This window comes from Gordionus sp. m RMFG-2023, chromosome 4 (assembly GCF_954871325.1).
Source record: "Gordionus sp. m RMFG-2023 chromosome 4, tfGorSpeb1-WG-v2, whole genome shotgun sequence".
NCBI classification, from domain to species: Eukaryota; Metazoa; Nematomorpha; class Gordioida; order Chordodea; family Parachordodidae; genus Gordionus; species Gordionus sp. m RMFG-2023.
The window spans coordinates 3,660,872-3,874,841 of NC_088778.1; the positions used below are offsets into that span (position 1 = coordinate 3,660,872).

A 213,970-nucleotide genomic window follows, 5' to 3' on the forward strand; every position below is an offset into this window, starting at 1 on the left:
ATAAAATAAATGAATAGTTTTTCCAATCTGAATCGTAATCATCATCAGAGGAAGCTAAATATTGTATTGGTAAAAATATTTTAATTAAATAAATTTACAATTCTCAGAATCTGATAAATCTTTAGATTTTAGAACTTCTAAATCATGACTAATAATTCCCATTTTGGCCATTTTATAAATATTTCTAAACTTCAACATTTCTTCGAAAATTTGGCTTGAATTTAAATTGTAAAATTCACAGATATCCTCGATATCTTCTTTAATAATTTATTTCTGCCATTCCCTTTGGCGTAAAAAATGATGTTTGATGAAATTTCATCGAATCATCATTAAATCTATCGTTAAACTCATAATAATTAAATCGAGTGCAGCATAAAACACAAAAACATCCAAAAATTCAGTGTTATTATCTATTAGATTAAAAAATAATTATAGAATAATTTATATTATACTTCTCAAAATAATCAGGCAATCTTTTGCCAATTGAATTTGATTTACTGCAAACCCTATATCCTTCGAAATGCATTTTAAATCTAAATCAATAAGGTACTATTACCGAGTGGTATTCTTGATGCGTAGAAATAGTTGCTTCAGATCATTACACTGACATTTTTTGAGTACCTCATATCTTTTTACACCATTAAAATAGATTTAAATTTAATCTAATATTCCTAGAAAATTTGGAAGTTCTTTAATTGATTGGCATAATTGAACAATGATTAAATTTAATTGATGACAATAACACCAAATAAAAGCTGCCTTTAACGCCTCTGCTTAATCAAGGTCTGCATACAAATAATTCTTTTACTTATGTTTGAAGTGCCATCATAACTTTGCCCAACTAGGAATTCAAGGAATAAATTTATCGAGCCAAGTTTGGATATTATATTATGCTTAATATCGAGACCTGTGGTATTTCCCGTACAATATATGTCAAGCAATCTTTCAACAGGCTTCGGCGTTTCACTATTTTCAACATATCTTACTATCAAAGCTATTGCTTCTGATTTCGAAACATCATATGTGCCATCAACTATGATTGAAAAGCACCTGTTAAATGTAATCTCATTTTGAATTTTTTTTATAACCATATTTTTCAAGGTTTCGATGAGAATATCATTCCTTTTTCTTTCTTCATTTTGTTGTATATACATAATATCGTTAAAATTAAGCCCACCAGGTCTTTTTTTGATGTGATTTATCTATTTATCATCTCTTATATTATACGATTTGCAATTTTTAATTAGGCATTTGTATTTTTTTTGGTTAATATTTTTAGGCATATTGGAAAATTGGAAAAATAATTTATGACAAGAAATCTCTGATAACAACCTAATTTACTAAACATCGACCAAAATTTCCGTCAATATATATTAAATTAAATATTAAGGAAGAGGGGGGAGGGGTCTTATTATTACATTTGTAAACCAGAAATCACTTGATTATGATGGATGTAACAAAACAGTAAAAGAATAAAAAAGAAAATAAAAAGTACTCCCACTTAAATTTACTGAAGCATTTGCTTTGGACCCTCCCACCCCCCTCATTGTAGGGGCCACTGTCGCCAGACAATAATGATTGAGATAGAAAACAAAGATGCCCTAGTTGTAACATTAAAAACGACTTCCAAAGATAATTTTTTTGAAATAAAGGATTCTAATATAATAGAAAATCACGTAGAAGCGTTTTTTTAAATCTAAAAATACAAATGATTATATACTAATCAAGTTATCAAAAAGATGTGTTTTATTGAAATAAGCACGCTACGTTATTTTTGTTATAATATAAATATAAACATTATTATGAAACCTAACCTAATTTAACGAAAAAATTATAACATGTTCTTTATATTTAAAAAAAACTGCATATGTCACATGTCTCTTTCTTATAGCTTAAATATTTTAAAAAAACACCAATTTATTTGGCTTAAAATAGTAAAATTAATTAGTTACAGGTTTTAATATATAATTGTAAAAGCTTTGGTATAAATTACTTTTCTGACGATATAAAAATAATGGGCCTAAATAAAAATCATTTGTTAATTTATAATTCATCTAATGAAATTTTTATACTATATATATTATTTTAATTGAAATTTTATGCCATGAATTGTTTAGATTTTATTGCTAAAATTAAGTCTTCTAGTATTCAAAGGATCACTATTATTGTATTAACATTTGTGCAAATTAAACATGTGTTTTAAGTTTTTTTTTATATGAAACCTTAATATTGATAAATAGAAATATATACAGATTACTGCAAAGATATATTAAATATGAACTGTTAAACTCAGTATGTTGAAGAGAAAACTCATTTGATTCTGATCAATGTGACAATAGGCATATACATGAGAAAAAAAATAAGGTAACACTATAAAACCTAAAAAGTATTAATCGAAATAAGCAAATGTGCAATTAGTTTTATGTCAAATGGAGAAACTTTGTTTAATTCTGATTAGGATTTAGTAAAAAATCTTTTGAATCATCTTAAAATGATTATACCTTAAGCTCAAACTATTTTATAGTAAAATAAAATTATCAATCATTTGATCGTGAAAATTGGACCTAGATATTTCCAATATCTGATATTTAGGTAATAGTATCATTATTTACTAGTGCTTTAAATTAACGTCGCTGAGTGTAATGTTCTTACTAACTGCTTTATCTTTTTTGAGAAAAAGGAAAGTAATTCATTGCTCATTTCAAAGGGTAACGAGTAATGCATTTTTTTTCTTTAGAGAAATGGTAACGCAATACATTACTCGTTACTTTAAATTTTATCTTACAAAATAATTTAAAAATATTTTTTTATTTTACTAATTATTAGGACACCTTTTACAAATTTGCTAATATCCTGAATCTTATTATATAGCTCTATAATCATAATATACATTAATATATTACATTAAACATAATTATGAAACTCGACTTACTCTTAATGAAAAAAATATATATTTTTATATATAAAAGGAACATAGTCTTTTTTTTTCTGGCTTTCTTGTTTTAAAATAACACTTTGTTCCCAGTTATCGAATAAGTTTTTAAACATTAAAATCGAAAAAAATAATTAAGCACAGGTTTTAATTAAATATAATTGTTATATTTTTTTAAGAGGATAATGACGTGCAGAATGAATCTTTAGTTTATATATACAATATACTTTGAAAAGAAACATATTTTTAACTAAAATAATTTTTGCAATGCTCATTGATTGGCTTCTCGCAATTATAAAGAATTGCTTGGTATTTGATCGAGTTATATTATTCGATAACATGCCCGAAATAATTTAATAATAAATTGACTATTACCTTTTGGGATCTTCTCAGTCGTCATAGAATTCTTTGTTGAAGAATCCTTGTCTGAAAATATATATGAAATTTAACAATAAAATATATATTTCAGCTACAATTTTTTTTAAAATAACGTATAATATATTAGTCAATTTATCAAAAGGAGGTCTTTCCTAATTAAAATATGCGCCTTTTATTTATTTAAAATTTATAAATTTGCTATTGCCTTTACATTATAATTAACATTATTATGAAACTTAACCTAATTTCAAAGAAAAATTATAATATGTTCTTTATATTAAAAACGTAGAGGGGAGACTGGGGTTAGGTAAACCTCGGGACTAGTGTTGTTAAACGGCTCGTTTTGAGCCGAATTTTAAAAACGGCTAACTCAATATTTCATCTAGAATAATATTACGCAAGCCTGGAGATTTTGTTTGTAGAAGTAACAATGGTTTGGACATCTATTAGCGAAATCTCTAGGCTTAGGCAATATTTTTTTGCCTAAAATATTGAGTTAGCCGTTTTTAAAAATCGGCTCAAAACGAGCCGTTTAACAACACTACTCGGGACTTGGCAAAACAGTTAATCTCATTTTTAAATTAAATACACCAGAAGGTTACAATTTTATCCTAATATAGTTTTCATTAGTTTGCATCTACAGACAAAAAATCTTTTGAAATAATTAATTATTAAAAATTATATTTTATTAGATATAAAATTTTGATAAAATTTTCAAAAGATTTTTACATAAAAAAATCTTATTAGAATATATAATCATTTAAATTAAATTTTATAGCAAATTTTAAACACTCTTTTATAATTAAGGAAATTTTTATGAGTATGTATTATAATCTAGATATTATTTAAATCATGATTTGTCAATTTAGAGCTTGCGGGGCTTGTTAATAGGTCAATTATAGCAGTTAATATTGAAAAAAATTTCAAAATCTTGAAAAGGTAATTTCATGTTATGATTGTTATTTAGGATTTATGCTAAGAAATTATAATATCTTCTTAAGATCCTTATTTTTTTATATCAAAAATGTTTATTAAATTAACCAAGTTTCAAATATATTAGCTTCATTTTATAAGTATTATGATATTTAGAACAATAAGAAAATAAAATTATTCTATACGTATCACTATTTATAAATAAAAATGCATTTCAATTGGCCTAAAAAACCAATGGTTTAGGAAGCCCCTTAAAGTGTTTGCCTCATCCCGCTCTGGGGCTTGTTGGATACTAATTTTCATTGTTACAAAAAAATAAAATTTTAAATAAATAATTCGATTCATAAATATTTTTATAAGGCACCTTTATAGAGTATAGTTTTAGGTATCTAATCATATTTATTTTTTTTATTATCTAATAAAAACCAGGAGCTATAGTCAATTTTGTAAAATCCGACTAACCCCAGTTTGCCCTATGCTTTCTTATATCTTTCAAATATTAAAAATGATAACTATTCCCTAGATCTAGCACAATTATTTTGACTTTAAAATAAATTAATTAGCCACATTTTTAATAAGTCTAAGTTTTGGTATAAATTACTTTTCCGACTATATGCAAATATTGGGCCTAGATAAAAATCATTTATTAATTTATAATTTATCTAATCAAACTCTTATAATATTATATATAATATTTTAATTTATTCAAATTTTATGCCATGTTAAAATGGTTTTCTAATATTAAATGATCGATTTTTTCACAACTATTATAGTATATTAATAATATTTGTGCAGATTATACATGTGTTTTAATTTTTTTATTTTATGAAACCCTATTTATTAATCATTTTATAAAATGGAAATATAAAATTTCAACTTAAAATTTAATAGGCATCTAAGTATATATATATAATATTTTTGCTTGATAATAAAAACCTTAAGACTGTGTTCACTTCACACTAGTCTTTCTTTTATTCTTTTTAAAATTCTAAATAGCTTGTTCTGAATAGTTAATTTATCAGATTTAAAATAAAGTGTATTTTAGATAGCATCACATCACCTTATATCAAAATCTCTTTTTAAAAAAGCAAAAAATGGCGCCTAGGTTATTTTTTTTCTGATAGAATTCAGAATACATAAATTAAGTCTAGGTAAAACGAATATAAAACTCTATCAAGTTTAAGACTCCTATGTCTCATATTTGAGATTTTCTATGTTACTGAGGTACCTGATGGTAAAATCTTGTCTAGTGCATGGACCTTTATTGCACTCGAAAGCTTTATTAAAAATAAACCTAAAATTTTGTATCAAATGAATCACGAAGATAATAAAATGGTGAATATATGCAAACAAAAATTTACAGAAGGAAAAACAACAATGGTGTGTATTATTTTAAAACGCCATATATAATTATAGCGTGGGTTTCCCATTATTCTTTTCGAATTGGGGAAATTTGATGTTGATATGTAATGTTAAATTATTTGCCAACTTCAATACAACCGTGCCAATCTTTTAGCCTATGTTGTGCAGCCCTCAACTTAAAGATTAAGAAAAAAAAATTTTACGATTAAAACTCGAGTATATAAAATCTATATGTTGGCCAAGGTTTAGTGATTTTAAAAACATTAGATAAAAAAATATAAATTGCCCAAATAAAATTTTACCAATTGCTCTGGCCACTAATAAATAAATTAGGGATAGTATAAAAAAAATAAAATAAATAAAGGAGTATATATAAACAAGATATTCTCGGTTAATTACACAAAATAATATTTAAAAAAAATAAATCAATTCCAAGTGGTTAAATTTAGGAATTCAATCTTTTCCGTTTCTGGTAATTGTATATTTATATATATAAGGTAATTTTTTTTGTTCTAGAAGTTATAATACTAAATTACAAACATTATTAGATTTCTTTTTAAAGTGTAACTCAATTGAACTTGATTAGATTGATCAGGATGTGGGGCTTCTCGATTTAATTTGATTTTATTTTTACATCATTTCAATTAAAAAATTTTTTTTATATACATAGATTACTTTAAAAAGCCAAAAAAAATGAAACTAAAAAAAGCATTCTATTTTTGAATGATCAAGAATAAGCTTGTTTTATTAATTGTTCCCATTGATAATTGAAAATTTGTTCAGATGTTCCCCTGCATTCCTTAATTATCAAAACTCATTGGGTTTAGAAGAAAGTTTTAAATAATTTATAGAACTTTTAAGCTTATTTAGTGATTTCATTAGCATCCAACAAAATGGGTCCTGATTTTATTTCTTATTCATTAATCTCCCTAAACAGATTTCGTTTATCTAGAGGGACCTCTGAGGTATTTAATGAAGCAATTCATTTCTCTGCAAGTCTATATTGCCTGGTTTAAGATGAATTAAAAAACTTGTTTAACGTGATCTTCCAATAATAAACAAAAAACCTTTAATATGCCTTTGATTAATGTACATAGTAAAATTGTGGACTTTGTCCATCCAAATGATATTCTTTTGCTTTTCGTAAAATTATCCTTTGTGATTCAAATCAACTGAGTGCTTCGAGTAAATAAATGCTCAGAATTATTTTTTTCATATTTAAACATTAGAATATTTTGGTCCTAAATCAGATTGCTCTTTTTTATAAAATCTAGCATCATATCCTGGAATAAATTATTGGTGTGCCGCGTCTTCTACATTATGTATTTCTTAATATAAAAATTTATATAGGGAATCTGGCTCAAGAATTAAGAAACATTCTAAGTAATCGCCATTAATACTAGATATATATATGCTACTACTTAATATTTCTTTTAGATTGCTAAAGCTCTTTAAGAAATATTTGAAACTTGGTAATTCAAGATTATCAAATAAAATTTGAATTTGATTAATCATTTTATTATATCAAGCAATCCCGATAATTTATTTAATTAATAAACAATATTTTACTTTGGTAAGAAAACTTAACGCCTTCCTTTCTAAGCTTGATGGGTTATAAATTATGTGCCTTACAAGGCCAATCGGGGTGGTATGAAACAGTTTTTCTCAAAAGCAAGAGACCTTAAGTACAAATAGTGCAATGTTAGTTGATGCCAGATTTTTGGATGGGGAATGACTTAAAATTACCAATAAATTGCAATCGATTGAAAACTTAAGTTTTATTTATATATCACAAATATGTTGTAATAAATTTTAAATTCTTTTATATACATATTGAATATTTATATTGCTTTTGTTTATATTTAAATAATATTACAAATTATTGTTCGCACCATTTTTTATTACATTTTATGTTTTATTTGAAAAAAAAGGAAAAAAAAAATATGTTTTAGAAACGCGTTAAATCCTAAGTTTTGTTTTAGAGCATGTCGGTCATCTAATTGGCATTAAAAAGAGCCGGGCTATAAAAGTTTCGTTGAAATGACACCGCCCTGAATAAATGATTTTAGGGAAATGTCCACACATCAATCTCAGGAAATAAAAATACTGGAGCGGAATGAATGAACTTTTCCTATTTATTAGTTTTGACCATATATAGACCCGAGTTACAGCACAAACACATCGCGCTTTGAGCGCGAAGTGAGCTATTGGCTCTTTGAAACTTAAGCCAAACCTTTAACTAGTGTTTAATTATAATGTATATTTTTTAATTATATAAATCTAAATTATAGATAATGACAAAATTAGCAGGATAGAATGGAGAGATTTTCTATCAATTTAAAATTAAAATGAAATTATGAAAGCTAAAAATACTGGAGCGGAATGAATGAACTTTTCCTATTTATTAGTTTTGACCATATATAGACCCGAGTTACAGCACAAACACATCGCGCTTTGAGCGCGAAGTGAGCTATTGGCTCTTTGAAACTTAAGCCAAACCTTTAACTAGTGTTTAATTATAATGTATATTTTTTAATTATTTAAATCTAAATTATAGATAATGACAAAATTAGCAGGATAGAATGGAGAGATTTTCTATCAATTTAAAATTATAATGAAATTATGAAAGCTAAAAATACTGGAGCGGAATGAATGAACTTTTCCTATTTATTAGTTTTGACCATATATAGACCCGAGTTACAGCACAAACACATCGCGCTTTGAGCGCGAAGTGAGCTATTGGCTCTTTGAAACTTAAGCCAAACCTTTAACTAGTGTTTAATTATAATGTATATTTTTTAATTATTTAAATCTAAATTATAGATAATGACAAAATTAGCAGGATAGAATGGAGAGATTTTCTATCAATTTAAAATTAAAATGAAATTATGAAAGCAGTACCTATTTTATCCTATCATATTTTCCATACCCCTTGCCTACGATAAAATCTTACTTTCTTTTAAAGGTTTATCAGGCCCTGCTCTTCTGGTCGGGGTAAGTAGGTCGGGCTTAACATTTTTAAAAAAAATTCTTGCCAGGCCGGTTAGGGCTTAAATTTTAAATATGATATCAATTACATTTTGTCAAATAAAGATATATCTTAAAATTCCTGCAAAAAACAAGGGCCCTAATATTTTGGCGAAGAAATTTTTTCCTTTTTTCGGGTTAGGTTTTTCGAGACATATAAAAAAATTTATTCGGGATCATGCCAGGCCGAATTTTTAAAAAAAAATTTTAGGCCGAGTTTGGGAAATTAGACCCGATACAAATTACTACTTTAGATATTTGGATATGAAAGAAAAAAGAGTTAAAATAATTTACGATTCTCCAACGTCGCCCTTAGTAAATTAATCTCAAAAACTAATATTTGATGGTAATTGTAATTATTATTTTTAAAATAAATTTTAAAATAGTAAAAAAAAATTTTATCATCTTTATAATAAAAATTATTTGTACAAATTTGATTAACATCTTTTAGTTTATATAACTCTAATAAGTTTTTGTGTTGAATCATGAATTCAATGATATATGATATATTTATATTTTGAAGTGATGGTTGTGTATTAATTAGGAATAAAATTAATATGAATGATATATGACTGCTATATACAATTGAATAAATTTTGATAAATTATATGTACAACGAAATTATTATGATAACCAAAATAAAAAATTAATATGAATATTGGTTATTATAAAATAAAATGCTATATATTTTAACGCCAGGTGGCACCAATAAAGCTTCTAAAGTAATTTTTTTGATTAAATTGGCTTTTAAATTGATGAAAGTTTTGGGCAATAATATTATAAACATTTTGGATATAGTTTTATAGTGCCAAATAATAAAATCTTTTTTATTCCATGAGGGATTATAAAATAAACATAAAATGTTTAAATAAATAGTTTTTATAGCGGATAAAAAGTTTTGGGGAAGTGATTAACATCAACATTCAGAGCAGTTTGATGTTAAAAAAAACATTAAGATTTTTTAAAGCTATTAAGCAAACAAACGCGTTTTACAACCGGAGTAGATTTCTTTCTTCGATTGAAAATGCAGTTAGAAATTTACAACTAAAATTATGGCACTTTTTAGGGACCTAGTTTAAAAATACCTTTTTTCATTTGTATAGCATATAATAATTAAAATAAAATAATATGATTTTAATAAATTACCTCTTTTTGTTGTATCTAAAATATGAAAAAGAGAATGGATGGTCTATTTTTGTTCGTAAATCAACAAATATATGATAATATTGTCTCAAAGCTAAAAGTTTGGAAACCTTGAACATAACGGAAAAAACGTTTTGAAGTAAAACATACTCTATTTATCATATTAATTAAGATCCTGGGAAAGATGCTTATATAGTTATTGTTGTAGTTGTGTATTTTTACATTATATTTATAAAACTTTAATGTTTAAATATAAATTCGTAGATTTTTTTACAATGTCATATGACCATTTTATCAGTTTTGCATGTCGAATATCAAACGAATGTTAATCAATTTTGTTATTCTAAAAAATGTGAAAGATGGGGATTCCTTTGTTATAAAGAAATGTAAATTGGTCATTCCTAACAGTTATGATGGTGAACACATAAATTAATAGTGTAGCGATGCTTTTAACGATACTTTTAGCCACCACTACTTTCCAAGAAAGTTACTTAATTGTCTACTTTTCCAAAAAAATAGCCCGCTATAGCTATTATATTTTAAATATAGTGAAACATTTTAGAAACCTTTTTTAAAAAACTATGTCCTAAATTTATTATTTATTTCCCTAGTAAGGGCGAATTAATAAAATATTGTATTATATATATTTTTATAATAAAATAAATTATTAGTTATATTATATAATTTTTAAATATATTGTATTTGTTTAATATAACTCTCAAAGTTTTTACCTAGCAAAGAACATCTTTTTTTCACCAAAATCATCTTTTGTAACAGGAAATCTGGGAGTGATAAGGGTTTTCTACTTATGAAGAGTGATTTTAAAAGAAGAAACTCTCTAAATATTGTGAGATCTGATATGGAAATGATCCCAAAAGAATTGCTATATAATAAATATAATTTATATCATTATTTTTTATCATAATAGAAATAGCACCAAAAAATTTGAGAATGTGAAATGTTTTCGTTTTGTTAGGAGATTTTTTTTTTGATGTTGAGTTTAAAAATGATGAAATATTTTGTTTCATAGCTAATTTGAGGATTAATTTATCCTTAACTATTATGTTAAAGTTTCTACCCCGTTCAATACTCTTTTAAAATAAATTGACCAAAAAAATACTACTAATATCTCAAGCTTTTCCTCTTTGTTTTGCCTAATAAAGTATCTAAAATATATTTATGATTGCGAATTAAGCTGACATCTTCCTAAATAAAAAGAAAGTGAGAGAATTTGAATAATTTAACTTAAAATGTATCCTTTTATTTATTCAAACTTAGCTAAATTAGTAGCTATTTATCAGTTATAGCTACTCGAAAAAAATAGGAGACCTATTAGGTAGTCATTTATTTTTTTATATAAAATTTAGCTCGTCGATACTGAACCGCTACTTATTTATAATAAAACGAACTTGTATTTATATTTAAATAATTAATTTTTTTCTGAAATGTATTTGTATTTATATTCGAAATTTTTTTTTGAAAATTTTTCCAACCCTGGTGGATTAATCTCTGAGAGATAGTAAAGACAAACAAGTGATTGCGTGAAAAGATTGAGATAGAAGCGATAGGTTGTGTCATGAAAAATAAATTGGCCGAGATGGTTTGATTGAACAGAACAAAGATCAATCAGGTGATGAGATGTTGTATTTTATAAGTAGCGGGAACAAAACTCTGAGAAACCCCAAAAATAATATGAGTAGTGAATGTAGTTTTAGCAGAATAGGTTTATCAAAGGTGATGCTTGAGATTAAAGCAAAAGGAAAAAAGGAGTTAAAGGCAGGGATTCGAACAGAAAAGAATATAAGTTCGCTTTAGGCTTAGGTTAGAATGAAAATAACGGTTCAAGATTAAGGTTAGGTTCCTAAAGAGTAAAAATATCGGTTCGGTTATCCTCCACAAATTGGTTTTGAATAATTTTGTATAAAAACATATATTCAAATTATTGTTGTAATATTTTGATTTTATTGAGTTTCTAGAGGGAACCACAGCGCCACTTTATATTAAATACTGCGTTTTTTAATACGATATAAATTTGCAAAAGTATTTCAATTTTTTTTAAATAAATTTTTGCAATTTAAATATTTCCGTTATTATATTTAGTTTTTTTTTTTAAATTTAAAATTACTAAGAAATGTTTTTATCGAGGTTGTGAAACCATAACCAAACATCTCTTTAATTTGTACTTAAAGTACATGTACTTGATTGTTTATATGTTTATTTCGTATTTTAATAAGAATATTTAATTTATTATATGTAATTTTATTTCATGCTAATAGTTGTTTTGTTTAACAAATATCTACTTTAACACTTCTCTGTATATTATGTATTTTTAGAAATATAAATGAAATATCGAAATTGGCAAAACTATTTCATTGTTTTTTTATAAATTTTATGATTTAAATTCTAATGACCATTGCTTCATTCCAATCATTTCAACCACACTTGCCACCTTCGGCAAACTTGCCTTAGCTTTTTTCAAAAATTTAGGATCTCAAATTGGCAAACACTCAGAAGAACCTCGAGAGGGGTTTTTTCTCCGACAAGCCATAGCAATCCTTAAAGCCAATTACATAAGCTTCAACGAAAACGTCATTTCATTTGTGTTTGCACTAATTGGTATTATTTCCAAAATATACAAGTGATTTTAATATATTTGGAAAAAACTTCAAAACGTTTTTTAAAGTATGCAATGCTCCGTTGCGTTTCTTGGTGGATTATCTATTAAAATTAATCTTTCACACCAAAATTTAAATTCTGAAATTAATTGACCCTCGGATAAATTTATATCCTTTAAATAAAATTTAGCCAAATATTTAATTTTTTAAATGTCAAGATTTAATATATCCTAAAGAAGGATTGGGTAATAGTATTTAGTTGGATGGAGCCATTTGACGAATCGCTAATTATTAATTAATATGAGTCAAAAATGTCTCTAAACGGTTATATTACAGTAATAATTAATTGAGTCCACGTGAGTATTGGATCTATATGTTTATCTAGGTACAAGTCATCTCAAAATCCTATAATTTTGCTTTTACCTCAACAATCACGTAAATTATTCGTGAATTTTTGGTCCATATTATTTTTTAGTTTTCCCAAGAATAGTGTTCACGATTCTCATAACCACAGCCAATCCACGTATTTTGATTAAAAATATTACACAAAATTGTTGTGCAATTAAATAATTATTAATATATTCCAATACAAAATAAATCGACTGTGGTATTGAATCTAATAATGTATCAGCTTCCTATGAAATATCTGGTTCAGGCTATTCTTATATTTCTCTAAGGGGACTCAAAATTCAAGAAAAGTTGTTATACAATTATTCTAATGTAGCTTTAAATCATTTATATAATTTTTGAAAATTTTAAAAAAATGGAAGCAAAGATTCAAGTAAGATAAATTATATCAAATCTCCTTGACATATTTGCTTAAAAGATTTTTTTCTTTCTTTATTTATTTATTTCTTTCTTTCTTTCTTTCTTTCTTTCTTTCTTTCTTTCTATCTTTCTTTCTTTCTTTAAGTTAAAATTTAATGAATGAGAAGGGGAGGGTATGAGGGTCTTAGAAATAAATGGCAAAAATTTTAAAGGGTAGTATGGGGTAATATTTTTATTAGCTTAGGGGAGTGATATAGAAGTCTCTAAGGTGATGTGAAATCCTAAGTTTCCAATACTATAAATCTCAGCTTTTTGACTCATTTTTTAAAAATAACAATTATCTTCAACATATTTGAACTAATATTTGTAACTTTTTTAGATAATATTTTATATTTCATTTTCGATTTAAAGGATATATATTTTTTCTTAACCTTTATGATCACTATCTTCATCTAATTTTTCGTAAAAAAAATTAGAATATATATTATATTATATATATAAGATAATGTAATGCCACATTTCAATGGTTAAACTATAAAAAAACCTTTTAACCATATAAAAATTTATATTATATTTTTTTAATTTTCATTATCGAAAAAAAAGGAAAATTTATATATGAATGGAAAATTAATTGCGAAACTGTTAGTTATAACTGTAATATTTTAAGCAATTACTTGGCATAGCGACTAAAGGAAAAAAAAGAAATCATATTTCTTTATTTGCTGTTTTAAATAACTATTGCATAGGTAGAAAATAATTTAACGCGACTTTTAAAATAAAAAAAACAGTTTTTAACTAATTTGTAATTAGTGTCAAATAATATAATAACAATATAAATTAATAATAATGGTTATTATAAAAAATAATATTTTACTCACCATTGGAATCGCATAAGAAAATTAAAACCAAATGCAAAAAGATAATAGGCACAAATGTATACATTAATAAAAAATGATATTTTAAGAAATAATTTCTCTAATATAAATAATGCAATTAAATTTCTGATAAAAATATTTTTAAAAAATTTTAAAATTAAAAATTAAAATAATAGCCCAATACGTTAATTAAATATATTTTAATTAAATTATCTATTTATTTTTTTTATTATTTAAAAAAGTGATAATTTTTGTTATTTTTTTTTATAAAATATATTTGGCCAAGGTTGGTTATTTTATATTAACTTTGTTATTTAAATCAATAATAATATAACCAATGCATATTTATTTTTTTACCTGAAAACGGAAAAATTTAGTAAAAGTGTTTGGGATATTGACTCTAGGATTAAAAATGACCTAAGAGTATATACATGAGCTTAGTTAAAGGGTAGAAGAGAATGGTAGAAATTTTCTACATTTGTCTGTTCATTGTTAATATAATTTAATGCTAATAAAAATTTCTCCTACATTCCTCCCCCCTCCCTCAATGTATATAATATATCATTACGAACAATAATTTAGAGAGAAATTAAGTAACAAGTTAGTAATTTTTTTTTAAACAACGAGTATATTTCAAAATTTTTATAAGGAAAAAAAAAGGGAGAGAAACCCCAAAATTATTGTTATAGGAATATGATAAAGTAAAACTTAGAGACCTCCAAGAATATTTAAGGCTACAAAACCCTTTGAGTTTGATAATTATGAAGGAATCAAGAATTCTCGGAGAAATTATTAATTCAAACCATAAAAATCAGGAGGTAAAAGTTCTAAATTTAGTTAAGTTGATTGGTCTGAGTTTTAATTTTCTAATTTAATATTATTTCCAATAATCAGTGAGAAAATTTTCTGCTCATATTTTCAATTTCCTTTTTCAAAAAATATGATTTGCGAAATACAGTTTAAAATAATCTTTGAAGGAAAAAATATAACCAAAATTTCAAAAAAATTCCCGGGCCGGGTCGGGCCGACTTTTCAAAAAAATCCGGGTGCGGGTTTGAAAATAAAAAATTTTTGAATCCGAAAATTTCTGCAGATCTCTCATAAAAATGAAGAGAATTATGAAGGAAAAAATAATTGACACGTTCATATTTATAGAGAAGTCGATATCTTAGGTTTTATTAGATTTGATTTTCGAGTTGGTCTTTGATAACCTATTCATAACGAACATTCAATTTTCTTCTTTACTCTTAATGTATGGTTAATTTTTAATTATTTTATTTTCAATAACTTTAAATTTTATTTTAAAAAATATTGATGAACTTAGTCATAACAAAAACAAGTTAAGTTTGGCAACCTCCTAAGAGAATATTTTAGATATTAAATTTTTTTCTCTACCTTTTATAAATAATGTTTTTGTTGTTTTGATTTGGAGGAGGGGTTGGGGGGAGTGTACTCCTTTATTTAATATTTATATATATCTTAATAAAGTCAATCATTAAATTATTCTAATATAGTAAATCATCTATTTTAATTGGGGGGGGGGGAGTGGTTGGGGGGAGTGTACTCCTTTATTTAATATTTATATATATCCTAATAAAGTCTTAAATTATTCTAATATAGTAAATCATCTCTTTCATTTGAGCAAAAAAATATATATTGATCATGGCTTAATTTTAATTATTTAAAACAAGTATCTATAATCTTCTAGAAGTAGTGTGTAGTTAACAATCGCTTACATTTAAAAAAAAAAATTTATACAGAATTAATTGAGAATATATTTCGGCACAATTTTCACACATTTTTATTTAGAATAATTTTTAATTATTTTATATAGAATATTATCGGTGGAAAATAAAAAAATATAGCTGGGGAGTCATCTTTGACTTGTAAAGTTATAAAATTACTTCCATTTATTAGTTCATGTGTATACAAATATTCTTGAAAACCACTTTTCAACCCCCCCCCTTAATACAATTAGTGTTTAAAAAAATAATAAAAAATATGACAATTAATACAAACAAAAGTGCGATAGATTTATTTAAATCAACAACGAAGGGATTGACAAAAAACAAGTGATATATTTATCATAGTTATAGATCCACTGAAAATTCAATAATTTTATTGTTATTTATTACCGAGTACGGAAGTTTATTTATTATATATTTTTAGACCTTGACCTGGCCCGAGCCGAATTTTTGAATTTTAAAATTTTTTTATAAATTAAACTCATTTCCTATATAATTTTTAAAAAATTTATTTCAAGCTAGAGTTGGGCCCTTTCTTTGAACCTGAACGAAGCCTTTATAAAATTTTCTAACCTGAAACAAACTTATGGTTTATATTTACTGGAACCTTTATCTCTAACTTATATATATATGTCGTATTGGGATATAAAATCTAGAAGGATTCAGGATCGCTTAATTTTAAGCCCTTTTGGCGATTTTTAATTTTGAAAAGAGTTGATCGGAAGATTTTTGTTAGAAGTAATATCTGCAGATTTGTAAGTGCTGCCTGATGAATTAAAAACCGTTCATTCATTTATGTTATAAATGTTAAGAGAGGGGTAAAGACATTTATTTTATAAAACTCTTCTACTGACCCTGTATTAATGTTTGGATGATGAGCTTGCCTTGCTGCAATTCGAGGGAGACAAATATTAAACTCGTATAACTGCTTTTGACTCAACAATAACATATAAAATATGAAATTCTTCATCAGCATTAGCCCTAATTTCCTTGGGTTCTAATAAAATGCTTTCCCCTAAAATCTCCGCTAATCTCATCGTCTTAATCAAGTCAAAAAATAGTTGTAACTAAATATGGTATAAGTATTGTATCCAATAATTTTATTCCTTCTGAGATGATATCTCATTCAAGCCTTTGTGATATTTCAGTATTAATAGGCTCTTCTAACTCTATAAAAGATGTTACAGCTTGATGGCTAAGATTCCATCTCGTTGGATAAGCCTTTTACAGTTTCTTTATACTTGTTGCAGCTGAATTTTGTTGTCTCCTGTGAACATAACAAAATCCAGCCGAGTGCATAGGTCTTTATGGCTTTTGCACTCGATGCTTTATTATAACTAATTTGATAAACCGAAAAATTTGGTAAGTATGAATCACAAAAGAATAGAATGGTGAAAATACTTTGATTTACTTGGTCATAAAAATTTTCAACTAACCAATATAGAATCATGCACACATATATTTAATTGTCTTACCTTTTCGTTTGTATTGGTTGAGTATTAACTAAGATCTTGTCATATCTATATACCTTTTATTTTTACAATTATAAATAATTCCATCTACTCCCTTCCTTAATATATTTAAACCCTTCCACATTATAATGTATTTATGTATTTATTGATTGTATCTATTATAAGGAAACAACAAGATTGTAATAATACATCCATTTCCCTTTTAATGAAAAACATCACCTTCTCCAAAATAATATTATAATTTCTTTTAAGAAAAAATACGTTATTGCAACTATCACATCAGTCCCCTAACCAATATAATGTAATATATGATTACAATTATCTAATCCCTGTCGCATGTATTATTAATTTTATTGGTTACTAGAGTTTTTTTATTTTTTATTTTAGATGCATGTTGTGATAAATCATATTTAAATGTTTATATTTTTACTATTCTGAGGCGACATTTCATTTTAATATTACATTATGCGCAATTAATTTTAAAAGTTTTATATTTTTATTTTTCAGTATGAGAGGAACCGCAGATTCAGACTTTGGTATTTTTTATTCGTTAATAATAATATTTATTTTGCAAATTTGTTATAAAAATAATATCACTACCAACCTTGTTAATTTTATACCATCAAATCGAACCCAATTCTACCATTTCAAACATCCCCCCACAGATAAAGAGTCAAAATAATTCTGTTTAAAATATTTTGCCACTAGGGGTATCTAAACATTTCATAGATGCTAGATATTTTGCCTGACATGAATATAGAAAAATTAATTTAAAATAATTAAAATCATACCTTTGCAATTTGATAGCAATAGCAAAGAACATGAATTAGCTATTGCCAAATTGAGCGAATGAGCAGCACAACACAGCTGTTGGAATTTTTTTTATAAATGCCTGAGGCCATTGAATTGCCTACTCATTACAGGAGCTCCATCATACCCTACCCCACGTATCAAATTTATATTCATATCTTTGAACTTTTTAAGATTCTCAAATATTTATTCGCTAAGGCAGACACAGTCATGCTTGAAACAGTATAAATATGAATATCCTTCATAATATTAATTTGTATATCTATGAATCGTGTTCACAATGACATCTGCTAAATGCCACAAATGTCTGATATGCCAAAATTGAGAAACAAAGGGTAGAATTAATTTTAGTAATCCATTTTTCTAAAATGATATTATTGCAAATATCAATCATTTCATTTTGAATCCTGGGGCTAAGATATGTAGCATTTTTATTGCTACTATTAAGACTCTCCATTCATGCAGAATCCCCTAATGCTTTAAATTTTACAATATTACGAAAATTATCCTTCAGTATCATTATTATAGAAATTCAAACTTTCTGAATTTAAATGGAACCATAATGCTAAGCCCTGCAATCCACAATATAGAATGGCCTCAATGGTTAATTTAATCTTATATCTATTTTATTGTGCTGTTTTAATCATATTTTTGTCAATATGTGATAAATGGAAATCATAGCATTTTGAATTAATTCTTTTGAAAAAATTATCAGTTCCCAGCTTTTGTGATAATTTTTTTATGATAATTGTCAAAGATCTTTCTAGCATCTTTGTATTTGTTGAATGGAATCTTATCAAGACTGTTAAGCTTAACTAAATTTCTTCCAGCATATCTTAAGCCAAACAGAGCACATATCTTGCAATAAGCTCCTCTAGGATAGAATATGCTAGCCATGCATGACCATCTAATAGTAAAATAGCTGTTTAAAAATTTTAACTATCGATTAGCATAAAAAGTTTGTGGATATTGAAAATTGAGGGGAGGCAACTGTTTTGTTTTCTCCATTTTGACGTTGTGATCATATATTTATTATAGGCATTTTTTAGAAAAGTAACTAGTTACTTAATTTATATATATCTTAATAAATATAATGATTGTAAAAATTCAAAAACTACCTAATTGTTCGCTTATAAAATATTTACCATACGTATTTTAATACCTTTTTAAGAAGTATATGTCTTTCTTATAAGCTAATATTATCTTTATCCAAAAAAATTGGCTATATGGATGATCATTTTACTCTAGTTTTGTATAAGGATTTTAGTTATAAGTTTATGAATATGATATTGAGATGTGTACATTATCATCATTTAAATTATTTTTAAAAAAATTCTTGCTGCACATTGTTACCCTCTCTTTTTTTTCTAAATTAGATATCTAAAGTATTCTTATCCTATTATGTATTATTTGTATACTTGATTTCTTACTAGTATCCTTACTATTACCAGGTTCTTTATAATAATCAGATGAATTTGTTTATCATTTGACTTCATTACATAAATAAATCCATTTACAAAGCGGGTGTTCAAAAAAATTAAACCCCCATAAATTCATAAAAATGAAAAATTATTTATTAAATACCAGCCAAATTTTTTTATAATTGGCTATTTATTTTAAATACAGCATTTTTATTAATTACACATTTCTCATCAAAAAACTGCCCAAATATTTATTTAGTAGTTTAACTATCTTTTTTATGGCTCTATATATGACTCTCAGTTATATCATCAATTATTCCAACTATTCTTTCATTATTTGTATGAGGGATTTTAATTACTTAGAGTAAATATTAAAAAAGTGTTAAAATTCCTTTTATACATTTTTGCTTTTTTGGACTAGGATTCTATATTTCATCATCATCGATATGTGTAAAAAATTTCCTTATTCCATAATTATTATTTGATTAGAAATTTGAAAATGGTAGATAAATAAATAATACGTCACTTGAAATTTGAAAATAATAGATAAATATTACGCCATGGAAAAACCGAAATTATTTGATAAAATATAGTAAATGAATGTAATAAATAAATGTAAATTAAATATAGTATATTTAATAAGAAAGTGATAGGAATAAATATTATTAAATATAAATTAATATAAACAATAATATTTTCCTAAAATATATCCAGCATTTACATTTTTTGGCTTGGGAGATTGGGGAATTTGTCGCCCCCCCCCCCTTCCCCGCTGCTTACGGGCCTGTATTTAACAATTGAAATTAATAAAGGACATATTATTTTATAAAATAGACTACATTTTTACCATTTACCAAAATATAATTACTTATCGTTTAATTAAATAAAATTCTTGCGATATCATTATAATTCTTTACCTTCTTCTTTCCTCTCGCATTCCGACGTCACTAGAGCTAGATTCCCTAAACTTATTTTGATAACTGTAAAAAATAATTTCCACGTAATAATATGAAGAAGAAGAAAAAAAAATTTTTTTTTTGAAAAAGAGGGTAAGATACAATTAAAATAGATACCTGATCTGTTTTTTTACCTCAAAAGAGCGAAGTGATTACCTTATATTCTATAATGAATAGGAATCTCTGGCTAGCTTGCCCCTTTCGTGTCTAGCTCTTTGTTTCAATGTATATAATTATTTGAATAAATAAAAAAATAATATGTGGTTGTGGCCATTTCTTAAGTTTTTTATTTCTTATCTTTATTGATATATCGATCCTATAATTCCTCTTCCGATGTCTCATCCAACCTTTTAATGATTGGTTAGATTCTTGAAAGGATTACTTCAACTTCCCTGATTCTGTTAATCCTTTTCGATTTTGATCGAAATTTATTAACAAATTAATATTCATATAACCTATCATCGGAAGTGCTAGTAAAAAATATTTTTTTTTGTTTTTATTAATATGATTGAATTAATGCTTGTTTAAATATGAGGCAATTGTAAAAAAAAATTTGATTTCAAGATAAAGCGCACATAAAAATAAATAATATTTAAACTTTTTTTAAATGGATTACCAATGTATATATGACTACACAGTTCCACATAACAAGAGGATATCATTTGATTCCATATCTTTCAAGGGTTAGGCACTGGAAGGTGGAAGTAAGAAAAATTTGTGAGAGGGAGAGGGAGATAAATCTAGACATGCCACATACAAAAGATATATCTCGAAAAATTTAACTGGAAAAATATCATTTTTTTTTTACCAGGATAAATAAAAAAGGGTCTACATTACAATAAATCCTAAGATTCTGATGTAAGAAATATAACATTTTTATTCAAAAGAAAGAATTTCTATTTATATTTTCATGTTTGGACAATCAGATAATTAGCAATTTTGAATCGGAAAGAATAATTTATTCTTTCCAATGTTCTAGTAAATCTATAAATAAAGATAGCGATGAAATTGAAAAATTTATTGGTATACATTTATATATTAGCTTAGTAAAGATGCCATCTATAAGACAATATTAGTCATTTTGAAGCATCTATCCCACAAATAGCGAAAACTATGTCGCACGGTAACTAGGGATGACAAAAGATACAACAAATTATTCAACAAACATTCATATTACAACTAAAAAAAAAATTTCAAAAAAATTTATCTTGAAGAGAAGCTAGCCAAAGACGAATTTTACGACAATAAATTAAATCGAAGCTCCATAAATGGGGAATAAAAGTGTTAGCTATGCGACTCTTCCTTAGGGTTGATGCATGATTTTGAAATATAGCAGGAGTTTAGGTATCAGTGAGGATATAGTTCTTTGTCTGTCGGAAATAATATACCTTCAAATAAAAACCATAAATTATATATGGATAATTTTTTTCTCTTCATACCAATTATATTTGATTCTTAAAAAAAGGGGATATTTGGTATCAGGAACGGTAAGATCGAATCGCTTATCAGGGTGCAAACTTGAAAATAATAAGGATTTTAAAAAAAGAGAAGGAAGAGACGCTATAGATTACAAAAACGAAAAGAATGGTATTATTATCTGCAAGTGGCAGGACAGGACTAGTGTTGTTAAACGGCTCGTTTTGAGCCGATTTTCTAAAACGGCTAACTCAATATTTTAGCCTGAAAAATATTGTCTAAGCCTCAAGATATGGTCAATATGTGTCTAGTCCTTTGTTCCTTCTTTGAGCAAAATTTTCAGGCTTGCGTAGTATTCCTCTGGATAAAATATTGAGTTAGCCGTTTTTAAAAATCGGCTCAAAACGAGCCGTTTAACAACATTAGACAGGACAACAAAGCCGTTACTACTATATCTAACTTTATAGGTGTTTTACCTACAACCAAAGTTAAGCGATAGTCTGTTTCGGATAAAGTCTTTATAAATGTATAAATACCCGCAATAATTAAAAATTAAAATGAGGGAATGGGTAAAGTAGATCTTCGCGATATGCTGGTGGAGTTATATCGGACAGATATTAAATGGAAACGATATTATATGCGAATGGTTTATTATTTATTGGATTCTTGTGTGGTAAATGCCTGGCTCCTTTATAGACGCCTCATGAAATAATTAAAAATTTATGACACTACTGGTATTTAAACCTCAGTAGCAAAAGGGCTGATTGGAAAGGACAATACTAAGAAGACCGTAACACCTTTTGGTGTAGTTGTAAAAAGAAGAAAAGCTATCAATATTGCCCCTATATCGGATATAAGATATGACCAAGTACCCAATGCTCGTAAATATTAAGCAAAGGCGCAAGTATTTGCCAAAAATGTAATATTTATTTATGTTTAAATAATAAACGAAATTGTTATTTGTCATTTCATATGAAATGAAATATTTTTTAAATGAACTTGCATTTTGCCCATTTACAATTGGAATCATTGAATATCTTTCGATAGAAATACTAGATTAAAATGTGTTATTTGGGCTTATAATAAATATCTTTTACAAAAAAAAAAAATTTTTTTTCATCGAGGGAGATAAAAGTCGGGCTCGAAATGGTTAAATATATATTTAATAAAATCTCATTTTAATTAAAACCATAGGGAAAAAAATGAGGCAGATCTCAGGGGACCCCAATGAAGGATTTTACCCTCGTCAGCAGATTTCCCTGGAAATCTGCCGGTCCAATTTTTTAAGCATTCACTCTTCTCTAGGGTGATTTGTACCCCTTTTTTTTAAAAAAAAATTTTTTTTTTGTTCTTTTATATATAATATATATTTTTTTTTAATCCATTTTTTAATGTATGCTTAATTATTTTTAAATATATATTTTTAATTTATAATTTGTAATATATAGGAGGAATAAATATTACAAAATATAAATTAATGTAAACAATACTATTTTTGAAAAAATATATCTGACATTAGCATTTTTTACGCACCCAGGCGCATAACCAATGTGGGGAGGAGGGGGAAATTTCACCCCCCATCGCAAATTTGACTGTTTTCCTAAATATCATTTTAAGCTAATAAAAATTTTACCCTCCCCCCAATATCAAGCAGAGTTTATCCTTACTGCTAGTTGCATTAATAAATTATTTTCCTATAGCTCACTACTTTGTAGAAATTTACAAAAACCAAATTTCGATTTGGTTCAAGTTATTGATTCGGAGGAAAATGTGAACAGTAAGAATGAATGTAGATGAATATTTCATAATATTTATGTAGACGTTAAATCAAAAATTAAATCTTATAGAATAATAAAATATCCAATTTCATCCCATTCTTAGATACTTTTTTTCGGTTTTTAGATAATTATATTTTTATTAGTATTAATTTTTCCGGAGAAAAATTTTTTGGGAAGAATGAGCTACACAAGGGGAAGAATGAGCTTTCCCACGAGGCGCTTTGGAGCTGAAAAATAATGAATATTTTTAATTCTTAAAATCATACATATATATTATTACGACTACTTTATTGACAATTTAAACAAATAGGGAGTGGATTAAAATTAAGATGCTCAATGTGCCCAAAAAGAGCATTTACGAGAGACATAGACCAATAAAGAATTTAGATGCATATTTTAAAATAATTATATATTGTAGTTTCTTGCTTTTCTAGAATATTTGTCTTGATGTAGACAATATAAAATCGTTGCTTGATTAATTTTTATTTATATCTTTTTACTGTTGCATAACTTAAGTTTGTTTTCTCTATAACGGCTAGCAAAGACGGATTTTTATTAAATAAATTAATGTTTCATCACTTAGTTGTTTCTTTTTTTTAATATAATACGCAAAATTTTTTTTTTAAATAATGCTCAAATAGCTTATATGAACACTGAAGAGTAACCCTGGTTTTAAACATATCTTTTGTTCAAATAAGAATAGTTTTCTATGGAATAGTGTTTAATCTTTTATATAATATTAATTAACCTCTATTATTTTTCATTTATATAAATTGCAACATTTAAAAAAGTTACTTTTGAGTGTATATTGTGTTATAAAAATTTCATATGTCATCCTATATTTAAAAAAAAAATATAGTCATAAATATTTGGCTAAAAAATATTTATCATTAGAGTTAAATACTCAAGTCTAAAACTTCAAGACGACTAAGAACCTCGGGTTCATATGATTGGTCTCCCTTATATATAATTTGACAAAGCGTCGTAATCTTGCATACAAATATTAAAGAGTCAGTGTTCCAAGTTCTTGACAACCATGAAAAGTATGTGTGATTCAAGTAAGTTAAACATCTATTTTTATTTTATTCATCTCTTCCAAAATTAAAAAAATATATATATTTATATGTTTCGTTTTAAATCAAAAGATTATTTTTTAATATCCGAAATTTACGGTTATACGTCAATTCGGCGCCGGGACAATTCAACGTGTGAATACTTTGTTTTATACTAATAAATTGCAACTGTATTAGATACGCTCCGAATTGTTGTGCTGAATTGGCGCTGAGCCGAATTGACACCGCGCCGATTTTTCCGCGTAGAATTAACGTGATACCGGAATTTACCCAAAGTAAAAATATAGTTAAAGTAAAAAGAAATTAAAATTAAAATAACCTTTTGAACTAACTTATGTCAGATTCACATTGTGTATTTAAAATGTTAAAATAATTCAAAAAAAATAAATCAACTCAAATAGTTTTAGAAAATAACAAAAATGTAATTTAAAATATAAGAATTGAAACATTGCAAGAGTTTTCATGGGTTCTTGATGCTTTTCCATAAAATAATATGTTATATAATATTATTATATTTAAAAAATATCTGCATTAGTAGATCTTTTTTATAAAGTAATTGTTTTTGCTGACAAAAATACAAAATGAATGGCATTTAAAATTTTGAAGTTTAAAATAGCCAAAATGAAAAATCATTAAACAAAATAATTCGATTTAGGGGGTTAAAATATAAAATAACTGATATACAATAGCAGGTCAAATTCGGCCTATAATTATAAAATTGATATCATGTGAAATATTAATTTAAACAGTGTGTTCGAAAAATTCTAAGGATTTTTACTAAGAGAAAAATCGGGATTCTTGGGAGAGGAGGTGTCATATGGTGAAATATAATATTTGCCTCTTCAATTTGATAGTTCAATATATCAATCTTATATAACTCAAAATGTCTGCGATGGAAATGAGAATAAGGATGATAGCTTAGGTAGTGGCATCTTGGAATAAAGGCTCGGGCAAACGTATCTCAGACAAAAATACCTTGTGGCAAAAAGACATTGGACAAAAATATATGTAATAATTTTTTAAAATGTTTAGAAAATGGAAAATTTTAATTTCTTCCACACATATAATTAGACTTCACGAAAAAAATATTTTAATGATAATGTGAGTCTGTCACATTTATTGCATGAATAATTATTTAAAAATGACGTGAACATATGTGAAGTAATGTGGTAATATTTACAGTATGGGATTACAATAGAAACTCGTTTTATTGAAATATTTACTTGTTATATAAGCATTTATTTAATGATAGCTGAGCTGGTCTGGTAAAAGAGCCATCAGATGATGATATATATAACTATATATTATTGGATGGAATTAATTATATTTATTTAAAATGGTTAATAAATTTTGGTTTGATTACATATTGGACATACATTCATTGAAAAAAGTATTTAATTTTTGGTTTGATTACATATTGGACATACATTCATTGAAAAAAGTATTTAAATTTTTTTTTGTATACATTTGATATAAAATGTCAGGTCTGTAAAGTTCTCTTGTATATTTTCAAGATATATATAATTAATATAGTTCACAATAGTATATCATTTTAAATTTTTTATTTATTTAAAGAAATTATTACTCAAAATAATATTAATATTTATTAAAATTAAAGAATTAGTGTAGATTATACTATGAATAAATAAACGTGTTTATTAATTCTTAAAACTGCTTTTAATTCAATAGTGTTGAATCTACATAATAGATATTTATCCCATAATATATTAATTATAAAATTGGATGTTCATAATGGGGAAGAATCCAAATTTTAAATCCTATTTTATTCAAAAAGATAAATAAACAAATGATATAATATTTTGGTAAGAAAAATATGATGCAAATTAATATTCACAATAATCAATTTTGAATGTTAATTATTAATATAGCAATACAAATGGATTCTTTGAGGTGCAGTTAGTTCTATAATTATATGATTCATAACTTGATCATGTAATCATATAAGTATATAATCAGTTTCTATAAATTCTTATTTGCTTCATATAAATATCTAAAATTATGTTCAATATTATTTTGAAGCAAATCATTTTTGATGAAATAAGGAAAATGAGGTTTAATGTAACATGGGGCATGTATATCGGGACACTTTATTTTATTTTTTGAAATGAGATTAATAAAGCAATAATAGCATTGAAAAAATATTTTTAAAGCAGCAAAATAAAAATATATATTATAATACAAATTTTTAAGTTGGACTTAATAAATTTTTATTAACTATAAATTATTTTCAAAATTGGTGTGTAAAAGGTATGCTCCCTCTTCCCTAAAAAAAATTTCCCTGTACTATGCTAGCTTACTACAAGAGAGCTTGATGGAATAAATAGGGCATTATGTGTTTTAGACAGTCATTTACAAAAATAAGTAGTGTGCTACCACTAACGTTTTAACAAAATCATTGTGTTATTTGCTACTTATGTATTTTTTTAAATATTTTTTACATATCTCTATTTATACAAATAAAAAATATAACTAAAATTTCAAATGTATATAATTTTTTTTATTGCATCTTAATAATAATAAGTTTAGAGTGACTATCAGGAAGTATAAGCCATGACTAAATAATCATTCAACACTCTAGCCCAATGCTGTATTAAACTTAATATACATATTTTTAATATAAATGTGTCTAAAAAACTTTCAATAATATTATTTATTTTTAAAAAAATCATCTACAGATGGTGTTTTTGATCTGGTTATAGTCAGTTTAAAATTATAATAGTTAGAATAAATATTATTTAGGAGATAAGTTGATGACCATGTTTGCCAACTTGCCAGATCACCACCCATTATATTTTTATCTATTGTGAACCAATTTCTCTCAAAATTGGTTAAAATGTGAAAGAATTAAAATAAGTATATTTTTAGCATATTTTGATAAAATTTATAAATATATATTGGTGGTTAATTTTAAGCATGTTTTAATTTATAAATATATAAATAGATGAGTGGTTAATTTTAAGCATGTTTAGCATCTAGAAATAATTTATAAAATATTATTATTAAATAGATGTGTCTGATGATAAAATGTAATGTTAAATATTAATTATTTGTTTAATTTTTAATTTATATAATATAATTTTTGAATAATATTTTATGGCCAGTTGAGACAAACCATTTTTGGACTGGTCAGATAATCGTCCTTCACATAAACTCATTTAGCTCACTAACTATTATAGATACAGCTTTGATTTAAATTTTATTTTTAAGATTAGGGAGGGTGGATATACTACTTCTAAATGTTTCCTCGTTGAAGCTACTAATCTTATTTAATGATAACTCCAGCACTTCTTACAATGAAATTTATACTCTATGTTAATTTTTTTCCGAGATTAAAATATTTTATGAGTTTAGGAAATTGAAATTCCATCCCATATTATCATCATTTTTCATGTAAATTATTCTGTCGATATGATATATACCAAAATTATCTTCAATATCAATCTCTTATCTTCTACATTTTAAATTATTTTAAAAACTAAATTTATATTATAGATTTTTAAATATATATTTGAAAATGATATTAAATTTTTTTAAAAAAAGGAAAATGATTTTAGAATTAATTATAAATATTTTAATTTTATGTTTTCTTATTTAAAATTGAATTAGTAGTGAAGGTCAACTGTCCGGTCCTATCGGTCTTAGACCGGAACTGGACTTTTGGACAGACCGATCTTTCTCTTGAGAACCATAGTCTGGACCCTCCAAATACCGTACCGTAACCTTCACTAATTAGCGATTTTTAAAAGTAGCACGCGATTATTATTAAAGAATTAATCTTTAAAAAAATATTAAAAGTGGGAAAATTTTCGGAGGGAGGGGGAAGGGATTCTATTTTTGCCCTGAAATTTCCCCATCCTTTACATTCTCTTAAGCAGAACTTTTATTCTCCATATAAATTTTTAGCGAAACAGAAAAACTATTATGAGTCATGATCTTCTCAGGATGTTGTATTATACTTGTAAACCCGTTCAAAGATCGCTACTCTTAATTGCCTGCAAAACCAAGAATCCCAATTTGAGATGGCTATGTCAAACGAACCCCACTAACAACCCCAACTCTCTTAATAGCCCTCAAGCTTCAAGCGGCCCAAATGATTCGACTAAATCCAAACAAACCCCAAAAATATCACCACCTCCTTCTTCCGGTCATAAATCTACCGCTTCTTTCTCGTTTTTCACGTGGAAAAGGTTAGCTATCAGTGTGAGTATAGGGGTCATCGGAATTATATGTAAATTATATTTAAAAAAAAGTCTTAATTTATTTTTAGACTTTAGACTACAGATTACTAGAGATGCTAAACGGCTCGTCTTGAGCCATTTTTTTTGAAAACGGCTAACTCATTATTCCATTCAAGATAAATATTACGCAAGCCTGAGGATTTTGTTCGCAGAAGGAGAACAAAGGTTCATACATATGTTATCGAGATCTCGAGGCTTGGGCTATATTTTTCTGTCTAAAATATAGAGTTAACTAATTTTTAAAAAATAGGGTCGTTTAAGAACACCACTGGCAATAAAATTTTACCATGTAGACTATCCTCTATATCTGTTAAGAAATTTAACCAAGATACCATCTTTAAAAAAAATTATAAAATAATAAAATAGGCGAGTTTATTATTTATATAAAAAATACAACGTTTAAAACCGTTAATCAATTAAAAGATCGGAAGATACCCGCCCGATCGGTTATCTTTCAAAAACGCTAATATTCGCCTCGATTCGATCGGATATTTAATATCGGCATAATTCTAGTTTTAGATTATTGAAATAAGGTAAGCAAAATAGTTATATCGAAATGCAAGTTTCAATGGCCTCCCAGTTAGTTTTTGATTATCTAAAATCTATATTCCTGTTGACATCTGTGTTATTATTTTACCTTTAATGGATATGCCATGATCGAGGTGGTGGGTCTTAAAGTAATGTTTTCTTTAAAAACACTGATTGATATTCTAAAACAAAATTGTATGAATGCAAACTAAATTCCAAATTGTCGGTTATTTTGAACAAATTTTATGTCCATATTTTTTGTATATACCCTAAAACCGAACCTAGTTTAGGGATTTGTCGCCAAACCACAACCATTTTATAACGAGGGTTCACAGTCCTGTTGATAAGGTACTCTACAGAAATGTGTTGTTAAAAACCCGAACTTGATTCGCTTTTTTAAAAACCGGTATGTCAGCCTGAACCCGGCGCTATTTAATCGTTCTATTTGCCAGATCTCGAGGCTTACATAATACTATTTTGACTGAAATCTGAATCGGACCATTTTTTAAAACAATCGGACTTTTTAACAAACACTATACTCTTACAAGGACTAATTAAAAAATTTCTACCATAAATGACTTTGTTTACCCTTTGTATTATTTATTTATTTTAAAACCTATCGATATAAAATCATAATATATAGAAATATTCATGAGCAAACCGAAAAGTTTATTTATTTTTTTAGCTGGTTCACAATTCTTGTAATAGTAGAGTTTAATAAAAAAATAATCTTGTTTGAAGATCCTTTTCTCCAGAATTTTAAGCAAAAAGTCTTTCTTCAGAATTATCACATATACTTTTATTTTAAATTGACATCTGTCAAAAAAAAAATAAAGTCATTCGATACTTGAAAGACGTGAAGGACAAGCAGATAAACGAGGAGAGACAAAAGGAGATGGGAAAAATGCTCATCGGTGGCGATTGGGCCTTAACCGACCCCAAGGGTAAAACGGTCACCAACAAGGATTTCCTGGGTAAATGGGTTCTCATGTATTTTGGATTCACCCATTGTCCCGACATATGCCCGGACGAGATGGAGAAAATGTGCAAAGCCGTAGATATTATAGACCTAGAAAAGGCTAAGAACAATAACTCCGGTTCCTTCGAAGTAGTTCCTTTGTTCGTCTCGGTCGACCCTGAGAGGGACACTCCCGCCATAGTGAACCAATACTGCCAAGAGTTTTCTCCCAAATTGGTGGGCGTCACTGGGACTCCCGAACAGATCAAAGAGATGAGCAAAACATTCAGAGTCTACTATAGTCAGGGCCCGAGGGACAAACGTAACGATTACATCGTAGACCATACCATCATAACTTATCTCCTTAACCCCAAGGGCGAATTTGTCGATTATTATGGGAGAACAAAAACGGCCGAAGACATAGTGAATAGCGTTAAGATTCAAGCGCTCAAGTATGGCGGTGGCCCAAAAAGATTCGGATTATTTTAAAAATTTTATAATTACTAGAGTGACGAGTTAATATTACATCTTTGATAACAACATAAATAAATTAATAGTGATTTATAAATTTTGTGTCTAGAAAATTATTTTTTTGCACATTCAAATTTTTAAATAAGATACGATAATGGGGGTTAATTCACGCCAAACTGATAAAATTGTGAACTCTTGAAAAAAATTTTATATTGCCTATTTATATTGAAGAGTGGTTGAAATTATGAAATAAAATGAATTTCTATCATTATATAGACGTAATGAGAACCCTAATTTTATATACTGGGTCCTAAGCTACCTTAGCGAACATTTCGGACCTTTATAGGGTGTTGCAGATGCCCAATCATCATATCTTGTGTCCGTTTTTTTTTCGAATTATCCTTCCATGCCTGCCAATCACTAGTTAACCTTGATTACATACAAAATGTGACTTGTAAATAATTATATTCACATATTTCGCTCTGCCCCTGCGTAGGACTCAGCAATTACAACAATTAAGATTAATGATTCATCCAGCATGTCATACAAATCTAAACCCCTCCTCCTTCTCCATACTTTTATTATAATTCTTAATGATGGCTGTTCATAAAACGTTTATAAAATGATTTATTTCATTATTTTATCGTCTTCAGGATAACCCACTAACTACCTAAATTTATAAATAGGCTTATATTTTGTATATTCACTTGGGCTTTCCCCCTTTAGTGTGCCTACAAAAAATACGAATCAATCGAATATCTGTACTATTCGTATTCGATTGGATAAAAACATTATTCGATCTGATTCGTCGAAAATTAAATTCTTTAAAAAATATTTTCAAATATAAAGGAAAAAATCAATTTTTTGAATGAATCTTTTACTATTTTTTTTTTTTAATTTGTGATTTGAAGTCCATGAAAATTATAAAATGTTTAACTTATAAAAGATTTTTTTTAACTAAATATAGTTTGGAATTTTTAAGTAAAATTTGATCAAAAATCTTTCTTTTTTAAAAAAAAATCAAAGATTTTGGCTTCAAAAGATTATTTTTTTTCAGATTCTGGAAAAATGAGATTATTAAAATTTAAAAAAATGACTGATCGATGTAGAAATAAAGTTTTTTTTAAAAAAAAAGTAAAATATTTCGTAAGGAACTTGTTAATTACCTAAAAATAATTTTAAATATTTAAGATTAGTTTCGAATATAGAAAACTTAAAATAAATTATTTTCATAATTGGTATTATTGTACTATGAAAATGATATTTAAAAAAAAAACTAATATTTATAAAATGTCTTTTCAAGAATATATAGGTGAAAGTTAAATAAATGCAAATGCAGAATACATGTAGTAGAGGTATTTGCCTCATAGCATTCACTGGGTCATAAAATATATTTTATACAAATTGAAGAAAAACAATATAAATATGCCTTTTATCAGCCTTAAAAACAATTTTATAACTTCAGCCTGTCTAAAATTCTTTATCATTCATCTCATATACATTAGAATCTATCTTATTTGAAGCACCATTGTAAGCAATTTTGCTAAACTTTGACACTTGTCCAATTAATTAAGACTTTTTACTTAGTAGTTAATAGAAATTTGATTGGGACTTAAAATTGGTCAAATTAAGCAAGTTTAAGGTAACTGAAATACTTGGTTGACATAAATTTTGGAAAGAAATTTGCATTATTAATTTAATCCAATAAATATTCAAAAATAAATATGCTAATAATTATTTCAAAAAATATAAGCTAATAAAGCCCGCTTAAACTACACCTATAGATTTGATTATACTACCATATAAATAATTAATAATAACTTCTAAGATCAAAGCTATATTACTTAAGGTAAAAAGAGCGTACCCAAACAAAAATATTTTAAGTAGGATTTAAACTCACCCCTGCAGGCGCGTACGCAGCAGGGGGGGGGCAAACCCCCCCCCCCCACCCCAAAGCCAAAAAATGCAGAGGCCAGATATTTCAAAAATATTATTGTTTATATTTTTAATATATATTCCTATCACATATTAAATATTTAATTACATTTATTTATCACATTCATCTGCTAAGTTATTTTATCAATTAATTCGATTAAGTTTTCCGGCGGAATATTTACTTATTATTTTCAAATTTTTAGTGGCTTAATATTTATCTACCATTTTCAAATTTCAAGTCATATAATATTTATTTCTGAAACTCCTTGTCCAACAGGAAGAAAGAAATTGCAAGCTTGTCCAATGAGACAGAGTTTTCGTCATCAAGCAGTAACTGCTTTTATGGAATTAGAAGAGCCGATTATTTGCTATTACTGAAATATCACAATGGCCTGAAAGAAATATTTCCTCAGAAGCAAGAAAATTATTGGATTCAATGCTTATTACAAATTTTTTTCTCATTAGAATGTATTATTTAATTATACATATGTAATACTTTTTAAAAATATGACATTGACTTGATTAAGAAGATGAGAATAGCAGAGAGCATTTTATTAGAACTCAAGGTAATTAGGGCAAATGTTGATGAAGAATTTAATATTTTATATGTTATTGTTGAGTCAAAAGCAGAGCTATATGTGTTTAATATTTGTCTCCCTCGACTTGCAGCAAGGCAAGCTCATAATTAAAACATTAATATAGGATCAGTAGAAGAGTATATCTAAGATATAGATACATTTATATCCCAAATAAATGAATGGTTTTTAATTCATCATGCAGCACTTACCAATCTGCAAATATTACTTCGATAAAAGCTTTCCTACCCTTTTTCAGATGGTGATAGAAAATAAAATGTTTGTTGGATTTTTATCATGAAGATGTTAAAGTATTTTATGATGCCTTATTAGCTGAATAACTATGTTTATAAGATTAACTATTGTTGATATAGTCCCAAAAAATTATATAGATGCTTTGCATTTCAAACACATTTAAATTATATTCCCAATGTATTAAAAGGGTTTATATATATTAACTTTTCCCATTAGTTAACTAATGAGAGAACATTCTCTTTTTTAAGAAGAATAACAGCCCTGCAGAGGTATCATTTGAATGGCAGGCCCGAATTTTTTTTAAAAAATTTCAGGCCCGTCTGGTTTTTTTTAAATAAAATTTTCAGATAAATTATATTTCTTTTTGATTTTTATGGTTAATAATAACGATTTAAAATATACAACCTGGCCCGATATTTTTTTAAAAAATTTTCAGGTCCTGCCCAGTTGTTTTTTTTAAAAAATATTCGGGCCCAGCCTGAGTATATTTAAAAAATTAAAATATGGTCCAGCATGGGGACCAGGCTTGCAGGTCTCTGAAAAACATACCAAGAAAAACAACTTCTGAAAGTAGATTGAAAGCTTTGGATCTTTGAAGATTCATAGACATTTGACGACAAGCAAGGATGAGATGATTGAAAAATTAGCTCAATCCCAACTAAGATTGGATTTTACATGTAAATATATAACATACAAAATACAATTATTTCTAAGAAACTTTATGTGTATTAATTTATATTTCCAACATAAATTTTATTTAAAGGCTCAAAAAATTCAAATTTCTATTTTGGGCCATTTAAGTGATTGATATAGTGGTTATATTCATATTTTATAGTTTTTCTATATCGCCAATTATATCCGTTTATTTATTATTTTTTAATTCACATTAAATTAAAATTGTGTATTATAAATAGTTATTAGTTATAATATTATGCTTGATATTTTTAAAACAATAATATTTCTTAAAATTTTATTATCCCCCCCCCCAGATCAAGTTCCTGCATACATGCCTGCCCCTCCCCCCAGTATTATCTTATTTATGCCATTGATTAAATCATGTTATATTCAATTAAATATTATTATGAATGAACATGGAATATCAAAAATTTTCTAGAATTACTATTAGATTTATTAAGGTTGATTTAAAAATTTATAATGTACTTTTGTGTGACAAATAATTTTTTCAAACATTCAACCAAATTTTAAATAAGAGTTGAAATATTTTATAAACACCAAACTTTATTATAATAAAATTTATAATAGAAGTACAAAGAATAAAAGTAGCAAATATTTAAAATCATGAAATGGCGATTTAATGATGTCCACTATCCAATGTATCAAATTTTGCTAATTATTAAAATTAGAAATATAATTAAAAAATTATTTAAACTTTCATAGGTTATTCTTTCTTTTAATTTCTTTTCTTTAAAAGCAGCCATATTTGCAGGTGACATAACTATTTAAAGAGATTAAATTCTTATATATATTTAATCATAAAATTACGCATTCCTTGGAAAATATATGAAGTGATTAAGCCAACAACAGCACCATAACACATGTATCTAAAGACAGGTGATTCATTAAATGCAAACCTATTAATTTGTTAAAATGCAATAAATTCATAAGTATCTTACCTAACTGGTAAAACCGCGAAATAATCTCCATATGTATATGGAATTCTTTTAGCTCTCGGTGGTCTCTTACGTATAGGTTGTGTAAAAGCTAATTTTATAAGATTAGGAGCTTGTGACATCACAGCAGTTGATTTATGTATGTGTGCTCTTTGGATTCCACTTAATGAAAATCAATTAAAAACATTTTTATTAATTACTAGATATAGAACCGGCTCGTCCGAACTAGTTGTTTAATTAAATTTATTTAGAAGCAATATGGGTTAGTGTAATTTGTGTAATATGTAATATGTAATATAAACAATTAAAAAAAATATTAATCCGATATGACATAAAGAATGTTCAAAACCACTTAAATTAGTGATGAGTATTACAATCGAGAGAAATTTTTTATAAAAAAGTGAAATTAACTATGATCAAGGGCTTTGAAAAATTTTAAAAATTATTTTAATTTGGCAGCTAATAAAAAATTTATATTTAATTAAAAGTGAGCTTTTCGAATCTATCAATTATTTAATACCTTTATTATATACCTGGTCTCTATGATATTAACAATTTTATTTTTATAAATTATAAGAGAATTTTTTTTTATACTCTGCTTAAAAAAAGGTGTGGAAAAATATTTTGTCCTCAAGTAGCAGAAAATTTGGCTGTTTATAATAATTTTCGCTAATTGATTTATCATTATATATCATTACTTAAAAATAATTTTTACTTTATAAAATCTATTAATGAAATTGGTCAATCAAAATATATTGAATCTTCTAAAACATTTAATATAATCAAAAACTGAATTTGTTATGATGTTATTTTATTGAAATTTTAAATGAATGTGAAGATATTTACGAAGATTTTATTTAAAAATCGATAAGTATTATGAAGATGATCCCAAATTTTTCCAATTTTTTTGTAGAAGCTAATTATCAACTTGAAAAAAAAATTAAAACAGATAAACCATTTTAAGTGTCTTTACATTAATATTTTAAATGTTTTGCTTGGGAGTACGGAAAAGATATTTATGGCAATTATATTTATTTAGAAAGTCTTAAAGCTTTGTATTTATTTGATATTACATATTTTCTAGATAAATAAATTAAAACCTTTATTGAAATTTGCAATATTATTTAAGAGGATTTAGTAAATTAAATTGAAGTTGTTAAAAAATTATTTGTAAAAGGTTTAATTAATTTAAAAATTGTGATAATCAAGTTTGGTCAAATTTGCATATCCATACAGAAATTCATTTCCAAATCAAATCTTCTATATCATTTTATTATTTGGATCATCCACATCGAGCTGTGGGTGAGCATCTCTACCATTGTAAAAAATCATTGAATCAGATATCGAGAAATAATATTATATAGGGTAACTTAATTTTATTATGATATGAAAAGGATATAAATGAAACTATTAACTTTGAAATATTTTTTCAAGCATTTTAAAATATATCTCAACCAAAATTATATTGTTAATATTTTCGTTTTATTTGTTTTCACATTGCTCAATCATCGAACATTTATATTAGTCATAAATAATTTTCTTACATTTATATATATTTTTTATTTGAAAAACATCTAATATAAAAATATTTATATTTTTATATGTGATATTTTTCAAATAGCATCGTATATTTCAATTTTGTACTCAAATATTTTTTCTGTGGAATAAAAGAACTCTTAACTGCCCCTCCATAAATTTTGCCTGCCCCTGCCCCCATCTAGTGGCTCCTACAACGGAAGGGGGGGTCCGAAGCAATTGCTTCAGTAAATATAAGTGGGGGTACTTTCTTTTTAAAAAAATTTTTTTAAATTTTTTTAAAATTTTCTTTATTATTTAATTCTTTTACTATTTTGTTGCATCCGTCATGATCAAGTGATTTCTGGTTTATAAATGTAATAATAAGACCCCCACCCCTCAACTTAATATTTTTAATATATATTGACAGAAATTTTGGTCAATGTTTAGTAAATTAGGTTGTTATCCGAGATTTCTTGTCATAAATTATTTTTCCAATTTTAAAATATGCCTAAAAATATTAACCAAAAAAAATACAAATGCCTAATTAAAAATTGCAAATCGCATATTATAAGAGATGATAAATGGCTAAATCACATTAGAAAAAGACATGTTGGGCTTAATTTTAACGATATAAAGAAAAGCTTTGAATTAGAAGCTGGCTATCGTCATATAAAGCTATTGTTTTTTCTACTTTATGATGCCTTGAGGGCAGCTTTAACAAATTTAAAGGATTCTGAAGATGCCACTTCCACTATGGCTAGTGTTATAGTCTTTAGAATAGAAAAATTTGATTTTATCTTATCACTTTGTGTTTTGGATAAAATTGTTGATAACAAGTTTGGCTAATACAAAATTGCAAACCATTTCGAAGGATATAGGGTTTGCAATAAATCAAATTCAATTGGCAAAAGATTGCTTGATTAATTTGAGAAGTATAATATAAATTATTGTCTTAATTATTTTTAAATCTAATAGATAATAACACTGGATTTTTGATGTTTTTTCAAAGGCACAAGATTTTGTACCTTTTGATTTTGAAAGTTCTAGACTTCAAACATTACAATCCAAAAAGGAGAGGTATATATACTTTCATCATTAAATATAGAAATTTTTTTTAGCTTTAAAATAGGTGTGTTTTATGCTGCACTCGATTAATTATTATGCAATTTAACGAAAGATTTAATGATGATTCGATGAAATTTTTACATCAAACATTATTTTTTACGCCAAAGGGAATGGCAGAAAAATCAATTATTAAAGAAGATATCGAGAATATCTGTGAATTTTACAATTTAAATTCAAGTCAAATTTTCGAAGAAATGTTGAAGTTTAGAAATATTTATAAGATGGCCAAAATGGGGAATGTAATTATTACTCATGACCTAGAGGTTCAAGAATCTAAAGATTTGTCAGATTCTGAGTATTGTAAATTTATTCAATTAAAATATTTTTACCAATCATTATTTAGCTTCATCTGATGATTATGATAATTCATAGACTATTGGGAAAACTATTCATTTATTTTAACTAATCGTCTATTTTTAAATTTTCGTGCTTTCCCTAATTTAACAATTTTATATAAATATTTATTAACTATTCCTACAACCGCATGTACTGCCGAAAGAGTCACGAGTAAAATTAAATTAATTAAAACAAGACTTCGTAGTACCATGAAAGATCCATTTCTCAATAATTTAACCATATTATCAATGGAAAAAAATTTATTTAAACAATTAAATATTGATGAAATTTTAAATTATTTCGCTTGCTCTTCCCCTAATTTATCTAAATTATTAATTTAAAAATAATATTTATAAAGTATATATTTTTTGCATTTTATTTATTATATATATTAAAAATTGATGCAATAAATATTATTTTTGAAATTTATGTCATAAAATAATTATCATTTTTTCGAGGGGGGGATTACTTTTCAGGGGGGTATTCTGCTTCATTCGCTAAGAAAGTGTAGGGGCCACTGCCCCCATCCCCAATGGGTGAAGCTAGAATCAGGCTTGTAGTTGAGTATATTGATGATTTACATTATTCTTTTTAAAATATATGAATAGAATACCATTAACATATAATGAATAATGTAGGAATATCGCAGCTGAAGGAGGCAGAATTATTTTTTTGGAAGAGGGAGAGGGGAATAGGAGGTGGGGGTCTATGCATAGTTTTTGATGGGGGTTATACACTACTTAAAAACGTGGAGAAAACCAATTAAATTTGAAATAAATGTGAATGATTTCCGAGATTATATTGAAAGCTTTATCAAGTCAAAAGGCACATTTCTAAAAAAACTATTAAAAGGGTTTAATGAAAATACTATTTACAAAAGAGAAGTTGCCCTGATTTAGGTTAATGAATAAATGAGACAAAGAAACAATAATTGCTTGTTATATTCTCCAAATACGCTGGTTTACAAAAATAAATTATGACATTGAAACTTGCTATTATTTAACCATTCGCGTCTTTTATCGAAGGGTTTAGGTTTGAAAGTAGTAACTAAATGTGTCTAGCATCTTTATTATAAATATTAATTTTAATTAGATATTTAAAATTGAATTATTTGTATATGCTAAAGGCTATTGTATTTAATGATTTTGAATATAAAGTAAAATATATATTATATTTATTTTAAACAATATTATAAAACATTTGATATGACAATATCAAAATTATGTGGCAAATATTTTATATAAAAAAGAATAATATAATCTAAGTTAGATAAAAGTAATTTAAATAATGAAACTTGAACTTGATAAATTTAACGTTGCTCTCTATGACAAATGTGTTCCTTACATCTTTGTTCTTCTATTTGCATATTGTATTTTTTGCAATTGATATCGAATAGATGTTTATTTGTTATATTAAAACTTTTTGTAGAAAATCTACCTCCCTTACCATCAATAATGGCAAATTACGGAGAGCAAAAAACAAATAAATACAAGTTAGATATTTCTTGAGAATATCTTTTTACTCCTGTTGTAATATCAGCATTAGTCACTTTTAGGGACAATCTCAAGATTTAATCATACGATTGTAAAACTGAGAATAATATTGATTCTAAGCAAGGCATTTTGACCTTCAACAATGCTAAAGAAACCAAATGTGTTAATATTTATTCAATTTTACCCACTTAATATTTATTTATGAATAAATTTCCTAGGGGAAAACGTTTAACTAGGACGACGCCCTAGCATCAATAGCTTTCTTAATTCTTTACTTGTTTTAAAATATATATTATTTATTTCCAATCCTAATAATAATATCGCTGAAGCCTAAAAATTAATGACTAATTGGTAAAAAGATAAAATATACGAATATATGTATTTCGTAAATAGATATTCTTTTCACGTAATTATAATGTCTAAGAAATAGAAGGATTTTTATAATTAGATGAGAGAAAGATATTCTAAAAAAATATTGCTATTTCACTCGAGAGGAACAGTATTTATTGACCAAGGAGCTATGGAGATAAACTGGATATATTTGGGGAAAAAAATAGGAATATAGATGCTGGATAAAAAGGTAAAATATGGCTCACTTATTAAAAATTGATGATTGTTGAAAAGACTTAATCTTGATGGATGATATGCGCAGATGACTGAAATTAATGACACCAAAAAGAAATTTAACCATTCATATAAATGATATTATATAAGAATTATCATTTAAGTTGTGGGTGTTTAAATTAAAGAAAGAAATTTACGGTCATTTTTAAATCTATATCATATTTTTTATTAGATATAATAAATTTATAATATTTTTCATAAATTCACAATGACAATTTGCTTTTTATTTAATATAATTTATTCGATGGTATTGAAATACATATTATTGCCATACTTTGTTATAACAAACCACTTAAAAAAAATTGTAAGGAAATTTATAACCTTTTTTGGTCATACAAAACATAAAAATGTCCTTTTTCAAACATCGTATCCTATAACATGCTAATTAAACGGGAGGAGGACATAATATTTTAAAATAAGTTACTGCATGATAAAAAAAAATGATTCATTACCAACTCAACAGTAAGTGCAAATTCGTAGCAAAGAATACAAAAAAAAATATTTTGTATACTTCGCCAAGGATTCGAGCTAATTATGAATTCAAGGTAAGATGAGAAACACAATTGAATGTGATAAACATTAATTCCAATTTTTTTTTAGTTATATATATATATATAAATTTTTTTTTTAAATTTATTATTTGGACATTTATACTATTAATGTATCGCGAATAGAAAAGAGTGTTACCTAACTGTTTATTATTTTTAAGAATTTTTTTTTAAAGGAAATAAGTATATAAATTTGATTTCTCAGTTTCACGTAATCAGGCATTTATTTTCCGTGTTTCCGTCTGCCGATCATTCGGTTTGATTGGAGTGTCGAGCGAGTGACCTATATCGGTTATAAGATTCGTTATCTGGCAATCCATTCCGTTCTGGTCGAAGTCCAAAAAATAATCGCTCAGCGCATCCTTTTTACTCTTTTTATGGTGGGGTCTAAATTTTTGCATGAAGGTGTCCTGGAAAAACCAATCTTGATTTTCGGCCAAGTGACGGTTGGCTTCCGATTGCTCAGTCGTTTTTTCATCTAAAAATTTTGAAAAATTCAACATGCAAATGGATTTAATATTGTATAGTTAGGTAATTGCTTCAATTTTTTTTAGCTGGCTCAAAACGGATAAATTTAGCTTTATAATCTCACCCTCGGGGTTAAAAAAAAAGGTGAAACTTTTAGCAAAGCGTAAACAAACAAAGGTCTTATTTATAGTGAACGTGTTATGTTCAAGCGTTGCGTTATTTATAAAATCTAGCTAATAAATAAGTACAATTTTGTAAATATGGAGCGTCATGATGATAATGCTACGGTAAAATTTGAAAAACATATGTTGCAACGTATATTTGATAAATTATTAAAGCTATGAAGGATCCGCTGTGATTTCGATAGCTTTAAATAACGTAACGCTGGAATAGCAAGCGTTTACTATAAATGAGGGCTAACTCGCGCCTCAAAGCGTATTCTTCTGCGAGTGTTATAAATTAAGCCAAATCGGTTTATATTTAATCAATATCCAGCTATAATAGAGAAGTAAAGTTGAATAATATACATTTCGTTCCTTCCTCATCTCTCAACCTTATATTTGTATAATTTTACAAAAGGCATTAAAGTTTTTGAAGATAAAATATATTTAAAGAAAAATCAAATTTTTCAGTAATGGAGTTTTTACAAAATATGAGAATTGATATTATTATTTTATTATTAATATTGGTTTTATATTATGTTCGTTGTTTTAAAAAAAAACAAATTTATTTGGATAGGATCACATTGGTAAAAAATTAAAATAATTTTCGATGTGTATAAAATCATCGATATTAACAAGAAAAAAAAGTTAAAATATAAATATAAAGAAAATTGATGTTTATTTTTACCCGCGTCTTTGGTATTAATGATACCCTCTAAAGGTATCTCGAATATTTCGGGAAAGGTAGTGGTATTCCACCATTCCGTTGTTTCGTCCTTCAATTCATTAAGGTTGTCATGAGGCAACGATTTTTCGAGCGTGCTTTTGTAAAGAGAATCCCAGGCTTCCCTGCTGCTCAGTGTTAACTGGATAGATCTTAGAGTGTCTAAAACGGAAGCATCGTACGCCTGCGTCCTACTGGATTTTCCCAGTGCGGCTGTGCAAATTATAGGGGTAGTAGTGAGCTGAAGATAGGCTATATGCGGGACTTTAAATGATAGGTATGAAAATAATAATTTAATTACAGATAATAACATGTCTCCTTTTTTTTTATAGAGCACAATACCATTTTCGACAAACGGAACGCCAAAAGATCATTACCATACTCCACGTAATTATAAAACCGCGATGATTTGACAATCGAACCGAATATTTAAACCTTTTTATGGGTAGTGTTGTTAAACGGCTAACCCAATATTTTAGCCAAAAAAAATAATAACACAATGCCTCGAGATTTTGTTAATAGATGTCCAAACATTTCTGTCTTCTAATGAGCCAAATATCCAGGCTTGCCTAATATTCTTGGCTAAAATAAGAGGTTAGCAGTTTTTAAAAACCCGAGCTAGCAAACACTACCTTTACTTTAAATGGCGCCAGCTGATCGATTTTTAAAATCTGTTTGAGATTATTTATTTATTAATATTAATTTTATCTTTAATCCAGTTCACAGTAATAATCTAAGAAATAATGATTTTAATAAAGAAAAATTGATCTCATAAACAGATTTTTAAAAACTGTCGTTAAATCGCGATCGCGCCACCATGAATTCAAGGTTAGGTCGGATCTTCGAAAAGCGTAGATAATTACGATCTTTAAAAAACACAAAAATAAAAAAAAATAAAAAGGGCTTAACATTTGTCGTTATTTTTGTTGTAGTGATGGGTGTACTCGATGGAAAAACCCTGTTCATACGCGATGGATTTTAGCAAAGATTTCATTTGCTGCATATCCACCGTTGCTATCGCTTCTTCGTCCTCGGGATTGGGGATATCCATGGATTTCAATTTTAACAACGACTCTTTGGGCTCCCTGAATTCTAGATATACCTTGTGGAGAAATAATATGGGTCAAAAAATAAAAGTAGAGTGATAAAATAAATTAAAAAAAGGATGAGAATCGTAATGAATATCGGTTTGATTCATATAAAAATAACGGCTTTGAGTTCCGGTCCGGTTCGTAAAAATAATAATATCCGTTTTGTTCGAATTTTTTAGCAAACAAATTTATTCGAACATATATGGAGCATCACATTCAAAAGGGTGCTGACCATTTTCGAGGTTTGGGTAAGGTTTGATAAATAATCATGGTTAATAGAGGTGGCTTGGATCCCTGTAATAAAGGTGCAAAATATTTATATCGTTGATGATCTTTGGCATTTCAGCATGCAATGGTTGACGCCATATATATATATATATACCAATAGGACAAATCCCATGGGGGCAACTCCTAAACTTCAGATTTTGAACAAGCTATCATGTGATCGTGTTTTGCCCCCCCCCCTCCCACATCCCTTAAAATATATTGGAAAACTAGATTTTCATTAAATTTTTGATTAAATAATTATATCGCGAATGAATGAATGTCAGGAATTTTGTCGCATATTTTGTACAAACTTTAATAATTAAACATTGATTCATAAAGAAATTTCCTATAAACTCGTTTTATGGTTAAAACATGTAAAAAGAATTGTGAATCCTTCCTCCTATTTACTATTAAACTAACCAAAACTAAACCCAGCAAAACTACAATTAATCAAACAGGTCATACAATTTGTAGTTAACTTTTCTCTCTCTCCAAAGGTGTAATACGACCTAAATTTGATGATATATCACAACTTTATTACAGGGTGTTACCGAAAAATGGTGATACTATTAAGAAGAGACATGGTTATTGCAGGGAAAAATACACTAAAATTCTCCCTGGATCTATTTTAAAAGAGTCAAATAATAATTCAATCGAGCATTCTATAAAAAAAGAAAATTATAGAATTCAGTAAAAAAAGCAAGTGAATGTAATCAGGGGTGTGAACCGGGCGAATATTGGGTCCTACAAATAACGATGCCAGCTCGGGACCATAAAAGTGGAGAAATTAGATCGGGGGGGGGGCTGGCTTAAGTAATCCCGGAAAACCGCCATTACACATTGTTAGAACAGGTTCTTTGAAATTTTAAAATCAGTTTTAGTTCTAGTTACCACAAATTCTTAGCAATTTTATCAGCGTGTATTAAATATACCTAGCAAAACGATATACAAACATAAACCGCTTTACAACCATTTTTTTTATCTTCGGTTCGAGAAATTTTTGTAAATTACAAAAAGGGACTATAACGATAATAGTCAATAGTGAGGATATACGTATAAAATAATTTCACTTGTTCTATATTGTCCTGGGGTAAGTTCAATCCGGTGACGGGAAAAGATTTGTTGGTGCCATTTTTACCAGCATTTTCCTAAAATAAATTTATTATTAAATTTAGGCATTAATATTAATCGTTCACAATTTATATGACTATTTAAAATCAATTACAATATCTAAAGTGACAATCGTAAATCAGTGTTGTTAAACGGCCCGATTAAGATTTTAGCCAAAAATAACATTATGCGAGCTATAAGATTTGGGCAAAAAAAGAGGTTCAAACCTTTTTGTCATCAACGAGCAAAAATCTCAGTGCTTACATAATAACATTTTGGGCCAAGATCCTATTTGGGCCGTATTTTGATTCGGGCGTACCCGACAAAAGTGCGCCAAATAGAACGGATTTATTCGGCCAAACCGAGCCGTTTATAACAACACTAATCGTAATTATCACGAGCTTAAACATTCAAAATACTAATTAGAATAACACAAAATAAATAAATAAAAATAAAATATGTGTATACAGTTAACATCGACAATCGACTTTTAAAAAACAATAAAAAAAAGAAGCCATTTTATGTTTAATTTTAACCGATATCAGGTCTTTGATCTGATAAATGTTATAATTTTTATTGACATTTGAGACGGGTACAGGACAAACAGGTACATTCTCATTCTAAAAAAGAAAAAGATTTATATAATATATTAAATTTATATATATATATATAAATATAAATTCTAAAGAACACACATTAAAAATTTGTAACGATGACTGACATTTAACACTAATTCTACAATAAAACAAACATTTAGGCCGGGCTTTGGTTCGTCTTATTTTTTTTTAAAAAATAACGTTATAAAATTATCGCTACCATTTATTCACGTCAATCAAAATAGCCTCTTTTCTTTTAGGCTGTTTAGAGGAAGCTATATAGACGGCTAAACAGACGACTGTTTTAGAAAATAAGAAGAACCTGGACACGGCCTTAGATTTTTTTTTTGAAACATTTAGTAATCAGGGAGTCGAATCGTTATGTATAACGGTCAGTTCTATTTCCGGTTTTTAGTTAAAAACTTTTATAATGGATCAGTTCTGTTCAACTTATTTTTAGAACAAATCCATTTCCGGTTCGTTTTCTGGTTTAGAAATTAGATTCTTTAAGGTTTATTTTTTTTTAAACAAAAAGAGAGAAGTTATTAGCTGTCGGTTCTCTCCTTTCAAGTTTTTATAATAACAATTCGAAAAATTATGAATAGTTAATTAAGGATCAGCTGATACGACACCCTTTTTAAATACTACAATAAATCAAAATTCTGCCCTGATTACACGACTAACACCTAAATCCCTTAACGGTAATGATTCATCCTATACAAAAAAATTCCACCTAGCCCACTTCGAATAATGATACTGCTTATGCTAGAATCTCATAACAAGGGGAAACTTACATTTTCCACAGAATCCTTATTTAAGGTATTCCCATCTACCCCATCTACGACCTTTACATCGGGCTTGGAGGCTATGGGATCGGTCACGAGTATGTCCACCATCTCCTTCTTAACTATCGTCAATAATTTTATGGCCGAAAGTCTTTTAGCCATTTTTTTCGATTTCGCTTCACCTTTTTTTTTTCCAAAATAGTAATAATATAATAATTGATGAATTTTTTGGCATGGTAACAAAGGCATTAATAATTATGACATTGGCTAAAATATTATCGTCATTGGGTGTTACATAAATTGGATTTAGTCGACAAACACCTTTCCGTTGGAATTTAAAACGCTTTTATCATAATAAATATAATTCCTATAACAAAACAGTGAAATTTTTCTTCAAAAATATCACATATAATCTAATGGGTTTATATGAGAGAAGGGAACAATTATAACCATCATTTTTTATTTTTAAGGATGTGTTGGATGCGTTCCAGGAACGTGTTCCAAATCACCATTCCTGTTCCGTATCCGAGTTCCGTTCCCGTAACGTTCTGTTAAATGCCCCTCATTTTTGGTATTCAATGAAAATAAAAAATATATGGATAAGCACTCCCTGCCCCCCCCCATCCTCCAAGAGAGGTATAATTCATTCTTTAATATTAAGAAACTTGTCAAACAAAATATGGTTAATATTGGTCATTGAAATTGTATTTTAAATTAAAATTCTTTCAAAAACTTTTGTATTAATTTTGATAAATACTAGGTTTATATTCTGAAATCGTACATGGTTTCCAAAAAATACATATTCCATTAAGAAAACATTAGATGAGACATAAGAAATAATTTTTAATTGTAATTTTGGTTGCCATCTTTAATTCCTAAGAATGATGAAATTCCGTCAAAAAAAAAGTATATAATTTTGATTAAAATAGTGGCAAAAAAAATATTTTTTGGTGTATTACAAATCAGAGGTCTGCAATAGGCGGATTTTATGCCCGTCCGCCCATTCTCCAAGTGGACAGCGGGTGGCGGCAGGTTAAACCTAATTTTTCAAACAATGAACAAGCGAGGGCGGGTGAATTTTAAAAATTTATCGGGGAAAAATGTGAGCAGAACGGATTATTAAATATCCCTTCCTTTTTTTCATATTTTCACAATATTCCATATTTTATATATTATAAATAATAGCCAAACCAACCATTAAGATAATTTTTAAACATTTATTTTAGACAAATGGGTGGACAGAACAGGAGGGTGGAATTTTTTTAAAAAAATGATGGGCGGGAAAGGCGTCTTAAAAAAACAGGGATGTTGGATAAAAACCGGCCCTGCAAACTGTTGTATCTGCTGTTGATTTGTATTTGACAGATATGGACGGTTTTCAATTATTGTCTATGGCCAAAATGATGGATTAATAAGATACAAAGGATTTTTTATCATGAGATAATATATTTAGGAGTTAGAAGATTCTCTAATATATTTGAATCATGTGGAAATAAAGAATATTGTTTGGTATACATATGAAATACGAACCTTCAATACAAATGTTCAATATAGTTTCCCATTTTTATAAAGAACTAAATTTAAAAATGTAGTCAAAGTTATAAGTGATCCATCGAGCCCAATTTCCCAAGCCCAGCCCCAATTTTTTCTTTTATTTGTCCCAAAAAGCCTGACAAAAATTATTTGTCCACCTGGCCCGAATTTATTGAAATATAGAAAAATGGAATATTTTTTTTAACAAATAAAATATTATAAGTGCCTTGTTTCTTGAAAATATTTTTGAATATACAAATTTATTTGACATGTAATGATATCATATTTTAAAAAATTTAAGCTCAAACCAACGGGTGTGGGCCGGGCCATGATTTGCCGATTTCTAATAGATATAGATTATTTGGATTTGTGACCATGAAAAATGTGAATATGAAATGGCTTTTTTTTATGCATAGTACACTAATTTGATAACCAAGCTTAAATAAATAAATCACTCTCTGGTTAGCTTTATATAAAATTTATAAATGAAAAAATAAAGGAGAAAGATATAGATTTAATATCATTACCTTTAGCAGAGTACTTATCAACTTTAGCCTCTATAACAAAGACCCTTTCATGTGCCATACCATGAGCATCGACCATATCATAAGTAGGTGGGGGAATATGATTGGTTAGACATATCTCGAGTAACTCCCCTATAGGATTATTGCTATTATTCACCTTGCTTGAAAGTGATTCATCAGTATTTTGAGGAATTTCTCCATTAGTGAGATGTATATCAGTAGATGTCTTGCAAAAAGGTATTTAAATAATAATAAAAAATGGCAAGAGCAAACATATAGATATATATATTGTACATTTGTAAATATGGTTCAATATTAATATGAAATGAGAACTTAATTATTACTTATATCATTCTTAACTTTAAGAACCCTAATATCAAAATAATTAAGTTGAAACAAAAAAAATAAAATAATAAATATATTAGAGGTTAGCAAAAGCAGGCACTATAGCCCAGTCCACCATTTCAGACTGGGTCAAGCAAATTATGCGAAATATTTTTATGGGTCGGGCTGAGTTCAAAATGTTTTTAAAGCTTAATTAGGTAAATTTATCACCTTCCTTGATAAAAAAAAACTACAGGCTATGTTGGATATTGTATTAATTATATTTTATGGTCAACCAGGGTAAAGATAATAATGTAATAAACCTAAAACCCACATAATAAATTTTCAGAGGTTCAGGTGAGGTTAGTTAGCTTGAATCTTGAATACATTATATAAACAATTAATTCTTTTGAATAATCTTTCCAGGTATACATTTATTTTACCATTAAATGTATAAAATTTTATTCTCAAATTCACCTTTTTATCAGAATTTTCAACATTTTCCACATTATTATCTTTGTTATCTATATTTTCATTTGCAATTAAGTTAAGAGATTCATTGGAGATTGCTTTGTCAGATAAAAGTTGTTCACATTCTTTAACACTAATTTAAAATATAAGCAAAAAAAGTTATTTTAATATATATCTCTATTGAAGCACTATTCCTTAACAATAAGATGTTTTTTTTTAAAAAAAAATTACATCATTAATGCATCTTATCTTATTTTTAAATTAAACAATATAAGAAGTATAGCCTAATTTTTATATGCTTACATTTGATAATAAATATATAATTTAAAAATAAATGCAAAACATTTCTGATATGTCTTTTTTCAAATCAATCAAGGGATGTTCTAAGTTTTCAAGATTTGATATTAATATCAGCATATTTTGAGCAGCCTTATGTCTAGCTTTTTTCTTGCTCGTACCTTGCCCATTGGAAACTAAATCTGCAACATGACAATTAAAAATAAATAATGGTTCATGAGTTCTTCCTTCTTGGCCAATTAGATTGTATTGAGGTGTGTAGCCTTTAAGTTTTAAATTATAATTTTAATCAAAATAAAAATGTTCAGATATCATATGAAAAAAAAAGTATAATTATTTAACATAACAAAATTTTTTACTATAATATTAAAAACATTTAATACTAAATATTAAAAAATAACTTCATTTACAAGATACTTTTATTTAAATATATCATATCATATTCTTATGCTTATATGCTGACTTCTCAAATTTGAAATGATTGTTTATTAAATATAATATCTCACTTACTTAACCCTTAGTTTTTTAAATACAGAGTTTTAAGTATATTATAAAAGCCAAATAAAAATTCATAAAGCAACATTTAGAAAATACATATATTACGTAGTGCAATCATTTCTTTAATTAAATTTCATTTAAATTGTTCTAATTAGAATAAACACTATTATAGATGTATTATTTAAATATGCAAAAAATAAAAATTAACAAATAAGCTAAGGCAAAATTCTAATAGTATTATATAAAACATAAATGAAATTGAATAAAACCCTTTTTTAAACACAGTTGATGAAGATAACTTATTGGAGTTTTCGAATTCATCAAAATTATTTTTTTAGCGTTTCGCTACAAGTCATACTATGACAGGTCACATCATAATTGACATTAGTCTAATATTGACATTATGGAATATATTTAAAAAATATATCAATTTTATATCTTAAACAATAGTTAATTTTTGAGAGTACAATATAATTTTTTTTAAATTTATATTTTATAAAAATCGCAATGTTTTTTATAATCTCTAAATTGAACAACAACACATAAGAGCTCATTGTATTGTTGTTGAAAAGCCTTAGTAGAGTCGATTTAAAAATGACCCGATTAAGGTTTTAGTCTAATAATATTAGACACGACTTGAGATTTGACAAATTAGGATCCAAGCAGTTCTCATATATGAGCAAAATATCCAAGCTTTCATAAGATTATTTTTAATTGGGTCTTTTTTAAAATTAACACAAACTGACTCTTTAACAACACTAATTCATTGGTGTTAGAAACATGATGATCAGCTAAGATACACAAAATTTAAAAAATGAAAATTTTGTTTTAAATTATCATTAAAATATTACATCTCTCTTTCGAAAAGCAAATTAATCCAAATATCAAATTTTTTTTATAAAAACAAAAGTAAAATAAGACGAGGTCAAATCTATCAAATAAGTATTTTTTTATAAAAAACAAAATTGAAAGTATTAATGAGACGAGTTCATAATCATTATCCAACAAACTATTTTATTAAAATTGAAAAAATGAATCACATTGTGATTCTATATATAAAAAATTTTCGCGTTATATAACATTATTTTAGAATATAAATTTGAATGTTATTATATAGAAGAAGTAGAAATAAGTTAATGTAGATATCGCTATATATTTTATAAATGGTCGTTCGAATATTATAATTAATATTATAATTTATTTCAATTAATATTATAATTTAATTAAAATATTTTTAATATAATTATTATTTTAATTTATTTAAATTAATATTTTAAAATCTATAACAATTGGTTATGGACACTGGTTAAGGCCATTATAGATTATAGCCGTATCAGGTCAATTCAGCGAAACTTATATCGCCTAACACTTTTTTGCTAAACTTTGATCGCAAATGTCGTTTACCGTGAAGGAATTTTATGGCAAAGGTAATATCGCGAAAATAGTTCTGCGAATTTTTTTCCCCGAAACATTTATACCGAAGAAAGTATCGCAAAGCCATTATCGAAAATTTATTTCCGGGAAACCATTACCGCAAATTCATTAGAGCGAATCCATTTTTGAGAAACATTTTTCGCGAACCCTTTACAGCAAATTTTTTACCGCGAATGTTTTTGGAAGAAGTCATTATCGCGAGCGCATTAGAAACAATAAATATATTGCCAATGCATTTATTTAAAGGAAAATAACATGTTGAGTATTAATTTGCACACAAAAGTTCCATAAATCATAATTGCCAAATTTTTTATTGATCTTTTGTTATCAATTGTTAAGTAATATGTAACCTATATCTGATATATATAAAAAATAAAAAAACCAATATAACGCCCCACCCCTTCCTCTTCCAAAATAAATTTTTAAAATGTGCTTTATGTCATTAAAAGTAGAACTAATATTGAAAGATTTTTCCAATCAAAGTAAAAAATTGTAAAAGCTAAGAATATTTGCTAACTGTCTATGATTATTTTTAAAAATTATAGAAGATTTTGCCAAGTAATTTTTTTTAAATTTTCTCAGAATTATTTTAGGACACAGAATAATGATTAATTTGAAACCTCAAAAAACATGCTTATACACTTTAATAAAATAAATAGTAAATATTTCTGAGCAATATATTATATTTTCTAAGAAATTCAATTCTGAGAAAATTAAAATTTTTACTTAGCTCATCTTTTTGAAATAGTAAATATTACTTTAAATAGTTTTAATTCTGAGTAATTAAGGGAAAAATAATAATATATTTTGTAGCACTAACCTACATGTATTGTAGTTAAACATTACATATTGGTTTAAACTATATAATATATGTATGAAAAGTTGGTAAAATGTTAAGGCTGCGTCTCAATATTAGGTTCAGAGTCCTATTAAATTTTAAACAAATATTTTACAGAAAGGATAAGAAAAAATAAAATATTAAATGAACTATCAATATTTAATTAAACCCTCCCAGTTGTCCATCATTATAGTTGAATCAGTATGAACGTGCTTACTGATTACACCCAGAACGGTCTCTTTATCTCTTTTTTCAGTTTCAGCTATAAAAATTTTTTATCATTTCTCGATATCCCACCTACAACCCAAATGGAATTCCATTTTAAAATCTTCCATATGTTATTTTTTTTTAAAAAATATGGGATTCATATATTTCGATAACATTCTCTGGGCCCCCTTATTTTTTCAAAAGAGAAAGCCTGTGTAGGGCAGCAAATTTTTCTAAATATTGCATACCTAAAAAAAAATTATTGACTAATTTTATAGATATATTTTACCATTTTCCAATAATATTTTGTGCTAATCCTAATAAACGAAGACTGTCACTTAAAGAAGTCTTCTTAAATTTTTTGAGAACTTTGAATTCTTATTACCTCAAAAAGTTTTCACTAATATACAGACAAGACAATGGTAATATTTACTATTTTTATATTAAAAATTTCCCCTAGTTTCAGTGAGTTACCTTTAAATGAAATAATAACAATCCAATTCTTGTTATGTTATTTTGTTATTTTCGACGGATATTTAGTAAACAATAAAATCAAATAACATAAATTGAGCAAAATATAATAAAAGGCCTTTTTAAATCATTGAAAATAACAAAATAACATAACAATACTCTTTAAATCAGGGATCCAAACCGAACCTGAACCGAACCGTTAAACCGCTAAAAACCAATATTTTTTATCAAACCTAAACCGAACCTAAACCTCTAAAAAATTTTAGCTGAACCTGAACCGAACCGCTAAAATGCCTCTTAACCGGTTCGAGTCTCATACTTATAAAATAATGTTTTTACTAGTAGTATATTGCAAAATTTTTAATTATATTAAAATTGTTTTCACATTTGATTGATAAAGGTCAATCATAATTTTTATAAACTTTAGTATATTGCCATTTTACAAAATTTTTTAAATATTTTAAGCTTATAAATTATAATGCCTAGAAAAAAATTAAATCTAATATATAAATTATTTACATATAGTATTATAAATGACACATCAAATCTGATATCATACTGGCATGCCAGGCCAGCTACCCAAGTATGTATGATTTTCAACAATTAAATTTATATTATCTCCTTATAGATATAATTTGAGTGATACGAATTTTGAAAATATATTAATTGTGCGGCTTAATAAAGAAATTTTAAGTAATTGTTCATATTAAAATTAATCATTGATATATTTATTTGTTATATTTAAAAATTAAAAATTATTTTATAATGTGCAATTAATAAAAATGAAGGTTTTTATTTTAATTATGAAATAAAAAAATTTTTTCCTTATACATAATCCGGTTTTTATAGGTTCGAACCGAACCGTTATTTTTATCCGAACCTGAACCGAACCGATAATCGTTTCTGTTTGGATCCCTGCTCTAAATAAAATATGTTTAAAAAACTTTTTTTTTACATATAAAAACTAACTATAATGAAATACCAGTACAAATCAGGAAGAAAATAAGAAGTAAAAAAGAATCAAGGATAGCTACTTGTTTAAGCCTGCACTAGGAAATATATAAAGGAGTTACTTTAATACTTAATATAATCTAGCGTAAAAAATTACTGCGGTATAAGATTTTAAATAATTTCATAATAAATTGAACTTTAGACCAATTTTATCGTAAAATATTGAATACAAGATATGTTTCTGTAAAAATAAATTTTTTTTAAATATTGCATTGATGGCAGCTTGATGCTTGGATTATCCAACAGACTTTCAATAGAAAAGCAGATACTCACCAGCATGCAATTTTGACGCGATACAAAATTGAAACTATCCCATGTTTATTTTACATCAAAAAATATTGTTAAATACAGTTTATAAAAAATAAATTATAATATGCATTCTAAATTCCCCCTTCGCCCCGTCTTCGATTGCTGGATTATGGGTAAAGACGAGGAGGATTGAGAAATGAATGGGGAACAAGGGGTTATTGGCAAGGGATTTGGGTTTAAACTGGAATTTGAGATTTGGAAATAGGAACTTCAGGATATCTAGCTGCAATATTTGTCAATTGCCCTTGAAATTAGAAAATTTATAATATATAAAAAATAAAACCTTATGAGCTTTAAAAATCAAAAGAGCACGATACCTTAGAACAGGGACTAGTATGATTAATATTATATTTCAACCATGTTTTTACATAATTATATTTTAATAAAAATTATATCTATTTTCCTTTTATAATATACATAACTAATAGCTATTTTTTTTTCCTCTAGAATCTTGATCAATCTTGAGTTCACAACTAGGGTAAAAAATAGATGTTTAAACCAATAAAAAATTTTTATTTCTTCATATCATGTACATGTATCACCAATAAAATATTATTTTTTTTTAAAAAAACAAAAATTTTTAATGCACGTTAACCTTGTTGTTAATCATATAAGGTGGCGAAAACTTGTTATAAATATTTTTCCAGATACTTTTAATCGGTTTATAGATGTGCTTTAAGAAAAGGATTCTCCAGGCGTCTTTCAAACGCCTGTCTCCCAGCAATATGAGATATGGGAAAATGTAAAACTTGGTGAAAACTAAATCGTGAGCCACCGTTTGAAAGAAGAGGTTGCACAACTTAAGTCCTTTTTCGCAACGAGAACTTTTGATAAATATAAAAACTATCCAAGGGATCGAAAATAAAACTGTTATTACGCTCAAAAGACTGGTTAATATGATTACATTCATGTTTCGGTCTTTGATTTGTTGGATCCTATCAGTGACATACGCGGACATCAAGTTACCCTGAGTATTACCAGTTGCTCTAACTTCTAAGTGCTGCTTAGTATTCTTCTCAGGAGAACCGGACATGATGGTGAAAGGGGTAGTAATATTTTCAGATACATTGGTAATTTCGCTGCTCTGTACTACTATTCCTATTCCACTACCTATTTTTGCCAAAGACTTTCGCTCCCTGATAATGAATGAATGAATGGTCAAGCCATTGAGCACGAATATGAATACGCAAGGAATTACGTGCACTAAAATAACCTCAACCGGGTCGTATATTCTGGAAAATGAAAGTATGTCCTTATTGAAACGAATAAAATAACTGCGTTTAGCATCCCATGCCCATACAGGCATAGTAGAATGGTTCAGTTTAAAAGTATGATTTTGATCTAATAGTATAGGCGGATTGGGGGGAGGGCGAGAAAGTATATCGAAATAAAGCGCGAAGGGTAAAACAAGCAGAATCGAGAAAAACGCGAGCGTTAAAACTATTATCCTAATTGTTCTATCAGTGTAAGCGCACTTATTACGGTAAAAGAAGGGGTGCTTCATGGCGATATAGGTATCGGTACACATTATAGAGATTAAATAATTTACAAAGCATATGACGACTTCCTCCAGGATCCACTCCAATTTACCTAGCCAAAACATGAAGGCAAAGGTTCCATTTTCCCTGGCGCACCCTGGCAGTAAATAATAGTATGGCCAAAATAGGAAAAGGAGGCAGAGAAATAAGCAGCCGTAACATATGCCCTTCAGGTAAAATTTGACGTTTTTCTTGAAATATCGTATTTTATTCATCATTTTACTGCTCTTGAAACAATGCCACTCATTCAAATCGGCTAAAATATACACATTTCCCAAAATCCCGAAAGGGCTCATGACGAGCAGGAATATTGCCAACCCCAAGTTGGTGTCTATGGATAAGGCGTTGTCCTTGTAATGTTTGTAGTCAGCTGGGAGAGAGATGTTGTAGTAAGAATCATATTTACATGGTTGGTCATTGCGCATGTATTCTCCACTGAAACTTGTTTTATTCATCAGAATTATTTCTAGCAACTCTTAATTATTTTTTATTTTATAAATTTTGTCATCTTTACAAATGCAGAGCAAAAAATGCAATTGTATTTTTTTTTAAAGGAAAATATTTACCCGATATTTGTGCGAGATTTATTTTTTTTAAAGAAAAAATATTAATTGGGTTTTAAAAATTATTTTCATTGTTATATTATATTTATTTTGAAAAATATATTCAAAAAAATGATTTATTTTAATAAAAAAAATCGCAAGGGAAAACATATCATATACCTTCGAAAATATAGCAGTGCGTATCTTAAGAGGAGAGAAAATGAAATTAAACTCCCTCCCCATTAGATCTAATAATACCCCCTCCCCCCCCACTACCACAATATATAACCACAAACAGTAATTTTGAAAGAAAAAGGTAGTAAACGTTTATAATTTTTTTAAAAATAACACCTATAATTTCGAAATTTTATAGGATAAAAGCATTTTTATATTTAAAAATATAATGTAAAAAACTTTCTTTCCTTCTTTCTTTCTTTCTTTCTTTATATCTTTCTTTCTTTCTTTCTTCTCTCTTCTTTCTTTCTTTCTTTCTTTCTTTCTTTCTTTCTTTCTTTCTTTCTTTCTTTCTTTCTTTCTTTCTTTCTTTCTTTCTTTCTTTCTTTCTTTCTTTCTTTCTTTCTTTCTTTCTTTCTTTCTTTCTTTCTTTCTTTCTTTCTTTCTTTCTTTCTTTCTTTCTTTCTTTCTTTCTTTCTTTCTTTCTTTCTTTCTTTCTTTCTTTCTTTCTTTCTTTCTTTCTTTCTTTCTTTCTTTCTTTCTTTCTTTCTTTCTTTCTTTCTTTCTTTCCTTCCTTCCTTCTTTCCTTTCCTTTCCTTTCCTTTTAGTATGGTTAAACCGCTTAATTTAGCCAATTTAAAATTAAGATTTTGGCCAAAATAATATTACGTAAGCCTCGAGGTTTCGTTAATAGTTGTCTAAATCATTAAGCCATCTCTGAACAATATCATAAGAGTTGCGTAACATTTTTTGGCTAAGATATAGGGTTAACCGTTTTAAAGAAATCCAGCAGCTTAACAAACCTACCATAGAGATTTAATAAAATTTACAGCGAGAAATCTCACCTATTGAGTGTTTTCCCTCTTACCTAAGATGGAAATTATCTTAGAAATTTAATTCTTAAATGAATTAGGAGAAAATCTCGGAGAATACATTATAAATATTACTTATCGCGTATATTTTGACAAAACCCTTAGCCCATAAAGTGAACCCTACCCAGGGACGAACGATTCTTTGCTCGGGGGTATTATAAAATCATTTATAAAACAAAAAAAGGGGAACATTTATTCACAATCTTTGTCAAATAAAAAAAAAGGACTAAAATTGCAATATCTTCCATATGAGGACGAATAAATATATTTACGACATTAAAATCCGGCTTGACTAAAATGTAAAGCTAAACTGAAATGTTTAGGTAAAATTTTTTGATATGTCTTCTTGTTGAATAATATAATTTTAGTTTTACAAATTGTAACATTTTTGAATAATATAATTTTAGTTTTACAATTTGTTTTTCATATGGTAAGCTTTATTTTAGTCGTAACTTAAATTTAAGTTAATTTTAAGATTATATTTATATTTTAGTCAAATATTATTTTTAAATGTAAAAATATATGTATAGTAAATGAATGAACATTTTTTAATAATATAAAATATATTTCTCGTTTTCTCTTCATGTTGCCTCGGTGTGAGGTTGGCATAAAAGAGTCGCCACAAATAAATTCTATAAAAGAAGAAAAAAAAGAAGGTAGTGGAGGTATATTTTCTTATGATATAAAAAACTTATAAAAATTAAATTATTAGATATAATCAAAAATAATATACATTAATCGTTGTATTTCCTTTCATAAAAAATAATTTAAATCATTTAATTTAATCAAATTAAAAATAATTATAGTTACACACTATAAATTTCATTAATAATAAATCCGCAAGTTGGAGTATTATTATTTTATGGGGAAGAAAAAATCATAAAATAATACGCCAACTTGCGGAATCATTATTAATGAAATTTAGTAAGTAATTAAAATTATTTTTAATTTTATTTTATTAAAGGATTTTAAATTAAAACCAGTCTTGATTGTTATCATGTTTGTAATATTTTTTTTGCTAACTAAACAATTGTTTTTAATTAAAAAAATTTGCTCTCTCCATGTCCTTTGTTTCCAATGTTAAAATATGGGGAAAAAGACTCGTTCCAACCTCAAAAAATGAATAGCTCCAATGCCAACACTTTGATTAAGATCATATTATTTAAGTATTTATAATATCAATTTTTGTTGCAAAGAAGAAGAGAAAGATGTATAAATTAGATAAACGAGATAGTATGAATAACATAAAGTGGAAAGAGATATTGAAGGAGCTTGCCACCAGAAAAGGTGAAAGTTAAAGAGAAAAAAATAATATCAATTTTGTTCCGTTAAATTGATATTCTACAAAATATGATTTATTTTTCTTTTATAAAAGAAAATTTTTGAGTGTTACAAATTTATATATTAATCTTTGTTTCTAAAAAATAGTAAAGGCTTAAAAAGTTACATTTGTAGGTACGAATCATATAATGCATTATAAAAATTCTTCGAGCTTTCCCGATAGATTTAAAAATTATAGCCGCATATGCATTATTTATATAATTATATAGTATTGGTATAAAAAAGAATCCCCTTAGAGTTGTTTAAAACTCTAGAAAATAAAGCCACATTTCGTTATAACCCCGGGTTCATTATATCCCCGGTCTCCCCTACCTTGAAATAAATTATCTCAAATACTTTATTGTTAATCTAATACGTTACCGCAGATGAACTACCTCAAATACGCTATTACGAACCCATTGATACATTATTACAGTATACTACAGTAAATTAGGGATATAAAAAAACAATAAAAAACTTTGAATGTTGAATTAAAAAAACACAGAAATTTAGCATGATTAAAAGTCATTTTAACGAGAATATCGAAACACAAATAAATTTATTAAATTAATTTTCTTATAAAAGATATAAAATATATTATATTCCAGTTGATTCTATATTAAAGAATATGCAATAAAAAAATATTGGTGTATTATTTTTTTCATAAAGGATAAAAAAATGATATCAACCCAAAAAAGTAAAGATAAGATTTGAATTTAAATCCGACATGGGTGAACTAGGGATAATATGAGGTTGGTAGGGTTTAATATTTTTAAGAAATAAAATTTGATATTAGACGCGGGGTTTCCTCGTTAATGAAGACGAGCAGCACAGTCCTAAGTATCTGTAAAGTGGCGCTTAAATTATTTTCTTCAAATAATCAAATTATGATATTCTAATTCGTGAATACAAATAATTCGCAGGAATGTATTCCTGGAAAAAATGATTTTCACGGTTAATATAGGTGCGGAAAGATATTTATTCATATCCAATTATGCAATTAACACGGAAATCTAAAGACCCCAGTCAAACTCACTTTACCCCCACAAATTTAAATCTTATTCTTCAAGAACATCCTGAACACATCTCAAAATCGATCTCGTTAATTGAAATATTTCTAAAACCTAAATATTAATAAAATCCGGTCCGGACCGTTATCCATACTGGAAAATATTAAAAGAATCCGAACCTACGGTTCTTAAAAATAGGGCTAAGACCGATAAGACCGAAATCTTCACTACAATTTACATGGTTTTTTTTTACTATTATCTTAACAATAAGTAACAATGTTAATTATCGAACAAGTGTAATAACAATATTGATAAAATATTTTCTATTATAATATTTGCAATTATGTTTTTTTTAAGTTCCACATCTTCCCAATATGTTAAATCATGGCAAAATCACTTAAAATACAAACAAAAATTTTTTTTTATTACAAGTGATTGTAAAAATAATATATACATATATTATATTCTATAGTCTAAATCTTATTTTATTGTATTTTTTTATCACCCTTATATTTTTTCCAATTATATCAAGGTGAATTAAAAATATACATTTATATATATTATTTAATTTGTGAAATTATTTCGCCAATTTTTCATTATTTTTTTTTTTCATCTGGAAATTAAAGATTCTTGTTTAAATTAAAGTTTTTTTAAAAAAAATCGATTTATATACTTTGAGTTAATATAAATTTTTACCTTTTTAAATTTATTTTCATATTGATTGTTTATTTAATATGGGAGAATTTAAATTGGTTAATGCTTATTACAGCTTATTGATTAATGTTTTGTATCCGAACCACAATCGGCATCACGATCTCATAATAAAAAGGGAAAGAAATTTTTATCATATAAGAGAAAATCAAAAAATTATATTTTAGATTTAAAAAAAAAATTAAAAATTTTTACAAGCCAAAAATAACGAATTTTGATAAAATGACCGGAATCACGGTAGATTCAACGGTTTGAGAATATAACTAGATCATTCAAAAATGCACGGATTGATAATTTTACTCTATTTAATTTTTATATTGCGGAAAATACAAAATAATAGTGTTGTTAAACGGCTCATTTTGAGCCGATTTTTAAAAACGGCTATCTCAATACTTTGGCAAAAACAAATATTGCCTAAACCTCAAAATTTCACTAATATATGCCTAGACTTTTGTGCCTTCCATGAACAAAATATTCAGGCTTGCTTAATATTTTTCTGGGTAAAATATTGAGTTAGCCGTTTTTAAAATCGGCTCAAAACGAGCCGTTTAACAACACCACAAAATAATATATAATTGATTCATGCCTACCTGCAAGTATAAATCCGTTCGGTCCTTTTACGTGTAAGTTAAAAAAAAATGGAACATAGCATGCTGCAACGAATTTATATACATATTTTTTTATACTTTTTATTTTTCTTAGTGTTACTGGAATGTCTTTTTTTTTTAATACCATATACTTTTAATTAGGGTAAAAAAGCAGGTTATCAAAATTTTTTAAAATTTTTTTTTTGTAGTTTAAGAAGATAAAGGTGACAATTTGATGCCAAAGATTTTTAACCGGGCAGAGAACGGAATATTTGAAAATTTTTATCTTCCACGCATAATAAAAAAAAGAGTATTCCCAATTCCAATTTCTTTAGACTCAAAGTTAAGAACATTTTATAAATATCAAAAACTTTAACTCAGCTCGGAAAGAAAGTTTTTTAATCTTTCTATATATATATTGACAAATCCGATGGATCTAGCTAGTCGACCCAGAGAGCTAAGACCCATCAAATGGAGTTTAATCTATGGCACATAAAGGTTATCTCAAGTTTAAATTCGTATTTACTATCTAATGTATGGAAATCAAATATAAGTTGAATAAATCTTGAACTTTTTTTGGCGAAGTTTGAATAATTTCATTAACGTAAGTCTTATTCATCATATAACTAGATTAAATTCATTTGCAATTTGAAATAATTAATTACGATTTATTTCTTACGAAGATAGATTTGAATAAAAATGCTTCGTCTTTGCATGATATTTGGTCTTAATCACATTATCGAACACCCTAATCTATTATAGATAATAGTTCGACCATACTGTCAGAGTAGGTGTCAGTCAGTACCTGAGACTATTGCTTTTAGATCTTTATATTTTAGTATATCGATAAATTAAAACTTCAAACATTGAATCCTAGACATTTGCTTGTTTCTAATGTCACGTAATTTATCAACTGAAAGTAACTTTAATGTATAACCGTCGATAACCAATTTTTCTTATGATAGATAATACAGTTAATATTACACATAATTATTTTTCATCAATTTTAGAGTATTCATGCCGGAATAAATGAAATATTAATCTAGGGCATGACAAAATACACGCCTTCGGAACGCGCTCCTTAGTGCGCCCTATCAAGAAAGCCTTAATTTGATAATATTATTCTAGAATCATGCTTAGCTTATCAAGGTGATTTAGAAAATGATTTTTTTTAATTTAAAAAAAGCAAACTGGTAACATAATTATATTATAAAAGGAAAATTGAATGCTAGGGAGACCGGGGTAAAACGATAGGCATTTTGCATATTTACCATAAAAATTTTAAACTATAAATCAATGTTTAGCCCCATCCCTCAGCTACAAGATAAAAAAAGTGTAGCCCTCTACCTATAATATTTTAGGAGCTATGATTAGTTATGTCAAACTACTCATTTTCGCCATTTTACCCTGGGTACAGGGTAAAGTGGTTAAAATAATATTTGACATATATTTATCGTTTTATTTAACAAATATTACAAATTTAAGATATATTTATGATTTTTATTTACAAACTACAATAAGGACATGAAAAGTAGGTATCATAATAAGCACATTTAGAATGCGCTCACTCAAGGCACATTGTACATTTTAGCCATTCATCGCCCTCGCGACTATTTTATAGTTTTTATCGCAAATAACACATAAACAATTTTTTTTGATATCTTTTTTCTTCTCTGAATAAATAATTTCAATAATTAATTTGGTAACTTTATTAGCTACATCGATCACTTGAAACGTATAACGATCTCTTGTTGACGAATACTCACTTTTAATATAAACGACATAATTTAATTCTGTTTAGGCGTTAATCCCATAAACGACCATTGACTTCTATTGTATCACGCATGATTCTTTTCATTTGTACCTAATTCTTTGTCGTATTGTTATATTTTTTAGCAGACAAATTCAATAAAGTGTTATTGTTATTTTATATTTTATGGCTTCATCTATTATACTTACATCTCTGAATATGGTTTTTCTTTTATAATTTCTCATTATTTGATTGGTACAATAAAAATTATAATAAATGAATGAAAGAAAAATTTAATGTGAATAATTATATATTTTAACCGTTTTACCCATAACAGCTTTACCCCAAGGTGACATATATTATAAATATCGTTATTGCGTAACTTTTAGTAATAGCTATAGATGTCAAATAAATTTTATTTTATAGCTAATACATTAAGAAACATGTGTGCCAAATTTTGAATCCTGAGGATATGTATATTATGCTAAAAGTAAAATATACTAGAGAATGATTTTTATATTTTTTGGGTAAAAAATAGTTTTTTGACAAAATATATAAAACCAGGTAAGTTTTTTCAAAAGTTAAACATAGGTAAGAAATTAGATATAAAAATACATCTTCACACCAAATTTAAAATCTTTGTGCTCAAGGGTTAAAAAGTTATTCGCGTTAATATAGTTACCCCGTCAATCGTCTTACCCCGGTCTCCCCTACCATTATTTGAATTAGTGTTGTTAAACGGCTCATTTTAAGCCTATTTTTAAAACCGGCTAACTCGATACTTCATCCAGAAAAATATTACCCAATCCTGAAGATTTTGCTCATAGAAGGAACAAAGGTCTAGACATATATTATCGAAATCTTGAGGCTTTGGCAAGTTTACTAATTTGCAGAGTTGTTAAAGGATCTAGATACAAGTATCAAAGGATCTAGATACAAGTATCTAGATCCTGTATCTAGATATAAAAATGTGGTATATGTATCTGTATCTAGATATTATTTTAGACGATGTATCTGTATCTAGATCCATTTAAAAAGTATCTTTTAACAACTCTGCTAATTTGTATCTCCTCGAAAATGGTAAACATGATTCTGCATTCATTTTTCTAAGATAGCATATATTTATCCAGAGCGATAAAAGGGTTTTGTGGGAAAGGCGTATTTTAGTCATCCTAAAATTGTGTTTTTTTTTGTATTTTACTAATTTACAAGTTTTTTTTTAAAAAATTGAAAAATAATTTTTTAGATATCATCTCAAAAATTTACTATCATTTTTTCTGAATCTTCCTCAAAAAGCTAAACATTATTCCATTATATTTTTTTTTAAATTAGAACCGTTTTAATATAAGTCGCGTTGTGATACGTAAATTTGGTCAAAAAAATATTCTTTTTTCAAAAGATCACTAAATTACAAAAAAAATTTTTTAATTTAATATTAACATTTTATTTTTTGAATCCTTTGAATGAGCGAAATATGACTCAAGTTTATTTTTTAAAAATAACCCATATTTATTGAGAGCGCTTAGAAGGGTGCATGGGGGCGCGTAGTCATGTAAAAAAATATTTTTTCTTTCTTTCTTTCTTTCTTTCTTTCTTTCTTTCTTTCTTTCTTTCTTTCTTTCTTTCTTTCTTTCTTTCTTTCTTTCTTTCTTTCTTTCTTTCTTTCTTTCTTTCTTTCTTTCTTTCTTTCCTTCCTTCCTTCCTTCTTTCTTTTTTCAATTTTCATTACGTTAACTGTTTTCATTTTGTAAATCACATTGATAAGCCAAACACGATTTTACGTATTACACACATCTAAACTAGCCCTACATAGATGATTATTTTATGAAAAATGATAGTTTAGCATTTTAAAATTGATTTCTTTAAAAAAATATATAATATTTTGTGTTTTATAGAATAATTTTCTACATTCTTAGCTAACTACCAGAGTAATAAAGGAGGTGAGGCTTGTTTGGATTTGTTTAGTAGCCTTAATGATGAAGGAGGCTTTCTACAATACACAACGTTAATTCTTATAATAAACATTCTATCGTAAAAGAACTAAACATCTACCATAGATTCCTAGTCTCCTATAAACTTATATAAAATAAGTCATTTCCCTGTTAAAAGAGGAATGGTAAGAGCTCAACTCGATATTCACGAGGTATATTAAAAATATTTCGATTGACTAGCTATCCTTTTAGCCTATATTATGGGAATCACAAAAATTTTAAAAGCGCGTTATGAAGGTAATTGTTGTTAATTATTTTTGAAAATAAATGTGTATTCATAATCTCATTTAATTTTTAGATTACATATTTAAATCTTAATAAAGAGAAGAATGATGATGAATGATTATGATGTAAAGGATGATGATATGAAGTTGTATTTACTACGTTCAGCTAAATGATTTAATTTCAGATTTATCTCGATATAATATGGAACTGATTTTATGAATGATATTGGGTTATAATGGTTATAGTGGATGCTTTCATTAGGTTATCCGTGATAAATTTTGTCGGCAAAGCTAGAAAGTAAAATGCACACCAACTCTACAGGCTAAAAAATCAAAAGCTTGCATTTGAACACTGATGTTTCACGTAGTGAGATTAATAAGCAAAGTACACTTATGTTACTTGCGTTTTGACCACTACGAACAAGATTGCAATCATTATTAGCAAATATGGTAAGAAATTGGGTCCATTTTGTTATACTGAATTTTTAAAGTATGAATTCTTGTTTTCGCCTGACTTACAACATCTCCATAATATAGCTGCCAAAAAATTGCATTTATCTTTTGTTGATTGTAAGATGTTAAGAGATTTTTTAACATATAATGATAATAATACTGAAATTTCTTAACCCAACAAAGTCTTTTAAACACACCTTAAATCTAAGAGATATCAAGATTTAATCCTTATTTAAACTTGAAATTAATACAATTAATCTTTTATATACTCAAAACTGCCAAAAGTTTGGTGTAAAAAGATTTTATTGTATCTTATTCGGATAAACATTCTATCTACAAATTACACTCTCTAGAGGTCTGATTGTCGAAAAACGAAATTATTACAACAATTAATTATCAGAACTGTTTCATTACCAAATAACTATATGCTAAAAGCTATGTCAAAATAAATTGATTGTTAAAGATTTTAAACAATAATTGATTTACATAATCTACTTATTATGAAAAATAGGAAAGAATTTTGTGAAAACAGATAAATTATTAGGTCTATGCGGATACTGGAAATGTGAAAGTCATAGACTCTGAGTCGTGAGAATCGATGAAACGGAAAATAAATTATAGGTAACAATATTTAATATATTTTAAATTTAAATATTTTTGATTGCTGCATTACAATTTTTGATGGTTTTTTTTATTTATAGCTTTATATTTAGATCATTAGTTTAAATTTGTTAAGATTGTTTTGTCTCGTATCTTTTATTTTTGTTATTTTTTCACTTAATTTTGTTTCGTTTTGTTTCGTAATGTTTTTGTTACTTTGTTTTATTACGCTTAGTTTCGTTTCGCTTCGTTTTATTTCGCTTTGTTCTGTTTCGCAGCGTTATGTTTGACTTCTTCTTGTTTCGCCTCGTTTTGTTCCGCTTCGCATTGTTTGGCAACGTCTTGTTTCGCAGTGTTTTGATTCACTTCGTTCTGTTATGCTTCGTCTTGTCTCGCATTTGTTTCGCAGCGTTTTGTTTCGATTTCGTTGTTTTGTTTCGTTTTTATAAGCCTAACAAAGCCAATCCTGACAAAGCCAGGCTAACAAATCAGAGCCTGACAAAGCCAATCATGACAAAGCAAAGTCTGACAAAGGCATGTCTGACAAAACCAATAGTGATAAGGTCAAGCCTAACAAAGTCAATTCTGACAAAGCCAAACCTGACAAAGAGAATCCCAACACAGCCAAGCTTGACAAAACCAATCGTGGCAAGTAAGCCTGTTAAAGTCACTGACAAATCCCAAACCTGACCAAGCTAAGACTGACAAAATCAAGCTTGACAAAGCTGACAAAAAACTATACAAAGTCAAGCCAGACAAAAAAGCCAAGCTTGACAAAGTCAAACTTGATAAGGCTTAGCCTGACAAATCATTAAGGTAGGCCAGGTCAAACAAGATAAAGTAAGCAAAATAAGAACCAAGTCGAATTAAGTAGGATCTAGCCCAACAAAAAAGATACGAAAAAATAGACCCGAACTATATAAGGTTAGATCGAGCCGAAGAAACTCTCACCCCCCCCCCTTTTGACAGACAAATGAAACCGATCCGATATTTAAAAGATAGGCCATTCAAACCTTAAAGTCCGAAGCAAATCGAACCAAGCCTAACTTTAATACAAAGATGTTGACCACTTCAGATATAATATGTAATGGAGATAAAGTCCGTTTATAAGTCTTTCTAGTAATTAAAAAATGCAGTGATGAAGTTTGTCACAAGAAAATATGGTTACCTTCTATTTTTCCACCCTTAAGAATGTGATGAGGTAGATGCCAGTTTTTATAAATTAAAATATTACTATTAGGTTTAGGCTCAGAGGCAGAGCCCTGATGGGCCTCTCGTTTTTTTCAATTAGATTAAGAAACGGAAGGAGCAGAGGAGATGTATTTTTAGCGAGTGAAAGCCTCGCATACCCCATATTAGTTTTATTATAGAGGTACCTCGCTCCTATTCTGGTGCGGAGCATTGTGTTGTCTCTAACGCAGTGATGTAAGCTAGCAACGAGTTACTTGACTTTTTAATCTGCGACGAAGTTGGGAGATAGGTTTGTTTTACCCCTTCCTAAAAAAAATAAAAAAAATTAACCATATATTTTAAGTCATAAAATTAAATCGATTTTTAAAAATAACTATATAATTTAATTATGTGGAAATTTAGCATAATTATATTTGTTTAAAACTTAAATTCGAGTATAATAATTTTAAAGGTGTCAAACGATTTGCTTTTTTTAAATATAAATTTTGCCTTATAATATACTCATTATCCCGGTATTTATATTGCCATTTGGATAAAATTGTAAAAACCAAACCAATGCAAATCTGAGTACAATTACTTCGACTTATTGGAGCCCTCCTGCCTTGATTATTCCTCTATTTACCAGCTAACTGTCATAGAGTAGGGCCACCATCCATCTGGTTTTAAGGTAAAATTCAAGATGTTAATGGGGTATATAATTTAATATAAATGTCTCAATATACTCAATTAAATTTTAAATTAAGAAAAATATATAATTAGCAGATCAAATAAATGCACATATAATTCCTATACCTTAGCCGACGAGATGCGAAATATATCGTGATCATGTTCTAGTATATTCATCACTCCTATCAATTGAGCAACCACCAGGATTGGAAAAATTTTAATATCCTAATCTCCGGCTGGTCACTTGTGCGCTACATAGAATATTGAAACACCTATTAACGTATTTTCATATGGCAGAAACTAGGGTATTTAGGATACCGCCGTTTAAAATTCCTTTACCTTCCAAATCACATTGAACAACTTTAGACTACATAGTCAGTTTAAAGATGTCCATAAAGATTTTATATCTCAATAACAGTGGGTTGAAATTCAATGAATATAATTGACCTTAGACCAATGACATATATAATACCTAGACTGACGATTCATTCATTAAAAGTGTACATCAATGCAAATCAGCTGGAGACGCCATCTTGGTTACACTAATTATTATTAAAATTTTAAACGAGAGCCTAATTTATTCCTATATCTGATGTAAACTTTATTAAAGAATTACCGGATCATCGAGATAATAAGGAAGCAAGTTATCAATTTAATAGTAGTCTTTAACATGAGAATAATTACTATATGTGCTATCAAAATGGCGTCCAGCTGATTTGCCTTTAACGACGCTTAAAAATGCATTTTAATGAATGAATCGTCAGTTTAGGTATTATATATGTCATTGCCTTAGACATATATATATATATATTTGTATTTTTTATTTTTGTAAATATATTATGCAAATTTTCTTCATTATTATAACTTTACATACAAATTTGTAAAATTGAAATTAATATTTAAATAAAAAAAGTAGTTCCATTTTCGCACTTTCATTTCAAATATTAAAATAAAATTAATAATAATTTTTAATATATATAAAAGTCGTGTAACAGTCACAGTGTCAAAACATAATAGCCAATAGTATTCTTTTGAAAAATATTCACCCAATAAAAATCACCATAGCTTATTCGATCCAATGATAATATTATACCATATCAAACATCATTCATTTTTAATAAAAATTTAAAATAATTATTTGACAAATAAGGTTAAAATTTTTCTGAAATGTAGTTGTTTCAACATTATAATATTTTGTTGAACCATGTTACTGAAATATCAATAATTATTCATTTTTTTCAGTTTAGAAATTTTAACTTGATAATGGCATATCCTAAAATTAGATAAATCATAAATAATTTAAGCATAAGATTGTAAAAATATTTATTCACATCTTAGGGAAAAATCAAAATTCTGTTAAATATGATTTCTAATTTGCTTTTTTTTGAAGATGATTGACTGAAACAGTCTGTTAAAGTTTTTGATATTAACCAGATTTACCGATCATCTTTTTATTTTTTTTAAAAATAAATTTTTTTAAAAATACATTTTTTTAATTAACATGTCTGTAAAAAATACATTTTTAATTTCTAAAGAATATTTTTCATAATAATAAAACTAGTTAATCTTAACAACAAAAGTTTTAATTGACTATGATTAATTAAATAAGAGAAAATTATAATAAAAACTCTAAGAATAATTTAAACTTATGACACTAACATTCTTTAGTTTACGACTACACAAAGAGTGGCATAGTTTTTATATTGTGTACAAAGGCCGGTTATTTTTTAGGTTAGTTGGGCTGGATTTTGGTATTTTATAGATATCCTTGAGGAATACATAACTAAAGACCTGAACTTACATAGATTGATAATTAGGATTTTTTTCTATTAATTTAATTTTAACAAGGAAGGTTAATTGGCTTAAGATAATGTACCTGAACGGTATTTAGTTCGGGGACGGCAAAGAATGCTAAAATAAAATTTTTGTCGAAACAAATTTGATATCAGCCATGTTTATTTTACCGAGAAAAATTATGTCTAATATCGAAATCGTTTTGAAGGCATTTGATCTGGCTTGCCTGACGCCATTAATACACCACGAGAAAGGGTAGTTCACACTTTAGAAAAAAAGTAATTATATATTTATCGGAAATCAGCCGATCTTTTATGCCATGTAATTTATCATTTTGTAATAAATTATGATTATTTTAGAAGTCCAAACTATAAACTTCCAATGGTGAACGTCCAATTTATTCATAAAAAAAATCTAATTAGTATCATAAACGATATAAACATTAATACGTCTGAAATCTTCACAATCTCATCCACTCTTTGTTCTTCCCCAGCTAACATCCCGTAATCTCCCCTTCTCTCTTTGTCCCCCAAGGAAAATTATTTGTTTATGTCATAAAAAAATGACTGACATTTAGTATATTAAATTATTTTCTTCTTTTTTCTATCTGCTACAACAATTATATTGAATTGTTAGTCATAGGCATGTCCTGGATTTTGCTAAGGGGTTGGCACTCTTAGATATGATTTTATAAATATGTTCTTTAGTATAACCTGTCAAATATGATTGGTCATTTGGTTATAGATATTAAAATAAATCAGCTGTGAAAACGACAATTTCATCATTGACATTGAGTTTGAAAATCTTATAACCATTTGATGATATTTAATGTAAATTTTATGGGTTACAAAGTTTGTATCCTTGATAAAAAAAATCAACATAATTATATGGAGGATGGGCATTCATATAATTCATGTACGATCATTTTGGGCAGGTCTATGACCAACGTGCTAAATAAGAATTATCTAAATTGAAAAATGGTTTTATGTATTGAGTGTGGTAGCTCAGCAAATGAAGATATTTATAAAGAATTCTCACCACAAATCATCAAGTTAACTAACTGTGTATATAAATTTTTTAATAACCAGAATTATATTTTAATTTCAGATACACTGTGATCAATATGTAGATAAATATATTGAATATGATACTACCATAATATTTTTAGATGTTGTATTGTTTAAGATACAAGCTTATCGTCACATCTTATTTAATTCAACATTTATTGTAAAATACTTAAATACTATTAGACATACATTAATATTTTAGAATTATTGGAAACTTTCAATATTCATTCTTTTATCAGAGGCTTTTATAAAATATATTAATAAAAAAGATTTTGCATTTTATTCAAATCCAGAAAAAATAGATTTTAACCTTGATATGAACTTTTATCTCTGCTTTTTAGACGTTATAACTGGTAGGTACTTATAGATTTTTTAATAAATTAATCAGATAATTACAAATACACAAAACTCTTTCTTATTATAAATCGAAATTTGAATTCTTATATAAAATTTCCTATTTTATTTTATATTATCAGACTTCATCTTATACCTACTAGCAATCTACATATTTATTAACATCTATAAATCATTGATAAATACAAATATGATAAGTATTATAGATTTATTCAAAACTCTTACCCTATCTTCATATGGTAAATTATTCTCAATTCTTACATTACCCTGGGTTGGGATTCAAAATAGTATGCATATTTATCTAGTTCATATATTAGTCTTTGCTTCAAATTCCTTGGGAATCTATGGTATGTTATTTATAATTATTTGCTATATTAAATATATTTTATAAAAAAAATATATATCTGCAGTCAGATACAATATTCCAATGTGGCTCACTATATTATATGTATCATTATCATTCTATTTAATAAATTATATTGATAAATTATCATTGTTCTCTTCGTTATAATTTAATTAATTTTTTATTACCTTCCTTTTTTTTAAATTTTAATATCATAATAAATATGTATAAATTGTTATTTAAAAAAAATGTGTTTAGTGGTCTAATAAATTTATGTACATAATAATATAATAATCATTGTGTGTGAATTACTATTATAATTTAATATTGAGGGTTTATTTTGAAAACAAATATTTAGAGATATTTTGCTTAAATTGATATTGCATATTTCTTATAAAAAATCATAATCAGGAATTAATCATGTTTGATTTGATAGTTTGACATAAACCATTGTAGTTTTGTAGTTGCATTATATTAGGTATGGTAAACGTTTCACCTGTTTAAGATTATATACAAGAAACATTTTAATTATATTTAATGATTAAATTACGACATCTAGTGTTGTTAAATGACTAAATTTAATTAACTAAAACATGACTCAACAAATCATAAAATCATTCTGACTCTCGGCAACAATAATAATCAATTTAGTCACTAAATTTTTTGATTGTAAAAAAAATATTCCTACCACTACAAATTAACAAAATTCGATATTTTTTTAATTGGGGGAAAGCATTCTATCAAAAAAAAAATAATGGCACCAATCAGCTAATTTGGTCACTCTAGTTTTTGGCCCAATTACTAATTACATCTAAAAGAATAGCGAAAAATAATGCATGTTTAATTTTTTAATGTTATTTCTTACTGGTTATTTGAACCCTTTTCCTAGGTAATGTAAGGGTTCTTATAGTTTCGGCTCTTTTTATGATGGCCTTTCTAGCTCTGGATGTTGCTTTAACAAAGGGGTCACCAATACTGTTTTGTCTGGCTTGCCTGTCTAAATCCTCAAAAAATTCTGAAATGTGTTATTAATTTACAAATTAAATTATAAGTCTCCTGATAAGTAAGAATTTTTCTATCGATCAAAATAACTGTCAATTGTTTATTAAATATTTTGTATAGCTAGGGAAAGATTTATATATGAAAAGTGGGGGAAAAATTATTTATATGCTATAAACATTTCTAAACATATTGAACGCGTTTAAGGTTCATTGACAAAAATCAAATAAGTTAACGTAACCTTTAAAAAAAGGAACGTGTTTATGTTCGCTCAAAACTATATGATTAAAATTTCATATAATGTTTAATTTGATATAAATAAGTGCCTTATAGCCATTTCTACATTTAATAGTTTTATTTTGATACATAAATTAAATACAATATAATATTACAGTGAATAAAAAAAAATTCATATCAATTTTTAATATAGTATATATATAAATATTAAATGTATAAATTTATAATATTCTTGGGGTCATTAGAGCCTTAACTGACTTAATTTTATATATATATATGGTATGTATATTTTTAATATTTATAATCAAAAATTTATCTAATTATAATCTTTTTTAATATCTAAATTTGAAAATAAAAATTTTTAAAAAGTTAAAATTAATAGCGATAAAATAAATAAATTCTAAAAAAGTATTAATTATTTTATATTTTATATCTATATGTATAATATATGATTTTTACTTTAATCAAAAATAAATTAATAGATATCAAATAATAAATATTACAGTCAAGTATTAAAAATAAGTATTTATACACTAGTCATCAAAGTTCGTCAAAAATAAAGAAAACACCGTTTATCATTTTTATTTCAAAAAAACGAACTTCGTTTATGAACATCATAATTTACAACATTAATTGTTTATAATGAGCAATAAATCATTAAAGAATGCTAATCTATAGAAAGAAATTTCATACCGATTATTAACAAATATTTTATGCTAATCTATTTTTTAATGTTAAAAATTATAATTTGAATAAATTGTCCAGGAATGAGAATGGAACCTAATTGCTATAAAAAAATATATACCACGAGTTACGCTGCATTTATAGTAAAGCGTTATCTTCAAGCGTTGCATTATTAAGGCTGATTCAGTTTTAAAAACTAATTTAAGATAAAGCTAAAATAGAGATAATTATTTTTATAATCGTATTTCATGTCTTTTTTTTATCAACGCATCGCAACACATGTTTTTCAAATTTTATCATAGCGTTATCATCACAACGCTCCACATTTATAAATTTAAATCTTATTTATTGATTCAATTTTTTGTAATAACGCCACGCTTAAATAAAAGACGTTAACTATAAATGCGTCCTTATGCGAATACGTAATGAAGATTTATTTTTGAGAATATTTAAGCAAGATTTATGATCATGTTTTATACCAAAAATTCCAAACTTTTTTGTTATTTTTACGCATAAAAAATCTTTAATGGTAAAAAAATCTTTCATTTGCGATTTTATTTTAAAAAAAAATCATCATATTTCTTATTTTCTAAGATTATTTTTTTTTTCAAACTCTTGTAAAAACAATATTAAATTTCTGCCGATTACCGTTTGAATAAAAAGAAACACAAATTTGATCAGACAAATTAGCACACATTGTATTAGTAGACCTAGTAAAATCGAGGTATTTAAGATTCAATTCTCTAATCGAACTATAAATTTAGTGTCAACATTTAATTTCTATTTAATAAAAAGAGTAAACGAAAGTTATTTTATATGTAGCTATATCCATAATTTTTGTTTGAAATTAGGAATACAATATCACGATGAAAACGATTGAATTATACTTACCTTTAGGTATCTTATAATATAATATTGTATGTATAAAATGTGTCAATATAAAAATAATATTCCATTGTCTTACAAAATGAAAGATAGTTTGACATTTCAATTTTAAACAAGTCAAATTGAATAGGATTCAAATATTAGTTTTTAGTCCCTACGTTATAGTTTAATAGGTAAAAAATGCTAAAGAAGGATATGCAAACCGTTGAAGTGACGAGTTAACTCATTTCTCCTTTCATCAATTACTTTTCGGTCAAAAAAAACTCAATTTCGCTGTTTTTTTAGCATGCTAAAAATAGAGCAATTACTCAACTATAATATGAGCATTAAAGCCACTCCGTGCAGCTAGTCCGATGTAGAAAGGGTTTTTCCCTCTTCTTAACTATACACGAAGGCACAAATAAAGATGCAATAAATATATTTTAAAATAAAAATTAATTTAACAATTTCTTCTTCTAGAAAGAAAAAACAAAGCAATATTTTGGAACGAATTCTAAAACGGTGAATAGTATTTCTCGGTGCTAGTTACTAGAAGTCGGCGCGGCAAGCGGATCTCGGAATAAGATTCGGGTCGGGTTGGATAAATTGGGTAAAATATTTTTACGGGCCGGGCTAAAAACCCGATACACGGGCCGGTTTGATCTCTAATTGATCCCATATGTTTCTAAATATTTTCAAGATCATTCTCTTTTGTAATTGAATTATATGGAAAAAAAAATTTCCTATATTATATAAAAATTTTAAGAACTGTTAGAAAAGTCAAAAATCTTTTTGGGTCAAAATTAACACTTGATCTTTGCATTATTACGCTGTGATCTATGTAAAATACAAAAAAAAATGTTTTTGAAGAAGCTCTCCCAAAAAAATTTAAAAAACGGATAATACGATAATTTGTTTCTACTATTTTTAAATTTCAATTTTGACATTTTCTTTTTGTATAAAATTTTCTTACGTTCTAAAAAAAACGTCATTATATTTCTTTATACGTTAAAATTTACATAAATATTGATCCATAAAACTCAGAATTAATAATATATGCTTAGTAAAACTCATCTTATGAAATCTATAGTTTTTCTATGACTTTAAAATATCGATTTTAAAAAAAATTGGATATTTACGTTTAAGTTTTTGCACGTTTGAAAGGATATCATTTTGAAAACGATAGCTCAATCCAATATGTTTCGTTTTGAATATCGAATCTATTTTGTATAAGGACGTTTCTGCCAACAATATTTTTTGTTTAGTCTCTATTCTAGCCATTACTTCCTCCTATTTATTTGGCGTATATAACATTAATATATATTAGGGCTGTTTCATTTACCCCGATTATTAGTAAATAAATAAATAAAATTAAATTATCCATAGCGCGCTTAAACCCGATTATCATATTTTTAACAATGTGAAGGAATACTTACCCCCCTAAATTCCATACCGTTTTTGTCAGGAAATTTAAGTTTATATATATTAAAAACGAGTATAAATTTAAGAATAGTTCGCAAGTTAAAGGCAAAATTGTCTGATATTTAACAGGGAGGGTACTGTATACATACTCATTTGTCAGGAATAAGATTACGACATAGCCTGAACTATTAAAGTTTTTATTTAAAAAAACGCATGCTATCCATGATTTAAGTTTAAAGATTAGCTAAACCCTATATGACATATTAATAATCAATTATTTCACCAATGGCATATAAAAAAGAACCTCAACTTGTAACAATTCTAAGGTTAAATCTTAAAATTATTCAATTTAAAAAATTAATTAGTAAATTACGCTTAATTCCTGCTCAGCAATATATTTTTGTTGGTGTAGTTCTTTGAGGCACGAAATAAGTTCCTGGGCCTGGTCGCTAAACATCTGTTTTTCTTGCTTGAGAATGATGGACGTGTTATCATTTTCTTGCAGTCTAATATAAATTTTTTTTTAAATAAAAATGACCGTTTTGCGAGTATTTTAAAACGAATTATTATTTTATCATTCGAAGTGGTAAAATTTTTTTCTTTATTATTCCGCCTAAATATATGAGTTTAGGACCAAATAAATTAAGGCATTCCTAGGTAAATTTATAATTTTTAAAAAAAATGGGGGATTTAACATGAATTCGTTATGGGCTTTTTCTTTGGCCAAATTATCGATTTTGCTTTCCACACTACTGAGACTCGATTTTAGTTCGTGTATGATGGTTGTGAGACATTGATTTTCTAGGCTAAATTTATCGGATTCCCTTTCCTTCTCCTTGAGTTCGGAGGATATTTTGATTTGCTCGTGAATAAGAGTCTAAGAAAAGAATGAATTTTTTTTAAATAAAAAAAAAATAGTTAACGACGTTAATTATAGTATTATTTATATGATAGTGTATGAAGGCTACTTTCTTCTTGTTCGGTTTAACTAAATCTTACCGCCTGCTTCTAGCAACGTGATTGGTCTAACATAAATTTTGAAAATTAATATTAAAACAAATGGGTTTAAAAAAAATCATAACGGAAGAGTTAAAGCCCGCCATAAGCTACCCAGGGAACATGATTAGTTAACTATCTATATATCCAAATAGCAAGCGGGTAGAGAAAAATTAGATGCAACTAGTGTTATTAAACGAAACGATTTGGATCAATTTTTTAAGAACGGGTTGATTTAAGATATTAGCCAAAATATAATCGGGCCGTTTTTAAAAATTGACCCAAATTGAGCCGTTCAACAACCATCGATGAAACAATATATGCTAGTGTCAGTGTGGTATGTTTTCAATTTCATATCATTTTTTTGAGCGTGCTTTATAAATTTAAAAAATGTGATTTTAAACCGGAAATATATTCCATCGTGTTTTGAATACCTTATCTTTATGAATTGTAGACAATTTGGCTGTTAGCCTTTGTGTCATTTATAATTTATATAAAAAAATTATAATACTAAGTTCAAAAGTTTTTCGCATTGATAGTCTGAAATTTAGAGGTTAGGTATGTTAGAACATGATGGAATGCATTTCTGGTAAAATCAGATTTTAAATTTAGAAAAACGTGCTCAAACACATTGCCGGAGGCTAACATATATACATATATAGCTTTAATGATATTAATATGAAACATTGTGAGATAGGCAGACTTTACATTACAAAATTTAGTCATCCAACGAGTTAGCTAAAAACGATTAATTATAATAGTACTATTTATCATTACGCCAGATAGGTTTCTGGGTTTACTTGCAAAACTGGTTAACTATATCCGAATTATCTATAAAGATGTTACGAGGTAATAATAATAAAAAAACCTAATATAATGGGCGCAAAAAATGTAATTTTTTTTTTTGAAACTTAACTCAATGAATTATACAACTGAGAAAGAAATAATTAATCTGATTAAACGCCTAATATTCTTGCATTCTTTCTTTCCCAGAAAACAATTAAATATTCATTCATTTCAAGAATTCTTAGTAATTAAAATAATAATATAAAATATTCAGATTTTATAACATCGATTTCTCTTTGAAGCGAACTTATCGTGAGATCCAATTTGGGCCTTGAATTTTCCAATCGTTCCATCTTTTTTGTTGTATAATCCAATTCGCTAAATTATAATTATGCAATAATATTTAATTTATTATATTCCATATACAAAAAAAAATCGTCATTTCCAGAGAAAATTTTGAGTTTATTCATCATTTAAAAAAAATATAGTGGTTGATTCTCCCCACTTTTAGCCAAATCCAAAAACTGATGATAACCTAGTTTTTTTTTAACTGGGTTACCATCTTTGCTTAGAGTTTTTTTTCCCGAAAATCTCATGGAAAAGACCCCCCCCCCTCCTAAATATGTTTTATCATGTGACTGTTGGGCTTAGCTGATTTTCTTTTGCGGCTAGCGAATTATGTAAAACTAATTGTCTGGTGTGCGGTTTAGACTAATTCTATTTATAATTAAAATAATATAAATAGATCGATTAAGTTTCAACACTTACCTCTTGACCTTTTCGTAATTTTCCTTCAAATCCACGATCATCTTTTCCATATTTTTTTTCTCAATTTCCAAATCGAGCGCTAATTTTTTCAACTCCTTTTTTTTTATAAATATTTTATTTTTTTTTAAAAAAAGGAGGGTGATAAATCGATGAAGGGCAACCGTACCCGAAAAAGGAGTAGTCTGCCGCATTCAGATCGATCCTACAAAACAAAATAGAATCTGAATGAAGATGAACAGATACTTTTTGGAAATTTTTTTAGGATCATAGAGCAGGCTCGGTTCTGTTGTTCTGATAATATATAATTTTTTTGTGAAAATAATATAAGTTGATCCTATTTTTTTTTTCAATTATAAATTATATCGCTTTCAAATTTAAAACGTTTACGTTTTGCCTAAAAATGTTAAAATACGCGTTTTAAATGGGTAACGCGCGTAAAAAACGCAAAATAGTTATATATTTTTTTTCCCTATATATTAAATTTTTTTTAAAAAAGTGTTATTTTTTAGAAGAAACACTTCTGCTGAATTTGTAAGCACGATTAGTTTATTTTATGGCAGATCAGGTGCTTTATTAACTATTTTTTATTTTTAAAATAAGGGAAAGAAATATCTTACGTCGTTTTTGGCCACTTCGTTTTGTAGGGCTAAGCTTTCGTAATGTAATTTTTCTAATTCATATATTTAAAAAAAAAAAAATATGAATGAAATTAATTATATATATATATATATTTACAAACATTAATATAATTTGCTGGGGTAGGGTTGTTAAAAAAACTCGATTATTTCGTCGATTACCAATTGTTATACTTCATCTTAAAACTATATAAGATAATTAATTTTATTAATACGTAAAAAAATTCAATTTTTTGATAACATAAGCAAACTCAATCCCTGAAATATCCCAAAATCAATATTTAAAAAAATATGTCAAGTGAAAACGAATGAATAATAAAATAACCCATATATATCAGAGAACTGCAGGCCCGGCCCTAAGCCCTATTTTAATTTTTTTTAAATATACCCAAAATATAATATATTTTTAAAAAATCCCGGACGGGCCTAAAAATTTTTGGAAAAAAATCCGGTCCGGGCACAGGTCTCTGATATATATATCAAATACGAAAATGGCTTTAAATTAAAGAAGAATAAAAAAAACCTTTAACTTTTTCTTGTTCGCTCCAAAGGTACAAACCCTGTTTTTCTAATTCGTGAACTAGAGTGTCTCCTAATTGAGAATTGTGCCATGTTCTAAATATTTTTAAATAAACATGGGAGGGTATGGTGGGGGAGATATATATTTATATATGTATAAATGTCAATAAGATCTCGGAGGGTATAATTTTAGTATCATGGAGGGGGGGGTCAGTTCCATTGGCTGGGAGGAGAGAGGGATCAAGAGGGCAACTAGCGCCCTTAAAAAGAAACGATTCTTTTATACTAAAAAAAAGGTAACTCGTCTTTATCTAAAATATGATTATCGTTTAAAAAATTAAACAATGTGCGACACGTAAAAACTTTAGTATAAATAATAGTAAGTTATTAAATCCGCAAAACTTGACCAACTCGATAACCCATTCCCTAACATCGGGTCAGGAATATGGAATTGACTTTATGATTGGGTGTGTCAGGAATTTTTACTTAAAAACAATTTCCAGGGTTGAGTCGAGTTGGGAAAATGCTTTTATTTTCCTGTGGGTCGGATTGGGTCGAACATTGTCTCTTACTATATTAATTCAATATTTTTAATTTAAAAAAAAAAAAATCTAAAAATGTAAATGTATAACATGCGACTGGCTTCTTGTATCTGTTTCAACCATTTTTCATTTTCGTGGGCATTGTCCATGGCCAACGTGAATGGATGCTAAAGGGGGAAAAAATACTTTTAAAAGTAATCATTTCAAACGTAAAAAAATATCATTTTATACGACCCTTTGATTGGGTTTTAAAATGATATACATGCTTAAATTTCGATTTTGAAATGATATTTTACAATACAAAATGGTATAGTGTAGGCCCTGGTTCACTTCTTTAATGTTAGGTTTAAAATGCTATTCAAAGTTAAAAGACATGAAACTGACATTTGATTTTTTTTTTAACATAAGAAAGCGTTTTAAAAAAACGCAACGTTAAATAAGTGATTCAGATCGGCTTCTTATAACGAAGAGGTGGGATGGGGGGGGGGTAATGACAGGTTTAATTATATAGATTTGCTAACACTAGGCTTACAAATATACGTATCGAATAAATGCATTAATGGTAATTGTTCGTCCAAGATTTAATTTGATTGATAGATGTTAAGATAAATTTTAATAAAGAGGCAGGTTAGATGCTTATAACTGCTTTAACAGTTAGCGCGATTTCGCGTATGTATTCTCCGCGCCACGAATTCGCTCAAACCATGAATGCGGAGTTAGGCGCCTATTTCAAAAACGAATAGTGCTAATTGTATTCGATTCGTTCAAACCCATCGAATTTCTATGAAACTGAAATTCGAATAATTTGTTTCTCTCTCCTTTTTTTTGATAAAAATCTGCTGATGATAAAGAACACGTGATTAGTGTTATTAACCTGCTCAATTGTTGTTCGCCCAAAATAATATTGAGCGAGTCCCCGAAATTTCGCCAATAGATGTCCAACCATTTCCTGCATCTACGAACAAAATCTCCAGGGTCGCGTAATATTTTTCGGATAAAATTTTGAGCTAACCATCATCTAACAACACCACATGCGATGCGATCAAGTAATTGACGAAATTAAAATGTACAACGATTTAATTTATAATGCCGAGAAGTGTTGTTAAGAGGCTCGATTTAAGCCTATTTTTTAAAAGGGCTTTCTCAATATTTTAGCCAGATGATCAAATCCTGGTGCCATACATGGGCAAAATCTTCAGGCTTGCGTGATATTGTTCTGGATAAAGAGTTAACCGTTTTTTAAAAATCGGCTAAAATCCGGCCGGTTTTAACGAAAGTAGCGGCAAGCCAATTTTTATGGATTAAGAGTTTTTCTTTATTGCGTCTTCTTTATAAGACACGCGATTTCTTGACCATCCTGTCAGAAATGGCAAATAATTATAATTTATTTTTTTTAAAAAAACCATAATAATTATTCGTATCCGTACTATTCGATTTGAATTATTCAAAATGAATCGAATATTCGATCCATTTCTGAATAGGCCTAATTGTAATTTATTAAAACATAGTTGTAGCAATACCAAGTATTCTTCGCTATTGATGGTAATGATGAAGCGGCGGCCTTGATTGTGGGATTCTATCACGCAACTTCCCAATGGTATGACTCCCTAAAATGATTTGAAATTTAATATGTAGCAACGTAATCGTGAACCCAAAGTTTAAGGGTTATATATAATATTCAAATGATCAATAATCTGTAACATGATATGTAGAAAGAGATTAGAGAAGATCACAAGTCCGCTCCCCCCCTTCCCAATTTTAATTTACAGAATGTGACGGGTCCCAAGGATAAAATCATGCTGAAATTAAGTTTTCCAAGATGGGAGAAAGAAACATCTGCCCGGTCGGGTAATGTTTGATCTTCCTTAAACCTTTTGTTAACTATGATTGCAGGTAAAAATAAATTGAGATAAATAAACATGGCAGAAGTTAGGGAACATATATAAAGAGTAGAGGTATAATAATCTAACTTAAAATATTAGAATAGGAATGATAAGGCCAATCAAAAAAATGTATAGGGTAGTTCTAAATATATTATATATACATCAATATCACTTTTTAAAAAAATATGAAATTTATTCGGAATTTATAGAATTAAGGCAGAGCAGACGATAAAATTTTTAACGCTTAAAATATTTTGCAACGTTCGATTTTTGATTTGCCACCTTTATTAACCTTATGCCCTAGAATGACAGAACACTCTTGTGCGGTCTTAACCTAAATAATGTTCATTGGAGAGGGGGGGGGGTGGTGAAATAATGTTTAAATAAATTTAGCAAACCTTGGGGTGAAAATTGAAGGTTTTCCGTTTTTCGAAATCCTTTTTCTCGCATTCGGGGTAATAAAACAAGTAACCATCGCGGATCGCGAAAAATCTTTTAAAATTTGAATATCGAAATTTATATTTAAAAAAAAAAATTAAATAGTTACAACAACAATGGCTGATGAATGATTGGTTAAAATGCCATTTTAAAGCTTCGTTGTATACAAATCAGCTGGTCACACGGTATTTTGATTTACCATATAATTTTTTTTTAATATACATAAAAATGAAATTCTGATATTTTTTTTTTCCATTTAAAGTTTTCGTAAAATTTTAAAATGCAAATTATTTATACGAGAAACCAAAAATGGCGAGTCATCAGCTGATTTGTATTGATACGCATTTAAATGAATGAATCGTCTTCAGTCTAGGTCTAGGTAGTATACTATACATCATTGCACTAGACAAATAATGGGTAAGATTTTCAAAATATAACATCTTATAAGGTTTGGCTCAAATAGACGTTCCCTAACAGTTTAACCAATTTTTTTTTTTTACAAAACTGATTTCACATTTGTTAACCGTAATACACCAAGATATAGGGACACGTGATAATCCTTCTTTCATTATTAGATAGATAGCGCCACAGCGAATGACGCCATTTAAATACCCCATAAATATAAAACATGTATAGTAAAATAAATGTTAAACTCGGCTTATTTTTTACAAAAGAAAAACTTTATAAGTTCCGCCAGCGATTATTTTATAAGTTCCTTCCTACCTTTCCCATCGATGTCGCTATAAGAAAGATAGGAAAGCCGAACCCTTATTTTACAGACTCTCTAGTAAAAACTGATTTTAAAACAAAACTAAAAAAATATATAGAATTTCTTAAACTAAATTTAAATTATATTATTTTCCTTCATGAGGTGGGAAAAAAAATTAGCCATCTAATAATTACTCAAATGCATTGTATGTATAAGTAACATACATATATATATATATAATAAGATGTGGTGTGTCCTATAAAGAAAATAATGAGATAATTACGTACGTTATGCTATTTAAATAAAATTAGAACAAAATTTCTTTCGACTGAATTATCTTTATATGTTTTATAAAAATAAAAATTTATTTTTATGATAAAAAATTATATCGATATTTTATTATTATAAAATATTAAAATAAATAATATTTAATTTTATAACAAAAATTGAAAATATTTCTAATATTTAAAAAAGAAATATTAAAGCATGATGTGATGATGCTTTGAAGATAAAAAATGATTAAAAAATTTTTTTATCAAAGTCTCAGATACACATATTTATGTTACACAACAAGATATTAGGATTGAAATGAATATATTGAATTTAACTTTCTCCTAAAGTGGGTCAGGAAATCTGTGTGGGATAACTTGAAAGAAAGAAAGAAAGAAAGAAAGAAAGAAAGAAAGAAAGAAAGAAAGAAAGAAAGAAAGAAAGAAAGAAAGAAAGAAAGAAAGAAAGAAAGAAAGAAAGAAAGAAAGAAAGAAAGAAAGAAAGAAAGAAAGAAAGAAAGAAAGAAAGAAAGAAAGAAAGAAAGAAAGAAAGAAAGAAAGAAAGAAAGAAAGAAAGAAAGAAAGAAAGAAAGAAAGAAAAGAAAGAAGAATATTTTACTTATAATTTAGGACAAAAATAATTGATTTGATTTGAATTTTTGTTTTTTTTAAACGAGAAATAATTTATTAAAATTATATCTTAAAAATTTATGAAAGGGTCATGCGTGTGAGAGTATGAATAAATAAATAAGAGCCTTTCAATAAAATAGAGTCACTCTTGGTGGCATTTCATGTATTTTTTTTATCTTCGAGTGATTGAGGCATCAAAATTTTTTCATTTCATTATCACACTCATAATGGAAGCGGGTTGGGAATTGGAAAACTAAAAAAAATGTGCAAAGTAAAATCAATATTTTATAAAATAGATTTTCATCGTCCGATACTTTAAAATATTTAAAAATTGGTTACCAGTGGCTGATTAACTCTACCATAAATTTAAAAATTATAATAAAATTATGATTAAAAAGTTTTATTTAATATTTGAAAGGATAATTTATATTTTAATGGTTATGGGAAATGATAGGCTGAGAAAAGAATAATAATCTTATCTTATTTGCTTTTATTTGTATTTTTTTTTAATTATTCATTTATATTTCATTTTTAATAGAAGAAAATCTTATTTTTTCTTTCTAGGCAGTATCTAATCTGTATTAATCTAATGTATTAATAAAAAAAAAGGTTAGCGTTTTAAGTAACTAAGAGATTAACAAGAAAAATAAGGACATTATTAGTGATCTGCATCGGGCCTATTTTTCAAGCCCGGCCCGGCCCAAAATTTTTGTAAAAAGTTTTGCCGGCCCGGCCAGACCCGATGTTATTTAAATATAGAAATTAATTTTTATAATTACTTAAAATAGAAGATATATAGAGTTTAGTTTCAATAAATTAAATCAAAAATTTTTATTTTACATAAAAAATTCAATATAAAATTGATAAATTTAGATATATTTAATAAAATTTCCAAGGTCCGACCCGATGTTATTTAAATAGAGAAATTAATTTTTATAATTACTTAAAATAGAAGATATATAGAGTTTAGTTTCAATAAATTAAATCAAAAATTTTTATTTTACATAAAAAATTCAATATAAAATTGATAAATTTAGATATATTTAATAAAATTTCCAAGGTCCGACCCGATGTTATTTAAATATAGAAATTAATTTTTATAATTACTTAAAATAGAAGATATATAGAGTTTAGTTTCAATAAATTAAATCAAAAATTTTTATTTTACATAAAAAATTCAATATAAAATTGATAAATTTAGATATATTTAATAAAATTTCCAAGGTCCCACCCGATGTTATTTAAATATAGAAATTAATTTTTATAATTACTTAAAATAGAAGATATATAGAGTTTAGTTTCAATAAATTAAATCAAAAATTTTTATTTTACATAAAAAATTCAATATAAAATTGATAAATTTAGATATATTTAATAAAATTTCCAAGGTCCCACCCGATGTTATTTAAATATAGAAATTAATTTTTATAATTACTTAAAATAGAAGATATATAGAGTTTAGTTTCAATAAATTAAATCAAAAATTTTTATTTTACATAAAAAATTCAATATAAAATTGATAAATTTAGATATATTTAATAAAATTTCCAAGGTCCGACCCGATGTTATTTAAATATAGAAATTAATTTTTATAATTACTTAAAATAGAAGATATATAGAGTTTAGTTTCAATAAATTAAATCAAAAATTTTTATTTTACATAAAAAATTCAATATAAAATTGATAAATTTAGATATATTTAATAAAATTTCCAAGGTCCGACCCGATGTTATTTAAATAGAGAAATTAATTTTTATAATTACTTAAAATAGAAGATATATAGAGTTTAGTTTCAATAAATTAAATCAAAAATTTTTATTTTACATAAAAAATTCAATATAAAATTGATAAATTTAGATATATTTAATAAAATTTCCAAGGTCCGACCCGACCCGGCCCGAAATTTTGACTCGGGCCGGGCCTAACTTTGCAGATCTCTAGTCATTATAATAGCTTTTAGCTTTTGCCCATACTTAGCTTCCCGCAAAGCGATTTTTTTTGCGGCCAAAAATATGACCCTAGCCCAATTTAAAAAGCATTTTTTATGTCCGAACCTGACAAGAGTACACAAATTTTTTGTTTCGGTCAGACCCGAGCCGATTTAAACACAAAAAAAATTTGAATTTGAATATTATTAATTTTATTTATTCACATATTGCCATCTTAAAAATAAAATTATATTGTGACCAAAATAAAGTCGCAAAACAGGGTATAACATTTTATTTAACCTGACAGAATAATATGATGTATGCAAAGTAGAGTTTTAAACTGAATCACAATTACAAATCGTATTAATAGGAAATTGTTAATTTTTGGGGAAATAGAAATTACGTAAATGAATCAGGTGAAATGTGTTAGATGAAAAATGACATGTGATTCTGATTGACTATGGGCAAGCTGCACGTACTTGTTACGGACAACAGTTCGAAAACTGGATCACCCACATCCCACCTTAAAAGTAATTAAAAAATACTGTAGTTTTCGGGTATAGGCTTTTGTTTTTTGCCCAACTCTTATTAGCCTATAGACTTTTATGCAACAGTCTTCGGACTGTTGTGCGTAACAAGTACGTCCGGGCTTGCCCACAATCGTGTAGAGAGCTCCTCATTTTTCCTTCAATGTCAGAGAGCAAAAGCGCTATAAATCGCGTATCATTGAGGATGTTTCTAATAAAAATTTGATTTTCGGGCCTCTGGTAGAGCCGCCTCTTATAGCCAACCCGAGCCTGAGAAAAAGTATTTCGGTTCGGGCTTCGTGAATCGATTTAGTAAATTATATATTAAATTTAGAGAATAAATAAGAAATGTCTAAGAATTTCAGATAATTTTGCCGTTTAACTTCTCCAAGGATCATTTAAAATTAATATATATAATTTTTTTTTTATTATGTTTAAAAGTTCGCGGCTAAATTTTCTCGAAAATCGCGGAGGTTTATTTCACATGCTGAAATCCATTGCCGCGAAATGATTTTTTTTAAAAAATTCGGGCTCAAAAAATGATTCAAAGTTTTTAAAAAAATCACGTTGATGCCAAGATATTAATTATACACGACATATTTTATTATTCATAAATGTTTATGATAAAAAAGATAGGTGTAATATATAATAACTAAAATCTAAGATGGCGAATACTAAATTTAATTTTGCATCCTGACGTTCTTATTGAAAAACAAGCAAAGATTCGGAGCGTTGTTTTACATCAGATTTTAATTAATTATATGATGTTTTAAATCATTCTAATTTATACTAGTTTGTTAAAACTATATAAATCCTAGTATTTTGTGGCCATATTTTGTAAAATTTCAGCTGTTACATCGGTAGTTATAGGATGCCACGAATTGCATAATAGAGATTTGTAAAGAGCACTGCCTAGTTGGTAATTGATACGCATTTCTATTATAACCGCCCATCGGGCCTGAATATGACAAATGTTTGTCGGGTTTTTAAGATATAAAGGGACCGACGACATCTTTACCATGCTAACTTTAATCCAAAATTTTAGGAAAACCCCCATTTTTAGTTAAAGTTTCGAGCCCCGAATAACTCCAGTGGTGTCAGGGTTTTTACTTAGGTTTTAGATGATTGTCACTATCATAATTTACTATATCATGACAATTAGTGAAAGTGAACCGTACCGATTAAAACCGCTTCCACAACCCTAAACAAATTCTCTGTATTCAGATCCAGTTTAGAAAAAAATTAAATCTAAATGTAGTCATTTTGTGGAACTTATCAAGACGTAGGATCTGTATACAGCAAAACCAGGAGGGTCTTATAGTTGGACGTGGCTAATGACAATAAAATATTTTAGACTTTTTTATCCAATCAAATTTTACGAGAACAAGAAAAATAAAAAAGCGGGGGGAATTTATAATAATTCTTATAAAAATAATCATTTCCTCATTGCGACATTTAAATATTTTATTTTCTATACTAAAAAAGAAAAAAAAATTTAAAAAAAAGACTTAAGTTATTTTTTTTTCTCTTCACATTTGTATGTTAATTAACTAAATAGTTATTGTTGTAATACTCATTTTTTAAAAAATAATCCCAAAAAGGAAAGTATTAACGTTATGCGAATATCATCCTAAAAAGCCCAAGGATTAAAATAAGATTCGTCATTCTTCGACTCACTCAGCTGTTTTTTAGAAGAGGAAGAAGAAAAAAAATGAAAGGAATCGAAGATAAATCACTGGACATCGCTATAATAAAGGATATTTTGCGACAGCAAACCCTGAAACGGGGCGTGGAAGACTATCCCGGTCAGCAGCAAAACGATATCGATTACGCCAAATCGAAAAACGAAGCTAACAATATCGCGAAAAAATCGGGTAAAAGAAACCGTTTCGGCGGCAAGAAAAATTCGGCAATGTACGTTTGCTACGTTTTAGTAATTTTGCTGTTCACCGGTTTGCTCAGGGAATATGTGAGGATCCTAGAACTCAAAATGCTACTTCAAAATTGCGCTTCGGAAAAACATTCGATCAATTCGCAGATGGATATATTGTACGACCAAAGGGTTAGAGACAAGTCTTATATATATATATATAACTTTTATATTTGGAGAGTGTAATATTACTATAATTAGAACTTTCCAGAAATTATGAAGGAAATAAAGGGCGTGCCTATTTTATTTTGGTAAAAATATTGGAACCGGTTCGTATTTCTTAAATCATTCATGATATATATATATATATAATAAAACTAATAATCAGAGTTTTGAAATATTCAAATATTTTTAAATCTCTTGAAAAGATTTTTTTTTTTTTTTGAAACAAGATTGATAAAACTTCAAATCTTTTCTTAAGGAAATCCTTTGCGATTTTTATTATGCCACTCGAAAAATAACTATTTTATTTGTTTAAAATATAAATTTTAATCTTCTTTATAAAAAAAAAATATGAACAATTTTGTGATTTTCAAAAGATTTTAAACTCTATTAAAATTTTTTATTAAATCATAAATATATATTTTTTTGTTTATTTCAAGGTTATTTTTTTTAAAAAAATATATAATTAAAAATTCGGAAAACAATTCGAATATTTTACCCGACCCGGCCCGAAATATATTTTGCGCAAGTTGCCGGCCCGATTTTTTAAAATTTCAGCTGCGCAGATTTTTGATCGATATAACTCTCCATCGAACTCCGCCTCTTTTTTAAGGGTGTACCAATGACATATAATAATACCTAGACTGACGATTCATTCATTAAAATGCATTTTTAAGCGTCGTTAAAAGCAAATCAGCTGGACCCGCCATTTTGGTAACCTTTATAATAATTATTTTCATGTTAAAAACTAATATTAAATTGATAACTTACTTTCTTATTATCTCGATGATCAGGCAATTCTTTAATAAAGTTTGCATCAGATATAATATAAAATTAGGCTCTCGTTTAAAATTTTAATATTTATTACAGTAACCAAGATGGCGTCTCTAGCTGATTTGTATTGATGTACACTTTTAATGAATGAATTGTCAGTCTAGGTATTATTATATGTCATTGGGGTGTACTTAATGTTTACACAGCGATTTAAAAACTAGAACTTGGTACCGGAAACGGACCCATTTTAAAATTTCCGGGTGTAAATAAAAGTGCGTGTATGTGTAGAGAGAAATGGGCACTATTTTTATTTATTGTCCAACGCAGAGATCTGGGGTTATTAAAAACTAACACGTGGTTAGGGTAGGCCTATTCAAAAAACGAATAAGACTTGAATAATGTATTAATTCCTATTCTAAAAATTAACTCTTGGTATACGATTCAAATAATTACGAATAGAAAATATTCCATTCGTTTAAACGAGTCGAATACGAATAATGGCATTATTCGATTCGTAAGCTTCGGAAATAAAAGACATTTTTTTATTCGACCCGCTAAGAATTTTTTCGTAAGTTATCCGGCCCGACCCAAAATTTTTACTAGTCAGGCCCTGCCAATTCCGCGGCCCTTGGGCCGAGTTTACGTATTTAATATGAAGCATTTAATGGAGATATCTAATTCTAAAAAACAAAACGCCCTCTATATTATGAAATTTAATCGATCAACGAATATAAAAAACACATTTTGGAATTAAGCTTGTTGTAAATGATACAATTACTTATAATAATTACTTTCAATATTTAATATTCAAAAGTATACGAACACTTATCATGTATTATTAAAAACTTTTGATTTGACTCTTATACACTTTTAAGTGTTATTTCGTATTTTTCAAGGTTTTTAAGATTTAAAAACTGATGCGAAAATATTATTATAAGGGATAATAAAAAAACTGTTTATTTTTTTTCCCAGGGAAAAACCAACTGTTTTATTTCAAATTTTTTTAAAATTTATGGATAATATTATATATACAAATTAGTGTTATTTAAACGGATCGCTTTGAGTCGATTTTTAAAAACTGTTAACTCTATATTTTAGCCAGAAAAACACGAGGCAAGCCCGAAGATTTCGGTTATAGATGGCCCAAAGGTTTGAACATCTATTAGCAAAATCTCGAGTCGTGTGCAATATTTTCCTAGTGTTGTTAAAACCATCTAACTTTGGCCAGCTCTAAAAACGTCTTAGACAAGTTTATATTCGAAAAAAAAAATAGTCTCTATCAGTGAGTTGAGGCTAAACTTTGACCTGTAAGTCAATATTGGAATTGGTCAAATCAACATCACTAAATTTTTATGGCCATAATATTGAGTTGGAGTCGTTTAACAACACTAATACAAATATTGATCGCAAATTTTTCAATTTCAAAATCATCTTAAATATGGACATATACCAATATTTTGTTGAAAAATATTTTCATTTATCAATAAGGTAATTATGTTGATTAACAAGGTTTTTCGTCAATTTTTTTTTTTTTCAGTTTTAAAAATTAGATGCGAAAATGTATAATAATAATAATAAAAATTCTTTGTCAATATTTATTTTCAAATATTTTTTGAAATTTAATTTATATTTTTTTTAAAGGCACTGATTTTAAGTCAAAATTTTTGTTTTCCCGCTATTTTAATAAACATTACTGGGTGTTGTTTAAACGGCTCGTTTTGAGCCGATTTTTTAAAACGGGATACCTTTTAATATTTTTATCCAGAAAAAAATATTACGCAATTCTGAAGATTTTGCCCGTAGTAGTGTTGTTAAATTACCTAACTCTGACCATCTCTATTGTGGCATAATCAAGCTTTTAGCCTAAAAATATTCTAATTAAGCTTCTAAGTTGAGTCTCAACTTGAAGATTAATTGGAATATTTTTAGATAAAAACATGGCTACGTATAGTTGACTGAAGTTAGATATATTAACAACACTAGCCCGTAGAAGGAACAAAGGTTTCTAGACATATATTATCGAGATCTCGAGGCTTAGGCAACATTTTTCTGGCTAAAATAGATATTAGACGTTTTTAGAAAATCGGCTCAAAACGAAGCCCTTTAACAACACCAAACATTACCTTCTTTCGAATGTTGGACGCCATCTAACGGATTTATATAATTATCTTCTTAAATAAACGCGATCTAACGGATTTATATAATTATTTTCTTTCAAATATTAAACGCCATCTAACGGATATATATATTTTAAATTATCGAATAAATTGTTCGGGACATTTTAGGTTAAGAAATCATGCCTTTGAATAGATATTAAACAAATTTAACTTAAATATAAGATAATATTTTTACGAGTTCTTGCCAATTAAAAAAAAAAATTGATTAGAAACATAACTAATTAGTTTTAAGATATTTATTTTTAAGCAATAGAGCATATTTATTCGTACACTTGTCAAAATTATTTATTAAGAAAATAATTAAATAAAAAACAAGGAATTATTAATATCCAAAAAAATAAACATATTATTTTTATAAACTTATTTTTATATATATATGATTTCTTACTTATTTGCCGTCTTTAAGAGTCCATTTTTCAAAATGGCTCGTTTAAGATTTTAGTTAAAAATATTACGTAAAGCATCGAGATATGGGAAATAGATAGATGTCCAAGCACTTCTGAGTCTGCCCAACTCTATGTGCAAAATCTTTAGGCTTGAATAATGTTATTTTGTTTATAATCTTAATCGGACTTCTTTTTTTTTAACAACACTACTATTTATATTTTTTTAGATATTTTCTTTTCCATAATTTTTTTTATTATACAAGATTTTCAATATGTAACATACCCGCCGAATAAACATAATAAGGTAAGTAAAAAAAAGAAAATATTAAATAAATTAAAAGTAGTGTTGTTAAATGGCTCGTTTTAAGCCAAAACGGCGAATTTTCCAGAAAAATATTACGCAAACCTGGAGATTTTTCTCGTAGATGGCACAAAGGTTTGGACATCCGTTAGCGAAAGTTCGAGGATTAGGGCAATATTTTTTCTGGCTAAAATATTGACTTAGCCAGTTAACACTAGTTAAAAGGTGTCCCCCATCCAATGTTCATCAACATTGATAATTATTGAGCAAGATTGCATTGCAATCAAAGTATCTTTTTAAATATCCTTATCTATATTGAATTTATATGTAATCAAAAGTTAAAATTACTCCTGCCACTTAAGATCTAGATCCCGACATTTAGAGTTATGCGGTGCTCGGAATGATTTTTTTCGTGATCAATTTAATTCCTATCAGACATTTATTTATTTTTTACTCCCCTCCCAGGTCGCAATTATACACCATATTAAGGTAAAACTAGGACTCCTAATCAAAAGATATTTCAATTAGCTGTTATTTGATACCAATCCATCATCATATCAACATTTAGTGCTGATCAAATTATTCCTGACCCACCTAGTAATATCGAGAGGAGGCGCTTGGCTTGTTACCTATTCATAAGATCTTTTATAGCTATCGATTGATACCATAACCATATAAACTTTAATAAGGTCAAGAAATAACAACTTAAAATTTATGGGTCTGAAAAGGGTCGTGTTCAGAGCTGGTTTAGTCGATTTTTAGACCCAAGACCCGGGTCTGGGTTTTACACAACCAACCAATCAACAACACTAGTCATATAAGTTGTATCAAATTTTTATAATATCATATCAAAGCCGAAAAATAAGAACGATTGCATAAAAGAGCAAAAAAAAATAAATTCCAAATTTTGGACATTTAAAAAATGGAATATCTTTTTTAAGGAAAAAGTTAAATATTTTGAAGTGATTGTCACTTTTAAAAAGCAAGCGTTCTTGTAGAATGCTTATTTAGTCAAATAGAAGGCTTATTTTTTTGGGAGAAAGACGATCTCTAAGACCGCAATTTGGGAATATATATCTTTTTCTTTCGGTGTAAATAAATATTATATTGTGGTATAAATATACACATTTTTTTCGGTGAAATTATTTCGTTATCTAAATTTGTATCCTTCCTTCGATTAAAATGTTATAATAAAAAAATAAGGTTACTTATTGCAATGTAACTGTAGCTAGTTACTATTTTTTATAAATATGTAAGCAACTTTTAAAAAATGTAACTCTTATAACCGCTTAAAAAGTAGCTCTAAAGTACGTTTTTTCTTTTTTTTACAATGAAAATAATTGAGCATTTAAAAAAGGGATTTGAAAACATATGATCATTGATTACGCTTGTTTAGCATGTTTTCTTTAAGGCGAATAATATGGGAGCTAACAGAATCATTGATTTGTAAATATGTTTCTTAGTTGACTCCAAAATAATTAACTTATTATAGATCCTTGGGCAAAGATATAATTCAAACTTTTTGAGCTTATTTAGTATCAAAAAAAATGGCAATCGAGGTAAATATTATAATTATCTGATTTAAATCAACTGATTTTTTTTCAACAATAAATCATGATTTTTTCCAACCCGTCTTTAAATAGTGAGGTCTTTTTTTTAAAAAAATATAATATTCGAAATTTTAAAAAACACAAAATAATAGATGAGTCTAAAGAGTTTGATAGATCGCGAAAGGGAGATAAACCAAAAGTCTCAATCAGAGTGGAACGCGAAAGAAGGAACGCTAACCGCGAAATCCAAGAAATGCGACGAGGATCTGACCAAGGAAAGGGAACGATCCAAGGTGGTAACCAAGCAGAGGACCGACGAGCGCAAGATGTGGCAAATAGACAAGAAAAAATCGCGGGACACCTTGGCGGCCAAGTACCAAGCGGAACTGAACAATAAAACCATGGCGCTCGGCTCCAGTTTGCAGAGGTACAAAGTCGACGCCAGGTCCCTGAAGGATAAATTGAATTCTTGCAGCGGGAAGGAGACGGCAAGTCAGAAGATAATCGACGAATTGGGGAAAAAAATTCTGGCCCTTGAAACTAAGCTCAACGATCAAATTACAGGGATTGTGGCACAGAACAAGGAAACGGATGTTAACAATCAGGAAGAAAACATCATTTAAAAAAGGGAGGGGGGGAATAAAGAAAACTGGGGGAGGGGGTAAGGTTTAGAATATACTTTCTTTTAAAAAAAATAAATAGATTTAACAGATATTCAAATTATTCCCTGCATTTTTAGGGGAGTAAAGAGGGAAACGGCTCAATTATATTATAAATGGGGGGATTTTAAAAGAGCACCTTATTACATTATTCAAAGGGTTAAATTTTGTAATATAAAAAGTTGTGTACTCATATTTTGAGCGTTATTATAGGTTTTTTAAGGTAAACGGCATCATTAAAATATTAAACACTTTATAAATTTTATTTTTTATAAATTTAATTTAATAAATAATTCGATTATTTTTTTGCCGTGAAATGATTTCTTGTTTGATTTTTTTTTTTGTAAAAATTGCCAGAAAGAAGAAAAAAGGTTGAATAAAATGCTAGTTAGTTAGAGCTAAGTAAATAATTACTTTATATATTATATTAATTTTTTTTATTTTATAAAGATGTGTGGCAAAAAAAAAATTTCCAATTAAATTTTTGTTTTGAAATACCGCTTATAAATATTAAGAATATATTTATAACGATTTTATTTATCGGTGTAGGTATAAAACATCCAAGTCAGTAACAAAAAATTGAATTCAAATGAGGGGTGGGAGGTGACTATAATTGTTAGATTTCACAAATTGTGTACAGATAGTCAATAGTCTCAAGATAACGGGGATCCTATTTGAATTCTAAAAAAAAATATTAAGAATGATTCATATATTTTTTTTAAATTACTGGAAAAATTGAATAGATAAATTAGTGGACTGAGCTTGGTGGCGATTAAATTTAGAACTAAACTGACGTCTGGGCCAGTTTCTACCCCCCCCTCCTCCTCCTCCCTCATACAGCTGCTTCTTAACTATAACTAAGTTTTGGTCACAAGGAAGAAAAAAAACAATTTTTGTAGCGCTTTTTAAAAAATAATAATTTTAAAAGTCAAAATTAAATATGATTTATAAGCATTATTTTTTTCAAAAGTGCCATATTTCAGCGTCCTTTTTCGATAGTAATTTAGTTAGAGCTAGTGTATACCTATAAAATAACGAATCGAATAGTCGTATTATTCGTATACGATCCGTATTTTCGAATCGAATAATTCGCTAGACGGCCCAATTCACTCGAAATAAGTGTTGTCGTTTAACGGCTCGATTTTGCTGATATATTAACATTTTAGCCAAAATAAATATTACGAGAACCTCGGTGATTTGGTTAATAGTTAAAAAGCCCAATTAAGATTGTTAGCTAAAATAATATAGTGTAAGCATCGAGATTTGGCAAATAGATGGTCTCCAAGCATTCCTGCCAGCTATGCATAAAGTTATTTCGGTTACAATCTAAATCGGGCCGGTTTTTTTGAATCGACCCGAATCCGGCTTTTTAACGGACACTACATTTTATCGTATATAAAGAAAAATTTCAATTTTAAATAGGTTTTATTTTGAGAGAAAAATAAAAAATTGATAAAAAAAAAAATTTATTATTTTTAACAAGTATGGGAGCAAATCATAAAAGTTCATTCATTAAAAAAATATAAAAAAAATTATCTATTTAAAAAATTATGTTAAAAACACACACAAAATAAAAATTGAAAATAAATTTTATCATAACTCAATGACATATATGTTAAATTTTTTTTTTTTATAATACAGTGTATATAGGGAATTTGGGGTTAGAAAGAGAAAGAAAATCACTGAAAAAATATGTGTTTTTTGTACGCATGAAGAAAGGTTGAATTTTTTTGTGTTTTTTGATTTAAAAAAAAATTTTTTTTTAAAAATTCTATATTAACAATCTATAACATCTAAATAAGATAAAATATTATAAAAATTGTTTGACAAAAAAATAAATTGAGGTTATATGAGAATTTACGATAGAACTCAATAGGAGATCCATTAAAATTGGTTATCTGTTATTCTTATCTCTTATCTCTATTCTGTACTGTTATCTTTTTTAAAAAATATATATATGTATAAGATGGAATCATGGTGAGTTAATGAGGTTGACTGGTTGAGAATGTTTGAAGAATTCTTATAACAGCATATGTAAAATAAAATATGATGCCAAATCTTATACTTACATGGGGGGGGGGAGGGTTAAACCGTTTAAAAAATGGAGGGAAATATTCAAAAAACAAATATGCAAAGTTAAGGTTGGTAAAAAATAAAATAATATTTTTATGAATATTCCTTTAGATGGGGAAAAAATTGATGCTTAAAATTTGTTGTTTTATATATAAAAAAAATTCATATAGCTAGAATACTCCCGATGTTATTCTGGTTTTTCTTACGGTTAATTTTTATTGAATCGTAATTGAATTAGGAAAATCGGCTGATAATATTGGCGTAAAATAAGGGAGAAGAAAGGTAAAATGGAACCCCATGTATTCAATATTCTACTAACGAGCGAGCAGTCTAAAATACCTGCGTTTATGATTATTTCCAAATCCTCATGGTTTATTTAAAATAGATTGTGGGAAGAAAAGCGGGAATTATAGATAGTGAATCGTCAGAGATTCCGTATCCCGTTACGACAAGGACCTCGAACAGGACCAGCTACTTGGTGCGTTTTTACGCAAACTTATTTTATTAAAATTTATCCGATAAAATATTAAATTAATTTATATATATATAAATTCGAATTTAATTTCTCATATTCCATGTGGTTTGTAGTGTATGTATAATTTGAATAAAACATTGTATCTTGATTTTTTTAAATATAAAATTTCCTTTTTAAATTTTCGATTTTTAAAATTTGATTGACATTTTTATACTTAAATTTAATTTGGTCAAATGTGCCGGGTTTGAAGCCCTGGCGGCTAGTTCTGGTTAATTTTTTTTTAAATAAAAAATTACCCTCAAGCCAAATTATTTTCATTTCCCGCCAAAAAAACTCGGAATTCGCTAAACTAAAACAGAATAGATTTTTTTTCCTTTATAGATTCTCAGGCTCAAATTTAAAATATAAATTCAACTTGTCATTTCCGCTAATAGTCAAACACCCCCCCCCCCACACATTTCCCGAAAAACAGCCAATCATGACGTTCCAATTTTTATCGCTTAAATTCCAGTTTTGATGATATCGATGCATCTATCCAGGTATTTGAATTTATAACCGAACTCAGCAAAAGATTTTATAGTGCCCAGCAGAACCCGAAAAAAAAGATTAATCGATGATAATAATTCCATTTTTTTTCTTTCTTTCAAAAGGGTAGATTAATCTAATACAAATATTTATTTACTTACGTGGCATAATATATTAAAATTTAAGAACAAAAATGGTAAAATAAGAAATTTGTGTTATCATCATTAATAGCAGTCGTTTTACTATATGAAAAATCAACAATATGGGAGACAAATAATTAAATATTTGATTTACGCTCGTTCGGATAGATGTTGAGAAGAAAGAGGCATTAATTTTGTTATATCTAAATCGGGGAGGGGGGGGGGTTGCGTTCATAGTTCGATGATAGCTCTATTTTTAGCCGATTCACAAAACTGCATATAAAGCACACCGGTTTTATAGCCGCATATACAAATTGAGCATGTCAGCCTATAACGTTGTAATCTTTAAAAAATATCTTCAAATGGCCTTGGAGCAAAGCGGGACAAAATTTTTGTTTAGACTTACGTATATCACTTTTTATTAGTATAACTTATTTACAATTTTTAAATATGCGACGAGACTCATTAATAGAAATATGAGTTCAACCTCAATTTAAACAAGGGACGCGTTACGTTTTTGTTAATTTTAAAAATTACGGCATAACGTAAACGTTCAATTTATGCGCACTATTAAACTTTTTTTAAAAACTAGTTATTTTTTATATGGCGTGCGCTTATAAGATTGAGATGAAATCAATTGATTTTAACTATTAGCCAACTATAGTTGCAACAATTCTGTTTGAAAAATTGAAGCGTCCTAAATCAATTCAATAACTATATTTCTGATGCCTTTACATTCAAACGCCTAGAGTATATATTACTCTGTTGAAGAGTTTTAGTCAATTTCAAAAAAAAAATTACTAAACCTTGTTATATTTAAATCCGAATATTAACACATTCTTCCTTTGGCTTTTCTTTAAAAAATCATAGTTCAACTCTCAAGAAATCGGAAATAAATTAAGTCGCGTCGCAGTGGATGTATTTGCTTCGGCCATGCTCATAAATCAAATTGACGGATTTATTCTAGCCATTACCCAACTATACTTACAAGTCAAGCAAAAAATAGAATAATCAATGACTTATGTGGGGTTTTAAAAAATATTTAATTTCTGATATCATTTGCTTTAGTGAAAGGCTATTTTCTTTATAGCCAATCAAAATCATCGTTAATATTAAAAGTATCTTCTGGAAAAATTTAAAAAAAATATATCTTTCTTAATATTTTGTTGGATTTTCAAATAGGATATCTTTTTTTCGCTTATTCTTATTAATTGACGTCTCGAACCATTATAAAGCAATGAATAATTTAGATGCTCAAGGGAAGTATTATTAATATATTCCTAGTAAAATATTTACTCATGTAATTTTTTTACAACAGATAGTAGCAAATTTTGATCAAATTTATCATGCTCAATCATCCGAGGAAGTACATTTCTTATGGCTTCACTACAGCGTATATGTTTATCCAAATTGAATGGATTGTAATTTACTGTTTATAAAAAAAAATGGGAAAAATTAGCGAATTTTAGGAACGAAGTAAATATTCCTCCAATTTTTAATTTAAGCACATTACAATTAAAATTAATGATTTATCAAATATTTGCTAAGTAATTTTTACAATCGACTAATGATTAAAATGTCAAATCGCCGAAACCCATGCTTAGCCCAACTTAAAATTTTGCATATTTATTAATTAATTCTATAAGCTATAAATAAAAAAAAATATGTCGATTTAGTTTTATGATCATTTCCGGTTTATTTCCAAGTTTTGACATTTAAAATTCTTATAACAATATTTAACATGATAAAACTCCGAGGACCAACTATTAAGGCTATATAAAGAAATTTTAATAACGCTTCTAGGTCAATTATTATATTCAAAGATATCTAAAATTAAAGGGACTGCATTTACCCCAAAATGCCCCATTCTTGGGTCTTTTCGGTATCTCAGACGCTGATGCTAACTCTAGTAAAAAAAATTTTTTAATAAAAATCTGATAAATAATTTCCAATAGTAATTTCTAAACTAAGATATTTGCAAGAAGTTCCAGAAGAACGATGGGTTCTGAAATTTCTAAATTTCTTTTTCTAAGCCAATTTTGAAAACGCAAACCTTAAAAGTAACCGGTTTTCAGAAAGGAATTAAAAACCGCCCGGCTTCGAAAACCCTCGGGCGCGCGAAATTGTGTCACCATTAAATTTAATGAAATTATATATTTTTTTGGAAATCAAAGGGGGGGGGGAAATAAAATAAACCCCGATATATCTAATTATTAAATATAATTTTATCAGAGATAGGCATGGCCATAATGCCCCGGATCGGAAATTGTTCCAAAGGCCGGGCTCGGGTTTGCGGGTATGTGATAAGCATACTCCCCCCTTTTTACACTCTTCCCAATTACTAAGGTTTTAAAAAAATATTTATATTTTTATCTCACTTCCTCCTTTTATTTTTTAACGATCAAAAAAAAAAAAACTTTAATTGTTTAATACAAATTCATGGTTCAAAATTTTTTTTGATATAAAATACAATAGCGAATAGCAACAATTGAAAGTTAACAAACTTATAATAATTACCTTTTCAAATTTCCATTTTTTTCTATTCTATTCTAATCCCTTCCATTAATTATATTCTTTTTAATTCATTTCGATTCTATATATATATATTTTTTTTCCTTAGATGATTTAATTTTATATTCTATTTAAATATTAATTTTTTTTCGTATTCCTTAACGTGTAATGATTAATGAATGTGATTTCGATTTATTATTTTTTTTGCTTAAAAAAAATCTCTATTTTATTCTTTATTCATAATTCATTCCCACCCCTCGTGGATCTGTTACTTAAAAAAACATGGACCTGACAGATACATTATGGGATCGGAGAACAAGAGACCTGATCGGACTGCCTTTTAAGAATCGGTCCAGTCAGATTTTTTCTCCAGACGGGGCTTTTGACCTTCCCTAATCCAAGGTATTTAAATTCCTAGGTGGCCCTAAGATGTTTTTAGTTTAAGCTAAAACCTTATTTTATTTCGCCATTACATTGGCAGCAACAGTTTTTACCGGAAGGGAACGACATAATGATCTAATGATTAAATAAACTATTTAATGATCGCAGTATATTATATAATATGATGATATTTAATACGTATATTAATGAAACCCAATTAATGTAGGTTATTAGTACATACATAATTGATAAATTTTTTGTATTTTATACTATATTATGTAAATTATTTCTCATGTCATCTTACTGTTAATTGCATTTTTTTAATTTATAATACACTAATTGCATTTTTTTTAAATATATTGGCAAACATTATATATAAACTCATCATCTCTGACCATATTTTAGTTACACCCTTAAAGTATTTTAAAGTATCTTAAAATAACGGCCAATCCGTAATTTTCCCGCATAGGCGTATCCAGAATCTTCCTAGGGGAGGGCACTATTAGGTGGAGTTTTCCGCCATAAATTTTATTGGAGGTCTTTAGGTCCGCCATTTTAGAGGGAGAGGGTTAGTGGTTTAGGAGCGGTATTTTTATTAGCTCAAAATGATGTTTGAGAGAACAGGCAAATTTGGGGATGGGGAAATCCCCTTTTAATCACTCGTTTGTCCGACACGAGGAATCGGGTATTACAATTCCTGTAATATCAGATCATTCAAATTTAAAAATCGCTCCCGTGGATTATTTAAAATTGAGAGACCAGGAATCCTCGAGGGAGGTAGGAACAGCTGTTATTCCGGAAAGATCTTCCACATATTTTTTTATTACCTATCAATTTAAATTCTATATATGAATAGTTCAACGTATATCTTAAAATTCATTTCAATAATATGTCCTAATCATTTCAATGTAATATTAATTCGTAATATAAAATTCCAATTCATTTGTCTCCCTCGACAAATGCTGCAGATAGAAACCCTGAAATCTCTGTTTGCATTACCTCATAGGATTTTCTATCCTGAGCTAATCATTCTTTTCTCTATATATATTTAATAGAAAAAAAATTCCTAATAGTGATATACAAATCTTAACCTGCCAACCTTAGTTAGGTAACGTCATATACCCATCAGTCATTTCGGCCAGTGTCAATCAAATTGGTAATTTTTAATTAACCCCTGAAATATTTTATCTTTGGAAAAATTTTACGACTAAACAATTTACAGAAGCAATAACTTTGGAAAGTATATTTTTTATTTAATTTCCAGAACAATGATATAGCATTCTATTTTATAAAGACATATATATAAGTGAAAAATAATTTATTCGTTTTAATTATAATAAAAAATTCCTGAGAATATTTAGTTAATAGATGTCCAAACCTTTGTGCAGTTGCTATCTATGAGCCAAATCTTCATGGTGGTCTAAGATTTTTCTAAATAAATATTAAGTTTGCCATTTTTAAATCGCCTCAAAATGAGCCATTTAACAACATTATTAAATGGCAATAGATAAGCATAATATAATAGGGAATTTGTTCAAATTTTAATCCTAAATATCTCCAAAAAATATAAAAACTGGGATGCTATAATTTGAATACTGTTAGACAAAATTTTACCCATATCACTTAGGATCCAACAAAAATCCAGTTTTTATTTGTGATATGGATTGAACCATAAAATAAATGAATTTTAAATTTAGCTGAACTATATCACGAAAAGAACTAGAATGAGAATGTTATTAATTATTTTCTCCTCTATCTTAGCCTAAAAATGCTCTAAAATTTTGCAAAAAAAAAAGAAAATTAGAATTCTTAGAATATGAGTTCTAGCCAGAAAAATATTATGTGTTATGTGTTTCAGGCTACAAGCATTCCCATTAAGCATATCATTGAGTAATGTATTATATTATACATTATTTTTAAAGATATTAAGCCTATAACCTGAAAGCTTCAGTTGAAATAGGGAGTGGGGTAAAATGTGGGGTGGTAGAGTAATTTCCCATAATCAAGGAGCAAACATGTATAATATCCATACCCCCCCCCACTTATCCCAAAATATGAATATACAATGTATACAATAGATGTCTATAATGGGGAGGGGGTTTATTCTATAAGCTATTTGAAAAAAAATCTGAAATTTTAGGGGGCTAAAAAAAACTACAGCACTATTTCTGGTTTTATTTTTAATCAATAAATTTTGGTTTTTTATATCACTATAAGATGGGATTTTATAGTTTTTATTCTTTTATGATATAAATAAGGCAAAAAATTCCCTCAGAAAAATATTAATCTTCTTTAATATTTAAAAAATATAATATATTTATACACATTGTATAATGTTAATTTTAAACATATATATAAATATAAAGATTATATCTTAAAATTTTCATACCTTTTACACCATCTATTTGAGCCAGAATTATTATTGATATTTTTCTTGTATAAAATTCCTGAGATTTGTATTTTATTTGATGTATTGGCATGGTTATTATTCTTATTAAGTGTCATAATATAAAAAAAAAATTGTTTAAATATATAACATATGTTTTAATGTATGAATTTAAAATTTAGCGCGAACAAGTTTAAATAGCGCACTTATACAAATATCCATAAAAAAATTTTTAATTCATTATTAAATTGTTAAAATTTATCATTTTATTTACTATAATCATTTAACTCTTTATCTGCGAATCCCTTTAACAGTGACAATCCTAACTTTACAAAGATTCAAAATTGTTTAGATAAAGTATCGATAGGAACACTTTTTGTATATATATTTATTGAGTAATCATCTATCATCTCTGTCAGAATATTGCTCAAAATATTTTACATCTAATTATGATATGTATATTTAAATAAGAAAGGCGAAATAGAAAGTTAATATATTGTTGTTTAATTAAAAAAAAATTATATTTTAATTTAAAACTTAATCAGAAACTTATTTTTTAAACTTATTTTTTTTTAAATACTAATATTTCTATATTTTATTTACGTTATTATTCAAAACGACTTATTTCATTTTAACTACTTTTAACTTAACATTCAAGAAACTTATATTTAAACTTTTTACATATTTATTTTTATATATTTTTAAAGTTTTATATTTTTATTATTATTTAAATATAGTGCATTATATAAACACTATGATTTATTAGAAATTTTAGTGTTATTTCTGTAATAGAATACAATTTTATATATTTTTTATGAAATGATACAATAGGTCAGTGGTTATATACCCGTTCAGTTTATTTTTCTTGGGATAATGTATGACTAAAAATGCTACCTGATATGCGAAAGGATTAATATATAATAAAATGGTTTGATAAAATTAAATTTAGAAGATACTTTAATCTGTCGAATGATTAACAGATGTCACCCCTGACCCGTGGGTCAAACCTATTTATATTAAGCAAAGTATATTATATTCATCATATCTCTCGCGGAATTATGCCAGGCCAATGCAAAATAACTAATTTTGTAGATAATCCTAATAAGAGAAAATTTTCTCCTAAACCACCTGAAAGTAAATTCAAATGATATGATATAATATTTACATTATATTTTATTAAGATAATTGCTCTGAAATAATAAATATAAATTTGCAAAAAGCAGAAATGAAAAGAGCAAAAACCTTAGGATTTAAATTAGGTTGGTATAAGGCTCTTAAATCGGAATTTAATTCTACTTATTATTTGAAAGTTTCCCTTTTATGAACTTACCTCTCATGTTATAAAAATATTGTAGCTTATAAATTTTATTCAAGAGGAAAGATTGAAGAATATTGTATTCCCATTAGAAAGTGATGTTTTTTCATGGGCTAATATTTTTGATATTGAACAGGTATTGATATATTAAATAATCTTGTAATTATTTAAAGACTAAAGTTGTAATACTTGGGCAAGATCCTTATCATAATCCAAAACAAGCTCATGGTTTTATTATATTAATCAATAATAATTTTATCATATTGTTTTAGGGCTATGCTTTAGTGTTTTACCATATGTTCAACCACCTCCAAGGTTTTTAAATTTTATACAAAATATGTACATTCATATATAATAGTCTAATCAATATATATAAAGAACTAAAGACTGACATTGATGGCTTTACTCCTCCTAGCCATGGTTACCTAAAAGGATGGGCTGATCAAGGTTTTAAATCTAAACTAGATTTCTTGTCATTCATATTTTATAAAATGATAATATATCTTTTAACTTGTTGATTCAATTACATATCGATTATATTGTATATTATCTGATCTCTTTTGTTTTTAATGAAACTTAGTAGATGCACATAATTCATGTTAGCAAGACTAGAAAAAATGCTTTCTCACCTCTTATTTATGAAGATATTGATTGTCCTACTGTAATTGGATTATTGTCAGTCACCATCCAATTATTGATTTACTAAACTTTCCAATTATTATAAAAAATTAATTTATTGTGTACCTTTGAAGGATAATTAACAGGAATTATGGGTGGGATATAAATCTCCTTGGAAATTACTTGTGAAAGAGTTTGTATCATCTTGATTTAACTTAAGTACTACACCAAATATTTAATAAACCACAAAATTTTTCAGACTTTTATTCAATATAAACTTGAATAAATAATTATAAAACAAAACTTAAAAACTATAAGATAAAATTGTGCCCCTTTTGTAGGAAAAATAAAAGGCGCAATAATTAAGTAAAATTAATTTGGTGTGAAGTAGGGATGTACCATTATCGAATCGGATCGGGCTGATATTTCACCCATTTTAAAATTTCGAATTGGCCAATATTATAAAAATTATCCGACCCGATCCAATAAAAAATAACATTTTTAACAAAAATTTATATCTAAAATCATTTATTTTTATAAATAAAATCGAAATCCATTTTTATGCTTATCTTTTTAATAATTAATTAATAAACATTCTGCCATTTTGTTATTTTTTTTCTATAAAAGTGTGCGATAATCTCTTCAGAATCGGTTTTAGTGAAGCTGGTGATATTGACAGTTACCATTGCCACAAGCTGACCTCTGATAAATTGGAAATTTTGATATTTCTCAAAAGAAATCTTCAATATATTAATGTCAAATATTTATTTCAAGTTTCATAATATATTTGTTTATTACCTATTATTAGACCTGTGCGCCGCCGGCTCACGCCGGCGCCGCCACTATTTTTATTCACGCCGGAAAAGCCGCCGATTTTTATTATGGCGGCGCGCGCGGGCGTATGTAATTTTTAGAAAGCATATTAATTATATTTATATATTAAATTATTATTATTTTTATTTGAATACTAACATTAAATCTAATTTTTAATTTTTTTCATCCCAGCCCTTATTATTTTGTGTTTTTTAAATATCTTTTTAAAGTATTATTTAATATATAATTTTTTAAAACTTTATTAGAAAGGTTAAACTAAATCAAATTTATAATTTGTTTCATTCCAGCTGTAATTATTTTGTTTTTAAATATCTTTTAAAATATAAACTAATTATACAATTTATTAAATTAATTATGTAAAGCTTTATTTTAAAAGTTAAAACTATATCAAATTTATAATTTGTTTCATTCTAGCCCTAACTATTTTAATGTTTTTATATATCTTTCTAATGTTTAAAATAAATATGAAATCTAATAGGGCGAAATTATGTATTGATGTCTGCTTAGATTTAATGCCATTTGATTTTATAAACAATAAAGGAATGACAGACTTTCTAAAGGTTTAAAATTTATATAAGATTATTAAAAAATAAATTGTTCAAAAATTAGAAATATAAGATAATTAATTCCTCGTCAGAATTGCCAAATAAGACAACCATTAGTAGGGATGCACTCTACGATGTTTATTTATTTATGAAGGCGCATGTTTTAAATTTGATTGACTCTGGACCAAAATTTTGTTCTATCACTTTTGATTTGTGGACCGATCATTTCAAGCGTCGAAATTATATCACATTTAGTCTTCATCATTTAGATAAAAATTTTGATTTAATACCCTCAACTAGAAATGTGACTCAAAAATAAACAATAAAGGAATGACAGATTTTCTAAAGGTTTAAAATTTATATAAGATTATTAAAAAATAAATTGTTCAAAAATTAGAAATATAAGATAATTAATTCCTCGTCAGAATTGCCAAATAAGACAACCATTAGTAGGGATGCACTCTACGATGTTTATTTATTTATGAAGGCGCATGTTTTAAATTTGATTGACTCTGGACCAAAATTTTGTTCTATCACTTTTGATTTGTGGACCGATCATTTCAAGCGTCTAAATTATATCACATTTAGTCTTCATCATTTAGATAAAAATTTTGATTTAATTACCCTCAACTAGAAATGTGACTCAAAAGCATACTGGGGAAACAATATTATCTGAGATTGATAGTATTGAAGAGGAGTTCCATTTAAAATCCAAAATAATACAAATGGTAACTGATGCTGGGGCCAATGTCAAAAGAAGCGTCAGATTAGAGGATTATGAGCATCATTTATACTTAGGGCATGGACTTCATAATTTGGTTATAGTTGTTGGCATAAAAAAAGTTACCAAGATTGATATTCTCATTAAAATAATTAGAGAAATTATTTCAGCCCTCAGATATCTAGTAGCTGATTTGGAATGTGAAATTGAGGCTGAACATGGTAAATGTCTGCAGTCAATTTATGAGACAGGTAATATCTTGGATATTGATGATTCTGATCTATACCTTACCATTTTGATATGTCTGATGAATCGGATAATAGAAATGGCATTGCACCAACCAATCCAATTAATGCAAAAACTTTAAAAATAAATTGCACTACTAACTAGCATAGCATATTATTTATGCTAGGAAGTATTCGCATTGTAAACAAAATTCCTATAAATAATGTTCTAAATAAAATAGGAAAACAATCTTTAAAACTCTTTAATAATGAATAGGATATGATAGATGAGCTTTAAGTAAATCCATTCCGAGAGTCGGTGGAATTTCTTTCCTCCCAAAAAGGATCTACAATAAACTCAGGGTTATCATCTAGCAGTGAAATAGAAGCTCATATACAAATCAATAAATCTGATTGCTCAGATATAATATGCTTAAAAGAAAATATGAAAAAAAAGCTTGACCATAGGTTTCCGATAACTGAACTTCAAGTTATTTTTATTAATAAAATTATATTTTAAACATTAGATATTAGCAACTCTACTTGATCTAAGATTTCAAAATCCCAATATTGTTTCACTATATTTAAATTCAAATTCTACGAAATCATTGCAATTTCTAATACGACATTTAAAACTTTTAGAGCATGATAGAAATGCTCAGCGTGAAATTCAAGTCGAGGATGGTACATCATGCTCTTATATAGCGAAATTAGCTCGAAAACATTCCCTTCCTATTAACGATTATAACAATATTACTAATCTTAAACAAGAATGCCATATTTTGCTCAGCCAAAATATTATTTCAGAAGAGGATGCATTGCTCTTGGAAGAAAAAGCGACTGGAACTTCCTATGCATGCTAATTTAGGTAGGAAGGTTCTTTGCATACCTGCAACCAGTACACTCAGCAAAAGAATTTTTTCCATTGCTGGATTAATACTCAATGCTAAAAGGTTATGTCCTACAAATCTTGATAAAATACTGTTTATTCATGACAATTATAATTTTGCTAAATCTGAATTCTGACTTATTATATTTCATACTTCATATTTTGCCTGCATTCCAAATTTATTTTAATTATAATAAAAATCAATAGAATATTTCTTATATGTGATGTTGATATGACTCTGATTGAGTAAAAATAAAAATACAATTCCTTAGTCTATTTCTGAGAATGAGAAAATACATAAATTTAAATTGGAGTGAGACGGGAAATAATTTAAGATCAATTAAACTATGTTAGCAATGTGTTAGAAAAGATCGCCTACATAAATTATAAAAAATGTAATACATTAATTTATAAATTAAATTCATTAAAAAATATATTGATTATAAATTAAATTCATTAAAAAAAATTTTAAAATAAATATTGCGCCGCCGCCGCCGAAAATTTAGTAGGCGGCGGTGAATTCGACGCACCGCCGAACGCCAATAAAAAAACCGCCGCCGTATTGAGACATCGGCGCACAGGTCTACCTATTATGTATGTAGATTAATGTTATTACTTATTACATAAAAGTAATTAATATTTTATATACTTTAAGAATAGAAATTGAATTAAATATAAACTATAACTGATCATTATAATACATTTAAATGTGGTATAGTTAAATTATAGATGTTATACTAATAAAAAGTATATTAAAAATTAAAACCATTGGTATCTTTACAGAAGACAAAATTAGATATGGATATCGGATCGGGAATCGGCCCATATCAATTTAATATTGGATCGTATCGGATAGGCCTCCAAAAAGGTGATAAAAATAAAGGTGAAAAAAAGTTATTAGTTTTATCCGATATCAAAACCATATTTAGATTTCGGGGATAATTATAGCCCAAGATTCCATATATTCTCGTGGTTATGGGCAATATAATTATCACAAAAATAGTTCTTAAGATTGAGGAACAGACCGAAAACTATAAAGATGATTAGCTTAAAATACTGAACATACATTAAACTATTTTAGAAAAGATATACCCCAAGGGCAAAAATTTAAATAAATATAAAACAATTATTAATATTAACCAAATTTTTAAGGTTAACCAGAAAACGGTTAAAAAAATTTTCTTGTGCCATGGATTGTGGAAGATGAAAGGCATAAATTTTTAAAGAATTTCTAATAAACTGTTGTCCATTCACATACTTGCAAATAATCTTTTAATATCAAAAAATGGGAAGGAAGATTGGCAAAGAATGTTATTTTGTTTGACAGAAGTTTATCTATTGTCCAATTAAACATGGAGAAATGTATTTTAAGGGTAACTTTTAGGAAGTGCTTAATTTAAGCAATTTGAATATGTGCTAATGATCTTAAACCAAGATTTAAAAAAAACAGTTCGTATGAAAAGATAGTATCAAATCTAGTTAAAAAAAATTTAAATTGAAAGAAATATATCCATTTATAAGATATTGTTTTCTAAATATTTCTTGGTATTTTTTTTTGCATAAAAGATTTGCTCGCTTTATTACAAATTTTAGAAAACATTTCATTGAAGCTTCAAAAAATCGCCATTCTTTTTTCTTAAGAGGAAGCTTTTGAAATACGTTAAAGCCCCAATATGGGTGGAATCACTATTATACCAATCTTCAGTATACTATTATCTATAGTATTTTTTATTATTCCTTTTGTGTAGTTTGGCGGACAAAGTTATCAAATCATTCACTTCCCGCGTAGACGCATCCTTGTATCATATAATACATTAAAAATTTGATTTATCTATTTTACCGGAAATTTTATTTTTTAGGGGTATTGTTACTCAATTCCGTTTTGACTGTCCGAGCTAACGAAGCTAATTCTCACAGAGATAAAGGTTGGGAAACCTTTACCGATGCCGTCATTAACCACCTGAACATCAATTTGACGCGATTGGTTTTCATTTTATGGGGATCCTACGCTCAAAAAAAATGTCAAAAAATAGACGACGTAAATTACCATTAGATTTATTATTTAAAAATATAGAAGGTTTGATCAAATTAACAAAAAATATACAAACCTCCTATCACGTCCTAAACATGTATTTACTATCATATGATTCTTATTGAAAAAAAATATATTGCATTTTCTTTAGTATTTAATAATAATACTAATAAACTCGTATATATATTTTTTATATAAGAAAATTAATTTTATAAATATAATTTTTGATTGTATTCAAAATTTAGTTCTAAGTAATATTTAAGCCTGATTTTTTGTCCCCCCACCCGTTTTTTACGTAAAAAAAAGGCCCTCATTGAGATCCGAGGAAACTAAGATTGTTGCCTCGAAACACGGCGATGATTGTAATACCATCGAAAAATTATCCATCCAGTGACCATTTTATCGAGGTTTCCATATGTAGAATTAAAATTCGCCAAATTAAATATTAATTTTTTTTTATTGATATTATGACAGAAAAAGCATCTGATACTAAAGTCGGCCCACCCTTCTCCCTTATCGGCTCACAGAGGTTTTTTTGGGTGCAAACATTTTTCCAAAACGAACGAATATCTAAAGTCAATCAATAAAATCGAAATCGATTGGTCACACCTTCCCCTTGATTGATTGTTGGTTGAACCTCGTCATTTTCATCTAAGAGAATTACGAATAGCTCAAATTACTAGAACAAAATAAATATATTTTTTTTAATTTCCTATTTTTATGTAAATAATTTTAATCAATTTTTCTAATATATAGATTTTTTTTTATCAATATAAAAATTTATATGAAATTTTATCGGAATGAGAATAATGAATAAATTATATATTTTATTCTTGTCTTTTTTACAAACATAACTCAATTTAAATAAAAAAAATGAAATTATTAATTTATTTTATTTGCCTATGTATATAAATATATTGTATAAATAATTATTAACATAAATCTTGAATAATTATATAAAACATTTTGATATAAACCAGATCAAAGGTTATGATCAAGGCTAAAATTAATTTAATCATTATATTATAGAATTATACAAATTTTATTTTTTTTTAAAAAATATATTAAAAATTAGCGCCATGCGTTTTCTATTAATAAATCATTTTATATTTGGAAAAGGGGGGTAATACATTGGGTATTGATAATCAATAATTGAAGCTCATCAATCCATTACTGGTAAACGTGTTTCTCTTTAGAGGAGGATCTGTATTTAGGCCTTTGAGTGAAGCGGAATTAATGGGTTGAGCGGATGATAAAGTATGATTGTTTAATTGTTCGTGGTTGTCGCTAGAGTCGCCATTGCTGATTTCTGACGGTAAATACATCGCGGCAGTGGGCAGGAAAGTGGAAGGAATGAACAATCTAGGATGTTTCCTGTTGGCGTTACAACTGGAATTCGTGTGGGTATTTTTATCAAAATTCGTGACTGAAAGAGTAGAAGGGTCTAGATTTTGATGCCGAGCTGTTTGAGGCAGCTAAAAAAAAGGTTAATTTTTTTTAAATATATGCAGTAGGATACAATGCCATTAAATGTGGATTGATTAAAAAGGTTATAAGGAGGAGCTTTTTTTGTGTCTTAAGATCTTTATCATCAAATTTAATATTATAATAATTACAATATAAGCTAAATTTTTAATTATAAATATTAAATATACATACCAGATCTAGAAAAAAATATATTAAAAAAAACATTAAAATCAGAGCAGAAGAGGTACCATTGAACGGCCCATTTTTTGGGTTTGGTTCGGGTTTTATATTTTTAGATTGGGCCCGGATTTTTAAAAATATATTACATTTATTTTTAATTTTTATGGCTAATAATGGAGATTAAGAAAATTTTTTAGGCCCGGCCCGGTTATATATAAAAAAATTAAAATATGGCAGCTAAACCCGTTAGGGCCAGTCTGATTTAGGTTAAATCGGCGGGGCTTAATGACCCATGTATAGATAGATATGCAGTGATTGGCAAATTTCGTTATAATAATTCAATATAACCTTATTTCTGCATTAAAATTTGAATGGGGGAAAAATAATAAGACAAGTTTGTAAATGTTTCTAAAATAAAATTATGGGAAAAAAAATTTTTTCGAGAATTCTCGGACAAGATTTTTGATCAAATTTTGCCTAAAATTTCAAATATTTTTTATAAGTAAGGCCGGATTCAGAGTGAGATTCCGTCCGACACGATTTAACAGCTGATCGATTTTTAAAATTTGTTGAGATCAATTTTTTTTAAATATGAATATTGATTTTTAATTTCTAATTCTATTCATGATAATAATATAAGAATTATTGATTTTGATAGCGAAAATTGATCTCATTATGAAAATTTTAAAATCGATCAGCTGTTAAATCGAATTGGATCCAACTACGAATGCAACCTAAATCTTGAGTCATTTATACGCGTAAAAAAATCCTGATCTCTAAAAAAAAGTCATCAATTTTATGATCTTCAAAAAAAAAATTCAAAAATTTGATTTAAATCAAGGATATTTATCTTGTAAAAAAAATCTGTTATAATAATAAACCATTTTAAAATTTCATATTAGATTAAGTACTTATAAAAGCATTTATTTCTCAATTAAATAAAAATTATAATGAAGTTATAGCCAAAACATAACATGTAAATCCACCAATCCAAGCATAAAAAATTAAATAAATTTGTGCGAATTGTATTCTAACCTTGATGTCTTTATAATTTTGTAATTTACTCATTTCTTAAAAATTATATTAATTTAAAACAGGTGCCAACCACAAGAAACGAATATTCGAATAAAATATTTATATATGTAATATTTTTTATGTCTGATTTCGATGTTATATGAAAATGCTAAATTTATTAAATATCAGCTGATTATTGTAGTGTGCATCCATTTTTTAAATAATGTTTTATACCTATATATATTGTATATAATATATTTGGAAAAGTAAGGTGGGAGATTTGTTGGAGAAATTTTTTTGGCACATATCAGGAAAATTTTCGAAGGAGGGGTAATATTTGAAATCTTTCAAAAACTAATAATTTTAAAATATAGGAACTAACCATTCAGTTCCAATCGGGTTATATTAGTTTCAAATTTTAAAACGGTTTAGTATTATGTTATTTTTAAGACAGTATATATCAGTGCGTTCCTGTTTTTATAGTTTTGATTTTTGTTAAATTTTTGAAAAAATAAAATTTTAAGTTAAATATGTTAAATTTCTTTATTTTATTATTTAAAAACATGCATATTTAAGTGACATAAATTCAAAAATATGATCTCAAGAATGGTCATAAACAGGTTCTACAGTTATAACGGTTTATTTCGGTGTCGTGGTTAGACACCCTGATTTAATATAATGCAGGGCATTACGTCATTTGCCAAAAAAACGATTGCTATGTTTTTTTGAGAGCGTTTACGTTATAATGGTAGTTTATAATAATTTAGAACATTGCTGCGATTCTATGAATAAGGAACCATAACCTTTTTTTTTACTCCAGGGTTTCAAAACTTTGATTAGGTTGTTAATGAGGAGTAATTGCATAGGAATGATAACATGTGTGCAAGAATCAGACACCTTCATGTGCCAAAAAATTTTTTATCAGGCCTGGCCTAAACCTGCAGTTAAAAAAAATTATTTTAGCTCCCAGGCTCGGCCCATATTTAATATTTTAAAAAAAATTCCAAGTCCATACCCAAAGATTTAATGAAAATAAACATTATTTCAGTGTATTTATATTTAAGTAATCATTTCCCTTGCAATTGGCCCAAGCCTATTATAAAAAATTTTCAAAAGGACCGCTAAGAAATATACTAGGCACATGCACGGCCCATTGGGCCGGACCTGCCCATAGAATAGGAGATAGATTTAGAGTTTCTACTTTAAATGTATTTTATTTTCTTTATTGAGTGCGTTCTGCTTTTAACCTTGCTTAATATTTATTTGCCAGGGTAACGCTGAATTTGCAGTAAAAGCGTAATTATCATAAGGTACGTTATTTAAAGCAGCATTATTTAGAAAATTAGGCCAATATATAAACATAATTTATAAATATGGAGCGATATGATGATAACGCTATGATAACATTTTAAAAACATATATTGCGGCGTATATTTCAAAATTATTAACGCTATGAAGAATCAGCTGTGATTTCGATAGCGTTAAAGGCAAAGCTTAAATATAACGTGTTTACTATAAATGGGGTTTTACAGTAAATTTATAGTAAACGCGTAATGTTCAGTCGTTGCGTAATTTAACTCCATCGAAATCAAGACTTGATTCTTCATAGCGATAATATTCAATAAAATATATCTTCTGCTTTATAACAAATATTTAATAAAAAAATAATATTCTGCATTTAAAAAAAAAAAATTGTCAATAAAAAACTTATTGACATAATTTCGCTATTTTTATAATAGTAGCTCAAAATTTTTATCATCGTATAGCAAACATATCTTTTTCAAATTTTATCATAGCGTTATTATTAACCCTTCATTCGTAGTTAAGCGAGAATCTGCGGTAAAGTATACAAAATTGGATTGGGTAGAAAATATCATACTTAATTTTTCTTGTGTATAGGAATGAAACCATTTTTTATGAAATTATCATGTGTTAAAAATGGCTATCCAAATACATCAAAAATAATAATTTAAGCTTTTGGGTATATCTCGTATTTCATTTATTTCCCTGTAAAAAAAAAATCTAAGAAAAATCGATATAATAGTGCTCCCAAACTGAGCGTTAAAAAAAATTGTAATTGGTGTTTGTAAATTATGTTATCGTCTGCCTTTTTTTTTTATTTCATTGATTTCTAAATTATTCCATTTTTAAAAGATAAGTTAATTTTATCTCACATTTTATATAAATATTGAATTAAATTTACATGTAAATTAAAAAAATTCTCCTCTTTATCATTCTTATCCGGATAACAAGGTTTTGTTAGCTTTCATGCGGAAAAAAATAGTGTTCTTAAAGAACTGATCATAGGTTAACGCGCAAAATAGTGTTAAACGGCTCGATTTGAGCTGTACGCCTAAGGGTAGAGAATTCGCCAATAGATGTTCAATCCTATGTGCCATCTATGAGCAAAATCTTTAGGCTTACATAATATTTTTTTGGATAAAATATTAAGTTATCCGTTTTTAAAAATCGGTTCAAAAGTTCGTTTAACAACACTAGTGCAAAATGAATGAATAAAAAGAGTATTGAAAAAAAAGCAAACTATTTGAGTTTGCAATGCTCAATATGCGCAAGTGTTAACTGTTAACCTATAAATATAAATATTTTATTTATCTAGTGTAAAAAAATAAATTTAACAATGAAAGAATAAAAATTTTAAGAATTTGTATCCAGGTGGCCGATTTAATTTTAATGGGATAGGTTCTAAATCGCTAAAAATTGGGAATCTGGCTTATATCTCCTAGAAAATTTTTAAAGTAAATTTGAAATTAATATTATAGATGCTAGGGGAGTAAACACTTGTATTTAAATTGAAAAAAAAAATTGTTAAAATAGAGGAAATATCATCCAAAATCCCAGTTTTGGAAATTTGGATATTTCCTCCATTTTAGCGATTATTTAAAATTCTCAATTTAAATACCTAGCATCAATTAATATTAATTTCAAATTTACTTTAAAAATTTTCTAGGAGATATAAGCCAGATTCCCAATTTTTAGCGATTTTTGTTTTAGCGATTTAGAACGGGAACTATTTAACCAGCAAAAAGTTTTTTTAAAATGGTTAATTTTCTAACCTATCCAAAAAAAGGTTATCAAATTATTTATACAATGTAATAGGCAGAACACTTTGTTATATTCCCAAAATGATAAAATTATGTAATGCTTACCGTAACTCCCCCCCCCCCTTCATCCCTACCTATTTTAAATTATAACCTTAATACTGATAAATTTTAATAGTATTATTAGTGGCATTGTTAAAAACATTTTTTTAATGCATCATAACCTGAGCCAGAATCACAAAAATAAATTCAACTATGCAACCAACCCAATGGTTTAGTTAGATGAGTTCACACAAAAATTCTATAAATTTTTTTAGAGTAAAAAGGAATAATTGTATATAGAACTCATTTCTGGTATTACCAAAATTTTAATTCCATATACTCATATATGTCAAACCATTGAGGTTGCCCAAATCAAGGTCATTTTTTGGCTTAGCACAGTATTTGGGGGTTTAGTTCAATAGTGCAATTTAACAACATTTGTATAATGTAACATAACAATATATTATAAAACTTACTGAGTTTAATGAAGGTACCATATACCCATTAGGTTTGCAATGTAATAAGTTAACCGCGATGCTACAATCTCTTTTATATCTTTCCTGTTAAAAAAAGAATGAATTTTTTAAATAAATTAATTACAATAGACTAATGTTAGTAGTTTTAAATATATTTTATTAAATATAATGCCAAAGATTATATCCTTTTTTAAATTTATTAATTTATATAAAAGTCATATGAAATTCTTTTTAACAAAATTTAAGGTGTATAAAAGCTAAAAACATTAAAAATATTTAGAGAAGTACTCTTTCCTTTTCCTTGAAGATAGCCAGCCAAATTTGTAACTCAAAATTAAATTTTTTTTTATTAACCAACTGTAAAACTTTATTCAATAAAATATTGTATAAAAAATTAAATAACAAAGATCTGAATATAAAAAATTCTAGGGTCTGTAACTAAACAAATAAAAAATTTGCGATCCCAATATTAACAGATATAATACATTATTGTTGAGGATTTTCCTAATTTAATTTCCTACTCAAAGCCTGATGCAAACAAAACTCAATAATTTTTAACCATAAACCACAATTTATAAGGTGTAGCACAAATCTAGTGACAGCTACAATATTCTCTATTTTTTAATCATTAAAATTGTTTATAAAACTAGTTGTTAAATTAATGTACATGATCTACTTAATTACATTTAATAATCAAATATCCTTTAAGATTAATCAAAATTTATTTTAATGAAAATTTTATATATCCATTTCTATGTATATTACATTCTCTTTTTCAATTTCAGATATGGCAGTGGACAGATTATAGACTTGATGGGATAAAATATCAATATGTTTTGTGTATTCGTCTTTATCTTTTTCAGACCTAGTAACAACCTCAAGTAAACGTTCTTCAAGCTTACCATTCAAGGTTTGTAAATTTTGATGATTTTCAAGTAGTCTATTATTTAATTAAGTTAAAATAAAATAAACGGCATTTACCTTTCATATCTATCCTTATAAATAGAGGCTTCGTCAGAATGTTTATGAATTGAATCCATATTTTCCAATAAGCAATACGTAAAGAGTTTACGCTATAGTTTTAAAAAGCATATGGTTAAATAATACTTAACAAGGATAACAAATTTAAAAACCTCTAATAGAAATATTTATAATATTTCTGGTATAACCAATGACATATAGGTATAACCTTTAAATCGATATGGTTTAAAGATATATTTAATTTCTTATATTTTGATATTGACAATTTAAATCATGCTAAATATTTTTGACTAAATTTTACTACACAAATGTTAATAATACGAGAAAACTATTAAAATTGCAACGTTTTCCTCCTCACTCAAGATATGATCGACAAGTTAATCGGTCCATAGTCAGTATGTTGGATCCCCCTTTACAGTTTTTATGATATAGAAGCCAAATGCTTCAAAAATATAATTTCTAGAAATGTTTCCCTACACTCCCTTCACCATTTATATAAAATTTAAAAATAAATAAGTACAAGTAAATAAATTATATTTCTTAAATATATTAACCATAGTTAAAAATTTTAATTAAAAAAGCATTTCAATTAAATTATTCTTAAAAATATTTAACCTTCCGATAAAATTTATCGAACTAACTAATAGACCCCCCTCCCCCACAACAAATTCCTGTCTCTATGGCCTACATTACTTGGGGTGTACCATCTACATTCATAAAATTTTTAAAGTTTCGGGAAACTTCTAAGTAGTCAGGGAGTAAAGAATATTTTGGTTGGAATGATTATGTATAATTAGTGAGAAGCGTTTTTAATCAATGTTAATGGGAACCGATAATATTTAAATTTTGGGCATTAAGTATAATCAAAGTATCGGAATTGAAAAGTACTTAGTTGGGGGTGGGCGGGGGGGGGGGAGGGGGTTAGAATCTTCTAAGTTAATGATAATAGAGTTTTCTTGGTCTAGCTCTAATATTACATCTGATGAACATTTCTTTCATAAGGGTAGCCAGGATAAATAGAGAGAGGGGGGCATTTAGGCGGATTTTAACTCATAAATTTTATTGAAAAAAATACTTAGTATCGCGGTCGGCAAAAACCGATACTCGCACTCTTTGTTTTTACCAATGGTTTATATAGAGTTTAATTAAATTCGAGTGGTCATGATTTTTTGTAGCCATAGCTAAAAGTGTGCAAAACATAAGAATACTTTGTTATTATTTTATAAATTTAATATGGTAAATAATGCTAGAACAATATTAAATATTAATGCATAAATGCAAAACGGTTAACTAAGAATTATTAAATAAATGCGAAGGTTTTTACTATTCATATGTTAATAATATGGGTTAATAAAGAATGGAGAGATTTATTTAATCAAACTAAAAAACATCACTGTCTTTATCAGCTCCATATAATTGGAGGGGGGGGGCATGTGTTAAGATAACATTCAATATTCGCCTAAATCATTTATAGTCAATATACGATCATTAAATCTATTTACATCAATGAATTTGTCTAACTTTTTTATTCCAAGGGCATCAATCCCTACGTTACCATAGTCAACCGCAGAAAATAACTTACACTTTGTATTTGATACTAATCATTCTTGCACTTTTTCCCCTCTCGTTCTTTATATGCAACATACGTAGTTAGTAGATCAACTCAAGGAGTGAGCATTCAAGTAAACTCTTCAATTATCTCGCATATACACATCTAATTTGTATAATAAAATTATCTATATAAAAATTCTACTGCCTGTGAATAACAAAAATTCATAATTAAGCACTTAAATTTGAATATAATAAAAGTTGTGAATTATAAAAAATATAAATTTGAATATCACAACAAAAGGTAATGGAGAAAAATTTAACCCGCTTTCGTTGATTTTTACAACCCATCTAGGATTTTATTTTATTCCAGATTACAGGGAACACTTTAAACCTCCATTAGTTGCCTAGAGACGTTTCCATTTATCCCGTATTGAGATAGAAGATGGGTTAGGAAAGTTACACGTAACTTATAAATAGTTTATTTCATTACGTTAGAGATAAAATTAATAATTTTTTCCCTATAAACGTGTAAATAAGCGAAATATTTTAAATGATGAGATAGTTCTAACCGATGATATAAGCGAAATTATAATAGATGTTAAGTTATGTAGTATATCCATTTAATACAAAATATAAAAATCAAATCATATATTCAAATGACTGATTTTATTAATGTGATATATAAATTTAGCACTATGTCCCATCTCGACTTTAAAAACGCCACGGACAAAACTGAAAATAATTTGGATCGACACTAACATCGCTACATTAAATCTAATATATTTGTGGCTCCTTATTCCTATCAGACAAAATATCAGTCCACTAATATTAGCAAATTGCGGGAATACTATCCTAAATGTTTTTTGTTCATCAGTGGGCATTTTCCCCAAGCAACACTTAAAATTATTAAGCTACTAAATTACAACCTCGTCAAATGAACTCAAAAAAAAATAAGCAAATAAAGAACTTTAAAAATAAATATGATTTCTTCTTCAGAACCCAAGTCATATAATTGATTCTCTATATATTTTATTTGTTCCTAAATTTTTATAATATTTTGATATATATTAGTTAAATTAAATCAATGATAAATAAATTCTATATATTATTAAAAATATGAAAGGTAAATTTTAAAAGTATTAACCTGTAATGTTTAAAAAAAAATGCATATGGAAACTACGATTTTCAACCAATGATTTATTTTAAAAAAGAATTAAAATTTCTTAAATTATAAAGTAGCAAGTAGCTTTGAAAATAAAATACTGTTAATATTCATTATAAAGCTGATAAAATAAGTTAGCATATCCTTCAATCTCTAGTTACCTCAATAATATTATCCTTGTCATTTCCTAATTTTTTTATATTTTCTACAAGTAAATGGTTTAAAAAAAATTTGTGTTAAGATGGGAAATGTCCTGGGAAGTCTAATATTCTTTATTATTATGCTATGAGTTTTCATTAAAACATTTTTTGCAGAAAGAAGGGGGGGGGGAGGTGTAGAAGAATCGCAAAATTTGCAGTGGGCCTCCTTATTTATGCCAATATTCAAACATAAAACAAATGTATAGTTGAACTAGAATTTTCAATTTACGTTTATTAATAATATTTTCGAATGTTGTAAAAATTAAAAATTTTTTTTATAATATTATCACTTGATTAATTCTATATACTTTTAAAATAAAGAGCGAGTATTTAAAAAAATACCATGACAATAAATTTGTTAAATCTAAAAATATATATAAATGTACTTAATAATAATATTCTCGATTGCTGTATAAAGAAATATCTCATAATTCACGCAATATGGAACAAAACATATTATTATAAAAAAGAAAATATTTTTAGTCTTCAATTAATACATTCATTTTTTGATCAATATCGATTAGATCAGAACTCTGCTGTTTACTAGCAGTTTTGCTTGTATGAATTGCAATGTCAGGTATAGGCAAAGTATTTTTTTGATATAATATCTCTTGTTTAGGTATTTTATGTGCTTTATTGTCGTGTATTTTGCGAGTCATAAAATATGCTAAAGTTTCGTAAGTAGCCAATGTTATGGCAGTGTTAGGTATTTGTCGGATAAGATGAGTTAAGAGACCACGATAAAGACCCTTGTATTTTTCTTCCCTTGCTATCACAATCAAGGTTTTCCAAAATGTTCTGTACTTGTCTTTGCCTTCACGTAGTCTAGTTCGGGCAACTTCTGTAATATATATATTTGTAAATAGAAAAATAATATTAAAAATATTTAAATTGATATATAAAATTATGATTTCTTTTAGTTCGAAATCGTTTACTAACTCTATTTATATTATGTATCATAGGATAATTATATGAATAAATTGTATTTTGATATATATTATGTATAAAACTTGGGGTCTGAAATCAGGATTGCCAGGCCAAAATTTGGTCAATTTTTTTTATGGGTTACTGAGTTAATGAAAATTTTAATTTGGCCTCCCCCATTTATTCCTATTTTTTTTATTTTATCATACTTAACAAAATCAGTACCGTTTTATAATATTTTATTCTTAGTTTTTAATTCTCCTTCTTTTAATTACATCTTTATTTATAAAAATATGTTAATTTTATATAAAAAACAAAGGATCTTTATTTTCCAACTATTTCTCATTATTATTTATAAATTAAAAATTCGCCTGGGTGGCCTAATGGGTTAGATGTATGCTTGGAAACAGAAGGACGCAGGTTCAATCCTGGTAAGGAGCTAAAAATTTTCGGGGTTTTCTTCGATGATGTATGGCTTATGATATGATTAATTTCTGAGCTGAGAAATGCCACCCCGGTTACCGACAGGCTTGGACAGTCGGGTGCTAGGATACTTGTCCAATAAACCAAAAAAGACGGCCAGCTGAACTCGTGGGTCAGATGATAACGATTTCTTGGCTAGCGCTAGGATGATGGTGACCTTGGGGCCGTTCAAGCTCAATGTCTACCAAGTTACAATGGACTTGATAACGATACTCCGGTGGGAGATCCATCGGGATTGATACCAGTGGGAGATCAGGATTGGGATATCTGTCGATTTGATAATTCTGTGTGAGGAATACTCAGGTGGGATATCTGGTCGATATTGATTTGATACACCGGTAGGGGAGATCAAGATACTTTGGCCTCGATAGTGATATACCGGTGATCGATACAAATGAAATCAATCAGAAATACAAATATATGGGAGATTAGGATTGGGATATCTCTCGATTTGATAACTCCGTGTTGGGAATACTCAGGTGGGATATCTGATCGATACTGATTTTATACACACCGGTGGGAGATCAAGATACTTTGGCCTCGAAAATGATACACCGATGATCGATACATATGAAATCGATCAGAAATACAAGGATAAAAATAGATAGCATGAGTAATATAATAGATAAGTGAAGGAGCTTACCACCACAAAAAGTGAAAGCTAAAAAGGAAAAAAATAATAATTTATAAATTAAAATAATGTGGGAGAAATTTTAAAATTGGAGATTTCAGCATGTTGGCTAAAAAATTGTGGAAGTCTCCCATTGTGGGGGGAGACCTTACAACCCTGTCTGTAACAGATAAAAATTAATATTGCATAATATTTCAAATAATCTTTTTTATAACTATATTTTATAAAGAGTGTACCATGAGGATAGGCTATAGTGGCAGCAAATGTTTTTGCCACACCAGCACAAAGCATTAATTGCAGAAAACGTATGGTTGAATTTATATCCTTTTTAGGTTGGTTAGGCAATTGTAGATGATCATCTTGGGATAAAATTTGTTTTTTAATGGATTCGTAAATGAGAAAATTAATAGCAGTCTCGGATATGCCATAATAAGAAGCGGTTACACCTTTATAAAATCCTCTTATACCATCAGTCCTGTAAGTTTGTTTAATGCATTGCAAGGCTGACAATTTAATTTCTTGATATGTACTTGTTATAGAAAAATATTTTTTTGTTTTATAATAAGGGTTAAATGTTAATTTAATTCATTATAAAGATATTTAATAAATAATATGAAAATTAGTATAAAATTATTTACAATAATCAATTAATTATATTAAGCTTTCAAATTTATTCCTATTACCTTTGATCAAGCTGGAGTCGAGTTTTGATAAACCATATTGGATTTGTTAATGTTGATGTGACAAAACCTTTATTGAAAATTTCAAAAATATAATACTTATATAAAATTACCTGCTAATGAAGCAGATAATATATAGACAGTAGGACTATCAGGTTTTAACTTTTTATTAAAATATTTTTTGCCATTTGAATAGGCACAAAAATATATTGATCTAATAATTAAATGTAAGAAGAATAGGCAAATAAATATACCTAGCAGGAGCAACACCAATTAAATTTGGAACTAATCCTTTAAATAACCCTCTTAAGCCTTCTGTTTGAAATGTATGCCTTTTGATAAATAGATGTACTAATAATAAGATATTGTATACCTCAGTAAAAAATATATTTTGGATTTTTGTTTTAATATATTATTATTAATTGCGAATTTTGCATTTTGTGATTGACTAGATACTTTGTAAAAATTCGGATCTTGATTAGATGATAACATATATTTATATTGCTGTTCAAATGGTGTTTGATAAGCAGATGACTGCAACCTAGTTTTCAAAACTTCTAAAGGACATGTCAAAACAGTAGCCACAGTGCCTGCTAATCTAATATAATTATAGTTAATAAAATCATGTTAAAACATTACCCCCCTGCTATTAGATGTACTGCCGAATCTGAGACCATTAATACATTTCAACCTCCTAGCCTACTTTGAATTTTTTTAAAAAGATAGGTGCTTAATGATATATAACGTCTAGATCCGTAACAGGAATTTCGGTAGGGGGTGGATGGGAGGGTGCATTATTATTAATGCTAATAAATTACGTTAGGCCAATTCATACTCTTCTAAGAATTAACTATTAATATAATATTAATTTTTGAGATTTTATTAAAAATATATCAATATAAACATACAATTACAAAATATAATTACAATACCTTATGGTTTCTATATTAAGTTTCAATTATAACAAGGGTATAACCAGATATTTAGAGGGAGGGGATTTACAAAGAATTTCCTAGGAGCTTTTCTATCAAATTAAGGGTGCCATGACTAGTATTACAAGTCATAAATAACCTTTATAAATATTAATTTGGAGTTCTAAGGACTAAAGTAGGGCCTCCTAGGGACAAAGCTTCCATAAGGTCTCAAAAATATAATATTTTTGTAATTTTTTTATTAAACCATAGTAGGTAGGATTTTTCTACGGTGTAGGGGCATTATTAAATGGGATTTTCAACCTTAACTTTTTTATAGACCTTTTGTTATGTTCGATTTTTATAAATAGAATTATCCTTTTAAAATCTTTATTTCATATAAAAAAGATTTTTTCTACAAGTTTGAATTATAATCATTATTAAAATTTTTAGCTTTTAATAACTTTTTTTCAAATTCTTGGTTATAGTACATATTGTATATATATATTTAGGATTAGGGGGTGGGGGAAATGTTTATTAGCTTAAAATGATAAACAGGCGGATTTATTTTCAAAGGGGGGAAGGCTTCTCCAGCTACGCAAATTTTGATATCTGTTGATACGATGCCATGATATGCATACTCCGCATATACAAATCTTTACATTAACATTATATATAAATATATTTTCACATTATCTTTTTACTAATGGTGAAGGCACATTCAGGAAAATTAAAAAAATTAGTTGCAAGCTAACTTTATTCAGACAATAATCAGGAGACATTCTACTTGTGTCAATTGAGCATGTTTGTTGGAAGAAATTTAATTTGAAAATATACTGCGCAAAATGTTAATATCCTATAGTGTTTCTATATTTTAATATAAATTTTAATCTAAGAATTATATAAGCAGAAGTTATAATGGCATCTTATTAAATCAGAGATTGTTTGTACGTATTGCATTCCCAGGCATTGAGTTTTTCCGAAGCAAATTATCTGGTGAAAGCTTTATTGACAATTTCCACTAAAAATTTATATATTTACTTTTTTTAATATATAAAAATTATTCAACTTACTAGCCCCTAATATATATAAGTTTTTAAATTGGAATTATCTGAAAATTATTTCAACTTTGTAGATTTTTAAATAAATTTTGATTTACATAAAAAGTCCTAGAGTGAATGGGCTGATACTTTTTGTTTTTGTTACACTCTTCGCCTTTGCTGTCGCTTCACTCATATTCAGAGTTTTAAAGTATCTAGATACAAAAATCTGCTATATATATCTAGAATATTTTATTCATATTTGTAGCTATTTTTAGAAACTTTTTTTTAAAATACATTTTTATAATTTTATTTTACTTTCATTTGCATTAAAAATAATAATATTTGAATTAAATCAATTTAATAATATTTCCGAGTTCATTTCATTTCAAAAACGAAAGTCAATTTTTTTTACGTATATTTGTATTTATAATTTATTGTTATTTATATTAATTTAAAAAAAAATATATAAATCATATTTTTATATCAATATTTCTAAAATAAGGAATTAATTAAATATTAGATTTTTTTGGGCTACCCCTTAAATGATGTAAATATTGATATAAGTTTTTGACAAAAAAATTTTGAATAATTTTTTTTAGAATGGAGTATCGGGATTTTAATATTTTAAAATTATACAAATATTAAGTTGCTTTTCTTTAAATATAACAATCACTCTGCAGTCAAGTGTCCTGGTAGAAGAAGTGTTTACAGATAAACGGGGTGAGCTTTAATGATAGACGATGTATCTTAGAACCATTTGAAAAAGTATCTTATAACAACTCTGCTCATATTCATATCCCTACTTATTTTTTTCAAACTCCTAGTCATGTTTTTTGATAAACTAAACTTTAATGGATATCAATTTTTTAATTGCTATTTATTGAGAAAATTCAGCATTTACAAGCACACTTGAATATTGATGTTAATTATTTTTCTTTATCGATTTCTGGTTAAGTGGATTTAAGAACATTTCAGAACAGTCCTTCAGCTAGAATGGTCCTTCAATTCTCACTCCACTTTTTTTTGCATGTATTTTAGTCATCCCTGAGCCCAGATCATGCTTAGGCAGGAGACGTAATATCTATTTTAAAAAAAAGAAAAACTTATTTTAGATTTTGTATTTTTAGTTAAAAAAAATGTTAAAATATTATTATCATGTATAATATTTTGTACAATATAAATTCGATGCAAGATTTATTAGCTAAACGTTGTATTTATAATTATTAGCTAAATTGTATCTCTTAATTCAAGTGAACAAAGTGTTACGAAATGATCGTCAAAATTTTTTTGGTAAAAATTAGAATTAAAAGCAAGAATATTTATGTCTTTTTTGTTAAAAACAAATAAATAATTTTAATGCACCGTAGATAGAACCTTTTAACAAATTCCTAAAAGGAACGAATTCAAACTTTATAAAATAAACTAGTTTTAAAGCGTTTTTTTTGTTGAAATCTTTTGATTTTAATATCAATTTTTGGGAAATTTTTTGCCTATTTTAACTTCTGTCTTCTTTTATATTTTAAAATAAATTTAAATCATCTAATAGGCTCATTTATTTTTTATAACACTAATCTCTTACTTTTTTTCCTTCTTCTTCCTCTTCAAAAATGTGGAGTGAAACTTTCATAATCTAAATGAACTTTGTAATATTTTTGAGAGCCGTAATATAGCTAACTTAACTCAATATTTTATCTACAAAAAATATTACTTATAATCCTGAAGATTTCGCCCATAGATGGCAAAAGGAGTTTAGACATCTATTATCGAGATCTTAATGCTTAGGCTTTTGTTTTCTGGTTAAAATTTTGACTTACCCGTTTAACAACTCTAGTTAGTACCTTTATAATATTTTGTGCTCGAATTACATAAACTTTATAATTGTATTTCCGCCATAAATCGTGACCTATATCGTCGGTCTAGAATTGTAGCGCTCCACTTGCGCAAATGTTTAAAATGAGAAAAATAACATTAAAGTTTAAAATAATCAATTTTGACAATAACTTTTGGCAAAAATTAATATTTTTTTTAAAAATCTAATTTTTATTTATATATATATATATATATTGGAAATAAATAAGTTATTATCCACTTCTAACTCAAAAATTTTGAAAAATATCGAGTGGAGTTCTCCAATTCTAGACCGACGATATGCTACCCTAAATGAAATTAGATTTTTCCGTAACAATGACGATGCATTTATAAGGAAAAAAAATGATATTTTTAATATGGCCTTTAATAAATCAAATTTCCTGAGGATTCCTCAAATATTCCCATTTTCAGCAAACTCACCATTTGTCCTTCAATGCTATTTCATATTTTGTACTGATATGAGTTGTCCCGCGAAAGCTTTGAATTCTTCCTGCGATCGAGCCGAAATCGAATATCCAGCGTTCTTGGGTCGAAATATTATAGGACCGAGAAATAAGCCGATTAGTCGTGAGCTATTTTCACTCCCTCTCATAACCATAAATTTTGGTTTTTATGCCTATTGAAGTTTCAAACATAAAATTTTCATACAGAGGGGATAGGGAGATACATTTTATCGGAATCGGATGGTCACCGATATTCGTGTCCAATCACCACTCTCTCATTTAAGAACCCAACCCAAACCTATTTAGTCATATACTTAATGCATAAAAAAACAAAAACATCTTTCTATTTCACCAAAAAAAATAAACACTTTTAAATGAAATTTTTATTTAAATTGAATAAAAATTGGCATAAAATATTTGGCAGATTATTTTGCCCTTATTTAATTCGATTGTATATATAACTATTCATCTTAATTCATAATAAAAGAATAAATTCACACGGTCTCCATCTCCAAAACATAAGAATTCCAGCCAAAAGAAAAGAGAAGTATTATTATGGTATATCGCCATACCTATCACTCATGACAAGTAGTCTCAGATTTGAATTTCGCTTCTCAGAATGCGAAGGCATAAATCAGTATTCATAAATGTATATTAGTTATCGATGCAAAAGTATTTTCCTATATTCTTGCTTCTTTTCCCAATTCAATTTTATCTATCATCTAAATTTAGGGGACAAAGCTCTTTGAATCGGAGACCTTCATAGGCCTGTCCACGGCCCATACCATGTTCATTCTAAATATTTTTGAGGCAGACCTAGATCTTTATAAATAAAATTAAAACCTTTGGTCCGGACCTATTTTTTACTACGGGCCTGAGCCCTCGCTGATCAAAACATCAAGGCCATGATGATCTTTGTTTCAATATATATTTTTGCAACTTTCTTGATTCAGACATGCTTTTAGTACCTTAAAAAGAGCTAAAAAATAATTCCCCATAATATTATTTTATATCCAATAAGAATTGTGTTAGGATTGCTTCTTTTAAATATCATGGTGATCTTTCCTTGTCTTTCCTACTTTATAAATATTATTATCAGTGTTCGGGGATAAAGACCATCATCCCCTGAAGAAGGTTTATTTCCATTATATATTTTTATGAATAAATTTATCTAAAGAAGACAAAATGCATTTAATAAAAAATGATAACCTCAAAATTAAAAAAATATTTTTAATATAAAAATTGGTGTTTCCAAAAAATAAAATAAAGTTTATTACGTCATTTTATTTTTTAAAATATGTTTACAAAAAGAGCGGATCGGTTTTTAAAAGATATCGGGTAAAACCGGGTTCTCTCGAAAATAGGAATATCGGTTCTGATTATCCGATATATATAAACGCTTTATTTTTTGGTTAACTTTAAACAACTTTTTCTCACTTTGAACAAAATTTGACCCGAATAAAAAGAATTGTTTATAATGATGATAAGAAGCTTGTAGAAAATTCGTTGATAAAATCAAAATGAAATTTAAAATGAATTTCTTAGTAATTCGATACAAATTATGATAGTATATAAAGGACAGGTGAATAGAATTAGATTATTTTTATTTCGTTTAAAAAAATTGTTTAAAATCAACAAATTTTTTTAAAAAAAAAGATTAATAGATATTATGTATACTAGATAATATATATTATACCTAAATTTTAATAAAGGAAAGAATTGCGTATAGATTAATTTTAGCTAGTTTAAAATGTGCTATATTAATTTTCAATAGAATAGCCTTTGATTTTGTGGTTATATTTATGATTTTAAAAAAAATTTATTTTACTATGATGGATAAAGCCTAGAATCATTACGAGATTCAATCTAGACAAAATAGTACAATTTCTTAATTCCTCACTTTAAATTTTGTCTTTGGGTTTTTTTAAAATATAATTTAACTTTTATTAGATACTGATTTTATGTATATGATATCAATATATTATTTGATAAAATTGTAAAAAAAATATAAGGCGAGTATGGATAAAATGATTAATTTTTTACATTATATAATTAATGTCAATGTTAAATTGTAAATTATAAATTATAAACGATTTGATTTGATTGCTTTGCAATAAGAAGCAAATACCTTAGTGCCATCCTTTATTAAATTCACTTCTTCTCCGTAAAGATTGAATTTAAATTATGACTTGCTTAACTAAACCACAACAATTATTTAATTTTTTTTTTAGTTATTAAAAAATTATAAAAAATTATAAAAAATCGTAGCATGTATTTTATAACGTAAATGGACAAAGTCAAAAAACATAGAAAGGACAGGACACATTTTTAATTAAGAAAATCATTTTTTTTTTAAATTATCGCTGAGAGAATGGGAAAAGCTCTCCGGATGCGCAAGGAGGTGGGTTTTGGCCCTCCCTGTCCTGGAAAATCGGTCCTTTAAAACGGTCCAATGGGTTAAGACCAAATTAAAGACTGTTTTTTAAAGATTATTTTAAATAATATTATAATTTTAAAATTGTTATACTTTTAATGTAAATGAAAATGGTACACTATAAGTTAATTATTGCCTATTTTATCATCGGTTATTCATTAGTGTACACCATTGTATTTCCTTTAATAATTCATTTCAAGTATTATATATATTTTTTTAATGAAGAGAAAATTAATATGTAAAAATTATCATATATTTAAAATTACATAATAAATAATTTCTAATTTACTCTGAGACATTTCTATACAAGATGATATATTAATTGCATATATTTATTAAATTTTTTTTTAGATATTATATTCAATGAGAGGTAATTGAAACAAAATTTAATTTCGATATTTTCGATCGTTACATTTATTTATAACTTTTGCCGTAATAGTTACTTACGCGTAGATACTTCTACACGCCCCCTCCCTCCCAAGAAAATGATTATATTATCTCACTACCGAATCAAACTTGACCAAAAAAAATGAATTTAAATTACCACACCCTCCTATTCCTCCTTCACTTTCATTTACAACCATTCCCCTTCCGCTAATGTTATTTTAGAAAGAGAAGGGAAAGATAACGATAACTTTTTACCTCCAACTAATTTTAAAGATGATCTTGTTCATAGATACCCTCTTCGTAGTAGAGTTGTTGTTATGCTGACTTCAGAAATTATCATTCCACCTTTATCCATAAAAATAAAGAAACCTTAGAAATTTTTTGGCATCAATCGTTTTTTCCAGAGTTGTTAAAAGATACTTTTTAAATGGATCTAGATACAGATACATCGTCTAAAATAATATATAGATACAGATTAATCAAAAATCTATCTAGATACAGATACCACATTTTTATATCTAGATACAGGATAAATTAATGGGCGGACAGCATGGGCGTCTTTGGATATGGCGGAAGTGATATTAAATCGAAATAAGGATAGAGCCACAATGAAGACCTATTTCATGTTTGTCCAAAAAAAATTAAGTTTAAATCGATAAATCGATAATGGTTCGTTAAAAAAATAAAAAAAACATATTCTGAAAAAAAAGATTTATTTTAATAAAAAAAAAAAAATTAATTTTTTTTTGATATTTATAAAATAAATTTTAAAATATAACAAAAACTATGCACTTTTGGAATAGTTTGTATTTAATTTTGAATAATAATTTTATTATTATGTGTCGATTTGATTAACGAAAACTTGGGAACTCTTGATTTTATATAAAATAAAATTTAAACCTTTTAATTCATATTATATATATTTTTTTTAAAAAAATTTAAAATTTAAAATTTAAAAATGAAAATAATAATTATTTAAAAATTAAATTTATTAAAATTTTAAATTATCAAAAAATTAAATACATAGGAATCATTATTCATTTATAATTGAGACATGATAAAGGAAAGCAGAAAAGGCCAATATTGTACTATAAACTTCGATATTCCAACATATTCACTTGATGGTAGCAACCGATTTAGGATATTTCATGTAAATGAGTACGATGTCAGAATGCCGCGCAGTCTCTGAACCGTCCAACATTATTTATGAAGAGGAAGCCAAGTATCTTTCCAATGGAATTGGGATCAAATCCACCACCATTTATAATTTAACTAAATCGTGCGTCGAAGCTTTTGGTATAATAATAAATTTTATTATACCGATTCTAAATGCTTAAAAAAGAAGAAGAGTTCTGGGCCCTGAAAAATTTTTTTTTTAATTGTTTTGTCCCCGCCATTTTCAAAAAAAAATGTCTATTAGCCGATTTTTTCTATGTTCTCACACTGTTCCAAACTCTCAGCTGGGTCCAGAATTTTGTATTTAAAATAGAACTTTTATTTTTTTTCTCTACAACAAAAATATATTCGATTTCGCGTTTCGCGTCAAATTTTAAATTTTTTTTCTAGATTTAATTTTTTTTTATTTTGTATCCCAATTTTAGGGACGCCACGCCCTAGATTGGAAAAAAAGGACATAAATCGTAAAAAGTGATTGGTTAAAATTTTCGGATGCGGAAAGGGGCGGAGTCAATTTAAAATATTTTTTTTCCCCTTTTCGTTTATTTTTGGTCTAAAAATTATTCGGTTTTAGGAATTAATCTTTTTTTAAATTTAACTTCATGGGTAATTGTCAATCCAGGGGTATGGGGATGGGGCAGAATGGGTTGGGGCGAGACAAACTTAAAAAATGATCTATAATAATAATAAGCAATTTTATAATTTATACACTAATAAATAGATTTTAAGGGTTTATAATGGATCAAGGCATATAATAAGGGTCCAGGGTTATGAAATATAATTCTATTTGAAAAAAAAATTATTCACTCAAAATCTTCTATTTTTCAACAAACTCATAATAAACTCTAAGAAAATAAATAATAATGACATAGTCGAATTTATTATATTATATTGCAATAAAATATATATATTTTTAAAAATTTTTAATGATATACAAACGGGTTGTGTAAATAAATAGAAGAAACATTTTTGTAATAATATAATCGAAAAATTGGTATAGTATAGATTTACTAATAAATATATTTTTATTTTTAGTTATTTTAAGCTGAAATAATTTTGTATATAATGATCTTATGGGTTTGATTTGATTGAAACTAGGGCTCACAGAATTAACTATGATGGTTTCATTATCCATAATGATTATCTAAGGGTTTCTTGGCCCAGCCTTAGGAAAAACTACTTCTCACTAATAATATTTTTATTAAAGACAATATTCCGACTCCAATTTCAGTACCTATAGAAATCTCATATAATTATGACTTATCCAAGGATTCATTTGATTGAAATAACTTTTAAGTTTTAAGTTAGCAAAGAAACCTCCACTATTAAATATTGCTCTAATATTGGCAAGTCATCTGAGATAATGGGTTATCTGGAAAATTTAATTCTCCCACCTCAATTTCGCCGAACTTTCTTAATTTTCCCATTTTTTTAGTTACTAAAGCTGACAAAGGTTTGCTTCATAATTCATTTGCACCACACTAAGGAGAGGATCAAAAACGCTTTTAAAATAGTTTTACCCTAGTTTGAGAATACTTTTTTTAATTATTCCCTACTGATGAGCAATTTAAAAAATTTAAACTTATCCCCAAAATGATCAATCTTGGAGATGTAATAGAGGCCCTGAAACTGGCCACATCTAACAAAATATCCCTTCCTATACCTTATATAACAAGAACCTCAGGTCTCCCTTTGGACGAATATTTCCCAAGGTTCCCGCATCCACTTCTCCCCTTTCCTTTATTATTACAATAAAACAGTTGAAGGTTTAGTGAGGAACTCCACCTACCCTTAATAATTCTACTTGCGCACTTTTGTAAACAATCGAACCCTATTTTGTAATAAAATAATTAGTGTGAAAACCTTCTGGTTGAGAGAGCTCCCATTTTCTTTGGGGGACGGCTCATCGCATTATCGAAGCGAGATAGTGGTGAGGTCTGTAGCTGTTGGTTCCCCTTCTTCTGTAGGTAAACAGTAAAGTTGGGGTCAGGGTGGGGGGAGGTAGTGAATTTAACTCGGATTTATATCGAAAATCCTCCTCCAAATTTAGTATGCTTCTATTTCTATAGACCTCTCTTTACCTCAAAATTCTTTAAAAGATTTCCTGACTATTACAATTATATAAATTCTTGCTTTGGTCAGATCCTTCTAAGTTTTTTTTAGGCTATGAATTCGGAGGAGAACAGTCAATAAGGTGATATCCATTAGGTTCCCATAATCTTTTACCTAGATATTCATGAAATTTATTCTAATATTTGGTCTAGACTTGATTTGGACCTCAACTTTTAGTACCTGGAGACAAAGGAACTTTATCCGATCCACGTGCTAATGTGTTTGGAAGCTATAGATTTCATAGGAAAAGATTTAAAAGCTATAGGTCTTATAATGAATATGGACAAAACATGAATTTTTAAAAGGATTCCCTAACAACATAATTTCAATAGGTTTTAAAGTTATTGATCGGGAATTGATCTCACTATTCCAATATTAACTAGCCTAAGGAAAGCAACATTAATTGTATTTGATAAAGAAATTGCTATAGCTTCCAAAATTTTACATATTGTTTAGGTTCTCATCTTTCTTTTTTAAACCTTTCCTTCCTTTCCTCTCTGGATGTTAACATTCAAAACTTCCTAATAGTTATCCTTAATATTCACTTCTACGAGTTTATTGGGCCGTAGCCAAACTTACAACTAAAACAAAGAGGCTTGAGATTTCTCCCTCCCGTTTTGGTATCTTTGCTAGCCTGCCATCCTATGAGGTTGGGAAATATGGATTTCAGGATTTTTATCTGCAATATTTGTCTCCCGTCTTCAATACGAAATGCTAGGCGATTATTTGTAAGCTGGTGTAAGGATTAGATAGTCCATTTGAAATGGCTATGATCTATAGAGGAAAAATATGTATGCTTTCCATCTCTTACCTCCACGACTCAATGTGACTTTATTTAATCCTCTACTGGTTTAACTTTAAAAAATTGGTTGGTAATGAACCTCTTCATTGAAGACATTGTCATTCCCAAATATTTGGGGGAAAACTCGGGCCATGAATGACTATAAACTGTTTCAAACGCCAATCTTAGGCTAATGATATGAGATAAAGAGCTGAGGGGGATAAGAGAAGATTAGGCCGCGACATAGCCTCATAAAAGTATAGGGCATGGGAAAGAGTTCAGCTCTATAAGGTAGAAGTGGCCCTAGATTGTCTCTTTTCTAAAGGAAGGTTCAGTCTTCACAAATCAATTTGTGAAAATCTCGAAGGTTTGTCTAACTATCCAAACCTTCCTAAACCCGTTCACTTATCGCTGTCTGTTCCTGACTTCTTGGTTTAGAAGAAGAGCTATCATTTACGATTTCAACGGTTCTCAAGTTCTCCTCTAACCAAAAATATTATCCCGATTATGACAGCTGAGGTTGAAAATCAGGGCCATCTTTCAGATTTTTATTTCACTTTATTCCTTAGGTTCCCTAGGCTCAAAAATTTTTAAGATTTTAGATAAAAAAAATCATTGGGGATCGTATTCAATGATAGACTTCTTGTCCTTTATATTATATTATTTTTTTTTACAGGAATAGAGCAAATATAATTTTTTTTAAAATAAATCATTTTTTTAGAAGGGCAGGAAATTCGAATAAAGAGTCATATTCCGTTCTCTCCCCCCCCCCCCTTTTTATAATTCATTGTCTGTGTCTAGCTCACTCTTCTCTTCTCTTCTCTTCTCTTCTCTTCTCTTCTCTTCTCTTCTCTTCAATTTCAATTTATTTTACGATTTCGCCAGAAATATATGAATTATAAAATGATTATATTAATAATTAATTATTATACATTATAAATTTAATTTAAAAAAAAAAATTGTAGTTAGTAAAGTTAAATGCTTGAATTTAGTTCCTTGGCTAAGCCCGACTGAGCTAAAAAAGTTGGTCAAATGAAGTGACTTGGAATCATATATATATATATTTTTTTTTTTACTCCACCAACCAAATTTAGATAAATTTATCCGAAATATGATTTAACTGAAGGGGTATTTAGGCTTAGGTTCTCCATGTTTGGCAATTCGATTAATTTAACAAAAATATGCAATTCATATCTAATTGATTTTATATTAATCAGCAATGAATAAATTAGAATTTATCATTATTAAAAAAAAATATTCTATGGGTCCTTTAGTAAACGATCAGTGTTGTTAAAACGGCTCATCAAAAACGGTTAACTCAATATTTTATCCAGAAAAATATTACCCAAGCCTGGATATTTTTCCTATAGGTGGCACAACGATTTCGCCATCAATTAGCCTGAATACCGAGGGTTAGGGCGATATTTTTCTTTCTAGAAAATATTGAGTTAGCCATTTTTGAACAATTGGCTCAAATCGAGTCGTTTAATAACATTAGAAAAGATAGGCCGTATGAAAAAATTTGGTTGATGATTTTATTACAGATGTTCTAAATAATATGACTCTTGAAGAAAAAAAACCATTATTTAATGGGTTTCAAATATAATAGAAGCATTTCAGATTTTAAATATATCATGATCAAATAAGAAAGAAAGAAAGAAAGAAAGAAAGAAAGAAAGAAAGAAAGAAAGAAAGAAAGAAAGAAAGAAAGAAAGAAAGAAAGAAAGAAAGAAGAGAAAGAGAAGAAAGAAGAGGATAAAGATAAAATTATAATAAACCGAAGTCCTGTTCAGTTTGACTGATCGACCAAATAAGTAGCTATTTAATTTCTAAACATGATTCTGAAAGCAGCCGACAATCTTTTAGGGGAAAATTTACTCGGTTTCGGATCTAGACAGGCTTGGCTGACCTTTGTCTATGACGCAAAAACAAATATAACATCCTATTCTTCCACCTCATCAATGACCTATTTTTTGAGCTTGATCAGCACTGACCTAATGAAAAAAATATGGTATATAATAAAATACCTTTCGCATCATGAGAACCCGAACAAGGGGTTAAGCAGAAATGTAATATGATTCATCATTAGAATCGATTAATATGACAATCAAGAGGATAATAAATTTGCATGAATGCCAAAAATATTCGTAAAAATATATATATATATAACAAATATAAATTTATTACAAATCATATTCATTATTAATAATCTTTCTATCAATATAAGTCAGCACAAAATTTATATACGAAAAAAATAAATAAATTCCGAATTAAATAATATCAGAGGCCTGCAGACCCGACCCTAAACCCGGCGCGGGTATACGGACCGCGCTGTATTTTAATTTTTTTTTAAATATACCCAGGCCTGGCCGGGCCGGCTAACGGTTTTAAAATCAAATATTTGCAATGGCCATTATTAGTTACAAAAACCAAAAATAAATATAATATATTTTTAAAAAAATCCAGGCCGGGCCTGAAAATATATTTTTAATAAAAGCCGGGCTGGGCCCTGGCCGAAAAATATTTTGAAAAGAAAATCCTGGCCAGGCCGTGCAAGTGGTACCTCTGCAGGCCTCTGAAGAATATAAAGGTCAAATATAGTGTAAAATGATAAGAATAAGGAAGAAATAGTGAATCTAGCGATGATCTATGGAGAGAAGACTGCCATTGAAACTTTGAGACAGCTATAGCCAGTCTCTGTCTAAGAAAGAAGCCTTCTTGCAGATTGCCAGTATGCTTGCGGATGTGAGATCCTAAATTCTTAAAGAAGGATAATGCAAGCTTGCGAAAGGAGGTTAAGTTAGTGGATATTATTGGGAAAGATGCGATCTTATGATATTTCCAAATATTTGGAAATTATAAAAATTTATTATATTTTTTTTTTGTTAACCTTTACAATCGATCATTATTCATATCAATTTTGTATGGTTTTTTTGTAGAAAATTATATTACAATATTTTTAAAGCTTATATATATAAAGATCTCTTCTTCTTTTTTTTGTATATAATAATATAATAACTAGTCTTATAATTTAAAAAAAATTTTTTTTATCGAATCGATTTTTAAAAGTATTTATTACCAAAAAAGAGATTATAGATAATATAATATATATACTCATTTGGAATTATGCCTAGATGTTTACGGCACTCAATATTTTAGCCAAAGAAATATTGTCTAAGGCTCCAGATTTTTGCTAATAGATGTCTAGACCCTTGTGCCATCTATGAGCAGAATCTTCAGGCTTGAGTTATATTTTTCTGGATAAAAAATGAGTTGCCGTTTAACAATACTATGGTGGCCTATCGATCCCCATATGAAAATAATCAAAATTTCTACTATTTTTTCTTACTTTCATTCAAATTTTTTTTGTTGTTTATGCGGTCATGATCTATTCTAGTTTTAAAAAGAGTATCATTTTTAGTTACCTTCCGGTTTTTTGATATCTTTTGGAAACGTTCCTGAGGAATATCTCTAAAGCCCTAGATGTATATTAATTAATTTATTAATAGTATGATTTTATTTTAACTTATTATATACATCGAAACAGACTCTTATAGTGCGCACAAATTGAGAGTTTCTAACACTGCGTAGCGCAAATAATGCATTTCAAATGGCCTCGCGCAAATTGGTAAAATTACCGTTTAGCGTTAGCAACCATTTAAAAAAACGCAAATAGGTTTACTTTTTCATTACTTTTTCGCGTTTGTGTAATATTATATAAAATGTAATATAAATAACTTACTTATAATCCTAAAAAGGGATATTTAGAAATTAAATAAACAAGAACGCAGACGATAATATAATTTTCAAAGACAAATCCTTTTTTTATTTAGAACTTATTTAAAATTATGAATCGACGATATTAATAAAAAGGCTACTTTAATTTAAACAAGGGATGTGTTACGTTTTTTTTTTAAATTAAAAAATTACGGCAAAACGTAAACGCTCAATTTGTGTGCACTATTAGTCAGCGAGAAGGGAAAGAGGTGGCAGATAAATCCTCCTTTTCTTTAAAAAAAAAACCTTCGCCATTAAACAGTTAGATTATATGGAGTTAGAGAAATCTTTTATAAGGACTCTTAGTGAAATGGCAGAATGTTCTTAAAAAAGAAATTTCCTCTGGACTTAAGGACTGTTAGTGTAAATGGCAGAATGTACTTAAAGAAATATATTTCCTCTGGACGTAAGGACTGTTAGTGTAAATGGCAGAATGTACTTAAAGAAAGACATTTCCTCTGGACTTAAGGACTCTTAGTGAAATGGCAGAATGTTCTTACAGAAAGACAGTTCCTCTGGACTTGATAAAATTCATTTTTTTTTGTTGCATTACACTGTATAAACAAATTATTTATTGATGACTGGTATTTTATGCAATTTTTTTTTAAACAAAAAATGTATAGTTTAGTTTGCACCAAATAATATTATCGTATTAGATCTTGAAAATCAAAGCAAATTGTGGATGAAAAAATTTTGTAAATTATATAATTATTGAGTTCAAGATATAGCTTTATGAATTTTATAATGGCATACCTCAACTGGCGCCAAAATAATCCAATCCCATTGATCAAATATTAATGTAGGATCAGCAGAAGGAATATTACAGGAAGAAATCAATTTTCCATCTTTTCTGATAATTTTCTTATTTCAATTAAACTGAAAGAGTCTTGGATTCATCAAAGAAGTCCTTTTATAAATCTAAGTAATATAATATACAAACTATTATGTATTTTGACAATTATATATATACTCATTATTACAATTGCACGAAATGAAAGAATTTTTTTTTCTTTCTTTAGAAGAATTAAAACTTATCTAGAAAGTACTACCTCAGAAAATAGATTGAAGAAGTTGGCTCTTTTCGAAATATATATATATGTATGTCATTTCACACCAAATCAAATAACTAATGATATCAAATCGCAATGAAGATTGTATAAATTTTTTCGCCAACAATCATCCTGTTTAGATGGGAAATGCAATGCACTTATAATAATATTTTTTATGCAGTAATCTATATTTTTATTAAAAATTTTAAAATATAAGGACATTTTATTTTAAAAATAATCAATACATATTTTATAAATATATACTTCTTTTATATTTTTTTGTAGAAATTTTTTTTTTCGAATTTATTTATATAGTGCTTTCATTTTGGATAAAAGTTTTATTTTTTACCTTATAAAAGGAGTTTTTAGCTTAAAACTATTTTCAGTGTAGGGGTTAGTGTTGTTCTTGTTGTAAATTAATATAATAAAAGCAAAAAATTAAAAAGATTTAACCATATGTTTTTTTTTATTTTTACATAATACTCAAAAAATAAATGACGATCAAATATATGACAAAACGGATTTAAAAAATGCATTAAAATATAAAAACGTTTTTTCTTTATATATTCCGATTTTCTATATTCCTTTAAAATATATTTAAATATGAATTATATTTTTATAAATTTACCTTAATCCAATGGTTGTCCTCGATAGCCACTCTCTAAATATTGATGCATCTTATTATAATAACTTGGAAAGTCATAAGGAAGGAATAGTAAACTCATTCAGAATTGATGCTACATTATGAACGATTTCGTTTCTTGTATTTGGTCGGGGATTGATTGCCCTATTTTTAATACCCCAAAGAAATTTTCTTTTGGATTTAGTTGCGGCGAATAGGGTGGCAAATATTGTATTCGCTCTTTAAAACTATAAATGAGGTGGCTTTTATGGATCGATGCATTGTCCATAACAATAACTGCATCACTTGATATGATATTAATTAGTTCTATCATATATTCTAGAAATAGTAGGCTATTATAAGCTCCCTCGATGATGCGATAAAGTATCACACCTTCGATTCCCATAGTACATAATATACTTAAATTTTTACCCTTAGATGGTGGGACTTTAGCAGTTGGCGTAACATTGTATGTTGCCCAGGCGTAAACAGGTACAATATGTGAATGTATGCCTGTCTCGTCTAAGAAAAATATTTTTTCTCTGGAAATATTCAATATTTTTATACAATAAATTTGTCGTATATTGACTGTGCCCGATGTGTTCCTCCTATCATCAGGTTCCTTTCCTGCACGTTTTTTGGACCATCCTATTTTTTTTAATACATTTCCTTATAGTTCCTTCATTTCTAAGAAATCCTGGAGGTAAATTTTCTACAATACCTTTAATAGTTAATGTATTGATCGCCATTAAAAGTTCCATAATTTTTCTTTCTATATTGAATGTGTCTTTTTTTTTCCTGCCTCGCTTTCCAATCACATAATCTTTCAAAGGGTATCCGATGATTTCGGGAAATGTCGCGTCTTAATTTATTAATAGTCGATAAAGACATATCTAAATACTTAGCGATATCTTTCATTTTAATTTGCTCCTTCTCAGGTACAGATAATAATTTTTTTTGCTATATCTATTTTTTCATTATTCCAGTTTTTATATTTCCTTCTTGGAATTGCCGAGATTAAATTTGCTAGATCAATAACAGAATCACCACTTAAAGAGGGAGAATTGAAAATATGGAAATTATTTGTAGCAGATATATTAGGTATTGAATTAGAATACACAGGATCAGGATTCGATGTAAATGAATTTGTATTATTTGTGTTACTATATAAAATTTGTCGTATATTAAACATTTGAAAAAAATATTAAACTGTATTTTAAATAAAAATTAAAGTATATAAAAATCGTATATGCAAAAAAAATACAATAAATTTTACCATATGTATTTTTGTAGTGCTTTCTTTCTTTCTTTCTTTCTTTCTTTCTTTCTTTCTTTCTTTCTTTCTTTCTTTCTTTTTGTTATACATATATTAATGAACCGTCATTTATTTTTGAGTATTACGTAAAAATAAAGTCACATATTGTTTACATTCTTTTAACTTCTTGTTAGTTATTATAATAACTTACCCAAAATATTGCCTAAGAGTTGAGATTTAGCCAATAGATGTTCAATCCTGTTTGCCATCTGTGAGCAAAATCTTTAGGCTTGCATATTAATTTTCTGGATAAAATATTGAGTTAACAACACTTGTAGGGGTTATGCCAGTTATATACATTTAAATATTTTTTATAACACCATTTTTGGGAATAAATTTATATTTTAATAATTTTTACTGATTATTTATGTTTTTAAAAAATTCCTAATAAATTTTTAAGAAATCTTATAGATTTTTCACTTTTTTTTAAAATAAAAATAACATTTTTTAAAAAAATTGCCTTGCCTTACATCGTAATAATTACGAATATTTAATACATTATCTAAAAACTTAAGGAAATATACTTTAAATTTTTCGAAGTAATATTTCGAACAAAAATCGATTTTTTTGCATGAAAATTACAAAAAAATTTACTTATAAAAAATTTGTACCAACTTTTAATTTCAAAAAATTTTACAAACTGATATATTGCTTTTGAAGTTAGGTGCCAGCTCGAGAATGGAAAATGTATAATTGTTTGCGAGAAGTGGCCAGTGCCATAATTATTTGTGTAAGATTAAATTCAAATGGTCCATTTCTAAAAGTTGATAAAATATATAATTTTTTCTATAACGTTATGCCAAAAAACTAAACCGATCGAAAAATAAATATTATGTAAAAATTTCGGAGAAAAATTTTTTTTAAAAATGAAATGTTTGATCATAAAATTAATTGGTCATCCTAATTTATATAGTTATAATTATGTAAAAATGTGTTTTCTCCTTGTCCGGCTTCAGTTCAGGTTCGGTTTAAGGTTAAAAAAAATTGGTAAGTTCGGTTAGGGATCGGTTCAGTATTTTTGAACCGGGGTTTGGGTTGGGTTCGAACCCCTAATTTTTTCTTGAAAAACAGAAATGATAGTAATTGCACACCTCACATTTGCTAGAAACTTCGATTTGGTAAAATGGAAATCATGATTTCTAGCCTCCAAAAAAATTTTTTAAATCACACCCTCTGAGATCTTTTCGAAATATGGCAGAAAAATTTGAACCTATTTTAAACATAAATTAGAAGCGTAGGTAATATTTTTGTTCGGCTAATTTCTTCCCATCCCATCTCTTCCCTTCGTTAGGTATGATAGAGTTCTTTCCCTTTTCTCTCCACGATAACTATAATATACATTTTTTATTTTTTTTACTATGCTCAAAGATTTCATTTTAAAAATCTTAAAAATAGTAAATTTAATTTTATCGTCATACTCGGGCTCTAAGCCAGACAGTATACCTTTATAACCCCCCCCCCCCCCCACTATTTTAGTTTTTTTTAAAATAATATTTAATACATTTATATTTTTCTTCCCATAATATAAATTTAATATTGAAACCACCTTCATTATAAATCATCATTGAAAAATATATAATTAGTAAACAATTACGAAAAAATAATAATAATCATAATAACAAAAGGACACTAATTGAAGAATAAGCGAAAGCAGAAATTATTCAAAACCTCCTTCATCTAATCATCGGGAGAGATCGAATCAATAAAACAAACATAATTAGCCTTAAGAATGGCTATTGCGATCCTCTTTTAGGTAAAAACCTTCGCGAGGCTCCCCAGAATTTTTTTTAATATATATTTTTTAAAAACGTTTTGAATATTATTAAAATTTGCGAGATAATATAATTTTTTAAAATTTATTTATAGATGTCAACGGAAATATCCAAGGTATCAACTGGGGTCTTCCTAAAACATTATTCCTAATGTACAAATGGTACATAACATCGGAGGATCTAATGGACATTTTCGCCAACCTATATCCTTTTTTGCCCCCCCCCCTTTATTTTAATACAATAATTTTGAATAACATTTAGACAGAGTTCCCAAAAGTGATTTATGCAAAGAAGAGGTAGCATAAAACATATGCTTATCCACTTAACTTGCACACGTGCCCTATTACATTAATATTAATATTTGTTACTTTATACTTATATTTAATAGGCAGCATGTTTAAGTTCTCGTTAATAAATAAAAGAGATTGTACACAGTGTAGGTTTCTAGGTACAATTATTTTAAGTGTTTTTTTTTTTGTGTATATTTTTAAAATCATTCAAAAAACTTTCGTTTTTATAAAATATAACGTTATGGAAATTATTAAATTCCTGTTTTAACAAAAATCAACATCTCTTGTGTGACAAAAAAAAATGGAAGTAGATATAATTTAACTCTTCCCCCATTTTGAATGTTATTGATAGTGAAAACCCATGCCTTGATAAAAAGGAAATATTGTTGTAAATTTTATGATATATATTGTCACAATTGAAAGTTGTCATATTGAGAAAAGTTGGAACCTAAAAAAAATAAAAATCTAATTAAATAACTAAAATCTGCTACTGAAATCTTTATTCAATAAATAACTATATTCAAATACAAAAGTTAAAAAACATAATCAAAATAAAAGAAAATTAAAATACTAATTCCTTTTCGCATCAATTTCTCCATTATATATCCTTTTTCTTTAAATAACATTTACATAGTCTCAATTTGCTTCGAGATTGAGTAGATTTGAAAATATTTCAGCTTCGTAATTTTGTTTAAAAGTAATTTGTCTATCTTTCGTTTTTCTTAATCTAGTAAATTTGAATATTACCACAATTACAACATATATAAATTTTACGCGATTTATGAAAGCGAATCCTCCATTATTACAGACTCCACTTACATAGACGAGCCAACAATTGTATTTCTAAAGCTTTAATCCGAATTTCAAAGAATAGATACATAAAGAATTATAGTCATACTTAAAAAAATTGAAACGTTATCGTTTTGCTCTAAATTCCAAATAATGTATTCAAATCTTCCCATATTGATAAAAGTTTCATTTTTGCTCTTTTTGTTACCATGTCAGTAACAACTAAGCGTCTAATAGAAATGCGCACTAATTCTGTGTCCTGAACTCGTTTTATTCCCAAACAGGAATCTGTTTAACTATCTAGATATCCTCCTATAAAAAAAGATGGAGGTCATTTAGATTTTAGTAAACATTTGAAACAAAACAGAATAGGGCAAAATTCTGAATAGACTGAGTCTTTACAGAAATAAATTTCAAGAATAAGAAAGAGAACCAGAACAAACCCTAAACACTTTAACTTTTATTTAGCACTTATTAGAATTAGATATCATTATCGATGATCAGTTTTATGAACTTTTTTTAGCGACATTATTATTATTTATAAATCTCATATATAAAATATAAACATCTCTACGATGTTGTAGTTTTATAATATATATATATAATGATATATATGAAATCTCAATCAAAAGTGATCTTTGAAAGTTAGTTTTTGTTAGTGGATGATTATGGGAGAGAAATTATCACAGATGATTTGATACTTTTGTTCATATAATTATGATTGGAATATTAATATCATCCATGGGAAAAAAATTCATTTTTATAAAGTTTATACTATAACAGACGATATTCCAAAAATATGGTCAAATGAATGCATGTACATGAAGGGTTTAAGAGCGTTTTAAAAGATAATTTTTATTAATAAATAAAAAAATTTGAATATTATTTTCGAAGGGAGAAAATTATTCTCTGTTTAATTTTCTTTAACATATGATGTTGCCTCATTTTTTGGTAAAATATAAACGTATGAAGATCAGAAGCATTTCTGCAAATGTCAAGTCACATGTTCCCACGCCCGTGACAACAAGGGGTGCCACCTAAGTTTATTCAATTTCAGGCTATGCTACGCGTTAAGGTATAGTAGTGATCTTTAAGTTTATAAATAAATATAAAAAATTGTATATACATTATAAGAGTTATTGATTTAGGAATTGTTTTAATATTTTTTATAGACATACACGAACCAATCCATGTCCAAATTTAACCGATCTTGGGTCGGTCAAACTCTGCCGGTCGGCCGGATTTATGAACTTTTGACACGGAAAGGATCGAATCTAAACTTCTGGAAAAAAAATTTTTTTCCTAATATTTCGATATTTAATATAATATAATATATTTTTTTCAAAAATGTTTAAAAAAAAATAAAATAGATTTTGGATAATTAATCAATCACAGGATTTCGAATCGAACGCAAATTTGAAATATAAAATGGCTCAATTCAGAGAAAAGTTGTCGCAGGAATGGAACGAAGAAAGTCTCGGGCTGATAGATTTATACTTAATGTACGATAAAAATTTATAAATAATATATTTTGGGATGTGTAAAAGAAAGAAATTAAAAACACATTTAAAAAAAACAATGTTTTTTTTATTGTTAAAATAAAACGGGGTAAATAAAACATGCTTAAATATTATTTTTTAACAAAACATAATATTGGTAGATTTATATTTAAGGTAATTTGTACGTGATATTGAAAATATGCGAAATAAATTTTAAGAGATTTTATTTTCCACGAGGATCATACTATAATTTTATCAATAAGATATTTTTTGTATCTCAAAGTTATATGAAGAAAAAAATATTATTATTATTAGATCATCGAACTATTGGATGAGAAATAAATCTTTTAAGCCCTTATTCAGCGCCGCTGACACGTATCAAAAGGTCTCCCTAGCATTCAACGATATAGAACCGAAGGAATTCGCGAACCATTTTACTTATCTAGACTACAAAGAATGTCGGAAGATAACTGTAAAAAAACATTTTTCTTCCTTCTTTTTTTGCATATCACAAAGAAATATTAGTATAATCAGGCAATCCTTGTAGTGTGAGTCGATTTTCAAAAACGGCTAACTCAACATAATAGCCAGGAGAGATGTTGTCTAATCCTCAAGATTTCGATAATATATGTCTAAACCTTTGTTCCTTCTATGAGCAAAATCTTTAGGATTGTGTAATATTTTAGCTGGATGAAATATTGATTTAGGCATCAAAACGAGCCGTATAACAACACTGAATCCTTGTAATATTTTAGTATAATTCTAGTAAATATAAATTAAAAAAAATAATTTATAAGTTTTATAAACCTTTAAATTTTTTTTTTTTTTTCAAAATATATTATTTAATTTTATTATTTTTTGATTAAAATTACAGAGGATTAAAAAATATATATTAAAATGGATATATTAAAAATTAAATATAAAAAAAAGAAATATATAATATATATATAATCTATGAAGACATTAAAAAAGACTATTAAAAAAAATATATAGATTTTTAAAAAAAGGAGGGGGGGGGGGTATATATCATCCAAGAGAAGAGTGAATACTTAAAAAATTAGACCGGCAAATTTCCAGGGAAATCTGCTGGCGAAGGTAAAATCCTACAATGGGGTCCCCTGAGATCTGTCTTTTAATGAAATTGAGGGCCTCGTTTCCAAACATGCCTAGGGTATTGGTAACGATAGGAATGAACATAGTGTTGGCGAGGCAAGCGTATTTATTTTTTTTAAGGATTTCTGCCTTTTCGATAGCAGAAAATGAGAGGTTAGACTTGGCAGCAAAATCAACGCAAGTGTAATCCCATGTTAGCGGAAGACCATTAGACCAGGGTATGAGAGAAATACCATCCGGGCGTATGGCGTATTCGTTTGAAAGACCCACTGGTTCGAGGGTAGATGGGATATTAACTTTTTTGAGGGCGGCTAGTAAAATGTTATTGACAGATTTATGACGAGGTTGTCGTCCACGGGAGAACTTGCAGTGCAAGGGATGGTAAGCCTTCGATTCAATGGGCTGACCACAATCGATGCAGATGGAGGGAACTACGACATTACAGCCGAGGCGGAGGGCTATAGATATACGTAGCTGTTCGCCAGTCATGAGGAGACCAAGATTGGCGCTGGGGATGGCTTCCAACCATTCGTAGCCAGAGTTTGCATTTAGTACCAAATTATTGGGATTTTCTTCAAAGGGCCTGTTCGAAATAAGATATTCAACGGAACGGGCGATCAGAGGAGCATCCCAGTCTTTTTGGGTACTGGAAGCGGGACGGCTAAGGGTGGGAGAGCAGTTGTTGTCCCAAAAGGTGAGGGGCTGTGAGAGGTCAGTATCTGAAGGAGTAGATCCATTGTCGATAATAGATTGAGCAGCAAGACGAGATGAGATAAAGGCTGAGAGGGAAAGTTGTAAGGGGGATCGGATACCAATACCACCAGACTTGCATGGAAGAGTGACCTGGAGCCAAGATGAATTGAGAGAATTTAAGGTTTAATATGTTTTCTAGGAGATCCTTAATTTGGGTTTCGTGGGAAACTAGCAAATGGCTGCATTTGAAGATCGGTGAGGATCTCAGGGCATAGAGGATTTTGGGTATATTAAAATAGTTTTTGATTAAAAAAAAGGATTGATGAGCGGGTAGGTAATTAAAAAGTGAGTTTAAATTAGATAAATTGTCGAGGGATTTGTTTAAAAAAGTTTCGATTGCTTTTTTCACCCCCTATCGGTGATCCAAGATGTGTCATCTCTTCTCTGTTGATGGCGAGGAATGTGGTTTCTGAAGGGATGGATGTTGTAGGGTTTAAGAAGCAAATCTCACATTTGGGGAAGTTGAGAGATAGTCCTGTTATATAAGAGAGATTTTCGATGAGGGAATGGACATGACTGTGGAAAGGTTGCCTGAGACTATACCGTCATCGAGGTACCAGGAATTTAGAGTGAGGTTAGATATAGATTGAATATCTAGGATTATCTTGTGTATCCCGATGCAAAAAAGGGCTGGGCCTAAGGGGTCTCCTTGTTGGATTCCCTCCTGAGATTTTATTATGTTGTTATTGTACTTTAAAAAAGTAGGGCTAGAGTAACTGTTGAGAATGTATGTAGAATATTGAGGATATTTGTGGCAAAACAAGGGAACGAAATATTGACGTTTGATTGTATTGAAAGCATTTTTGAAATCAAGTTTTAAAACGACATTATCAGGAATATTATTTGAGAGGGTAATGCGAGCAAGATGGGCCAAAATTTCAGATCCTTCAAGTACACCAAACCCTAGCTGAAGTAGCGACAGGAATGAAGAAAGAGATTCCTTTATTCGTGAGGCAATGATCTTAGAGATAGTCCTTCTGAAGAACGACCCAACAGCAATTGGGCGGATACCTCCATCCTTTTTTTTGAGGGCTATAAGGCGGGCACCAAAGAGAATAGGAATGATAGGTGGTGGGAGGGGCCCATTAAGAATTAAATTTAATAACCTGGTAAGGTTCTGCAAGAGGGTTTTGCATGATATGTTAGGTTTTAAAATGTCTTGGATGAAAATAGCACGAATGCCATCAAGGCCTCCAGAAGATTCTCTTTTGAAAGATCTGACAGCTTTGATCGTCTCATCAGAGTTGATTTCAGGGGCTATATGATCGTTTTGGCTTGAGAAGGCAAATTCTGAATCACATGAAGGGTGTTTTAGAAGCAAGGCTTCTAGAGTGGACTCATTGTTTGGAGCTAAGAAATCTTCAGAGGTCATGACCCGAAGGGCTGAATTGATATTAAGGCTGTTTATTTTGTTTGAAACTATTTTAGCCTTATGGGCAATAGGGAGTGGATTGGATTGGTGGGTCTGAGGTGTAGGGGTTGGAATAGAGTCAGGGTTGAAAAGAGATATTGAAGTTTTAATGTGTTTAGTTAATTGGATATTTTTATTATCGGGAATTTTAAGGGTGGAATTAGTAAAACTTAGTAAGTTTTTCCAATTTGATAGGATTGCAGGATTGTTTACTGTTAATAGGATTAACTTGTTAAAGGATTCTGCAAAAGAATTGCGAGCACCACGTGGAATACGGGATATGGTGGAAACATTGGGTACTGATAAAAAAATCATTGGCCCATGATTGTAAGTTGGGAGTTTGCTGACTAGGGGGCAAGTTGGTAGCAATACTAGGCGGGGGATGGCTTGCTAAATTTAATAGGCTGAATGGAGGAGGATCTGTAGGTGTTATGGATGGTAACCCTGAACCTAGGCATCTAGAGTGTGGGGGGCCATGAACTTGAAATTTTCTAGCTTTGGTAATTTTAGTATATTTATGGCAAGAGGGGCATAAATTATGCATTTGGATTATAGTTGCCAAACTTATAATTGTTGTATTCTTGCTTCACATAGCTATTTAGGCATGTATTATCCATTAATTTTGGAATATATGTAGGAATAGTTATCAAAATTTTGCTTGACAAATATTAGGACAACAAGGACCACATGAACCATTTGTTTGTATTTTTGAGTTTCTATTATAAGAGTTGTATTGCAATGGAATGAGTTGTTACTTTGGTGACTGAACTTATGTAAATATATAACATTTGTTTTTACACTAATAAATTTTAAATGAAGGATTGGATAAAGTCATCAACAACTAAAACATTGGTATAGGGTTATTTACTGGATTGTTAGATTATATGGGTTTTGTTGTAGATGAGAGCAGAATAATCAATTATTTATTGTACCAGTGAGTGTTTATTTTTATTTCATTGAAAATGTTTTGTGAGAAGTTTCAATTGAGAGAAATCATGTTTTAAGCTCTGAAGATATTGATGTAGGTGGTGAAATTGTCTCAGAATTTTTCAAAATTTTGATTATTTTTTTCCAACTTTAAAAAATTATTTTAGCGAGTTTTTTAATTGTTTGTAAATTCGAAGGAAAAAAAAAATTCTGATTTTTCCGGAAATACATTCCAGCATGTATAAAATATCTTACCATATAAATTTTAGACCTGACAATTATAACAATTAGTGTTGTTAAACGGCTCGTTTTGAGTAGAATTTTTAAAAACGGCTGACTCAATATACTTCATCCAGAAAAATAATTATTCAAGCCTGAAGATTTTGCTAAATAGAAGGAACAAAGGTCTAGACATATATATATATCGAAATCTATTTTTCTGGCTAAAAGGATTGAGTTAGACATTTTAAAATCGGCTCAAAAGGTCGTTTCACACTATTTCTCAGTTGATCATCCTATCCATTTATTCTAGTATTCATTTGCTAGTAATGCATGAGTTTGTTAGTCAGTTGAATCATCGTTTGTTGATAGTAGTGTTATTAAACGGCTCGTCTCACTCAATACTTCATCCAGAAAAATAATTATTCAAGCCTGAAGATTTTGCTAAATAGAAGGAACAAAGGTCTAGAGATATATATATATCGAAATCTATTTTTCTGGCTAAAAGGATTGAGTTAGCCATTTTTAAAAATCGGCTCAAAACGAGTCGTTTAACAACACTAATAACCAGAGTTGTTAAAAGATACTTTTTAAATGGATCTAGATACAGATACATCGTCTAAAATAATATCTAGATACCGATATTTTAATCAAAAATCTATCTAGATACAGATACATATACCACATTTTTATATCTAGATACAGGATCTAGATACTCTAGATCCTTTAACAACTCTGCTAATAACAATTGTAAGACGTTGCGCATATTATTTAATTAACACATATTTTTATATGTCCGATCTTTTATATATATATATATATAATATAGTTCGAGGAATTCAAAAATTATGCAACAAACTCGGACGTGGAAAAATGCCCGAATTTGAGAAATTCTATCGCCTTATTCAACTCCCTGTCTCATTGGATTCAATGCATGATTTTAAACAAAACTAGCCCCGAGGATAGGGCTAAAATTATCACGAAATTTGTCCACGTGACTAAGGTTAAATAAATAAATGCAGATATATATATATAGGGGGCATCGGCAAAGGATTGGATGATTTGCAACCCTCTTACCTATCTTTCTTTCTTTCTTTCTTTCTTTCTTTCTTTCTTTCTTTCTTTCTTTCTTTCTTTCTTTCTTTCTTTCTTTCTTTCTTTCTTTCTTTCTTTCTTTCTTTCTTTTCTTTCTTTGACAAATGTTACATAAATTATGCATACACACCAGAAATGAAGGGTTTAAGTTACTATCCTGTATAGATAATATTATTATAAATACTGATTACATTAACATTATTTTTATTATGCTCTAAAAATATTGAGAATGTAGTTTGAAGCCCTCTCCGCTAGGATTATTATATTTTAAATATTTTGTATTGCGTTTCCACTTTACCCCTATAATTATATACATATTTTATAACATTTCCAGGAGCTACTAGAAATAAACAATTATAATACGCTGATGGCAATTGTGGGCGGATTGTTGCATAGTTCAATTGCAAGGTTGAGCAAAACGACCTCGTATTTGTCCGATGAAACGAAAGATGCGCTGAGAGACTTTTCCGATATGCTCTCATCCCAAGGCAATTTCCAAAATTATAGGCGCGAAATTAACAAAATTTTACTTCCGGAAAAAAACGATTTGCTAAGATTTGACAAGGAACCCTCTAGGTCAGGCGGCATAACTAATTCCGCTTTAAAGTTGTCGACAAGCGAATACGTGACAGGTGACAAAGTTTTAACTTATTCCAATTTTTTACAGCCATCATATGGTTTTGATTTAAACGATACGCTAACGAGTGAAGAAATCATCGTCGCGGATAAGATTCTCCCGCCGCTAATTTCAAAATGCGTTGCGGACCCTAGAATAGAGATATCAAGCGAGGATGTTAGCAAACACAAAGCCCTTTCAGCTCCAAAAATTTCGCTTTCGTCTAATAATTGCAAAAATAGTTTAAGAGAAGAGTCATTTAAGGAAGATGTCATAAGCGAAAATAAACAAAAATTGCCCCTCATAAGATTGACGGGAAATAAAAACTTTTGCTCATTCCCCGAAACGATTGATAGAAATAGTCATTTCAAGGATAGTTGTCAACCATCCTTGCCATTAAATGATAGGCACCTGACAGGGGCACCTTTCAGAATACCCATATTGGGAATTCATCTCAAAGATTTGATATCGATCAACGCGGCCCACCTAGATTATACGTATCCCGAGGGTGGCATGATTAACGTTCGTAAAATGTTCCAAATGTATCCGATTATGAATGAATTGACTGGACTTAAAAAGAATGATTTTCCGCTTCTAACCGATATCGATTTAATTAACACTCTTCGACTAACGCTAGATATGCATTTTAGCGAAGAAGATATATACGAACTTTCCTTGGCGAGAGAACCGCGCAATGTAAAATTTTTTTTAATATATTTATTTTTTTAGGTCAATAAGGGCTTGGCTCAAACCAATGACATATAATAATACCTAGACTGACGATGCATTCATTAAAAGTGTACATCAGATGAAAACAGCTGGGGACGCCATTTTGATTACCCATATCATTATTAAAATTTTTTAAACGAGAGGCCAATTTATTCCTATATCTGACGCAAAACTTTATTAAAGAATTGCCTGATCATCGAGATAATAAGGAAGCAATTTATCAATTTAATAGTAGTTTTTAACATGAGAATAATTACTATATGGGCTACCAAAATGGTGGGTCAGCTGATTTGCATTCAACGAGGCTTTAGGTATTATTATATGTCATTGGCTCAAACTAAGCGAAATTAACCAGATTTCATTCCTGTCATCACAAACATGAAATATATGTAAGGCTAAAAAAAAATACAATAAATTTACAGCTGTTTTCAAATATCCTAAAGATTAATTTGAGAACTGGCCTAATTCCAAGCCCATTTTTTTACTTCTATCTTCTTTGTTAGAAAGCTCCAACCTATTCAAGATGTTCTGAATTGTTTGTTAGACAGTTCCATCAAAAATAAATATATTGTTTATATAACAAAATTTTTTCAAGATGAACGAATCAAACGACGAAGATTCGAATGGCAAAATGATAGAGCAGCATCAAGTTTTCGCGGAATGGGCATCTGACATCAAGCCTGCTCCCGATTGGGATACATTAAACCTGCATATCAACGCGATGGTTGAGGCAGTGTTCAAAAACTACGATTTCGATAAAGATGGTTACATATCCCAAGCCGAATTCATATCCGTTACCGAAAATTTTCCGTTTATCGACTCTTTCGCTGTATTAGACATTGATAAGTTTTAAAATTTAAAAAAAACGCATTTTTTTTTAAAGATTTTTTAAAATTTATAATAATAAAATAACATTTCGTGTTAAGCGTTATGTAGAATAAAGGTGGCATGACTGGCCATGTTACCGTTTTTATAAAAGTGTCAATCAAATATAATATCGATGAGGAACCCAATCCATAATCTATAACATTGAAATTTGAATTAAAGCTTAAAATATTAATTATAGATGAGTTTAGGATGAAAGTTTTTTTTACCCCGGACTAATCAACACCTGGTATAAATGGTATGGTTATTGTAAATGAGGAAATCTGGGAAAAACAAGAATTTTTTATATGGATATATTATTTGTGTTATATATTAAGAGACGGAGTTATTAGCAAGGAAGAACTGAAAAAGTATTTTTACCGCGCCAACTGCCACGCATTTAAAAGTGGCTTCAAACACGAATTTCGCGAGACCACCTACTTCAAGTTAACATTTTGCGTCCACTGCACTGGATTGGTAAAAAAACTATAACATAAATTTTTTTTTTTTGAAATGTATATCTTTATTTTCTAAAAAAAAATACATATATAAAGCTATGGGGACTTATAAAACAAGGCTATCGGTGCAAAGGTTATTTTCAAATATTTGTCTGTATAGGGGGACCGGGTTCATTTGGTCAATATTGTTTTTTTCCTCTCGATTTTTAATAATAAAAATGATTCTTATAAGAATTGAATTTAAAAAAAAATAAACTATAAATTTATTTCCGCCTCATCAACTCGAACTCTTGATCTCTCATAAAATACGCGAGAAGGGATTGGTAGGGGGAGGGGTGGAGGGGATATTAACCAGTGGACCCCATACCCGGGGTAAAGTGGCAAATAAATCTGGGGTAAAATATCCACTTTTTTTAATAATCGGAAGTAAATATCTACTGATTACGCAGCTCCCAATTCTAGCGAATCACGTGGTAGTTTAGTTATTTATATCAAATGGTGAAAAAAAATTATTGTGGTGGTTACTTTTGTTACCCCCGGTGGCCATTGCTCTTCGGTCTCCCCCTACTTGATATGATTCATATATTATTTTATTAACCGTACAAAAAAAAATTAGCTTAATAACGAGAGTGTACTAACCCATAAGGTGTAGAGTATACCGATTTAAGTATAGTTATAGATATGTAAAATTACCAGAGTTGTTAAAAGATACTTTTTAAATGGATCTAGATACAGATACATCGTCTAAAATAATATCTAGATACAGATATTTTAACCAAAAATCTATCTAGATACAGATACCACATTTTTATATCTAGATACAGGATTCTAGATACAGGATCTAGATACTTGTTTCTAGATCCTTTAATAACTCTGAAAATTACTATTGACAATATAAGCAATGTCAAACAGCTTGATTTTTAGCCCAAAAAAAAATTGCACAAGCTTCGAAAGGTTCGTTAACAGATTTCCAAAACCATTCTACTATATACAAGCAAAATATTCCAGACTTGCAATATATTTTTGGGCCAAAATATAGGGTTAACCGTTTTTTTCTAAAACATTACCATGGTGGTTTCATTTAATATTGTATCAGTTCAAGTTCCCATATTAATCACATTGAATTTTGTATTCATTAAGAGTCAAGAGTGTAAAACTTTTTTGGGATTGTCATACTAAGGTCTTAACTTCTTGTAGATGATTTAATTTTAGCGGGAAAAGGGCTGCATACTACTGAGAAAGTTTGCCGACTAATCTAATCTAATCCTTTGGATCAAATTTTAAAATAAATATTAAAAAAAGCAAAATAATTCTCTATTATTTTTATTATATCATCTTTCTTAACCCCCAAAAAACATGCCTATTTAATATTGGTATATTTAAAAGTATATACCTACCGTGTACTAGATCGACTTATTACCCGCTTATTTAGTATCGACTAAATAGCCAAAAAAAAGTAAAAATAACAAACCAAACTAAGGTGTCCAGCTGATAAGCTTTATAGCCTATACCAAAATGCAATTTAGTATATCCAAAATTAAGTCAAACCAAGACATAGCCGCATGTCTTATTTTGTATCGTAATACGGAATTCATAAATCTTAAATCCCTTTTTTTTTTCATTTAGAATTTGTTTGAACACAGACAATGGCTTCGGAATCATAGAATCTTAATATCATCATAGACTGTGTAACTCTCAATTCGTATCTTTTTAAAATAAAACCTCACTCTTTTGCCGTATCGTTTGATAAGACTAGTGTTGTTAATTGGTTGGTTGGGCGAGTTTGGGTCTAAAAATCGACTAAACTTGCTCTTGACCACGAACCCCCAGCACAGACACGACCCGAGGTCTCGACCCGGGTATTAACAATACTAGATAAAACTATAGAATAAATGGTATTACCTATCGGGTTTTTTTAAAATAATATCTAGTATCTAAATTATAAAAAAGGATTATATTTTATATCAAGATGTAAACTACAATTTCTAATTTCCTTAACTGTTTAATTTAACTGAGTTTTTGAAATATGTTGCTTTAAAAATAATAAATTTATTTAATTTTACCACTATATACTCTATGAAAATCTAGGTTTAAAAAAAATTAAAATGTTTAAACTTGGCGTCAATGTGTTTTACCAGTCATGTTGTTATTTAATCATTTTTTTCAATTTATTTTTAATTTTCTGGAAATTCCAGCTTGTATAGAAGACCCACTCTATGATTTTTAGAAAATTTTAACGACGAACCTTTAAACTTGATATAATTTATTTTTCGTTTTTTTTTCTTCCAAAGTTCTTTTTATAAAAAATTTTTAAATGATTAAATTTTTTTTTAACGGCAAAATTGTTTGAAATAACATGGTTTTAAATATTCTAAGCATACTGGAATGCATTCTTTTAAAAAAAAATGATTAAAATTCATTTTAAAAAAAATTAACACATTCATGCTAACATAATGTTTTTAAAAAAAATATATATATCAGATTTGTTAAAGGATCTAGATACTATCTAGATATAAAAATGTGATATCTTTTCTGTATCTAGATAGATTTTTGATTAAAATATCTGTATCTAGATATTATTTTAGACGATATATCTGTATCTAGATCCATCTAAAGTATCTTTTAACAACTCTGATATATATTAAATAAATTTTGAGTAAAATTGGCGATTAGAATACTGGTGGGCACAAATTGAACGTTTCAAAGCAGCGTTTTAAAACGCAAATAATACATTTTGAATGCATTCGTTTAAATTGGACAGTATCAGATGTTTCATGTTTAAAAAAAAATAAAAATTAACAGTTCAATTTATCGAGAAAAAAAAGAAACCTTACAATTTATTTTCCTCGAGCATATATATATGAAATATTTATAAATTTTGTTTTTAAAAGATTGCGGTATAAACGCCCATAAAAGTTGCAAAGAAGTAGTGGTTATAGAGTGCCGTTCAAAGACATGCAAATCGATTACCAACAATTCTCACCGCTCATATTCATTCGCCGGGACCGGTTTTTTTTAAAAAATAAATATATTATTCATAATTATGATCGATCGGCTAGAAATCCGCTAAGCTAGGGATTAATATAATATCCGGGGTTCGGACCTAGAAATTTAAATATTTCGAACCGTTTCGGACCGGTTCGGGCAAGAAAAACTAAATATACAGGGCTTCTAGGCCTTTATTTTATGATAATTCTACTAGACAATAAGAGAATATTGATTGTGAAAAAAAATAATTTTCATTATCATAATAATATATCTAAGATAAAAGTATAGATACCAAAAGGAAGACTTTTGTCCACGATGTTTGCGTGGAAAATAGCGATGACGTAATAGGCAAAATAGAAAAAGAATCTTTCTTCTCGGATAGCGTCACGTGTAAAAAAACGAAAACCGCGATTCCATATTTGAGGAGTCACAATGAAGCGAAAAAAAGTTTGTCCAGCAGCTGTTTTTCGTTAAGGAATAACGAAACGAACAACCTTTTACGCGCGAATAACGTCTACTTCTTAAACAATTCCGTCGATAAAATCGATAAGGGTATCAGTAAAATGAATTTCCTAAATTCTCTCGATACTAAAGGCGCGGAAAACTATTCGTTAAAAGTGTGCCAGCTTCAATTTACGACTGAACCATTTATGAATTATAATAATACAAATAATTTATCCACTGCCACTAAAGGTGAACTGGGTGAATACAATCTTATCTCTCCAATGTGTCAAAAGCCTCAGTTACATAAACAATGTGCGATAACGTCCAGTATATTTGAATCCATTAACGAGAAACATCCGAAGTTTACATATTCGTTTGATAAACAGCAACAACCACTCAAAACCAATTCGGATATGTGGAAGAATGATTTCCTCAAAACCTTACCTTCCGACGAGATGCTGGATGATGTAGTATCGAAAACTCCGAAATCCATAAGTAATTCCGAAAAATTCTCCCAAACCGAAATACAGTTAGTATTAGACGGATATGATGTCAATGACGAAGAAGAAGAACTTAAAGATATCTACATTGATGCTAAGAAAGATATTTGTCAATCGTACCCTTCTTCCAGGAATCAAAATTCTACATCGCTCAATTCCAGATGCAGAGATATATTCAGATCGTCGAATTTGGTGCATTTATTTATAAAAAACATAAAGTCGCATAACCACAATTCCAATATCGGTGATAGGAACGCATTAGCTATCGATAAAGTTTATTCTTTGCATAGTAATATTTCCTGTACCAATCATAGCGATCCATCTAACGTTAAACGTACGCTTTCCCACAATAACAACGATAAACAACACGAAATGATATCATCATCCGAACATAAAGAGACGCAAACGGAAGTGGTTATCAATTATAAATCAGGAATTTTAGATCCTCAAGGAAACCTCATCATATCCGTAACTGATAATATTAATAATAATTACGATGAATACCCAAAGGAGAACAGGTATACAAGCTCGAGAATTCTAAATATTAGCAAGGAGGATGTAACACTATTAAGATCTAACAACCAATCTTCCCTCCCTTTAAATGATATCTTGACCAACATTGCAAATACATTTAAGAATACCGTTGAGGCTTCGCACTCAAAAGTATTTACCGACTCTAAGGAACCAGTTACAGTTACTTATAAGGCGAATATTAAAAAGCAATTCTCCCTATCAATTCCATCGCGTATTGCCAGGCTATCTTCCAGAGGCCCTGCTGATAGTAACAAACGCAAACTTAACGACACTATTACATCCGACACTCCAACATTCAGCACTGCTTCTAGAAGGATTAAAGGTTTTTTTAGCTCACGTTCCTTTAGCAAAACTAATTTATTCCATGACAAATCATCTTACCAACCATTACCTAACACAAATGAGAACAAATGATAATGATTATAACTTAAATAAATCTAAGATTCATTATTGGGGGTTTGATGTAAGAGGTTGGTGAGTAAAAAATGTTATACGCTTAACTGTGATACTAAAAATCTTCAACATTGCCAAGACTTTCTTCATGTTGGACATGATTCGCATTTTATAATTAGATAAATATATTAATTCCTGTGAAATTTTGTATATTTAAAAAAAAAATGACACAAAAACACAAAATTGTAGCATTCAATTGATTTTTGAATATATTAAGTTTCGTAATTGAGAAATCGATCCAAATTGAATCGCGGGATGGTGAATCGAAAATGAGATTGTTTTGTTAATATACAATAAAATTTATCAACGTTATCTTAAAACAAGGGGGAAATTTAAGATCAAAAAAATGCTTACTACTAATTATTTCCCAATTATCATCTTCTATTTGGTTAACAAAAATAATTTGTAATTTTTGTAAATAAAAAATGTATATTCAATTTGAATGAGTTCTTCAAAGAAAAAAAAAGAAGATATAAAAAGCAGATTTATCTAAATTATAATAGGTGGAAAAGAGCCTAGAGTAGTCTTGTTAAACGGCTAACTCAACATTTTAGCCAGGAAAATATTGCCTAAGCATAGAGATTTCGCCAATTGATGTTCAATCCTATGTGCTATCTATGAGCCGAATCTTTAGGCTTGCATGATATTTTTCTGGATAAAGTATTGAGTTAGCAGTTTAACAACACTCTAGCTTAAAGTTTAAAAAAAATAAACAAAAACCTGTAATAATAAAATGTAAATTTTTTTTTTTGACTAACTCTATATTAACTTATTATACAATTGTTAATATATGGATGCAATTATATACTATAAATAATTATGGCAAAAAAAAGAAAAAGATAAATTAATAAACTGAGATATGGCAGTTTATAACTTGGATCCGCACTAGTCCTAAGAAATACTTCTAGTGTTATCTTTTCCAACACTATTGTTCTCAAGATTTAAAGTGGCAATTTGGCACCGCGTTGAATTTTTTTTGAGTTGAAAACTTTTAAGTTAAATTAGTATAGTCCCCCTTTTCCCCCTAATCCTACCTTCAGCCTCATCGTAGCGGGAGAGTCGCAACGTCTTTTGGCGGCTAATGGTAATCTAAAAGGTTCCCTGTGATCTGGGTCCCTCCTCGACGGGATGTTATTACCACCTAAAGGAGTTAATGTCAGGAAGGGCACCCGATTGTAAAAACCTTGCTACAAAATTTTCTAATGATTTGATCAGAGGGAGAAACTGGCCAACCTGGGTCAACCTGGAAATCGCCATTAAACGGAGAGAAGAAGTAAAGCCCCCTTTTATGGCAGCTAAAATGGTAACTTATACTTAAAAAGAAAAAGAAGTTTAATATTTATATATATTTTTTACTATTTATATCTCATCCAAAACAAATCTTTAAACATATATATATATATATATTTAACTCAGTTCTAAACTTCATAAAGACATGGCCCGATGACTAAAAATATAAAATATTTCATCTACAAAATGGATGGATACTGAGTAAGTAATGTTCGATAAGGGAGTATTTCTGAGGATTTTAATCATTCAATTGAAAGAGCCCCTATTTTAGTTAACATATTTATTTGGAAAGAAAATGTAAATAAAAAAATGAGAGTCAATTAGGAATATAAAAAATGTTCCCCATAAAAATATTTCGATTTGATCAAGAATATTTTTCATCTAAAGATAAAGCTAGTAGAAAGAAAGAAAGAAAGAAAGAAAGAAAGAAAGAAAGAAAGAAAGAAAGAAAGAAAGAAAGAAAGAAAGAAAGAAAGAAAGAAAGAAAGAAAGAAAGAAAGAAAGAAAGAAAGAAAGAAAGAAAGAAAGAAAAAAGAAAGAAAGAAAAAAAGAATTTATAGTTAGACATTTCTACTATGGGTGGAGCGTGGGGATCAGTAAGATGCTAAATCATCATTATTTGAAGAAGCGTAGGAGGAGGGAGGTATGGTATTTCTGGATTCGGATTTCCTTTTTCTTTTGTTATAATTTTGAATTAGAAAGAGAGGGGTAAGGAGGACTGGGGTAATATGGTCATTGACTTGAAGGAGTATACGTGAAAAATTTTTTAAACGAGTTCGCTAACGCAACTGATTAGAAAAGGCGTTTGAAATTTTTAGAGTCAAGTTTATTTTTTTTTGTTTTTTAAAAAAAAACCAACTTTCCTTGTGAATGAAACTTTCAAATTATTTGCGTAAACACCCCCTCAAATATAATATCAAATCAAGATAAGGAATCAATTTTACAACACGATTTTTTTTTTTCGTTTTGTTCATATGTAAAATCACATAGCTATTCTTTTTAAATACTATTATATTCTTTTCTTTTTTGAGTCCCCCCTCGCATGGTTCGGCAATTCAGCTACTACCAAGATGAGAACGACTTATTTTATATATATAAATATTCAATTATTTAAAAATTATTTATTGTAATAATAATAAATATCATTTATTTTTTTTAAAAAAAAATAAATAAAAATATATATTTGATAATCGCGTTCAAATTTTATCATTTATTAATAGTGTCACAGCACAATACATTGTTTCATTTTGACTTTCGAGATCATTTTAAAAAAAATTTTATACAAAGGTTTCAAAGCGATTTATTCTGGGTTTTTTAAGAAAAAATATATATGTATTACGTTGAAGAGTTATAACCCTCCTTCATTGTTTGAACGATGAAATTAAAAGCTTTGGTATAAATATTTTGTATATTGTCGGTATATCTGTCCTGCAGCGTTTCTCTGATCGCGCTTAGAAATGGTTCTCTGAGTTTCTGAATATAATATAATATATATATATAAAAGATGTAAATATAACTTATTGTAGTTATCCCCTTTCTATCATGGTATTGACTGGCCATGTCAATGCTCGAATTCATTTCTTAAAACAGCTGGATTTACAGTGCCTTAATATATAATATCTATTTAATGTATACCATACTTAAAACAAAGTACAAGGAGTGATTGATACCTAAAAGGCTAAATAGCCTTAGGCTAAACATAAAAAATAAGTTCAGACTACACCATGTTTTTTTCTTTTAAAGCGCAAATAGATTATATAGAAAGGTATAAACCTTTGTGACTTTAAAAAAAAATGAACTATTATATCTAGTGTTGTTAAATGGCTGCTCGATACTTAATATCTTAGCCAGAAAAATATGGCCTAAGACTAGAAAGTTAGTTAATAGATGTCCAAACCCTGTGCGCTATCTATGGGCAAAAGATTAAGGCTTGCATAAGAACTTTCTGGATAAAATATTGAGTTAGCCATTTATTATAAAAAAATAGGATCGAGACGTTTAACAACACTTTCTTTCTTTCTTTCTTTCTTTTTTCTTTCTTTCTTTCTATAAAGTGAAACAACGAAACAAGCATACAAGTAATATAATATACATATATAATACCTCGAAATATGTGTCGTTGAAATTATGGAATTGACGGTATGAATTACCCAGGGCGAATAAAAAATCGACAAATTTGTCGTAATCCTCGAGGAGTAATATGGATTTCGAAAATCCTGACATCATCGAGTCAGCTGTGGTACAAAGAGCGTTATCTTTATCTTCTTCTTTGGCGTTGGATTTGATTATTTCTTCGAATTCGGGATTTTGTTTAATTAATCTTTATATAGATATTTTTTTTTAAAAAAACGAAAATTAAAATAAAGTATTTATTAAATCGTTTCTGTCACGGTTAGTTGTCATTAAAATTTAAACTTGAACATGGAATATCTCAAAAACTTCGCAAATTATGGATATACTAATAGAAATAGTATATATTTCTATAATATTATGATAGCAACAATGCGCGCAAAAACAAGCAATTTATGTCGATATCTTGTAAAATTGTCTGATATTTATATGGTATAGGTCAAAAAACCATTTTTTTAAATTTGAAGATCTGATGTTACCTAAATATTGTCAGAGTTGATCAGATCCTCCGTGAAAAAAATATCTAGATGCAGATTATATTTAATAAAAAAAAATGGATTTTAAATACAGATAGTAGTATATCTTATTCAACTTTTTACCCTGCTTTCATAGTTATCGAGAATTCGTGAGATAATACAAAATATGCTGTATTTTTATATTCATCACACAGGCAAATTTTTCATACCTCTTGAATTTGCGCTAATCGTGAATTAAGGATTAGGTGGTTTAGAGGAAGCTATATAGAAGGCTAAACAGACAGCTGTCTAGAAATAATCCGAGCGTTGACACGGTATTAAAGCTTTTTTTTTAAATAATGTTACCAATTGGATTTTAAGTTATCAATAGACAATAAACTATGTTAGCTCACAAGGCCAAAAAAATTTAAGCGTTTAAGAAATCGTTATTAGGAGTCATCATGTTCCAATTCCATCCCCTTTCGCAATGTTCAAAAATAAAAATTCTGATCACGTGAGGAGTAATTAAGCGACAACCAAAACAAGGCGAATTATATATTATGCATTAACCTAACTCATACCAACATATAATATTTACCTAGTGTGGCAGATTTACATTTATTTAATATTATGCCAATAATAATTTACGCGTGTCGTAGAATTTATATTTGCCGTATGCCAATCAAATAATTTATTCTAATGTTTTAAAGTATACTATATTAAAGGAATGAATCTGCTGTTTATTTCGCCATTTATTTTGTTGATTTTTAAAAAAGAGTATATTATCATGAAATATATTTGTAATTAATAAAGATGACATTTATTAAAATGCATTTTTCAAAGCATTTTTGTAAACAAATCAGCTGGTAACACGCCATTATAGATTCGTATATAATCTTTTTTTAAAATATTATAAATGAAACTCTGAATTTTTTTTTTAAAAAAAAGTTTCAGAAAGTTTTACTGTAAATTGATTATACGGGAAACCAAAATGGCGTACCAACAGCTGATCTATATTGATACACATTTTAAATGAATAGATGACCAGTCTAGGATTATTATTATTATTATTTTCATTGATTGACATTAACATGATTCCCAGCTTATAATAATTTCTTTTATTTAAATATCAAATATTATTATAATAAAAACAGGTATCCAACACTTTTCAGCTAGTCGGGGCTGAATAAATAAAAATATTTTGCTTCACAAGATCTGTATTTCCGAATTTTTTTTTGAAATGGCCCTCCAACATTTTGATTGATGGGGCTGGAGCATAGAGACCCCAAAAGAAGGAAATAGTCCATATGAATAATTTAACTAATGAGATGACAATTCGGCAGCAAAATCCCTAAAAGGGTCTCGAGGTGGCACAATTCAATAGTGCAATTAACTTTCCAAACTAATTTTACATAAATATAATCAGCGCAAAAACACTAGGGATTTGTATATTACTGCCTTCCTGGGGTTAGGCCCCGTAGAAAATATCCTTTTTCTAATCTCTTATTTTTTTGTAGGAATAAATATCAGAATTATAAAATAAATTAAAAAAAAAATTATATAGTATATACATATATCAGGATGAGAGTGTTTGAAATAAATCATATTTTTGTAATAAATTTATATAGAGAAATTAAGTATCATAAAATTAACAATTTATATTTTTAACGTAAATAACATTAAAAATAGAGGATAAAAATAAATATTTCGAGATGTATATATATAGGACCCCTTCTAGCTTGTCTCAGGCTAAAAAAAAAATCGATTTTTGCAGTTCTCTTACCCTGGATTATATATTTATTATTACGTTTCTAGTAGTTACATAAACATCCATATAGCCTGTAGAGAAAAATCAAATTCTCCCAATTATTATATTTACCTATTGTTGATTATTTCATTCCTATTCAACAAAACAAAAAAAAATAATCATTTCATAATTTGATAAAAATATGAATGCTTAATTAAAAATTTTGATACTGGAAAAATTGGATATTAGTAGACATGTTTATCAATATTTTATTTTTTTTTAAAAAACCCCCATTAAAAAGCAAAATTTTGCCCCTTTTTAGTATATGAAAATTTAGTTATCAATTAAGAGGCGACACTATACAGATGGTAAATAACATGCGATACACTTACCTGCAATATTTTAATAATTCTATTAATAATTCATGTGTAATAGTGATTTTGGTCATCATTCAAAAAAAAAACACAAAATGTCCCGTAAATTATTTTTAAGCACATTTTGGCGTTGTTAAATTTTTTAAATGTGTTTATATAAAAAATTATTATATCGTGATATCCTTGTATACCTAAGAAAAAAAAATAATCATCTTAGAGTGGCGGGTTGTCTTGGAGTTTAGATACCTTGATTGAGACACGTCTCCTCATTCCTGCTTCGATCCTAGCTAAGGCCAGTTTTTTCATAATGAATATCCCCGAAAAAAGTTAAGATTAAAAATCGAGAGTTGAAGTGGGTCATATGTTAGCGCTTCAATTTAGTGTTTGTTAAGACTCGATTTTTTAAAAAAACGTGCCGATTGGAAATTTTAGCAAAAATATTATCACGTAAGCCTGAAGATTTTTGCTTTCAAGATGGCAGAAAGGTTCTGAACATCTGTTTGCCCAAATCTTGAGGAAAATATTAATAGGGGACATTTTAGTAATCCACCCGAATTGTGCCGTTTATCAACACTAAACAACAAACTAACATGTTAAACGTTTATAAAAACAAATTATTTTGTTTTTCGATAAAGATATAATTGGAAAACCCACATACAAACTAGGGGTCTGCATTGGGCCTGTTTTTCAAAATATCTTAGACATCGGGCGGATAGCGGGTGGGTTATAACTGGGCGGAAGGGCGGGTTAAAAAAATTTCGTAACAACAAAACGCCCGTTGCAGACCTCTAATACCAAAACTTTAAAATTAATTCAAATCACGAAAAAAAAAGTAAATAAAAGTCTTCAAGAAACTGAAGGAAAAGGAATGTTGTTGTTTAATGTCTAATTTTTTTTTTTTTTGGATAATATTAATGAATAACAGTAAAAGTATAACAATAAATTATATTCTATTATAAATTAAATAAATCGCAAAAGATACTGAAGGACCCGGCAAATGAAAAAAAAGAGATAGATAAACAAAGCAATTGATAAATCGATAAAGTTGAGATGAGATTGTTAAGCACAAGTTAATAATTATAAGTTAGATTAATTAGAAATGTCATTATATATTTTTTTAATTATTCATGAAATCAAATTTATTTATTGCTTATAATTAAAGGTATAACTATATATCTAAAAAGTATAAAGACAATTATTAAAATAAAAATATCATTAAAAGCTAACTATAAATCAACTATAAAGAGTCGATATAATCCATTATATTTTGAGATTTAAAAAAAAAAATTATCAAATTCTGAGTATAATCTTTCGGAACGAGGTTACCCACGAAACTTAGCTTAAAATAGTTAGCCTCGTGAATAGCAATGGTTGACCTCTACCTCAAGAAGCCTTCATGGAATTCCTTAAGTTTGTGAATCTGAGAGCCTAAAACCTAATTTTTAGTAAGCGCAATGCTCAAGCGATGCGAAATAATAATAGATAAAAATTTATAAATAGGGAGCGTGTCGTATATTTCCAAAAATTATCATAAAGGTGGCGAATCAGCTATGATTTTGGCTAGCGATTAATTTAGCGTCGCTTGAGAAAGTAGCGCTTACTATGATAGGTTCTCAGGGATGAATATATGGTGATCCGAAATTTAGGGAAATTTAACGATTTTTAAGTCATATTTTTTCTCGAGAATGTTGAAGGTTAGGAAGACAATGGGTAAATATAAGATCAGCTAAAGGGAATTGGCCCCTTCTTTCAAGGAATTTGAGAGATCACGTCAGGATGTTTTCCATGTGTTCTGGAAAGACCGGACGGTTCTAGAAATACAGTATTTGAGCAAAACTAAATGCTTGTAAAGAGTTACATAAATTGTATCTAATGCCAAGATTATAAGAGCCGCAATCAGAACAGTATCGTCCATTTACATATGACTGGAGAGCAGCTGCTTAATCAGGTGTAAGGAAAATTAACGAAAACGTATAACATTTTATTTATCAGATAATAACCATATATTTCAATTTAAGGTATATAATACTAAATTTTAATTGCCAAAAAATATGGTATGAATATCTTTTTTGCCTTTTAATATTATGAATTTTTTTGGATAGTTACAAACGGTAACATCATACAATATTATATCCTTTTATATATATATATGTATAACAAAATGGATATATTATTTTTGAATATAATAATCTGAGTGTTCTGCCAAGTAAATATTTTCCATACTTTTTAATCCTTCATAACACAGCTGGGGCCTTTGCGGATAAAAAAAATATGTTTAATACTTAGAATCCTTTAGATAATAATCATCCGAATCTCTCAGTAACTATATAATTTGTTACTTGGGGTGCATATAGACTCCACCTGTGATCTTCAAGGTTTTGTCTTCCATCTGTGATATGCAATGTCATATATTATATTTTACCAAGACTGTTGATTTATTCATTATTATTTGAAACTCTAATTTTTTAGAGTTAGTTCATATGGGAAACTAAAATGGCGTGCATCAGCTGATTTCTTATTAATACATATTTAAATAAAAAGTTAATGTGTTATTACATGTCATTTGTCATTGGTGGGTATGATGAGTTAAAAACGGGTATTAAAAATATGTGAAATCGACCTATAGGTATTAAACTATTCATAAGAAAATGAATCTGAAATTCAATATTGTTTATCAAATAGATATAGCTCATTTAATCTATTTCGTCATGGAAATGAAGTTTTCTCAAAAGTTTATGTTAAATTAAAGATATATGCAGAAAAAAAATTTAATGAAATTAAACATCCGATAAAAACGATTACTCTCTTCTCTTCTCTTCTCTTCTCTTCTCTTCTCTTCTCTTCTCTTCTCTTCTCTTCTCTTCTATGCAGTTACAACAGTTGATCCTTTTTAAATTTCTATTCGTCTATTTACAATCACATGACCTTTCAAATTAGACGGGTTTTGAATGAAACCTAACATTTTATTAAAACCCCATCGTTAATGTACCTTAAACCAATAACCCTATTCATACCGTTATTTAACCCTCTCATCCAATTAAAAAATTCCCTTCAATTGAACATTCCATGGAGTTGAGATATTATGGGTTAAAAACATAGTATAGGTAATCATTTATTATACAATTTGTATAATAGTTATAGCGTGCCAGGAGAATTCCTCCCTTAAAAAATTACATCTCCATTCTTTTTCTCCCAAAGACAATATATATAAGAGTCATCTGCATCTGTCCCGTTCCCAAACAAATTTTTTATTTATCCTGAAGAGCCCGACCAAAAATAAAAATTATTGGTACGCCAGGACCGGTCCGAATATTTTTGTAAAAACTTTTAGCCCCGACGACCGGTAAAATTTTAGGGCTGATCACGTGGGGCACCGTAACTACGAGAGGGAGGGGCCATTTAAATCCTCCCTCTAAAATTGCCCTCCCCCTCTCACCCACGTCCAATAAAATATTATAAATTTTGCGTTTTTTGCCATTTTTATAAACTTAGAAGTGAATTTTAATTTTATAGAAGGAAGCAAAAAAAAATCGATTACATAAATTAACTTTTATTTTTACATCTATTTATCATTCTTTTTATATCAATTATTATTAATTTTAGATCAATTATCAATAATTTTCCATAAATTATGCTCAATATTACATAAATTATGATTAATATTAACCTTATTTCGTCATTCCTAATTATTTATATAATGATTATTATTGATAATATCGCATATTTTTTTGATTATTAAATTTATATTCTAATTTGCTGATTCAATTACAAAAATGATGAAATGTTTATTAGCTTAAAACAAATGATATTTACGAAAATTGACAAATGATTACGGTGACGATAGTCAAAGGAATTTTCTTTTTTAAATCATGTTAGGAACTATAAGATTCTTTAATATACAAGGAGTTCCTAGAAAACAACTTGATAAGGGCTAGAAATAATCTTCTAGGTATCAATTTTGTTATTTTTAAAAAATTATTATTTATTAAAAATAATATCATTGCTAAAAGCCCCTTTAAAGGAACCGGCATCCCATATTCCTTAGAACCCATATCATATGTAGTGTTGATAAACGGCTAAATTTTATCCAGAAAAATATTGAGCAAGCTTGAAGATTTTGCTCAAAGATGGTACAAAAGTCTAGACAGCTATTAGCGAAATTTGGAGGCTTAAGCAATTTTTTCCTGGCCTAAATATAGAGTTAGCCGTTTTTTGAAAACGCTCAAAACGAGCCGTTTAACAACACTAATCATATGGATGGGTAATTGCATTGGATGGCGGAATGCCGTGACGGGTTGACTTTGTAATATTATTTTTATTATCTATGTGATGGGGTAAAAAAAATTAAATATATTCAATTTATTATTTTTTAAGTAACGAGTAACGAGTTACTTTAAAAAAATAAATAAATAAAGAATAACGCGTTCCATTTTTCGCAAGATAACGAATAACGGTAACGTGTTCCTTTTTTTTCAAACGTAAAGCGTAACACGTTTCTTTTTCGAAGGTAATGTTTACTATAAGCTAGTTTTTTTTTTAAATGTTATTTTATAAATAATTTACGCGGCGAATTTTATTCCCGCTTTTATATAAAATGGTTTTATAAATATTTGAAAAAAATAAAATGTAATGTAATGTAACAGGTTGAAACTTATTTAAAAAACAATATAATAAATTTTTGTTATAATTTTAATTTAATTTAAATAAGTTTATTTTCTGAAATTAATATAATACATTATCGTCAATGTGTTTTTATTTCCCGGAAATGTGTTATTTTTTACAACCTTATATCATTTTTTGAGCGCTTCGGGAAAAATATTCTATCATGTTTGGAATACCCATTTTATGAATTGTTAGACAATCTTGCCGCTAACCTTTGGATGGATCGTTTATAATTTATATAAAAAAATATCATATAAATCATATCAAGTGTAAAAGTTCTTGGAAAAATTGTATGAAATTTCTAGGGGGTAAAATCAGATTTATAAATTTTTAAAAAGCGCGCTCAGAAAATGATTCGAAGTTTAAAAAATAACACATTGCCAGCATAAAAACATATTGACATAAACTAGAAAAATTATAATATCGAAAGACTAAACACATAATCGCACAATTTAAAAAAAAAACATACACAACATATATTAATGCTAAAAATAATCATCTTGTGTGATGGGGTCACCCATGAATCTAATATTATTAGCTATGTGAATAGCTATGTCAAGCCCTTTGTTTCAAACAAAAGCCTTCACGAGGTTCGGCCGTAAGTTTATGAATGTGAGAGCCAAGTTCCTTGAAAACATTTAAATTAATTAACTATGTAGAACGAAATAGATCTTACTTAACCGGCGATGGTTGGGGAAAAGAGGGGTGGGACGGTGGATTAGAGTAAAGTATGCCCAAATAATTTCTACCCTAGAAAAATCCCGGGCATAGGTCTATGCCTATATAGTGCCCGCAAATTGAGCGTTTACGTTTTGCCGAAATTTTTTAATGAAAAAAAACGTAACACGTCCCTTATTTAAATTGAGGTTGCCTTTTTATTAATTATCCGTCGATTAAAAATTTTAAATATGTTCTATAAAAAAAAGGATTTGTCTTCAAAAATTATATTATCGTCTGCGTTTTTGTTTCTTTTAATTTCTAAACATTCCTTTTTAGGATTATAAAAGTAAGTTATTTATGTTACATTTCTATATAAAATTACAAAGAAAAGAATAAAAAAAAAGTAATTGAAAAAGCAAACCTATTTATGCTTTTTTTTAAAATGGTTGCTAACGCTAAACGGTAATTTCACCAATTTGCATAAGGCCATTTGAAACGCATTGTCTGTTTGCGGCATTTAAAACGCTCAATTTGCGCATTCGGAAAATTTATGCTTAAGTAATTTAGAGTAAGTTATTATTCTAACACGTGCAGAAATGCATTTCCGGTAGAATTAGATATATATTAATTTTTTAAAATTTTTAGCTCATAAATGTTTTAAAATTGAGAGATTGAATCCTCACACGTGATAAGTAGTTCTAAAGTCAATTTGCGTAATTACCAGTATATATTAAAAATAAATTGAAGAATGACTCAAGAGTTCGTGTTTTAAACCATCCGAAATTTATAGGATTGCTATTCTATTTCTAGTATATATTTGTAATATCATTCATAATTTTAATATCGTAACAATTTTGCGTATTGACCGATTACGCGATTTAGCTGCAAATATATGCCCGTTTCATTGATGAAGGAAGGTATTCTTATTTAGCTTTTTTTAAAGCCAGTTAGGAAATGGGAGAAGGCGGAGATTAGCTTTTTAAAAAAACTAACATTAACCAGGTCTAAACTAAAAAAAAATGGTCTCTATCATTAAATAGAGGCTCAACTTAGAGATTTAAGACTTTTTTTTAGGCTAAGATCCTGATCAAGCTATATTGGAGTTGGAAAAAGTTAGAGTGATTTAACAACAACCAGCAGAGATAGGTATAGAAAGGTGTTTGAAATTAAACCTTAAGATGTACCATAGATATTATAAATAAGTACAACAATTTTTTACAAATTTAATAGATTAGATAGAAGGTGAGAAGAAATTAAAAGGTTCAGTAAAGTACGTGTACTTAAATTGTACTTAATGTACTTCAGATTATTATTTTTTTTTAAAAAAAAATGCCTTAAAAAAAATATCTTCAAATGTAAGTAATTTTCAGTTGAAAATGATGAAATATTCTATATATTTCTTAAAATATTTGGGCATTTAGGTAATTTTGTGAATTTAAAAATAAAACAAAACACTTTATATATATATTTCCTATAAAAGATTGGATTGTAATAATTAAAAAAAAAAAATTGAGAGTCTATGTTTTTTTTTTCTCTCCTATCGATAAAAAGGCGAAATGCAATCATTACCCCGTTATTAGTGTTGTTAAACGGCTGCTAACTCAATATTTTATCCAGAATAATACTTAAGCAAGCCTGAAGATTTTGATCATAGAAAGAACAAAGGTTTATGGCTAAAAGGTTGAGTAAACCGTTTTAAAAAAAATTGGCTCAAAACGAGTTGTTTAGCAACACTACCCGTTTTCTACGTAAAAATATCATGAAATTTTCTTGGAATATAATTATTATATTTAGTGTGTGTTAAAATTGATAATTTTTTTTATGATTGGAAAACGATATAAATTTAACATAATTATCGGCTACAAAAAACTATTCTGAAAACTTCTGCCCAGAGCGTAAAAATTATTTTCAACGATTCAGGTCCTGCCCGAAAATCTTGGGTCTTGGCTGATCCTCCAAATCAGGGCTGAAATCAGTAATTTCCGCTTTTTGGGGTGGAATGGAATCCATTTTTGAATTGTAGTTATTTCGATCATTTTCATTCTGGTTTCTTCTTCTCGTGCCTTAAACTTTTTAAAACGCTAGTAATAGATTCGTCATTTTTATAAATGGAATTCGTAAACAAGCAGCTTAGAATAATGAATTAGGCGTTATGTATGCAGAATCTCGTAGTAAAATTGTAAATTTGTTTTTTTTACTGGGTATTATTATAGTCATAATCATAATTTGTGTAATTAACATTTAATTTCCCCTCCCCTCCCTCAAAAAATACAAAATTCGAAGAACCGATCCCAATACAGGAGTTTTTGTTCCTGTATGTAAGCACAACAGAATGGATCCCTTAAGTGAGCGTAAAAATTTTGCTTAAAACTTTACCGAACGGGTTGCGAATTCGAGATTCGCGATTTTTGTTTAATTACGATTTTAATGATTATTATTATAACTATTCGAGGGTCTTTACAAATTTACCTTTTTGTCGAAGAATAAATATTTACCATAATAAAATACTAACACGCGTGAATGAACGATTTGAATGAGTAAAAATAAGTTATTTGTGAGTAAAGTTGTTAAATAGCCTCAATTTCAAGCCGATTTTTTATTAAAAAAAAAGGCTATATCTCAATATTTTAGTCAAAAAAAAACATTTGCTGGAATCTCGAGAATTTCGCTTAATAGAAGTTCCAAAGCATAATCTTCAGGCTCGACTAAAAATTTTTCTGGGATAAAATAATTAGGTAGCATATTTTACAAAAATCGACTCAAATTGAAAGTCGTTATTATAATCCCCCTCATTTATAGTTAGAGCGAATACGCGGCGACGAATATAAAATACGTTGTAATATTAGTATTCTCTGCCGCGAATTTCACGCTAAACCATGAATGAAAGGGCGAATACGTGAAAATATAACAATAAAGAACTTTGGTAGAGGAAAAGGGGATGGGGTTGGTGAAATGAATTATAATAATGAGCTACTGAATGAAAAATCTAGAAATTATAGAAGGAACTTAAAGAGGGTCACAAGATGCCCCTCCCAAAAAAAGCAATAGGAAACATTAGAAAAGGCTTGAAATGATTTTGTGCTGCTCTCAGAAAATTTACTGACGATTAAAGCTAGGATGCCGGATGACATTCCTATAGAAAAGTTTTAAAGAAAGAAAGAAATTATTTGCTCCTCATTTACAAAACAAAACAAAATAAAGGAGAATGTTTAAAAACAAAATTGTTAATAATTAATTGTATTGTTAAAACCGAGTGTTCAGTAATGGTTACAAATACCGTGGAGTTTGCTATTTACCACTAAAAAATGTCTACTCTTCTTACCATTTATGGGGACTCTGACCTTAAGGTTAATTTAGGAAGTTAATTGCCTAATTTCCTTGAAGAAAGTAGATTCTTATTGATAAAGAAGAAAAAAAAGTCATAAATATTCAAAACACAAAAAAAAATAATAAATTAATCCACCAAACCTCTAACACTAATTTATTTGTTTTTTTAAAAAATTTTTGCAGAATTACACTATTTCAAAGTTTTTAGCAAAAATGAATCCACTTACGAGATTAAGTTAAAGATAAAATATTTGAAAATAATTATCTCGTTAAATTTATATTATAATCTTGCTTGCTAGTGTATATACATATTTTTTTTTAATATAAAATCAATAATTTCGTAATTATATTTAGGTTATAATATAAAATATTATTATATAACAGGGCCTTAACTATAAAATTTTTGCTTGAAGATAGAGAGCACTAATGGAACGGGGGGGGGGAGTATTCCGCTCCGAGTGCTAATAATACATTCGTCATCATAGGCATGCGTAGCCAGGATTTTGGTGGTAAAGTTATAAAAATTCTAAAAAAAAATTTTTTTTTAATTTTCCATTCAAATTCTTCTTTAGAGTATATTGCATTCATTTTCATGTTAAAGAGGGTGGGAAGAGGGCGGTGGAAGGGGACCTGTGGGGGTGAACGGATTTTCTAAGAGAACAGGTCTAAAGGGAAGGGGGATTTCCCCTCCCCTATGACTACGCCGCCTAATAATCGTCATTCTATAAAAATGGGATTCGCCAAGATGATGTTTGGATTTATTATATGAATCAGGTTATTTCGGTAATGCTGTTAATTATAATAAAATTATAAAATAAAATTGGGTAAATTTATAAACATAAATTCAAAAGTCTTATTTATATATTTATTTTTTTTAAAAAAAAAAAAAATTTTAGGTCCAAAAAATTATTTGGCACCCAAATTCCCCCCAGTTATAACCTCGTATAAAATCGGTGTTTTATCATTTTTAGGGACTCGCATGCGCGCATCGCTAGATATCTTTTAAAAATAGGTAAGAAATTGCGCGATCCGCTGAAATGAATTTTAATCGCGTATAGATTTTTTTTATAACGAATTTAAAACAAAGGTCATATAAAAAACAATTAATATAAATTTTATCTATTATTTGCTTGATGGAGGAAAAAAAAATACCCAGCGATATATCGCATACGCTTCGACTATAAATAAGGTCGTAAGCATGTTAAATAGTTTTTAAAAAAAAATTGCTTTGCGTTTATAACGCCTTTTTAGGGTAAGCGCGATTATATCGCGGTATAGCTATTAGAAGTAGAGACGTCTACAATGAACGAATTTAGTAACCAGTTCGCTATAAAACCGGCACAAACCCGGCCCCACGGCCCGAACCCGGCCCGAACATAATGGGCGGGCTAATTTAAAAAATTTTAATTAAAAATATATTTTTTAAAATTTATTATTGAATTAATTATTTTATTTATTATTATTATTATCAAAATTTAAAAGGAAAAACATTTTTCATCAGAATTTTAAAATTATTAGTTTTTGAAAAAATATAATTGATGCCTTCCCTTTGCGAATTGACTCATGTTTGCATGCTATTGTATGTTTTTTTAAAATATTGTTTTCTAACATAATCAAATTTTATATGGCCCTTAGCTTGCCATTGCACATATACATGCTATCAAAAATTAAATGCCACTTTATTATTTTACTTTAATTGATTCATCTGATGCTGTCAGTCAAATAGCCCGATTTTGGGTCGATTAGCCAAAATAATATTAAACTTTCGAAGATTTGGCAAATAGAGGTTCAACCCTTTCTTCCTTTTCTTCCTTATCAAAATCTCCATGATTGACATAATATTATTTTTGGCTAAAATCTTTAAAACACTAGATTTCATTTTATCATTTATCTAATAAATATATCTCATAAATATTATAATTTAATTTTTTTTTATTAACCTTTTTTTCTTTTTTAAAAACTCTCTTTTAGCCATAAGAATTATCTCTTATTAAATTTGATTTATTTTTTTTTCAACAACAAAATAAATACCCAATAAATTAAGGCTAAAAAGAATACAATAAATCAATTGGAAAACTATTATATAACTAACTTTTTTTTGCCATAAATATTTTGTCGATATCTAAAGATTTTGATGACATTATATTTATATTCCCTTCCATTTGTAATTAGAAATTTATATTTTATTTTTTTTTTTAAAAAATGATTATTATTTATCCAAATTAAAAGTGTCGTTTAAAACAGTTCTATTTTTAAAAAATGGCAATATCAATATTTTATACAAAAACTGTAAACGCAAATGCCTGGAGATTTTGCTCATAGAAGGTAAGGAAATCTATTAACGATTTTTTTTTGGCTAAAATAATGGGTTTATATAGTACGCACAAATTGAGCGTTTAAGTTCTGCCGTAATTTTTAAATAAAAAAAAACGTAACGCGTCTCTTGTTTAAATGTAGGTTGTTTTTTATAAAATTAATATCCGTCGATTCAAAATTTTAAATAAGTTCTAAAAAAAAAAAGGATTTATCTGAAAATTATATTTATCGTCTGCCTTCTTAATTTCTTGAATTTCTTAAATATTCCATTTTAGGATTATAAGTAAGTTATTTATATTACATTTTTATATAATATCACAAAACGAATAATAGAAAATGTTTACGTTTTTTTTTAAAATGGTTATAACGCCAAACGGCAATTTTAACAATTTGCATGAGGCCATTTGAAAGGCATTATTTTGCGTTTTGAAAACGATGCGTTAAAACGTTCAATTTGTGCGCATGCGCACTACTTAACCGTTTTTAAGAAACCGAACCTTTTAACAACACTAATTCAAATCGTAAAAAACCATATCATACATTGACAGAAAATTTATCTTTTCAGGACAAATTTTTATGGGGGTGACAAGTAAAGACAAGCAAGTTATTTTTTTTTTCCTTCTTCAAAAAACTATTTCAGGTTAACTGATAACCTTCTTTTTTCTTCAAAACTATGGGTGGGATGAACCCGTGGGTTCATTTTATAATGAGCGGGTGTGCTTGTGGGGTTTAAACTACGCTAATTTTCAGACCTAAGATTTCGTATTCTTTTGTCGGTATGGAAAGGATGGGCTTGGGTATATATAATTATTTTCACATTTTCTCGCTTTTAAATCATTAAATTTATTTTAAAGAAGAGATAATTATATAGTTCTTTCAAAATTAGCATAAATAAAATTCTTGCATTTAAAGTGTTTTAAATAATAATAATTTTGTTATTATAATATATATTTATATAATATATATTTATATAATATATATATAGCAAAAAAATAAATTAATAAAAAAATTTTAGAATACTAAATGAGGCTTGGGAAATCTCTAATACACTAAAATTATCTTTTTTATAATAATTTTAAAAAGTATATAATATATTTTAATAAAACTTTTTAATCTATAAAAATAAAAACTTATTTTAAAATAAAAGAAAAGCTTTTAAATAAAACAAATTATATTATTTCAAATTGAATTTTTCGATATTTTTGGAATCTAATAGTTTATGAGCTGAAACGAATTTAAATCATTTGGAAATAATAATGAAATTATTAAGTGTTTTCTTATTAAAATTTTTGGAAAAAAATTTGGTGTTTTCATGATAATATTTTCTTTTCATTTTTTGCGAAATTTGGAGAGAAAAAAAAAGGCAATTTGAAAATAAAACCAAGGGTTCTTATTCTTATACTTGAATATAATTATAAATTATTATGCTGTTATGTATATAAAAAAATAAAACTTAGTATACTCCTATGCCAATAACCCTAAGAAGACCCCCCTAAAATAGTTTAAATATAAAAGTAGAGATACTGACTATATATATGTTGAATAAGAAGGATAACTCATCCCTATCCCTAGTGTTGTTAAACGACTCCGACAGAAAGATTTGGACCTCTAATCCACCAAATCTCGAGGCGCATATGTTATTTTTAACCATAAATCTTAATAGCACCAATTTTTTTAAAAATCGCTCCAAAAATGTAACTTTTTAAAAACGCAATTCCCTTCCTCTCCCCGCGTGTTACAGGATCCTAGATATGAAACTACGAATATTCGATTACTGAACAATAAATTAATCGTAAGAATTATTCGAATTCGTAAAATTTCAGATCATTAGAAAATATTTGAATAATTGGTAAAATATTCATCTTATTTTAATAAAATATGATGAGTGCAAGACTTGTCAATAAATCAAAATTCTATGGTATTAAGCGTATTGATTTTTTATTTTGAAAAGTCAACTAGCTTAAAATAATTTATTTCCTTTTCCAACACCAATTCATAAAATATTTATAAATTCTAAAATTAGAAACAAGACCGTGTGAAAGACAACAAATATAAAATATAAATAAATTTTTTTTAAAAAAATAAAATATATTCCCATTATTTTATTAAATAAAACATAAATATTCATTTTAAAAAATAAAAAATTGATTTTAATCAGGTAGGTAAAAAAAATTTTTTGAAACTGATTTCCGGTCAAAAAAAAGATGGTTCCGTTATCAATAGCTGAATTAGATTCCAAAAAAAACAATTTTTTGCCTTTTTGTGTTTTTTATATTCTTTTAAAAAACCGAGCGACTTGAATTTTATGAATAGTTTTTATCATTGTTAACCAGTGTTGTCAAATGGCTCGATTTGAGCAGAATTTTTAAAAAATGGGCTTACTCATTATTGTAGTATTGTAGCCGGGCGTAAATATTGTCTAAGCCTCGCGATTGTCACTAATAGATGTCCAAACCGTTGTGCCATCTATGAGAAAAATCTTCAGCCTTGCGTAATCTTCTTCCGGGTAAAATATTGAGTTAGTCGGTTTTAAAAATCGGCTCAAAATAGAGCCGTTTAATGACACTAATGCCTAACTATTACTATAACTATATAAACCTAACTTCAATTAAAACAAAAAATTTTTTTAAATAATGAGTTATACAAATTAAGGTTTTTTTTTTTAAAAAAAAACACAACTGTACGATAGGGTTTAACGGACCTTAAAAACTACTTTGCCTGCTAACTCAATATTCTAAGCCAAGATATTTCGATGATATATGTATAGACATTTGTTCCTTCTATGAGTAAAATCTTCAGGCTTGCGTAATATTTTCTGGATGAAATATTGAAACAATACTAATTCCAAGTAGCGTTGTTAAACGGTTCGGGCAAACTCAATATTTTATCCCGGAAAACATATGAGAAAGCATGAAGGATTTTAGTCAGAGATGGCACAAAGGTTAGGACATTTACTTGAGAAATCTCGAGATTTAGGCAACTAATTCCGAGATATATTTAATGGGCGCTACCGAAAACTCATCATCATAATTAACCTTCTTTTTTTTGTAATTCCATTTCTAGCGAGCACTGGAATACCGTTAATCGAGTTATTGAAGATTAATCAATCAATTATAAAGTAATAATAAATATCTCCTCTTAATTCTATTTAAAAATGTATATCGATTCACATATAAACGTAAATAGGCGCAAAATGCACGCTTAAATTATAATTGTCGCACAAATGACGCTTCAATAAAATATTCCTAATTTCAATAGTGAACAATAAGGATTTTAGGTAGTGTTAATAAATATTTTTTATAGGCTTTTTTGCTTTGTTTATACAATATAATTATATTACACAGGGGTAAAAATAAAAATTAAAAGAAATGCCTTATAGAAAAAAATTTTTAAAAAGGTGGTCGAGATTTTATATATAATGGTATACCAAACAACCAAATAATATCAAAATAATTCGTTAATTAATATTATTTCTTTTTCCTAACCCTTCGGTACTTTAAGTGGGATCTATAAAATCCTAATAGTTATAGCGAAATGTTGGCTTATTCGACTCAAATCTACAGGCGCGTGTCGGATAAAAATCGAAGAGCGAAGGCGTTTTAATTTATATTAGTTTTTCCTTAAAATTTTAGCTTGACATATTTTTTTTAAGAAAAACTCCTAGGCTATAAAGTGATAGTTTTCGACTAAACTTGGCTCAAATAGCTAGAAAATATAGTAAATACTTAACTATTAATAAGACCCCAAAGGAGTGTTAAAATTATAATATTAGTCGAAACTGGTAACTTTATTTTGATCTCAAATCTTTAGTTTGCTTTTCAATGAAATAACTCTTTATTGAATATATATCCCAAAAATTTAACCTGGCTAAGGTTTTGTAAAAATATATATAGACTCCGAAGAGAGAAAGAATAATTTTTATATATATCTGGTTTTAAACCGAACCTTAACTTTCAAATCTTCCTTCCTCCCTCCATTTCTTACTTCCTCCCTGCAATTTTATGGTCCGGACCTAATATAGGGGGCAGAGTATCAAGACTTCAGGTCTAATAAGGTATAAAACGGGAAATCAACAAAATATCGCATTTTTCGGGAAGAATGTAATTTTAAACACGTGTTCATGTCTAAGGATCATCACGGCCCGGTTCTAACCCGCTCTTGAATATTTTTTATCCCTGCCAGGCTAATATTTTACGCAGGTCGATAGACCCAATTTTTAGACCATGGTCTTTAATGATTTATTTTTAGCGCCTAAATTTGCATTATTCTTGGTTTTTTTAAAAAAAAAAAAAATTTAAGCGCGGACCGAAGGGCAAAAAAATCTGAATTCGAATAAAACAATTTTTTGTTTTTTTGTGTTTTTTTTAAAAAATATTTTTTTGAAAAACAGAGCGAATATATTAATTTAATTTTGGAATACAAAAATATGAACAATGTTTTGTGACAATAACTTATTAAATGATCGCAGAATGAATAAATTATCTTGTAAAAATCGTGGATTTACAAAATATCATAATACTCCAATGTCATGATGGCTGATGATATCAATAAATACCTATTAATAAAATTTTTCAATTTAAGTGTAAGCTAAACGGCTCGTTGTTAAACTCAATATTTTTATCCTGACAAAAAAAGTATTGCCTAAGCCTCTTGATTTTCGATAATATATATGTCTAGACCTTTGTTTCCTTCTATGTACAAAGTCTTCAGGCTTTTTGCGTAATATTTTTTTCTGGATGGATATATCGAGTTTAGCCGTTATAACAACCACTATTTTCAATTTATATTTCTTAAACAATCATTAAAAAAAAAATAATATATATATACAATCATGTTATTGAGATAATAAACTTAAAATTTAGTTGTTTTATTTCCCAATAATTAATTGAAAAATATTTTTTTCCAAATTAAGATTTTAAAAATAAAAAAATTATGTTATTGAATTTTCCATCATATTTTTTATTATTATCCCTTTTTTTTAAATCGATATCAATTAATATAGTTAACTCTTACATAGTATTTTATTATAAGAAATTTATTTTTTAAAGACACAAAATTTTAGACGACGACAAAATTTAAACCTCCTCAAAAATTAATTTAATCTAATATAATAGGAAATATTAGTTTAATCAGATAATCGATTCCTATAATTTCGCACGAAATTCGCGAAATTTCTTTCAAAAAAATTTTTTAAAAATAAAAAAATCAATAAGACTAAATATAATTATCGGGAATCTGTTTGATTATATAATAGTATTTCCTCATTCCTAAAACGGAAATTACAGATGATTCTTGGAAAAAGGGTGGTTCCGGTTCAGTTTCAATATTTGAAAATTTGTTACTATTCGTATTTGACGAATAATAAATTTATTATTCGTTTATTCAAAATAATTTATTGGATCAAAATTAAGAGAGGAAATTTTAACCCAAAAAAATATTTGCAGGGTTATAATAAAATGCAGAGGCATATTCGAATAATGGGTAATATGATGATAGTGATAGACAAGTGTCCCAGTTTATTGACATAATAGGAGGTGGGGGGGGGGGGTGGATGGTGAATTTTTTGAATATTTTGGACACAAACTTAAAGAAAAATAAAACGGCGGTAGCTAACAATATTTAAGCAAATTCCTAGGGCGGGTGAATAAAACCAATCCCCAGAAGATTCTACGGGTGATTCAGAAAATTTAACTAAGTTTTCTGATTTTTCGTAAAAATTTTAATTAAAATATGGATCTAAAAGTAAAAAATTATTGGCAAAATCTAAATTAGAAATTATTAAGTAGTTTTTTGTACAAGTTTTTATGCGATTAAATTAAAAAAATTTTAAAAAAACCAATTATGTAATTGTTAAATGTTAATACTTATAATAAAGTTATAAGATAATCATATTGTAAGGTTATTAAAATCATTTTAATTAGCTAAACATTTACTTATAATCTTCTTAGAAGATCATATTATTCCTTTCCTTAAAAAAAATAACATTTCGATTAATTGAAGGAAAAAAAAAAACATTTTTTTAAGAAACACATTAAGAAAAAAAAAATAGATATAATATATATTATAGTAAAATGTAATAAAATTTTGAACATTTTTATATTTACTTACTTTTGAAAACGAAAAAGATGAAACATGAAGGTATTTTATTAATACTGCAATTAATTTTTATTATTTTTTGTTTTTCTACATTAATTTAAATTAAAATAATATAATTTCCCTTTTGCTTAAAAAATTCAAACAGTGTTAGAAAAATTTTCTTCGTCAAAATCTTCGGTCAATTTTATTGAAAGAAAGAAATAAACCAAAGTTTGATGATGTAACCTAGAGGATTTTTAGGCAAATTCCTTGAACAAAAGAAGCCAAGGAAGGAAATTTATAAAAATATGTAAAAAAAAATTTTTTTAAGTTACCTAAAAATGTAACATGTTACTTTATATAAATAAAAGATATGGCTTTCAATTATATAACCAAATATAACTAAAAATTAAAATTATATTATATATTTTTATTTTAAATTTGCATTATATTAAAATAAAAAATCATATCCTAAAATTGTCGAAAAAGAGATATAAAACTAACGGGAATCAAATAGGAAGTTAGTGAAACATATGAAGCTACACTTGCCAATCATTACTTTTTGTATAAGATTCGTCAACTATTTATAGAGTGTCCTTATATTAATGTATGGAAAAATCTACATAAGTTGAAACTCCACGCATGGAACCGACCTCTTCTTCTAAGGATTCCGTCGATACAATCGGGACGGTGGCTATCATTTAAGCTGCAGGTGTAAAATTTTACAGGGAAAATGGGCGATACCTTATTCTCACTATCAAGAGTCCCTAGCTGACCCCATTGCATTAGAGACATGTTTAGGGAAGGAATACGTTATTCTAAATGGATGGCGTCACCAGATCAACTCCTCAGTGTATATATATTTTAAGGACAAGATTTTTGGGTGAGATTGCTTCTAGTTATTCATAACTAGACTCCTTATTTAGAGATAAAAAACATAATCTTCAGATTGCGAAGTCTAATATAGGTAATCAACGGACTCAGCAATCATCGATATTTCCCAGGACTTTTCTCAATGTAAAGGGATAGTCTCACAGATATGCTCCGTGTCTTTTGACAGATTCTCATAGATGGATGTTAGATTAGAGGTAATATGCTCCTTTGGCATGCAAGATGAGAGGTGATAAAGCCATAGGCGGATTAAGCGATTGAGAAACATATTCACAAGTACCATTTTTGGTTTGATAGTGTGTGTTGCAACCATAAGGAAACAAATAGAGATTTGTAATTCCTTAATAATTTTGGTTCTATAATGTTTTACTCACGGCGTAAAGGTTATTGGGCAAGTTTGAAGATATTATTGAGAAGGCTTGATTGCCGGTAAAACACACAATGGTTCTTCCATAGCGGAAAACTCTAGATGATCATCAACAAAAAGAGAATAATGTAACATTTTACAAGGCGACTTCTAATTCATCCGTCTTTTTTTTGAAGGGTTATTTGTAAATTATATTGTGTCTTAAAATTTTGGAATAATGTGTGACATAAGTCAGTCGTCATACGTAAAAAAAACACTGAGGAAAAAAAAATATTAAATATGAATATACTATATTCTTTGTAATTTTATTTTTTCCACTTTTATAAAAATTCTATTCTCCTTGTGTATGAAAAAATTATACTTTATCATTATTTTTTTTAGGACGAGATGTTTAGTGTATACTACTTTCCCAACGAATTACATTTTTTTTATGACTTGAAATAAAGATATGATGGACGTTTTACTGACTTTTAAATGCTACATACCTTTTCCATATTCACCCCCCCCCCATTCATAGAAGGTATGGTTAAGCCGTTATAAAACTGTGCAGAGCACTTAGCATTCCTGATTATTCGATAAATGCTAAGTAACTAGTTACAGTTCAAGTTAAATCCTTATAAAGATAACTAGTTATATATATCTATGTTATGTTACTTTAAATCTAAATTTTTATACAAATATTTTAAAAGTATCGCTTAAATTTAACCGTGTAACGCTTTGCTTTTCCGAGTAACTCCATCTCATTTAGAAAGTAAAGTAACAGCGGATTTAATTATAGTCATAGGAAAAAGTCAAGATGATCATATTAATATAACCTTAAACGTATACTATAATTTTTATTAATAATAATAATAATAATTATGTTAAAAGCTATAAGTAGTTCTTGGAAAAATAATCCTGTTAAGTAATCCCTCAAATAAAATCGATATTACGATAATACAGTTGTTTGATTTATAACCAGAGGTGTCAGTGTAATTGTTTATTTAGTGCCTTAAAAGCTTAATTTTTAAAAAAAATATCATGGGGTGTCCATAAAAATGATTTTAATTAATTTTGACTTTGCTCATTATTAATTATAACATCCTTCATTTGATTTTCCGGCTAATAAATACTTTAAATTTCACTTCAAAAAAAATTTAAAATAATTGGGGGGAAGGATGGGGTAAAGGGGGACCAAAAAAAATATAAAAGAAATTATAGGGTTGCGATTACTATTTGTCATTTCTAGGGGATGTTAAAGTACCGCTATAGTCATATTTTTTTTTACGCGTCTATTTAATTAATCAAGTATATTCCCAATTTGGAAACTAAAATTTATTTTTAGATAATTTGATGAGATTTTTATTTGTAAAATACCTTACACTTTGTCCCATTTTATTATCATCCAAATTATATGGGCGTTTGATTAGTTTGTTAAAAATCGAAGATTTCGTGCGATTTATAAATATGCTTAGGTTTGCCTCATACTAATTTGTTAAAAAAATTTTGGAGGGTCTAGTCACTGCCAAAGAAAATCTGAATGACCCCGACTCGGTGCCGCCGCCGCCTAGAACTTTTAGGTTTGAGAGCGGGGCAAGTAGGAGCCGCATTTTAATCGCGTTTTTTGATCATTCCTTGAATATGGCAGCTTAGAAAAACATAATTTATGTAATAATCAATGGTTTTTAAAATTTGCGATTCACTTTTAAAGTGTACGTGAAGAAAGGGCATAAAATGCAAAAAAAATCTCAAAAGCATTAAGTTAATTAAATTTTTTTAATATAATTATATTAATTTTTTTTATCTTGTTATATTATACCAAAACAGCCCAAACTTTGAAAATTGAATTCTCACGTTTAAATATACAAGAAACTATTGTTAGGAATCTCCATGAGTAATTTGCTCATATCCATATTATTATATAGTAATTTTTTAGGACCTGCAGACCCGCTCCGAGCACACGGGCCGGGCCGGGCCGGGCCGTATTTTAACCGAGCCAGACCGAGTCAAAATTTTTTTATAAAAATAAGGGCCAGCAATGCCGGGTCTGGGTCACTGATATTTATTATATTTTAAAGATAATTCTAACTTGTTGATCATGTGCATCCCCGTTTCCTCCATGTTCCGCGTTACTCCTTTCCAAGATTTTCCCGCCAAGAATATTTCTCTCCTAGTCAGGGGAACTCTAGGGTCGTTCATAGGCGGTTTGTCGTATATATCGTCGGCGTTTCCCGCGGCATTTTCAGGTTTTTTGTTAGAACCACTGGGTGGCTTGGCCGTTTCAACACCTTGGGAAGAACTTGATACGCAACCCATCGCGTAAATAAATTTTGTTTAAATAATGTTTTCTCCTTTATAGATAAATAGTATAGGGGAATTGAGGCCTTTTTCTCGCGGTTTTCTTAGTACATAATATGGCGGTTTGCTATTCGAGGGAAAAAATGGAAAGATAATATCATAATTGCTTATAAATAAGGTCAAAAGAAGCGATTTGGTTGATTGATATTATAAATGGTTAAGCACATTTTGGGGTGGAGATTTTATTAAAGAAGTATTGAATTACGCAATGAATTAATTCTCCAGGTATTTTCGAAATTTATTTGTTATCATAAAAATTAAGATTTTTTATCTTTTATAATTTAAGCCTTTTTTTTATATATTAATGTATTTTTTTTTAATTTAAAAAAAAATCACAGTTTAATTATTTTTCCTCATTTTAATTCTAATTTTTGAAAATAAATTTTTTTTAAAAAAAAAATTGAAAAATAAACGCATTGAATATTTTTTTTTATTTTTTTTTTAAATATTAAATTTTCTCTAAAGAAATAAAAATAAAATAAAATCGATAAATTAAATTAGATATTTATTATATTTTGACAAAAAAAAATATCTTTTTATAATAATATTATATTTTATTTTTTAAAATAAAATTGTTATTTATTTTGAAGTCTTTTAAAAATATTTAAAAAAATATATAAATGTTAATTTATAAAAAAAAAATTTTATATAACGTAAATAAGAAATTAATGAACGATAATAATTTTAAATAATTTGTTTAAAATCGACAGATGAGTTTTCGAATAAGCAAAAAAATTAAAATAATATTCATTATTTTATAACTATATAAGAACCATTCAATAAGGTAAACCATGCTAAAATCCTCAAAATATATAGACTCCCATTATAAATGAACTCTATCTATCCCTTCATCGATTTTAGGGGGTAGGAATAGTGTTGTTAAAAGGCTCGATTCGAGCCGATTTTTAACTAAGGCTAACTCGATGTCTTAGCCAGAGAAAAATAGTGCCTAAGGAGAAGAGAAGAGAAGAGAAGAGAAGAAGAAGAGAAGAGAAGAAGAAGAAGAAGAGAAGAGAAGAGAAGAGAAGAGAAGAAGAAGAAGAAGAGAAGAGAAGAAGAAGAGAAGAGAAGAGAAGAAGAAGAGAAGAGAAGAGAGAAGAGAAGAAGAAGAAGAAGAGAAGAGAAGAGAAGAGAGAGAGAAGAGAAGCTTCCTCGGGAGATATTTATATGAAATCACCCTATCTAAACTATTTTGTTCATTGGGGCCCCTTCAATTTCAGGGTTTCTATCTGCAGTTATTTGTCAAATAGAGACTTTTTTTTAGCGGTTTCAACGCCAAAATCTCGATTTTATAACCCTTAATCAGTTTGCCTAAATTTATAACTTCGTTCCACTTGGTATACACAAATATCTAATTTTTCTATTAAATTATGATAATTATACTAATATGAGTATGTTCTGCCCTTCGGAAAATACCAGGACTAAGTTATTCCCGCAAAATGGCTATAAAATGCTAAAAAAAAATCATAAAATCTTACCAAAAAGGTTAAAAAATTTTTTATTTAAATGTCGACAAATTAAATGTAACAGCATTAAAAGAAATAACCTATGTATTTAATATTTTTATAAATTATAAAAATAATTAACCTTTACTATATCAAAGTTCTACATGCTACTATCAAAATTAAATCTACTTAATGTATGATTGTCACCAATATATATATATATATATAATTACCGTAATCTATAAATGAACGTTTTATTGTTAATTTTTATTTTTCCTATCAACTTTCCTATCCTCTTAATGTTATATAAATCGAATCGATGGAGACTATATATCTCTAATGTTAAATTTTAAAAAATTTTTTGTACATCACATGATTCGAACCATGACTTGGCAGTTCTTCCACTCAGCCACCTTCCATATTAAAATTTGTAATATAATCTTTCTTCCCATAGAAAATAAACTATGTAATTTGATATTTCTGATTCCTCATTCAAATGCCACATCCAGAGAGAACTCTTTCCTCATTACCATTCTAATTGATTAGATCGAACAATTGTTCTGTTATCAATTTCCAAGGAAAATCAACTTCCGAAAATATGTTAGATACAGATACTTTGTATTCTTTAAATTTTGATTCGCTGAAAATTTTTTTTTTAAATATCCGGGCCGGGCCGTATTTTTTTAAAAAATTTATACAACATGAATTATTATATTCGTCAATTAGATATGGTTATAATGATTAAATATAGTTACGATTAATATAATGTTTGGTGAAAGTTAACACTAGCTAACACTCGTAGTATCTATTACATAATAAAATTATAGTTTTCCTGCCATGGAATAAATACGCAAAGGGTTAAATGCATATATTATAAATATATAATATATGTTATATTTTTTATTAATTAAAATATCATTTTTATATTTTTTATAAATACATAGTATATTCTCAATATATATTTTTTTTTTATAGTATCAATTTGTAATATACTAAATATCTGTTTAGAATAAAATTAAAATAAAATATGTAGTGTTATTAAACGGCTCGTTTTGAGCCGATTTTTAAAAACGGCTAACTCAGTTTTTTATCCAGAAAATGCAAGCTTGAAAATTTTGATCATAGTAGGAGCAAAGATCCAGACATATAGTATCGAAACTTCGAGGCTTAATCAATATTTTTCTGGCGAAAATATTGAGTTAAAATAAGAAAAAAAACGAAATAATGAATTTTTTGTGCATACCAGGTCGAATATAATTTTAAAAAAATTTCGAGCTGGGCTTAAAAATATTTTTAGATATCCGAGCCGGGTCGGGCCTAAAATTTTTAAACCCGGGCCGGGATTAAAAAATTTTTGTGAGTATTAACATTTACATGTATTTAAAAATTTTTCATAATCCATAGTGATTGACTTCATTAATGACATAAATAACTTATAATTTTGTCATAAAGATTATTATAATAAAACTAAAATATATAATACATTATTTGGTTTGACATTGGATATTATATCCTGCAGAGGTACCATTTGTACGGCCCGGCCTGGCCCAGATTAAAAAATTTTCGGACCGGCCCGGGTTTAAAAATTTTAGGCCCGGCCCGGGTCGGATATCTAAAAAAAAATTTTGGAACCCGGCCCGGCCTGGATTTTTTTAAAAAAAAAATTTTTTAGGCCCGGCTCGAAATTTTTTAAAATTATATTCTACCTGGTATATACAAAAAATTCATTATTTCGTATTTTTTCATATTTTAACTCAATATTTTCGCCAGAAAAATATTGACTAAGCTCCGAAATTTCGATACTATATGCCTAGACCTTTGCTCCTTCTATGAGCAAGATTTTCTGGCTTGCATATTATTTTTCTGGATAAAAAACTCGGCTCAAAACGAGCCTTTTAACAACACTAACATATTTTATTTTTTTTATATTCTAAACAGATATTTACTATATTACAAATCGATACTATAAAAAAAATAATATTTTGAGAATATATACTATGTATTTATAAAAAAAATATAAAAATATATAACATATATTATATATTATATAATAATCTATCTAATCCTCTGCGTATTTATTCCATGACAAGAAAACTATAATTTTATTATGTAAAAGATATTATGAGTGTTAGCTAGTGTTAACTTTCACCAAACATTATATTAATCATAACTATATATAATCATTATAACCATATCTAATTGACGAATATAATGTTTCATGTTTTATAAATTTTTAAAAAAAATACGGCTCGGCCCGGATATTTAAGAAAAAATAATTTTCAGGCCCGGCCCGGGTTTTTTTTTAAAAAATTTTTCAGGCCCGGCCCGGCTTATTTTAAAAATTTTGATATCTTTGAAATATCCTTTAAAAGGTGTATACTTATTTCCAATTTTTAAATCTAAACTATTACTATTTAGAGTTTTCAAAAAAAAAAAATTAAGACGAGTAAATGTTGTTAAACGGCTCCTAACTCAATATTTTATCCAGAAATTTATTAAGCAAGCCTAAAGATTTTGCTCTTAGATGTATTGAAACAAAAATAAATAAATAAAAAAAATGCCCTTTACTCTCAAAAATATAAATTATCAATCCAAAATAATCCTATCTAATAATATTAAATAAATATACTAAACATTACTAGAATTCATCTTTAATTATGCACATATAACATTATAGATATTAAACATATTGATTCTTTCCCAATCAATCCCGTCTTCATCCAATATCTCCACTCCAAATCCAAACAAAGAATGTTTCTAACAACAACCCATGTGATAATTTCGTTTTCCTCCCATCCACCAGGAAAACTATTTTTCCTGTCAGAAAATAACTGACATTTGATGTATTATATTAAATTTATTTCTTCTTTTTTTCAACAGCTACAATACAACAGATGGCACAAAGGATTGAACATCTATTGGCGTAATCTCGACGCTTGCGGCAATATTGTCCTGGCTATAATGTTCAGTTAGCCGTTTTTAAAAATTGGCTCAAATCAACCCCTTTAACAACACTAGTAAAGGCATAGCCTTTTACTATATAAAATTTATTGTCGTACAAAAGGCACAAGATTCATAAATTTTTAGCCAAAGTTACACGATATAAATAAATAACGCTGTCTTATAGCATTCAATAAACAGTCTTTTTTTGTATTTTTTTTGGTGGAAGAATAAAACAATTTTTTTTTTCTTCAAAAAACAATTTTTTTTACAATTAAAATTAATGCTTGTTAACATTAAGTGTATTTATTGATTGATTTTTTATTCTCTTTAAATTAATAATTCCTAAATATTAACCCCCCCTCCCATTAATAATTATTCACGGCAGTTTAATAAAAAATCAATTTATACAGTGTAAACATCTAATATATCCATATTAAAATCCTTCAGAAATCTTTTGCCGACTCAATATATTTTTATATATAAAGATTTGTTTAAATCATAATAAAATCATAAAAATGATGTATAGAAAAATTAAAAACTATATTTATTATTTATTACTGTTTTTAACATAACATTTATATAAAAAACTATATTTTAAAGTAACATTTTAAATAAAAAGAATTGTACGAATTAATGATGATTTAATGATTTTGTTCCCAAAAAAAAACCATAATTATATTATAAAAATTTTATGAATCATTTTTCTAATGTTTAAAAAGAATTCTTTGGTAAAATGTCTAATTTTTCTAAAAACTTGAATTCGGCGAAATAAAAGCCGTTTATGGGTGTGACTATAGGAATTAAATTTTTTTTATTCATCTTGGTTACGATTGGAGTAGATTGATGCTGATGATTGAAGGGAACAAAGAGACGCAAGTCATATTAATGTTTTCCCTAGGGCTCATTAAATAGTTGCCCTTCCATCTTAACCCATCTACGTTAGATATGGTGGACTCGAGATGGTGGAATAAGTGCGTCCGTGAAACCTCGATCAATGGGCATAATTAATTGTCGTATAGCGCTGTGTCTGCCCTTCTAATCTACTGGTGAAATTTGATAAACAAATGTGCCAGCACGATGTCAATTCTAGGTATAAACCAATGGCAGCTCTCAATTGTTCATCTGATAAGAGATTACCAAGGTTACCACTACAGAGTGATCCTAACCATTCACATGAGCACAAAGTCTGTCAGCTGATTGAAGGCAGGGATATTACTTAGGCTTGGAGATTTTGCTTATAGATGGCAGAAAGGTTTGGACATCCATTAACAAAAATCTTGAAGCTTTGCATAATATTTTTTTTTGGCTAAAATATTGGGTTAGCCATTATAAAAATTCGAACCGTGTTGCAACATGCATCACTTAGTCTTAAATAAATTCCTATATAACATCTAAAATAATTCCAACAAAAAATTGATTTAATTATCACCACCTCCCCCTATAGAAAATTCCTGCGCATGCGCATGGCAATATCTAAATAATAATCCTTGAGGTATGTATTGATATGATAAGAATAAATTTTATCTTAATATATGAATATGATAAGAGCAAAGTCATGACTTTCAAAAAAAACAACTTATTTTGGCCTCTTTTCCCCATTTTTTTTACTGAACAGCTCGTGGGCAAAATGCCCAGTCGATCTTATGACCGGTCCTCTCCTGATTGGCTGATATAGTTTTTTGGGAGGGTGTGTGATAAAGATGCGAATAAATTTTTGTTAGTGATGATTGACTGCTTGTGGAACATATAAATCCTAAATACATAGAGTTGTTTGTTAATCTGTATGAAAAAAAAAAGATTAACCAAAAAAATCTTTATAAAAGAACTAACTGTATCTATGTTTAATTACATGTAAAAGCAAAAATCTTCTAGATTTAAATAAACACAAGATATATTTACTTACCTTGTACATATTTTGTCATTAAATTTTAGAATTATTTTTAAATTGATTTTTCGTATATATATATATATATTATTATTTTTATATATTTAATTATAACTTAACCTCAAAATCTTCATCACGAAATTGTCGAATTCTTGGAATAAGTACACTAAGCCTATTCAAACTAATAGAATAATTTACCATTCGTAGTTATGTCTGTCAAATAAGTATAGTAAATTCTATTGAAAGTATAGTACATATAAATTTTATCCAGTTTATTTGTAATTCGTTATTTTTGAAAAAGCCTACATTCATATATACACTAGGGATGTAAGCCCGGACCCTGGTTCAAGAATTTTAAATTTCATTTAATGGAAATTTTAATAAGAGAAACTTAATTGAAACCGATTTCCTAAGAGTGGTCCGAACCTGCACAAGATCCATTTTACCCCGGGTTTAATGAGTTGTCCTCAATTTGGTGTCTGGTGTTCCATGATTTCAAAATGTCCAACCAAACAATTTTAATTTCCTGAACCTGGGTTCGGGTTCACATCCCTGATATATATATATATATATATAATATGCTTGAATACCGATCTGACAAAATCAATCGCAAAAATATGAAGAAATATATAACTTAAATATTAAAAATTCTCCAGGTCTACACTAAATTCAGGGTAAATCCTCCGGTATATATTCGTTGGAAGAAAATGTAAATTAATTGCTTGGTTATGAATTTTAATCGCTAATCATACAATAAAAAATTAGTTAATCAAAAGATTTATTGATTTCAATTACGAATTATATTTATCGATTTTTTAAATTTTCGCAAGAGATTCTTGTAAAATCTTCTCCCAGTTTTGAACGAATCTATATTTTAAATAATGTTTAAAAAAAAAATAACGCTGATTTTAACATAAAGGATTGAAAGGGGAAGGGGGGGGGGGAGTGAGAATGTGTTTTTATTATATAATAATAATTTATAAAACGGAAAATAAATATTTTTTTTAACATTATATTTTTAATATTTTCTATATAATATTCATATTTTAATTAACCTTATTTTTTTACTCCCGCTTATTGTATGTTATTATATAATAAATATACCATATATGCGGTACGAGTAATTGATTTTCTCCTTTTCCAAAAAAAAATAATAATAAACGGAGATCTAATTATTATAATATATAAAATTTATAACCTTTCCTCGAGAAATAAAATAGAATAAAAATTTGGAATTATTATCGACTTTTACAAAAAAATTATCCAATATTTCTGTTTTAAGTTAACTCAATTATATTATTTTTAATATTTAGTAAGGAAGGAGTATATAATGTATAAACTCTTGCAATATTGAGCCTTGATAATTTATCAGAATTTAAAATTGAAACACGCTTTTATAATATATGCAAATTAAACTTTACCTGTGAACATCGAATTTAGATAAGAAGAAGAAAAAAATGAAAATATTTCAATATCTCAAGGTTTATAAATGTTATCAAGATATTATTAATAATGTTCAGAGTTGTTAAAAGATACATCGTCAAAAATAATATCTAGATACAGATATTTTAATCAAAAATATATCTAGATTACAGATACAGATACCACATTTTTATATCTAGATCCTTTAACAACTCTGAATTAATGTTACATAAGAGGGTTTCAAGGATAGTTACTAAATGGCTAAAAACAAAATTAAAAAAAATTAGAAATCTCACTTATATCTCCTAGAAAATTTTGCGAAGTATCAATTTGAAATTAATATAAATAGCTGCTAGGGAAAGTAAGCGCTTGTATTTATATTGAGTTTTTTTTTAAAAAAAAAAAAATTACTAAAAATAGAGGAAATATTACCATTGCTCCTAATTGGGATTATTGAGAATATTGGATGATATTTTCTTCATTTAAAAAAAAAAACTCATACGAGTATTTACTTCCCAAGGGCATCTATTAATATTAATAGTTGCTAAGGAAAGTAAATTAATGAGCACTTTATTATCTGAAATTCCACTTCTTTGGTATTCCACTTAATACCGCGGGAATAAGTTTATTGGGTTTTATATGTCCTTCCATTCCTCTTGTAACATGTGGTCTTCATGAGAAAGAAAACTAGAGGCTACACGCCCATTTTTGTCCCACTACCTCTACCCCTAACATATTTCCTACTATTTACAAAGTATTTAAGGAACCTGTTTTAGGGGATGAAATGGCGTCAGATGTAACAAAAATTTAAAATGCCATGATCAAACACGTAAAATATAGATATACATGTCTTCCTGTCGTATATATATAATAAGTTCGCATTATAATAATTCTGAGGTAAGTTGAAAGACTTTTGGATCCAATCCGAAAAAGTTATATACTACTAAGCTATTCTGAATAAATAAAATATATTATAAGTCCACAATGCAAATATTTAATATATTACTTTTTTTTGGACCAATATTACCTTAATTTATAAATCTAAGTTTCAAAATCAAATAATTTCACAATGAAAGCAGAAATAGGTAACAGATCTGATGGAAGCAACGATACAGTTCTTAGAAAATTATTTCTTTGATTTTCTAATTTGATGTAAATTTAATTTGTTATTTTATTTTTATCATTTTATGAAACCTAGAGGGAGTAGTAGAGATATATTAAATACGATGATCATAAAATTTAAAATGTTTAATTTTCAAAATTTGTATTATAAAATTTAATCTTGCTATTGATCTTAACTATTTAATTTTAATGTCCGATGTAGAGATGATTATAGTCTAATCAAAAAACCAAAACAAATAGAAAACTAGACCGTAGACGTTAAAAATAAATTAGATTTAAATCATTTTTTTTAATATGAGTTATAGTCGTTAATTTAATATTATGAATAAAATTTATAGTTTATTAATATTTAAACTTATAAAATTAAAGTTAGAAATTTCACGAAATAATAAAGTTTGGGAAAATTTCCCCAGAAATGTTGAGGAAATCACGAGAAGATTAGTGGAAAATATAAAAAAAAATGGGAAAATTATAAAAATATAAGAAAATTATGAGGAAATATAGCAAATTATGTCATTGATAATGACACAATAATTTAATAATTTTTTTAAAAATTATATTTGTTAAATATATAATATATATCAATATCGGTAAGCTATGAATGGTTATTATAATTAAAATAGAATCATTCTCCCATAACATCTACAATTGAATTAATTTATTTAACCTATATATAAGCCAATGCCTTATTATTTGGCTTATTAGTGGAAGCTTAGCTCCCATTAGCAATGCATTCCTATACATTGATTTATATTAATATATAAATAATCTTGTTTCTGAGAAGTTAATCCATAATTCCAAATTGCTAGGAAATTAACCACGATATATATTGTCATTTTGGTAATATTTGGGAATGTCAATATTTATATAATCCTATGCCTTTTTTTAAAAATGATTATTTTCCTTAAACAATGAATCTAACATATTCAATTATTACATGGCATCTATTGCAAAGAAACTTAAATAAATATTGATGTGATTTTTCAAAATGGTAATAAATCAAGGACGTTTTGATAAATAAAAATACCTTACAGTGTAAAAATTTTTGATGTTTGAAAAACAGTTATAAACTAAGTAATAAACATAAATTAATAATTATTTAACAGTTTATACACAATTTGCAAGATATTCTAACATTTTTGTTATTATTATTACATATATAATATATAAAATAAAGATTTTCTTCCAGAGAATTACCAATTTTTCCATAATTTTCTGCGGAACATGTCCTTCCCATTACATCTCTATATAAGACGCAGAGGACCATAACGGGTCATATAATAAGTCTAGTGTTTATTTTAGTAGCAACTTGTATGAGAAAATGTGGTCTAACTTTATATAGATAAAAATTAAGTAGAGTTAGTTAGTTGATGTTTGTTTTATTTACTGCGTATTCTGTAAGTTGCAGAAAGCAGTTGCGATAAATTAACTAAAATTCAAAATGGTAAAACAATTCATTTAAAAAAATTTTTTTATCGAAGGCAAATAAAAGATCAAGGTTTTTTAAAGATAATTTGCGAAAGGGAAAACAAGGTTAATATCAAAATCTGAAGAAGTGTACAAAAATATAACTCAAAATATAAAAAAATATTTCACGTTCTCCTTCTATCTTTCATTAAACAACCATTAAAATAATACATATTATTTTGGTGATTCTGTTTGATTTGGGGGAGGGGGTGATATAGACATCCTATTGTGTCACAAATAGGAAATATATTATGCCGTAAAAAAATAAAACCAAAAGAAATAAGAATACGCTTACAAAAAAAAACACATTTATAACACCATTATAATAAAAAAAGGGCGACAATATCTATATGGGATAAGCATAATAAAACAAAAAGGAATATCAAAGATGTAATATACTACTTGATTGGCTATTCATTAATTTTAAATGCATACATCATTCAGCGGTAGAGCCATTTTGTAGTCTGATCGTCTAATAATCATTTTATTATTATATTTATGTATATTAATGTCATTTAATCGGCGTGACAATCACCAAATATTTTAAATATATGATGTGGCGCATTGTATAAAAAGAAGAAACGAAAAATCCATCTAACAAAAATTTTTAGACATTCTTTTAATTATTTGTTAACTTTGAATATTATATTTTTAAAAAAAGATGATGTATGATTTGATGGTTAGAGTTCTTCTATAATAATTGCATTTAAAATACTGAATAAAACAAAATAAAGCTAACTAGTATCATTATTATTAATATATAATTTTATTTTAGAGTGAAAAGATTTATATAAGGATAAACTATAAAGAATAATGGCTAAAAATGTTACTATGTGTGTTTTTAAATGCATTTAATGTATGAATAGTCACTAAACTTATAAAATAAAATATGGAGTTATACCCACCAATACTATAGAGTTAAAGAAATAAGTATAAAAATTCTCAAATTTAATTTTTAAATTTAAAAAAAAATAGTTTGAATTCACTCAAGTAGTTTAGTTTTAAGATTTGATGTACATTTAAGATATTTTTTGTATTTATTATTTTATTTCCTATATTAAATTATATGTATCTAGGGTAAAAAAATATATAATAAAATACAAAAATTAACAATATAAAATGTCAACTTCAGTAAAACAAAAATAAATTATACACTAGGTGTTAATTATTTCAAATTACAATAATTTTTATAGGATACGTAAAAAACATCAAGATTCTGAATAACCATGAAAAGATTCCGAATTAATCACTTTTTTTAATTTATGTATTTTACAAGATATATTTTTCAAATTAAGCATTTTACCCGTAGGGGGGGTATAAAATAATTATGGTTATGCTATAATATACAAAAATAAGAAAATACAAGTATCATTAAAAAAATCAATTATTACGATTAATTTTTTAACATATGTTTTTTAACATTAACTCGGCAATATATGACTTATCCTCAACCTTTGTCCGCTAAACATCGCAAGTAAATTTTATAAAAATTTTCTCAAGCTTAATAATTACATTAAGCTCATTTGCTTATGTGACTGTACGAGATCGCTTGCCTACTATATTAGGCAGAGTGATAGATTTTGTTTATAGAAGTTGGGATGGATTTAGGAAAAAATATGGCAAGGTTTAAAGTTTTTACAAATTTTAATATAAATTTAAATTTTTTTTCAGGAAGCTGAGGAAGATATTAACTTAATAAATGCTGCTCTATCCAGATTGCATTATCAAATACAAACAAATAAACCATTGGAGCCTATTACTGATAATAAAGATGATAAAATTTTATGGAACAGTGAATTTGATAAATTATTTAAAAAAGATGGTAATTTATTATGGTTTGAAAGTCCTTGGTTATTTATTGAGACCTTTATGTATAGAAAAATTAATGAATCCTTTTTTAACAGGTATAATATATTAACAAATGGATATTATTATTTATTTTTTTCAATACCAATCTATAGCAAATTTCTGCAAGATTTTGATCCATTTTCTGAAATTAAACATCAATCATTTGAGAATTCAATTGATGCTATATTGATAATATGTGAATATTTATATAAGCTAAATAACCTAGGGTGGGAAGATAGTGATGCCATGGAAGCTATATTTCACAAGATTATGAAAGTTTTTTTTATATATATATTTTGCAAATAATTATGTTTACATAGGTTTCATTATGGGGTAATAAATTTGATTTATCCTTATCCAATATGAATGCCACACAAGTTGTTGAAAATCCCTTAGTGAATTTAGATTCTTTTGACCCTTTTATTATGCGCAATGATTTACAGTTTGTTTTAAATCACTTAAAGAGATTAAAGGAAAGATCACTGGGTGCCACTAATAATTTGCACCAGAAAGGGTTGTATATTCGCACAATCGATTTAATATTAGATAATTCTGGTTTTGAATTATTTACTGATCTGGTTTTAGCATATTACTTATTAAAATCAAATTATACAGATAGAATCATTTTAAGAGGCAAGATAATGCCTTGGTATGTATCAGATACAACTGCTAAAGATTTTATTGACCTATTAACTTGGCTATCTAACCCTGAAGATGATTGTGAAAATCACCAAAAATATAATGATTTATATGTCAGAGAAGATGTAAAAAACAAAACTGAGGCTGGGGAAGATCCTAAAAATATATCAGTTATAGACAAAGATATGAAGGAAGAAATGAAATTTTATGGGAAATGGTTTGCTCGAGAAATAAAACAATTGATGGAAAATAGAGATTGCAAAACACTACATGATAGAGATCTATCTCGTATTGAATACAAGGACAATTATTATTGGACCCTTCCTAGTGACTATGATGCAATGTCTGACCTTGATCCCAAACTATATCAAGAATTATCACATTCCGATTTGCTAATTTTTAAGGGAGATTTGAATTTTCGAAAATTAGTTGGTGACTTGCAATGGATACCTCATACATCTTTCAGAGAAGCACTTAGGCGGTTTACACCTGCCCCTTTATTAACTATGAGAACAAACAAAAGTGATCTAATAGTGGGGATTTCTCCTCAAATTGAAGAAATCGCAGAAAAGACGTATCCCCAAAACTGGATGATATCGGGAGAATATGCAATTATAGAATTTGATCGTTGATTAATTCTCCAAGCATTTTTTTTCTAGAAAATTATTCACAAATGTGATAGTAATATTTTGTAATATTCCTTTTTTTTTAAATAGTCAATTAATAATAGGCTGATACACAATTTGCAATACCATAAAAATTTATTAACAAAAAAATAATAGTTAAATGGATAATGAATATTTATATAGTTTAATATGATATATTATTGCACATTTTTGTAAAATATATTTGACTTAATTAAATTTGTTATTCAAAAAATATATATTATTTTTATTTATTTTAGAAAAAAAAGGTTCATTAAATATATCATAATAACACTTAGAGTGACAATCAACTCTTAAAAGTAGGAGTAATTGTATGCTATTTTTATTACATTTGATTTAAGAGTAGGAATCAGATCAGAATATTACTGTTTTCATGTTTCTGGGGTATAAATAATATCCCCATCCTTAGAAATGTAACATTTATTTATTTATCTAATATTATAATATTTAATGTCATTACTCCCTGCTGACACATAAAAAATGTGAATTTTTTCAGTTTAAATCTAAACTTTAATAAGGCTTATATAACGTACTCGAATTCTTTTTATTTAAAATATAATATTCTTATTTAATAATTTTATTTTTTCGGTTATTTTTATTATAACTTGTTTCAGGAACATTTATTTCTTGCTTATTCGATCAATATAAGTAATCAATTTTTTTATAATCATCATAACATTAAGATTATAAAATAGAATATTTTTTACAACCTACGAAAATAAATCATTCTTCATTTTACAATTAGATAATGTAAATTATGTAAGGTCTTGGAAATAATGCTGTTTATTTCGTTTAGTTTTTAAGAAATTTAAATAGCGGATAAGGTCTCTGAATTCTATCTGTTGGAGTTAATAATTTTTTAAGATTGAAAACTTTTTTCCATGTATATTTATTTATTCTTTGATTTTGTTATCCTAAATATTATCTTTATAAACATTCATAAGCACAGCCAAAAAATCTAGATGCCGGCTAAAATATTTTCCAAAATATTACTGATTAGTAAATTTTATTGCATATATTCCAATTTACATTTATTTATCACTTTATACTGCAGAAATAAATATGCTACTTTTATATTCTATAAATAATCTCGATTTAAAATTTTCCTTGGCCTTATAATTATCTACCATTTGAAAATTTTTCAAATCATTTAAAACTTTGTATTGCAAAACTAAGGTAAATTGTTTTAAAAAAATTGGCAATCGATAGGATTGAGACTAAATATCAAGGACCACGAGTAGTTTTGTTAAACGGCTCGTTTTGAGCCGATTTTTAAAAACGGCTGACTTAATATTTTATTCAGGAAAATATTATCTAAGCCTCGAGATTTCGATAATATATGTCTATACCTTTTTTCCTTCTATGAACAAAATCTTTAGGTTTGCGTAATATTTATCTGGATAAAATATTGAGTTAGCCGTTTTAAAAAATCAGCTCAAAACGAGCCATTTAACAACACTAACCGCAAGAATGATTGACTTTGGTATTTATTAAGATATATTGATGATCACAAGCATTATTGAATATCGTAACATCTAACTACCTCTAATTTTAATTTGGTATAGACAGCACTAAAAGTATTCGGTATATGAACATGGCTGATTGTAAAGATAGCAGTTTATTTGGACGATATTATAATTACAGGAAAAAAAATGGTGAGATTTAGAAAATATTAAAAATCAAACTATTAAGTAAAAACAAACATTTATAAACAAAACCTCGAGAGGAGAAACTAATAATAAATATAATTACAGAGAGGAATGACCAATCGTGTATGTACAATAGCGTATACCCAGCGTCTACATGACAGGATTTTCACTGGATGCAAACCCCCTTCAAAAACCTTTGCCTACCCACCTAAAAAATCCCCGCCGCCTTCGGCGGCGATGTCTCTATATCATTATTTTCATCTATTTATTTATTGATACTCTTTTCAAATAATTTATAAAGGATAACTTAAATTAATCTATCTCTACTACCAACTATCGATATTTTGTGAATATAAAGAATTTATTTTTTAGATAATAAATTTAATTAAAACCTCCATTATTTACAATGAATTAATTATTATGAGCTAGCTGAAATATCTAAACCTTTTAAATTATATTTAAAAGGATAGTTTATTTGGAAAACAATGTGTATGATTGTTTGCAATATATAGATTTGGTCGATTAATTGTATTATAATAATACTATAATAAAAGTATTAATTTTTACAGCAATAAACTTTGTCTTATTTCATCTCAAAATTTATAGATAACCCCCAAATATCCTACCCCCATTAAAGCAGCTTACCCCCTCAAAAAAAGGATGCAAACTGTTCCTACCCCTCCCGCTCATGTAAACGCTGCGTATACCTAAGGATCATTACAAAACGTCGAAAACAATTTATCTAATAGACAAAAGCAAATGGTATAAACGTACAAAATCAAGCATACAAAAAAAACTACACTATTACACCAGAAAAATTATTCCTTGTAGAAAGATGCATTCAAACTATATAATAAAAAATCATGAATACCGGCTAAAAATAACTAATTGCATTAATAGCTGGGTCATATCTTCTTCGTTAAAAAATTGGAAGCATTTATAGTGAAACCTAATCAAGTGGAAAAGGGAAAATATAGATATTCAACTAAAATATTCATAAAAAATAACGGAAATAGAAATAAACAGGCTAAATTATCTTACAAAGAGGAAGAAAAAGAAAAGTTCAAATACATTATAACAAATTAATAAAGTGAAGATAATAATAGAACCTAGTAAACAAGAAGGAATTTAATTAAAAAAATCCTGAAACCCATATCCGACGAGGAACAAAAGTAAGTAAAAAATTAATAGACGAAACTTGAATTTGGGGGAAGATAAGATATGTAATATCTGATAAATGTAGTTTATAATAAAAAGGTTATCGTATTAAACATTATATTTGTTTATATAATACAATATTATTTGAATATTATAGGTTTTAATACGTAAAAGATCAATTGAATTAAATAAGATAGAAAATAAAAACTACCTTATCTATTTCCTTTTGATATTGTTACATATTTGTATAAATATTTTCTCGAGTTTATTTTATAATCTTTCTCACAAAATCATTTTACAGTTTTGAATAAAATTTATTTTAGATTTAACCTTTTTCTTATTGTTATTTTTATATTTTATCTTACTTATTATTCAAATATTTATTTTTGTATTATGTATATTTATGTAAGCGAAAAAAGAAATATAATAAAATTATGTTAAATCACTTTGATAATATTTATATGTATATTAATACTATATCTAACTTTCATCCTATATCCACCTTTTGCTTAATTTATGTTTTATGTTATCATTTAAGTATATCTCCTAAGTTTTTTCTTAATACGGTTGTCATCAGGAAAAACGCATTGTTTACTAAGTTTGGATAATCGTAATTACCAATCAAAAAATTTTTGTTTGAGCCTTGGGAGGCTAGATTAAATTTATTAATTAATATATTTATATCTTGTGTAGGTATTAAATATCTAAGTTTTTTTATTATTAAGTTAAAGTCCAAAATTCCAATGTCCGAACATTTGGATTTAACATCATCTGTTAAATTAGCAAGTAATTTATTAATTCTAACAGAGTCATGATGTGCTGTTCGTAAAATAATTAAGTACACGGTCAATGTACACCTCAGTTAAGTCTCCGTTTAACTAGGGAAGTCTATATGGTAACTCAGTGGGTTTAACATCCATTAATAACTTTATAAATCGTTTATTTAATTAAATAATTAATAATGTTTCCAAATTGCATTATAATTTATATTTTAACAAAAATACATAGAATTTCAATGAATTCTATATCACTAAATACGTAAAATTTTTTATTTAAAGCTACATAATATTTCAGCATTTTCTTCAAACTATAAAATTGAAGAAAAAAACACCTTATGAGTTGGACCCTCGAAAGTTATCAACTTTAGTTTTAGATTAATTCAATTAGTATATCATCAACGGATATGGTTATGGGTATATTAATAATTTTAAAAGAGAACATGGAGAGTTTATTAAAATTTGAAATATAAATGTAGTAATAATGATAAAAATATTTTTTTTGACCTTTTATAGAATTATTTTCATAAGAAAATTTTTTATTTTTGCATGTTACACAAATCTTAGTGGGACTAAAGCTGATGATTCTTTTTTTTATGTATATCTCACTAAGAGGTACCAGGACATTATGTTATTATTATCAAAATTAACATTATTTTATTTCCTTATTCACTTACATCTCAGATATATATATATATATATATATATTATATACATTTTACAAAAATAAATATTTGATTAATATGGAAGATAAAATATAAAAATAACATAATAAGAAAAATGTTAAATTTAAAATAAAGTTTATCCAAAAAAAGATGTAAAATGATTTTGTGAGAAAGGTTATAAAATAAACTTACTAAATTATTTATTCAAATATGAAATTTTTTAAATCAACCCCAACTTTCATATTCATTTTACTACAATAATAATTTATGAATGATAATATATTTATATTGTTGGAATTTATATATCATTCTATTTTTCTTTGGAGATAATTATAAATTAATTATGGTATTTTAAATATTAAATTAATAATATTTTTTAAATAATTAAATTTTTAAGAGGATATAGAATTAAATGTTTAAAATTTAAACCTTATTTAATAAGCCAAATTTGAATTTTTAATGTACTCTATTTTACATTTTCTCATAAAAATTTACAACTTATTTTATTGCAATTAAAATAAGTGAATTTAACTCAACATTCGTCCAATCAACGAAAGTAATAATTATTATGACCCTCCCAGATTCCCTATCTGCTAAAGATAAAGAGTAATACATATTTTATTTTATATTTATTTATATCTCAATTGTTGCAGTTCGTTTGCATATGTTATAATAAAATATCGATTACCCACTATTTTGGGTCAGGTTATAAATTTTGTGAACCGAAGTAACAAAGATTTTAGGAGCAAATATGGAATTGTAATTTATTATAATTATAATATAATTATAATTGTTTTAAGGAAGCTGAAAAGGATATTGAGGAAATAAATGGTGGACTTTTAAAATTAAATTATGAATTACGAAATAATAAGGCTATTGAAAAATTTAGAAGCGATAAAAATGACATCGACTTTTGGAATAAGGAATTTGAAAGATTATTGAAGAATAACTCAAATATTACTTGGTATGAAAGTCCTAGTTTATTTGTCGAATCTTATATGTACAGGAATATCAATGAAATATTTTATAAAAGGTCACTAAATATTGTATAATTTATAAAGTTTATTTAAGCAAGTATTTACAAGACTTTGATCCATTTTCTGAATCAAAAGATAAATCCTTTAAAAATTCAATTAATGGCATATATGCATTATGTAAATATATAAAAATGTTAGAGGAAATAGGATGGGAAAACATAGAGTTGCAGGAAATATTTAATAAAATATTGAAAGTATTAAAGTTTTTAATAGCATTTAATTAATTGTTCTTTTAGATTTCATTATGGGGTAATAAATTTGATTTGTTTTTATCAAATATGAATGTCCCACAAGTTAGTGATAATCTTTTGACCAAATTACATACATATGATCAACATATAATATGTGATGATTCTCAACAAATATTTGAATATCTTATCAAAACAAAGAATGAAACATATAATAATATTTTAAATGAGAAGGGTAGCCATGTTATAAACCATTCTAATATTAGAATAATCAATTTAATCATTGATAACTCAGGATTTGAATTATTTACTGACCTTGTCTTAGTTTATTTTTTATTAAAGACAAATCTTGCAGACAAAATACTAATAAGAGGCAAGAATATGCCTTGGTTTGTGTCTGACGCAACTGCAAAAGATCTGAAAAGTCTTTTGACATGGTTATTATATCCATATCACAATAAAGAAAATAATTGTATATATAATGATAGATATGTAAGTGAAATTTCAAATGATTGTGATATTAATCTGTCAGACAAAGAAAATAATAGTCAATTGCCAAAAACAAATAATACCCAAGAATTAGATAATAATATGAATTATTATGGAGTATGGTTTGCTCAGGAAATTTTAAAATTAATGGGAAACCTTCTAGATACACCTGAAAAAGAAACAGTTAATAACTCAAAACCTAGCCTAATATACATTGATAATATGTATTGGACATTGCCTAATGATTATGATGCAATGATAGAACTTGATCCAAAATTATATGAAGAACTTTCCAAATCACTTTTGATAATTTTTAAAGGTGATTTAAATTTCAGGAAACTGGTTGGAGATTTGAAATGGGAACCACAAACCCCATTTAAAGACTCCCTAAGGCGTTTTACCCCAGCTCCTTTAGTTACTCTAAGAACTGTTAAAAGTGATACGATTGTTGGTTTATCACCTGAAAATATAAAAATACCTATTTTAATTTATCCTAAAAATTGGAAGTTTATTGGTGATTATGCTACCATATATTTTAACCATTAATCACTGATTGATAATATTTACTGATTTTTTTACCTCTTTCCCCTCTCATCTCTAAAAAATAATATCTTTTCCTTCTATAATGCTTTATATATTATATTTATTATTCATGAATTTGGCATGGGAAATTTATAATTATTTTAAAAATAAAATAAAAAACTATAAGATACTTTGTTTTTATTGTGTATATTATGAACATGAATAAAGTATAATATAATTCAACCTTATCAATAAAGTGCATATGCAATTCATTTAAATCTTTTCCATGTGAATAATATAAGCCAATATTAACCCTTCAATTCTCCAATGGAAAAAAATAAAATATTTACTCCAATGGAATTTAATAAACCACAATTTTAAATGAAATCCATTTCTCTTCTATTTTCTGATATAATTAGAACTAACCTAAACAATAAAATATATATTTATTTTAATTTATTATGCTTTATTAGATATAAAATGTTAAAGATAATTATAAGTTGTGCCAAGGTTTTCTAAAATAAGGTTTAAAAATATTTAACTCTAAATATAAAGTACATTTTTTTTATATCATAAAATTATTATTTATCAAAATAGAATGAAAAAAAGATTAATTACCTATGTTAACTAAAAAAAATTTAAAAAAAACATAAATTTTGTCTATTATGGTTTCAACAAGCCCTCAGCTAATCATTGGAATGCTTAATCTTAAAAATAACTCAAATTTGGAATATAGATTCCAACATTAATAAAATCAGTGAAAATTCTAGTTCATAATAATTAACCTTTTTTTGTATATATATACATAATTAATTAAAATTCTAGCTTGTTTGGGGTACTATAAACCAAACTCATAAGAATGCTGAAGGATTCTAGGAGAGAAGACAGTCTTTCTAAAATTAATTTTTTATAATTATTAGGGATGTACCGATATTTTTTATCAGATCGGGCCGATATTTTTTATCAGATCGGGCCGATATTTAATCAATTTTAAAATATAGGTTATCGGCCAATATTATAAAATTTCCCTATACGATCCGATATATAATGGCGTCTTTAACAAAAATAAAATGTTATAAAACTTTAAAAAAAAAGTTATATCTAAAATCAGTTATTTTTATAAATAAATTCTAAATCTATTTTTGTATATTTTTTTAATAATAATAATTAATAAACATTCTGCCATATTGTTATTTTTTTCGCGCATTTTGTTTATAAAAGTGTGCGATAGTCTCTTTAGAATCTGTTTTTAGTGAAGCTGGTGATATTGACAATTACCATCGCCGCAGGATGACCTTTGATAAATTTGAAATTTTGGTATTTCTGAAAATTCGATATATTAATGTTAAATATTTATTTCAAATTTCATAATATATTTGTTTGTTACTTATTATGTATATATAGATTAATGTTATATTAAAGCGATTTAACAATAACAATATTTTATATACTTTTAGAATTGCAATTAAGTTGAATATAAAATATAACTGACTGATCATTATAATATATTTAAATGACATAAGTTCTGGTATAGTTATATTATAGATGTTATTCTAATAAAAAGTATATTAAAAATTAAAACCATTGATATCTTTACAAATTACAAATCGGTAATCGGCCGATATCAATTTAATATCGGATCGGCCTTCAAAAAGTGGTATCGATACACCCCTAATTATTATTAATGGTGTCACTTCAGTTCGGCGGTGAAAACTCGGCGTGGCGCCAATTCGACGCGCATTTAATACAGTTGCAATTTATTGTAAATAAATGTTTAATACCAATAAAAAAAAATTAATAATATCAAAAAAACAACTGTCAATCAATATTTATACCGATTATTTTGCAGGACCAATTTACCACATTATGATGTATTTTGATTAGTCAATATTGTGTAAGCCTGGAGATTTTGCGCATAGATGTATGAAAAGTATGACTTCTATCTCGAATCTCACATATTATTTTGGCTAAAATCTTGATCGACCGTTTTTTAAAAATACACCCAAATCGGCTGTCTAACAACACTAATGCTGATCTAAGAAAATTCAAATTAAGAATTTTAGATTTTTTTTAATTTAAAATCCTTAAAATAATTCTATTAATCATTTAAAAAATATATATATATTATGTTTAGGCTAATTTTTTCTATTATTATAAAATAGTCAAAAACGAATTAACGCACAATTTTATTTATTTATGAAATGACAGTAAAACATGCTAAAAATATGTTTAAAAGAACATTAAATAATCATTAATCGGGCGATTTACGTAGTCAGATACGATTAATATAATATTTTCAGCTGTATCCCGATACTAATTGATCTCCGGGGTTGCGTACCAGAAATATATTGTTTATTAAATTTTATTTTCATAATTTCATACCTATATAATAGAAAAATTAGCCTCAACATAATACATATTTTTTTAAAAAAATGATTAATAGGATTGTTATAAGGATTTTAAATAAATCTAGAAAATGAGTCGGTCTTAATTTGAAATTTTTCCGATCAACATTAGTGTTGTTAAAAGAGACCGATTTGTGTCAACTTCAAAAAACTACCTCTCATGGTTTTAGCCAAAATAATATGTAAGATTCAAGATAAAAGTCCATACCTTTCTTACATCTATGCTCGAAATCTCCAGTCTTACATAATATTGGCTAAAATTTTAATCGAGCCATTTAACGACACTAATCAACCAACATACCTTATAACTTGGTAAATTGGTCCTAGCAATGAAAACGGTAATAAATATTGGTTGTTAATTTTTTTTGATTATTACCCATGAGATTTTTATAAAAAAAGAATATGAGGAAATAATTAATAGGACCGACATTCTTGATGACTTCTTAATACTAATAAATTTCAACTGTATTAGATGCGTGCCGGAATGACGCCGTGCCAAATTGTCGCCGCTCTGAATTGACGTGGTACCATTATTAATACCTCTTATAAAACTAAATTTATATATTTTTTTGTTTGTATCTATTAAAGATATTAAAACGTCTTTTGAAAATGTCCCCTAAAATTAAATCAAAATTAACATAATTTTATAAATACACTCATCACTATTTTTTGTTATAATTACCAAGATATATCTTATGTTCAATGTTTTTTTTTGGCTTATTTGCGAAATTTTTGTATTTTATTTCGAGAGTATAATAAAAAGTGTATATCACAACGTCCTTAATAGATAATTTTTGGCAATCGTAAATATTAATTTGGGGGACAATAAGAAAACTGTATTGTGAGATGTAATATTATGTACATGAAAGTCATTATTTATGTAAATAATTAAATTATTCTTGGTTACATATTAGCAGTAAATTTAGAGCACAACAATATTTTTTTGTTGCCAATGATGTTAATTATAATAAAATGTGACCAATCAATGACAATGTTAGGTATTTTATCATAATAAAAATTATTATAAAAGTATATCTCAAAAACATCATGGCAATTTATCACAATATAAGGGGAATAATAAAATGCATATCAAAAACATCGAAGCAATATATCGTAATATTGAGGGGAATTTATAAGATATTGAATTAAATTATGAATGAATGAATGTTTTAAAACAACAAAAAAAATGAGCGTTTAATCTAGTTATCAAATATTAATGTTTTATTTTTCCCCACAGAATATTTAAAAAAAAAATATTCACAATGTTCAGTTTTTTATTATAAAGAAAGAAAGGTATAAGTTTTTTTTATTTTAGATGAAAAAATAATAAATTTGGCTAAAATATTTCTTTTATCATCAATTTCCTGATATATTGTAATAAATAGGTCATTTTTTATGCCGATACAAAGTTTATCCTGGATTCTAATGAAATTTTTTTATTTTTTTTTTCTAAAAAAAGTATATATTTTCCTAGTGCTTATAACAATTATTTTAAATATCACGCCTGGCCAGACTTTTTATAAAATTTTAATTGACCGGGTGAATTTTTAAAAAAAATTTATAACGTGCTTAGTAAATTACGCCAAAAATTTTTGACGGGCCAGTCTTTGCGGGTCTTAAATTTGAACATTCAAACCGTTATAAAGTTAACTTACAGTTTTAGTTGTGTTGTTAAACGGCTTCGATCTTAGCCGATTTTAAATTAAAATTTTAGCTAAATTAATATAATTGCAGGCCTCGAGAATTCATTAATAGATGTCCAATCTTTTCCACCATTGAGAAAAATTTCCAGGCTTGAGTAATATTTTTGGCTGAAATATTGGGTTGATCATTTTTGAAAATCAGGTCCTTTATCAACACTAGTACATGTTTGCTAGTTTTTATTTTAAATAATATTATGACCCCCCCTCACCCCCTCCCCCAATCCAAATGTTTTAAAATTCAAAAGGGTCTGAAATTCTGTTTAATTATTTCAAGTTTATATATTGTGTATGTAGCACGTAGAACGGAAACACAAATCTGACAGCCCATGTACTGGTAAGGATGAGCAGGGATTTTCACTGGGTGAAAACCCCCTCAAAAACATATGCGTACCCTTCTAAATTTTTTCAGAAAATTTAAAAAGAATAACTTAAATTATTTTATCTCTACTACCAACTATCAAAATTTTGTGAATATAAAGGATACTTTTTTAGATACTTATTTCAATTAAAAACTCCTTCATTTACAATATGCATAAATTATAACATTATGTGCTTGCTGAAAATATCTAAACCTTTAAATTACATTTAAAAAGTTGGAAAATAGTCTATGATTGTTTGCAATATATAGATTTGGTCGATGATCAGCAGTATTGTATTGTAATGGGTCTATGAATTCTGTACGAAAGAGCGAAAAAAAATATGATAAAATGAATTCTATTAATAAATATTATTTTGATTGTTATATATGGTAAATATTAAGTATTTTTTAATGTTTAATATTAAATTTTTAAATATATAATAAAAATAATTTATTAAAATTATTCTTAATATCATTTTGTTCTATATATTTTATCACTAGCCTAAACATTCAATAAAGCAAGTGTTGTTTTAGTTTTTCAAATATTTCATTCTATTATGTTGAGAAAAATCTATAATAAAAAAGGCAGTATTAAATATATCTCTACATTCACTTTTTTGATAAGTGTCCCTATCAAAATAATAGGCTTTCGATTTTTTATTTTTAGTGTTAAAGTCTTCTATATATATATATAAAAACTAGCTATTTCTTTATTTAATAGTTTAGATTTTAGAATGATAAAAAATTTATAATAATTCTATATATTTAAAAAAGTATTTTGAAAAACAATATACGCTAACTTGCGGATTGAATATTATTGAAATTATATAATTTTTTGTTTTTTTATAATATAATTGTATAATAATTTTAAACATATATTAATAGATTAAATGAAATATAAATTATATTTATAAAAATTTTATAAATAGTTTATAAACTTGAATATCTAATTGCCTCCGCCTAAAACTGGTTTTCAAATTATCAGCGACAGTTGGGATTTTCATGGTATTTATTTTCTCCATATTAAAAATTATCCCCCAACTTTTTGCTTTTCGCTCTTTCGTTCCCATAGTGGGTCTGTAATAAAAGTATTAATTTTTACAGCAATATATTAAAAAATGAATGCAAACTGTTCCTACCCCCCCCTCCCTCCCTCTCCTCATGTAGACGCTGAGGGGTGAGCAACAATGATGTATAGCGTTGAACGCAATTGATATTTTATAATGTCCAAATAAAAATATCAGATAAAAAATTGTTCCACTTGGTAGGGTCTGTGCTCAGATTAGAAATGGATCTAGGAATCACTTTAAGCTTCCACCTTGGTTCGAATGCGTTTTTTGATGATAACCTTGATAATTTCTTAGCTATGTGGTATTGTATATAGTAGATATAAAGCCAGGGGATGATTTGGATTAAAGATCCATCTCTTAAGGATTTAATATAATTTGGGTGTTCCCGAAATTTTATATAATGTTGACTGACGTGAATATCCTTACCCCTTGAAACTTGCTGTGGTATCTAACCTATATTCGAATCCAAGTCCGGGCACAGCATTTTTTTAGTGAAAGATATACAAGGTTTTAGATTAATATTCATTACTAATAATTTTATTTTATCTTTTGTAAGGCCAGTTTATGCCAGCACAATCAGCCATGTTTTTATCAAAATATCCCATGCATTCTTTATGAATAAATATAAATAATTCTTATGATAAATATAATTAAGTCATCATATGACTAATCCTTTATTTTAAAAATATTCTTCCAGACTTTATAGTCATGTGATATTCAAACGTCATTAATTTCTTTTTCAGTCTAAATATAATTGCACACAATTACAAATTATATTACAGGGTTTCCCATTCAAAAAAGGAAAGTCCCAATCAAAAAAGGAAAAGGGTCGATCATAAAAGGAAAAGATTCAATCAAAAAAGAAAAAGGTCTAAACAAAAAAGGAAAAGTGTCAATCAAAAAAGGAAAATTCCCAAAAAGAAAGGAAAAAGTCCTATCAAAAAAGGAAAAGTGTCAAACAAAAAAGTAAAAGGTTCAATCAAAAAAGGAAAAGTGTCAAACAAAAAAGGAAAAGGTCCAATCAAAAAAGAAAAAGTGTCAATCGAAAAAGGGAAATTAAAAGAAAAGGAAAAGGGTCAATCAAAAAAGAAAAATTCCCATTCAATAAAAGAAAATCGTATTTTTTTTTAATTTTTTTTTAAAAAAATAATAAATTTTCAATTTTTCTTAAATTTTTATCATTCCTTCTTATTTTATTTGTTACTTTTTGCGATTTCTTTACTTTATTTGTATCTATTCTCAATTTATTTTTATAACTATATATTTTCTCAATTTTTTTTTCTTCTCATCTTTGATAATTCTTATGTATTTTTTAAAATAATTTAGGGATCACACCTATCCGGGATCTTCACGGGATTTAAAGGGATCCCTTTAAAATTTCAATTTTTTATATACGGCATTATCACATTTGAACCATGATATAGAAGAATCTTTTTTAAAAAGCGTTTTCCGTTTTTTAATTTTATTGTTATTCATTTACTTTCAATGTTGTTTTTTTGGACTTATAAAATAAGATATGTCTAATATAGGGTATCAATCGATAGCTAATCTAAAGATCTATTCAATTAGAGGTCAATCTTTCCCCCAAAATAAGCGGGTCTAGGTCTTGGGGGGTTAGAAATATTTTTATCAATACAAAATATCGATATAGGTATCAAAAAAAAATATTTTTTACACCCCCCCCCCCCCCCCCCACCCCCAACCCCCAGACCAAGTCATACCCATCCAGACCATTAATAAAAACTTTCAGTAAAACTATCTTTTTTGATTGACACTTTTCTTTTCCTTTTGGGAATTTTCCTTTTTCGATTGACACTTTTCCTTTTTTGATTGGACCTTTTCCTTTTTTGATTGAACCTTTTCCTTTTTTGTTTGACACTTTTCCTTTTTTGATCGGACTTTTTCCTTTTTTTCCTTTTTTGATTGACACTTTTCCTTTTTTGTTTGGACCTTTTCCTTTTTTGATTGAACCTTTTCCTTTTATGATTGACACTTTTCCTTTTTTGATCGGACCTTTTCCTTTTATGATTGGGATTTTTCATTTTTTAAATGGGAAACTCTTAAATATAATTTTAAGTACTACTAAGCAGGCGCGCACGCAGAAATTTGGTCTGAAGGGGGGGGGGGATAATAAGATAATTAACTTTTTTATGAAATATTATTGTTTTTTTTAAATATCAAGCATAAATTTATTGGGACTAATAACTATATCTAATATACCATTTAAAATTAATGTGTATTATAAAAAAAATATATGTAAAAATCACTTAAATTAATGACCCAAAATAGAAATTTGAATTTTTTGAGCCTTTAATTTATATATAAAGTAAAAAAATTTAAATGTTGGAAATATAAATTAATACACAAAATATTTCTTAGGAATAATTGTATTTTGCATATTATATATTTACAATGAAATCCAATCTTCGTTAAGAATGAGCCAATTTTTTTAATTATCTCATCCTTGCTCGTCTCAAATGCCTATGAATATTCAAAAGATCCAAACCTTTCAATCTACTTTCAGAAGTTGTACTTCTTGGTATGTTTTTCAGAGACCTGCAAGCCCAGCCTCCGGGCCGAACCGATTTTAATTTATTTAAACATGCCCGGGCCAGACCCGAAATTTTTAAAAAAAAACATCCAGGCTGGGCCTGAATTTTTTTTAAAAAAAAATATCCGGGCTGTATATTTTAAAACAGCCTATATTTGAAATCGTTATTATCAGCTATAAAAATCAAAAATAAATATAGTTTATTTTTAAAAAAGCCGGGCCGGGCCTGAAATTTTTTAAAAAAAAACCCGGGTCGTGCCCTGCAAATAGTACCTCTGCAGGGCTTTGTTATTCATCTTAAAAAAAGAGAATGTTCCCTCGTTAGTTTACTAATGGGAAGAGTTGCTAATATATAATATCATCTAAAATGTGTTTGAAATAATGCAGAGCATCCATATCATTTTTTGGGACTATATCAACCATAGTTAAAACATAGTTATTCAGCTAATAAGGCATCATAAGATACTTTAACTTCTTCATGATAAAAATCCAACAAATATTTTTTTTCAATCACCATCTGAAAAAGGTTGGAAAGGCTTTTATGAAAGTAATATTTGCAGATTGGTAAGTGCTGCATGATGAATTAAAAACCATTCATTTATTTGGGTTATAAATGTATCTGTAGATATACTCTTCTACTGATCCTATATTAAAGTTTTAACTATGAGCTTGCTATGCTGTAAGTCGAGGGAGACAAATATTAAACACGTATAGCTCTGCTTTTGACCTAACAATAACATATAAAATATGAAATTCTTCATCAACATTAGCCCTAATTTCCTTGAGTTCTGATATAATGCTCTCCGCTATTCTCATCTTCTTAATCAAATCAATGTCATGTTTTTGAAAAGTAATACTTAAAATAGTTGTATAATTAAATAATATATTCTAATGGGAAATAAAATTTAGAATAGGCATTGAAACCAATAATTTTATTGCTTCTGAGAAAATATATCTTTCAGGGCATTGTGATATTTCAGTAATAGCAAATAATTGGCTCTTCTAACTCCTTAAAAGCTGTTACTGCTTGATGGCAGACACTCAATCTCGTTGGACAAGGTTGCAATTTCTTTCTCCCTGTTGGACAATTTCAGAATAATTATTATTTGACTAGAAATTTGAGAATGGTAGATAAATATTACGCCACTAAGATTTTGAAAATAATAAGATAATATTACGCCGGAAAATCGAAATTAATTAATAAAATAAGTTAGTTGATGAATGTGATAATAAATGTAATATAATATATATATAATATGAGATAGGAATAAATATTAACAAATATAAATTAATATAAACAATAATATTTTTGAAAAATATATCCGGCATCTGCATTTGGCTTAAGTGGGGGGGGGGGGGGTTTGTTCACCTGCCTCCCTACTCCTCACTGCGTACGCGC

At 27.5% G+C, this 213,970-nt stretch overlaps 12 protein-coding genes and 2 long non-coding RNA genes across 15 annotated transcripts; 8 read left to right on the plus strand and 6 right to left on the minus strand.

Annotated features, from left to right (window-relative positions):
- The first annotated feature begins 26,107 nt into the window (after positions 1-26,107).
- On the plus strand, positions 26,108-31,068 carry LOC135927999 (protein SCO1 homolog, mitochondrial-like). Its single transcript, XM_065464300.1, has 3 exons — positions 26,108-26,145; positions 28,629-28,953; positions 30,328-31,068. The coding sequence occupies exons 2-3, from the start codon at positions 28,647-28,649 to the stop codon at positions 30,936-30,938; spliced, it is 918 nt and encodes a 305-aa protein (XP_065320372.1). The 5' UTR covers positions 26,108-26,145; positions 28,629-28,646; the 3' UTR covers positions 30,939-31,068.
- A 3,723-nt stretch (positions 31,069-34,791) lies between these two features.
- Positions 34,792-35,468, minus strand: LOC135928915 (uncharacterized). Its single transcript, XM_065465369.1, has 4 exons — positions 35,320-35,468; positions 35,189-35,277; positions 35,076-35,141; positions 34,792-35,032 (listed from the first exon to the last, which is right to left on the minus strand). The coding sequence occupies exons 1-4, from the start codon at positions 35,436-35,438 to the stop codon at positions 34,998-35,000; spliced, it is 309 nt and encodes a 102-aa protein (XP_065321441.1). The 5' UTR covers positions 35,439-35,468; the 3' UTR covers positions 34,792-34,997.
- Positions 35,469-40,636: 5,168 nt separating this feature from the next.
- On the minus strand, positions 40,637-50,173 carry LOC135927845 (RISC-loading complex subunit tarbp2-like). Of its 2 annotated transcripts, XM_065464048.1 has the most exons (10): positions 50,079-50,173; positions 49,358-49,574; positions 49,021-49,147; positions 48,223-48,445; positions 46,172-46,344; positions 45,318-45,401; positions 44,742-44,819; positions 43,223-43,415; positions 42,278-42,577; positions 40,639-41,438 (listed from the first exon to the last, which is right to left on the minus strand). In XM_065464048.1, exons 1-10 carry the CDS (start codon positions 50,128-50,130, stop codon positions 41,176-41,178), a joined length of 1,710 nt encoding a protein of 569 aa, XP_065320120.1. In that variant the 5' UTR covers positions 50,131-50,173; the 3' UTR covers positions 40,639-41,175. The 2 variants fall into 2 exon arrangements, with proteins under 2 accessions (XP_065320121.1, XP_065320120.1); XM_065464049.1 differs by lacking the exon at positions 45,318-45,401 and having other exon boundaries at positions 40,637-41,438.
- Positions 50,174-70,467: 20,294 nt separating this feature from the next.
- On the plus strand, positions 70,468-70,789 carry LOC135928298 (uncharacterized). The gene is made up of 3 exons (XR_010572280.1): positions 70,468-70,553; positions 70,610-70,729; positions 70,772-70,789. It is a non-coding gene; the product is annotated as an uncharacterized LOC135928298 (long non-coding RNA).
- Positions 70,790-71,532: 743 nt separating this feature from the next.
- LOC135928232 (pleckstrin homology domain-containing family D member 1-like) lies at positions 71,533-102,651 on the minus strand. The gene is made up of 13 exons (XM_065464632.1): positions 102,536-102,651; positions 82,000-82,093; positions 81,239-81,325; positions 79,809-79,885; positions 79,181-79,272; positions 78,640-78,692; positions 78,023-78,117; positions 77,539-77,632; positions 76,168-76,349; positions 75,846-75,978; positions 75,190-75,340; positions 72,132-72,281; positions 71,533-71,762 (listed from the first exon to the last, which is right to left on the minus strand). The coding sequence occupies exons 1-13, from the start codon at positions 102,649-102,651 to the stop codon at positions 71,674-71,676; spliced, it is 1,413 nt and encodes a 470-aa protein (XP_065320704.1). The 3' UTR covers positions 71,533-71,673.
- Positions 87,667-94,005, plus strand: LOC135928051 (uncharacterized). The gene is made up of 2 exons (XM_065464379.1): positions 87,667-88,164; positions 93,535-94,005. The coding sequence occupies exons 1-2, from the start codon at positions 87,814-87,816 to the stop codon at positions 94,003-94,005; spliced, it is 822 nt and encodes a 273-aa protein (XP_065320451.1). The 5' UTR covers positions 87,667-87,813.
- Positions 102,652-103,590: 939 nt separating the features above from the next.
- On the plus strand, positions 103,591-110,505 carry LOC135928233 (uracil-DNA glycosylase-like). Its single transcript, XM_065464633.1, has 8 exons — positions 103,591-103,666; positions 103,714-103,841; positions 103,888-103,983; positions 104,021-104,075; positions 104,120-104,162; positions 104,206-104,294; positions 109,538-109,716; positions 110,185-110,505. Exons 1-8 carry the CDS (start codon positions 103,591-103,593, stop codon positions 110,332-110,334), a joined length of 816 nt encoding a protein of 271 aa, XP_065320705.1. The 3' UTR covers positions 110,335-110,505.
- Positions 110,506-110,834: 329 nt separating this feature from the next.
- On the minus strand, positions 110,835-117,046 carry LOC135928428 (uncharacterized). The gene is made up of 4 exons (XM_065464888.1): positions 116,930-117,046; positions 116,714-116,888; positions 115,949-116,032; positions 110,835-111,185 (listed from the first exon to the last, which is right to left on the minus strand). The coding sequence occupies exons 1-4, from the start codon at positions 116,986-116,988 to the stop codon at positions 110,856-110,858; spliced, it is 648 nt and encodes a 215-aa protein (XP_065320960.1). The 5' UTR covers positions 116,989-117,046; the 3' UTR covers positions 110,835-110,855.
- A 1,540-nt stretch (positions 117,047-118,586) lies between these two features.
- On the plus strand, positions 118,587-119,362 carry LOC135929063 (uncharacterized). The gene is made up of 3 exons (XR_010572471.1): positions 118,587-118,611; positions 118,851-118,942; positions 119,172-119,362. It is a non-coding gene; the product is annotated as an uncharacterized LOC135929063 (long non-coding RNA).
- Positions 119,363-119,384: 22 nt separating this feature from the next.
- On the plus strand, positions 119,385-158,048 carry LOC135929064 (uncharacterized). The gene is made up of 13 exons (XM_065465552.1): positions 119,385-119,483; positions 130,675-130,943; positions 142,346-142,454; positions 144,295-144,405; positions 144,701-144,832; positions 145,145-145,301; positions 150,082-150,255; positions 150,682-151,659; positions 152,288-152,538; positions 152,895-153,033; positions 153,111-153,147; positions 155,906-156,022; positions 156,279-158,048. The coding sequence occupies exons 2-13, from the start codon at positions 130,802-130,804 to the stop codon at positions 157,892-157,894; spliced, it is 3,963 nt and encodes a 1,320-aa protein (XP_065321624.1). The 5' UTR covers positions 119,385-119,483; positions 130,675-130,801; the 3' UTR covers positions 157,895-158,048.
- LOC135927985 (solute carrier family 25 member 36-like) lies at positions 120,216-123,338 on the minus strand. Its single transcript, XM_065464282.1, has 7 exons — positions 123,200-123,338; positions 122,934-123,158; positions 122,815-122,892; positions 122,674-122,774; positions 122,564-122,630; positions 122,117-122,409; positions 120,216-120,683 (listed from the first exon to the last, which is right to left on the minus strand). The coding sequence occupies exons 1-7, from the start codon at positions 123,235-123,237 to the stop codon at positions 120,322-120,324; spliced, it is 1,164 nt and encodes a 387-aa protein (XP_065320354.1). The 5' UTR covers positions 123,238-123,338; the 3' UTR covers positions 120,216-120,321.
- A 2,212-nt stretch (positions 158,049-160,260) lies between the features above and the next one.
- LOC135928312 (uncharacterized) lies at positions 160,261-184,862 on the minus strand. The gene is made up of 4 exons (XM_065464754.1): positions 184,296-184,862; positions 161,327-161,543; positions 160,563-160,696; positions 160,261-160,303 (listed from the first exon to the last, which is right to left on the minus strand). The coding sequence occupies exons 1-4, from the start codon at positions 184,520-184,522 to the stop codon at positions 160,279-160,281; spliced, it is 603 nt and encodes a 200-aa protein (XP_065320826.1). The 5' UTR covers positions 184,523-184,862; the 3' UTR covers positions 160,261-160,278.
- An 11,419-nt stretch (positions 184,863-196,281) lies between these two features.
- Positions 196,282-198,117, plus strand: LOC135928238 (damage-control phosphatase ARMT1-like). Its single transcript, XM_065464642.1, has 5 exons — positions 196,282-196,322; positions 196,367-196,472; positions 196,520-196,752; positions 196,810-196,972; positions 197,017-198,117. Exons 1-5 carry the CDS (start codon positions 196,285-196,287, stop codon positions 197,965-197,967), a joined length of 1,491 nt encoding a protein of 496 aa, XP_065320714.1. The 5' UTR covers positions 196,282-196,284; the 3' UTR covers positions 197,968-198,117.
- A 4,591-nt stretch (positions 198,118-202,708) lies between these two features.
- Positions 202,709-204,648, plus strand: LOC135927966 (damage-control phosphatase ARMT1-like). Its single transcript, XM_065464255.1, has 5 exons — positions 202,709-202,854; positions 202,902-203,007; positions 203,049-203,281; positions 203,320-203,479; positions 203,522-204,648. Exons 1-5 carry the CDS (start codon positions 202,817-202,819, stop codon positions 204,506-204,508), a joined length of 1,524 nt encoding a protein of 507 aa, XP_065320327.1. The 5' UTR covers positions 202,709-202,816; the 3' UTR covers positions 204,509-204,648.
- Positions 204,649-213,970: the final 9,322 nt, after the last annotated feature.

Coding starts and splice junctions, on each gene's coding strand:
- LOC135927999 (XM_065464300.1), top strand. CDS start 28,647: ATGAGTCATGATCTTCTCAGGATGTTGTATTATACTTGTAAACCCGTT. Junction 28,954..30,327: donor AGGGGTCATCGGAATTATAT/GTAAATTATATT, acceptor AAAAAAATAAAG/TCATTCGATACTTGAAAGAC.
- LOC135928915 (XM_065465369.1), bottom strand. CDS start 35,438: ATGTCACAAGCTCCTAATCTTATAAAATTAGCTTTTACACAACCTATA. Junction 35,278..35,319: donor TTCGCGGTTTTACCAGTTAG/GTAAGATACTTA, acceptor ACAAATTAATAG/GTTTGCATTTAATGAATCAC. Junction 35,033..35,075: donor AGAAAGAATAACCTATGAAA/GTTTAAATAATT, acceptor TTTAATAATTAG/CAAAATTTGATACATTGGAT.
- LOC135927845 (XM_065464048.1), bottom strand. CDS start 50,130: ATGAATTCGAAAACTCCAATAAGTTATCTTCATCAACTGTGTTTAAAA. Junction 45,402..46,171: donor ATAAGGATTCTGTGGAAAAT/GTAAGTTTCCCC, acceptor TTTCTTTTTTAG/AATGAGAATGTACCTGTTTG. Junction 42,578..43,222: donor CAACAAAAATAACGACAAAT/GTTAAGCCCTTT, acceptor TATCATTTAAAG/TCCCGCATATAGCCTATCTT.
- LOC135928051 (XM_065464379.1), top strand. CDS start 87,814: ATGAAAGGAATCGAAGATAAATCACTGGACATCGCTATAATAAAGGAT. Junction 88,165..93,534: donor ATATATTGTACGACCAAAGG/GTTAGAGACAAG, acceptor ACAAAATAATAG/ATGAGTCTAAAGAGTTTGAT.
- LOC135928232 (XM_065464632.1), bottom strand. CDS start 102,651: ATGACACTTAATAAGAATAATAACCATGCCAATACATCAAATAAAATA. Junction 76,350..77,538: donor CGCTTCAAAGAGAAATCGAT/GTTATAAAATCT, acceptor TTCTTTTCTTAG/ACTCTTATTCACGAGCAAAT. Junction 75,341..75,845: donor TTGCTGAGCAGGAATTAAGC/GTAATTTACTAA, acceptor CCAAATAAATAG/GAGGAAGTAATGGCTAGAAT.
- LOC135928233 (XM_065464633.1), top strand. CDS start 103,591: ATGCCAGGCCAATGCAAAATAACTAATTTTGTAGATAATCCTAATAAG. Junction 103,842..103,887: donor ATTCTACTTATTATTTGAAA/GTTTCCCTTTTA, acceptor AAAATATTGTAG/CTTATAAATTTTATTCAAGA. Junction 104,163..104,205: donor TATGTTCAACCACCTCCAAG/GTTTTTAAATTT, acceptor CATATATAATAG/TCTAATCAATATATATAAAG.
- LOC135928428 (XM_065464888.1), bottom strand. CDS start 116,988: ATGGATTCAATTCATAAACATTCTGACGAAGCCTCTATTTATAAGGAT. Junction 116,889..116,929: donor TATAAGGATAGATATGAAAG/GTAAATGCCGTT, acceptor ATTAAATAATAG/ACTACTTGAAAATCATCAAA. Junction 111,186..115,948: donor TGGTACCTTCATTAAACTCA/GTAAGTTTTATA, acceptor CCTTTTTTTTAG/CTGCCTCAAACAGCTCGGCA.
- LOC135927985 (XM_065464282.1), bottom strand. CDS start 123,237: ATGGTCTCAGATTCGGCAGTACATCTAATAGCAGGGGG. Junction 122,893..122,933: donor AAAATATATTTTTTACTGAG/GTATACAATATC, acceptor ATTTATCAAAAG/GCATACATTTCAAACAGAAG. Junction 122,775..122,814: donor ATTGGTGTTGCTCCTGCTAG/GTATATTTATTT, acceptor TTTAATTATTAG/ATCAATATATTTTTGTGCCT.
- LOC135929064 (XM_065465552.1), top strand. CDS start 130,802: ATGAGTACGATGTCAGAATGCCGCGCAGTCTCTGAACCGTCCAACATT. Junction 145,302..150,081: donor AAGAATGTCGGAAGATAACT/GTAAAAAAACAT, acceptor TATATAATATAG/TTCGAGGAATTCAAAAATTA. Junction 153,034..153,110: donor GCGTCCACTGCACTGGATTG/GTAAAAAAACTA, acceptor ACATATATAAAG/CTATGGGGACTTATAAAACA.
- LOC135928312 (XM_065464754.1), bottom strand. CDS start 184,522: ATGGGTTGCGTATCAAGTTCTTCCCAAGGTGTTGAAACGGCCAAGCCA. Junction 160,697..161,326: donor TCAACGACACATATTTCGAG/GTATTATATATG, acceptor TATTATATTCAG/AAACTCAGAGAACCATTTCT. Junction 160,304..160,562: donor GAGGGTTATAACTCTTCAAC/GTAATACATATA, acceptor ATATAAAATAAG/TCGTTCTCATCTTGGTAGTA.
- LOC135928238 (XM_065464642.1), top strand. CDS start 196,285: ATGACTTATCCTCAACCTTTGTCCGCTAAACATCGCAA. Junction 196,323..196,366: donor TTGTCCGCTAAACATCGCAA/GTAAATTTTATA, acceptor AATTACATTAAG/CTCATTTGCTTATGTGACTG. Junction 196,753..196,809: donor AATGAATCCTTTTTTAACAG/GTATAATATATT, acceptor ACCAATCTATAG/CAAATTTCTGCAAGATTTTG.
- LOC135927966 (XM_065464255.1), top strand. CDS start 202,817: ATGACCCTCCCAGATTCCCTATCTGCTAAAGATAAAGA. Junction 203,008..203,048: donor TTAGGAGCAAATATGGAATT/GTAATTTATTAT, acceptor AATTGTTTTAAG/GAAGCTGAAAAGGATATTGA. Junction 203,282..203,319: donor AATGAAATATTTTATAAAAG/GTCACTAAATAT, acceptor AGTTTATTTAAG/CAAGTATTTACAAGACTTTG.